The sequence below is a fragment of the Mobula birostris genome, chromosome 9 (genome assembly GCF_030028105.1).
Source record: "Mobula birostris isolate sMobBir1 chromosome 9, sMobBir1.hap1, whole genome shotgun sequence".
NCBI lineage: Eukaryota > Metazoa > Chordata > Chondrichthyes > Myliobatiformes > Myliobatidae > Mobula > Mobula birostris.
This window is the reverse complement of record NC_092378.1, coordinates 30,707,727-30,958,972: the sequence shown is the minus strand read 5'-3', so window position 1 is coordinate 30,958,972 and position 251,246 is coordinate 30,707,727. Positions and strand designations below refer to the sequence as shown.

General features: G+C 41.3%; 5 protein-coding genes across 13 annotated transcripts; 3 read left to right on the top strand and 2 right to left on the bottom strand.

Annotated features, from left to right (window-relative positions):
* Positions 1–31,754: 31,754 nt before the first annotated feature.
* Positions 31,755–72,756, top strand: agk (acylglycerol kinase). The gene is made up of 15 exons (XM_072267731.1): positions 31,755–31,952; positions 36,292–36,331; positions 41,446–41,525; positions 45,741–45,816; positions 47,774–47,866; positions 51,781–51,813; positions 52,298–52,392; positions 53,326–53,395; positions 58,613–58,692; positions 60,590–60,647; positions 62,452–62,599; positions 67,677–67,774; positions 68,550–68,620; positions 69,494–69,578; positions 70,096–72,756. The coding sequence occupies exons 1-15, from the start codon at positions 31,852–31,854 to the stop codon at positions 70,213–70,215; spliced, it is 1,248 nt and encodes a 415-aa protein (XP_072123832.1). The 5' UTR covers positions 31,755–31,851; the 3' UTR covers positions 70,216–72,756.
* A 1,003-nt stretch (positions 72,757–73,759) lies between these two features.
* LOC140202639 (DENN domain-containing protein 2A) lies at positions 73,760–190,665 on the bottom strand. 4 transcript variants are annotated; one of them, XM_072267729.1, is made up of 20 exons: positions 190,591–190,665; positions 123,306–123,401; positions 113,727–114,992; positions 111,743–111,894; positions 110,031–110,179; positions 105,476–105,676; positions 104,253–104,346; positions 102,471–102,521; positions 99,981–100,168; positions 98,778–98,887; positions 97,342–97,411; positions 97,173–97,250; positions 96,070–96,210; positions 94,812–94,960; positions 83,860–84,037; positions 81,256–81,297; positions 79,855–79,963; positions 77,594–77,833; positions 76,408–76,494; positions 73,760–76,207 (listed from the first exon to the last, which is right to left on the bottom strand). In XM_072267729.1, the coding sequence occupies exons 2-20, from the start codon at positions 123,389–123,391 to the stop codon at positions 76,176–76,178; spliced, it is 3,423 nt and encodes a 1,140-aa protein (XP_072123830.1). In that variant the 5' UTR covers positions 123,392–123,401; positions 190,591–190,665; the 3' UTR covers positions 73,760–76,175. The 4 variants fall into 4 exon arrangements, with proteins under 4 accessions (XP_072123830.1, XP_072123831.1, XP_072123828.1 ...); XM_072267730.1 differs by having other exon boundaries at positions 190,565–190,640; XM_072267727.1 differs by lacking the exon at positions 190,591–190,665 and adding an exon at positions 181,226–181,572.
* A 13,223-nt stretch (positions 190,666–203,888) lies between these two features.
* On the top strand, positions 203,889–214,691 carry adck2 (aarF domain containing kinase 2). The gene is made up of 8 exons (XM_072267725.1): positions 203,889–205,335; positions 206,058–206,204; positions 207,326–207,454; positions 208,789–208,884; positions 211,418–211,669; positions 212,738–212,866; positions 213,230–213,283; positions 213,371–214,691. The coding sequence occupies exons 1-8, from the start codon at positions 204,433–204,435 to the stop codon at positions 213,506–213,508; spliced, it is 1,848 nt and encodes a 615-aa protein (XP_072123826.1). The 5' UTR covers positions 203,889–204,432; the 3' UTR covers positions 213,509–214,691.
* A 696-nt stretch (positions 214,692–215,387) lies between these two features.
* Positions 215,388–234,330, bottom strand: LOC140203348 (von Willebrand factor A domain-containing protein 3A-like). Of its 6 annotated transcripts, XM_072269384.1 has the most exons (9): positions 233,647–233,802; positions 233,311–233,552; positions 232,676–232,845; positions 231,683–231,901; positions 227,475–227,837; positions 224,276–224,397; positions 222,348–222,501; positions 221,325–221,553; positions 215,388–217,627 (listed from the first exon to the last, which is right to left on the bottom strand). In XM_072269384.1, exons 3-9 carry the CDS (start codon positions 232,709–232,711, stop codon positions 216,903–216,905), a joined length of 1,848 nt encoding a protein of 615 aa, XP_072125485.1. In that variant the 5' UTR covers positions 232,712–232,845; positions 233,311–233,552; positions 233,647–233,802; the 3' UTR covers positions 215,388–216,902. The 6 variants fall into 6 exon arrangements, with proteins under 6 accessions (XP_072125485.1, XP_072125486.1, XP_072125483.1 ...); XM_072269385.1 differs by lacking the exons at positions 233,311–233,552; positions 233,647–233,802 and adding an exon at positions 234,272–234,330; XM_072269382.1 differs by having other exon boundaries at positions 233,311–233,802.
* Positions 234,331–238,252: 3,922 nt separating this feature from the next.
* ndufb2 (NADH:ubiquinone oxidoreductase subunit B2) lies at positions 238,253–246,205 on the top strand. Its single transcript, XM_072267724.1, has 4 exons — positions 238,253–238,382; positions 242,181–242,325; positions 244,039–244,141; positions 245,949–246,205. Exons 1-3 carry the CDS (start codon positions 238,291–238,293, stop codon positions 244,111–244,113), a joined length of 312 nt encoding a protein of 103 aa, XP_072123825.1. The 5' UTR covers positions 238,253–238,290; the 3' UTR covers positions 244,114–244,141; positions 245,949–246,205.
* Positions 246,206–251,246: the final 5,041 nt, after the last annotated feature.

Here is a 251,246-nt window from a genome sequence, read left to right as displayed (position 1 = left end):
GCTCGAACTAGCAACCTTCAAATCACTAGACGAACGCCTTAACCACTTGGCCACACACCAACACCATATACCTCTAATACTGCTAGTAGTACTAAACACAGTATATAATAGCATCAACCCGATGTGCTCTTCCTCCAAAAGCCATTCTACTGATGTCAATGAATTTTTATGTGCCATTACCTGCAGCAGTGAGAAACAGCATCTAGCCCAACCGGTCTATGCTGATATTTTTATTTCATTATGATTTTCTTTTACATCGATTGAGCTTTCCTACCTTGGTTGTGATTTTTTTAAAAGTTCATTTTGTGGGATTTGATGTTATTGACAATTTACGCCCACCTCTAATTGGCCTCTTGTTCGAATACTGCCACGCTGCTGTTCAGCTTGATGTCCCAAGATTTCCAGGGTGAAACATTTAGGGCAGCTGAATCAAGTCGGCCATTCCTGCAGCCACAATATCTAGGTGGCTGGACCCTTTGAATTTTTGGTCAATAGTGCAGATGATGGTGGGGGCCTTGGTGATGGTAGTGCCCATCAATGGCAAAGGTGTTTTCTAGTGGGAGGTGGCCATTGCCTGGCACTTTGATATGACAAATGCTAGCTGCCACTTCTCAGTCAATGTCTGAATGTGGTTCAGGTCTTAGTGTATGCAGGCATACACTGCTTCTTTTGTTAAGGAGTTCTGAATGGAACTAACATTCTGCAATCATTAACAAACATCTGTATTTCAGGTTACACAGTGATAGCTAAATAATTGACAAAGCTCTTGAAAATTGCTGGGCCTGAGACCTTGGCTTACGTAACTCCTGCAGTGATGTCCTGGGGCTGAGGTGACTGACGCTGAACTGCCACACTGTTACATTTTGTGCAGAGCATAACTGCCACTTGAGAAGCATTTTCCCCTAAATTGCCAACAAATTCAGTTTCACCACGGAGCTTTGATGCCACTCAATCACTGCCTTGATGCTAAGGGCAGTCACTTTGACCTCGCTGCACTTCAAGGCTTGGGACAGTTTTGGATTAGGTCTGAGATAAGTCTGAATCTGACTGATTCTAGCAAAGATCAAGTTGGGCATTGGTAATCAGGTTACTGGTGTGTATGTGCTACAAGATAGCATTGCTGATGACACATTCCATCCTTTTTCTAATGATTGAAAGTGGACCAATTGGGCAGTAAACCTGACTGGGTTCGTCCTACTTTTTGTGAACACATCACAGCACCAGCTGTATGGTTGCGGTTCAATATCCACCGCTAGTACATTCTCCTGGTCACTGCATGGATTTCCAGGCGGTCCAGTTCCCTCCCTCATTTCAAAGACCTATGTGGTGGGGTGAGTGAGCTGTGGATGCCGGAACCATTGGGACATTTGTGACACAATCCTTGCTGATTTAATTTGACACAAACAACGCATTTCACTGTATGTTTTGATGTACATGTCATAAATAAAGCTCATCTTGATCATTGTCAGATGAATACGAGTGTTATGATGGCGCTGGAAAAACTTGGTTGGAAGCACAATTGTTTCCAGAGCACATGTCTTCAGTACTATAGTAGGGATATTGTTTGGTCTCGTTGCATTTACTGCGTCTTCTGCTCCCAGTCATTTCTTGATATTACATGGTTTTAATTGGCTGAAAACCTGTTTTCAACAATGGAAGAAGCAAAGATAATCTCTTAGGTAATTTGGGCTAAACACTGCTGCAAATACGTAAATACTAGCAACCTGCTACCACCCATCTCCACTACACACTGCTGTCGCTAAGGCTGATGATAGAGAATCTCCTTTCCCCACTAGTTATGAAGCCAGCTTCTTTTTTTATATGTAACAAGGCCATCTGCAGCAAATAGTTCATGTGTTGCTAAGTTTCAGACTCCCACAAATCTCCAACTACATGTGAAAAGTTTCTTACAATTATCTATAAGGCTATAAGACACAGGAGCAGAATTAGGCCATTCATTTCGAGTCTTCTCCACCATTTGATCATAGTTGATTTAATTTCCCTCTCAACCTGCCTTTTCCCTGTATCATTTGATGCCCTTATTAATCAAGAAACTGTCAACCTCCGCTTTAACTACACCCAATAACTTGGTTTCCACAGCCATCTGTGGCAATGAATTCCATAGACTCACCACGCTCTGGCTAAAGAAATTCCCTCTCATCTCTGTTCTAAATCAGGGGTTTTCAACCTTTTGTTATGCCATGGACCCCTACATGAATCAAGGGGTCCATGGACTCCTGTTAGAAAGGAATATTCTGAGGTTATGCCATGTGGTCCTATACTGTCCCACTATTGGAAACATCGTCTCCACTTCCACTCTATCTAGGCCTTTCGATATTTAGTAAGTTTCAGTGAGATCCCCCTCATTCTTCTAAACTCCAGCGAATACAAACCCATCACCATGAAACACTCCTCATACATTAACCCTTTCATTCCCTGGATCATTCTCATAAACTTCCTCTAAGCTTTCTTCAATGACAGCACACCCTTTCTTAGATATGGGGCCCAAAACTGCTCATAATACTCCAAATGTGGTCATACCAAAGCCTTATAAAGCTTCAGCATTACATCTTTAGTCCCCTTGATCCTAATTTAATAAAACCTTTGTTTCGAGAAACAAAACCATTACCTGCTGAATCTTTCCAGATATTTCCATCCTCTCAGTTCTGTTAATCTTACAAATCATTTCTAAGCTTTCTCCATAGCTCTCCAATATGTAACAAAAATAGTAGAACTACACACATATCCCAGTATGGTCTGTCTAGGTTCCATATTACTGTTAAACTACCCCTTGTTCTTAAATGTTATGAATCTAGAAATATTTATTGCCTTATTGGCCAGTGCTGGAAACTTTAGTAAGTCGTTTATCCGAACTTTCAACTTATTTAGCTATTTTTCTTACCAGAACAAACTATCTCTTTTACTTTTCTCACAAAATGCCCACCTTTTACTTTTGCACATCGAATTTTTATTTCTCATTTCCCTACGTGTGCTTTTATTTTGACTGTAGTCCTCCGCAAGTCAGTTTTAACTGATTTTATACCTTCAACAGTTGTTTTGTTTTTCGGAATCGAATTTATTTGAGGCCGATTGATAGAGCTTCATGTGATGCCGCTTTTCACATTCTATCAATCTGAGAATTCCCCTAAACTCTCAATTTCCCTTTCTTTTCATCCTCTAGCTATTGGTATAGCTTTCATACTCGTCCCCCGACTCCGCATTTCTTGATTGATACTCCAAGTCCGCAAATTTTGGCAACCGCACCACCAATATTACCACTCTGAATCACCTCCTCGAACACCTATTGGTGTTTTCAATCTCTGACACTCATCTTCTCTCACGCCAGTCAGGGTTTTCACTCTGACTTTCGTCTTCTGTTGCAGTTGTCATTCCCTTGCCTAGTCTCACCCCTATCGGTGTTTTTTTTTTACTAACACTCGCCTCCTCTCACTCTAATTGGTATGTTAGACCCTCGCTTTCTCTCACTGCAAGTATTTTTCACGCTGACTCTTGCTCCTCTCACCCCTGTCGCTGTTTTCCCTCTCTGACCCTCACCTTTTCTCACTCCTCAATGTTTTCTCTCTGTCACTCGCCTTCCTGGGTCCTGTTGTAATTTTCACCCTCTAACACCAGACTTCTTCTTTGTCCCGAAGGCGTTTTCACACCGTAACCCTCGCCTTCCAGACTCCTGTTGGTATTTTACTTCCCTCGCTCTGGGGCTTTAGCCCGCTTGTCACCTTGCGTTCCATTTTAATCTTTTAGCCAATAGGAAGCTGCACTTCCCGCAGGGTAGCAACTCGGCGACCAATGGCGGGCGGCAGCTGGCGAAGGGCGGGAAGGCAAAGGGAGCGACGCCGGGAGGGATGCGGTGCTGACAGAAGAGGGTCAGGGCGGGGGCGGCTGCCCACGGGGAGGGCGCTCTTGGACGGCTGAAGGTGGTTGGCGAGCACTCGACCGGAAGCAGGAGCGCTGAGAACGGGAGAGGGGTCCCTGCTGAGGGTGAGGGCGAGGTCAATGGGCGGGGGCCTGGGGCCAGGTGGAGGTGACGGGAGTGGCAGCTGTTATTGGAGGCCAGGGTTTGTTTTTCCCAGTCTGCAGGAATAGTGCGAGACTTATTTCATCTGTTTCAGTGGGGTGGGGAGCAGGGCAGTTGGCCGGTGGGCTGTATGGGGGTCTTTGGTTGTTCGTAATCAGAACATCGAACTGCACCTGACTCACTCGATGTCCTCAACGGGTTATGAAATGGGAGTGTGGTGGTGTGCGCTGCATTCGGGGGCGGGGGACTACTAAATGTCAATATGGAAAGGAAAGCAATGTGGTTGAGGAAATTGTGAAAGAGGTGAATAATAGATGATTATTATTAGACCATAAGACAAAGGAGCAGAAGTCGGCCATTCGGCCCATCGAGTCTGCTCCGCCATTCTATCGTTAACTGATCCAATCTCCCGCTTAGTCCCACTCCCCCCCCCCCCCCCCGGCCTTCTCACCATAACCTCTGATGCCCTGGCTACTCAGATACCTATCAATCTCTGCCTTAAATACAACCAATGACTTGGCCTCCACTGCCGCCCGTGGCAACAAATTCCACAGATTCACCACCCTCTGGCTGAAAAAATTTCTTCGCATCTCTGTTCTGAATGGGCACCCTTCAATCCTTAAGTCATGCCCTCTCGTACTAGACTCCCCCACCATGGGAAACAACTTTGCCACGCCTACTCTGTCCATGCCTTTCAACATTCGAAATGTTTCTATGAGGTCCCCCCTCATTCTTCTAAACTCCAAGGAGTACAGTCCTAGAGCAGTCAAATGTTATATGTTAACCCTCCCATTCCCGGAATCATTCCAGTGAATCTTCTCCAAACCCTCTCCAACGTCAGCACTTCCTTTCTTAAGTAAGGAGCCCAAAACTGCACACAGTGGAGCACACAGAATTTTTATTCGCTGTTATTTAAGTGGCACCTCCTACAGCCTCTGGATCTCTCAAGCTTCTTCACAGACAATAAGTTCACTGCCAAAATTCTGTTTTCTAAAATCAAAATAATGCTGAGATGACTGGTACATCCACTTGCATATGCGGATGATTGCTCAGTTTAACATCTCATAAAAATACAAAGAAAAAGAAAATTTGAATGGCCATAGAAAAAAAATAGAAAACTGGTCCTGTTGGATATTTCCTTGAAGGATCTGAACAATGGTGTTACAGAACAGCTTTCTGGGGTGTTGATTCTGAATCTCTCACTGAAATTGTGATGTGCATTTAGCCATTACCTCAGTCTGTAGCATAGACTTAAATCCATAAGACACAGGAGCAGGATTGGGCCATTCGGCCCATCAAGCCTACCCCGACACTCCATCACAGGTGGTTTATTTTCCCTCTCAACCCCATTCTCCCGCCTTCTCCCCTTACTAATCGAGAACCCATCAAACTCTGCTTTAAATGTACCCAATAACTTGGCTTCTGCAGCAGTCTGCAGCAATGAATTCCACAGATTCACCACCCTCTTGCTAAAGAAATTACTCCTTATCTCTTTTCTAGTGGGATGTCATTCTATTCTGAAGCGACTGCCTCTGGTCCTAGACCACTTAAATGCATCAATTCTTAATATATTTTGCAGATTCTTGGTGCTGCACAGAGTGGGGTAAATGGGTACATTTTGATGGTGTGGTATTGGAACATGAGTGAAAGTGAATTAGAAACATAGAAAATAGGTGCAGGAGTAGGTCATTCGGTCCTTCGAGCCTGCACCACCATTCAGCCATGGCTGATCATCCAACTCAGAACCCTGTACCTTCCTTCTCTCCATACCCCCTGATCCCTTTAGCCACAAGGGCCATATCTAACTCCCTCTTAAATATAGCCAATGAACTGGCCTCAACTGTTTCCTGTGGCAGAGAATTCCACAGATTCACCACTCTCTGTGTGAAGAAGTTTTTCCTCGTCTTGGTCCTAAAAGGCTTCCCCTTTATCCTTAAACTGTGACCCCTCATTCTGGACTTCCCCAACATCGGGAACAATCTTCCTGCATCTAGCCTGTCCAATCCCATTAGAATTTTATACGTTTCAATAAGATGCCCCACTCAATCTTCTAAATTCCAGTGAGTATAAGCCTAGTCGATCCAGTCTTTCTTCATATGAAAGTCCTGCCATCCCAGGAATCAATCTGGTGAACCTTCTTTGTACTCCCTCTATAGGAGGAATGTCTTTCCTTAGATTAGGGGACCAAAACTGCACACAATACTCCAGGTGTGGTCTCACCAAGGCCTTGTACAACTGCAGTAGTACCCCCCGCTCCTGTACTTGAATCCTCTTGCTATAAATGCCAGCATACCATTCGCCTTTTTCACCGCCTGCTGTACCTGCATGCCCACTTTCAATGACTGGTGTATAATGACACCCAGGTCTCCCCTTTTCCTAATCAGCCACCATTCAGATAATAATCTGTTTTCCTGTTCTTGCCACCAAAGTGGATAACTTCACATTTATCCACATTAAATTGCATCTGCCATGAATTTGCCCACTCACCTAACCTATCCAAGTTACCCTGCATCCTCTTAGCATCCTCCTTACAGCTAACACTGCCGCCCATCTTCGTGTCGTCCGCAAACTTGGAGATGCTGCAACACATAAATGGAAATAGAAGTCAGGACACAAATTGCAAAACAAAAAGCAGATATTGGAAATCAGTTTTTCATCACTATCCAGTTTAATTTTTATAAAGAAGTCTATGTTAAAAAGTGAAAAAATTGTTTTACATTGTATCTTTTAAGAAAAGGATGACATTACCAGAGTCATTGTGTATCCCTCCTGGTAATGGTAAAATTTTATAAACTTCTATAAATTGTCAGAACTTGTTAAACAAAAGTTGTGATAAACTTTTTAGTTTCGTGTTCAAAGTTCAAAATAAACTTATTATCAAAGTACATACAGTATGTCAACCCTGAGATTCAATTTTGTGCTGGCATACTCAATAATTCCAAAATTGAATAATAACCATATTAGGATCAATGAAAGACCACACAAACTTGGGCATTAAACAAGTGTGCAAAAGACAAAAAACTGCAAACACGAAAAGAAAGAAATAATGCTACTAAATAAATGGCAGAAAACATCAAGAACCCGAGATGAAGAGTTCAAAGTAAAATTTATTATCAGAGTACATACATATCACCACATACAACCATGAGATTCTTATTCTGCAGGCATACTTAGCAAATCTACAGAACAGTAACTGAAACAGAATTAAATCCACTGTGATTCAAACATAAAAACTTCTGGGTGTATGTGGAGGGCGGGTGAATACTTTTTATCAGCATTGTATATAGAAATGGGACATTTCTCTGAACCAGGGTATAAAGCACATAACACACAATAACTTATGAAGGTAGGATAAAATCTACAGATGAATCACACATAAATAACAAACTAACGTGCATTAATAGTAAATATTGTACTGCAACAGATTAAACAGTGTCTCATCAAATACAATGCAGCAGGGGGTTCAGAAGCCGAGTGGCCTGGGGGAAGAAATTGTTTCCCATCCTGACCATTCTCATTTATATGCATCAGAGTCTCCTGCCTGATGGTAGAAAGTCAATGAGGATGCTGAATGGATGGGTGGGATCCTTAATAACCCTGCGTATGCAGCATTCCTGATAAACATCCCCAAAAGATGGTAGGGAGACCTCTATGGTCCTCTCAGCCATTTTCACTGTCCTCTGTAGGGACTTTCGGTCTGACGTTGGCTGCTCCGTTATCAGATGGAGATGCAACTTGTCAGGACGTTCTCAATGGTGCTCCTGTAAAACACAGTTAAGATAGGGAAGGGGAGACTTTCTCACCTCAATCTTCTTAGCAGTGGAGGTGCTGCTGTGCCTCCTTGTTCAGGGAGGTGATATTAAAGGACCTGTGATGTGAACTTCTAGGAACTTGGTGCACTTCACTCTCCCTATGGAGGAGCCATGTGTTTGCAGAGGGGGTTGGTTCGGTTGCACCTTCCACAACGATTTCCTTTGAATAAACTGTTACCTCCCCATCAGGGAATTGAATCACTATATTAACAAGGATTATGTGAGGATTCTGAAACTTTTTAAGGGACTACATCTATGTACAGAAAAGGATAGCTAAGGCAAGGGAGGATGATGTGAGATGAAGTCACAAGTTCAGTGAGGAAGACATGAACACCTCAATGAGATGGGGACAAGGGAACTATTGTTCCTAGGGAAGACAAAGTGTAGGGCTCCTCAGAGTCAACAAGTTGGCAGTGAAGTAGATCATTGAGGCTGTGAGCCCAACTCACCATACCTAAATGGAAACTAACGTGTTGCCTGTACTACAGTTACATGAAAAGTTTCTGAGGTAGAACAAATATATTGAAAAGCAATGGTTGGGTGGTAGTAATTCAAGTTAAGTTTGTATTGATAAAATTCATTTGCCAGTAAGTGACCTTACCAAGTGTTCGTAAAGTTGGATTGAACTGAGAAATCAACATATTTATTTTCTATGTCTGTGCAGAGCAAAGGAAGTTGCAATATCCTGATGCAGGGTGTCAACCCAAAATGTCAACAATTCCATTCCTCCCACAGATTTTGCTTGACCCTCTGAGTTCGTCCAGCAGATTGTTTATTGCAAAGTCACACTACACCTGGTGGTGCGGAGGGAGTTTTCTGAATGTGGAGAGAAAGTCACTCAGTTGCTGAGCATCAGGACGAGTCCAGGGTAGTCAGAGACAGAGCTCAGGAAGAGTGAGAGCAGACTCAGCACGTTTCAACCATGCTCATTCGCCTTGCTGTGTGCGAGAAGAAAATCAAGCTGCTTTTCACCTTCTGATATCAGCCAGATGAAAAGACCTCACCAGGGCCTGGTTTAATATGGGGTCTGATAAAGCCTTGGATGCAAAGCAGGATTATACGAATTAGAGGAGGAAGAACTTGATTGGCATTCTGAGAGAGAGAGAGAGATATGGACAGAAAGTGCAGACAAAATGCACTGTTGCTCCAGACTTCAGATTGTACCTTGAGGTTGATCTACGAATGAACATGTGACTGTGACATGCCTTGATTCACCACCTTTCCATCACCCAGTCCTCTGCAAGAAAAGTTGTCATTCTTTTGTAGATGCATTAGGAGAAGGGCAATTTCTGCAGAGATGAAGCAGTTTGTTGATTCCCATTGCCTCTATCAGACCAGAGATTGGGAAATAATTGCAAATATTTTGCATTTTGCTGGCTTTTCAAATTAAAGCATAGCAGAGAGTCAGGCCATTATGGAAACTGAGTTATCATTAAACTTGTGGTGCTGTGATATCTACTCATTTTGTTAATATTTTCACAGATTTTATTGCTTATATTATTAAAGTCCAGAAGCAATTTTTATGTGATGAGCCAGTCCTGTTTTAGTTTGGTTGTATCATTTGGTAATTCTGATGTTATTTACTGATATTTGAGAGTACTTTTACATACAGTATATTTTTGTGAATAATGTTACTGTAGTGGCATTTTAGTTGCTCCAAGTTGTTTGTAAATACCCTGTATTAACAATTCAGTAAAATTGATGCCTAGTAAAGTTCTTTCTGTCTACATTTGTTTTAATGGGGAGCGATTCATACGTCCAGGAGGAAGGATATACTGTGTTTTGTCAGTACTTAACTTCTGGCTGATACCAGTAGAGGTTTCTCTGTGGCTGTACTATTTGATGTGATGTGTCCTGTCCAAAAAAAAATTGTACGATAAGTCCAATCTGACTATTCTTTCCCATCAACCAGGTCAAAAACTAAAGCCAAATAATGCGAGGCAAATTTTCCAAGGTGCACAAGAGTTCCTGACGTAGAGGAGGTCAATTAGCGTGGATTGAAAACTGGCTATCACATAGAAAACAGATTCAGAATAATTGGCCCTTTCCAGAATTGTTTTTGGAAAGGATACAGTTAGTGGAATACTCTTGGTCCTCAGTTACTAACTATTTATATTAATGAAGTGCAGGAAGGACTACAATGTAAATTGTCCAGATTTGCTAATGGTATAGACATTGGTGGAAGGGCAACTTGTAATGAGGATATTGTGACTCTTTGGCAAAATGGAGCTAGAATTTTGAAGAAGCTAATTATGATTCATCTGAAGCCGCCCTGGCACAGAACCTCGAATCCTCAGTATAACTAGCATTACCGGATGTTTCAAAATGTTAAGTCTGCATGTATAAGAATGGTAGAAGAATTAATATTACTGGAATGTGGGGGGTGGGGGTATCACAGTTTGATGGTGTGTTGGTATAAAAATGGCAATATCATTAAAGACCCAATAAAATTTTGCAGCTGTTATTCAAATTCCGCCTCTCAGAGCTGCCACTGTGCCTCATTCATTCATGCAGAGTAATTCCTTTTAATGAGACACGGGTAATCTTAGCAAAGGCTCTTTATAATCTAATAACCAAACAAAAAAGCACTTGTTCATTGGAAATAAAGGAAGGCATCCTGTTAGAGTTTCAGACGGGGAAAAGAGCTTTAATCACATTCGATTTGGTCCAGAGTACTAAAGCAACAAGGCTTGACTACAACACACATCAAAGTTGCTGGTGAACGCAGCAAGCCAGGCAGCATCTCTAGGAAGAGGTACAGTCAACGTTTCAGGCCGAGATCCTTCGTCAGGACAAAGGGTCTCGGCCTGAAACGTAGACTGTACCTCTTCCTAGAGAAGCTGCCTTGCCTGCTGCGTTCACCAGCAACTTTGATGTGTGTTGCTTGAATTTCCAGCATCTGCAGAATTCCTGTTGTTTGCATTTTTAAAGGCTTGACTACAGACCATTTTAACCACTCAACTTTCCCCAAGGCTGTCTATAATCACTTGGGGGCTAAATTCTAATCCCCTCCCAAAAAAACACGTGAGGAAATTGTTACGCAGGACTAACTCTCATCACTTGTTTCTAACCCTACAGAAAATCCTCGCAATTCTGGGCAACGTTTCTCACTTTCTGCATGCCACCTTGTCTGAACAGAGGAAGACCTTTAGTCATAGACTAAGACAACTGTGCTGCTTCAGAGAATGCTAAATGAGGTCATTCCTACCCACGGCCATTAGGGTTGACCTTAATGAGTCAACCTATAGCCAGGGAAGTGACGAGCCCCTCCTGTTAGACTGTTTGTGGTAATTTATTTTTTATTCTTTCTCACTTCTAACATTTGCGTATCTGTGCACTTGTAATGCGACTGTGACACTGTAATTTCCTTTGGGATCAGTAAAGTATCTAGCTATCTGTCTAATGTAGACACGGTCCTGCTGTGCAACCTCTGATTAATATCAAATGGGTACCACGAGTTATAGCTAGCCTATAACTATATTTGGACCTAACCTGCACTTCTGAAAAGCCAGGTGGGGGGAAAGAAAGGTTCATTATGGTGTAAATGTAAAAGCATATGTCACACACATTACTGGTGACCCCAAGTTTCAAAATTGCTGAATAGTCAAATGGAACTTTGATTGATGGAGATATGTTAATGTAACTGATTTTAAGATTTCATCAGATGCAACGGAAAATCATGTAGCTTGGTTCAACATAAAATAGTCAATGGAGAAAGGCCAGTTTCAATGGGATGAGGACAGACTTGGCCTGGGTAAATGGATGACGAAGAGTCTCGGCCTGAAACGTCGACTGTACCTCTTCCTATAGATGCTGCGTTCACCAGCAACTTTTATGTGTGTTGCTTGAAATTCCAGCAAATGCAGATTTCCTTGTATTTGCGTTTTTAAAGAGTTCAAAGGGGAGGCCAACAAGAGAGGAAATAAGAGAAGCAAAGTGAGTATGAAAAGCAGGAATCCAGAATAGGATTGATAGATGAGAGGTGGAGGCAATCAGACCAAAAAGTAAAACTAATTTTGTAGGGGGGTGTGAACTGGAGCATGGGGCTGGGGATGGGGCCATTGGTACACAAATAGATGCAATGGGTAGTGAGACTGTGAGGAAGGACAGACAGAGTACAGGGCAAAATTACAGTCAGTGGGATGAGGTGACGTGTAACGTGGGGGCAAAATTGAAAAGGGTGATGAATACAGGATTGAAGGTGTTATATTTGAATGCACACAGTGTGGGGAATAAGTTAGATGATGTGGTAATGCAGTTAGAGATTGGCAGGCATGACGTTGTTAGCATCGCTGAGTTGTGGCTGAAAGAAGATCATAGTTGGGAGCATAACATCCAAGGATATATGATGTATCAAAATGACAGGCAGGTAGGCAGAAGAGCTGGGGTGGTTCTGTTGGTAAAAAAAAATCAAAACCTTGAAAGAGGTGACAAAGGATCAGAGGATGTAGAAATGGCAAGGGTATAAAGACCCTGATGCGAGTTATATACTGGCCTCTGAATAGTAGCCAGGATGTGGGGTACAACTGACAATATGAGATAGAAAAGGGCATGCTGAAAGAACAATATTATGATAGTCATGAGGGATTTCAACAAGTAGGTAGATTGGGGAAAATCATGTTGGCGCTGGATCCCAAGAGATGGAATTTATAGAATGCCTATGAGATGGCTCTTTAGAGCAGCTTGTTGCCAAGCCCATTAGAGGAACGGGAATTCTAGATTAGGGTGTTGTGTCATGAATCAGGTTTGATTCGGAAGCTTAAGGTAAAGGAATCCTTAGGAGACAGTGATCAAGATATGAGAGAATCCACCCTGCAGTTTGAGAGGGAGAAGCAAAAGTCAGATGTATCAGTGTTACGGTGGAGTAAAGGAAATTAGGGGCATGAGAAGGGAGCTGGCTAAATGTTGATTTGAATGGGTCATTAGCAGGGATGAAGCAAAACAGCAATGGCTGGAATTTATGGGAGCAATTTGGAAAGCACAAAAAGATATATCACAAAGATGAAGAAGTATTCTAAACAGAGGGGCCTTTTCTGGTTGGCTGCCAGTTGCTGGTGACATTCTGCCAGGGTCAGTAGGTGAGTGTTGGGACCTCTTCATTTCACGTTATATGTCAATGATTTGGATGACAGAATTGATGTCTTTGTGGCCAAGACACATGGAGGGGCAGGAAGTGTTGAGGAAGCAGGGAGTTTGCAGAAGAACTTAGACAGACTGGGAGAATGGGCAAAAAAGTGGCAGATGGAATATAGTGTAGGGAAGTGTATAGTCTTGCACTTTGGTAGAAGGAATAAAGGCACAGACTATTTTCTAAATGGGAAGCAAATTCAAAAATCAGAGGTGCAAAGGGACTCAGGGGTCCTTGTGCAGCATTCCCTAAACGTTAACTTGCAGGTTGTGTTGGTGGTAAGGAAGACAAATGGAATGTTAGCATTCATTTCAAGAGGACTAGACTATAAAACAAGGATGTAATTCTGAGGCTTTATAAGGCATTGGTCATATCACGCTTGGAGTATTGTGAGCAATTTTGTTCTCCTTATCTAAGAAAAGATGTGCTGGCATTGGAGAGGGTCCAGGGGAGGTTCATGAGTATGATTCCAAGAATGAAAGGGTTAGTTTATCAGTTGTGTTTGATGGCTCTGGGCTTGTATTCATTAGAGCTCAGCAGAATGAGGGGCGATCTCTTTGAAACCTATCGAATATTGAGAGGCCTAGATAGAGTGGATGTGGGGAGGATATTTCCTGCAGTCGGTGAGTCCAGGACCAGAGGGCTACCTCAGAATAGAGGGATGTCCGTTTAGAACAGAGATGACGAGGAGTGTCTTTAGCCAGAGGACAGCGAAGCTGTGGAGTTCATTGCCAAAGATGGCTGTGGAGAGCAAGTTATTGGGTATATTTAATTTGGAAGTTGATAGGTTCTTGTTTAGTCAGGGTATCAAAAATTATGGTGAGAAGACAGAAGAATGGTTTGAAAGGGTTAATAAATCAGCCATGGTAGGATGGTGAGGCAGACGCAATGTGCTGAAGGAGCAGAATTAGGCCATATGTCTTATCACTTTATGGAAATCTCCTAGAAGTCATGGCTGAGACACTCTGATTTCTTTCTGCAAATCTTTACCAGGAAAGTTGTTGCTGGAGGTCAGTAAAGAAATAAGTCTAACTGCATTTAAAGTGGATAAATCCAGATGGGATGCTTCCCAGATTGCTGTTAGTGTGAGGGAGTAAATGGCAGAGTTCTTGGCCACAATCTTACAAACATCTACACTCTGTGGCCACTTTATTAGGTACACCTGCACGTCAATGCAATTATCTAATCAGCCAATCATGTGGCAGCACCTCAATGCATAAAAGCATGCAGACATGGTCAAGAGGTTCAGCTGTTGTTCAAACCAAGCATCAGAATGGGGAAGAAATGTGATCTAAGTTACATTGACCGTGGAATGATTGTTGGTGCCAGAGATGATGGTTTGAGTATCTCAGAAACTGCTGATCTCTCGGGGGTCCTCACACAGAATAGTCTCTAGAGTTTACAGAGAAGAGTGCGAAAAGGAAAAGAGCATTCAGTGAGAAGCAGGTCCATGGTTGAAGTGCCTTGTTACCTAGAGAGGTCCGAGGAGAATGGCCAGACTGGTTGAAGCTGACAGGAAGACAACAGTAACTCCGACAACTACACATTACAACAGTGGTGTGCAGAAGAGTAACATGTTGAACCCTGAAGTGGATGGGCTACAGCAGCAGAAAACCACAAACATACAGTAGCAACTTTAAATACCTAATAAAGTGGCCACTGAGTGTATAGGGTCTCTGAGGAACAGAAAATAGAAGATGTTGCACCCTTGTTTAAAAAAACAAATAAACATGGTAACTACACACCAGTATGTTTAACATCTGTGTTGGAAATTCCATTAACTTGTTGACTTTTGTTATTCCAATTATTTCCTTTTCTCATTTCATTGTTTTTTTTTAATAAGCCTGTGAGTTAGTGTTGAGGGTAGATATGAAGTAACTGGAGACCACTGTTGGACTTTTACTCCCTCATTGCTGTGATGCATGACGACACATGTCCTTTGGCCAACTGGCAATATTCAGAATTAATTTGATAGCATCAATGTTGGTAAACCAACAAGCTGGAATTTAGTGATCCTATTAGTCTAACGTATTGTACTCCTTTGCAAGCCTAACATTTCAATTACCTTTAACAATCGTCTTGTGATTGTAAAATCTTCAGGAATAATAATCAATTGGTATAGTGACAATGGTGTAGCGAGTAGGAGGCGGTCTAGACAGAGCGTGAATACTTTGTGCAAACCTCACCACAATTGACTTCTGTCAACCAAACCAGTATGGAGGAAATTCTTACCCAAAGGCACTAGAAAAACTGAAATATTCCAGTAAACAAATATGGAATAGGGATGGTGTATACTGTCTGCCCTAGATCTGGAATATATATGAGAGTCTCCTCTGCCCGATGGCCTTAATTTGAGACTGTGCTGCCACCAGAGGGAAGTATTGTGCTTCATTTGTTATAGTGTGTGTCGGTTTTGGTCTGTATCTAAAGAATGATGTTACTATCAGCAGAAAGAATTAAAGACTTGATAATTGAAATTGCAGGCTGAGGAGAAGATGGTCTCTTCTCTCTGGGGATCAAAGGAAGATAGGCTTCTTCTGACTGTTTAAAAATAACAGCAATTTAATCTGGTGGATGCATACAAAATCCTGAGAGGAATGGACAGGACAGATGATGAGAGACTGTTTCTTCCAGCTCCAGAACTAGAAGGCGCAATGTCAGGTGTTCTTGGGAGCCCGAGACCTGAGATTTAGAGCTGAAATGAAGCAAACCCCCTTTACGTAGAGGGGTTTTAACTCCTCAGAATGCTCTGTGTCAGAGCTCTTTGGATGGTTTATTATTTAGCCTAATGTTCTCTAGCCATTTGCCAGAAAGTCAAAGAGTTGCTTGAAGCCTTGGCCACCCGACATTATATTTACAGAGCTCCTCACCATTGGAACAGGGTAGTTATAGAAATCAAACCCTGGGAATCAGAGGCCCAGGTCATTATTTTGCCTTCACTCCCAATACTGTATCAGCACCTTAGACAATGGTCTCTCAGATATCAGCGTCACCTGAACCTCCCAATGACTGATTACTCTCAAACTCGGCTTTGATGAGCATAAGATATAGCTTTAATTTTTCTAATGCAGCACTATATTTAAGTGGGCGTGCTTCAGATGCAGAGAAAGAAACTGCATTCTGGAAAGAAGAGCCATTCTGATGCTGTTGTCTCTGAAAATAATAGATTCTTTGAAGATATTGTTGAGAAGTAGTTGAAAATGGACAGGGTCTGCATTTCTCATTTTTTGCTTCAGTAGTTCAATCAAGCTCAGGAACAGTTATGACCTTACAACAATCAGGCTCCTTAACCGACACGACTAACCTCAATCACCACTACTCTGAACTGGTTCTATGACTTAAGGACGTCTTCTCAGTATTATTTCTATTTGCACAGTCTGTCTTCTTTAGGGCATTGGTGTTTGCCAGCCTCTGTTTATGTATAGTTTTCTGTAAAATGTCATGGGAAATCGCCACAGATTAATGCCACATATTAATCTATCACATTTCCTATTTCTGGCAAGTGATAACTAAGAATGATTCAATGATTACTGTCTTGATGACTTGCTTACTAACTTCCACCCTAGATCTGTTGCTAGGTTCCCAGCCAAAAGAGATACTGAGGATCAGAATGGAAGACAGATTTTGGAAAGTTGCAAAAATAATAGGGTCGTTGTCTGGTTGACTTGAGTGACTTCAGCTTCCCTAATTTTGACTGGCACCTCCTTAGAGCAAAATAGGGTGAAATTTGTTAAGTGTCCAGGAAGGATTGCTGATACAATACTTAGACAGGCCAACTAGAGGAAAGGCCAGACTGGATTTGGTGCTCAGCAATAAACTGGGTCAGGTGTCAAATCTCCTGGTAGGAGACAATTTCAGAGACAGTGATCACAACTCCCTGACCTTTACCATAGCCTTGGAGAAGGATAGGATCAGATGGTATGGGAAAGTATTTAATTGGGTGAGGGGGAATTATGATGCTAATGGCTGGAACTTGGGAGCATATATTGAGAACTAATGTACTCAGCGAAGCACACAGCAGATATGTAGATGTTGTTTGGGGAGCACCTGCATGGTGTTCTGGATTGGTTTGTCCCATTGAAGCAGAGAAAGGATGAATGAACCGTGGTTGACAAGGTTTCGAATTCCGCCAGGATTTGTGAATTGCCATTTACCACATTTTCTACATTGAACAGAGCTGTCCAAACACCCAGAAATGTCCTGTTATGCTTTTTACCTCTAGAAGCTAAGTGAAAGAAAAACACGGAGCCTGGGATAACGTGTCCTCAGATTCTTTTCTGAGATGCTCATATATGACATGGTTTCATAATGCTATTCGTGTGCTTCTTGCACATAACCCATAATGAATTATGTAAAGAAAGAATACTTAGTCAAACAATATTTACAATATTACTGAAATATTAAATACACCATACTCCTCCCTACTTAGCAACTCAACATAGAATGCATCTGAACAATATCATTAATACAACTACTATTTAGACATCTGCAGCATAGTAAACTTTTAATTGTCCTATTTAGGCCTAAACATTTAAATGCTGTGGAGTGTTTCTTACCCCTGTGGGATAACATCTTTCCTGACCGGCGGTGGGGGTGGGGGGGTGGTGGAATCACTCTGCTTGGCAGGTGAGACTTGTGGTTTTGAAACAATTAGATTAGATTAGATCCAGCTTTATTGTCATTGTGCCAAGTACAGATACAAAGCCAATGAAATGCAGTTAGCATCTAACCAGAAATGCAAAGAATAGTGTTAGTTACAAAACAACTGTGAATAAAAAGTAAGTGCTACAGCACACAAATATAAAAGTACTGAGACAGTACAATATGGGTGCAATACCACTTAGCACTGTCAGGTTCTGGGTCATCCTCTGTGGTAGTTGTAGGAGTTGACTCTGGGACTGCAGAAAGTGGTTCTGACAGCTCTTGACACCTTTCTTCTCTAACAGTTGACTCTGCTCTCCACAATCGAACTCCAGATGACATCAGACACAATCTCCACTGTGTAGAAGAGTGGTCCAGTTCTGTCTTTAATCTTTCCAAGTACCTACTCTTGATCACCTCTGTAGTCTCCCATCAGGACTGCTTGTCCAGGAGTGAAACATCAAACCTCCTTGTTTGAGGAGTCCTCAATCTGTCTCTGCTGATTGTCCTGCATACTCCTTCTGAGATTGGGTTTGAGGAGATCCAAGCGTGAGTGCAAGGGACAACTCAGGAACAGCATAGCTGGTGAGTTGTTGGTTGGGGAATGTGCTACATTGTGATATGCAAGGAGAAGATTGGCAAGTTTCTGATTCAATGTCAGTGTAGTGTGCTCTGCTAACATTGCTCACAGTGCGTTCTTTAGAGTCTGGACAAAACTTTCCACAAAGCCACTTGCAGCTAGGTGGTACAGTGCAGATGTAATATGTCTTAATTCATTCCATGTTCAGGAATGACTGAAACTGTTCCACAACAAATTGATCCATTGTCACTGACAAAATGTTCTGGAACACCAGTTGTTGAAAAGAGGCTTCTCAACACAATAACAGTGGAAAAGCTGTAGTGGAGGCTACTGGGAACACTTCTGGCCACTTAGTAGCTGCACCTACCACTACCAAGAAATTTGTGCCCGTGCATGGTCCAGCAAAATCCACATGAGTCCTCTGCCAGGGCTTTGCAGAGCTTTCATTTTGACCATGCCTAGATGACCAGCATGTAACTCCTCTAACACGTTAGCTATCAACAGGAATTCTGCAGATGCTGGAAATTCAAGAAACACACATCAAAGCTGCTGGTGAACGCAGCAGGCCAGGCAGCATCTCTAGGAAGAGGTACAGTCGACGGTTCAGACTGAGACCCTTCATCAGGACTAACCGAAGGGTCCTGACGGAGGGTCTCGGCCTGAAACGTCGACTGTACCTCTTCCTAGAGATGCTGCCTGGCCTGTTGCGTTCACCAGCAACTTTAGCTATCAGCTTGGATGGTACAGCAATTCTTAATCTCCATTTAAGACAAACCCTGTCAAGGGAAAGTTAATTTGGGCACTGGTAAGAATGGAGGGACTGAAATTTCTGCTGCACATTCCAGCCATTTTGGCTTGCCGTGTAGAAGACCTGAGACTGTGTGGTTTCTGGTTTCCCTTTGGATCATCTCTGCCGTAAAAGGAATTTGTATTAGGAAGAATACGTTAAGTGCGGTGTTCTTTTTTTTTAATTCTTCATGTATTTCCTTTTCTAAGGGTAAATGCAATAATCCATCAGCATTTCCATGATTAGTTGTCCTCCTAAATTTGATCTTGTAATCGTACCCTCCAAGAAACAGAACCTGTTGTTGTGTGAATGAAGTCAGCAGAGAAAAGTACTGGTAGTCATGAAGCAGCCTCTTTATTCAACAAAACAAGATACACTGAAATGTATTACACTGAATGCTTTTGGTGGAGAGGTCTGACTGGCCCACACTACCCGATTATTTTGTGTGCCTAACATCAGGCAATTCCATATTTACAATGCACCCACAATGTTTTCTTTGAAACTACACACAAACTTCACACATCCCAATTTGCACCCACACCAGACATTAAAATTAATTTTAATCAGCATTGTCTGGTCTGTAATTCAAGGCTTTTAGGATCCCATTGTTCAGAGCTGCATTTTAAATTAAAACTACAATCTATCTTCAAAGTTGAGGATTGGTGACTGAAATTATTTGCTAGATGTGCTAAACCCAAAAATTGCTGTAACAGAGCCATTCTCTGCATTTGTGGTGCTGCTGTTAGTGGAAAACCCTCTGTGGATTGAAAATGGACAACAGTGGTTGATGATCCGTAATGAGAGTAAGCTCTCTCCCATACAGGTACTGATTGAAACATTTTATGCCCCAGAGACTCAAGGGCTCTCTATCAATCTATGTGTAATTTTTCTCTGCAGCGATAAGGGAATGTGATGCAAAGGCTATGGGCCATTCACTTCCATCACTCATAACACGTGACATGACTGCAACTATACCATAAGGCAAGGCATCACAGGCTCACTGGAAGATGTTCATCTTTGTGTGAGTACAATGTCTGACGTCACAATTTCCTTTGCCTTTTGGAAAGCCACCTCACACTGCTTTATCCATTGTCATTTCTTCCTGATCTGCAGTAATGAGTTCAAGGGGTGCAGCATAGAGGCCAGATTTGGCAGGAACCTGTTATAGTAATTGACAAATCCTAAAAATCCTAATCTGTTTACTGTTTGAATTTTCTCAGCACACTTGAGTAAATGTTGTGTGTCAATGGTGTGACCACAGTAAGTGCTGCTTGGTTTAAAGAATTCACGCTTGTTGTGTTGTGCTCTGAGCCTGTAATCTTCAAATCTTTTTAACACTGTTTCTTGTCATCCAGGTAACTCCGAGTGCCTAGACACCCTTGCATCATTTTGTCTACAGTTCTCTGCCAGAGTGCAGCCTACTCCAAAAATAAGCCTATTGTAGCAACTAAGTCCTTTGTGAGTGTTTATGGTAAGAAACACGTTGGACTTTTCTTCTACCTCTATCTGTAGACAGGCCTTGGCTAAATCCACTTTGCTTAAATGTTTCATAGAAACATAGAAACATAGAAAATAGGTGCAGGAGTAGGCCATTCGGCCCTTCGAGCCTGCACCGCCATTTATTATGATCATGGCTGATCATCCAACTCAGAACACCGCCCCAGCTTTCCCTCCATACCCCCTGACCCCGGTAGCCACAAGGGCCATATCTAACTCCCTCTTAAACATAGCCAATGAACTGGCCTCAACTGTTTACTGTGGCAGAGAATTCCACAGATTCACTACTCTCTGTGTGAAGAAGTTTTTCCTAATCTCGGTCCTAAAAGGCTTCCCCTCTATCCTCAAACTGTGACCCTCGTTCTGGACTTCCCCAACATCGGGAACAATCTTCCTGCATCTAGCCTGTCCAATCCCTTTAGGATCTTATACGTTTCAATCAGATCCCCCCTCAATCTTCTAAATTCCAACGAGTACAAGCCCAGTTCATCCAGTCTTTCTTCATATGAAAGTCCTGCCATCCCAGGAATCAATCTGGTGAACCTTCTCTGTACTCCCTCTATGGCAAGGATGTCTTTCCTCAGATTAGGGGACCAAAACTGCACACAATACTCCAGGTGTGGTCTCACCAAGGCCTTGTACAACTGCAGTAGTACCTCCCTGCTCCTGTACTCAAATCCTCTCGCTATAAATGCCAGCATACCATTCGCCTTTTTCACCGCCTGCTGTACCTGCATGCCCACTTTCAATGACTGGTGTATAATGACACCCAGGTCTCGTTGCACCTCCCTTTTTCCTAATCGGCCACCATTCAGATAATAATCTGTTTTCCTATTTTTGCCACCAAAGTGGATAACTTCACATTTATCCACATTAAATTGCATCTGCCATGAATTTGCCCACTCACTCAACCTATCCAAGTCACCCTGCATCCTCTTAGCATCTTCCTCACAGCTAACACTGCCACCCAGCTTCGTGTCATCCGCAAACTTGGAGATGCTGCATTTAATTCCTTCATCCAAGTCATTAATATATATTGTAAATACTGGGGTCCCAGCACTGAGCCTTGCGGTACCCCACTAGTCACCGCCTGCCATTCTGAAAAGGTCCCGTTTATTCCCACTCTTTGCTTCCTGTCTGCTAACCAACTCTCCACCCACACCAATACCTTACCCCCAATACCATGTGCTTTAAGTTTGCACACTAATCTCCTGTGTGGGACCTTGTCAAAAGCCTTCTGAAAATCCAAATATACCACATCCACTGGTTCTCCCCTATCCACTCTACTAGTTACATCCTCAAAAAATTCTATGAGATTCGTCAGACATGATTTTCCTTTCACAAATCCATGCTGACTTTGTCCGATCATTTCACCGCTTTCCAAATGTGCTGTTATCACATCCTTGATAACTGACTCCAGCAGTTTCCCCACCACCGACGTTAGGCTAACCGGTCTATAATTCCCCGGTTTCTCTCTCCCACCTTTTTTAAAAAGTGGAGTTACATTAGCCACCCTCCAATCCTCAGGAACTAGTCCAGAATCTAACGAGTTTTGAAAAATTATCACTAATGCATCCACTATTTCTTGGGCTACTTCCTTAAGCACTCTAGGATGCAGACCATCTGGCCCTGGGGATTTATCTGCCTTCAATCCCTTCAATTTACCTAACACCACTTCCCTACTAACATGTATTTCGCTCAGTTCCTCCATCTCACTGGACCCTCTGTCCCCCACTATTTCTGGAAGATTATTTATGTCCTCCTTAGTGAAGACAGAACCAAAGTAATTATTCAATTGGTCTGCCATGTCCTTGCTCCCCATAATCAATTCACCTGTTTCTGTCTGCAGGGGACCTACATTTGTCTTTACCAGTCTTTTCCTTTTTACATATCTATAAAAGCTTTTACAGTCAGTTTTTATGTTGCCTGCCAGTTTTCTCTCATAATCTTTTTTCCCCTTCCTAATTAAGCCCTTTGTCCTCCTCTGCTGAACTCTGAATTTCTCCCAGTCCTCAGGTGAGCCACTTTCTCTGGCTAATTTATATGCTTCTTCTTTGGAATTGATACTATCCCTAATTTCTCTTGTCAGCCACGAGTTTCCCTCCAGAAAGTTTTGCAAAGATGTCCTTGATCCTGTGCAGAGGATATTGATTTACTTTCAGTACTGGGTTGATGTTAACTTTAAAACTCCCACAGATCCTGAAAGGCCCATTCTTTTAGGCTACTGAGACCACTGGCATTGTCCATGGGCTCCACTCAACCTTGGAAAGAATTTATTTAGCCTCCATGCAACCTAACTTACTGACTACTTTACCACAGATGGTAAAAGGAACTGAATGGACTTTGTAAAACTTGTGTGTGGCATTTTCATTTAACACTATTTTACCCTTGATATGTTTGAGTTTTCGAATGCTGTCCTTGAACACATCTGTACAATCATCCAGTACCTTTTTTAATTCACTTTCAGTTGACTCTATTGCAGGGGGTGTGGCATGCAAATGGTGAATTGATCTCCAATCGAGTTGCAGTTGTCTCAGCCAATCACAACCCCACAATGCTGGCTCTTCTGTTTTAACCACATACAAACTCAATTGGCTTGTTGATTGTTGTATTTCACTGTTACAAATGTCATTCTCACCGGAGTTATCTTTTCCCCAGCATATGTTTTCAGTTGGATGTCTGCAGGCCTTATTTCAATATCTTTGAAATGCCATTCAAACTCATTTTGTGGAATGACTGAAACAACCAAGCACATGTCCAATTGCATTTTAATTAATTTGCTGTTCTCTTCTAGTGTAAGCCATATTGCTTGTCTATTGTTAGTTTTTACATTGTAAATCTCAAGGCTACCTAGTCCTGGTCACTCACATCATTGTCAGATTTTTCATCAACAGCATGCAGATTTGTGGTCTTCTTAGAACTGCAATGAGTCTTTATCTTTTTCTCTTCCCTGTGTTGTCCACTTATTTTTGTTTTCCCAACACGCTCTATGTATGTGTCCTACTTTGTTTAATTTTCTGCAAGTTTTACCTTTAAACCTGCATTGGTCTGGTATATGAATCAGAATCAGAATCACCTGCATGTGTCATGAAAGTTGTTAACAAAGCAGCAGCAGCTCAATGCAATACATAATATAGAAGAAGAAAAAATAATAAAATAGTAATAATTTAAAAATTAAATAAGCAAATCAATTACAGTATATGTATATTGAATAGATTAAAAATTGTGCAAAAAACAGAAATAATATACAAACGTATATTTAAAAAGTGAGGTAGTGTTAATGGTTCAATGTCCATTTAGGAATCAGATGGCAGAGGGGAAGAAGCTGTTCCTGAATCGCTGAGTGTGTGCCTTCAGGCTTCTGTACCTCCTACCTGATGGTAACAGTGAGAAAAGGGCATGCCCTGGGTGCCGGAGGTCCTTAATAATGGACACTGCCTTTCTGAGACACCGCTCGCTGAAGATGTCCTGGGTACTTTGTAGGCTAATACCCAAGATGAAGCTGACTAAATTTACAACCCTCTGCAGTTTCTTTCAGTCCTGTGCAGTAGCCCCCCCCACCCCTCCCCCCACCATACCACACTGTGATGCAGCCTGTCAGGATGTTCCCCAAGGTACATCTATAGAGGTTTTTGAGTGTATTTGTTGATATACCAAACCTCTTCAAACAAGTATAGTCTTTGTCTTGACCCCTTTATAACTGCATTGATATGTTGGGACTAGGTGAGATCCTCAGAGATCTTGACTCGCAGGAACTTGAAACTGCTCACTCTCTTCACTTCTGATCCCTCTATGAGGATTGGTATGTGTTCCTCCGTCTTACCCTTCCTGAAGTCCACAATCAACTCTTTCATCTCACTGACATTGTATGCAAGGCTGTTGCTGTGACACCACTCCACTAGCTGATATATCTCACTCCTGTACACCTTCTCGTCTCCATCTGAGATTCTACCAACAATGGTTGTATCATCAGCAAAGTTATAGATTGTATTTGAGCTATGCCTAGCCACACAGTCATGGGTATAGAGAGAGTAAAGCAGTGGACAAAGCACACAGCCCTCAGGTGTGATGTGAGTCCCTGCCACAACGGCAGCACAATTTGTTCAGCCAGACAAGTTTCTGTTTAGATGTTGCAATTTTGTTCAAACTCACTTTCATTCCTGACTGCAACTCAATTGCATCTCTGGCTGATGTTTCCAGTGATAGAGATTTCAACTGCTCTTTTCAATGTGAGTAGTGCTTCAGTTCCGAGCCATTTTTGAATGCATTCTTGTAAGATTCCACAAACTAAATGATCTCTTAGTGTATCATTTAGCTCATCAATGAACTGACAATGCTCGAACAATTTCTTCAATTGACTCCCTTTCCTTTGGATTCCACTTATGAAACCTAAAGCATTCTGCAATCAATAATGGTTTTGGTTCTAAAAGTTCCTGCATTATGTTCACAATATCAGCAAAGTGCATTTCAGCTGGTTTGGTTGGAGCAGCCAAGTTTCTAAGCAAATTGTATGCTTTCCATCAATTGTACACAGCGAAACTGGCACTCATTTCTTATCAGTTATTCCAATCATTTTAAAATACTGCTCCATTCGTTCAATATACATCATCCAGTTATCTGTTGTGCAATTGAACACATCTATCTTTCCAATGTAGCCAGTCATTTCTGCTTTTTTAAAAAATATATTATTATTCTCACCTGGAACACTCTATTTATGAACTCATGGTCGAACTGATTGCTTGTTAATTTATTCTGTTTTCTGCCTTTTTGCAACTCAGTTGTATCTGCCACATCCAAAGAAACACATGCTGTGCTTTTTTTAAAAATTCGAATGTCTCTCTCCCTTTCCAAAGAAAAAAACACATGCTGTGCTTTAACAGGAAGGCAGTTCTATTTAAAACTACCTCATCACCATTGTTATGTTTTGTAACTCTAGAAACTAATCAAAAGAAGAACATGGACAATCAGGATAACATGCTCTTCATTTCTTTTCTTTAGTGAGGTATTCACATATGACATGATTGTGTAATGATGTAGCTATTTACATGCTTTCTACATGTAATCCATAATGAATCATGTAAACAAACAAAGAATTCTTAATCAAACAATATATTTATAATATTACTACACTATTAAATACATTACATGCCCCACGTAAATTTGAACAACTTGAGATACTTATGAATTAAAAAGAGAAAGTGGTGGGAATATTCAGCAGGTTGGGCAGCATCTGGGAAAGGAGAAATAATGTTTCACATCAAACATTCTTCACATGGAAAAGAAAAAATAGCTTCAATTTGCAGAAAGGATAGCCCATTTAATTTTCACATTTTGGGTTGATAAAATATGCCATTGACTATGTGCAAAGGCAATATTTTTTCAGTCTTTTTGCAAAACTTCCTAGACAAAGTAAGTAAGAGAATATTTTTGGTGTTGTACACGTTGTTTCTTAATGATTATGCACACCATTGCCAGGATTATAAAGTCTGGGCCTCTGTACCTCTCTCTGCATGTGAATCGTTGACTTCCTAAATGGCAGACTGCAACTTATGCTGACAGGAAATGACATCTCCACCTCACTGAAAATCTACAGTGGTGCACCTCAGGGATGTGTGCTTAGCCCACTACTCTATTCACTCTACACCAATGACTGTGTGGCTGGGCACAGCTCAAATGTCATATATAAATTTGCTGACAATACAACTACTGTTGGCAGAATCTCAGCTGGTGAAGACGGTGTACAACAGCAAGATCTACCAGCCAGTTGAGTGGTGTCGTAGCAACAACCTTGTACTCAATGTCAGTAATGTAAGTTTTCACAAATAAAACAACATGAGGTGCTTTATGTTTAAGAAAAACCTTAACTACCCATTTATTGTACTCCAAAACCTGAACATAAAGCATAGTAACTAAACCTCATGTAATTACATCATCACATCAGACCACCTTAGAAAACTGAACCCCAACTCAATATTGGTGGCTGTGAATTATGTATGCTTCCTGCACAGGCCGCCCTCTCCCACAGAATTCACTAAAACCACACTGTGAGCCTGTTCGGAGCTCAGACAAGCCGCTCGCTTGGGTCACGTGTTCCATGGGTGGAGGAACGGCGGGTGCCTCTGGCACATCCAGAGGTGTGTTAACATGTTCATGGTCATGTTGTGACAGCAGGGGCATGGGAGCGGAATCCTCCAAATCTTGGTCAGCCAATTTAAGGCGATCTACTGAAACACATTCAGGTTTACCCCTCTGATGGATGATAAAAGTCTTTCCTCTCCATTCCAAAATGTGGAACGGGCCATCGTAAGGGGGCTGAGGAGATGTTGGTGCGCAACACAGTGGGGAAAACAAACGAGGTGGAATGTAGGTCAACGGGAACCCAAGAGTGGTGTACACCATGATGGGAGGTAGGAAATAAGTGCAAAGGATTTGAATTTACTGAGGAGGGTCACCTAGGCAGTCATGGCATCAGAAATAAAATCACCTGGCACTCATAACTGCTGCCCGTATCTCAACTCAGCTGCGGACGACTGCAGGTCCTCTTTTGGGGCAGTTCTGAGCCTCAGCAGGACCCACAGGAGATGATCATGCCAACGCTCATCCATCAGGGAAGCCCTCAGAGGAACGGTTAAGGAGTGGTAAAAGCATTCACATAGGCCATTGGACTGCGGGTGATACACCGTGGTGTGATAAAGCCTAATGCTGAAGTTCCAGGCCATCGCAGCCCAGAGGTCTGATGTGAATTGAGGACCAAGATCAGTGGAAATATCAGATGGGGTACCAAACCGAGCCACCCAGGTGCTGATGAATGCCCGAGCCATGTCTGCAGTCATCATCGATGCTAGAAAGACAACCTCTGGCCATCTGGTGGTATAGTCCACCATGGTAAGGAGGTGTGTGAAACCGTGGGAGGGGGAAGAGGACCAACAAGGTCCACATTGATATGGTCAAACCGTCGCTCAGGGACCTCAAAAGCAGCCAATGGCGCCTGAACGTGAGGGTTAATTTTTGGCTGCTGGCACACCACACAGGCTGCAGTCCAATCACGCGAGTCCCTTTGAAGGCCGTGCCCCACAAACTTTAGTGCAACCAGTTTCTGTGAGGACTTCCAGCCTGAATGCACGAGGCCATGTATGGAGTTGAAAACAGCCCATCTCCAGCTAGTGGGCATAATGGGGCAAGAGCTACCGGTTGAGACATCACACAGGAGAGAAACCCCTGCTTCCCTGATCTTAATGTCAGCCAACCCCAGCTGCTGTTCGGTAAGTCTGGACCTCTGGGTCAGTAGCTTGGTCGTCAACCCCTATGTGCGTGATCTCAATGGCTAGCCATGAGCGGCAATCAGCCACGGCATTATTTTTCCCCTTGATACGTTATGTGAACACAAATTCAGCAGCTCGTGGAATGAAGCAGTGATAGAAATTCACCATCCCTAAAAACTCCTGCAGTTTTTTAGTAGTGCAGGGTGGTGGGAAATCCATAATAGCGGCTACTTTTGATGGGAGGGGTTTCATACCTTCTGCGGAGATGTGATGGCCAAGGACGTCAATGGTTGACAATCCAAACTGGCATTTAGCAGGGTTAATAATCAACCCATTTTCGTTTAAGTGCTCAAAGTGTCCGGAGAAAAGATGAGATGGGATATGTGTTCAGAAATGGATGCACTGCCAACGAGTATATTATCCAGGTAAATAAAAAGAAAATCTAAGTCTTTTAATACAGAGTCCACCAGCCGTTGGAAAGTCTGTTCTGCATTTTTCATCCCAAACGGCAGGTGCAGAAACTCAAAGAGGCCAAATGGGGTTATCACAGCTGTTTTGGGAACTTCTTCTGAGGACACAGGCACCTAACTAAATTTTCTTTGGAAAAAATTAACTTTCCAGCTAAACGTGCAGAGAAGTCTTGGTTGTGTGGGACCAGGTATTGATCGGAGTGGTGGCCTCATTAACTGCCACATGGGCAGCAACCACAATCAGACTTCGGGACCACATGGAGGCGCGAAGCCCAGGGGCTATTTGACCGGGGCGTATGGATGCCAAGTCTTTCCGTGTTGGCAAGCTCAGCCTGGTGGTTGCTAACTTTTCTGGGTTCAGTCTATGTGCGTAGGCTTGGACTGGTGGGCCATTTGTGGAAATGTGGTGGAAAATGTGGGCTAGATCAGGCTTGGGAATTCGCCCAGCAGTCGAGCAAGCTCACATACAGTGGAGAACTTACTGGGGGAGCAGGGTAATGACCCAAAGTCCTTAACATCAACTAGCCTGCAGTTCTTAAGACTGACTAACAGTCCTTGGCCACGCAGGAAATCTGTACCGAGCAGGGGTCTAGGCACTTTAGCCAGGATGAAGTCCCATGTGTAACATCACTCACTGAACCAGAGCATCACGCATCATGTCCTGTAAGTCTAGATCCTGCTGCCGTTGGTGGTCTCCAGCGTGGTTTTGTTACTCTTTGCCTTCTCATCAATAGGCGACGCTGGCAGCACACTCACTCGGGCACACGTGTCACACAGGAAGCGTCACCCTGAAAGGGTGTCCGTAATGAACAGTAGATGACCCTGGAAGCTGGAACCCACAGTGTTCACAGACCTCTGATGTCCCAAAGCACTGGCACTGTCGAATCTGCAAGGTGGTCCGCACTTCCTAGCATTCATACCGAAGCGAGTGATGAAAACGCAAACCCGGTATCGTCTGTTTCATAGTAGTGTGTTTCACCTAACTGGAGGCCTTGCTGACTGGTCTTATTGAGGCAGGGAAAGGAAGAGGAATGATGAACTGTTCTCAGGCTATCAGCTATTTTAGCAAGCTCCCTATAGTCCTTCACAGGTGCAATAGCAAGGGCTATGCAATCTTGATCAGACATTTGCTGCATGAAGAGTTCTTTACAAATGAAATGAGGATGGTGATTTTCCAGGAGAGACAGCATGTGGTCCATTAGCTCTGATGGCTTAGCATCGCTGAGGCTGGGCAAGGAGAACAACTGTTCGGCGCACTCAGGCTCAAGAGTGTAAAGGTGAGTTTTCAGTGATCAATATTTATCATGTTCAGGTGAATATTCTAGTAGACTTACCACTCTCACCAGCTGTGGAGTTGCTGAGAAACACTATTGCATAGGAAAATTTGGTGCGGTCCATGGTGATTTCTCACAGCGCAAATTGTGCCTCAACTTGTACAAACCAAACGATGGCATTTTGCTCCCAGCAGTTTCAAAGCGACTACATTTGCCAACATATTCAATAACTCTGGGATAGTCCTAGAGCATCGCTATCACCAATATAAATGTTCACAGATAAAATGACGTGAGACATCTTATGTTTAAGGAAAACAGTAACAACTCATTTATTGTACTCCAAAAGCTGAACATAAAGTGTGGTAACCCAATTTCACGTAATTATGTCATTACGCAGACCAGTCTTTTATAGTGAACCCCAACTCAATGTCGGTGGTTGTGAATTATGTACATTACCACCAATTACATTACCCTACAGTAAGACTAAAGAACTGATTGTGGACTTAAGAAAGGGTAAGACAAGAAATCACAAACCAATCCCCGTAGAGGGATCAGAAGTGGAAAGAGTGCGCAATTTCAAGTTCCTGGCTGTCAGTAACTCTGGACCCAACTTATCGATGCAGCCATAAAGGAGGCAAGACAGCAGATATACTTTGTTAGGAGTTTGAGGAGATTTGGTATGTCATCAAAAACACAAATTATAGGTGTACTGTGGAGAGCATTCTAACTGGCTGCATCAACTGGTTTGGGGTTATGGGAGCTATTCCACAGGATTGAAGTAAGCTGCAGAGAGTTGTAAAATTAGTCAGCTCCATCATGGACATTAGCCTCTGTCGTATCCAGGACGTCTTCAAGAAGCGGTGCCTCAAAAAGGCAGCGTCCATCATTAAGGATCCCCATCACTGAGGACATACTCTCTTCTCATCGTTACCATCAGGAAGGAGGTACTGTACTGAAGCCTGAAGAAACACACTCAGTGACTCAGGAACAACTTCTTCCCCTCTGCCATCCAATTTCTGAAAGGACACAGATCCCAATGCCTCCAACCCCTGCCCCCCCACCACCACCACCACCATTTCCCATCCCCTTGTCCCTCTCTCACGTTATCTCCTTGTCCGCCCATTGCCTCCCTCTGGTGCTCCTTCCCCTTTTTCTTTCTTCCATGGTCTTTTGTGTCTTTCACCAATCAATTTCCCAGCAATTTGCCTCATCACCCCTCTCCAAATTTCACCTATTCCCTGGCGTTTCTCTCTCCCCTCCCGCCACCTTTCACCTACTCCTCAGCCGTTTTCTCTCCCATCCTGCTGAAGGGTTTTGGCCCGAGACGTCGACTGTATTTTTTTCCCATAGATGCTGCCTGATCTGCTGAGTTCCTCCAGCATTTTGTGTGTATTGCTCGAATTTCCAGCATCTGCAGATTTTCTCTTGTTACTCTTTTATTTCTGTTTTTGCACTACTTATTTAACTATATATATATATATATATATATACACACACACACTAAATGACAGTAGCATATATAGAACATAGAATAGTACAGCACAGTACAGGCCCTTCGGCCCACAATGTTGTGTCGACCCTCAAATCCTGCCTCCCATATAACCCCCCACCTTAAATTCCTCCATATACCTGTCTAGTAGTCTCTTAAATTTCACTAGTGTATCTGCCTCCACCACTGACTCAGGCAGTGCATTCCACGCACCAACCACTCTCTGAGTAAAAAACCTTCCTCTAATATCCCCCTTGAACTTCCCACGCCTTACCTTAAAGCCATGTCCTCTTGTATTGAGCAGTGGTGCCCCGGGGAAGAGGCGCTGGCTATCCACTCTATCTATTCCTCTTATTATCTTGTACACCTCTATCATGTCTCCTCTCATCCTCCTTCTCTCCAAAGAGTAAAGCCCTATGTATTGCATTGTACTGCTGCCGCAAAGTTAACAAATTTCATAACATACGCCGGTGATATTAAACCTGATTCTGATATTAAAAAATTATGCTACTTAACTCCAGGCATGTTTCTTAAGTGAGCTTTTATTTCTAAACTAAATGTACTGAGAATGTTTCCTGTTCCCATACAATATGATATATGGTATAAATTATTGGAATTCAAAATAGTGTATAAATATTGTGAACTGTAATAAATATCTTTACAGTGCTTCCGCTGCGATTCGGTGTCTGCGCGAGGGGGTCCCTTTGCTTGGTGGAACATGTTGTGGAGACCCTGGGTTGTCGCCGGACAAATCTACACGCGGAATCGGTATCCACGTGAGCCGGCGGAAGATTCATGTCGGGACCCGGAGGGCAGAGTTTGGGTTGTGTCAAGGTTCCCGTCTCTGTCTCCCCGCTGCTCCTGGTCCCGAAACCATGGCAAAGCTGCTGAAGACTCTCCGTAATCATTGGAAGAAGACAGTGGTAGCGGTTTGCGCACTCGGCGGGGGAGTGAACTGGATGCACAACCGGCACCGGTACTGACCGCAGTAAATGGACCATAGCAGCATAATAGTTTGTGTGTAATTAGGGTGATTAGCCAGTAAATGTCATATTCAGAGTTAAAGCTTACTCCAGTTTTAGAATTACATCCTCTTCAATTACTCAACGAGTTTCATTCTAAACACAAGATTCTGCAGATGCTGAAAATTTTGTGCAACAGACACATTCATTCACTCAATGCTGCAGTACGTATGGAGGGGGATAAATAGTCGCCATTTCGGGCGAGATCCTTCAGAATTGGAAAGGAAGGGGACAGAAGCCCACATTAGAAGCTGGGGTGGTCTGGTGGAGGGGAAGTATACAAGCTGGTGGGTGACAGGTGAGAGGGTTGCTGTGTGGTAGGGGTTCCTTTCTAATACTTGGTAGACACAGCAATAGTAGTCATGTAAATTGGGATTTGGCTAGCGTTGCTTGTTTGCATGTGGGTGTTTGGTGGCTTATTGGTAAAATTTTGGGCCACAGGTTATAGATACTGGATTTTGACTGGGATCAAGGAAGGATAGCAGGCTGCTTTTTATCTTGCGTTTGGTGGAAATGTGACCAGTATCGCCAAAATGTTTAGGATTGCAAATTCAGAGCAGGTATTTGGTTATTGTTTGTTAGTGAGTCTCAACCTGAAGAGATCCCCTGTGATCACAGTGAGTAAGAATGTCCACTCCACCTGTCTGTTTCTGATTAAGAAACATCTTTTTCTCTCTCATCTTAGCCTTATTTGAATGAGAATTCATGCATTTTGGAAAAGATGACAACTCTCCATCTAGTACTCTGTTGTGGCCATTCTGAGGTCCTGTATACGGAGGGCAGTCACAAGTTCACCAGTTTGTAATGATGTATAGGCAAAATTGGGCCTAGACAGCAGATTTTTTTCCCTCTATTTGTGAGTAATGAATCAGAAATGTTGGTGTAAAAGAGCTTCCTAATCTCATTATTAAAAATTTGGGTGTAATTTTAAAATTGTACTGCTTTCACAACTCCACTCATTAACTGAGGAAATAGTCATTTTGCATTTATTCTATTAAATACTTTTATTATCGTAAATGCATGTTAAATTGCTCCTCCATTTTTGAGATGGAACAGAATACAAAAGTACTAAAGATTACTTGAGCTGTTCTTCTAATTTAACGCTTTGAGGCCTTGTTTGTGTTCCAGTGAATTAACCTTAAATTTCCTCTTGGAAAAATGAACATTTGTGTGAGTTGTTCCTAAAATGGGATGCAGTACACTTTTTTTTTAAAAAAGAGTTTCAGCACGATAATAGGCCCATTCAAGCTCAACAAGCCCACGCTGCCCAATTACACCCATGTGACCAATTAACCTACTAACCCGTCTGTCTGTCGGATGTGGGAGGAAACTGGGGGCACCTGGAGGAAACCTACATGGTCGCAGAGCGAATGTGCAAACTCTTTACAGACAGCAGTGGGGATTAAACCCAGTCACTGACACTGTAATCGTGTTACGCTAACGACTACAATGTAGGGCTGCCCCAGTATATCACATAGAGTCTAACTGAGGCTCTGCAGAACTGAAGTGTAGCTTCCTCAAATCCGACTGAGTTAAGGAACACTTCTATTAGCTATTTTGATTACCTTTTGAACCAGTGCATTAACTTTTAGAATGCTGTAAACATCTACAACAAAATCCCTTTACAAATGCAAAATACTGCAGGTGCTTAAATAGAAAATCCTTCGGTAAGATGTTTCTGTTATCTAATTATTTTTTAAATAGTTTAGGTCCAAATGTTTTTTTTTCCAAATCTACTATATTGATGTTACCAGACACTTTTAAAGATGTTTGTATATTTGACATCGGGATCTTTTAGCCCAATTCTGAAAAGCATCATGAGCAATATACCTAATACGTTTCTATTCATCATCCAAAAATGTGTCACTTCACATTTCATTATTTTAAAATCCTTCAGTATTGCTTCTAATCATTTTGCTAATCTGGTCCATAGTACCCTGAAGTGCACAGTATTCTCATCACTATCTACTATGTTACTATGTTTCCCATTTGCTAACCTTGCATTGCCATTCCCTATATTACAAATGCAATCCTTTACCGTTCCATTGCCCTTGAGCTTCTAATGTGGTTCCTGACGTTCTGACTTTCCTTTCTGGAGCCTAAAATTCATGGAGAATTGATAGAAGAGACTCAAAATTGGCATGGTCATAAAAGACAGAGGGTAGTGCTGGAGGGATGTTATTCTGACTGGAGGTATGTGACCAGTGAAGTTCTGCAAGGACCAGTGTTGGGACCTCTGTTTGTGATAAGTAAATAATTTGGGCATAAAGGTGAGTGAGCTGATTAATAAGTTGGCGGATGACACAGAAGTAGGGAGGGTTGAAAAGAGTGAAGAAGATTGATAAATAATTTGGCAGGATACAGACCAGCTGGAAATGTGGGCTGAGAAATGGCAGATAGAGTTTATTCTAGGCAAATGCACTTTGGTACGTTTAATGCAAAAGGAAAGAATACATTCAGTGGAAGGATCCTGAGGAGCTTTGATGCACAGAGTGGTCCTTTTCTTCCTGTAAGTGGCAACAGAACTCGATGGGTTAGTAAAGAAAGTGTACGCCATACTTGCTTTCATCAGTAATGCTGTTGATTATAAAAGTAAGGAAGTTGTGTCACAGTTGTATTTAACTTTGATTGGGCCACATTTGGAGTACTGTATGCAGTTCTCGTTGCTGCATTACCAAAAGCATGTGTGGAGGCTTTGGAGAGGATGTAGAGCAGTTTCACCAGGGTGCTGCCTGGATTGGAAAGTACGTGCTAAAAGGACACAGTATTGGAGTGTTTGCTGGAGTATTGGAGGTTGAGGGGCCGCTTAATAGATGTATAGAAAATGATGAGGGGCCTGGGATAAATAGTCAGAATCTTTCTCCCTGGGTGGAAATATCAAATATTATATGCATAAATTTAAGGTGGGGAGGGAGTGTAAATTTAAGAAAGATATGTGATACAGGTTTTCTTTACAAAAGATGGGTACCTGCAGTGTGTTGCCTGGGCAAGTGGTGGAAGCAGATGCAATAACAATATATAGGAAGCACATGAACTGCCGGGAATAGGATGACTTAGTCCACATGTGGGCAGATGGCATTAGCATCATGGTCAGCACAGACAGTGGGCAGATGGCATTAGTTTGGATTGGCATGGTTGGCACGGACAGTGGGCAGATGGCATTAGTTTGGATTGGCATCATGGTCGGCACGGACAGTGCAGGTTGAAGGGCCTGCTCCTGTGCTGCAGTGTTCTGTTATGAGATTGATTTGGTCAAACTTCCCACACCAAGCTCATAAATAACAATTTTGGTCATTCATTAAATCTCTTTATATCCTGTTACTATGTGAGTTGTTTTGAGGTGACTTAAGCCTGTTTGCAGCTCCCTTGTCATATTTGACCTGAAATGAGCTTTGGACATATACTGTACCCACAAAGACTGCCTGTTTTCATTCTCGGTAATGTTACCAAACAGTTCAATCTCAACTTGTTTTGCTTCTGAAGTCTCAACCATGCTTCTGATAACTCCGGACTCGTCAATTCCAGTGCACCTGTCTGCGTCCATGCTCACGGGAACAGAGAGCCAACAGGTGGATATGTGTGATGTGTCAGCAGGAACAGGCTAGGTCCAAATCTTAAAGTAATTTAGCCTCAGGATTTGTACTTTCATTATCAAATTATACATGGAGACATAGTGGTGATGTAGCCACAGGAGTGATGATTGTAGTTGATTTCTAGGAGTGGTGAACTTGGACAACAGTAAAACTTTCCATTGATTTATGACACGTTGTCTTCTCAAGGGAGCAGGTGTAATTTTGCAGAAGCTGGCGAAGCTCATACAAGAAAAGTAACTACAATGTTTGAAGATTAAGTTATGGGTAAAGTGTTGGCGCATGGCCAAGTGGTTAAGGCGTTCGTCTAGTGATTTGAAGGCAGCTAGTTCAAGCCTTGGCTGAGGCACTTAACCACACATTGCTCTGCGACGACACCGGTGCCAAGCTGTATGGGTCCTAATGCCCTTCCCTTGGACAACATCGGTGGCGTGAACAAGGGAGACTTGCAGCATGGGCAACTGCTGGTCTTCCATGCAACCTTGCCCAGGCCTGCGCCCTGGAAACCTTCCAAGGCGCAAATCCATGGTCTCATGAGGCTAACGGGTGCCTATATAAATATGGGTAAAATGTTAAACAGGAAAATAAGAGTAAAATACTTTCTCCTAAAGATTTGTAGTTGCTTGATTAATAAGTGTTTTCAGCACGAATGAGTGTGAAGGTTCCTACAGTGCCCTAACAGGTCTTTTTATGTTTAATTCAGAGACGATCTCTTGCGGAGGGCGGCATGTGAAGAAGCACAGGTATGGCAAACTCAAATTACACATTTTCTCCTGGCTTGTTAACCTCTGTCTAATCAAACCACATTTTATTGCACTAATCGAGCAAATTTTCATATCCAGTCATTACAGTGGAAATCGTGTTGTTTCCCTGGGCAACCAATCGACAAGGCAAGATCTGCTTTAACTTTGTAGCAGAGGCATGCTGGATAACCTAATCAGATGCGTTCCCTAAACTGTAACTCCACAAGGAATATATAGCAATTGTGTTGCTTGGTTATGTATTTGGAAGAAGACACCATGTGGCTATTATTTACACGTATCTCTGTATCTTTTTAAGAGTTACTTGCATACTTTTCAGTAGGGAGTTTGTTGTGTTCTATGTAAAGAAAAGTATAGGGATGGTGTTTTAAAATATTCACAAAATGTAAATGAGAGTAATATAAAGCTGATATTGAAATTTCTCTGATTATTTTCTGTAATTTCATTCTCAATTCAAATTCTATTTGCCTTGCACCTCTTTGTTAATGAATCAGTTTCCCCCCCCACTGGAAATTATGGTTTATATATTACTTTTTAGTAAATTAAACTCCAGCACAACTACAGATAATAGTACATACATTAATGTTATTTAATTATCATGGCCTGTTCCGCGCTGTTTCTCTAAATCCCCAATAGTGCAGAAAAAGAATGCTCATAAGCCAGTTGCCCTGCTCCCATCTTGGATGAAACATTTTTTTAGAATATTTCAATTTCTTGGATGTAAGGGCATAACACACTTATCGTGCTTCTGGATAGTTGGTTTCAGTTCTGTTTTGATTATGTTTGGATTTAGTATCATAAGGGCGCTCCTAAAGTTTTGTTTATACAGTAAGTATGCTCACCATTAATCCAATTGGGTGCTGGAATCACCTTGTGGTTTTTCAGTGCTTCCAACAGACATTCACATGTAGCACGTACGAATAACTGCATTCTGGCAGGTGCAGCAGCAGACTGGCTGCCAGGGACTCACTCAAACCACATCGTGGTAACTTGTTTTGCAGCGGCTCAGCTGGTCAATCCACAGAATATCAAGATAATCATAGATTAAGACTTTGTTTTCTTGTTCAAGCAAAAAATATGGAACTGTCTGCCAACAGTCTATCTGAGCTGGTAGCAAAATCATACTTAAAGAGAAAAGATTAGTTTTGAACCAATACCAAGTAATTGTAGGAAAAATGGAGTTTTCATATCAATTTTGAGTTGTATGCCATGCATTGTTCTCTATCGTGAATTGGTAAAATTTACTTAATAATTTCTTGTTCATTTACATTTTTGACCTTGTATTACTCTTTATCAGTCTTATTTTTGGATGATAGGAATAATGCAAGGGATGATCTTACAGTATGCATTTTGTGTAATGTGGGATTCTCATGACTCATTTGTTCTGAGCTTGGGCATTTAACAGACTAATTGTCCTTTTCAATTCAGAATATGACTGAGGCTACTGATCGTAAACCCTAGATGATATTGAGGTGGATCAGAAATCTACTGCTTTGTAATTTGGTGTCTCTATATTCACCATAGTTATTCATTTTGACATTAGAGTATGACCTATTAGTTCAGATGACTTTTGAATGATATTAAAAGTTGAAATGTTCAGGTGAGGGAACATCAAAAGAGCACATCAAAGGAGGCAGTAGTCTACTCTATTTCATTGAATTTTACTTTGTTGTGCCACTTTAACTGAACTACCTGAAAAATGGGAGTTGCTATTTTTAGCTGTTGGTAGACTACTAAGCTTCTTCTGTCAGTAGTATGTCAGACCCACAAGTATGGGATCAACAGAGATAGTTCAGTACTTTTTCTGTATTTCTATGAACATTTATGCGTTGGATTAATCTGGTATTGATAGACCCCTACAATATCACTGTAATCCTGTGTGCAACCACATGGTGATTTTTGAACTTCTGATCTTTTTTTTTCTCTGAAAATACCATGTGTAATTTGCTTGTGTGACATTCAGCTGAACTGAAACATCAACAATCAATCCTGCAGTGGGACACTTAAAGCTTCAAAAGTTAAATAAAAGTAAACCCTTTATTTAAGATCTGCAAAATTTTGAAATATTTTTCAAGATATTGTCTTGTATTTAGTCATGACTCTTCACCCAGTCTTGAGATTTTGCTTTGCTTGTTGACATTGCGTAAACATAAATGTCTCATTGTATCACTCAAGGGCTGAATATTTGAAAACATGTTGTATGCTGGTTTACAGCATTAGTGGTCAGATATGACAGTAAATCAGTCTACCATGTGCAAGTGTCATTAAGCCATACAGCACAGAAACAGACCCTTCAGCCCAATTCATTCATGCCAACCAACATGCCTATTTGAGCTAGTCCCATGTGCCTGTGTATGGCTGTAACCCTCTAAACCAGCAGGTTTCACAGACCCCCCCCCCCTCAGTTAATGGTAGGGGTCATTGCATAAAAAAGTTTGGGAATCCCTGATCTAAATCTTTCCTATCCATGTACTTGTCCAAATGTCAATTAAATGTTGTAATTGTATCCACCTCTACCATTTCCTCTGGCAGCACGTTCCACATACCCCCTACCTTCTGTAGGAAAAATTTGCTCCTTTTTAAATCTTTCCCCTCTCACTTTAAACCTATGCTTTCTAGTTTTGGAATCCCTTATCATGGGGAAAAAATCTATGACTAATCACCTTATTTATGCCCCTCATGATTTTATAAACCTCTACCTTGTCATCCCTCGCCCTCTTGCCCTCCAGGGGAAGAAAGGTTGTGACTATCCAGCTTCTTACAACACAAACTCTCAGTTCAGGTAACATCCCGCAAAACATTTTTGGACCTTTTCCAGTTTGATATCATTCTTCCAACCAGATTTCTATATGTTACTCCAAGTGTGATCTTACCAATATCTTGTAAGCTGTAACATAACATTGTAGCTCTTGTATTCAGTATCCTAACCAATGAAGGTAATTATGCCAAACACTTTCTTCACCACCCTGTCTACCTGTGTCACCGCCTTATGCAAAGTGTTTATCTATATCCCTTGAGTCTCTGTTCTACAACTCTTCCCAGAGCCCTACCATTTACTGCACTGATTTTTGTCTTATCAAAAAGCAACATCTCATTTTTATCTGAATTACTCTCCAGCTGCCATTCCTTGGTCCACTGGACCAGTTCATCAAAATCCCTTTGTAAACTTAAATAACTTTGTTCACAGTCTACTATTCCACCATAAGACATAGGGGTAAAATTAAGCCCTTTGACTCAACAAGTCTGCTCTGCCATTCCATCATGGCTGATATATTATCCCTTTCAACCCCATTCCCCTGCCTTCTCTCATAACCTTTGACACCCTGATTAATCAAGAACCTATCAACCTCTGCTTTAAATATACTGAAGCATTTGGCCTCTACAGCTGTGTGTAGCAGTAAATTCCACAGATTCTCTGGCTAAAGAAACTCCTTATCTCTGTTCTAAATGGACGTCCCTCTATTCTGAAATTGTGTGCACTAGTCCTAGACTCTCCCACTATATGAAAACTCCTGCCCTCAGTCGCTCTATCTATGCCTTTCAATAGGTTTCACGGGACCCACCTCCATTCTTCTAAATTCCAGTGAATGCAGACCCAGAGCCATCAAACACTCCTCATATGTTAACCCTTTCATTCCTGAAAACATTCTCATGAACCTCCTCTGGATCCTCTCCAATGCTAGCACATCTTTTCTGAGATAAGAGGCCCAAAACTGCTCCCATTACTCCAGTATGCCTTATAAAGCCTCAGCATGATATCCTTGCTCTTATATTCTAGTGCTCTTGAAATGAATGCGAACCTTGCATTTGCCTTCTTTATCATCAACTCAACCTGCAAGTTAACTTTGCCCATTCCCCCAATCTAAGTCCTTCTGCAGACTCCCTGCTTCCTCAACACTACTTGCCTCAACACCTATCCTTCTGTTGTCCTCAAACTCGGCCACAAAACCAATCATTGACATACAATGTGAAAAGAAGCGGTCCAACACTGGCCCCTGTGGTACTTCACTAGACACCAGCTGACAACTAGAAAACCCCCTTTTATCCCCACTCTTTCCCTCCTGCCAGTCAGCCAATCTTCTGTCCATGCTAGCTTCCCAATTACCTTCTCCTTAATATAGCAAATATACTCATTATTACCTCCAACGCCTTTGGATTTCTGGCATACTTGGTGTCTACCACAGTGAAGATTGAGGCAGAATACTTATATTAAAATTTCTTTGTCCCCATTAATATCTCTCCAGTGTAATTTTCTAGCTTAGCTATATTTTACTCTTTATATATGTGAAAAATACTTTTCATATCCACTTATTTTATTGGCTAGCTTTCCTTCATCTTTTGTCTTATGGCTTTTTAGTTGCTATCTGTTGGTTTTTAAAAGCTTTCCAATCTTCTAACTTCCCATTCATTTTTGCTATATTATATGCCCTCTTATTTCCATTTATGCTGTTTTTGACTTGTCAGCCGCTTTTGCCTCATCCTCTCTTGAGAATACCTCTGTCTTTGGCAAATATCTATCCTGCGCCTTCCGAATTGCCCTCAGAAACTCCAGCCATTGCTGTTCTGCTGTAATCCTCCTAGTGTCCCTTTGCTATCAACTTTGGCCAGCTCCTCTTTCATGCCCCTGGAATTCCCTTTACTCCACTGTAATACTCATAGAACTGACTTTATTTTTTCCCTCTCAAACTAGTGGGGGGAATTCCATCATATTATTCCATCATTCCATCCCGATGAGAGTTGTTCTCTTCTAATAGCTCCTACCTTGCAGCAATGTCTCTCTATCACTTGCTATGTCAAATTTATTATCACCAAAAGCATGAATCTTGATAACATCTGTAATATATAACTTCTGAATTTTAGTTCAGTTTATTTATATAGCTTTTCTTGAGTGAGGCTGATATTTTTGTTAAATTTATTTAGATTTTTAGTAGAGAGCTGTAATCTCACATCTACAGTCCATGGATGGTGACTGGATAGAATCCCACATTCTTGTGGTGAAAAACAGTTGACTAGTTTATTGATTTGATGTGCTTTTTTTTGTTTTGACTCAGTTGATTATGCATTTCCTTTAACAATCTGCCTGTCTTCCTGTTCAGGTATTTGGAAACCAGCTTCTGCCTGTCACTGCAAAGGTGAAGAAAGCCACTGTCTTTCTCAATCCTGCTGCTTGCAAAGGGTAAGACATTTTATTGAAATTGGTCCTTCCCTTTGTTTAAAGGGTGTCAATAGTCCTTCTGATTATTTTATAGAGATACAGGGCATAATTAGTGCATTTTATCATCTAGTATAGCATATAGGTGATTTTTAATAGCTGTGTTGCTGTCATTTTAGTCTGGTTTAAATACAGTGAAATGCTTTAGACTTTTTTCACATAAAAGTTTTTTTGACCAACTCTACCTGAATAACTTGTTAATTTTTCAGCTGGAGTGTTGGAATTATCTGACCTTTTATAAAGTCAAATGTGACAATAGCAGAATGTAATCCCTCTTTCACCAAATGTATTACATCACAGAATCAGAGTTAGAAGCCTGGATAGACACAGCCTAATTATTAAAGTAGTTATTAAGTCCTGAAGATTTCAATATTTTAAATTGCATTTAATTGGAAATAAAGTTTTACACTGCACCAAACAAGAATTTTAGTTTTGACTTTTTGAAGTATTTCAGAAACAATGAAATACTTTTGTGATTAAAAACAGAAAATGCTGGAAAAGTTACAGATTGATGACCTTCTGAAATTTTAATACCATTTCCTTCTCCATGGGTGTTGCATGACCTTATCATTTCCAGTGTTTTCTGCTTCTATTCTGGATTTCTAACATCAATGGTATTTTGCTTCTAAGGTTGCAAAATTGAAAGGGTATGAAGGTCAGTGATATCATAGAAAGGTATCGTGGTTCTGTATTTATGGATTGGACTATTACGTTTATGGACTGGGGACTGTTTCCAGGCTTATTCTGAGGGTTTTTTTTAAATCACCCGTTCCTTTTCTGTTTTGGTGTGCAAGGTGAGAGAGTTTGAGGGTTGATGTTCTTTTAGTTTTTTTAATGTGTGCTTTTTGGGGTCGATGTTCCTCTTTAGTGTGAAGGTAGGGGTTTTGGGGATTGATGATTGTGTTACCATTTTTTTCCGCGGGTGGTGGGTTTGATGTTTTTCTCTAAATGATTTTTATATTCTTTATTTGTTTTGTGGTTATCGGGAGAAGATGAATTTCAGCATTGTATATGGATGCATGCTTTGATTTAAAAAAAAATCAATCTTTGAACATTTGAGTAATGGCCAAGATAGTATTTTTTAAATATAACCATATAACAATTACAGCACGGAAACAGGCCATCTCAGCCCTTCTATTCCGTGCTGAACTCTTACCCTTACCTAGTCCCACCGACCTGCACTCAGCCCATAACCCTCCATTCCTTTCCTGTCCATATAGCTATCCAATTTAACTTTAAATGACAATATCGAACCTGCCTCTGCTGGATGCTTGTTCCACACAGCTACCCACTCTCTGAGTAAAGAAGGTTCCCCCTCATGTTACCCCTAAACTTTTGCCCTTTAACTCTCAACTCATGTCCTCTTGTTTGAATCTCCCCTACTCTCAATGGAAAAGGCCTATCCACGTCAACTCTATCTATCCACCTCATAATTTTAAATACCTCTATCAAGTTCCCCATCGACCTTCTACGCTCCAAAGAATAAAGACCCAACTTGTTCAACCTTACTCTGTAACTTAGGTGATGAAACCCAGGTAACATTCTAGTAAATCTTCTCTGTACTCTCTCTATTTTGTTGACATCTTTCCTATAATTCGGTGACCAGAACTGTATATAATACTCCAAATTTGGCCTTACCAATGCCTTGTACAATTTTAACATTACATCCCAACTCCTATACTCAATGCTCTGATTTATAAAGGCCAGCATACCAAAAGCTTTCTTCACCACCCTATCCACATGAGATTCCACCTTCAGGGAACTATGCACCATTATTCCTAGATCACTCTGTTCCACTGCATTCTTCAAAGCCCTACCATTTACCATGTATATCCTATTTTGATTAGTCCTATCAAAATGTATCACCTCACATTTATCAGCATTAAACTCCATCTGCCATCTTTCAGCCTACTCTTCTAACTGGCCTAAATCTCTCTGCAAGCTTTGAAAATCTACTTCATTATCCACAACTCCACCTATCTTAGTATTATCTGCATACTTACTCATCCAATTTACCACCCCATCATCCAGATCATTAATGTATATGACAAACAACATTGGATGCAGTACAGATCCCTGAGGCACACCACTAGTCACTGGCCTCCAATCTGACAAACAGTTATCCACCACTACTCTCTGGCGTCTCCCATCCAGCCACTGCTGAATCCATTTTACTACTTCAATATTAATTCCTAACGATTGAACCTTCCTGACCAACCTTCTGTGTGGAACCTTGTCAAAGGCCTTACTGAAGTCCATATAGATAACATGCACCGCTTTACCCTCATCAACTTTCCTAGTAACCTCTTCAAAAAATTCAATAAGATTTGTCAAACATGACCTTCCAGGCACAAATCCATGCTGACTGTTCCTAATCAGACCCTGTCTATCCAGATAATTATATATACCATCTCTAAGAATACTTTCCATCAATTTACCCACCACTGACGTCAAGCTCACAGGTCGATAATTGATAGGTTTACTCTTAGAACCCTTTTTAAACAATGGAACAACATGAGCTATACACCAATCCTCTGGCACCATCCCCATTTCTAAAGACATTTGAAATATTTCTGTCAGAGTCCTTGCTATTTCGACACTAACTTCCCTCAAGATCCTAGGGAATATCCTGTCAGGACCGGGAGACTTATTCTCTTTTATATTCCTTAAGCGCCAGTACTTCCTCTTCTTTAATCATCATAGCTTACATAACTTCCCTACCTGTTTCCCTTATCTTACACAATTCAATATCCTTCTCCTTAGTGAATACCGAAGAAAAGAAATTGTTCAAAATCTCCCCCCCCATCTCTTTTGGCTCCACACATAGCTGTCCACTCTGATTCTCTAAGGGACCAATTTTATCCCTCACTATCCTTTTGCTATTAATATAACTGTAGAAACCCTTTGGATTTATTTTCACCTTACTTGCCAAAGCAACCTTGTATCTTCTAGCTTTTCTAATTTCTTTCTTAAGATTCTTTTCACATTCTTTATATTCCTTGAGCACCTCATTTACTCCGTGCTGCTTATATTTATTGTAGATATCTCTCTTTTTCCGAACCAAGTTTCCAATATCCCTCGAAAACCATGGCTCTCTCAAACTGTTAACCTTTCCTTTCAACCTAATAGGAACATAAAGATTCTGTACCCTCAAAATTTCACCTTTAAATGACCTCCATTTCTCTATTACATCCTTCCCATAAAACAAATTGACTCAATCCACTCCTCCTAAATCCTTTTGCATCTCCTTAAAGTTAGCCTTTCTCCACTCAAAAATCTCAACCCTGGGTCCAGGCCTATCCTTCTCCATAATTATATTGAAACTAATGGCATTGTGATCACTGGACTCGAAATGCTCCCCAACACAAACCTCTGTCACCTGACCTATCTAATTCCCTAACAGGAGGTCCAACACTGCCCTTTCTCTAGTTGGTACCTCTATGTATTGCTGCAAAAAACTATCCTGCACACATTTTACGAACTCCAAACCATCAGCCCTTTTACAGTATGGGCTTCCTAGTCTATGTGTGGAAAATTAAAATCTCCCACAATGGCAACCTTGTGTTTACTACAAATATCTGCTATCCCCTTACAAATTTGCTCCTCCAATTCTTGCTCCCCATTTGGTGGTCTATAATACACCCCTATAAGTGTTACTACACCTTTCCCATTCCTCTATTCCACCCAAATAGCCTCCCTAGACGAACCTTCTAATCTATCCTGCCAGAGCACTGCTGTAATACTTTCTCTGAAAAGCAATGCAACACCTCCCCCTCTTGTCCCTCCGACTCTATCACACCTGAGGCAATGAAGTAAAAACTAAAACTACATTTTTGCTTTAAACCCACTGAAGGGTGGATTGGAGAGAAAGACTAGCAGACTCCGAATAAGCGAAGAGTAACTTATTTTCAGTGTTTATGAGTCAGTATAACATTCTTGATCAACGCAAGCATAACTCCACTACTGGAATAGTGGAGTTGAAAGCGGACTTGAGAAACTGCTGTTGATTCTTGAAACTCCTGGATCTGTGTTGTTTTAGAAATGTTTCTGTTAATAATTGGTAATAAAGCCATGTGGTTATTAGTGAATAAGTACATTCTTTAGAAAAGTTAATAATTATACAGGAAGAACGATCAGATACGTTGCTTTGATTACAAATGTTTGCATCATATTTCACAGAAAAGCAAGAAATCTCTTTGAAAAGAATGCAGCTCCAATTTTACATCTTGCTGGGCTTGATGTAACAGTAGTTAAGGTGAGGATTCAGTCAATAATTGGCTTGCGTAAGAAGTTTTACTGGTAGTGAAGGAAACCCAGAAATAAGTGATAAACTATTGTGACCTGTTTAGTGAGATACATCATAAATTTTATAGTGTGGCTTTTCTCTCTGATTCAGTGTCAAAATTATTTCAATCAGGATTTCATGACATTATATAATCAAATAAATTAAAATAATTACATTACTGTCAAATAATACAATTAATCAAAAAAATAGCTGTTTGTTATTCTTACCTTCAAATGTTTTGTAAATATTTACTGCTAAGGAAGATGGCAATTTGAACTGATGCTTTGGAAACCTAGCTGGCAGTGGGTAGATTATGTTTGGGATGCAAAAGAATACGAATTTTAAACTATCCTTGTTAGTAGCTCTGTAAGTGTACAGTCTGATGCAGTATAAAGGAGTTGCTTCCATCTGGTCTAATGGCTTGGAGATTGTTTTTATATGTTCCTTTTCTGAAACACTTATTGTTTACATAAATATGGAAATGTTCCAGAATCTGAATATTCAATGCTCACGATTATCAGTATTGATGTGTGCAAGTCAGTACTTGGTTGTCGCAGTGTGGTGATTTTTAGGTTGTCAAGAATAGAAATAATTGGCAATTGTGGGGGGGGGGGGCAAAGAAAAGCGAGTCTGGATTTTCTTGAGCAAGGCCTTCCACAAGTTCATCATGCCCTGGCATTGCCAATCCAGAAGGCCAGTCTTGCTGAATAAGATGGTGCTTGAGCTAAGCAACAAGGGTCTGGATGGCAACATGTCCAAAGCAACCAGATAATGGTGCGGACGAGGACAAGTCTCATCTCTGGAATTATTTTAGACATCTTTTAAAAGATTGGTAAACCTTGTCCCTAGAGTTGCTGTCAAAGATGGTTTTTGGTGCTTCTGAATGTTTCGCATCATTAGGATTGAATAGCTGTAAGGATGTTTAAAAAAAAAATAAGTGATACACTCTAGTACATTATTAGCATTTATAAGTCCCCTATTACACTGTAGAGGGAAAGAAGATGTTTTCCTTGATTAATATACCATTCATGAGGGAGATGTTAGAACTGTAATGGATTACCATTCTCTACTTTTCTGGATGAATGCAGTAATAGTATAGGGTGGGAAATCAGAAAAATTGGCAAAGATGAAACATCCTTGCAATGTATTTCTATGGAAATTATATGATTAGAGCTATCTCTGTGAAATAATCTCTATCCATAGAATAAATCTGACACTGAAATACTAACCAATGCTAAAGCCAAAACCTGATTTGAGTTTATACCGAGTTTCTTCTCCCAGCACTGTCAGAGACATTTTGAAATGACATGGCTAACAGCGAGTTAAGAGGATTCAGCACCTGTTAGTATACTTGCTGGAGGCTGGCAACAACTTCAAACAGTTCAGAAATATAAATGACCTTCATTCATAGTAGGAAAACACTGAATTGGTAACATTTTAAGTCCGTACAATAAGAATTGTGGCCAAAAATCTTACAATTTTGCAATACCTAATGATCAATGAAAGAGGCTAGCTTTTTAATAATATGAAGCTCAGAGCTGTCACTGAGATTTCTAGTCAAAATACATGATTAAAGAAGAGTTTTTTGAACTGTTTAAAAATGCAGACCCTAGCACCTTGTTATAAAGTTCTGCTTTCTGTCTGCTTTTTCTTAATTTCACTCTGTGCTTCCTATATGAGTGATTACAACTTGTGTATATTTTATTCCTCATAAATTTAATTAGTACAAGTTGTAACACTGATAACCATTAGAGTGTCTGGATTTTGTCCTCCTTTGGGATTCTTTGGCATTAATAATGTTTCAGGATTTTGGATAAATACTATGAAACGAGCAGCATGTTTGTGTTTGTTAAATATTACAGTTTTTTTTGAAAATTCGGGTTATGATGAGCAATACAATGTAATCTTGTCTCTGTTCCAATTGCAGACGGATTATGAGGGCCAAGCAAAAAAGCTGCTGGAGCTGATGGAAGACACTGATATCATTGTTGTTGCTGGAGGTGATGGCACCTTACAAGAGGTACAGACAAAGTAGGACATGTTTCCACAGTAGATTTCCACAGAGCAACTGAAATTACAATTAGCAATAAAACTGAATATACTCTGTACTGCACATAGATAGCAACAAGGGAATTTGCAAGTTATCTGGAAATAATTTCATCACCAGGTCCAGTTAATGAGAAGGTAGTAGCAATTAGTTAAATGTTTGTTGTGTAAGAGTAGTGGGCTGCTAATTTGATCCTGTAATTTTTTTCAGAACATAAGCTGCCATGGGGTCAAAAAGAACCATAAGAGGAGTCATTCTTGTCGTTAGCAATTGTCAGTAGCTGTCCACCAAATGGAGGGATTGCAAGTGCAGAGATGTGTTAGAAGAAGTATTGTCTTTTTGCAAGTGAACAGTATTTGCACTATTGTTGCATGAGTGAAGTCACTGGAGAAAATTACTGGTAGATACCAAGCAGCTTCTTTATTCAACAAAACAAGGTACAGCAGGCATCATATGGTCAAAAAGTCTCCCTGCCCCAACGTGGGGCTCGATATTTTATCTGCCAAACATCAAAGGAGAACTCCCTATTTACCATGTATGGACAGTGCTTTCTTTGAAACTACATACAACCTTCACACGTTCTGATTCGCATCCACACCACAGACATCCAAATGAATTTGAATCAGCATTGTCCGGTCTGGGATTCACAGCTTTTAGGAACCCATTGTTCAGAGCTGCATTCCAAATTAAATCCACAATATATTTTCAGATGTGAAGACTGATAGTCAAAGCCAATTGCTAAATGTATACAGGTATATCCTAACCCAAAAATCACTGTTACATGGACCAAAAATCTAATCATTATTTTTCATTGATCATTTGTAGTCCTAGAAAACCTAGTGCAGGAGTTCAGGCAGTTTTTTTCTCCTTGGTGATCTAACTAGGAAGCTGGAACAATGCATCCTGGTAGTTTTCCATATCCATGAAGTGTTATTACCACTTTAGAATACTTGTTTGAACATGGATACCTCCTTGTCTTCCTACATAGATTGTTTGAAGCTACAATTCAAGTAATAAAGATTCAATACAAAACCAAGCCTTCTAGTTTGCAGAAAGGAACAAATCTAGAGTTTGTACGGTTGAATAGTTTTGTGAATGTCTTGTTGAGCAAGATTGTTGTAAGCAGAAGTATTTGAACTACTGCAAACTAAAGGATTTGGTGTGAGTATTGTGAAAATGCCTCTCTGTACAAATGTTCTGGTCAAGCATGCTAATTGATTTTAATTCCTTATCATTTCCTTATCAGGTAACCATGTAGGTTGGGAGGGAAAAATGTGAGGAGAACTAGCCTGGATGATTTTATTGTTTCAACTCTAGAAATGGTTCAGCTTAGATAGCACAAATATTAATTGTGCTATTTTTAAATTCTTTATTAATAGAAATGGGGAAAAATGTCACTGCTGATTCACTTTAGCTTTGGGTAATAAATTAACCCTTGTCCCATAACTTGCTGTGTAATTTACCTTTTATTCCTCCCTTGCCCCTCTGTTTGGATAGATAAGACTTGAACACTTCAAGGAGTTCTAGTGGATTCAAGTTGTTGACCACTCAGTATCTAGACCAAATACCAAGGACCAGTGGATCTGAACCTTTCACCTGAGTGTAACAGGCAAATATATTTGTAACCCCCTTCAACCAAAGTGCCTCAACAATGGGGAGATAAGAATAAGGGTGTGGCAAATCCTGGCTAACTTTAATGGATTTTGAATGTCTTTGATATTTAAAAACTATTAAAATTGTTAAGTCAATAACACTGTAAAATATTGATAATGATTAAAGGCAACAAGTAATAAAATATTTGAAAAATAAATCTCAAACACGAGGAAATCTGCAGATGCTGGAAATTCAAGCAACGCACATCAAAGTTGCTGGTGAACGCAGCAGGCCAGGCAGCATCTCTAGGAAGAGGTACAGTCGACGCTTCGGGCTGAGACCCTTCGTCAGGACTAACTGAAAGAAGAGTGAGTAAGAGATTTGAAAGTGGGAGGGGGAGATCCAAAATGATAGGAGAAGACAGGAGGGGGAGGAATGGAGCCAAGAGCTGGGCAGTTGATTGGCAAAAGGGATATGAGAGGGTCATGGGACAGGAGGCCGAGGGAGGGGAGAAAACCCAGAGGATGGGCAAGGGGTATAGTGAGAGCGACAAAGGAGAGAGAGAAAAAGAATGTGTGTATATAAATAAATAATGGATGGGGTACGAGGGGGAGGTGGGGCATTAGCGGAAGTTTGAGAAATCAATGTTCATGCCATCAGGTTGGAGGCTACCCAGAGGGAATATAGGGTGTTGTTCCTCCAACCTGAGTGTGGCTTCATCTTTACAGTAGAGGAGGCCATGGATAAACATATCAGAATGGGAATGGGACGTGGAATTAAAATGTGTGGCCACTGGGAGATCTTGCTTTCTCTGGCGGACAGAGCGTAGGTGTTCAGCAAAACGATCTACACGACTCCCTTGTCCATTCGTCCCCCCTATCCCTCGCCACCAATCTCCCTCCTGGAACTTATCCTTGTAAGCGGAACAAGTGCTACACATGCCCTTACACTTCCTCCCTTACCACCATTCAGGGCCCCAGACAGTCCTTCCAGGTGAGGCGACACTTCACCTGTGAGTCGGCTGGGGTGATATACTGCGGCCGGTGCTCCCGATGTGGCCTCCTATATATTGGTGAGACCCGACGCAGACTGGGAGATCGTTTTGCTGAACACCTACGCTCTGTCCGCCAGAGAAAGCAGGATCTCCCAGTGGCCACACATTTTAATTCCACGTCCATTCCCACTCTGATATGTCTTTCCACAGCCTCTTTTACTGTAAAGATGAAGCCACACTCAGTTTGGAGGAACAACACCTTATATTCCGTTTGGGTAGCCTCCAACCTGATGGCATGAACATTGACTTCTCTAAATTCTGCTATTGCCCCACCTCCCCCTTGTACCCCTTCTGTTATTTATTTATATACACACATTCTTTTTCTCTCTCTCCTTTTTCTCCCTCTGTCCCTCTCGCTATACCCCTTGCCCATCCTCTGGGTTTTGTTTTATCCCCCACTCCCCCTTTTCTTTCTCCCTAGGCCTCCTGTCCCAAGATCCTCTCATATCCCTTTTGCCAATCAACTGTCCAGCTCTTGGCTCCATCCCTCACCCTCCTGTCTTCTCCTATCATTTTGGATCTCCCCCTCCCCTTCCCACTTTCAAATCCCTTACTAGCTCTTCTTTCAGTTAGTCCTGACAAAGGGTCTCGGCCCGAAACGTCGACTGTACCTCTTCCTAGAGATGCTGCCTGGCCTGCTGCGTTCACCAGCAACTTTGATGTGTTTTGCTTGAAAAATAAATCTTGCCTTTTTGCTCCCAACTGCAGAATCAGAAATCTCTATTAAAATGAGAACACTGTATCTACCACGCAGCATTAGAGAGGCAGATTCCACAGTGTAATGTTGGGGAATCCCAACAATGGTGTAGAATGGTGGATGTGCTGATATCTGCTGCTCAATTTACCCCAGGAATGCGTTCATGTCTGTATAAGTGTGGCTGTTTATAGGGAGTGGTTGCTTGCCCATGGCTCCTTTTGGAACTGCAAGCTGTAGCCAGTGAGGACCCTCCTGTTGTTGATACTTTTATTAAGCCTTTGATTTGTCATCAAAATCTGCATTTATAAAGCAAAGCCTTAATTTGTTCTGATCACAGAAGGCACACTTTCAAACAAAATGGATTATTCCTTAGAGTATTGCATATTCTTGGTACATCAATGCTAAAATGTTATGATTATTATATGAACTGGTACTAACTGCTTTAAACAACATATGTGTCCCAAAAATTGGGAATTACTGAATGAATAAATACTTTAAGAGCATTGATGATGGATCATGTTTTCACTTCTCTTTTTACATTAGGTAATAACTGGTCTTCTTCGCAGGGAGGATGAGGTAAGCAATTCACGTCACAAATTATGATTCACACCAATAATCTCTATTGAGGTAAATTTATAAAATCAAAATTCTCATGCAGATACTTCTGCTTTAGAGCTTTGTGATAAAGATGCATCAAACACTTCTGTGTGGTAGGATTTTTTAAATCATTCTTTGTAGGGGGAAAAAATAAGGACTTTGACTTGTTTTAGTGCTGAGATCAGCTTGCTCTTGCTAGCCATGAGCTGTTTCTTAATGTAGAGGAAAAAAGGATTGTACCATTTATGAAGAAATGAGTGTAATAGAAGGTGTCTGCTTTACAAAACATACACTTTTTTTAAAGGATTGAAACACTTCCATCTTCAAAGTATTTTAAATTAGGAACCTTTTTTAAAGTGTTCTTCCCAGTTTCTTATGGTCATGAAGATCATTTTGTCCCCATTGTACTGACTAAAAGAAATATGGGGGGCAAAATAACTTTTTATATATATTTGTATTTTAGGCTACCTTTAGTAAGATCCCCATAGGATTTATTCCATTGGGAAAAATGAATTCTTTGAGCCAAGCACTTTATCCTGCCAACAAAGAACAGGTCAGGTAAGTAATGCCTCATTACTGAAATTTGATGAGGAAGTACAACTATTGGAGTTAGGTTGGCTGTGATAATTTGACTTATTTTTTGGAATATTAAATGCAGGTTTGTCAATCATATAAAATAATTGTGCAGAATTGCCTTCCATGTTGGTTTCTGGTGAGCAATATCTCCTTATGACCAATGATGGAATTTCTAATGATCTCTGCCGAATGTATTGCTGATATTTCGTAATGTTCTGTTAAAGGACTGTCCACATTTAATGAGGGAGAAGAGGAAAGCAGTGGACCCCTTTATTTTCAGTCAGTGTTCATATATTGCTGAACTCAGAGTTACACATGCCTCTGACGCTTTCTGCATCTGTATCTCACTGTTCTGAAATGGGTACTAGGGCAGGTTGAAGCTCTAGTTGGCTTGATTTGAAAATATTTTTTCCTCCATTCTCTTGAAGATCCTGGCTTACGTTTGGTGTTGATTTGTATGTCTCTCCAGCCCTCTTTCAAATACTGACAAGGGTTCAATTTTTGTGTACAAAATAGACAGGTTACTTAATGAATTTTGGACAGATCTGGGGATGGTTTAATTTTCTTATGGTTTATCCATATTTTTAGGCAAATGCGTATCTTACACAGCAAAATCTGAGGGTTTTATTTGGTTTGGTTTGTTTTCCTTTTGCTCTCTGATATCTTTATTTGCTTTCTTGCCTGGGTGCCTACACCAGTTTTAAAATCTTTGGTCTTGGCTAAGATGACACCTGGATCGTTTCTGACCTGTGTGGCTTGGCTTAATGTTACTGGTGCATTAACCAAAAAGGCCAACAGGGGACCTCAGTTGTCCTGTTTCATGTTCATTTCTGTGATGTTGAAAATAAGTGTGTTTGCTGCAGTTGAGAATGAGATGCTTTTGTATTGTCACATCTCCTTTGCTGTGCATTGCAGACACATTTTAAATGCCACACTGGCGATTGTTAAAGGTGAGACTGTTCCCCTGGACGTGTTGGAAATAAAGGTAAGAAGTGAAATATTTTCCAGCAGTTCCTAATGTTTGTCTAGTCTTAAAGAATGGCCAGAATTACTCTGGTTCAATTCCTTGGTTGAAAGTCATTTAAAAACTATCAATAGATGGCCACATTCATGATGAATGAATAATCCGGGATTTTGGTTTAGAGTTCTAAAGTTTGCAGCAATCTTAATTCAAAATCAGTTTAACATCACCACCATATGTCATGAAATTTGTTAACTTAGCGGCAGCGGTACAATGCAATGCATGATAACATAGAGAAAAACAAAATATAATTGTCCTAAATATGACAATCATACAATGCTATAATATACAAACCCTCAAATTTACCGGGTCCATTTCGGACACCTCCCTCCTCTTTCTCAATCTTTCTATCTCTGGAGACAGCTTATCCACTGATGTCTTTTATCAACCCACTGACTCTCACAGCAACCTGTACTATACCTCTTCCCACCCTATTTCTTGTAAAAATGCCATCCTCTTCTCTCAGTTCCTCCATCTCCATCACATGTGCTCTCAGGATCAGGTTTTTCATTCCAGACCAAGGAGATGTCCTCCTTTTTCAAAGAAAGGGGCTTCCCTTCCTCCACCATCAATGCTGCCCTGAATTTTATCTCTTCCATTTTGTACACATCTGTCCTCACCTCATCCTCCTGCCACCCCACCAGGGTTAAGGTTCTTCTTGTCCTCATCTATTATCCTGCTAGCCTCCGCGCCCAGCACATAGTTCTCCAGGACTTCTGCCATCTCCAACAGGGTTCCACCACTGAGCACATCTTTCCAGCCCGAAACATCAACTCATCGTTTCCATGGATGCTGCCCGACCTGCTGAGTTCCTCCAGTGTGTCGTGAGTGTTGCTTTTCTTTCACCCCCCCCGCCCCCCAGTTTCTGCTTTCTGCAGAGATCGCTCCCTACACGACTCCCTTGTTCATTCATCCCTCCCCACTGATCTCCCTTCTGGCACTTATCCTTGCAAGTAGAGCAAGTGCTACTCCTGCCCCTACACTTTCTTCCTCTCTACCATTCAGGGCCCCAAGCAGTCCTTTCAGGTGAGGCGACAATTCACCTGTGGGTCTGTTGGGGTCTCTACTGTATCCGGTGCTCCCATTGTGGCCTGTATATTGGTGAGACCTTATGTAGATTGGGAGACTACTTCACCAAGCACCTACGCTCCGTCCGCCAGAAAAAGTGTGTTCTCCCAGAACCCACCCATTTTAATTCCACTTCCCATTCCCATTCTGACATGTCAAGCCATAGCCTCCTTTATTGTTGCGATAAGGCCACACTCAGGTTGGAGGAGCAACACTGTATTCCGTTGGGGTAGCCTCCAATCTGATGGCATGAACATCGATTTATTGAACTTCCGTTAATGCACCCCTGCTCCTTCACCATTCCCCATTCCCATTTCCCCTCTCACCTTGTCTCCTTACCTGTCCTTCACCTCCCTCTGGTGCTCCGCACCCTTTCCGTTCTTCCATGGCCTTTTGTCCTCTCCTGTCAGCTTCCCCCTTCTCCAGCCCTTTATCTCTTTCACCATTCAACTTCCCAGCTCTTAACTTCACCCCTCCTGGTTTCACCTATCACCTATAACCTTGTATTTCTTCCTCCCTTCCCTCCCACCTTCTTACTCTGATTTCTCATTTCTTTTCTCCAGTCCCGATGAAGGGTGTTGGCCCGAAACATCAACTGTTTACTCTTTTCCAATGATACTGCCTGGCCTGCTGAGTTCCTCCAGCATTTTGTGTGTATTGCGTGGATTTCCCACATCTGCAGATTTTCTCTTGTTTATAATATATAAAACTTGCTCAGTAATTTACAGCATGCCCGCTTTATGGTTTAAAAATATGACATGGCTGGCTGCTATTGAAAGGTGCAAGCTATAGTGGTAATTGTAATACTTTTTCAACAATTTAGACAACTTAGTTAAGCTGCAATTAACTTTGTTTTTCCCTCCTATGCCCTCATTCTTATTGCCAGTTATTTGTCATAAAATGTGTTTGCTGTACTGCCCAAAACATTTCTAACCTATGTGTTTTTTCAGTTTCATTTCTGTTGTCTAAAACATTTTGTTCTCCTCCTGCAAGATCATAAAAAGTCACTTCTGGATTTTCAGCCAGGCCGAAACCTTTATTCATTGTCATATAGCACAGAAGCGGGTTCTTTAGCTCAAAGTGACAGTACTAATCATTGAGTACCTATTCTATACCTATCCCATTGATCAACGCTTGGATCTGTAGTCTTCTGTGCTTTGGTCATTCAGGTGCCCATCAAGTCTCCTGTTAAATTCAAAGATTCAAAGCACATTCATTATCACAGAATGCCCTCGCCATCATCTTTCATACAGTGGTCATGTTATTATGTTTGTTTCCCATTTGGCCACTCTGGAAAAGCACTTCAGATTGCAACCCCTCTCTAGGTGAAAAAATATTCTCTGATTGTTTCTGAACCCTCTATTCCTCTTTTACACCTCTGCCCTCTTGATGTGGACGTCTGTATTGTGCAAAACTCACAGAAATTTTCTTGAACAGTAAAATCACAATTAACACTGTGTTCTCCTTGGCCTCATTGCATTGGAATATCATGTGATACTCTTGCATACATACATTCTTTCCTCAGGCAGAATGCCAATGCACCTCAGTAACTAGAAAACCCTCAGTTGGGTTAAATATTCTGCTTAAATTGCACTCTACTGTTGTTTGATAAATGTAATAATGTTTGATATCAGCAGTGTTATATCTGAGGTAAACAAAATTTTGGGCAGACTCTTAAAACAACTTGAATCTCTGAAGCAATATCTCATTTCAACTTGCAATATTTGTTTTGAGTGAAGCTGGTGATCTGTTTCCAAACTGAAATTGTTTTTGCTACTCAGATTTTATTTCCTCCTGTGTCAGCTGCTGGAAAAATCTGTCTCCAATTCTCTTGGATCTGAACTGTCAACATTTGACCTTCCAGTAACCACATGTCTTATGTAGTTACAGATTGGACACATCCTCACCATCATCTTTCATACAGTGGTCATGTTAACATGTTTGTTTCCCATTTGGCCATTCTGGAAAAGCCTTCATCTTTGCTTCATTAAATCCAGGGTACTTACGTTGAAATGGATATGACAACAACTGGTTAAACCAGTCACTATTAGATTTGATTGGATCACATAAAGTTTCTACACTTGGGAATATTGAGATAACTCAGTACTGCTTAACTCTATTGACAATTATGATCTTTAAAACTTATTCCCATCACCTTCATACTCACTTTCAATATGTGTGCAAGGATTCTTGCCACTAAGAATGAAACATCTCATCATTGGGCTCTGCCACTCCCCTTCCTTTTCCTAAACTACCAGGACACACTTCAAAAGAAATGGAAACAGAAAATGCTGGAAATTTTCATCAAGTCAGGCAGCATTTTGGAGATTAAGATATCGACACTTTTGGTCAATATTGTTTCACCAGAAACATTAACTCTGTCTTCTTCACAGATGCTGCCTGACCTGCTGTGATTTCTGGCATTTTCTGTTTCTGTTTTAGATTTCTTGCATCCTCAGTTTTATTTTGCTTTTCTCCCAGCCCTAGCTTTGAATTTCCATCTTTACCAACCCACCCTATATCCACTGCATGTTCATGTTGTCAACAAGACAGTCGTTTTGTTTTTGTCATTTTCCACAAAACTGTTGACTCCTATATTTAAGTGAGGTTTGTGAACCTGCTCTCAACTCATCAGCAGCCTTTGCCACAGACGACCACATTATCCTCAATTGTTTTTCCACTGTTGTCCGCCTAGGTGTAATTGGATTCGCCTGGTTTGATTTTAGCTGTCCTATGGTAGCCAAAATCCATTGCAATGGTCAGTGTTCCCATACTCACAATATTATATCTGGAGTTCAATCTTTGGTTTGCTCCATGTTCTGATCTACAAATTTCCCTGAGAAACATCTTCAAAATGACAGCATCAATCTCCAAATGTAGTTTAATAATAAACGTGCATCTTGCCACCACTTTCATAATTTCTGCCTGCTTGCCTGATTAGTTGTCCAACATCTAGTATTGGATTGATAAAGCTCTCCTTCGCTATTAAATACTAGGAAAACAAAAACCTGGCTTTATTCCCCATTGCTTTGTTTTCATTTTTTCAGGTATGTGACTGAAACTGTATCACGTCTGATTTTTTTTAAAAATCTGATTATGTTGGGACTATGTACCCATCACTCCATGCTGCCTTTTTCTATTTTCACAATGTTGCTTCAATGAGACCTTTTTTGCTTTATTGTTGCTGAGATACTTTTTGATGACTCTTTTCCCTAGACTTGACCTTTTCATGTGCTTTTGGTTGGTTACCCTTGTTATCCAAAGCCCCATAGTCCATTTCCCCATTCTGTCAGTCCATCCTTTAGCATTGCTCAAGCCTCTCTCCAGCCGCCTCCTTACCCCACCCTGGCCAGCCTTCAACTTTATCCTTTCCCTTGAATCTTTGGTACTTATTCAGGTCTCTTTTGAAAGTAGTTCAATTGGCTTGTACAAAGATACCATGAATTAGCAGTTAACCTCAAACATGAGTTGATTACATTGGAAGTTGTATTCGGTTATATTGGAGCCTAGTTAGCTCAGTCTGCTCAGTCATCAGTCTTTTAATCTGAGGGTCCAGGGTTCAAGACCCTGTTCAGATGTTGTGTTTAAGTCCACATATCCAACACAAAACATGAAAAGTGCCAAATCACACGCAGGATTATGGTTAAAGAGAGAGGGTGTTTTTGGGTGTCATGATAGCATAGCATTCAGCATAACACTATTACCACTTGGAGCATCAGAGTTCAGCATTCAATTCCAGCCTCATCTGTATGTCCTCCCCATAGAATGTGTGTGCTTTCTCCGGCTCCTCCAGGTTCCTCCCACAGTTCAAAGATGTACCAGGTAGGATAATTGGTCATTGCAAATTGTCCCATGATTAGGTTCGGGTGAAATCAGGGTTGTCGGGGGCTGCTTCCAGCAGCTTGAAGGGCTGGAAGAACCTACTCCTTGCTATATCTCTAAATAAACAAAATAAGTAACTAGTTGTTGTCTGAAATGAAGTTTTACAGGAAGAGCATGTTACACACAGTAGTGTGATTAATAAAAGACCATCCCTCTAGTAACTGCTGAACTGGATGGTGAACGGATGTGCATTTTAAAGTCTATATGTGATTTCTCCCAATGTACTTCCAGGGTGATAAAGATCGTCCGGTGTTTGCAGTGACTGGGTTGCGATGGGGAGCGTATAGAGATGCAGCTTCTAAACTCTCAAAGTAAGACATAATAAAAAGAAAGTGAAAAAGGCAGGTTAGGGGAATGGATGCTTAAACAGTATTTACTTTTTAAAAATTAAATCTGAGACTGTGCATTACTTTATTCCTTACATTTTAGGGTTATGAGAACAACAATGCCTCTTTCTGTTCAGAATTGAGTAGTTATGCTAATACCCTGCTTCAGTAGAAAGGCACTGATGGGCAGGACAATTTGGATTATGGCCCAAGACATTATGTTTAGAGTGATTTAGTTTTAGAAATGGTGCTGTCAATAAAAGTTCCAGACTGTAGGGTTGAATACTATGTCCAGTCTGGCCAATTCCACTTCACCCTTAACGACAGTGTAATATGGTTTTAAGTCATGATTATATAATCTACAGGGTAACCATTTTATTTGACACTGCTCCTCGGGTATATAAATGTTTTGAACATGGTGGTAAATTGGTTTGCATAAACCTAAAAAGAAAGCTCCTAATACAGGTTATAAAGCCTTTCAATTGCATTGGACAACAAAGATTTTGCTTCCTAAGTACTTCTGGATTTGGGGCTGCTGATGATGAAAATCACCTTGAAATTTCCCTGTCATGCACCAGTTTTTGAAATTGCCTATGTTTTTTAATTTCAATTCATAATTCAAGTCAGTGAAAATGTTGCCCACAATGTCAGCTGAAAAGTTTTCTATCTTGTCCAGCATGCTTAGGCAGGGCCTATGCTGCATGGCAGGACAGGTTTTAGAAAAGCTATAAATTTCCAGTGAGGATTTCGATATTTGAGACAGATGTTTCCCAGAATAACTGATGCCAAGATTAAGGAAGGCATTTTTATTGGTCCACAAATCAAACAGGTCATCAATGACAAGCAATTTGAAGAACTTCTTGTGAGATCGGAGAAAATTGCATGGAAGCCAGTCAAGCTGTTTTCTTGGCAAACAAAGAGCAGCAAACCACATGCAGCTGATTGACAACATGCTTCATGAAGTGCAACATGTCACTAAAGATTCATTTTCTGCATTCCCATTTAGACTTCTTCCCTGCAAACCTTGGTGCTGTCAGTGATGAGCACAGTGAAAGGTTTCTCCAGGACATTGTGATCATGGAGAAATGGTGTCAGGGCAACTGGAATCCATCAATGCTGGCAGATTATTGTTGGACACTTAAGCGAGAAGCCTCAGACACTGAGTACAAACAAAAATCATCAACAGAACATTTTTAGCTTTATTGAACTATTGCAAAGGGCCGGCACAGTTTGGCAATTAAACACATTATATTCAATAAAAGTTCATTTCTCGTTTCTCCAAATTCTTACGTGTTGCAAGTAGTTGAAATGATGTTTGTGTTCAGGTTCAAAGTGGTCTATCATAACAAAAAAAAATTCTGAGGAAGGAACATTTTCTAAAAAAAAAATTTGCTGTCTAGTGTTATTGGTGATTGTATACATTTCACATTTATGATTCCACAAACCACCTCCTTTAGAGTTAAGTGCCAGTGGAAAGAAAATCTAATCCTCATGTGGATGATACAAACAGTCAGTGCTGTAGTGGCTAGTTCTCAAAACAGCTGTCCACAGACATTTGGCAGATTTGTGACTAATCAAGATCTTGGCTCAGATTTATGGTACTGACTGGAGGAAGAGGATAAAAAATGGATATTAAATTGTTTAAGAAGGAACACTCCATTTTTGCTTTATGCATGTTTGGAGCAATGCATTACGTTTACAATATATAAAAAGCATAATACTAATTTGGGAAGTCCAAGATTGTGAATGTCATATTATAAATACAAATGTGTTCTTAATACTGTTTACTATAGTCTGGCTCCTAATGTATTGCCTAGAATTTGTGCTTAATAATAAATGATTCATCCATTCACAATGTTTCCTCAATTTTATCCCATTGCAGATATTGGTACCTTGGACCTCTTAAAGACAAGGCATGTCATCTGTTCAGTGTATTTAAAGTAAGTACTTGATGTAATCTTCCCATTTCTTGAGCTGTGGTCGGAGATGACACAAGCTGAGAAACTCTTAATTGAATCTTGCATTCTTAGCAGAATTATGGAAACTACAGGGTCTTTTACATTTTCAAGAGGTAATGTTGGTATAACTGGATAAGCCCCCTAAAACCTTTACAATATACCCTTAACAAATCTCCTTAACTTGGCTTAATTGGATCACTCTTTACTCTTTATAGAGGTTACCCCAATAATAACTTGTTTAAATTAGGAAGGAATGTTAAGGAATTAACTACGTTTGGTTTGTCTTTCTCCAATTGATCAATTACAGAATATCTAACAAAATGTTGCTGAGAAAGGAGTTTGATTAGAAGGAAGTATTTTAAATCAGTGGATTCTGGTTAATTGGGACACATCAGGACCAGTACATTTGGCCCAATTAAGTGGCTGTCTCAATTAACTGGTTTCATGGAAATATTAAAAGGGTATAAAATTACAAACTACTGTTTAACTGAGTAACAAATTATTTTTAAATGAAATAGAGAACAAATTAGAACACTTCCAATACTACTACAGTGCTATAAAGCTGTGTATTTGTTCCTAATGGTTATCAGCAGAATTTATTCAGTATATGCTGCTGTGTTCTTTTGATTGATTGTAAATTAAGAAAATCAACGCAGACACCTAGTGCAAATAATGCGCTTTCTTCATAGTCCTGACGAAGGGTCTCGGCCTGAAGCGTCGACTGTACCTCTTCCTAGAGTTGCTGCCTGGCCTGCTGCGTTCACCAGCAACTTTGATGTGTGTTGCTTGAATTTCCAGCATCTGCAGAATTCCTGTTGTTTGTGCTTTCTTCATACAATGCTTTCAATGATCACGTCCTCCAAATCTTCATTTTCATTGTAACGTTCAAGATGATTGTTGATACCTTAATTCTTCATAGTTTCTAACTTGTTGAAGTAGTGAAATCATTTCGTTTTCACTCCCAGCCATTTCTGGCATCTGTAACCTAAATGCTTGAAGCCGCATGAGCAAAACAGTTCTGAATTATCTTACTGTTTAATTGTCTCGCCAACTATCGGTGACAAAAATTACTGCTTTCTGAACATGCGCACACGCAACTGGTGCTACTTATAACCAGTTCACTTTAAGCATGATGTAGTGTCTAACAGCCACAGAAGTGCATGTGATGCATGCTAGTTAGAAACTGCTTGTCAACGGTCTTCTGTCACAATTACGTGGCATATTGCTCCAAATAAACAAAGGAAAACCCAGTTATCTTCTCTTTTTTTGCTCTTTAATAGTTGTCCCAAATTAGCAGCTGTCCTGATTAACTGATGTTCCAGTGAACTAGAATCTACTGTACAATAAATCAACATTAAAGCCTGTGGCTGTAAATCACTTCATGTCCTTGCATTCTCTTTTCAAAAACATTCAGCTTCACTGCCCTCTCAAGACCACTGACATTACCTACCTGTGTCCTTTGCCCCAGTACTTATGGTCAGGTTTTAAGATCTCTTCATCATACTCTCATGAATTATAACCCATCCTGCTTTCACTTTCTCCAAGAGTCTGTTTAACAACAAGCTCTGGCCATAAATTTGGTCCTTGTCCAAATAACCCCTTTGGCTTGGGTCATATCGGCTGCACCTTTGAGGTGTCTCAGAATAATTCATTATTCTATTGTTGATATGTATTTAACTGTATTTAAGGATTGAATTGCACTTCTTGATACTATAGTGTTTTGATGGCTGTCAGCCTGAGCACAGTGTTTTTAATAGTGCGTTGTATTCCTGTGTTTGTTGTCCAGACTTGGCCACCAACACGCCAGGCCTCCATTGCATATCTGGGCCCCACAGAGAGACCACCAGAGCAATCTGAGGAGAATCACCCACGGCCCAGTCTGTGGCAGCGGATACTTAAAAGGCTGGAATTGTACTGGGTGACTCCCAGGGAGGGTGAGATGGTTGAGGAATTTTTTTTTGCTCCTTTTGGTACCACTGTTACTGTCAATTAATTACACAGTTAACCCTGTTGAGCCAAAATTAGTTCAAGATGAATTTTGCATACTTTATGACAGGACGTTTTGTATATTCTTTATGAAAAGTGCTATTTCATTTTTTTTCAACCAGAGATATAGGATCTGAATTAGGGCATTTGACCAATTGTGTATACATCACCATTCAATCATGCTGAGCTTTCTTCAACTTCATTATCCCGCCTTCTCCCTGTGCCCATAACCTCCTTACCAATGAATTATTCTGCACACTTTCTGTCTCCAGTGTGATGATGGACACTTTGTAGCCAAGCAGTTCCCAATACAATTTCTGCCTGGTCACAGGGAATGCAAAAAATAGTCTGAGGGATGATGGTCTAATAGTCCTGTGAAATTCCATATCAAACTTTTGCACTTTTCTATGATCAGAAACTTGTAGAGCAAGGAACTGAGCCTCTGTCCCATCATTTCACAACATGTGTTGATGTCATATATATTACCCTCCAGCTATTGAGTGTTCATTGGACTATACTCTGTGGCTGTTAAGAGGAGGTCACTTACTGATCATCTCTGGGAAAAATGTGAATTGTGTTTGTTTATGGATGAGGTTGACTGGCTCATCTGAAAGATTCACCAGATGTCTGAAAATTCCAGCAATTGTCCATTCTTGCAGATTTGTCAATAAAATTATCTAACAAACCATCAGCTGTGTGATAAACAGGCTTTGTGCTTCCTGTGTTCCATAGCTTAGCTGTCTTCATAAAAACATTTTTCCTCACAAATTGGAGGCCATCAGTCTGTGCCAGAAACAGAATCAAGTTTAGTTATACTGGCATATTTCATGAAATTTGTTGTTATGTATATGTAATGCAAAATGAGAAAAAGAAAGTAGTGAGATAGTGTTCATGAGTTCAATGTCCATTCAGAAATCTGATGGCAGAGGGGAAGGAACTATTCCCGAATCATTAAGTGTGTGCCTTCAATCTCCTGTACTGCCTCTCTGATGGTAGCAATTCAAAGTGATCCCATTCCTCTACTAATCTACTAATTAGTACCCCTGTGGCTGTTCACCCCAATAATAAATTGGGTAAGTATTGTAGGAGGGGCACGACCTACCAGGGGAAGCTGCAGCAACCAGGTCTGTAGCACTTAGTCTGGCTCTATGGCTCATAAGGGAAGGGGGAGAGGAGAAGTTCAGTAGTGAGAGGGGATTTCATAGAGGAGCAGACGTAAGATATCAGATGGTATTTTGCTTCCCAGGTGCCAGGGTCAAGGATGTCTCAGATTGGGGACACAGAATTCTAAAGTGGGAGTATGAGCTGCCAGAAGGAGCAGTACATATTGGTAGCAACGACATGGGTAGGAAAAGGGAGGAGGTCCTGAAAATAGAATATAGGGAGTTAGGTAGAAAGCTGAAAAACAGCCCTCCAGGATAGTAATCTCTGGATTACTGCCTGTGCCTCGCGCCAGTGAGGGCAAAAGTACAATGATTTGACCAATGAGTGCATGGCTGAGGAACAGGTGCAGGGGGCAGAGTTTCAGATTTCTGGATCATTGGGATAGCTTCTGTGGAAGGTGTGACTTTTTTTTACAAAAAAAGTTTGACTTACACCTTGGGCAGGTTTGCTAGAGCTGCTAGGGAGGGCATAAATTAGTTTAGCAGTGGATGGGAGCCTGAGTGATAGGGTGGCAGATGCAGCAGTTGATATAAAAGTAGATGCAGTGTGTAGTGAGACTGAAAAAAGACAGGCAGAGGACAGGGCAAAACTGCAGTCAGTCGAATGAGTTGAAGTGTAACATGGGAACAAAATCGAAACGGGCTAAACAGGACTAAAGTTGGTTTATAAGAATGCACACAGTATATGGAATAAGGTGAGTGATCTTATAGTTAGAGATTGGCACGTATTACATTGTGAGCATCACTGAGTCATGGCTGAAAGAGGATCATAGTTGGGAGCTTAATATCCAAGGATGCAGGTAGGCAGAGGGAGTAGGCTGGCTCTGTTGGTAAAAAATGAAATCAAATCCTTAGAAAGAAGTGATGTAGAATCCTTGTGGGTAGAGTTAAGTAACTGCAAGTGTAAAAATTCCCTGATGGGAATTATATACAGGCCTCTGAACAGTAGCCACATGGGATACAAATTATAATGGGAGATAGAAAAGGCATGTAAAAAGGGTAATGTTACAGTAGTCAAGAGGGATTTCAATATGCAGGTAGATTGGGAAATTCAGGTTGGCACTGGATCCCGAGAGGGCATTTGTAGAATGCCTAAACATGGCTTTTTAAGAGCAGCTTGTGCTTGAGCCCACTATAGGAAAGACAATTCTAGATTGGGTGTTGTGTAATGAACCAGGTTTAATTAGAGAGCTTAAGGTAAAGGACTCAATCTTGAATCAATGATCATAATAGATAGAATTCACCCTGCAGTTTGAGAGGGAGAAGGTAAAGTCAGATGTATCAGTATTACAGTGGAGTAAATGGAATTCTAGAGGCATGAGAGAGGAGCTGGCCAAAGCTGATTGGAAGGAGACACTAGCAGGGATGACAGCAGAATAGCAATGGCTGGAGTTTCTGGGAGCAGTTTGGAAGGGTGCAGGATAGGTATATCTCAAAGATGAAGTATTCTAAGGATAGGATGAGGCAACAGTAGCTAACAAAGTCAAAAAACTGCATAAAAACAAAAGAGCAGGCATATAACATAGCAAAAATTAGTGGTAAGTTTTTAAAAACCAACAGATGCCAACCAAAAAAGCCATGAAGAGAGAAAAGATTAATTATAAAACAGGATACAAGAAGTTTTTATATATAATGAATAAAAGACAGGTAAGAGTGGATATTGCACTGCTGGTAAATTATGCTGGAGAGATAGTAATGGGGAACAGAGTAAAGGTGGATGAACTTAAGTATTTTGCATCGGTCTTCACCGTGGAAGACACTAGCAGTGTGCCATAAATTTGAGAGTGCCAGCACAGAAGTGAGCGTAGTTGCTATTACTAAAGGGAAGGTACTTGGGAAGCTGAAGGGTCTGATTGGTGGAACAGATGGACTACACCCCAGGGTTCTGAAAGAGGTAGATGAAATTGCGGAGGCATTAGTAATGATCTTTCAAGAATCACTAGATTCAGGAATGGTTCTGGGGAACTGGAAAATTGCAGATGTCACTCCATTCTTTAAGGGGGAGGGAGGCAGAAAAAAGGAAATTATAGGCCAGTTAGCCTGACTTCAGTGGTTGGAAAGCTGTTGGAGTTCATTATTAAGGATGAGGTTTTGGGATACTTGGAAGCACATGGTAAAATAGGCCAAGTCAGAATGGTTTTCTAAAGGGGAAAGCTTGCTTGACAAATGTGTTGGAATTCTTTGAGAAAATAACAAGCAAGATAGAGAAAGGAGAGTCAGCAGACGTTGTTTACTTGGATTTTCAGAAGGCCCTTGACAGGATGCCGCACATGAAGCTGCTTTAGAAGATAAGAGTTTGTGGTATTACATGAAATGTACCAGCATGGAAAGGAGATTGGCGAGGGGTAGGTATTGAGGAAGTGAGTAGTCTGCAGAAAAACTTAAATTGAGAAAACAAGCAAAAAATTGGCGGATGGAATATTATGTAGGGAAGTGTATAGTGCACTTTTGATAGAAGGAATAAAGGCGTAGACTGTTTTCTAAACAGGGAGGGAAGCCAGAAATCAGAGGTGCAAAGCTGCTTTTGAGTCCTTGTGCAGGATTCCACAAAGATTAACTTGCAGGTTGTGTCGGTGGTTAGGAAAGCAAATGCAATGTTAGTATTCATTTCGAGAGAACTAGAATTTAAAAGCAAGGATGTAATGCTGAGGCTTTATAAGGCACTGGTCAGACTACATTTGGAGTATTGTAAGCAGTCTTGGGGTCCCTTATCTAGCTGACATTGGATATGGTCAAGTGGAGGTTCCTGAGAATGATTCTGGGAATGAAAGGGTTGACAAATGAGGAGCGTTTGATGGCTCTGGGTCATCTCACAGGAATTTAGAAGAATGAGGGGTTATCTCATTGAAACCTATTGGATACTGGGTGAGTCTAGGACCAGAAGGTTCAGTCTCAGAATAGAGGGGCATCCATTTAGAACAGAGGTGAGGAGGAATTTCTTTACCCAGAGGGTATTGAATTTCACAGATTCATTGCCACAGACTGCTGTGGAGGCTGAGTCATTGGGTGTATTTAAAGTGGAGTTGATAGTTTCTTGATTTGTCAGGATGCCAAAGGTTATGGGGAGAAGGCAGGAGAATGGGGTTGAGAGGGATAATAAATCAGGTATGATGGAATGGTGGCCAGTCTTGATGGGCTGAATGGCCTCATCCTGCTCCTTTGTCTTATGGTTGAATTGCCCCCAGTAATCTATGTTCCCTGCTATCAACTCTCCGCTTCCCCAACTCCATGCCAGTTTCTATACTTGCTTACACACTACCAGCAATATATGGGGGGTCAGCTAAACCAGGGGTCTCCAACCTTTTGCGCACCGCGGACCGGTTTAATATTGATGATATTCTTGCGGACCGGCTGACGGGAGGGTGGGGGGGGGGCGGGGTGTTCAAGTTCGACAGTGCGTGACAGGGAATGAGGAAAGGTGCAGCTGACTCATATGGTTTCATATCACTAAATCATATCGTTTCTGCGCGGCCCGGTGGTTGGGGACCTCTGAGCTAAACTACCATCACTGCAGTGGGGGAGGAAACCTCCCCAGTCATAAAGCAGCATTGGAGGCCAGGATTGAACCTGGGTTGCTGGATCTCTGAACCAACAGTGTTTACCAGCTGTTGCTCACAGAATGAGACCAGCTGACTATGCCAACCAATAAAGTACCATCCGACTTCCTACTGTTTATTTCATATTGGGTCTCATATTTCTGCTAAAATGTAACATCCCCTAGGTTAAAAGAAAATTCTTTCTCTCTCTAAACCTTGTATAATTTACTTTAAATCTGGATTTCTTAGTGTTGATTTCCATGCCTGTTTTCGCTGTTGTTGGAGAGGTGATTTTAAGGGGTTTGATTTTCATTTTCTGGATACAGTGACATTGGACCCGGTGAAACCGGAGCACTGGGAGGAAGTAGAGAAGCCAGCAGTGGAAGTGACCATCAGTACCCTCAATAAACATGCAGACCTAAAGGTGAGTCTGTTGATTGTTCATGTGTAATTACAGTAATAAACTATAGCAGTGAAATAGATTTAAAGAGTCTATATTATTTCATAAAATATTCAAACATTTGCTTTGATAAAAGCAGTAATTTTATTCCTATAGTGGAATCAAACTGAAGTCAGTTCATTGGTGTGTACTAAAGAATGTCTCATTTTGTGATTTATAAAATGGAAACCCAAAGGAGCAATTGTCCATGGGCTGTTAGCTTAGGGTGCCTGGAGTCTGCGTGGTCCTGGACTTTTTATTTCCTTGTATCACATTTGAAGAATTCGTACTTGGACAAGAGGGTCTATTTGGCCACAAGTTGTGGTTTTGCTTTAATTGGAAGAGAAAGAAAAAGGGAAGAAATACGGAAATGAGTGAGAGTTTTCTATAGAATGCACTGCTGTCCTTGTGGATTCCAATGGGCCACTGACCTATCTGGGCGTTCTCACAGGTGACAATTTTAACATTTCTGACACTATTGCAATTTAATCAATTGGAATAACTAAATGATGCCTGATTTTTTACTTTTGCATTTTGGATGTGCTTTTTTTTTGCATGGAGCTGTATGACATCAGGTATGTTCAGTTTGAATGGGGGACATAAAGTCCTGAATGGGGGTGGGTGTGATCTCAGCTATACTGCTTGCAGTAGTCCTTTCATAATGTGAGATTTGTATTCCTGCTATATTCTACCTTATTATATTTATGAAAATTATTAATAGTATTATTCTGAATAATCCACTTTGTGACTTTTTCTACAGCGTACTGAAGACGCCATGAATATTTGTATAGAACCAGATACCATCAGCAAGAGGCAGTTTGTTACTACAGGGTAAGTGTCATTTGACTGGTTTACCTGTAAAATAGTTTTCTGATTTGGAGCTCATTTTGTGGAGGAGCTGATGCTAAAAGAGTTATTCTATGCACACTGTTGACAAGACACCAGGATCATATTAAAGCAGATAGTCATAGATACTTAAATATTCCATAGAATGTGTTTTAAAATGCTTTCCATTCCCCGTGATTTGAAATCCTTTCAGTTTTCTCTAAACCAAATAATATGGGGAGAGAGTTTACTGCTTAAGGTTCAAGTGGTTTGGGATTTCAATTCTCCTGTACAAGAAATATGAGTCATTGTAGAGGCTTAGATGGAAGTGAAAGGCTCTTTACTCCCTGGTAATATAATGCTCTGTGGGCTACCAGGCACATCACAAATAGATTATGTGCTTCTGCAGAGTTCGTTGTGTATGTTGCAACATCATGATTAAGATAAGGCTCAAATTCTTGAGCTTTTACTAAAAGTAAAAATAAACTCTTTATAATGAAACTGTTGGTGAGGCCGTACCTTTACTTCCTTTATTTAATAAAGGAAATTATTATTCCACATTTGGCTTTATTCATAAACCAGTTACTATGGTGTCAAAGGGAGCCTTTGTTTCAAATTGTCCTTTCCATTTTGGAGCTGTGTGCCCTGACTCTCATCCTGTTATGTGGAGTAATAATTTCCTTTTAATTACATTTTCCTTTTCTAGAGCTACAATTGTAAGAAGCCAGGATGTTGATAATTGGCCCACTCTAACCCTGTTCTGAAATTCACTCGTTAGATGGGCACCCTGTTTGCCAAGAAACAGCGTAGCACATTGTCACAAGTTTTATGAGATGAGTTGTTGGTTTATTGCACTTTGTTCCTTGATCCTTTTTACAGGAGTCAGAAGCTGACTGATCCACACTCATGCCCTGAAGGCAGCCACACTCTCCGAGCCAGTGTATGTAAATTGCACCTACCAAAGGTAAGGGCTTACATTGAGGAATGGGCCCAATTCCTTCTATGACAGCATGAGGATTCCCTGCATTCGTACTTTGAAATTTATCTTACAAGTATGGATAATTATGACCTAAATTCCCTAAAGCATGCAATTATTTTGCTCTCTTCATATTAGACTTAAATTTAAGAGGGGGGAGTATTTTGCTTAACAATAACTCAAGACTGTAGAGACAAATTGTACGTGCTTTTCAGCTTGTCACATTCCAGTGGGATGTGTCTGTCAATACTTGTATACTGTCTAAATTAACACTATCTGTCAGGGACCAGAGAATGGTCTAACATGTTGGAAGAGAACAACATCACTAGGAAAAGAAATTGAACAACTTCATGAAACTGAATTTCGTATTTGGATTGATCTTCCATGAATAACTTTAGAAAATACTGGCTACATTCCTTTAATCTTCCAGTTGCTTTCAGGAAAGAGGCATGTTCAAGCTGAATGGCTGTGTTCTTACTTGTTCTTTCTCCCCATCTTTCCTCAGGGAACGGAAGGTTTTTTCAGTATAGATAATGAAGATTATGAAGCTGTATCTGTAGATATAAAATTGCTTCCAAGAAAACTCAAGTTTTTCTGCGATTCCAACAAAAGTCAGCTCCAGTAGGTAGAGACCTTTCAGCTGTCATGCTGATATTTGCCTTGAAATTAATTTCATGCCCAGGATCCACTTTCCTATTCTTGAATTTTCAAAGCAGTTGAAAGTCGGGAGTGCAAAGAAGACATTGATTGTAAAGACATGTGCATTCCATCACCATCGTTGCATTCCTTCCCATATCTGCCCATTATTACCTTTTCTAAAGGTGCTGTTGTTATGGAGGTCTGCTTGATGAGATTGGGTTTTCCTGCTGATTTTAAGTTGACTCTTGTTCCATCCCTTGAAACCAGCGATCTCCAGCATGTCCAGAAACTGACCTACACCATGTTGGAAAACAAATCAAAGCTGGGATCTCTTGAAATCTAGCGATCTGATTCAGTCGTGTGACACTGTATAGGGAATCTATCCATCAAAAGAACTGGCTTCTTTAGTTCCCATCCATGTAATAGAAATTTCCATTTTATATTGTTGATTCAAAGTGACCTGAATAACTTCATAGACAACAACTTAGTTTTGTAAATATTGTTGGTTTGGAAAAACAACAGTGGCTATCAGTCTACATGTATTAATGTTGCAAATATTGTAATGAGATTAATGACACTGATCTGCCTTTGTGCCTTATTTGAGACATCTCAGTGATGGTCAGGACATGAGCAAATTTTGTTGCATTTAGGATTGCTTATGACAACCTGAACAGTTAAGGATGAAGCTTAGCAATATATGTAACTATTTACATGAATGAATCTGGAAAAACTTTGCAGTTATGTAACATAGTGTGTATTCAGCCTCTGCTGCTGGTGAGAGCAGCATTTGGTTTGAGATGTACTGTGGTCATTTTTATCGGTGACATTGTCTTATTGATAGCGCAGCTAGTGATTTTACTGATTTTTGTAAAGAAAATTGCTGATTTGGAAATGATATATGAAAACATCCTTGCAGTCCTGTTTGACCCATCTTAATGTTGGTTAGGGAGTAGTTTGCAATTAAGATTCATCATGAAATTTGGTACTGTGCCTCTGAAATAGTCTCTGGTGTGTATAAAAGAAAAAGTTCCTTGTTGCAGAAACTGGTTGCCCTGTACCTGCTGCTCTGCCATGTACAACTGAAGAATTTAAAGACCATCCACACTGTGTTGTGTAACTTGTGCAGAGTTTGATGCTACAGGCAAGCTTGTTGATATTGTAAGTTTTCCATATTTTATATTACATGGAAATAATTTTTCTGAAAGCTAACATCACAAAATAAGTGACGGTAATATCTGTGGATTTTTTTAAATAAAATGTCATGTATCCAAAGCAGCTTGCTTAATAATATTAAAGACCAATATGCAATTGTCCTTGGTGTTGTTGATGCAGAAGTACTTAGCTGTCTGTGTTCAGTGAGCTAGATTTGCTTGGATGCAATGAGACAAAATTGTGTTGATCAGGCAATGAAGTTTAATTCTCAAACAAGATAGTTTTATTATTTTATTGAGATACAGTGTGGAATAGGCCCTTCAAACTGTACCACCCAGCTACCCACAAATTTAACCCCAGCCTAATCACAGGATAAATTACAATGACTAATTAACCTACCAACCAGTACATCTTTGGAATGTGGGAGGAAACCAAAGAGTACCCAGAGGAAATCCACACAGTCACAGGGAGAGCGTACAAACTCTTTACAGTCAGTGGCAGGTTTGCTTAGTAGCAAGATAGATGCTGGAATTCTGAAATATTACAAAATAATTGGAAACAGGTCAGCCTTTGCCTGGCCTCTTGAGAGGAAAAGAATTGATGCTACAGGTCAATGGCCTTTAATCAGAGAAGTGGGCCATTGTGCAAGTGCACTAACATCCAACTTTGATTTGATCTTAAGTGGTGTTTATTAGGAATTTTTAACTAGCAGTGTTCAAGCAGTCTGCATTATTACCAGGTCCAGTTGATGAAATTTTAATCTAAAGTTTCTTCTAAACCCATATCATCGAGGTTGGAAAACTAAAGCATTTTTTAATGTATCTCAAGTAATCTCTAATATGATTAATGAGAAATGTAGTATTAGGGAGACCTTAATAAAAAGACTTCGCATTAACCATTTGCAATTAATAACTCAGTCAGTTGTGACACATTCTCTATTTTACAGTAATTCTCAATAGGTACATTTAATGTCAGAGAAATGTATGCGATATACATCCTGATTTTTTTTTACTTCACAGACATCCACGAAAACAGGGGAGTGCCCCAAAGAATGAATGACAGTTAAACATTAGAACCCCAACCCCCACCCCAGCTTCCTCCTCCCACTCACAAGCAGCAGCAAGGCAACGACCCCCCCCCACCAACAAAAAAGCATTAGTGCCCTCCACCGAGCACTTAAGCATGCAGCAAAACATCAATTCTAGCCTTTATTCAAAATTACATGTATAATCCTGAATAAAAGCATTGAGTCAGATGTGCTTATATTTTCAAGAAAAGCTACAGGGAAGCTTGTTGATCTTGCTGTTTCTCATATCCTACATGATTGTACAGGAATTTTTCTTCAGTAGGAGCCAATAAAAGCAAAGAGAAATGACACCTTTCTTGTGTTGCTCCAGCCTTGCCCAATGAGTAAATTCCATAAAACGTGCATATGATTGAAACTATTTTTTCCAGGTAAATTCAAAACCCAACAATGTGTTGCAAGACCTCTTTGTGACTGAAACTGAGAATATGAAAGTGAAGAGCTTTAACTGCCACTTGCCCTTTCTTGCATTTTCTTTCAGGAAAAATAAAAGCATTGTTGAGAAATATTATTATGTAACATTGTCTCTTCACTGTCTGTTTGAAATTTGACATTCCAGAGACTAGGCTAGGAACAATCCAATAAAAAAAGTTATTAAAGACACCCTAATTCATATCGCTCATTTCTTTCTCTACTTGGTAATATTTTTGGTGTTTCCCCTATAGGATAATGGAGCTGATGCAACAGGCCCACTCTGAGCAGTGTGCATAAAGAATAACGTGCTCTATATGAACAGGCCATATTGGAGCTCAAGACATTCTTACACTGCAAGGATGGGTTAGAGCATTCTATGGAACAGTGAAGTTCTTTTGAGAGAGTGGACTGTACGAGAGCAGATTGTATTTGACAATATTCAACCAGCAACATGCAGAACATTTTTTTATCCCCTTGGAAAGGATAGATTATTATTTAGAAAGGACAAAAGAAGTTTAATTATTTCTAGAGATGATTGTCATTCAAAAACAAGCTCATTCAAATGCTGCTACTGGAACAAAATTCCATGCCATATTTGGCAGAGTTCAAGTGTCTAACTGTGAACAATTTCCTAAGCAAACAAATTCTAGACAACATTCATCCATCCTAAAGTAGGATGTGCAGCTCTCTATTCCACCCTAGTTTATTAGGCTTGTGTCTTGCTAAACAATAGCAACAACTTAAAGCACCATACATAATTACACAAATTATTTAGAAAGCCCTGAGATGGTGGGGGAAAGAAAATGGCTGCATCCGTGAAAGTTTTTCTTGTGCATTGAAAAAGATTTTTCAATTAAGCATATTTTTTTTAAAAAGTCTTTATTGAGCATTCATACCCAAAATACAAACAACAGATTTTGATTAATTAGGTCACAGAAATAAATAGAATTTTCCTTAAGTTACATGAACAGATCTCAGGATTTGTAGTATTACACTCTATAAGAACAAGGAGCATGTCTGAATGCTGGTTGGGGACCATTTTGTTTTGAATATGCTCCTGAATCCCTTTTCCAATTATTAGACATTCTAGTCAACATATTGTGGAATTGTGTATATTCTCTTTTTTGTTTCCTTAAAACATTTAGCTTATACATGTTCAGGTTGTCTCCTTCAACCTGTGATTCTCAATATCCAGGACTCCTTGGGATGCTTTTCTCTAACTCTCCCTCCATCCTCTACTGCTGTTACCATCATTTAGTGCTCCAGCTAACTCGTGTGCACACATTCAGCAAATTGGTAGTTACCTCAAGCAAAGGGACTCTGCAGTATTCAAAACTATGGTTTACTTTAAATTCTGGCTGCTTTTTTTTGCTAAAAGCCAGTACAAAAGTCTCAATATGCCTCTAATGCCTAGTAAAGAAAAGTATCACCTCTTCACGAGCCTTTTATTTAGAAAATGCAAGTGAACTTTTGTGCCTGATGAAGTAATGCAGTAAACACAACTCAACACTGAATTTATAATCACCCAAGATATGCTCTGATTAGTTCTGGAATATACTGATTCCCTAAAATCTAGTACCAAAGCAATCACTGTCTTTGCAGTTCTCCACACTTTTTTAATATATCCTAGTTGGATCTGCAGAGAAGGCATTAAGTTCCATTAAAATATTGTCCTCCGAGGATGGGCAATGAAATAAGGATAGCCTTCCCCATCCATAACCAATTTTGTTTATATTTCAATCGTATTTCATTCAGGGATCAGGACCAAGGTCAAACCTTCTGGAATACGCGCTTATTGAAAACTGAACAGGCATATAATAAGTACCACATTGCTGTCAAGCAGGAGATTTTGAAACAATTTAGTATTACCAGGAATTTGTAAACTAAAAATCCATCGTGATCATGTTGATAATACAGTGGTGTCAATGCTAAACTATTCTTACATCTTTGTCCAAGAGCTATATTACAGTGATTGAACAATCAGTGCCCTTTTAGCTATGTCAGTTTAAATTCTTACAGCTTCTTTACAACTTGTGTTATCTTGGGATTTTGTAAACATTGTAATTATTTTGGTATAGTACCATCTCTTATCTTTCTCCCATCTGGTAACCTGTTTGAGGTTGAAAGGTCAGTAGAGCAACATACAAGCATTGGTAAGCAAAACTAGGTTCTCAGAATCTTCTTAAGACATGCGAGAACATTAAAATCTCTGACCAGGAGATTATATGTAACATCATTGCAGCCTCTGGCCAAAGTGGCAATGTTCTTCTGTTTTAAGGCTGGTGTAGGTCAGTTCCTTGTGTAGTTGTAAACTTTTGATATTTCTGTAAATGCAATGTACAGTACAAAAGGTAGAGATACAAAATCTATGGCATGTTGTCTCCTGACTACCTCCTTAATGACCTTGACCAATAATTTAAAACCTTCCCTGTTACCTGCAGCTTATTTCAATATTAGGGCAATTTGCTCAAAAATGGCAGCCACTATGCACTAATAAACCTCGGACAATGAACTGTTACTGAATCGCATTTAATTTAAACTATAGAGATGGCAATCAATTACATTTTCAGATTTCCAATTGATTTAAACATTGATAGATAGGAAATGTCATCTCCAGTAACCTCAGTGTATATAGCACACTGATTTTAGAGTCTTTTGCATTGTGTCAGTAATGTACAGGGAGCTCTGCTGCACCATGCACATTTTATACCTTAGTCCTTCAGAGCATTGGTCTGTCATCAGCCAGGGAGTAGATAAGGCAGGGTTGGGTGAACAGACTTCTTTCCATGGTGAACAGATAAATGACATCAATGGCATTCAGCTGACAGATATATCATACTGTGATCTCAAGGATAATCCCAAGTAAAGAATCTAAAAATCACCTTAAAAAATTCACATATTTACAAATGTTCTCCTTTATTTCTTCTTTCCCTTCTGGCATTTCCATCTCTAAAAACGGCCCTCTCAAATGATGCTTTCTTCTTCCTCATTGTTCCGCTTCATCCAAGAAGCAAACTTTATCTGGGATGTTACGCATATCAAATGAGAGCAGAAAGCCAGGCTGAGATGATGCAGATTTTAGACAAGTCTAAATAACAAAGAGTCACGGGAATTGATTTAATTTCCCCTCAAGGCTTTCACATTTAGAGTGAGAACAACTCTGATATAACAGCCTTCTTGTGTCTCTATGTGTATTGATGTATTGCCAATTTCAGGTTGAAGAACCACTGAATAGAGAAAAACAGTGATGGCTGGTTCTAGCTTTCTTTGCCATTAAAATAGTTCTGAAAAGTTGTTTACTTCTTGTGAAGGAATTTCATTTTACTACCTAAAAAGACAAAACAATTGGTTAGCTTTCATAATATTAACAGCTGGAGTACCTGTGCAGAAACATCAAACACCACAAAAGAACTGTCTAGCTGCACAAGAAATGGCAGTGTTATACTGGAGATAAACTACAAAGACTCATTTTTTAAATTTGTTTTGGTGAAGCTCTACACAAACAATGTTTGAAAAAGAATACCTTACCTAGACCTCTAAGGAATCGGTTCATCCCTCTTTGTTCACTCCCTGGGAGAGTTTCAAGATAGTCCTGTGCTCTAACTTCAAATAAACCTACAGAAGACAAAAAGAAATAATCATGCTGGGCAGGACAAATGTGTCAAAACACAGAACATAATATCATTTCCAGCTACTTGCCCGCGGGCTTGCTGCAAATACGCAGGCAGGCACACGTTAGGGCACATCTTCAGATACATAACATTCCATAAGTGAAATAACACAGTGATTGAGTCATACAATTTGTAAACATCTCTTTGGTTCAACTTGTCCATTCTCATCTTAAGTCAGGTTTTAGTGAGTCAAACTTTAAACAAATCATAGTAATAAATGTTCAACAGAATTGATTTCGGGGAAATTTTCATCCTTTCCCTGTTAAAGTTCAATAGGACAAAGGGGTTCAGTAAATTGTCATGATGGGTAGCTGTATTTAATGTGCTCTGCTTCCCACAGAAACAGGATAATTGGCTGAATAATACCAATTCACAATGCAAAAGATCGCTGCGAGAGTGACAGAAACTTTCCAAAAAATATCCTTGCTATTGGTAGCTTGGGATGTGTATATGTGCTTACACACAGCATTCATCCACCCAGCCTTCTTTTAAGCAAAGGCATAGGCGTGGCTGGTATTGGATTCTTTGGCATCTACCATAGCTTTAGCCAAGAAAGGTCTGACGGAGGCCAACTGCTACAGACTCTTTCAATGATGTCTAAGTTTAGTAAAAAGAAGCAATCTAACCAGTGGATATTTTTGTTTGTCCCTGCAGCAAGCCAGTAAAAGGGGGTCATTCTCATTTTCCTGTCAAATGGTAAAATAACAGCTATGTGACCAGGCAAAGGTGGTGAGCTGTGCTACAGCAGAATCACTGCAGGACATGCTGGATGAAAATTAAATTATCAAAGTGAATCCTTTCTAGTAATGTTTTATAACTATTTCTTTATACTAAATGTTCTGTTCAGTGTAACAGACAGGATTATTTTAGTTGTGACTCTGAATAAGAAGTTTGATTACATTTTGTTAAATGTTTGGCATAGCAATAACTTGTATTGGCTTTCCAATGTATGGAAACCAGCTGATCAAAGATGTGAATGAGTTAAACAAGTGTTTAGAGAAAAGAGGGGGAAAAGGAGCCAGCACTGTGTCCCAAATCCTCACCTTTCACCCCAAGCTTCCTCAGCTCTCGATCTTGAATAAATCCTCCAAACATCTGTGTCTCCATGAAAACCTCCAGAAACCGGCGGACACTTTTTGATGAGATAGATTTACGAAATGCCTCCCATAGGAAAATTCTTTCATCCTTCTCATTCGACGTCATGTACAAGGAGTAGTGACCTACTATCTCCACAAAGAAGCGGACAAAGGTCTCAGATACCACAGTATTGAGAGAGCCAAGACCTAGAAAGGGAAATAAATTTAAAAACATATATAGTCAGCATCTGTTTCAGAGGGGCTTGAATGTACCCATGAGGATAATGTTTCCTTTGCTTAAATATTGCTATTTCTGTTTTTCTGTGTTCATTTGCTTCTCATTTTACTCTAAAGTAGTAGTCTCCATCTCTTGGAAAGAGTTGAATTCAGATGTATTACATCAGTTATGTAGGTTTACTTTCTCATGTTAGAATGTAGGAAACTGGAGCAATGTTAGTGTAGTTTCAATGGCAAGGGGAAAGAATAAAAACAATAACTTAACTTTTAAATTAGGCTGCATCAAACAATTAGCTGAATCTCAACTTAAACAGGTAGCTAACAGCATTAACAAAAGTTTATTACATTTGTCGTGTCATCAATGAGACTTGGTTTTATGTAGCTCATAGGTTAGTGCAAAATCTAAAGCTAATCTCACACTAAATTTTAAAGAAAATTATATCCAATCATTGGCATATGAATTGATTGAGAGGTGTGGGGTAACAATTTAATGGCTTAGTTTGGTATCTTCAAAAATCAACAGTGTTTTTAATGTACCAGTATTCAGAGCTCTCAGGCAGATATCTGAAAGATTCACATTATACTTGAGAGAATTGGTAATAAGGCTGGGGATATTTAGAAAGTGTTACTGAATGCAAGCCTATAGAATCAGTTAGGATAGATGGATAGTGCACTCGTTTTCAATTACTGATTACGGGTTTGATTTATTTTCTTTGCTTCCGTTTCATTTTTCAAAGGGTTCTTGAGTCGTATCTGAAAGGATATTTTGCTTATTTTTCTGAAGCCTCAAGGAAAAGGGAAAGAGGAATTCTTGTAAGAAAAGGCAAGGTTTTTTTTTTAAATGAACATGAGCCCTAGTTAGTAAAAAAATAATCAAGGAAGTACAGATTTAAACAACTATAAAAAGGGGGTTGTTGTTCCTCTCTGTGCCTTGTGGTGCATCAGGCAACAACCTTGTCGTTTATTTAGCATTTGTCTTTTTTTTTAATGAGGCCAAGTTGTTAGCTTGGCATTCAAACCAGCACAGATGGAAAGCATGTAAGAAGCTGGTTGGATTCGAAGCTGGTATCACTCTCCTAGAAGTCCAACGTGGATGCTGCTACACCATCAGCCAGCTTCTAAAAAGGGAGTGTTAAAATAAATGTGTTTTTTTACACTGGATTGTTACAATGCGGAATGCATTTCCCCAACATATGATAGACATATGACTCACTTAACAAAAATCAACATTTTCAGTTCAGTTGAAAACAAGTGCTTTAGGGGCCATCTGGTATCTCCAACAGCAACCTTTTTTATTGTTTCATTCTATGCATAACTTTATTTCATTTTCTGGTTTATATTTTCTAAAGTGTATCTATTATTAATAAACCTTTTCTACTGTTTGTGGTATATACTACAATCCCAGGAACTTGTAGCATTGCTTTTGGCTTTCTCAGATCTTTACTCAGTGTGATTGTAGTTAGCCAGTAGATTCAAGCCCCACTCCAGAAATTAGAACACAAAATCTAAGATGAGATTTCAACTGAAGGATTATTGTCAAATGTGCCAACTCAATAACAAGTTGTTAAATTACAGCCCCTTTGGTTGTCTACAGAGGGTGAACAAATTTTTTATGGCATTGTTTTGAGGATCTGGACAGCTATTCTTAGTGTGAAACGGAGCACGAAAACAGTGTCTGCTCATCATCACATCTACCAAACCAAGATAAATCACAAATATTTATTGTCCCATTGTACATGGACAACAGTGGAGGACTGTTTGCAGAGCTTGTGATTTGCTTTCAGCCTAACTAAACAGAATTGTACGGCAGGTTACTTTGGAATCTCAACTTTGCTATCACAATTTGACAAACTGGGTTATCCTATTGCCTGTGATGTAAACTCCACCTGTACTTTTTGTTTATGGTATTACTGTTCATTATCACTCATCTCCAATCAGCCACCCCAGTGACTTCTGTAAATGTATTAGGAAAGGATTCTTGATTTCTTTACCATCTAATACAGTGTCCTCTTCTTGACTGACCAGCTCATTACGTATCTCCAAAACATGCTCCAGTGCCACCTGCAGTTTACGTGGTAGAATGGAATCCTCATCGTCCACCTAACAAAAATAGAGGAAGCAAATAGAGAGTGGTCATATGAGAAAGCAGTGACCATTAAGATTCTTTGGCAACCTGCCTGAGTTACCAGCAATGAGCTCTGTGTTGTCAGCAGCTGATACTTTAGGAGATGCTGCATGTTTGGAAATGTAGTCATTCCAGTTGGTTACTAAGACTAATCTAATACAAACACTTAAAAATACTCTGGCACTTTTTGAAATAGTGCTGGGACTTCTCCCAGTCTTCAGCAATGTTTATCCCTCAAATCTAGATTAACTAGCCATTCCTATCATTGCTTTGTGGGACTTCCCACATGAACATTTAATCTGTTGCAGCAATTGCCCATTAAATAATGATTATACTTAAGATATGATTAAAGATTAGGTTTTGATGTGACAAATAAAGCTACAGGGTAATGCACTGTTTGCGTCAATGACCAACACAGTCCGAGATATGTGTTCTGACAGCCAGCAATTGTCGTGCCTCTGAAACCAACAGAGCATGCCTACTACTTACTAATCCGAACGTCTGTGGAATATGGGAGGAAACCAGATCACCTAGAGGAAAATGGAGCATCTGGAGGAAAGTAATGTGGTCACATGTAGAAAATAGAAACTCCTTACAGACTACAGTGGAATTTGAACCTGGATCTTACAGCTAACGCTGTAAAACGTTACACTGGCCGCTGTGTCACCATGTCACCTATGCTTTAGCATTCATATTTGCAAAATGCTTTGGGACACTTTAGATAAATAACATGCTTTACAAGTACAGGTTTTATAACATGCTTTATAAGACCATAAGATACAGGAGGAGAATTAGGCTGGCTATTTGGCCCATCAAATTTCCTCCAACATTTCATCATGGCTGATCCAATTTTCTTCTCAGCACCAATCCCCTGCCTTCTCCCCATATCCCTTCACGCCCTGACAAATCAATTATTATGCACGTACTAAGACATTCATTGAGGTTGGAGTCGCTCACTAATCATGCCTCCATTCTATTGACTTTTAATTTGTTTTTACAGAACAGCGAGAGCAAATCGGGAACCAGTTTTACAGCTCTCCTTTTACTTTCACCAAATTCAGGTGGTTTCTTATAGTATTACATAAAACACCTTGGTGGAATGCCTTGTCCCTTTCCTTCGAGCCTCTCATTCATCCTTCAGTGTGTGGAATCGTTCCCCACCCCCCAAACACATCACATGGAATTCACTGTAGACACAAGTGGCAAGCTAAGTGTGTCTGAAAGAATTTTGTCTTATCACAGTTTGTGAAGCTGAAACATCACTCACCTGCCTAAGAAACTTGTTTGCCCCAAGATTAACTACAAGCACCTTAAAAAAGAAATAAAAAAAGTTTAATTCCACATGCGAGATCCCAAACAAGATAACCATCCAATCAGTCAACGAGAGTAACATTAGCCAAAATTAACAGGAAAAATATGTTGTACTTTGTATATAATGAGAGGTCAGTTCAGGATTTTGCAGCTCATAAACCTGGAAACCATTCCCTGGGAAGCTGGCTGGTTAGTGGTTCAGGATGAAATAAATTGAAGGTGGGTCTCAGAGATGAGATGAACTTGAAGACGACAAATTCTTTTAACTATAGGAGGGTGCTATTGGTAGCTGGACTGGATTCAAAACCAGTTCCTAATGTGATAGGGTAGTATACCAATCTCACAGTACAAGATATTTTAAAACCATAAGACATAGGAGCAGAATTATAGGCCACTTGGCCCATTGAGTCTGCTCCGCTATTTCATCATGGCTTATCCACTTCCCTCTCAATGCCATTCTCCTGCCTTTCCCCCATAATCTTTCACACACTGTCTAACCAACCTCTGCCTTAAATAAACCCACCCAATGACCTGACCTCCACAGCCGTCTGTGGCAACAAATTCCAGAGACTCACCGTGCTCTGGCTAAAGAAATTACTCCTCATCTCCATTCTAAACAGTCCTAAACGCTCACAGCTATAGGAAACATGGTCTCCACATTCACTCTGAATTTTTCAACATCTGATAGGTTTCAATGAGATTTCTACCCCATCCCTATTTTTCTAAGTTCCAGTGCGCAAAGGACCAGAGCGATCAATCAATCCTCATATGAATAAGCCTTTCATTCGTGGAATTATTCTTTTAAACTTCCTCTGAACCTTCTCCAATGTCAGCATACCCTTTCTTAAATAAGGGGCTCAAAACTGCTCACAATACTCCAAGTGAGCCCTCACCAATGAGTTATAAAGCCTTGGCATTATACAGTTGCTTTTATATTCTGGTCTTCTCAAAATTAATGCTAACGTTGCATTTGCCTTCCTCACCACAGACTCAAACCGCAAAAGACCCTAAATCGTTTTAGCTCTTTAATGAGACAATGTTCCTAAGCAAAAATAGAAAACACAGTAAATATTCAGTAGCTCAGGCCACATCTGTGGTAACAGAAAATATTTAAAGGTTGAAGATCTTTCATCAGACCCTTCACCTTTGACCTGAACTGTTAGCTGCTTCTCATCCCATAGACGTGGCTTGAGTATTTCCAACATTTTCTGTTTATTTTAGATTTCCAGTACCTACAGTTTTTGTTTCAATTTTCATTCAATGCTCTGAGGTACTCTGGAGAAAAGAAGTATAAATCACAGGGAAGCCACCTAACCTTTTTCCACTCATCTATTTAGGTAGAATATAAAAAAATAAATATATGACTGGACCTTAAATGAGTCAAGTTTTTTTCCCTTCATTACAGAAATTTCAATATGGAGAAAATCTTATTTATATTACTTAAAATCTCTTTTCTAATAGTTTGAAGCTATAACTCCTTGTCCTCCTCAAGCAATTTATTTCAAAATAAATTTTCAGACTTAACTACCTTGTGCAAGGTTGCATTTTGGATACTTCCTAATAAGGCTAAGAGGACTATCTTTCTCCCATCTTTCTACTCATCTCCAACGGGATCCACCACCAAGCACCTCTTTCCCTCCCCGCACTTTCTGCTTTCTGCAGAGATCACTCCCTACTCTACTCCACTTGTTCCTCCCCACTGATCTCCCTCTGAGTATGTATCCTTGCAAGCAGAATAAGTGCCACACCAGTCCCTACACACCTCCCTCGCTATCATTCAGGACGCCAAACAGTCCTTCCAGGTGAAGCGACACTTCACCTGTGAGTCTGTTGGGGTCATTTAATCTATCCGGTGTGGCCTCCTATATATCGGTGAAACCCGACATAGATTGGGAGACTGCTTCACCATGCACTAATACCAGAAAAAGCAGGATCTCCTAGTAGCCAGCCATTTCAATTCTACTTCCCATTCCTATTCCAACATGCCAGTCCATGGCCTCCTCTACTGCCACGATGAGGCCACGCTCAGGTTGGAGGGACAACACCTTATATTCTGTTTGGGTAGCCTCCAACTTGATGCAATGAACATTGATTTCTTGAATTTCCGGTAAATTGATGAATGGTCTTGGCCCAAAAAGTCAACCATTTGCTCTTTTCCATAGATGTTGCCTGGCCTGCTGAGTTCCTCCAGCATTTTGTGTGTGTTACCTTGGATTTCCAGCATCTGCAGATTTTCTCGTGTTTGTGTTTCTACTTACCTTACCCCTTTGATAGTGGTAATCAAGCAAATGTCAAACCATTGCCTCACATGAGCTCTTTTGTTTCAGTAAACTAGACTCAGCACTAAAGGCATGAAACTGAGTGAAGTGCAACATATTTAGATCATATTTTCTACCTTGCTTTCTGCTCTACTGGCCATGTTGCTAAGTCGCCGTCTATGAACTGACTAAATCTTCTCAGTCTCATTCAGCTTTATCTTTGGTTATTTCAGCACCATCCATCAGGTACTCACCATTGTCTTCATTCATAAAATACCTCTCAATAAAACACTGCTTCTTACCTCTTCCAGTGGCAGATCCTTCAACTTGGACAGGGAGCTGGAGAGAAGTCCTATCAGAAATGGAGTGGGGGAGCAGGCTATGTCAATCATGGATGGAGGTAGAACAGGGATGTAGGTGTGCTGCCAGGCAAAAGGGTAGAGAAGAGCCATCACTGCATGGCAGCACTTGGATAGAGTACTGCAAGAGGAGAATTTAAAAAGCTGGTGAGAAGATCTTATTCCATGATAGTAGAACACACACAGTTAACAGACACTAAAAACAATAGCTTTTTACAGTCCTGATAAACACAAGACCAGCATTCCAGGAACAGGTACACTAGTTTCAGTACTGCATTGTGTTCTGCATAGCAAAATGAAGATTATTACAGAACAGATCAGATTTTTTTAACCTGGTATATCAATGTATGTTCATCAAAATTAATATCTTGGTCAATAATATAAAATTAAATTAGGTTTCAATTTGTAAAACTAATAATACTGATGTTACCAATATGGTAACTATTAAAAATCTAATGAACTTGCTGCAACTTGCAGCACTACAATCACAAAGACATTATCAGTTTGGCCACATGCCACATTTATACCTCCTGGCCCACAACCATGATCCCAGTGTCCAAGCTGTTTACAGCCTTAGTGTATTACCACAGGTACCATACACAAGTCTCCGACATCATTTCAAACTGGTTTACCCTGAGCCTATTGTGAAAATGGTCAAAAGCAGATACCCTGATTCTCTGTTAAGCTTTTGAGTCCATAATAAAGTCAGTAAGTATGAGGATGGATGGCCTCTACCCAAAGGGAGCCAGGGCTCCTCCAACCATCTACAGAAACAGCAGTGACAGAAGACAAAGGTCATTGCCATGGTGGGGGCTCCAATCACACAAAAACCCTCAGGTGGCAGAACACGAGTCTCTACGCCAGCAGACTGTCTCAGCTGTTGTTGCAAATGGCATTACTCATTCCAGTTTTTTTTGTCTTTATGTTCAGAAAGATTAAATGCAGTTGAAATTATTTATATTTTTTTAAGCAGCAAAAATACAAAATGATAAATGTTAAAATCATTGTTAAATTAAAAATACTCAGTAAAATATAGAAGTGAACAAAAACACATCAGCTTCCTTTTTAAAGAAAATTAATAAATGCATTCAAATGAAAGAGTCATTGCTTATGCACCACCATAGCTGAGTGAAGCTGAGAATCAGATTCAGAGTGCGTCTAGCCCCCTTGAAACAAAAGGAGAGCCCAGGAGCAAAGCAGAAGGGTAGCAGCTCTGATCTCTGTCCTCCAGTGTGTTTCTAACCCAGGTGTGCAAGTTGAAAGTACATTGAACAGCAAAGGCTGAACAAGGGACAGTTTTGCAAAAATGCACAGAGGCACAATCTAGCCCTTTGATAGAATGCCAAAAGAATTTCCATGACCTGACGTACAGTCAAACTCAATTAATGTGCCTTTAAAACACCATCTTCCATCAAATGACCACTCTTGTTACAAGGTTCACATACTTAGCAACAATCTTTATTAATCATAGCTTGGACTAAGCATTTACTTGGCCCATGTGCCACACACCCAAACACTGCACACAATGCAAATTCACAGCTGATAAACCATGACAGGAACAACAAATAAATTCCAAAGCATTAACTTTCCTCTTTCTTGCAGTACAGGATAGTACACGGTCAATGACAAACCTGAGACAGGACATGTGCAGTTGCAATATTTCAGTATACCAAGAGAATCCACAATACACAATGGCAATTTGCATCACAGGGATGCCACAATCCTGCTAAATTCACATGCCTGCATTGCTGGAAAATCCGTAAAAATCTCCACATTCAGAAAATCTAAAATAGGTGCTGGAAACATCAGATTAGGTAGCATATTTGAGAACATACTGTAGAACAGTACAGCACTGGACAGGTCATTTAGACTTAACCCATGAAACAGACTTAATATTTTTCCACTTCTAATGAAGGGTCAGATCTATTCAGTTAACTAAGTTTGTGCACGTTCCATGCTCCAACCAACTACTGAAAATGGAAAATGTCCCTTTCTCTGCCTGTAAATACTTTTCAAACTGAAGAACACACAAGGACATTTAAAAAGATTGAATAAATCGAGAATTTAAAACACAATAAACTCAAAAAATATAGATTTTGTAATCTGGGAATGAGATTAAAAGTTTTAATGAAAAAAACATACTGTTTTACTTCATTATTATGTTTATACAATAGCTTGAGTAATGGGATTATGGGCTGAATACAATATGTCACACAGTCAATAGAATACAATTATCCAATATGGGCCATTGTCCTACAAATTAGTGAGAGATGCTGCAGGCTATTCTCCAGATGTAGGACCAATCGCCTCTGACTGACAGCAATCACTGATGCTGGAGAATGTTGTTTGTTGTAATTTTCCCTTTAACTTTCTTCATTTAAGTGCATCATTAGAAGTGGGCAAGATTCCCAGTGAAAGGCCAAACTGCTAGTAGCAGAGTTAAATGCAGTGCTTTTAAGACAGTGCCTCAGGATATAGTGGACAGCAGAAATATTAGAACAGCTGCTTTCCATTAGTTTCTGGAACATCAGAATTTGAAGAGAGTGAATGGAATTTGGCAGAAGTAGACTCCTTCCCATCTCCCCGCCTCTCACACTTAAACCTAAGAGATATATAACATAAATCAACTCTGCTTAAAGTTTTTCCCTCACAATCTCTAGATAATGTTTGGGAAAGGGCAGGGGATCCATTGAAATTTGAAGTTGTACTGATTTATAATTACCTTGTTTCTGCTGACTATGCAAGAGTTAGCAGATAATCACCAATGATGTAGTCGTGATGTGATAGGCATTCCTCCATTATAATCACTACCTCTCCAGGTCAGCATGTTTATATATTTTTCGAGCTATTTTACTGCATTGCAATGATGTGTTTCTCAGCTTCATACTTCCATTGTGACTTCCACTCCCTCTGCTTCAGATGGCCGCCATATCCCACACCTTGGCTGTTTTTAGCTGCTCACCCCTGGAAACTGCACTGAGAGAGACTAAGAATCACAGAAGGTGCCATTCAGTCTTAGACAAAGTTTAATTGCACCCATCCTGTGTAAAGTAGAAAATGTTTACCTACTCATGCCCCACCATCTTTCAGTGAAGCTCTAGGAGTTGCCCCTATGGTATGCAACGTCAGGGATGTACTAACAAGCCACCCAATAAGCCCAGGTACACAGGTAAATATAGCAAGGACTGTGTTGCCTGTGAATGGAGTCACGGCAAAGGAGTCAGAAGGAGGTGAAGGGAGGGAGACAGCGAGCAAAGAAAAAGATTCAAAACTCTGAAGACATTTTATAGGTAAATGAAGTGAAAATGTTTCAATTTGTGAAAATGCAAGATAACAAATGACAAAAGCAAAGGATCATTGCTATATCCAATAAGGAAATTAAAGACATCATTGGAAAATTGCTTGTGTTAGGAGTATGTTACCACATGAAGTGGTTGAGCTGAAGAGTATAAATTGGAAAGCTTGTTATGTACACGAGAGAAAAGGAAATAAATAAAAGGGCATATTGAAAAGGGGAAAGTGAAGTAAGGTGGCAGAAGGACTGTGCGGAGCATAAACACCTCGTAGCCACAGAGGGCTGATTGACCTGCTTCTCTTCTGTCTGAGTCCATTTTTCTGTCACCCGTTTTACTGCGAGTCTAAGATCTGATTTCCATGCTTTGTTCCATTCCCTGCATTTTCTGCATTCCACTTTCAAACATTCCTCTCTTTTAGAAATACAGAAAAATCATTTCAGCAGATGTTCCAGGAAGAAAAACAGCAGCACGTTTCAACATTTGAAAGAAAGCCTTCCAATCACCACAACTTTAAAGGCGTCACTCTGGTTGCTTCAAGCCAGTTCTTCGCAGCCTGCTCTTGGGTCGGGATTAAGTGAAAGGGTTGGCCAATCTTCTGGCAAGTGTAGTCAACACTTATTCAGTATTAAGAGAAAAGTCATAAAAAAAAGTGTGATGTCTGCTCCATGCTCAAATGGGTGTCAGCAATAAAATCCTATGCTGTAAATATGCGTACAATGCACCTAATTAAAAACAAACTGTGAACTTTTGGGAAATGAACTTCTGTACATTTTGTAATTTGAACCAATCTGATTTGAGAATGTTAACAGTGTATATTAGAAACAGATTACAACTAAAAATTTTGAAGAACACAAACCTTGTAGTCTTTATACTGGATTTCAGGTTCTGTAATCATTTTTTTTTAAAAACGGAGACCATCATTCTTTATTCTATGCCTCTATCTTAAATCTTGGGTTGCCATGGTAGTGTAGCGGTTAGCACAACACTACTGCAGCTGGCAGTGTTGGAGCTGGGTGTTCAAACCCAGCACTGTCTGTAAGGAGTTTTCATGTCCCTGTGAACGTGTGGGTTTCCTCCGGCTGCTCCCATCTCCTCCAACAATCCACAGCTGTAGCGGTTAGTTGGTCATTGTAAGTTGTCCCGTGATTACGTGGGGCCCTTGGTTGGCCAGGGTTGACCACGGGTGTTGCATCCTAGCTGTCTATGTGATACACAAGCCAGGACAGCATGACACGGAGAGCAAGCTGTTGCCCATGTAACACGCTCCTCCCTCCTCGCCAGGCGGCTGATGAATCCAAAGCAACAGCAGAGACCGATACAGTTTAGCACCAGTGGCATCACAGGAGTTGCCAGTCAGTATCAAACTGCCTTGTGGACTCCAGCTCAGGAATCTTCCTCGGGGTTTACTCCCGAAGCCAGCATGTTCAAGGCAGCGGAAATTTGAAATTAAGAATTTCCCTTCCACTAAGTGAGCCTCCAACTACGGCTAACAAGCCACTCTGCCCAAAGCAAATGGTTTTAAGGTGCCAGGACCCTGCTTTTACCCCTCCTCCTGTCAGCAGAAACGGTTCCACCAGGCTTAGTAGCTAAGCTAAACGTGAAGACTAGGAGCTGGACTTAGTTGTCAGAGGCTATTTGAGATGCACGCCATTGGGAACATTTAATACATAGTGGGAACTTATCCCCACTCCCTTCCCCAACTATAAAAACCTTAAGGAACCCCTATGATTAGGATAAGGTTAAAGAGCTGGGTAGCTGGGCAGTTCAGCTTGTTGGGCCAGAAGGGCCTGTTCATGCTCTATCTCTAAATAAGTATCTGCAGGAGGAGAGCTCAGGATGAGCGATGGCTCATTTGCACTGGGCAATCAATTGAAATGAAGCAGTGGATAGGGAAAATATAAGTAAGCCCCTGCCATTATGTGGAAAGCAGAGCAGTTTCTCTCAGTTTAACACACATTCTGTCTTTGTACTTGTTTCCTACTAAAAATTCTCAGTTAAATTGATCAAAATCTCTGGTTGTAATATTTATTTATGTGAGCAAGTACTGATGATTCTGAACTGCCCTCATATCTGTGTCCGTTTCATTACCATCATTTGTGTTCCGTGTCCTCCCTTCCTCGTGTACCCTTCCTCCACTTGGCTGGAAACATAACATGCTGATTTTATATACACTCCTAAAGGCTTAAAATTTGAAAGAAAAACAATATTCAGACAGTTTTACAAGTGTTGGGCTACATTCCATAAGCAAGGACATTCTGATGACTGGTCTTTAGTGTGCCCTAGAAGGCATCTTGTACGGAAGATTTCCAATGTCAGTTTCAGATCTCTTAGACAGCAGCCAAACGTTAATAGCATCGCCCCTTATAGAGTAAAATAAAACCCATTTGAAAAGAACCCAACTGGACACTAAGTTCTCTCTGGAGCCTTGATGAGGTTTCCATAGTGATGAAAAAAAAACAGATATAACAGCATTCCTTCCAGGCTCTCTAAGAACTAACTTGAGCCTGGAATGTGTGACACATCAGTGATTATCGCACAGCGATACGACTCACCAAAAGACTTTAAAAGGACCTATAACTTCACAGAAGCTTGCAATTCATTCCTTTTTCATTGGACTTTTATTCTTATTTGCATTTTTTTCACTCTCTAAAATATTTTAGTAAATTTCTTTTAGCTACCACCAGATGCCTTGAATTGTTTGCTTCAAAAACAGGTTAATCCTAATCTTCATGACAATCCTAGAACATTATACTTTAGTAACAAAACATATAAAGAGAATATAAAACAAAGGGGAGTGGGTGTGATGATAAGGCCCATCAATAAAACTCAATGTATCAACTATTCAAAAACTTGTTTGCCAATTATAGTAGAATTACTTGCTGGAAGCAGCTATAAAATAGTGACAAGATACTTGCCCTCAGCTTTTCCCAAGCTCTCCAAAGTAAAAATGAACCCATCTTGTTTATTTCTTCTTGGTATGTACAAAGGTCAAACCAATTATAGAGAATACATGATTTTTAAATCTCAATATTTCCCACCATTGAGTCGGGAGTCGGGATGGTTATGATCTTGTGGTTTCTATCAATTAGTTAGACTTAAACATAGGAGTCGTGATTAAGATGTTTACCCAAGAAACAAACATGCTGTATGGTGGATAGTGGGAATTCAGCTGTTAACTGCAGAAACAGATAGATAACAAGGCAAGGCAACATATGGGATAATTGATTGGCTGAAAGCAGAGCACACAAAAGCAGAGAAGTCATACTAGAGTTGAAGGAAATACTCGTTAGGTCACAGCTATGATGCAGTGTAAAGTCTGGGTCATCACAGTGTGGGGAAGAGCTGACAGTACAGGAGATATGAGATGACATTGTCAGGGTTGTGTAAAGAATAGGGAAGACTAAGTGGAGATTTAATTGAGGTGTATAAAATTATGAGAGCCAGACCGACTGAACAAGAAAGATTATTTATGTTGGTAGGCTAACTTGTGCTGGAGGAACCAAATGCTTCATCCAAATAATTCCTGGCTGAGGGGGTTAGCCCTGAAGAGCAGTTAACTGGACTGGGTTTATATAAAATTGAGTTTAGAAGAATGAGAGCAAATTCACTGGAATATACAACATTTTTACAGACTTGTAGCACAGATGTAGAGGCAATCTTTCTTTTCTGACTGATATATCTAGAACCCGGGATTACAGTTTCAAAATACAGGGCCGGCTTTGGATGAGATGAGAAGTTACTTCTTCACCCAGAAGCAAATAAGTCTTTGAAATTCTCTGCTGAAAGAACTGTGGAAGCTCACTCACAAAGTATGTTAAGGACACAGGACAATACATTTTAGTTCTCCAGGTTTACGAGGTTAGTACAGGTAAATGGCCCGAGGTAAATATTCCGATCATAATCTGATCAGCTGAGAAAGGCCGCCTGAGTGGTCACATGGCCTGCTTCTGCTCTGACTGCATACATTGGTGACTGGTACTGGAGATTGTCAATGTACACTCAGTGGCTACTTTATTAGGTAAACCTGCCTTTTACTGCAAATACCTAATTGCCCAATCATGTGGCAACAACTCAATGCATAAAAGCACACCAACATGGTCAAGAGATTTAGTTGTTGTTCAGACCACACATCAGAATGGGGAAGAAATGTGATAAAAGTGACTTTGACTGTGGAATGATTGTTGGTGGGAGACGGAGTGGTTTGGTATCGCAGAAACTGATCTCCTGGGGACCTTCACACAAACAGTCTCGAGTTTACAGAGAATGGTGCAAAAAAAAGAAAGACAAAATATCCAGTTAGTGGCAGTTGTGTGTGTGTGTATGTATGTATACAGACTGGTTCAAGCTGACAGGAAGATAATGGTAACTCAGATAACCACACATTACAACAGTGGTGTGCAGAAGAGCATCTCTGAATGCACAACACGTTGAATCTTGAAGTGGATGGGCTATAGCAATACAATACCATCATCTGAGGGTACGTCCACACTATGCCAGATAATTTTGAAAACGAAGCTTTTTCTCTTCGTTTTGACCTCCCATCCACACTGAGCCGGCCTTTTCAGTCCCCGAAAATGGAGATTTTCAGAAACGGTCTCCAGAGTGAATAAATCTGAAAATGCCAAATATCTGTTGTAGTGTGTACAGGGTAACCGGAGAGATTTAAAAACGCTGTCATAACAACACAACAACAATGCTTTTTTCTGCTTCTGCTTGGTACTGCGCAAGCACTGCCGGACGGCTGTTATAACACAGTCGGTGTGAACGGCGTGAGAGTTAAATTGTAAAGGAGCTTTTTTGACTATTTAAAAACGCTGCCATGACGTGCCGGAACAGATGGCCACAGCGCGGCATTTCATTGTTTTCTTAAACGCAACCCCCCATATAACCTAACAATTTCAGAACAGACGGCAACGAGACTGAAGCCAGAAGAGATAGGAATGTACTCACCAAATACTTTGACCCATAGCTTACTGAATAAATAAGTATACTCACTTTGCCCTATTTTCTGTCCTTGCTTGTATGAAGATGGTTTACCTATTTATGCAAGTACTTCTCTGGCAGTAGATGTGTAACAGCCTAATGTAACATTGTATGGAAATACAAGATAACACCGATGCAGACGTTTTATACATTTAACAAGGTGCTTTATTAACGCAACAGAGTTAGTCAGTTTTTCAATGTTCGTCGTCAGCCGGGTCATACTGCCCGTGAACTCCCTGTCGGTTGCCTCCATACGCTCCAGTATTGTTTTTTTTTAAGTTTTAAGTTCTCCTGCGCGAGAGCCAAGAGCAATTCCTTTTAAGTTTCTCTACTCTGTAACCAGACAAACGCGCACCAAGTATACGATTTTCTCTTTGCTTGTTTTCTGTGTGTCCTGCGCATGCCCAGTAGGAGGAGATTCGCCCAAATATCCGTCTAATGTGGACGGAGATATTTTGAAAAACTCTTAGTGTGGACGCCTGTCGTTTTTACGCGAAACCGGCGTTTTCAAAATTATCCGGCGTAGTGTGGACGTAGCCTTACATTTGACATACACTGAGTGCTTGTTAATGGTAGAATTTACATAGCAGTTTGGAGGACTTTCAATAGAATACTTTGAGGGATAGAAATCTTACAGGTTAGAAAGAACACTCTTGTGACTTGTGTTTCAGTCACACTCTGCCACTAAAACACAAATCATGCAGCTTTCACGCAACCAAATGACTGAGCAGGATTCAGGAGGGTCTTCCCTAGGGTCGAGTTTTTATGTTCTGAATTAGCAAGGATCACTCTAAAGTATTTGGTTGAAGTTTTATCACACAGAGTGTAATGTGGGTCTGGGCGTTACTGCCTTAAGGGCAGAAATCCTCAGTGAACTTTACAAAGATGAGCTTTTGATGCAATGATTGAGAGCTGACAGGCAAGGTTAATCTGATTGCTTAGAATAGTTAGTTCATTCTCAGCAGGAGTTGCAGGCTATGGATTGGATTAGATTAGTGCCTCTGCCATTAATTCCCATATTTCCTTGATTGTTTTAGCAACTGGGAAGAGCTGACGAAAGTTATAAAGTCCAGCACTGAAAATGGTTTACTAATGGCAGCAACTTTAAAATTCAAGGAAATGTGTTTGTAAAAGTACTAATTACTGCAAACAAGGGTGTATGATGGTTGGAAATATTACTTAGATGTGCACAGGGTACGGAACACTCACTTATTCCATTATTTGCAATGTAGAATGTTAAATGTATCTGTTAATGACTATTTAGCATTGACTAATCTATATCCCAAACAAGTGGAAAGGGTGTGCTATAACTCCATATCAGCAAGTATTTAAATATTCTACCAGATGAAGATAAGAGACAGTTACAAATGCACTAAGTAAATTTCCCTTGAATTGACACAAATAACCACATCTTGGCTGAAGCTCAGTAATGACAAGCTATGATGATATGGACTGGCTACATATGGTAGCCAGAAAATTAAATTCCAGTCTTTATTTAGAAAGACGTGGATTAATCAGGACCAGTATACATGGGGTCATTTAGAAATTAGCAAAGTGACCAGAGAAAGCTTTTTAGACCTTTCCCTTCACTAGATGCACTCAAAAACAGCAGCAAATGAAAAAACACCACGCCTCAGTGCTTCACGTCCTCCAACCATTAAGTCATACTCAGTTCTTCAAATATCAGTCCAGAAACATACAGGCAATCCCTATGTAACAACAGCTTAGATAATGGAAACTCAACCTTACGGAATTCACAGAGCACTACCAAAATATTTGAGACACGAAGTAAAAAGCTTCTCTAATAAAGTTTATGTAGGAAAAAAGCACAGAATTGAATTTTTTTCTATTCACACTTCTGGGCACATGCACTAATGATGTGACTTCATGGAAAATTGCGATACTAACTCGCAAGGCAACCCCGAAATGCACAGGTTGCATGTAAAGCCAGGAATCAGAAGTACAGAAGGCGACGCAGTAACTACTAGTGGATCATGAGAGGTCATCTTTCAGCTGAAGGACATGGAGACCCATAGCTTACTAATCTAACTTTTACTATAAGAATAGATCTGCTATAATAAACATTTCTATAGGCAAGTGTGCAGCATATTCTGGGTCAATTGAACTTGGCCACAGATCACATTGCATGTTTGTTAGGCCTTTGCCAAGACCCAACAAGCTTCTATTAATTTCCATTGTAATCAGACTATTGCTGTGGAACATTATGTATGCAGTAGAAGAACCTACTTCTGATTGGAGTTAGATATTGTAAAATGTTTCTTAAGGTTTCACTGTTCTATTACATTAACTTTCACCATATTAAAATTCTTCAGCGTCCTAATACACTAAAGGCCTCTCAGACCTTTTCTCAGATTCTTATATGGACATTTCACCAGACGTCACATGTTAAAGTATTCGGTATATATTAGACATACAGTCCTTACATATCAGGAAATATATATTCCCAACAGGTTCTGTGATTAATTAGCAGGTGTGATCTGGTATCTTAATATACTTTATCAGGATTAGGGATAACAGCTTGTTCATTGATCATAGAATCTCATTACTGATTTTCATTTGTCTGTCAGATTTCATTGTAAAATGAGTATTATTCACCTGAGTTTATCTGCTGTGAAAATCACCCTCCTCTCCAGTAGCAGGGAAGCAAAGACTTTAATCAACTGGCGGATGCTTAGTGAAGAAAAAAGACACTCGAAGTCCACGTGTTCTAATCGGGAGTCCAGGGGCCTGCACAGCTGGATCACCTGAAGGAGAGACGACACCTGTCAGGTCAGTACAACAGCTGGCAAAGTTGTTGACCTTCTTGACTTCCTACTTTGTATTGGCTGGTTTACCCTGTGAAGCAACCTCACTCTAAGCCCAAATCTCCATTCAGAAATCTGACATTTTTCTACAGAGGATGCTGACTTCAATATTACAGTTGTGTAACTTCTAAGATTGTTTTTGTGTCTTGAAACATGATAATTTAAATGATTATAATTACCAATTTTGCCATAATTGTAATTAGATAACTGATAGAAACATGCTACTCATTTTTAGTACATATTTTTCTCTCTATACAGAGCATGTTACTATGAGTTGAGTTCAAACACAATTTTCAAACAGGAGCATACAGAATATCTGAGGACCACGTGTTGCATTTAAAAAACATCTCAAAGTGACTCAGGAATTTAGAAAACTCCACTGAGTTGCTTTATAATGATGCCTTAGAGAATGAATGTTTATAATCATTCCTTAGAGCACGAAGAATTTGCTATGAGAGATGTATATTGATGTTAGAAAAGTTGTTACACCACACACTATTAGATGTGCAATGTCAATAGATTTTTAAAAAACACTAGGTATGAAGATGCCAAAGTACCACCAGTGGAACATTCTAGCCCCACGATTAACCTGAGAAACCAAAGTCGTTGCAGAATTACCCAGGTAATTATTCTGGAATATGACATGCTGCGAACTGCCTTCTAAATCATTTCCCATTGTTTTCTTGGTAAACTTTAAATGTATTTCAAACTGGAAGAAAAAACGTGAGACTTTGTTGCATCCCAATAACGTGCTGTAAACGATATGCTTCTTCCATCTGATTCTGTACACAGTGCTTATATTCTGTGTCTCAATGTAAAATTTGAAGAAAACCCAGAGAAAGATGTCTGAATGTTGAAAAGCCACTCTAGTTCAGGGGTTCTCCATATTTTTATGCCATGGACCATTATCATTAAACAAGGGGACTGTAGACCCCTGGTTGGGAACTCCTTCTCTAGGCCAACATTCACTCTCTCCACTGCAACCCCTCAGAACATCATAGTAACATAAGCAGAAAGTAAAATATTAGGAAGCTGGAGGTTTCCCTCACCTCATTTCCTGATCCTGGAAGGAAGTTTTTGACAGTGATGGTTCGCCCTGGGGCAGGGAAAGGTGCTTCCATGATGCTCCTCATGAACGGCTGAACAAGAGCAGGAGAAATCACTCGTCGCTTCTCTACCTCATCCAAAATCTGCAAAGCACCATCAAAAATCAGATGGGTTAGTCTGATCGTAAACACAAAATGACCTGCAGATGTTGGGATCAAAGTAACACTCACAACACGCTAGAGGGACTCAGCAGGTTGGGCAGCATCTGTGGAAAAGATTCCGTCCCGAAACGTCGACTGATCTTTTCCACGGATGCTGCCCGACCTGCTGAGTTTCTCCAGCGTGTTGTGAGGGTTAGTCTGATAACTCATGGAGAAAATATGACTGGGCTAAAAAAAAAAAAAAAAAAACAGGCATTGAAAAAGATACAAAAACAAAAGGTACTGGCATAAAAGATATACTATGATCAAATAAATCAAGATTGTACTATCCAACACATTTTTATATGATCTCACAAGTATTGATATTGTTGCCTTAATATTTTGTTCAGTGCAAATACCTTATATTTCAAAACACAATGAACAACATCAGGTAGTGTGGATTGGATTTAATGTTATAATTGAACTGGTATTTAATCAAAATTGATGGTATGTGTAGAGTTGCAGTGACTAGTTCAAATTAAACACAGAGGCCGCTTGGGTTTAGGCTTGAATGAATTCAAATGTGAGCACTGTTTTCCTGTTATATTCCATACTCATGCAGTACAAATCAAAGCCAGAATGAATACATTGACCTTATTGTATCATGAAGCAGGTGCTCAACAGGCAAAACTCACTGTATCTGTTCTACCACAAAAGATGCTCAGGGTTTGGCATGCAAATAGGATCTAATAAAAGTTTAGGTTGCTGTTAAGTGATGTGCTTTAACATTTTCAGGTCCTTTTAGAAACTGTGAAAAAGGCAAGGTGTTAGGATAAGTTTGAGAGGGGAGGCAGAAGTGTAGAATACCCAGGCACCAACTCCAACAATATAGACAAGAAATGGACAAATATTCATTCAGAGATAATTCCAGTAAGTTCTTAACTAAAACTGACTAGCATTGGTACCTTAGAGAAGAGGTTGAAACAGCCCAACCGACTGACTATACAATAGACCTCCGGTAGACGTTTCCCCTTCCCAGTAGGCTAAAAGGAGGGGAAAAAAACAATTAAAATGTTGCTGCATGAGTTATAATTATCTTAAAACCTTTGGTATAATTTTTAATGGGGATCCTACCAGTAGGCGCCGACAATAACCAAATCGTCTGCTCCCATCTTCTCCAGTCAGGACAAATGAAAAGGTTTCACTGTTACAGTGGGAAACAAGGAAGGTTTGTTCAAGCATTCCAAGCTGTTGTAAATCATAAAGAGGGTCGAAGAGTTCTGCAGCAAAGTACCAAACTGGAATATTGGTGAACACTAAGATGGGTGGCATCCAGATTCAGCAAGACAAAATTCATCTACACGGTAGTTTTCAATGCCATGTACATTTAAGGTTTCACTTCCTTCAAGTAAAGAAAAAGTGTAAAATGCTTCATATGACACAGTGCCTTGTCACAGAGCTCCCAAAATAAAACATCTTCACTGAAGTATGTCTTTTTAATAAATTCATTTTTGTGGATTTGGGTGTCACTAGTAACGCCTGCCTTTATTGCCCTGCCCTGGAATCCAAACAGGTGGTATGAACTAACTTATTGAACACACAGCCCTTCAGGTGTTGGGTTGTGAGTTCCAGGAGATCCATTTGTAAATCAGACTGGTACATGAATTGGGAAAAGAGTCTGCTTTCCCTGCCCTTCTTGGTAGTACAGTCTTGGCCGATTGCTCTGGAATGGCAAGCTACGATGACATTACCGAGGTTGGCTTTGCAGTGCAGCATGAGAGGTTGTTGCACTGTCTTTCAGATGAGATATTAAACTGAATCTCTATCAAGTCAACGTACAAGACAATAAGGTACTGTTTAAGATTTTCTATTCTCCTGGCCAAGAATTGCCTCTTAACCAAAACAACTGAAAGCGTTTGTCTGGGAATGCATCCCATTATAAAACCACATCAATTCATTGCAGTCTTTATTAATGGGACATCAGTTAATACACTCCAAATGTACATTATTGATTGTGAAATACTGTAGGATATTTGAGGATGTGAAATGTGTTGTAAAGACATGTTTTTACCTAAGCAATGTACTGCCATGAACACAAAGAACCAATGGCTTCCATACAAATTTAAGAGATTTCCTCAATAACATTTAATGCATGTTATTTAATGCTCGATGACACCCATTTAATAATAAACATTGTTCAGGTGATTTATATAGGCCCAAGAAGAAAACTTGCAAAAACTAGAACACTCATTCATTTGTTGTGAATGGATTTCACCCTTTTCCAGCCATTCCCTCAAATATCCCAATCGAATTGTTGAGAACCATGATCAAAAGTAATTTAAATAAAAAATAAGCAAAACACACAAAATGCTGGATGAACTCAGCAGGTCAGACAGCATCTATGGGAAAAGAGTACAGTCAGCCTGACGAAAGGTTTTGGCCCAACACATCCACTGCGTACTCTTTTCCACAGATGCTGCCTTGCCTGCCGAGTTCCTCCAGCATTTTGTGTCCGTTGCTTTTTGGTTTCCAGCACCTGCGGATTTTTGTGATACTACAAAAGTATATACCTGGTAAACTCAGAAACAGGAGTCCAGTCTCTGGCATCAGGAAAGCAGAATTGCGGAATGACTTTTAACTGATCTTCTGTTTCCCGCATAAACTTGAATGGTTTATCCAGCTGAGTCACAGAGGAAAAGGAAGCATTAGATACCATCGAGGTTCTCCACACAATGCATCAGCACGCACATACACATTCCCAATACATAGATGCCACAAGGGCGCGTACACACACACACACACACACACACACACACACACACACACACAGATAATTTGAAAATCAAGGATCACGGCTTTGTTGATATTCAAGATCCAAGATGGTTTATTGTCATTCTTCAGTACGTGATGTAAAGGAGAATTAAACAATTGTTACTCGGATCTGATGCAGCATTAAAAAAAAAACACAATAAGCATAAAGAGTATTAAAAAATAAATATACGTTAAAGTAATCCTATAAAAGACAATGTATGTACATTAAGTGTGCTAGGTGACATGGGGGTGGTGGGGAGTGTTAATAGGTGGAGGTGTTGATCAGCCTGACGGCTTGGGGAAGTTGTGGGAAAGTACTGAGATTAAGTATCAGCCATGATTTTATTGGATGGTAGAGCAAAGAAGAGGGGTTGACTGATCTCTCCTAGTTCTATTTTTTAATACTATAATTTCTCTCAGAAATACTTCAGACATTAAAGGTGCAAATTTGGCCTACGCTAAAGATGTGTATGAACTGTCCTTGCCCTACAACACTGGTATGTTACAGCATGTGCCTGCCTTTCACACTGACGTTCACCACAGGTGACTGGGAGTCAATCAGCAGGTGCCCAGCCCCAGGAAAATGTGGTGTTGTAAAAGCACACTGTATTTCAAACAGCTAATGTGTTTCTGCAGTGCAGATTGCTCTAGTAAAACTAGTAAAAGAAACAGCACCATCACCTGAACTGACAAGGAGAGAAGGAAGCCTATAAAGAGCCACTTACTACAGAAGCAAATTCAATAAGTGAATTATGTTTTAAGAGAAATCGAATGCTTAGGAACAAACGTGAAGCTTTCCCTTTTCGTTAATTCATGGCGATTCATCGTTGACTACCCCCCACTCACCTCCAATTACTGTACCAAAAAGTCCCATGAAACAGATCTGAGAAATCCATAAGCTGTTCAATACACCAGCCCTCTGGAAGAAATGGAAGATAGAGAAAGGAACAGATCTTTCTCACCTTCAGAGGAAACTGCTGGGTGACCTCAGGGACATATGTACTACTTCCCTTCTTCATGTGGAGAGCAACCACCACAAAGAACTCAAATAGCTGCCACTCCTGGAACTCAATGAGATCTCTCTCCAAGGTTCGGTAGCGACTCTTTTGCTTCAGCAAGGACTTCACCAACACGAGACGCTGACTGTGAGCTATCAGTGGAGGAAAGGAAAGGAATTCATTGGAAAATTAAGCAAACACTGCAGATGCTGTAAATCTGAAATGGAAACAGTGCAGGAAAGATTCCAATAATAGATGTCAGACCTGAAATGTTAACTCTGTTTCTCTTTCCACAGATACTAGCTGGTCAGCTGAGTGCTCTCAAGATGTTCCATGTTATTATAGGAATTAGTCTAATTGAATATAATTGTGATTCTGTTTTAGTAATTGAAATAAAATGGCTATTACTTAACAGAATGAAGTATACCATGTTATTTAACTTCTGAGTAGCAGCTATTCACAAATACAGATTCACTGTGAGGGATTAAAGAGATTGATCTGCTGAGTTGACTTTCCTTGACACAAGACATCACACAAACACAAAATGCTGGAGGAACTCAGCAGGCCAGGCAGCATCGATGGAAAAGAGTACAGTCGATGTTTCAGGCCGAGGCTCTTCAGCAGGACTGGAGAAAAATAGATGAGGAGTCAGATTTAGAAGGTGGTGGGAGGGGAGGAAGAAACACAAGGTGATAGGTGAAACTGGGGGGTTGGAGGGGGGGAGAAGTAAAGAAGTAAAGAGCTGGGAAGTTGATTGGTGAAAGATACAGGGCTGGAGAAGGGGGAATCTGATAGGAGAGGACAGAAGGTCATAGAAGAAAGAAAAGAGGTGTGGAACACCAGAGGGAGGGAAGTAACGGGCAGGTAAGGAGACAAGGTAAGAGAGGGAAAAGGGAATGTGGAATGGTAAAAGGTAGTTGGGGGGGGGGGTGCGGGGGCATTACCAGAAGTCGAGAAATCGATGTTCATGCCATCAGGCTGGAGTCTACCTGGACAGACCATAAGACGTTGCTGCTCCAACCTGAGTAGAGTACGGCATCATGGCGACAGTAGAAGAGGCCATGGACTGCCATGTCAGAATGGGAATGGGAAGTGGAATTAAAATGGGTAGCTGCTAGGAGAACCGCTTTTTTCTAGCGGACAGAGCGTAGGTGCTCGGCGAAGCAGTCTCCCAATCCACGTCAGGTCTCACTGATACACAGGATACCTACATGCTTGTAGATCAACTACTGGAATTAAATAAGTTACAGAAAGCCAGGAGACACATGGTGCAAAATAAATTATTTCACCTCCTCCAATGGACTTTGATCACCTTTGGGGAGGGGTGCAGAGGTGAGGTATTAAAGCAAATTCACTGGAATTATATGTTCTCCAAAATTTGCTTAGTCTTCTTTGTGCAAGTGATGGTATTCCTGTCCGAGGAAATTACATGATTGTTGACTGGTGGGAAGACTGGGCCATGATGTTCAAGCCTGACATGATTGTGGGAATCAGATGGACCAGCCAGCCTTTCAAAATCCATCACTTTCACAGGTTCGTAGGACCAGCAACAGGTCAAAAGAAGTCAGCTATAAAGCACCCCGTTGCTCTGACTCACACAATTGGGCTTTTGATTAGCAGTCAAAGTGATTATAAGCAGTTGTTGTTGTTTTTTTTTAAAAAAGTATTATATTCTGATATTGCCCCACTAATTCTCATGGCTTCCAACTCCATCCCTGTTCTTAAGGTAGCCATTCAACCATCTTTGCCCGAACGTTTCATAATTATTCCACACAAATTTTCTATAACTTAACATCCAATTTTAATTTGGATTGATTTTAAAGTCTTTACTTTAATAAATGCAATAATTATTTGTCTGTAATAAATGCAATCTGAAAATGCTCAGTATTAAAGTACCCTACAAGAAGTTCTGCACTTCCCCTTTACACACCCTAAATCCCAGACTGGGTCAACACGACAAGTACAATTGACTGTACAAGTAAATTCTCACCCAACAAGGGCTACAATTTTTTTTTAAAAAGTTACCGCACTTTAAATCTTCACACCACACCCAGGAAGGAGCCCTGCAGATAGTCTACCATTAGTAGGCTTCCGGCCACTAAATATATCTGATGCTACTGCATCCAACCAGCGGTTCTGAGGAGGGTGCAAGTGCACCTCTTCCACTTTGTTACATTAATGCATTGGGTCTGTATCTAATTGAAACTGATCTCTGTGACTCTAGGAAAGCTTTGGAAATGCAGAGAACATTAAACAATAGTGAAGAAATTTATTAGTAATCAGGATCAGGTTTAATATCTCCAGCATGTCATGAAATTTGTTGAGGTTGTGGCAGCATTATAATGCAATACATGACAATAAAGGGAAAAACTGTGAATGACAGTAAATATGTCTATCAAATAGTTAAATAAGTAGTGCAAAAACATAAATCATACTGTACAAAAAGCAGCTTACCTTTAAGCTTCTCTTCAGTCTCACTGTCAGTTTCACTGTTTTCATCTGTAACTGAATTGACACAAGTTGCCTCATGAAGGAACATTCATTAGCATACTGCTAATTTTATCTCAGGAAATTTCAGTCTGCGTAATGTATTTAATCAGATTTATCCCTACCAATTTCTTCCTCAAATGAATCCCATGTTCCCTTCAGGAATTTACTTTAATGCCCAATAGCTCGATAATCGTGGGAGAGGAAGTAGTAATGATAATGGATTAGGAACTGGAAGATGTAACACCACTCATGCTGACTTGCACACTTTCCCAAATTTCTAAACTGTGATTTGATTTACACGCATGAAATGAGGTCAAGGTTAATGGGCTTCCTCCAGAAAACATACTTAAATGCCAGAATAATCATTTGTTTTATTTGAAAATGTTCCTTTTTAGCAACTACTGGAATGTGTTTTGCCTAATTGGTACTATTAGTAGGGATAGCAGAAAATACTTTACGGATCAGTCATTCCTTCACTGGCACTATCCAAAAGAAATGTTCACAGGAACTAACTGACAGGTTCAAATGTAAGAAGTAATTCCACATTAAAACTGTGTTGTGTCTAAATACCTACTATGTTATCCAAGTGAACTGAAATGCAAGTAGACCACTTCTCCAAGTGGTTTCTCTACCTCTAATTCACATGCTCATGGAAACCAAATTTAATTTAATATCATTTTAATGACAATATTTCAGTGTTCAAATAATCAGAAATTCCACAATATAAGATAACACAGTTTAATGCTATTGTTCAGCTGAGGCTCCTAATTCTAATTACACTCCCCCTCACACTGGCTTCATCAACACAAGGCTGTGTTTTAATGAGAAGCAAGTTTAGCAGATAGTTCTGAAAAGGACATGCCACAATGCAATCCACATCCTTCTTCTATAGGGAGGTGAAATTATGGAAGGGATTGGGAATGCTCCTGGGAATAGGGAGAGGCTCATCAGAAGGATCTCTATATGCCAGTGAAGAACTTTGCACATAGGAACCATGCTTGCTGATAGGACATTGCCTGGAAAGTCTTTAAAATACTGTATCACATGAACACAATCCATGGAAGTCTACATTTTGGGAAAGGTGTCTGTTGGGTTTCTCCTGTGGGCTGAAAGGAAAGTATATGGTTTTAACATGTATAAAATTGGAATGACATTCCTAATGCAGGAGTGAACAGCAAACTTTGAGATGGGGCACTGATCAATAGTGGCAATGGGCAATAATCTTGAGCCTAGGAAGCCAAGGGTGACTCTGAAGGTAAAGCAGTCAGGAATTGCACATGGCCATGTTTGCAGTCAAAGGGGAATGGTATCCATTCAGTGAAACAGGCTTAGTGCAAACTCATGGCTCTGTGAGTGATAAACTTTCGTTTTCAAACCAGTAGCTTGTAAACCAAGTTGGAAACAAATATTACACGTTGCACTAATATTGGTGACGTTGGGGTGAGGAGTATAGAAATTGGTGCTGGAGATAAAAGGTTCTAGATCAGATGGAAATCCTGGAGATAAATTTCTTGAATGGACATTTTTAAAAAAGTGCATAATATTTCCCTATTATGCATTATGCTAATTTTCAACTACAAGGGATTGTTATTTTTGGAATTGTACAAATGATTTCCTATTCCCATGTGTTTAACAGCTGGACTACATCCTCTCAATAAACATAAAAATAACTTTGTGGCATTAATCTATTTTTTAGTCTATACACTTAGAATGGACAACACAACAGGAATCATGCACAAACCTTACCTCTTCCTGTGTTGGCCTCAGAAGACTGAGTGATTCGTCTTACTTTCTTCCTCCCCCTCCTAGCCTCATAGATCGCATTAATCTTCAACACCACCTGCATTTGAAAACAATGAGAATTCAACCAAAGGATTAACAATGCTGCATATAAGTTGCTGCTGAGCAAATTTAGGTCAGGTTCAACAAGAGTTCACATCTGAGGCTTTATGCTAAACCCCAATATTGGCGAAGATGAGATATAGACCACGTTTCTTATCATCAAGACCAAACTATGGGACAGTAACAACTTTGCAAATGAGGAGGTCATCATTGACTGTGGCTATATAACCATACTATATGACAATTACAGCACAGAAACAGGCCATCTCGGCCCTTCTAGTCCGTGCCGAATGCTTACTCTCACCTAGCCCCACCGACCTACACTCAGCCCATAATCCTCCATTCCTTTCCTGTCCATAAACATATCCAATTTTTTTTAAATGACAATATCGAACCTGCCTCCACCACTTCTACTGGAAGCTTGTTCCACACAGCTACCACTTTGAGTAAAGAAGTTCCCCCTCGTGTTACCCCTTAACTTTTGCCACTCTCAACTCACGTCCTCTTGTTTGAATCTCCCTCACTCCCAATGGAAAAAGCCTATCCATGTCAACTCTATCTATCCCCCTCATAATTTTAAATACCTCCATCAAGTCCCCCCTCAACATTCCATGCTTCAAAGAATAAAGACCTAACTTGTTCAACCTTTCTCTGTAACTTAGGTGCTGAAACCCAGGTAACAGTCTAGTAAATCTCCTCTGTACTCTCTCTATTTTGTTGACATCTTTCCTATAATTCGGTGACCAGAATTGTACGCAATACTCCAAACTTGGCCTCACCAATGCCTTGTACAATTTTAACATTACATCCCAACTCCTATACTCAATGCTCTGATTTATAAACGCCAGTTTTTTTTGTTTGACTTGGCGAAGAAAGCTTTTGGTATGCTATGCAAATTCTCGGTAAATATAAATGGCAGTTCTGAAGTGAAGATACTAGACAATTCATGTGGGCTCCAGTTAAGCTTCATTAGTTGCTGTGGGTATTTCTGGAAGATGGTCAAACAAGGCCCACCACTCTATCCCAATCTTAGCTGATTGCAATCAATAACCTGCCGATAAATTCTGATAGTGATTAAAACAACAGTCAGACTAACTAAAAAAAAAAATCTGTAAGAAGTTACAGACCTTAGGTATCTTTCTTCTCCTTCTCAATAACTGAGAGTCTCCTGCCAGGCTCTGTGTGTCATCTGGACTGCTCGGGGTAGAAGGCGGGCTGGCTTTTGGCGGTGAGTTAATGCCATCTTTACTGATTTTTCTGATATCCAGCAGTTTGAAACTTCTCCTCTCTGAGGAATGTCGAAAGAGGGAGGAAGTTTTCAAAGGAAGCTGTGAAAACAGAGCAGATTGCCATATTAATCATCAAAGGTACAACAGAAAGGACAGAGCTGACTAGGACAGTCGACCAACCCAAGAAATATCTAATTCTTGAACAGTAGTTCCAGAATACAACCATATCAATCAAATCCAAAAATAAAATTGAAGGTGTGCTAAGCAGATGGTCGTCTATGTTAAAAGCAGTTCCTGAAAAAGACATGTCTTCAGCAGTCCCATGCTGCTGATCCTCTTGGACCTGCCAGCCTTGTGTGGTCGGATCAGCAAATGCATTAGGTTCTCGTTTGGGAGGTCTGCAGTTTATTTTGGAAAGCACTGGGTTTCTCTTCAAAACACCATATTCAAAAAAAAAAAAATCTCCTGATTGTCAATAAGTTTCATTCACATCATGAGCCCGTTTTGATTCGGTGTACTTAGATGGCTGCAATAGAGGGCTGTGCTTTGCAAGGTTTCCCAGAAAAAGCAGACTGGACTTGTCCAATACAAAAACTCCCCAGTCAGCCTTGGATGTAACAAAATGAAGATTGAACTTTGAATCTAACCAAAGTAAATGTATTATCAAAGTACATATATATCACCATATACAGCCCTGACATTCAGTTTCTTCTGGGCATTCACAGTAAAGACAAAGAAACATAATAAGAGTCAATAAAAGACTACAACCAACAGGATGGACAAATAACAAATGTGCAAAAGACAAAAAACTGTGCAAATACTAAAAAAAAAAGCAATAAATATCAAGAACATGCGATGAAGAGTCCTTAAAAGTGAGTCCATAGGTTGTGGGAACAATTCAGTAATGAAGTGAGTGAAGTTATCCCCTTTGGTTCAGGAGTTTGACGGTTGAGGGGTAATAACTGTTCCTGAACCTGGTGGCACAAGCCCTAAGGCTCCTGTGCCTCCTGGCAGCAGGGAGAAGAGAGCATGGCCTGGATGGTGGGGTCCTTGATGATGGAATGAAGTTTCTTTCACATCATGAGCACGTTTTGATTTGGTGTACCTAGGTTCCTGCAAGAGAGGACTGTGCTTTTTAAGGTTTTCCAGGAAAAGCAGACGGAGCTTGCCCATCCACAAAAATGGATGCTGCTTTCCTGCGACAGCACTCCATGTGGATGTGCTCAATGGACTGGAAGGCTTTAGCAGTGATGGACTGGGCAGTATCCACTACCTTTTGTAGGATTTTCCTTTCAAGGGCATTAGTGTTTCCACACCAGGCTGTGATGCAATCAGTCAATATACTCTACCACACACCCATACAAATTTGTCAAAGTTTAAGATGGCATGCCAAATCTTCGCAAATGCCTAAGGAAACAGAGCTGCTACCATGCTATATTTGCAATAGCACTTGCATGCTGGAGACAGAACAGATCCTCGGAAATGATATCGCTGAGGAATTTAAAGTTGATGACCCTCTCTGTCTCTGATCCCCACGCTTCATAGACTTCTGGTTTCCTCTTCCTGAAGTCAATAATCAGCTCCCGGTCTCATGGACACTAATCGACAGATTATTGTTCTGGCACTAATTAGCCACATTTAGAATCTGCCTCCTAAATGCTAATTCGTCACCATCTTTGATTTGGCCAACGACAGTGGTGTTGTCAGCAAACTTAAATATGGCACTGGAGCTGTGCTTGGCCTCACAGTCATAAGTATAAAGCAAGTAGAGCATGGGGACTAAGCACACAGCCTTGTGGAGCACCTGTGCTGATGGAGATTGTGGAGATGTTGTTGCCAATCCGAAATGACTGGGGTCTGCAAGTGAGGAAATCAAGGATCCAGTTGTACATGGATGTATTGAAGCCAAGGTCTTGGAGTTTATTGATCAGTTTTGAGGGATGATAATGTTGATTACAGAGCTGTAGTCAACGAAGAGCATCCTGACGTATGCACCTTCACTGTCCAGGTGTTCCAGGGTTGATTGAAATAACATTTCTTCACTGACAATCAAAACTGATGCAACTTAAGGATGCGTGATTAACCCACTGCACCAGTCTTTCTACACCCAAGACTGTGTGGCTAGGCACAGCTCAAATGCCATCTATAAATTTGCCAATGACACGACTACATCTGCCAGGTGATGCTGAGAAAGTTCTACGAGTCTGTGGTGGCCAGTGCGATCATGTTTGCTGTTGTGTGCTGGGGCAGCAGGCCGAGGGTAGCAGACACCAACAGAATCAACAAACTCATCCGTAAGGCCAGTGATGTTGTGGGGATAGAACTGGACTGACTGTGGTGTCTGAAAAGAGGATGCTGTCCAAGTTGCATGCCATCTTGGACAATGTCTCCCATCCACTACATAATGCACTGGGTGGGCACAGGAGTACATTCAGCCAGAGACTCATTCCACCGAGATGCAGCACAGAGCGTCATTGGAAGTCATTCCTGCCTGTGGCCATCAAACTTTACAACTCCTCCCTTGGAGGGTCAGACACCCTGAGCCAATAGGCTGGTCCTGGACTTATTTCCTGGCATAATTTACGTATTACTATTTAAATATTTGTGGTTTTATTACTATTTGATTATTTATGGTGCAACTGTAACGAAAACCAATTTCCCCTGGGATCAACAAAGTATGACTATGACTATGACTATTGTTGGCAGAATCCAGATGGCGACAAGGAGGTATACAGAATCAACTGACTGAGCATGTCATAGCAACAACCTTGTACTCAGTAAGACCAAGGAACTGATTATGTACTTCAGAAAGGGGGAGTCGAAGGAACACACGCCAGTACTCATCAGGGATCAGAAGTAGAAAGGGTGAGCAGTTTCAAGTCCCTGCGTGTCACCATCTCTGAAGATATATCCTGGGTCCAACATATTGATGCAATCACAAAGAAGGCAAGACAGCAGCTGTACTTCAATAGGAGACTGATGAGAATTGGCCTGTCACCAGAGAAAAATTTCTACAGATGTATCACAGAGAGCATTCTAACTAGTTGCATTACCATCTGGTATGGAGGGGCCACTGCACAGGATCAGAAAAAGCAGTAGAAAGTCTCAAACTCAGCCAGCCCTATAATGGGCACCAGCCTCCCTAGTATCCAGGGCACCTTCAAAAGGCAATGCCTCAAAATAAGTAGTATCTATCATTAAGGACCCCCATTACCCAGGACATGCCCTCTTCTCATTGCTGTCATCAAGGTGGAGGGACAGGAACCAAAGACACACATTTTATGAACAGCTTCTTCCCCTCTGCCATCAGAATTCTGAATAGACAATGAACTCATGAACTCCAACTCAGTATTTTCCCCTCTCTTTTGTACTGCTTCATTTAATGTAAATTTTCTTTTTTATATTTACTGCTTATTGCAATTTATAGTTTTTATTAATACGTATAGTGATGTACTGCTGCTGCAAAACAGCAAATATCATGATGTATGTCAGTGATATTAAACCTGATTCTGAAGAGCCAATGAAAATGGCATCTGCTGTAGACCGGTTCTGCCGCCAGAAAATGGGAGCAAATCTAAGTCTCTTCTCAGGCAGGAATTGATGTGTTTCATCACCAACCTCTCAAAGTACTTCATCACAGTGGATGCAAGTGCTACTGGACAATAGTTATTGAGGCAGGTCACCACGTTCTTCTTAGGCACCAGTATAGTTGAAGCCTGCTTGAAACCTCAGACTGCCGAACCCAGAGGTTAAAGATATTGGTGAACACTCCAGCCACTTGATCAGCACAGGTCATTAGTACTTGGAAAGGTACTAGGTCTGGGCAGGATGCTTTCCGTGGGTTCACCCTCCCGAAGGAGGCTCAGAGACAGAAATCACAGTGTCAATGGGAGCTGTGGTAGATCATGAATGTGCCTCCACGTTTTGACAGTCCAAGCGAGCATAAAAGGCATTGAGCTCATCTGGGAGTGAATCCGTGTTGTCACCTCTGTCGCGGTTTCACTTTGTGGGAGGTGATAGCATTCAAACACTGCCACAGCCATCAAGCATTCCCCAGTGATTCAGAATTGGCACTTTACATGCAAAACAGCTTTCCAGAGGTCGTACTTGGACACTTGTATGAATGCCACTGATCTGGCCCTCAGCATGGTTCAACCAGGACTTCTGGTTGGGGAAAATTTTGAATGACTTTGAGGAGACATGCTCATCTACAACTGTTTTTATAAAGTCCATGACAACCATGGCTTATTCATTCAGACCCTCTGATGAGTCCTTGAAAGTGACCCAGTTGACTGACTTAAAGCAGTCTTGTACCTGCTCTTCTGCCTCTCGCAACCACCTCTTTGTTCTGGAGGCTTGCTCTTTAGTCTCTGGCTGTATACTGTATTCTATAGTGATTAAGCAATGTTTCTGTCCAGGTGGCAAAGATAAACGGTTATTCCAGTTGCATTACCTTTGTGGGTGTGTCTGGTCTGTTTTCTGATGGAGATCCTGGTTTGGGGGTGGAACCAGCTGAAGAAGGATGGACTTGGTTGCACTGTTTCCCTAGTGGGTACCTGTCTGCAGATTCTATATCTTCATAAGGATTTTCCTTGGGAATGTCTGTGATATAAATAAAAAATAATAGCAACAAATACATTATCCTTTTCAGCCCAACTTCGGGATGGTGATTGTTCCTAATTTTCAATCGTCCTATGCCTCGTCGTTAGTAATTTCCATAGTTATTCTCATTATTGCTGATGTGGTAAGTCACCACTCATTTTGGAAATTGGACCATGATTGCCAAAGTGATTAATGGCATTATATTCCAATGGTGACTATGTTACTTTTCTTTGGAACTCTGCTCATCAACACTTATCCAATGATTTTAAAGATGGCTTGTCAAGGTACTTTACATCTGAAAGAACTTGAAAACCAAATATCTAATTTCTTTCAATTAATTTTGTCACAGCTTTAAATTAAATCAGAAACTCAGGTGCTGTCAGAGATCCATTCTGTATCATTCTTACTCTTACACATCACTCTTACTAATACACTCTTCAGAAACCAACATCCTTCAAACAAACCAAACTTCATTATTGTTAGAAGAGTGAACAATGATTTTATCTATTCATCTATTTTGATCAAGCATACATGTTCTTCATGTCTTCAGAGACTTATTTAGTTTTATATATTAGTAAAACAAGAAAATAGCGTGACATCGCCTTCTCGAGCTGCTGCAGCCCTGAAAGGAAAGGCACTGCACCTTCTCAAAGTTCTCAGTTAGGGAGCTCCAGGTTTTTGCCCCAGCAGAAAGGAATGGTGATTTTACTTTCCAAGTAAGGATGCTGTGTGACAGAGAAAATTTTCTCTAGGTGCCAGCTGACCTTTACCATCTTGGAGGACAAGGTCTTATGGTTGGAAGTGCTATGAATCAAGCTTGTTGTAGAAGTTTTGTAAAAGGACCTCCAGTGTCCAGGCAGGAAAAAAGGAGGTAGATGATGACCCCGAGAAATTCCTCCAGTGAAGGCCTCTATCAATCAGAGCCATGTTAAGTTTCTTACTTCCTCTGCAATATTTCTTTTCTTAAATATAGTTTTCCCAATTATACTCTTGATCGCTAGGCTAACACTTTTGGCTCTATTCTTTGAAAGCTTCAACTGCACCTTTCTTACACTTGGAGCTGACATTAAGATTTACTGAGCTCTCCTAAGTCACATGTTCCATTCTGGAAGCCCCTTTCTTTCTTGGGGATTCAAGTCTTTACACTAATATAATTCAAGCTTTGCATCATATCCTGATGAAGGATCTTGGCCCACAATGTTGACTGTTTCTTCCCACCCATAGATGCTGCTGCACCTGCTGGGCTCCTCCAGCACATTGAGTGTGTTGCTCTAGGTTTCCAGCATATGCAATACCTCATGTCTCCGATCATGTAATTACAGCTGCTTGGTAATGTTAATTTCTTTCCTTACTTTATACCCAGTTTATTCAAATTCCTTTTTTAATCTAGTATTCCTGAACTATTTCAACCTATTTCAAATATTAATCATTTTCAAGTTTGGCCAGTTAGCCATTCCAAGTTATTGGCACAGTACAAATCCAATCTTTTATTCAGAACCACAAGATCGGATTCTGAACAATGACAGTGGTTGGAGAATTGAGTTCACAGACCCCGAAGCTTACCCAGGATATCCTCATATATGTTCTCTTCTGATAAAGCGCAGTTCAGTGCCAACTTTGACTGAGCATACCAATCCACCTGCCCATTTCTGCAGAAATTAGGAGATTGAAGCCTTTGAAGGTCTTTTACATCTTCAAATTCAAAAGATTTCCGACTGTATCAATAAAAGCAGACGACAGATTTAATTTATATCTCAGTTAAAAGCATCATTCCATGAAGCATTTAGGATATAACTATGTTTTTTTACATTTATAAAGTGTGATATAACACTGAGGAGAAAAGGGACGGAATTTGGAAGTCATTGGAACACTGATGAAATAGGCAGGCAATGGTAAACACGCAGGGAACATAAAGTAAAGCATTTGAACAGGAGAATGGGCAGAAGCAATACAAACTAAACTACAATAGGGACCTTTGTAAAGGATGTTATATGGGAAAGGGATGCTTACACTGAGACAGCCATAGACTAGGAAACTGAACAGTCATGGGCCAATCTTTTTCATTGCCATGAAATAAGCACGTCCAGGAAAAGAAGCTGATAATTAGCAGGCTAGGATGCAAACTCAGCTTACTTGAAGCTTTCCTGCATGGCTTTCAGTTTTGTCCTTAAATTGATCAAAACAGGATTTGGTAGTACACACCTGCATATTTAGCTGGTGGATACTGTGGGAGTTTTAGGTGTTAAATGCAATGGCTTACAGAGAAATTTTGTCTGAGGTGGGAACAGAGGCATCCTTTCTGAGGTGGGAACAGAGGCATCCTTACTAGGGGGCTTTTGGGGGCCACACTTCGAAAGCCCTCACCTGTGGGAGGAGGAGAATGACAAGGGCAGGAGGACAGCCTGCCAGAAGGAAGATGGAGGAAGCGTACAAAGCATTTTGAACAGGTTTTCTAGAAATATTTTTCCTACAATGACAGAGGAGCAGAACTTGGGGACAGTCTGCTTCTCCTAGGAGTTTCTTATGGACCTCTGTCACATTCTCCAGCTACACCCACAACCAAAGTGACAACCATCATATTAATGGCATTGGAAGTGACGGCTGAGCTGAACTTTGAAGTTTATGGCCAGAGGCAGAGGTGCAAATCACACCTTGTGATCTCCAGCACTGGTTTCAGGAGTTCACTGTAGAGGAGAGCAAAGATCTTCTTCTCCTCGGTAGCCAGAGGGAAGCAGAGCAAAAATGGGATAGTGAGATTTCAAAAGGTGCAAGAAGTTGTTGACTTCATACGGAGGTCTCCACATGAGAGCCTGCAATATTCAATGTATAGCCGAACTCCAACCATGGCTAGGAGATGATAATGGCCCATGCCCAAGGAGTAGCCTCCATGCTTTCACCTTGAGGTAGGCTGTTATTTTTGTACCTGCTATTTTTCAGCCATCATCTCAGATTTGGCCGTTTGGGAGCAAAGACAGCGAGTCGTTATGACCTAAAATGAACTGCTGGGATCAGATCAAGAGTAACTTTTGAAGCGAAATTCAACAGATACTCCAAGGGAAATTTAAGGCCCTGGAGAAACAGTAGGGCAGCTTGGTTAAGGAGTCAGCACAAATTGTAGGAGAGAATGTGGGTGTCCCTCTGAGAGCAACATTCTTATTAGGCTATTTTAATTCCTTTTCTAATTGAAACTTCCCATCTGACAAACCCACATGAACCCCAACAACAGCGCTTGGAAATCCCATCCGGTAGGTCTGGAATAACAATCCAGCACAGGCAGCACTCTGCTCTATTATTTGCCTCTTGTCAGACCATTCCTGAAGTTAGGAGTTCCTCGTGCTGTAAGAATGCAGTCATAAGTTTCAGGCAGACGTTATTTCACATCATCCACAGAGGCTTCACTATGCTGTCTGCACTTAGTATTTTCACATTTTCCCCTCCACCTTTTACATTCCTTCACATCATTACATGAACACTGCAGATTTCTATATAATGATTTAAGATGGTTTCCACTATCCCACTAGGACCAATCTTTCTAAGCCTTTCTTACCGGTTATCTTTAGAGTTTGACCTCAGTCTCCCATTTAGTGCTCCTGTGCTGACAGTAGGGGGCGGTGTCAATGGAAGTGGTGGGGGGACGACAGGTAAGTCTGGCAACTGCCGAGTGCTCTTCCTTAACACACAGAGGCCAGCTATTTTGTCAGTACCGTACTCAAACGTTCGCCTAGGCTTGGGCACAGGATTCACTGTAAGGTCATGATCAGGAGTTCCAGGTTCTGAGTAAACATTCTCCACATTTCTGATTTTACAGCTGGCCCAGGTGACCGTCACCTTCTCCACAGTCCCAAAGATAGGCTCGCTTGCTTCTGAGTCTGAATTGGATTGGATATGCTTACGCTTGAGCTCCGAGCTACAGCTGCCATCCTTTTTCTCCTTAGAGGGCGAGGCTGCCTGGGTGGCCAGTGCCTTTTGAAGTCTCTGAGGTGTATAATAATCACCAGGTAACTTAAGCTGGCTTCTCACCGAATCTTCCTTCACCTTTTCCTCCAGCTTCTTAATGTGGCTCAGTACTGTTGTCCTCTCTCTTGTCAAGGGCCGTGTCGTGGCAAACTTTGTGCACACAACTTCTTTTTGTTTTCCACAAACTTCAATTATATCAGACTTTATTATCTCATTCTCTTTGCCCTCATGCAACCTGCTTTCAGCCTCCAAAGTCCTTGCTTTCTCTTCATCTACCTTGTACTCATTTTCTTTCCCAGATTCCTTGCTTTCTAAATTCCAAATATTCACGTGTTCACCTTCGGACTTCTTAACGACATTCCCATCAACCAACTTCATTAGCTCAGACTTTCTATCAAGTTCCTTGGTTCCTTTATTTACCATTTTTTCTTTTTCTGTTGAGAATACCAGTTCCTTCTTACCCTCCCATTCTGAAATTTTTTCCTTGATGCTTGGATTCCTAACTATGATACTGGCTTTATTAGGAGAATAGCTTTGCCTGGAAGTGTTCTTTAATGGCTTCTGTATAGAGTGTTCATTTTCTGAAATGCTGTTAATGTCCATTCTTGGGCTACTGACAACAAATCTTTGGTTCAGCATCGTTTGCTCACTGCAAATCGATCTGGGCTTTGTAACACAGCTGTTGACTGGCTTTAGCGGACACTTCACCTCTGTGCCATCAATTTTCCCTGTACTTATCAGGATCTTTGTCGAGTTCTTCTGAGTGGAATTCAGATGTTGATTAACAATGTGCTCAGGTTCAACCCTCGGTGGCTCTTCGACAATAAGGACAAACCTCTCACCATCTGTTTTCACTCTGCAAGATAAAAAGATCCATCATAGACACAGAACAAAATGAGTGGTTTCCAAGTCTTAAGCAGTACTTAAAGTTTTTTTTAAATCAGTGATCCTGAGGCAAAGATTTTCAAATATTCTAGTTTCACTATTCTCCATTGTTTCGATTGCCCTCTGGCACTGAAACAGAAGAGAGAGTGGGCTGCTGAAGAGCTGATGTCTTGAATTCCTAAGTTAATTAGACTAGGTGAAGGATGGCATGGAATGGGTGTTGGAGCAACGGTAATAAGGTAAAGAATCGGTACTTTCATAACTCAAAATGGGAATATCACTCTAAATGCATGTTCATTACAAGATCCTGTTTTAAGTTACATATACCTGTCTGTCTGTCTGTATCTTGTTTTACGGCGGTTGGCATCCAGCTTAAAGGTGCATTACCGCCACCCTCTGCTCCAGAATGTGCACTAGACATACATTCTAAATCCCTAGTTACATACACCAATTCTACTCCCATTATAAGACAAGTTAACAAGCCTTGACTTCCAAGGCTGTGCTGAGCTTTCACTGGCTGTTGGCTGAACTGAAATCTGTTAGGTAAATATTTCTCGTTCACCCTTGCTATCCGATTGATCCAAGAGAGTGAAGTTTACATTCAAAGATCTTTGCATAAATACAAGCTACTACGTAATATTCATAGCAGAGTAATCTCAAAAGGGTGCATGCAGGTGTTAATGCTCCACCACTTTTCAGTCTAAAATCAAATCATTATAGGTGACAAAATACAATGAGTTGGTGGGACTGGCCCAAAACAGACCAATTTCATCAGAATTCCATCAGACTTTATGGAATTTTTTTCCCCTACATTAACTAAAACAGATGACTATCACATAATGTGATGGCCTTAGTCTCCTTCTCTTGCAGATTATGTAAAAAATACTTACAAAAATCTAAGAAAGAGGGTGGTTTGGCATTGCCTATCCTAAGATTTTACTACTGGGCAATTAATATCCGATATTTAATATTTTGGACACAAGATTGGAATATAACTTCAAGCCCATATTGGGTAAACCTTGAAGGCCATTCTGTATAAGGGTTTTCTTTAGCTTCCATTTTAGGAACTTCACTGCCTTTTGCACTATCTATATTGAATAAACAAATTTTCAACCCTATAGTTAAACATACATTGTGAATATGGTTTCAATTTCGTAAATTTTTTGGCCTGACTGAATTTATGTTATCAAGCCCTATTATATCTAATTTCTTTTTCCAACCCTCAGTAATGGACCAAGCCTTTTTGATATGGAAAACGAAAGGTATGATACATTTTCATGATCTATTTCTGGATAACTGCTTTACGTCTTTTGAGCAGTTATCTGAGAAATTTGATTTGCCTAGATCCCATTTTTTTTTTTTAAGATACCTACAAATAAGAAATTTTTTTAAATACTACGTTGCCTACCTTTCCGACTTCAAATCCTTCTGGCATTTTTGATAAAATTTTAGGTTTTAATCATTTGCAGAAGGGATTAATAGCAATAATTTATGATATAATTATGAAATTACAGCCAGATATATCTGATAAAATCAAAAATGAATGGGAAAGGGAACTTCAACTTTCCCTACCTATAGAGAAATGGGAAAAAAAATTTTCAATTAGTTAGTACTTCTTCTATATGTGCTAAACATACATTAATACAATTTAAAGTAGCACACAGAGCTCATACGTCCAAAGATAAACTAGCTCGTTTTTATTCCCATATAAACCCTACTTGTGATAGATGTCACTCTGAAGCGGCTTCTTTAAGACATATGTTTTGGTCCTGTCCTCTTTTGGAAAAATATTGGCAAGACATTTTTGATATTATTTCTACAGTTCTATGCTTCGATTTAAAACCCCATCCTATTACGGCAATCTTTGGATTGCCAGTGGTAGAACATAGATCTTTGTCTTCTTCAGCCTGTCGAATGATATCATTTGTTACTTTAATGGCGAGAAGATCTATTTTGTTGAACTGGAAGGAAACTAATCCTCCAACTACATTCCAATGGTTTTCTCAAACTATATTGTTTAAATTTAGAAAAAATTAGAAGTGATATCTTTGACCCTTCGGTTAAATTTGAAGAAACTTGGAAACCTTTTATGCAACATTTTCATATGATGTAATCTGACCTTTCCTTTTTCTAAACTTAAATTATATGATGAGAGGAGCGGAGTTAACAACATTACTGAATGTGTCTGATACAAGCTATTGGTCTAGCCCTGTTTTGCTTTTTTTGGGGTTTTTTTTCCCTCTTCTTTTGGGTTTTTTTTTGTTTACATATTTTTTTCTTTTTATTTCTTTTTTTAATGATTAATTTCATTGAGTTTGGAAGTCTTTTATATCTATGTTACTTAAAATTCATTTTATATATGCTGATTAACATTATTCCAATCTCTTTGTACCAACTTTGTTATTGAGTTTATAATTTTGAAAACAAATAAAAAGATTTAAAAAGAAAGTCTTCTTCTCATCACCCTCCAGTGAGCCTTGTATCAAAATGCAATTAAGTTTATTCTTGCCATTGAACATGACACATGTAAAACAGAGAAATAAAGCTCCTTCTCAAAGATGGCATTGTAATATTGTAGGAGAGCATACAGGGGGCTATAATCTCTCAACTTTTCAGAAACCTCAACAGAAAACAAATGCCGTGGGAAAATGCAATTAGGGTGTTCTTTTTGAAAACAAGACAGTGATAACCTTTTAAGCATTTATACAGGAAAGGGAGCTCTTAACATGAGGCCCACAGTATTCTACGCTAATCACTTCCTACATGATACACTGGATAATTTCAAGTCAGCTTCTAAATCCAGAATGCTCGATGGAGTTATATCGCAGAAAAGTAAATCAAAATTCTCTGGTGTACTGTATTCTCAATGAATCTGATTGATTTGTTCTCTTATTTCCAACTAGAAAATGTATTTCAATGTGAGACCAATAAAGCATTTCATGCTGGAAGTCCGCCATGCCACTTGTCTAGGGCTGCACAGTGAGCATACAAGGTGAATGGTCGGAACTTCCTTTAACTAATTGTAAATGCAAATCTAAGAAGAAACAGGATGTCTAGCATGATATTCAATAACCTTTGTGCTCTATTGTTCATTTCCCTTCCTATTTTCAGTTGTCCATTTAAGAGCTGCAGAGTCAGAGTTTCTTTGTTGCCTCAGGGAGACAAGATGGCTCCAGTACTGAGTTACTGCCAATAACCTGTCTAAGATATTAACCTATACTTGTCCTGTAGGAGGACTGAATCTTCAAATCAAGCCCTTTCCTCATCTGTCATGGCCCTGAATCTCAGTCAGCCAAGATCGGATTTTCAGATTTCTTCTCCACCTGGCCAGGTACCGTAGGTTCCTTTGCAATTCCTCCAAAGGATTTGGTTCACTGAACTAATTCTCTTCTGGTCACATTGTTGTGCAGATCACACTGCTCTCCTGCCAGATTTTGAAGAAAAGCTCTCTACTTCCTGAAAATGTGAATGAGTTGCTTCTATCCTACTATGTAATCTTACTTTATTTTTTACCTCTACAAAAGCCTCTGCTGACTAAACTACAGACAAAATAAATATATATTTTTCCAATTAAAATGTTCACCCATCCTACGTTTTTGATCATCTGTTGCTTTTTAAAGAACATTTCTCCGGCATTACATTCTCAGATAAGGCACCACATTCGCTTTCCCCTATTCCTGCAAAAGTTTGAGCGTAGTCCAAATCGAGCAAAGGCCGAGTCAGATTGCTACACTTGAGAGCAAATCTGGAATGGACATTGTAGGGAACAAAGCTGGCCCTTGGGTGTGGAGTGCGGAGTTGGGATGAATATCATGGATCATTACATGCCTGTAACACTTCATTCAAAAACGGCAGACCGGGCAAAGAACTGAAATTTGAGATGACTTATAGATTTTTTTTTCTTTACAAAGTGAAGCAACAGAAATACACTGTGTGGGACTAAATGAAAATACAGCTGTTCCTCAGTCCCAGCTACACATTTCCTCTACTGTAAGTCTTAAACCACAGTCATGTGCTGTGGTTAGGTCCTGAAAGGTCACTGATTGATCTGGAGAGATCTCTACTTAAGTTAAGCATTCTGGATAAACACAACCTTTCTGAATATCTGAGAGAAACCAATAACCCTCTGCGAGAAGGTCTGAGCAGCCCCAGGCAGGAGCACTTTTAACATAAATGTTCTTGCAGCATACTTCCAATGTAACTGTTACTGAAGCCATGTTCTTGAATGTCACATTCAATTTTGGCAAATTAAGTGATGGAGACGGAGGGAAAAGAACACAAGTTTGTAAAAGGGGATAGCAGGTAATATAGAGCATGCAGCAAAATTGCTCCTCGTGAAAGTGCTTTAACAGCTCAGAACAGCCAACCACCGCTCCTTTAATTCCAGCATTTGTGTGGGATTATCGTTTCCACAACAATTTCTGTAGAGTCCATATAAACAAACATAAATACAAATCTTCATCTATTCTATCTTTGGAAAATAAAGCACAACATGTCTGTTCTTTTCAGTAAATACCAACCTGTATACACTTAGGTAAGTCGGTGATAAACACTCATGTGAGATACAGGTTTGACAGACAGGCTTCCAACATGTGAGTTCTGCTGGAACTGCCAATCCAAAAGTAAGGGATGGCACTTCAATAGTCTTTTGGCAGGAGGTGGAGGGGATGAGTGTGGGAGGTTGTCAGAGAGAACAGGGGGAAGGCAGGTGGGAGACTCATTGAGAAAGATTTGTGGGGTTCATAGTTTTCAAATTTTATGGAAAAGTTCTTGCTTTCACCACCCCTATTTCTACTGCAGTATTTTGATAATCTGCCAGTAACAACTAGGTTGGCTATTTATTTTGCAGTAATGGCAAATATTCCAGCTGACTGCTCAAAATCCTAGACTTCCACTTCCTGCCCTACATTGTGATCGAGGTCTGAAATCCCACTGTAATACCTTTATCTTATAGATCCATAAATAACAGGATTATGCAGAATCCATGTGCAATAAGGTTTTTAAAAATCACATTTCAAATTCAGTCCAACATTTTCACTTACTTTTCTCCTTTCAATCTTCCTGTTATAAAAGTAACAAAGTTCAAAATTATATATTTTAAAATTTTCAAAGGAATAGGTAGAAAGAATTGAGTATTATATCTTTGCACATTTTCACAAACAGGGAAATTATTCATGCAAATTACACCTGCACTGTTTAATATCAGAATCGGGTTTATTATCTCTGGCATGTATCGTAAAATGTGTTAACTTCTGCCAGTTTAATACTGCTGCCAGTTATGTGGAGAACTAAAATCTCAAACACTAAAGCCCAAAATCTCAATAGGCACAGAAAAATCATTGACATGGACATTTCTTGAACCATCAACATATTATTTCAAATTATTAGAGATTGTCCCAGGGCTGCAACATTCTTAACACTAAAAACTTATGCAAATGTTAGCAACGCGGTTCATGATTTTTGTGTCACTTTTGACCAATTAGATCTCAGCCCAAATTGTTCTTTAGCCAATCACTAATTACCATTGCAACCTAACTGATTCCAAGTGTTCAGGAAATAGGTTTTCAGCCATCATCTCCAACCATTTAGATCCTAGCACCATAAGGTATTAAATGGTAACCATATGTTAACTTCTGATTAGTTGACTCACAAAGGTGACTAAGCACCAATGACCAATCTTTCTTTCTCACTCAGATTCTTCCACAATGGAAGCAAGGACTAGCCAAGATACTCCACAGTTTGTGGGAACTGATTCAGATCTCAAATCGAGGCGCCTGCAGAACAAAAAGATAGAGCACCCCCTGAAAACAGCATTTGGAAGTTAATTTGATTGGAATGAAAAATGTTTCACTTTGCATTCGGATAGCTGGAACAGGCAGCAAGTTGCGGTGAAACTAAATCAACGTAGCAAGTGTAGAACTAAAAGTTTGAACGTTAAGCTCCAAATGTTAGTGAAAGCAAGAGATCAGCAGGCAACAGCAAATGTTTTACTTTGATGTTTCTCGGAGCATTCAGACAATAAACCTCACTCTAGGCAACTGAGAAACAACACTGGCACTTCACAATATTTTACTTCATTGTATAAACACTAGCCAAGAAACTGGATCACACGGTGCCCATTTTTGCACACTCTGCCGTCTGACTTTGACCCTCCCTGGAGTCACCAGATCAGACACTGTGTTATTCACATTGGCATACATGACATTTACCTGGTGAAAGTCATTAATTGCATTGAGCACATTTACACCATTATCAATGTAAACAGGACCTAAAGTTGATAATCATAGAACAGTTGTGGTAGCACTAGGAACACAGTGCACTGGACTGCTACTTCTTTCACTACTCACAAGGACACTCTACTGACATTAGGACAGTTGACTAGCTGTTCACACAGTCCACACAGAGCGCTTCCCCCCTCATTTGACTGCTGATACTCATTTACTTGGTACCTCAGTAGAAAAGACTCACATGGGAACTTCAGGCTGGGAGACAACCTCCTTTCCATCAATCTACACTGACAGAGTCTTCAGAGACACTGCATAGCACTTGGACCTCTCTGATAAACACACATTCTCAGTCTCAAGTTTTGTAAGGTTGTCATTACTGAGATGTGATTTTCTGCAGGAAGATACTTGGGCATGATCTCTGACCAGCACTGCTCCTTCCAATGGGGTTGAGTTCACAATGACTTTTTACTGTCTTGCTACAGGATCTTTCCAAGTAACTATGCCAGACCAGTTTTTGTCTACCATTTTGCTGCTCACTACAGCAAAAAGGTTGCTTAGCTCTGTATTTATGAAGAAATAATTTCATCTATTTCAAGATCAGGTGATATATGAGGCTTTGTAATTGGACAGCACTGCTGACTACCCATGAGCGTAGGCAGCCATTGACTGTAATGATGTGTCCGCAGGGGCTTCCCTTTTAACCCAGAGCTTCTTGTGAAGAAGGCTTTTTATTTCTTCATTGTGAATCAATAAAAGAATTTCCTCATGGTGAATGCCATTTTACTGGGAACCAAAAGCCTCTGCTGAACATTTTCAGTGGCTATTACTGCTTCAAAGAGTTGATGTTGGAAGTTGGAAGTCATCTCTTGTGTCTGATCACATCACTATACTCTCTAGACAAGACATTCATTGTTGGTTTCCTCAAGATCATCACCTTATTCTGACTGCCCAGCAGTAAATAACAGGTAGGGGAGAAGACTGTCTTATGGTGCAGCATGCAGCAAACTAGCAAATTGTGGACAGTGGCCAGTGTCTGAGCATAGGGACTCAAAGACAGAGGTTCATGAGGTGGATGGTGGAGAGCAGAAGGAACAAGAGGAAGAGGTGGAAAATGGTTTTCACTATTTCATTCACAACTGAACAGAGGTGGAAGGGCACACAAGATTTTTTTTAATGCCAATATGCAAATATGATTTTTATAAGGGCTCTGCAAAATAAAATTGCCTTTTCTCAAATTCATCACACTAACATATTAAGGCAATAAATAATGAAGGTAGAATAGGTGAAAATCCCCTCATGTACCCCTGTGAAAATCCATCTGCAATAAATATGACACATCATTGAATGTTTTTCGGTTCACATATTCCCTACATTTCTTCATCAATGGTAGCTTGCTACTATGACCCCTGCAATGAATACAATTCATTTTGATCACAGCGTGGGCTAGAACGTGTCGCCATATTAACAAGAATGCAACTCAATATATTGTATGCAATCCAACAAAGATCCACCAATAATATTAAAATGCAAAAAAGTACACATTTTAAATACTGGACATCACCCTTCATTTTATATGCAAACCAATCTAAAAAGCAGTAGTTCACTGAATTGCAATACAAATTTGACATGCATGTTCCAATGACAATGGAACCTGAGTACTCAGAACCTGAGAATATGTGCATTTAAAAAGTGTCACTAAACAATCTTGAGGCTAAAATGTTAATTTTAGGTGGAGAGTTGACTGCCACATATTTATCTGATACTCTTAGTCAAAGTTAAATTTAATACTCCACCAGACAAGTTCAAGAGGAAGCCAACACAGTACAGGATGAAGTTTACTCCTGAATGTTTTGTACATATTACATCTTAAATGTTTTCTGCAATGCCCTGGACATTAAGATTGCATCGTTTTGTTTCTTTTAGTAAGTTCAATGAATATTACCATAATTTTAGTAGCAGTTGTGATCAGTAATCTGAATGCATTATCAATGTAGTATTACATCTACTTATAAGAGCTACTAATCAGTCCAAGTCACACAATCCAGACAAATACTCACCGATCAATGGGTTTTGAATTGTAAGTTGTTCCCATCCAGTTTAACACAGCTGTCTTATTGGCTATCATCCTGTTGGTAATAGGCATGTTCCGTCACCTGCCAAGGGGTATAAAATACAATAAAACTGTCAAGCATAATAATCTTAAGACTATTAATGTGGTATAATTATAATCTAGTAACTGATTGTAATTTTTAGAGAAGGTATTACCACTGCTTAAAGCCATTTTTAGCAAATTAGAATTATAAGTGCTCAGTTGAAATGCTTGAAAATCTGATCTAATTCTCCCTCTCCCTCCCTCCATTACATCTTTTTGTTAAATATATGCAGCTGCTTAATCTCCTGTTATATGTTTCTTCCCGAAATAGACTTAATAGGTCAAATGGTCTCTTTTCCTGCTGTATAATTTGAAGAACTTATGCACTGCTTCAACAACCATTTAATCATTTTAGGCTTTTCATAGTTCAACCAAACATTAACAGGAGGCAACTTGGCACCAACTAATCTTCTTTGCTTGTTCTCTTTTGCATGACATCTACTGATGAGAGAAGCTGTTTGAATTAACTTGTCCATCAAAGATCACTCGTATAACTTTTCCTTAACTTCCATTTCATGCAAAGAACTCACTGATTATCAATAAGTAAATCCACTTTCTCACGATACTCCATCTTAGATTTGAAACTAATCTGTTGAAGAAATGCCTTTACAAGCCATAAATTTAGACCCAATGGACAAAATTTTGCTTGCTATGGTTAAACTTGTACAGCCAGAGGATGCCAGTTTTAATTGTCAGGTTTGTAGAGAATGAATATTCCTAGATTGCACACTACCTGATGGGCAAAGGTTTCTCTGATCCAATTGCAACTCAAAGACTCATAATTACAGTCAAAAATATCTTAGAGTCAAGTGTCTCTGCCTGTTTTCTCACTCTGACAGAAAGAGGGAGAAATTACTTGTCATATTCCTCCAAGAGATAATAAGGCCTATTTTATTGTTGTGATCATTGGCAGGTGCCAAGAACAGGATAAGGAACGTATTCCATTTAAATGTCAGATATCCCCCACACAAGGATTTAGATCAACAGTCCTACCAATAGAGACTCCAGCTAGAGCTGAAACAGCAAGCTGGCTCCTGACCCTTGGCAATTGGATACTGTATATACTCAGGGCAGGATAGCCACCTCCTGGGCTTTGGCAATTTATCGTCTCCTCTTGGTATGGCTACCCTCCCATGAACTAATTATAAACTTACGGGCAAAATAATTTTAAATATTATCATCCACAAAAGGAATGCAGGCAAATGACACTTACAGGTATGGTTCTTGGTCCATGGCCCATGGAAGGCAACTTAACCCAGCTGCATAGGAGCTGAGATTTAAAATGAATTCAGCAACCCTGATATAACACATAAATTGGTCCAGGAATCTTTAACATTAGTTACGATACACTGACCCTCAGGCAACCACTTCCACTCCCAACCATCACCTATAATATTCATACCCAAGTGTAAAGTGATGATAACATTAAGCATAATTGTAATACATTACATAATTCAGTGCTGGATGCTGATGCCTTTTCCCTCGTCTGTTTCAAACTATCACTTTATGAACTCTAAATGTTGAATTATGAACATCAGGAAAACAAGCTGATAAAAGTCAATGATTCCTGTGGAATACAAGTCGGTTAGGGGAAACTGGCAGGTAAGGTTTACCCAATCACAAACAAGAGAAAATCTTACCTGCCAGTTTACCCAAGCAGCTTTTTAAACACAGGAAAAATATGAATTGCTAAGTTCTGTTGCAAAATTGAGTCAAATGTGCTAAATCCATATTTTACAAAAAAAATCTTTTACCTCCGGCTATTTAATTATTCACTTGATACAATAACAGAAAAATAAACAAAGCTGCCTATTCCTTTCTTTTCAAATCTTTTTATTATTATCCAAAGTTAACAAGAGTACAACGAAGTAGGCAACACTTACAATGTCTCAAGAGGAAAAAAAAGTTTTAAAGATTGAAAAAATTTTGGTGACAAAAAAAAGAAAAAACCTACTAAAGCAAAGAAAAGTGAGAGAAAAAAAATGAAGTGTTCAACCCTGGAGCCATGTGTCATACAACAAACTTCTAAATATAAACATCAAACCGCCAGCAAGAGAAAAAAAATGTACCAAAAATTTACAATTAGATCGTGGAGGAAATCTATCAATTAGCTCAAATGATAGTTCCTATTCCTAATTTAATCTTGTAATGAAGCCCCTACCTCTATTTGGAAGGACTGCATTGAACTTGTATGTTGGAAATGTGGTATTGGTGTTGGTTTATTATTGTCACGTGTACAAGATTCAGTGCAAAGCTTGTCTTGTATGTTGTTTACACAGATCAAATCATCACACTGTGGCAAACCACTTCCTAGCACACACGAACCGGCTCACGAAACAGTGCGCGCAGGCAGAGAGGCCGGCCCCATAAAGGGCGCCAGGCCTTCCTCACCAGCAGGGGGAAAATCACGTGCGCAGAAAGGGTCTGGGAATATGCATTCCCCACAGCAGTCCCACCCCAAGGAGGGCGGGAACGGGAAGGCTTTAAAGCAGGCCGCGAAGTTTGAATAAATCTCTTTCATCGCAACTCCAACTCACCGACTACGTGTGGTTATTTTAGCGCTGTGTGTAGCACACCGCTACAATTGGTGACCCCGACAGCCCAAACGATATTTGGACCAGAGATGACCGACGCCACATCTGTTCACGCAGTTTCGTTAAAACTACCAAGCTTTTGGCCGCTGCGACCCCGTCTGCGGTTCGAACAAGCAGAAGCACAATTCCACATTTGGCAGATAACCTCGGAGTCCACTCGTTACTACTACGTGCTGAGCTCCCTCGACCAGGAGACTGCTGCACAAGTTGAGGAGTTTATACAGTCGCCCCTGGAGGATGGCAAATACACAGCATTCAAAGCCCTGCTCATAAGGACTTTCGGACTCTCACGGCGCGAACGAGCACGCCGCTTAATGCACCTGGATGGTCTGGGAGACAGGCAGCCATCAGCATTAATGAACGAGATGCTGGCCCTGGCTGAAGGACACAAATCCTGCCTCATGTTTGAGCAGGCGTTCCTAGAGCAACTGCCCGAGGACATACGCCTGCTGCTGTCCGACGCAGATTTCAGCAACCCCCAGGAGGTGGCAGCCCAGGCAGATGCGCTGTGTAATGCTAGAAAAGAGAGAGGGGCGTCGGTCGCACAGATCACCAAGCCGTGAGCCCGACGAACAATGGTGCTTCTACCACCAGCGGTGGGGCACAGAGGCCCGCCGCTGCAGACCACCCTGCAAATTCCCAGGAAACACCAGGGCCAGCCACTGCTGATGGCTACGGCGGCTGGCCATCAGGACAGCCTCCTATACGTCCGAGACAAGCAGTCAGGACGCCGCTTTTTGGTCGACACCGGAGCGGAGATCAGCGTCCTACCTCCAACGAGTTACGACGCCCGCAACAGAGAACCGGGACCCACCCTGAGGGCCGCTAATGGCAGCACAATACGAACCTACGGCACCCGCACGGTGCGGCTACAGTTCAGCTCCAGCCGGTTCACGTGGGACTTCACACTGGCCGCCGTGGCCCAACCACTCCTGGGGGTGGATTTTCTACGAGTCCACAGCCTGCTGGTCGACCTGCAAGGGAAGCGATTAGTCCACGCCAAGACTTTTCAAACGTTCTCCCTGGGTGAAGCAAAGTTGCCAGCCCCACACCTGAACTCCATCACGCTGTCCGACGATGATTTCACCAGGGTCCTGGCGGATTTCCCATCAGTACTGACACTGCAGTTCACAGCAGCCATCCCAGACATGGAGTACAGCACCACATCCCGACCCAGGGACCACCCCTCCACGCCCGTGCTCGAAGGCTTCCCCCGGACAAGCTCCGACTGGCGAAGGAGGAGTTCAAGAAGATGGAGGAATTGGGGATCATACGACAGTCCAACAGCCCATGGGCCTCCCCCCGGCACATGGTGCCCAAGGCAACGGGGGGCTGGAGACCATGCGGTGACTACCGCAGACTGAACGAGGCTACAACACCAGACCGCTACCCTGTGCCGCACATTCAAGACTTTGCAGCAAACCTACACGGCGCAAGGATCTTTTCCAAGGTAGGCCTTGTCCGGGGATACCACCAAATCCCGGTACATCCGGACGACATCTCCAAAACAGCACTCATCACCCCGTTCGGACTTTTCGAATTCCTCCGAATGCCATTTGGTCTAAAGGATGCCGCACAGACTTTCCAGCGGCTAATGGACGTGGTGGAACGCGACCTGGACTTTGCATTCATCTATTTGGACGACATCCTCATAGCCAGCAGCAGTCGGCAGGAGCATCTGTCCCACCTCCGCCAGCTCTACTCCCGCCTGAGCGAATTCGGCCTTACAATCAACCCAGCCAAATGCCAGTTCGGACTCGACACCATCGACTTCCTGGGCCACAGGATTACTAAAGACGGGGCAACCCCGCTGCCCGCCAAGGTAGACGTGGTCCGCCACTTCCCCCGACCCAACACAATCAAAGGTCTGCAGGAATTCGTGGGTATGGTGAATTTCTACCACCATTTCCTCCCCTCAGCAGCCCGAACCATGCACCCCCTGTTCACTCTGATGTCGGGTAAGGGCAAGGACATTACCTGAGACGAAGAGGCCGCATCCACTTTCGTTAAAACCAAAGAAGCCTTGGCAAACGCTGCGATGCTAGTGCACCCCAGAATGGACGTTCCTACTGCCCTCACGGTGGACGCATCCAACACAGCAGTCGGTGGAGTGCTGAAACAACTCATCGAGGGTCGCTGGCAACCCCTGACGTTCTTCAGCAAACACCTATGACCACCCGAACTCAAATACAGTGCTTTCGACCGGGAGCTATTGGCACTATACCTGGCAATCCGGCATTTCAGGTACTTCTTAGAAGGTAGGCCCTTCACCGCGTTCACAGACCGCAAACCGCTTACTTTTGTGTTCACGAAGGTGTCTGACCCCTGGTCGTCCCACCAGCAGCGACATCTGTCCTACATCTTCGAGTACACGACGGACATCCGGCATGTCTCGGGAAAGAACAACGTCGTGGCGGATGCACTTTCCAGACCTATCATACAGGCCCTGTCCCAGGGGGTGGACTATGCAGCGCTGGCAGAGGCACAGCAGGCAGACGCTGAGATCCCCAGTTACAGGACTGCAGTCTCCGGTTTGCAGCTCCAAGACCTCCTCATAGGCCCAGCTGAGAGGACCCTACTATGTGACGTAGCTACCAGCCAACCCCGCCCCATCGTCCCAGCAGCCTGGCACCGGCGGGTTTTCGAATCCATTCACAACTTAGCGCACCCCTCCATCAGGACAACCGTCCGGCTGGTCGCCAACAGATTCGTGTGGCATGAGTTTCATAAACAGGTCAGTGAATGGGCCAAAAAGTGCATGCAGTGCCAAACGGCCAAGGTGCAGCAGCACACCAAGGCTCCGCCGCAGCAGTTCGAACCCACCCGCCGGAGGTTCGACCACATTCATGTGGATATCGTGGGGCCCCTGCCAGTGTCGCGAGGAGCACGGTACCTCCTAACTATGATAGACCGGTTCACCAGATGGCCAGAGGCAGTCCCGCTCACCGACACTACTTCCGAATCCTGCGCCCGAGCACTGATCGCAACCTGGGTAGCCCGCTTCGAGGTACTGGCCCACATTACCTCCGACAGGGGCGCCCAGTTCACCTCCAGCCTGTGGTCAGCTATGGCCAGCCTTTTAGGAACACAGCTACACAACAAAACTGCCTACCACCCACAGTCCAATGGACTAGTGGAGCGTTTCCACCATCACCTGAAGTCGGCTCTCATGGCCTACCTAGAGGGGCCTAACTGGATGGACGAACTTCCCTGGGTCCTGCTTGGAATCCGCACGGCACCCAAGGAAGATCTGCACACCTCGTCGGCCGAGTTGGTGTATGGCGCGCCCCTGGTCGTCCCAGGAGAGTTCATACCAGCCCCAAGGGGGCAAGAGGAAGAACCCACAGCAGTCCTGGATAGACTACGGGAGAGGCTCGGTAACCTGGCCCCCATCCCCACTTCACAGCACGGACAGAGCCCAACCTGCGTACCCAAAGACCTGCAGAACTGTAAGTTTCTTTTTGTACGACGGGGCGGACACCGGGCACTGCTACAGCGGCCTTACGAGGGGCCATTTAAGGTGATCAGGAACAACGGGTCCACGTTCGTGCTGGACATTGGGGGGAGAGAGAGGAGGTTTTCACGGTGGACCGACTCAAACCGGCCCATGTGGGCTTGGCGCAGCCGGTCGAGGCTCAGGCACTGCAGCGCAGGGGCAGACCTCCCAAACAGAGGCTGATCCAGACTGTGGACACTGGGGGAGGTATCGCTGGTTCTGGGGGGGGGGGCGGGGGTTATGTGGCGACCCACTTTCTGGCACACACGAACCGGCTCACGAAACAGCGTGCACAGGCAGAGAGGCCGGCCCCAAAAAGGGTGCCAGGCCATCTTCACCAGCAGGGGGAGAATCCCGCGCGCGGAAAGGGTCTGGGAATATGCATTCCCCACAGCAGTCCCGCCCCAGGGAGGGCGGGAACGGGAAGGCTTTAAAGCAGGCCGCGAAGTTTGAATAAATCTCTTTCATCACAACTCCAACTCACCGACTACATGTGGTTATTTTAGCGCTGTGTGTAGCACACCGCTACAACATGGTGTATTGAGCTAGCTAGATTAAACGTAAAACAACAGCAATGCAGAATAAAGTGTAAAAGTGACTGAAAAAGCAATGTAGGCAAACGATAAAGTGCAAGAGCATAACAAGGAAATGAGTGAGTCCAAGAGTTCATCTCATCATAAAACAGGTCAGTTCAGGAATCCTGACAACAGTGGGGAAGGAGCTGTCCTGGAGCCTCGTGGTATGTTGGGCCTCTTGTAGACCAGGGTAAGGTAGCCGAAACCCCCCTAAGTGATGTTTGACAAGATCATGGAATACATGATAATCATTCACATGAAAGAAAGGGATACTGACCAACCTGAGTAAGAATGCTGACCATAACAAAAACCATGCTGTTGATGTAGCCTTGGGTCAATGTCCATGTTTCTTTTGACACAACTCCCAGCTCACCCTGCTGGGTTTCAGAAACAACACACACACACACACACCCTGATACCAGTCATTCCAAACAAAATTTTACATTAAAAAAACATAATCAAACATTACAAGGACACATTTAATGTATTTTGGATTAAGCAGAATTCCTTGTAACATAGCAACCACTGCATGGTTACAGAGAGCATTCGCACAGTAACTTTAGACCAGAAAAATGCATAGTAGTAAAATAGCAATATCTTCACCATAGAAGAATCTCATATGGCAAGTGTTCTGTGCATTCAATGCTGTAATGATCCTCATATAGACTGACAGTTTTGGTTTCCATCCTGCCTCTCTTTGTGCTGGGACCAGAAGCATACCTAACTTTTGGTATTACATGCATGAAGTTAGGATTTACTCTCTGGCTGGTACAACATATTGGAAGAATGAAAGCAAAATGGCTATTGTGTTGCAGAAGATATGGGTGCACGTAAAGAGTGAGGGGCAGGTCTCAATTCACAATTCCATCAATATTAGTCTAATTCTAGGCCCATCATTACATTGCACAGACTATTACTCATTGTAGGGCTCTGACTACTATACAAGCACAATATTCGATTCCGTTGTCTTGGCAGCGCTGAGGAAGTTTGACATATTCCCAAGATACCTTTGTCTTAGATTCCTTGATGAGGAATGCAGCAGGGTCCGCATCTTTGCCTCCTTATGCCATACCCCTAAAGCTGCAATGTTATGTCCTCCCTGACCAGCAGGAATAAACTATGGCCAAGATTAGGTGAACAGAGATTCCACACTATATATCATACACACTCTGCATGAATGCATTTGTACACGATGCATTTGCAAACGATGAATACAATTATTGTATAATTGTTTAACTCCAACCAAAGTAACTCATTATTCTGTTACAGTAAAACTGAAAATGAAGAGTGGATAATCACAGCTATACACTCAAAGAGGAATAACAGGAAGACACCATTGTCTGTCAAACAAAGAAGCCTCAATAAAATATGTGAAATGCTTGGTGTTCTATTTTTCCAGACAAACTACATTTCAGCTCTGGCAGTGTGCCCAGCTCTGGGAAAAATTTTAAACTCTCTTCTGGCTTCTTCTTTTACTTATACGCCATTAACTAAATTAAACACACAAGGAGATCAGTTATTTTTTGACTAAATTTGGTCAAGAAAATTCTCTTGGAAATCACGTGCTGCATCAAAATGAGTGGATGGACTTTCTTCATCTTAGTTTGCAGCTGTGACCGAGCTATTCCTGCATCATTAACTCTGCAATCTTTGCAAAGTAACTTCAGACCACCAAAAAAAAAACAAATATTTCAGAAGATACTTTCACTGAGAAGAATAGCTGACAACTTTTCCAATATTCTTTCTGAAGAGAAAAATGAAGAATTGGTACTCTGCTTAAAATTTTCATGGAAACAGAACTTGCTGCTCCCTCACGGTGTCTTTCTTAAATTTCCAGAGAAACTTACTCAGATCTGTCACGACAATGAGTTTATCTTGTGGTGCATTGATAGGCCATAGAAAAGAAAAGAGGTTTAGAGTCCACTCTGCCAGTTAGTAAGTTCAGGGTTGAACTTCTACTCATGAACTTAACTCACAGATTCTAAATATGTACCCTGGGTGTCTGGAGTTGGCTGATTTCAACCAAAAGGAGCAACAGTGTTGACGCAGGTAAACGGATGGTGGGAAGAGGGGAGTTTGATGTGGAGCGAATATTGTTGCTAGGACGTTGGGAGAAATGCCAAACCTCCCATCTTCTAAAATCCTTTCTAGAAGTTGATACGGGAGTAGGGTTGGCAAAGATGCTTTTGCAGCTGAACTAGTAAAGGATGCATGCTCATTATGTGAAACCTCCTCCTTCAGGAGAGGGGGGGGAGAAAGGAACGGAAGCAAGAATGGCCAGGTGTACATGTGATTGGGTCCAAACTTGGCAGAATAAAACGGCCACTTTTTCCATGCAGGGAAGAGAAGGTCTAGGTTCTGAACAAAGTCTTGTGTGAGCTTGCAGATGAACTCGCCAGGTTTCTTGGCATTACATCTATGATGTCTGTCAGCCCTGCCAGTGCACCAAGCGTCTCATTGTGCAAACTTATCAGCCTTTAAGATCTTGCCCATGCGTGCTTGGTCACTCCTCTTCTTGTGCCATTGTGTCCAATTCAAAAGGTTCCCCAACTTGTATTCCCTGATTATTCTAAACACTGGTACCCCCAATAGGCTGCATTCTCAGCTCCCTACTCTAAACCCTGTGCACCCATGACTGCACACCCAGAGTCTGCTGTGACTCCATCTCCAAGTTTGCAGATTATACCACTGCAGTGGGCTGCATCTCAAATAACAATGAGTCAGAGTACAGGAAGGAGACAGAGAGATTAGTAACATGGTGTCATGGCAACAAACTTTCTCAATGTCAGTAAAACAATAGAACTGGTCTTTGACTTTGGAAGGGACGGCTGCACATGATCCAGTTGACCTCAACGGTTTTAAGCTTGAGAGTTGAGAGCTTCAAGTTCCCAGGAGTGAACATCACCAATAGGGTATCCTAGTCCAACCGTGTAGACCTGTCAGCCAAAAAGCTCACCAATGCCTCTACTTCCTCAAGAGGCTAGAGGAAGAGGAAGGCAGCAGTAATAGGGGACTCTACAGTTAGGGGGTCAGACAGGCGATTCTGTGGACACAGGAAGGAAGCACAGGTGGTAGTTTTCCTCCCAGATGCCGGGGTCCGGTATGTTTCTGATCACATCCACAATATCCTGAAGTGGGAAGAAGAACAGCCAGAGGTTGTGGTACATATTGGTGCCAACGATACAGGCAGGAAAAGGGAGGAGGTCCTGAAAGCAAACTACAGGGAGTTAGGAAGGAGATTGAGAAGCAGGACCACAAAGGTAGTCATCTCGGGATTACTGCCTGTGCCACCCTAACCCTAACCCTGCATAGGTACATTCCAATGAGACAGGGAAAGGATGGTAGGGGACAGGAACCGTGGTGTACAAAGGCTGTTGAAAATCTAGTCAAGAAGAAAAGAAGACCTTGCTAAAGGTTCAGAGAGCTAGGTAATGTTAGAGATCTAGAAGATTATAAGGCTAGCACGGAGGAGTTTATGAAAGAAATTAGGAGAGCCAGAAGGGGCCATGAGAAGGCCTTGGTGAACAGGATTAAGGAAAACCCCCAAGGATTCTACAAGTACGTGAAGAGCAAGAGGATAAGACGTGAGAGAAGTGTGACAGTGGAAAAGTGTGTATAGAACCGGAGGAGATAGCAGACGTATTTAATGAGTACTTTGCTTCAGTATTGTATTCACTACAGAAAAGGATTTGGCCATTGTAGTGATGGCTTGCAGCAGAGTGAAAAGCTTGAGCATGTAGATATTAAGAAAGAGGATGTGCTGGAGCTTTTGGAAAGCATTAAGTTGGATAAGTCACCAGGACCAGATGAGATGTAACCCAGGCTACTGTGGGTGGCGAGGGAGGATGTTGCTGAGCCTCTGGCAATGATCTTTGCATCATCAATGGGGACGGGAGAGGTTCTGGAGGATTGGACGGTTGCAGATGTTGTTCCCTTATTCAAGAAAGGGAGTAGAGATAGCCCATGAAATTATAGACCAGTGAGTCTTACTTCAGTGGTTGGTAATTTGATGGAGAAGACCCTGAGAGGCAGGATTCATGAACATTTGGAGAGGCATAATATGATTAGGAATAGTCAGCATGGCTTTGTCAAGGGCAGGTCGTGACTTACGAGCCTGATTGAATTTTTTGAGGATGTGACTAAACATATTGATGAAGGTAGAGCAGTAGATGTATATGGATTTCAGCAAGGCATCTGATAAGGTACCCCATGCAAGTCTTATTGAGAAAGTAAGGAGGCATGGGATCCAAGGGGACATTGCTTTGAGGATCCAGAACTGGCTTGCCCACAGAAGGCAAAGAGTGGTTGCAGACGGGTCATATTCTGCATGGAGGTCGGTCACCAGTGGTGTGCCTCAGGGATTTATTCTGGGACCCTTACTCTTTGTGATTTTTATAAATGACCTGGATGAAGAAGTGGAGGGATGGGTTAGTAAATTTGCTGATGACACAAAGTTTGGGTGTGTTGTGGATAGTGTGAAGGGCTGTCAGAGGTTACAGCTGGACATTAATAGGATGCAAAACCGGGCTGAGAAGTGGCAGATGGAGTTCAACCCAGACGAGCGTGAGGTAGTTCATTTTGGTAGATCAAATATGATGGCAGAACATAGTATTAATGGTAAGACTCTTGGCAGTGTGGAGAATCAGAGGGATCTTGGGGTCTGAGATCATAGGACACTCAAAGCTGCTGCGCAGGTCAACTCTGTGGTTAAGAAAGCAAATGGTGCACTGGCCTTCATCAATTGTGGGATTGAGTTTAGGAGCCAAGAGGTAATGTTGCAGCAATATAGGACCCTGATCAGACCCCACTTGGAGTACTGTGCTCAGTTCTGGTCGCCTCACTACAGGAAGAATGTGGAAACCACAGAAAGGGTGCAGAGGACATTTACAAGGATGTTGCCTGGATTGGGGAGCATGCCTTATGAAAACAGGTTGAGTGAACTCGGCCTTTTTTCCTTGGAACGATGGAGGATGAGAGGTGACCTGATAGAGGTGTATAAGATGATGAGAGGCATTGATCGTGTGGATTGTCAGAGGCTTTTTCCAGGGCTGAAATGGCTAGCATGAGAGGGCACAATTTTAAGGTGTTTGGAAGTAGGTACAGAAGGGACGTCAGGGGTATGTTTTTTTTAAAATGCAGAGAGTGATGAGTGCGTGGAATGGGCTGCCGGCGACGGTGGTGGAGGTGGATACGATAGGTATTTTAAGAGACTTTTGGATAGGTACATGGAGCTTAGAAAAATAGAGGGCTATGGGTAACCCTAGTAATTTCTAAAACAAGTACATGTTCGGCACAGCATTGTGGGCCAAAGGGCCTGTATTGTGCTGTAGGTTTTCTATGTTTCTATAAATCTCAGCATTCATTTCCTAAGACCATCCTAACAGAACTTGAGAGGAAGCATACAAAAAAAATCCATTATCATGCAAACACAGCAACATTTTGTATGCAGAAAATTCCCACACAAAAAAAACATCAGTTATTAAATTTTTACTGGGAATGGGAAAGGATTATTAGCTGCAATGTCAAAATCTTTTAAGGTAGATTACTGGTACCTGTTCTGGACTAGAAACACAGGTACCAATGATATCTGACCAGAAATATTACATTTCTAGCAATCAATTTTCCCCTCAGCAATGCATCAAAGCTACCCTGGAGGTGGTAGAGGTTGAAGAGCATTCACAGATGTGGTCTGAATAACAATATTTCAGCATTACAATAGGATCTTTTAAGAGCCTCTTAGGTAGGCACATGGAGCTTAGAAAAATAGAGGGTTATGCAGTAGGGAAAGTCTGGGCAGCTTCTAGAGTAGGTTACATGGTCGGCAACATTGTTAGCTGTAGGGCCTGTAAAGTGCTGTAGACTTTCTATGTTTCTATGTTCTATTTTGCATATTTTGGGAAAATGATTTCAGTATTAATAGGTCTATGGTTACAGATAGGGTCATTCAAGTACCTCATGGTGCTGGTGTGCAAGCAAGGAGATCACTGAGTCTAACTGAGTTGTGCATAATACTCCTGCATTCTTTCCCAGCCAACATTTTATTTTAAATAATACTTTTATTGACGAAGGCCTCTGCAGTCCCTTTGAGTAATGCTAGTTTGGTTGAATGCAATTTATTTCCACTGAATACAGTCAGGCTGCATTCAGGGAAGCTCAGTTTTACATAGAGTACTTCAAATAAATGTTGCACCATCCAGCCCAACCATCCCATTGGAACGGGTCACTGGGGCAAGCTGAGCATGAATTTCCCATTTGGCAAATCCACATTTTCACTTGAGAGCACATTTCAAGAAATCATCCTTTAGCTCAATACAGAATAGGAGTAGAGCCTGGAGCCAATAACCTTACCTCATTGAAAAGGATCACAGTGCGATGACATCACTGAGAGCTGTTCTATAACCATATCTTTACTCCTCAATCTCAACCAAAAAGCTTGAAAAGTGCAGGGTAATAGAAGTTCGTGCTCTCTATAACAGCCCAGGACAAAGTCAGTAACAGCAATTCCAGCCCAAGTGGGGATCTTTTCAATGTTTCTGGCCCAAAACTTAATACATCACAGAGACACCGTCTCTCTCTGACCTCCCATTGCAAAACTTAATACCTTGCAATGTTATGCAGATCACTCTTTAAAGAAATAACATCTCTACATAATAATTTCTAAATGGACATTAAATCCATGAACACTACCTCACTGCTTTCATTTTCTGTCTTTGCACTACTTATTTTAATTTAAATATAATAATAATAGTAAAGGCATCGTTAGTCTTGCGAGTCCATGGATCTTTATGAAGAACCCTACTTCACTAGTAAAGGCATCGTTAGTCTTGCGAGACCAGGGATCTGCGCCTGGAAAGTCTTCACTCTCCAGGGCACAGGCCTGGGCAATGTTGTATGGAAGACCGGCAGTTGCCCATGCCGCAAGTCTCCCCTCTCCACGACACCGATGTTGTCCAAGGGAAGGGCAAGGGCCGATACAGCTTGGCACCGGTGTCGTCGCAGAGCAATGTGTGGTTAAGTGCCTTGCTCAAGGACACAACACGCTGTTTCGACTGGGGCTTGAACTCATGACCTTCAGGTCGCTAGTCGAATGCCTTAACCACTTGGCCATATGCCCACAATTTAAATTTAAATATAGACACACTGCAATTCAGTTTTTTTCCCTCTGTATTTATCATGTATTGCATTGTACTGCTAACACAAAGTTAACAAATTTCACAGCGCATGCCAGTGATATTAAACCTGATTCTGATTCTGTACATGAGGGAGGGCGCAAGATAAATCAAAAATTTCATAAGAATAATTTTGGTGAAACTAATTAAAGCATTAACTACAATTTTCCTTCCCTAAATTCATGCTCAACATGACGTTTCTATCTAAGAGCTCGAGCATTTGCTGTTTCCTTCTCGTTTTGTTTCAGTTCACCCAACTTGATCAACAACCCAGAGTAGCTTTCATCACCTAAATAATTGGTGGCACCTCAGCTCTTTATGTTAGAGGATTAGCAAAGCACATGACAAAAACTCAATTGAACCTTTGACAAGTAAAAAGTTAATCGTAAAATTCACAATTGCAGTGAAGACGTTTCACATTACAAGGGGGAAAGTAGACTTCGCTGAGGAGAATCTTGAGAAATGAGAAATTCCTGCCCCACAACATTTAGGAATGCACCCTTCTCCAGCTGATTAACTTTCTTGCTTTTAGTTCGGCAGTCTTGCTCCCGAGGGAATGATGTAAATGCATGAAGTAACTGGAGAAGGCAGTTTGGCGACAGGCCAGATCCATAGACAGGCAGCTGGAGGGAAAGAGGGAGGGAGGGAAAGAGGGAGGGAGGGAAAGAGGGAGGGAGGGAGGGAGGGAGGGAGGGAAAGAGAGTGTGTGGGCGAATGGGGGGGATAAGAGAGTGCAGGGGGGGAGAGAGAGAGAGAGCGCGAGTGAGCAGGGAGAGAGAGAGAGAGAGAGAGAGAGCGCGAGAAGGGGGAGGGGAGAGAGAGGGGGAGGGGGAGAGGGAGAGAGCAAGTGCAGGGGAGAGAGACAGATGGGGGGAGAGAGAGCGAGCGAGAGGGAAGAGGGGGGAGAGGGGGAGAGAGAAAGTTGGGGGGAGAGAGAAAGATGGGGGAGAGAGATAGCAAGAAGCGGGGAGAGAACTGGCAGAGAGAGAGAAAAATGGGGAGAGAGAGCGAGCGGGGAGGGGGAGAGAGAGCATGCGAAGTGGGGGGAAGAGCGCGCGAGAAAGAAAGCACAGAGGGGGGAGGGAGAAAACCAGGATTCTTGTTTGCAGTATGTAAATCTGTGGGGAACAGGCCAGTAAGTCGGTGTGCAGTCAGAGTCTCCAGTGTTAAACATTGCCAGGAATAACCCATTGTCCGCTGGAACAAAAGCAAAACCTCTCACATTTGAGCCAAAAGAGGCCATCTGGCTGTGCTGTATGAAATCCAGTGTTGAAATGTGACCTATAGGATATCATTATTTGTGCTAGAGAGACAGGCACAGGAAAGGAAATAAGAGGATAATGCCCTATGTGTGAGGCTAGGTTTATTTACTGCCGTGATTTTAAAAAACCTAGGGAAGTTAACTCCTGCAGACCTGAACACTTCACCACATATAAATGCAGAATCCAAAACTGATGGTGCAGAATTTTCTTGCAGTCAGCAGATTGATATGCAGACTTGCACCAACAGCTCATGACATAATTAAATCCATGAGGGCCAAACTCTTCACTTGCTGTTAACGTTTCTCTAAGTCTGCAAACATCACTGCTCATTCAGGTTTTCTGCAGAAAGTCTGCAACATTTTAATGTCAAGTACTCACTTTGGCAGTGAGAACAATGACAGTCAATAATATGACCCTAATTATGTAATAAATGTATGTCAGCAGTGAGCATGGTCACAATTCTAGAACCAAGTACATGTTAAACCATACAAGTTACTTTAATTAAATTTCACCAAACTCTCAAGCCTACATTCCAATTATCTGCAAGTATTTCAGTGCTGGGGTGCCCTGCACCATATTCAGCCCCATAACAACTTTATATCTACTTGCTGCTTTTGGACAACGTAACAGGAAGATTCAGGATATTCTAGTGAGGAAGAACCTTTGCCTACAACACATTTAATCCCCTGTACCACCAAAGTATACTTAAACTAGGTGCCAACAGAATGTGAAAAAATATGCCCAAAATGCCCAGCAAATCTTCTCAGTAAATAGTTACCCTTTGTCAATTTCATTAAATGTAGATACAGATCATACCATGCACTTTCAAGTCACTTCCACCTGCATATTCAGGTTCATTTTATCAGCTTTGGTAGACAGTCTGTGTTGCACAGATTGGAGATTTGTCTGCTGGCATTGGTGCAAAGTCAACAATTTCTAAACCAAGATTCAAGATGTGGTTTTACGAGTTCTGAATTATCAGGTAGAAACCACCAGAGATCTGGGTGGTTACTTCCAGAGAGAGAAAAAATATCTCCCAATCTTGGCATTTGATGCCAATAAAAAAGTCCTGTGTTGGATGAAGGGTTATCATCACTTATAGACACAGGACTGCAAAAGTTAGAGATTTCTCTGGAGCCCGCAAATGCTGAAATCTGGAACGATAAGCGTTCTGTTGGAGGAACCCAGCAGGTTGAGCAGCATCTGTGGAGGAAAAGTAATCATCCACATGTCAAATTGAAGCCCTGAATCAGGACTGCAGCAGATCCGTCTATACTATTTTGAGGCTTTACAAGGGTGTGTTTTCCTAATACTTTCCAAAGAACTAAAGATAACGTGGTGTTGCACAGCCTTATTTTAAAGAGTAGTAACAAAAATGAGATGCACTTAGACAAGCAGACATCAGAAATGAACCCATTTAACAGCACATTCTTTGTGATTCAGCTAACCATGTCAAAGGAATACACAATATTCCTGAATCTTACATCATACGACATCTTTATGTACATACCTCATAGATAGTTATTGGCGAGTTCAGCCTTCATTCAAAACTTTTCCCTTAGAAACTTGTCCAGCATTCAGTGTATACTAGCAAATAGAGCTGCAATTTCTCATTGAAATTATTAGGTATGCTTGATGACCAACTACAACTTGTACACTCTCATACAAAGTGATAAGCCATTTGGCCCATCAGGTCTAGGCTAACTCTCAGAGTAATGCTATTCTCCGACAACCTATTCTCACCGTGATTGATTTACTGTAGCCAATTTACCCAACAACCAGCATCTCTCTTGGATGTGGAACAAAAGCAAAACACAAGCAGGCAAATTGGACAACGTGATAGAAGCAAGCACAAAGTGGGTAAATGGGCAACATGGTCAGCATGGGTAGTGATGGGCTGAATGGCCCATTTCAATGCTAATGACTCATCTAGGGGAAACCCATGTGGTCATCAAGAGAACCTGTGAACTGCAGAGATCAGAATGGAACTGCAGTTATATGAGCTCTGAGACAGCTGCTGGTTGTCCTCAGTAATTTATGTCACGGCTTGTCACACCAGTGGTGCCCTCACAAAACACGCAGGACAGGGGATACTGGCATTGGTTGCTGTATCCCATGAGCCAAAATCCCACATAGGTCCGTCTCAGATACTGACACAGTAACAGAAGTGATCAGATGAGATCAGGGCATTTCAGTAGCAGAGGCACTGGTACTATCAGTCTGCAGTCCAGCGAGAGGGGAAGAGGGCCACAGTCTCGGCTTTGTGGATGTTGAGCCCAGTTGGTGGCACTGACTCAGATGAGTCCCAGTAGGGAGGGACTTAGGAGGATTTTGTACTTCCAAGAGATTGGAGAAGTATGTGGCTCCATGAGGCAAGATACAACAGAGAGTCCATGTGGTGCATAGCTAGGTGAACTTTACTTTTCACTTCTGTCTTTTAGGACAGGCAATGGCAATGCCAAGGAAATGTGACAGCTGAGAACGTAGCTGAGATCCTTGACATCTTTGGAGAAGATAGGGATCTCAGAACCTCAAACTTCCATGGAAGTGGGCAGACAATGGTGCACGCATTGTGGCTGAAGCACAATTCCAGTCCTCCAGAGTGCCATTAACCCCGAATCAGCAACAGATTCTCCAGGTTCTGGGATCCAAAAGGAACAACCTCGGAATAAAGGGATGTCTCTTTAAAACTGAGACAGAGGAATTTCTACAGCCAGAGTCTGTGGAATTCATAGCCATAGAGGGATGTAGAAGCCAAGTCATTGGGTGTACTTAGGGCAGAGGTTGATAGTTTCTTGATTAGTAAAGCTTATGGGTTATGGGGAGAAGGCAGGAGAAAGGGTTGAAAAAAAAAAATCAGCCGTGATCAAATGGCAGAGCAAACTTGATTGACACAATGGTTGAATTCTGCTCCTGTATCTTGTGCTGCTATAAGGCTCAGACAACCGTGATCCAGGCTTCATTCACTGAACTTGGTATGCTGATAATCCTTCATTTTGTCAAGATGGACTCAGGCTCATTTCCCTGGACCACATTCAGACAATCTGGTACCTTGGAGCCCAGAAGAGAAGGCCCATCATGGACACAAGCGTTTCATGTATAATCTGTAACAGCAGCCACGGGACTGTTTTCGTGGGGCAGTGGGGGTGGAAGAACAAAGCACATACAAGCATGGTAGAGAAGTCACCAAGGTCACATGTAGTGAACTAGATTTTAGTTCACTATGTAAACAACTTTTCTTTAAACCACATTAAAATTGTCAGTTCATCTGTGCAGGTTATATCAAAGTTACACACACATACTCAATGATTCAGGAACAGCTTCTTCCCCTCTGCCATCTGATTTCTGAATGGACATTGAACCCATGAACACTACCTCACTACCTTCTATTATTTCTGTTTTTGCACTATTCTTATTTTAGCTATTTACATGTGTATATACTTACTGTATTTCATGTTTTTCCTCTATTACTATGTACAGGTTTCCCCCGCCATCCGAAGGTAGAGCGTTCCTATGAAATGGTTCGTAAGCCGAAATATCGTAAAGCGAAGAAGCAATTACCATTTACTTATATGGGAAAATTTTGTGAGCATTCGCAGACCCAAAAATAATCTATCAAATCATGACAAATAACACATAAAACCTAAAATAACAGTATCATATAGTAAAATCAGGAATGATATGATAAAGACACAGCCTATATAAAGTAGAAATACTTCTCTACAACGATTGCCTACACAGATCTCCGTAGCAAAAATCTCACGTAAGCGCTCTCGGCAGAAAATCTCACGCAAGCGCTGTTGGCATAAACGTGCTCTCCAGTAACCTTTAAACTATGAGGCTGCCAAATCTACCAAATAACACGTAAAAATACACAGCTTATATAAAGTAGAAATAATGTATGTACAGTGTAGTATCACTTAACGGAATCAGGAGGACAGCTTGCCGAGCACGTTGATGATGGTGTGTTAGACTGAGTCGTCGCAGACTGGGTGGTGCAGTGGCCCCCACCCTCCGGGCCGCCGACCCAATACATTGCTGCAAAGAACGCAGCGGTAGCCGGGAGACACACAGCACATCTTTAAGAAAAAAGCCAAAATAAACATGCTAATTAATTAGGTGCCGCCGACACGTAATTGTCGGCCCAGATCAATGGCGATGCAATTGGAAATTGGCACCAATCTGGGCCGACAATTACATGTCAGCGGCACCTAATTAATTAGCAAGTTTATTTCGGCTTTTTTCTTAAAGATGTGCTGTGTGCCTCCCGGCTACTGCTGCATTCTCCGCGAATCGGTACAGTATCTGTCCAGGGCCCAGGTCTTGGGGTGGTGGGACACGGGGGTGTCATCTCATCCTCGATCAGGGCAGGCAGCTCATCTTCTCCTATGACTGTCCGCCTCGATGTCGAAGATTGAGGTTCATCATCTGCTGTGGAAGGCTTGCTTGACTGCTGAGCCTCGCGCATTTTTCTATCATACAGTTGTTTGTAAGGACTCAAACATCCTGCAAGTATCCCCTAAACCTACGTACCCTTTCAAAAGTAAAGTCGTACTTTATCATTGCAGAGAGAATCTCACGCAGTTGCTTCACTTTCTGCATTCGGTTTCGATTGTTATCCTTTCCTCTTTCGATTGTTATCCTTTCCTCTTCCAATTGCATCAGCTCTTCATCTATCATTTCTTGGTCATGGGATGCCAAAACCTCTTCAACATCACCTTCATCAACTTCCACAAGCCAAACTCACTTTGTCCTTGCTTCGTTCACCACGATCGAAACGCTTATTTACGTGTAGTTTTACGCTAAGTGTAACACCCTTATGAGCTCTTTTAGGCTTTTCCAATACCTCAGAACTCATCTTGCAAACGGCTGCTCACAGGCACGCGCTTAAGCAATGTCGTTCCGAATCCAGGGGAGAGCGACTGCTCGGGACGCGCGCTGCCTTTTATCGCGCGCTGATCTTTTATCGCGTGCTGCCTTTCTTTGTAACAGTGAAAACACCTTCTGAAAGCGAAAACAGGGTACTAATGTAGGTCTTTCGTAACAGTGAGGTTTCGTAAAGCGAACATTCAAAAAGCGGGGGACACCTGTATTGCATTGTGCTGCTGCCGCAAAGAGAACAAATTTCACCACATTTGCCGGTGATATCAAACACGATTCTGATTTAACCTAACCAACTATCAATTCAGCTCATACTTCAATCCCTCTGCTCCTTGTCCTTGTACTGCATAGAGTCATAGAGTTGAACGCTTCAGTTACAACTGCATATTCTCTTCCTCAAGCAGTTCTTTCCACATAACCACCACCTCCTGAGTGAAAATCTTACCCCTCAAAACACTAAATTTCTCCCCTCTCATCTTCAACCTATGCCCTTTCATTTTAGGCTCCTCCACCCAGAAAAAAAAGACTGACAATGTACCTGACCCTTAATCTCCTACATCCAGTGAGAATAAGCTCAGTCAATTCAATCTCATTTTCATCCATTCCAGACAACATGCCTGTGAATCATCTCTGCATTCTTTCCAGTGTTACCACATGCTTCCTGTAGAGTGGCAACCAGAATCATACAAAGAACTCCAAGTACTGTCTGACTAATGTTTTGTGTAACAGGTGTCTAACAAGCCTGATAGAGTTCTTTGAGGAGGTGACCAGGCATATAGATGAGGGTAGTGTAGTGGATGTGATCTATATGGATTTTAGTAAGGCATTTGACAAGGTTCCACACGGTAGGCTTATTCAGAAAGTCAGAAGGCATGGGATCCAGGGAAGTTTGGCCAGGTGGATTCAGAATTGGTTTGCCTGCAGAAGGCAGAGGGTTGTGGTGGAGGGAGTACATTCAGATTGGAGGGTTGTGACTAGTCCCACAAGGATCAGTTCTGGGACCTCTACTTTGTGATTTTTACGACCTGGATGTAGGGGTAGAAGGGTGGGTTGGCAAGTTTGCAGATGACACAAAAGTTGGTGGTGTTGTGGATAGTGTAGAGGATTGTCAAAGATTGCAGAGAGACATTGATAGATTGCAGAAGTGAGCTGAGAAGTGGCAGATGAAGTTCAAACCGGAGAAGTGTGAGGTGGTATCTTTGGAAGGACAAACTCTAAGGCAGAGTACAAAGTAGATGGCAGGATACTTGGTAGTGTGGAGGAGCAGAGGGATCTGGGGGTACATGTCTACAGATCCCTGAAAGTTACCTCACAGGTGGATAGGGTAGTTAAGAAAGCTTATGGGCTGTTAGCTTTCATAAGTCGAGGGATAGAGTTTAAGAGTCACGATGTAATGATGCAGCTCTATAAAACTCTGGTTAGGCCACACTTGGAGTACTGTGTCCAGTTCTGGTCGCCTCACTATAGGAAGGATGTGGAAGCATTGGAAAGGGTACAGGGGAGATTTACCAGGATGCTGCCTGGTTTAGAGAGTATGCATTATGATCAGAGACTAAGGGAGCTAGGGCTTTACTCTTTGGAGAGGAGGAGGATGAGAGGAGACATGATAGAGGTATACAAGATATTAAGAGGAATAGATAGAGTGGATAGCCAGCGCCTCTTCCCCAGGGCACCACTGCTCAATACAAAGGGACATGGCTTTAAGGTAAGGGGTGGGAAGTTCAAGGGGGATATTAGAGGAAGGTTTTTTTACTCAGAGAGTGGTTGCTGCATGGAATATACTGCCTGAGTCAGTGGTGGAGGCAGATACACTAGTGAAATTTAAAAGACTACTGGACAGGTATATGGAGGAATTTAAGGTGGGGGGGGGTTATATGGGAGGCAGGGTTTGAGGGTCGGCACAACAATGTGGGCCGAAGGGCCTGTACTGTGCTGCACTGTTCTATGTTCTAACTCAACGCCTTGGCCTAAGAATGCAAGTGTGGTGAATGCCTTCTTCATTGTCCACCCATCTGACCAATGTTCAATGAACTATGAATGTGCACTGGAAGGTCCCTCTGTACATTTGCTCTATATATCCCGTTATACATTTGGCATTCTAAAATACAGTACCTCACACTTGTACAGATTAAATTAAATTCCATCTGTCACCTCTCTGTCCAACCTGCCAACTGATCTCTGCATCTCTATCCTTTCACAACCTCCTTCACTATCTACTAGCCCACCAATTATTCTGTCATTTACAAACCTACAAATCAATCTTTCTGCTTTCTCATCCAGGTCATTTCCATATAGGCAAGTCAGTCAAATAGTTTGGAGTGTTTGTGCAACTGTCACTTCAAAGCACAGGATGAGCGTGTCTGTAACTGGATCCATGCTTCCATGTGTAGCAACGCCATCATTCCCATCTCTCCAAGATGCTAACTCATTCCATACATAATCTTTCAGGAGAGGACATTGAGTCGAACTGCATTAGGGCAAGCTAGTGTATGATGTCACAAGGCCACATGGGACTTACAGAAGTTCAATTCCATGTGAGAAAAGGTAGAGATGGATACATCTAGTCCAAGAGCCTCATTCCACAGCTCCATTACTGTGTTTCCTTGACAAAGTCATCATGGCCTCAGTAGGACACAAGTATGGCTAACAAAGCACGAGGACAGATCTGTACTTACATTCTGTAGACTGATGTAAACAAATGGATTGTATCATTAGAAGGCAGGCTGTGATTTTAAATGAGTCCAAATGAAGAGCTGATGAATGCATTCCTTGATCAAGTAAAACAATGGCATGCGGAGGCACCAGCTTCAAATTGTCAATATATCAAGAGGAGATTGTACACCTCCTGACTTCAGAGTAGCCTGTTACTTTGTATTATTTTGATCTAAAACTATACTTGACTACAACGTTCTTAGGTGGGTCCTGAAACTTAAGATTTGTGAATGGAAGGATATCATACACACATTTAATCTCCGCAACTAATTCAAGGTACAGAAGTTGCTGGGCTTGAAAATGAAACAATGCACTGATAATGAGGAACAGCAAACTATTTTTCACAAGGATGACAACTAGACTTCAAATATCTATACATTTCTGAGCAAGCTCCAGTTGCACTGTGTGGCTGAAACTGAGAATTAGTAGAGCTTGCCGTTTAAGGGCAAGAATGCCTGCCCATTTTAAACCAGTAATTTCCTGGAAATCATTGTTAATTGCAACATGGTCACAGATGCAAAAGTAATTGATCCGACCAACTATGTGTGCTGTGACCGAAAATTATTGTTTTGATGATGTGACTCTGCAAGTGCGTAAAAGCGTTTTTAGAATGACTGCACAGGAAGTATGCTTATTACATGGTTTGAAAGAATCTTTCCGGGATTAAATGCTGCCCCTGGCAAGTACAGAAAGATGTTATCTTCCAGAAAATCTTGTCTGGAGCTCCCTCTAATGAAGATATGGGCCTTCTTGTTTTTCACCTTCATTATGGCCCTGTTACTGACACTCCCTGTATATACCCTGCTACATGTCCACCTCTTCTCTTGTTTAACCTTTGCAGACAATAACCAAGTTTAACTGATGGCTGGAATATGCAGCACAAGAACGACAGCCTGCCTGCTGAATGACTGCAGAGCAACGGTAGGAGAATGTCACTTTGAAAAGTCTTACTGTGAAGTCCACCAAGTTCCTGATAGTGATATTAGAATTATTCTCCTTTTATTTCAAAGGCTTTCTTCACCAGGCTGTCCCTAAAGCCACTGGCACAGCACAGTAGTTTTGTGCCGTCAAAGTCAATCCTACGGCCATTGTGGATGTAATGTTCTGCTGCCACCAATTTCTCCAGGTAACCCAAACAGATGCACCACCTGTACTCCTTGATACGGGTTTCTACCGTGTGCCCTGTCTGGCTAATATATGCTGCTCCATATCCACAGGGAATCCTGCAAACATCAGCTGTCCTGAGTCCCAGGTCATCTTTGACCCACTTAAGCTATGATTGGAGCTTCCTTACGGGTTTGTGATTGGTATTAATATGGTATTTCTTCAGGATCCATGGAAATATAGGGAAGACAAGCGGTAATGACAGGTTCTGGGACTGCCCGGTGAAAGAAGCCATTGAAATAAAACCAGAGAAAAAGAATTTTAGCAAAGATGAAGGTCTCACTCTAAGAAAGAACTGGAATTTGATTGTAAATAAAGTTGAACTAACCAACCAGGAGGGGCAGATGGTCACACCAGATTAGATCATCTCTGATGAAGATGGCAGAGTTTGTCATTGAAATGCCAGTTAAAATTAATACCTGTACCCGGCTGGAATCCCTAGAAGAGTTTATTTGTCATATACACAGGGAAGGCACTAGATCCTTTTTCACAATACCGGATACTCCGAATCCAATCATCAGCGCTACAGATCATCCACAACAGATCAACTAACCACTTCTCCAGTAAGTTAAATGATCCACTTAAATCATACCCACAAACCATAATATGCTACCCAACAGCCTCAAGTGGATCCAATGCATCCCTTCTTACCCTTACTTTGGAGCCAACCTTGGTCCTAGAATGCAATGCTTGCTCAACAATGCTGCAGTCTGTAACCTCAGGAGTTACTAAGATTTACAGTGACAGCCCAATGTAGCCCACTGACCAATTAGGGCACACTATAGGTTCTAGGCAATGGCCACCCGCTTGGACCACACTTAAAAACTACCACCAAATTTGAGAACTGATATTAGAAAGACTTCCAAGAAATGAGATTTGAAATTAGTTTAATTTGTCACGTGTACATTGAAACATACAGTGAAGTGTGCCATTTGCATCAAACGCTAACACTCTGAGGATTGCGCTGGAGGCAGCCCGCAAGAGTCGCCACGCTTCTGGTGCCAAAATAGCCCGTCATCTTTGGTAGGTGGGAGGAAACTGGAGTGCCCAAAAGAAACCCACGTGGTTATGAGGAGAACATACAAACTCCTTACAGAGGGCAACGGAATTGAACCCCAATTGCAATCACCGGCGCTGTAAACCATTACACTATCCACTATTCTATGTTGGGACTATGCTACCATGCCGCTCTGATGTAGAGAAATAGAGACACAGAAGAAGCATTTGGCTCAATTCCAGGTGTCAGCAACTTAAGAAATGAAGAATTTCTTGGCTCAAGTCTGTTTTGGATAGCAACATAATAAACAACTTAGAAAAATTAAATTGGGAACTTAATGCACACTCATTAAAACCTGCAGTTTTCCTTCCTTGTGCACTAAATCAGGAGTCCCCAACCTTTTTCGCACTGCGGACCGGTTTCATATTGACCATATTCTTGCGGACCGGCCGACGGGGGCGGGAGGGGAGGTAGGGTTGCCAACGGACAAGAGTAGCAGTCAAATACATTGGGTTTATCTCGACGAAGACTACAATGACTATGAAGCCTTGCGCTGGCACCGGTGCGCAAGCGTGACTTGTGCATGTGTGTACATGCTGATCTTTTCCTACAAATCGTTCTCGGCGATTCTGTTCGGGCGGTGTTAATCACGACCGGAATATAAGTGATAAGTGACTAATACACTCAATTTCGTCTCTGAAAGGGTTTCTCTAACAAATTTAATATTAAACACACAGCGCATATAATTTCCTCACATGAATATAGTGATGTCAATTATCGGGGAGGACGGGGAGTTTGAAGTAAGTGTTGAACGAACTTCGAGTAGAAGTAGTACAGGCAGGTTCGATATTATAATTTAAAGAAAAATTGGAAGGTAAATGGGCAGGAAAGCAATGGAGGGTGATGGGCTGAGTGCAGGTCAGCGGGACTAGGTGAGAATAGCGTTCGGCACGGACTAGAAGGGCAGGGATCGCCTGTTTCCGTGCTGTAATTGTTATATGGTGATATGGTTATATAAGTCAATAGCATCATCACATTTTAAGTAACGTTTGTATACTAAACACGCAGCACATATTTTCCCCATATGAACATATAAAATCATTGCAACACACCAATATCGCTGAATCAGTGGGAGCCCTGGGGTTGTTTTCCTGCAACAAGACGGCCCTATCGAGGGGTGAGGGGAGACAGCGATACTCGAAGGGGGTTCCTTATGTCCAGTCTATTCTGCAATTTAGTTTTCGTTGCATTCATTGTAGAGATATGTTGGAAATGGAAGCAACGTTTTCAGTGCTTTCGTGGCTACCTCAGGATATTTAGCCTCGACTTTGATCTGGAATGCCGGCAGAGATGTTATGTCAAATACACTTTTCAGCCCGTCGTCATTTGCAAGCTCGAGGAGTTGATCTCCTTCCCTCGCTGACATGTATGACGCGTGGGTAATGACCTTGCATGCGTAATGGCTCAACAGTGGGCGTGACAGGGAATGAGGAAAGGCGCAACTGACTCATATCGCCAAATCATATCGTTTCCTCGCGGCCCGGTAGCAAATGCTTTGCGGCCCGGTGGTTGAGGACCACTGCACTAAATAACATGGTGCTTGTCATAGTTCAACAAATGTAATTCAAACCTGGACACTATTTCAGTAAAGGCCCACATTCTAATAGGTTTTCTTTAAAAGTAAATACTTGTGCTCCACAGCAACTCTTTTGGTACCTAAATCCCACAACCCTCCCTACGATGAGCTCAACTCTCATCCACAAAACCCAATTCCTAACTTCACTCGAACTCTCTCACTCACCAACCAATCACAACCTTCAATGTACCCCATGTCTCTCCTACACCCCAACAGCAGCAAACCAACTAGATTCATTGTTATTGTTGTTTCGTATGGCAGGTGTTTTCCTATTCACACTTCTGGTTTTTGTCAAGCACTCCCCCAGCTTGTGACCACATCGATGGATTGCAGTTAAGCCTGTCTTGGATCTCGATGAGAGGGCATGTCTGGACCAGGACATCCAGGGTTGGGGAACCCAGAGGCAAGCTGGCGCCCCATCGGTGTGGTGTTTGCACTGTTTTGGCATGTCGAACTCTGAGTCTACCCGCAGCTGTCCAGTTTTTACTCATAGCTTTAGTAAAGCCCGGGAGGAGCGAGGTGCGGTCGTCTATCAGATCTGCAGGAGAGGGGGCATGTTGGTGTGCCAGTATTGGTGCCATTCAGTGTTTGTCATAGGAGTCGAGGTTTATCAAGCTGCAGAAAGTTTTTCGGGATTTAAGTCGGGAAGTTGGAGGAGTATTTTCAATGAGTTTACGCTCAATATCATGATCCCTCCACAACTGATGCCCTGATTTTGCCCCACCCTTGTGTTATGAAACTCAACAAGGTCTTTGAATGTGGGAAACACAAGCATCTTGGACTGTAGTCACCCTAGAACTCTGCAGTGGGTGGTCCTTGGTGGGGGAGTCTGCACTGAGCTGTAAACCACCCACTCAATGCAACTTTCCACAAAAAGTCATGGAAATTTTTAATCTTAGAATTACAAAAACCTTTAATCCGTTCAGAAATTGGAGGTTGCAATTGCTTTGGAAGGATTGTTGGTGGGAAACCGCCTCTCTAGATGGATGAATTAGTATTGACCAAATGGCCTTTCTCATCTTGTGATCGGGTTATTTTACATAATGTGGTGTGTAATGTGCAAAGATGAGTTTTGACACAATTGCCTGTATTCAGTGCTTACGAACAAACGAGAAAGGGAGACTTGTTACTGTTTCAGAGGGCAATATCCACTGCATGGCACTCAGCCAGTACATCAGGCTCTCCTGAAAGGCACTCTGAGGTTCGTCTATGCAGTAAATTAACTTATTTACTCTTCATTTGCTGTGCATCTTATAATAACTGTTTTCTCGTGCGTAGTTTGAATTTCTAATTTATTATTTGTTTCTTTGCCAACTCTATAATGCTTTTCAGTACGTCAGTAATCAGCCTTGATGAAATAATTCAAATATTAATTATCTACACAAGCTGGACAAACATGCTACAGATTCAAAGAGCTGCATGAATAGAGGGACCTGGGTGTACACTTCCTTACATCATTGAAGGTACCAGGCTATGTGGAGCAAGTGGTTCAGAAAGCAAATTCAATCCTGGGCTTTATAAATAGAGGCACAATTACAAATAAAATCATGTTGAATCCTTATAAAATTCTGGCTGTTAACTATCCAATAATGAATGCAGTACTCTAGTTGTGACATAAGCAAAGACCACAAACTTAAAATGATTGGCAGAAGAATCAGGTGATGAATGCTTCTTTAAATGCCCTGTTTGGACAGAGATTCACTTATGGGTTTCAAAAGGAAATTAAGTATTTGAAAGGAAAACACCTGCAGGGCCAAGGAGAAGGAGACCGATTGCACTGCTCTGCCTACACAGCCCTAATGGGTCAAAATGACCTTCCTCAGAAGATATTACATCTCCATTCACTGCCACAAGGCTTTGTTTCGCTCCATAACTACAAGACCTTCTGTCAATTTTTGGTTTTTAGTATATATTTTTCCAAATGGCAAACTTGCTCCTCCCAGAAGATCTTGAATTTGACTGATGACCTTTCAGCTCAATCTGCACATCTCTCCTCAGAGACTTGACCCTCAAATTCCATCTGCAACGTGATAGTGAATTTCTATTTACAACTTGATCATCATAGCAGTCTCTATTTTCTCAGATATTTGCATTGTAGCCACTGAACCACTATTTTTCCATAATTATTTTGTTGGAGTTGTGCCCTGCAGCCCAGGTGTTGCAATGGTTGCTAGATGAAATCATCGCCTTGCCTGCCAAGCCACCTGACCATTGGCCTGTTCCATCAGGATCAATGCATCCCAAGTACAGGTGGCTCCTGAATTGTTTCATCATCCAGTATTAGGAACTTTAAAAAAAAAATGCACTCCCTCAGTCTGAGAAACTCAATCCAATTTCTAGCCAATAATAAGGATAAGCAATTGAGCCAAACTGACCTCATAGTAGCAACTCAGCAGTTCACCTTCATCTTTACCATAACCCAAAGGGTCCTTCCTGCACAGGTGTCCTACACAGTTTCACTCTGCCCCAGCAGAAAATGACTTAAGTATCTCAGATACACATCCTTCTTACCAGCTTTCAGTACCGATATGCAGGGCTGTTTTCCCAATCAAAATGTACAAAAGGAAGGATATTATGAACTGCAAAAAGTAATGTGTAAAATACATACATGTTCAGTGTTCTAATTTACACAAATCTATTCAGTACAGACAGAAGCATGCCCCATCATGGGAAGAGCAAGGCTTTTGTGCACCAAAGTCAAGAGGCAGATGGTCAGTAGTTGCTTCCAGTAAGATGGCGGTGCACTCCGAAGCAGCAGCTTCTATGGAGACAACCAATGGTGTTATCGTCTTTTTTGAACTGTATTTATCATGATTGAAAGACCCTGTTGAACATTAAGAACTTACAGTACGGCAGGTCCACTCCATCAGCGAGTTGCTCATTGGTGGAGAAACTGAAGGAGCCAGACTTGATGCAGTTCGTGCTGCTGCCTGCGTCAGAGAGACATTGGTGCGGGAAGACGGTGTGCAGTTTAGCAGCAGGCGATTGTCTTTAGTCATTTTTCTTGTGCTCGCAAGATCCTGGTGGATATTGGTAATGTGGGATGCTGCATTTTCAAGTCATAGTTTTATTGGTAAATGGTTGGGGTGGGGGGGGTGGTAAATCAGCAGGGGGACATGGCCTCAAGTGTAATGAGGACTAGGCCTCAAACCGCAGTGTCGCCTGTTTGCAGCTGCCCAGGAGAGATGCGAAGTTGGTACACTCCACCGGACAGCTAAAGGCTATATAGTGTGGCATCTATGCTGGAGTTGGCACTGTCCTCCACCACTTCGCTCGACAGAAGACAAGATGTATTGTGTTCAACTGTAAGACCGCTGCAACACTCATGGACTCAGGACTTAAAACTATGTATTATTTGTGTGACTGTATTTTACTGCTGTCTTATGTGTACTATATGTGCCTGTGCAGTGTGTGACTGTTGGTACTGAGCTTTTTCCTTGGCCCCAGAGTAACACCGTTTTGCTTGGCTGTATATATGGCTATTCATGTACGATGAATGACAATTAAACTAGAACTTGAGTTAGCTCTCATTGCTCAGGTTTACCCTTTGCTGGGGGATATGAAAGGTCAAAGAGAACAAAAGCATTACAACCGTTTCAAGGATGCTAGGCAGTAGCTCAATCACATAGTTGTATATTCAGGGAGTAGGAGCCCTTACAGTTATGGTACATCTCTGAATGTATGAGAAAGGACAGAAGTAATTTGCAATCCTGATAAATCCACATGATTTCCCTGCCTGCTACTCCCTTCTGAGGGAAGGTGAGAAGTGAATTCTGGAGAGTCTGTGACCTCCATAACATAACAATACCCACTTGAGCAACTGGATCCTGGATTTCCTCACTTGTAGACCCCAGTCAATCCAGATTGGTAAAAACATCTCCTCCACATTCTCTATCAGCACAGGAACACCGCAGGGATGTGTGCCCCCTGATCTACACACCTTACACCTATGACTGTATGGCTAAGTACAGCTCCAACACTATATACGAGTTTGTTGATGACACCACTATTATGGGCCATATCAAAAGTGGTGATGAATCAGCATACAGGAGGGAGACTGAAAACTTGGCTGAGTGGTGTAATAACAACAACCTCTCACTCACTGTCAATAAGACCAAGGAACTGATTGTAGTCTTCAGGAGAGGGAAACCAGAGGTCCATGAGCCAGTAATCAGAGGTGGAGAGGGTCAGTAACTTTAAATACCTGGATGTCACTATCTCAGAGGACCTGTCCTGAACCCATCACACAAATATAATTGCAAAGAAACCACAACAGTGCCTCTTTCTCAAGTGTCTGCAGAGATTTGGCATGTTATCAAAAGCCTTGGCAAACTTCTGTATATGTGTGGTAGAAAATCTGCCAACTGGCTGCATTGTGAGTTTGCTTATATTGTCAAAGTAATGCAGCAACATTTAGAACTAAAGCCATTGTTCATTGCACAACACTTTTGGTTTCATAAGCAGAATCAAAAAAAAAGGGGAGTCCATTTCAGCATATGTGGCTGAATTGAAGAGATTGTCTGAGCATTGTCAATGGGCTTAATGATACACTGAGAGATCATTTAGTTTGTGGAATTTTACAAGAAAACTTTCAAAAAATGGCTCCTAACTGAAGCACAACTCTCATTAAAAGAGCAGTTGAAATCGCTGTTTCAATGGAAACCATAGACAGAAACACAATTGAGTTGCAGTTGGATTGAAAGGCAGTTGAACAAAATTACAGCGTCTTGATGAAAACCCGCCTGGCCGTACAAACTGTATTACTTGACAAGGGCTCACATACACCAGACCATTGCAGGTTTAAGGGCAAAACTTGCAGAAAATGCAACAAAGTAGGACACATACAAAGAGCATATCGAGCAGATAAAAATAAATGTACTGCACAGGGAAGAGAAAAAGATTAAAAGTTGCCATTCCAAAAAGAGCACTAATCTGCATACTGTTGATAAAAAAAACATCTGATAGGGATGAGACTGACACAGGACTGTGTAGCCGAGATCTACAGTATGAAAAGCAAAATGGCTTACACCAGAAGTGAACAGCAAATTAATTAAAATGGAATTAAGATATTGGTTCAACTGTTTCAGTGATTCCACAAAATTAGCTTGAATAGCATTTCAAAGATACTGAACCGAAACCTGCAGAAATCAAATGAAGAACTTGTACTGGAGAAGAGATAACTCCTGTGGGAATGCCACCTGTCACTATGAAATACAGATTTCCCCCGCTATCCGAAGGTACAGTGTTCCTATGAAACGGTTCGTAAGCCGGAATGTTGTAAAGCGAAGAAGCAATTACCATTAATTTACATGGGAAATTTTTTTTGAGCATTCCCAGACCCAAAAAATAACCTACCAAATCATACCAAATAGCACATAAAACCTAAAATAACACTAACATATAGTAAAAGCAGGAATGATGGGATAAATACACAGCCTATATAAAGTAGAAATAATGTAAGTACAGTGTAATTTTACTTAACAGAATCGGCAAGTTTGAGCCAAAATCGATTTGTCAAAAAAAAAAAATCGGCACGTACACACATGTGCACGTCATGCATGCGCACATACCTGCCCGTGCAAGGCTTCATGGTCATGGTAGTCTTTCTTGGGGTAAACACAAGTTTAAAGCGAGTGTCTTTTTTCATAAAAGCGAAAACCCTCTTTCGGTTAACGAAAACAGGTACTAATTCATAAAAGCGAAATGTCCTAAAGAGAACGGTCGGAAAGTGCGGGACACTTGTACAACAACCAACAAACCACATTGAGCTTGTATGTGATAAAAGCAGAAGGACCAGCATTGTGGACGATGCGATTGGCTGAGACAACTACAACTTGATTGGAGATCCATCAACCAATTCCACGCTACATCCATTCCACTGAAGCCATATGAAACCAAATTAAGATGGTGGCAAAGCAGCGTTCAAGAATGGCACTGGAAAACTCAAACATATCAAGGGTAAAATAGTTTTAAATGAAAATGCCGCACCTGTTTTGGAAAGCCCATCTGGTTCTTTATACCATCCGTGATAAAGTACCTAGTGAGCTAGATTGATTGGAGGATGAAGGAATTCTTTCCAAGGTTGTGTAGAGCCAATGAGCAATACCAATGGTCCCAGTAGCCAAGAAGAACAGGTCTGTCAGGATCTGTGATGATTTTAAAGTCACCACCAACCTAGAACTGAAATTAGATTAATACCCTCTGCCCAGGATAGAGGACATCTTTGCAAACCCTTCCGGAGGACTTAGCTGAAGCCTACTTGTAGATGGAGATGGAAGAAAAGTCCAAAGTGTTTCTCGCCATAAACACTCACAAAGGGCTTTATCGATATAAAGGCTTATTTTTGGAGGAGCACCTGCACCCTGGAAGACAGCTACAGATCAGGTGGTGCAAGGCTGCCCAGGCACTGTGTTACTTGGATGATGTCATTGTTGCCAGTAAAGAGAACAAGGAATATCTCCAAAATCTAAAGACAGCGTTAAAAAGATCAGAAGAGTATGAGCTCAGAGCATGGCGCGACAAGTGTGAATTGTTTAAACCAAGCCTCATTTACTGTGGTTACGCAATTGATGCGCAAGGATTACACAGGTGTATTGAGAAAATTCAAGCAGAGGTGGATGCCCCAGGGCCAAAGGATATGTCACAGGTTTCCTTCCCTTTCAGGATTTGTTAATGACTATAACAGGTTCCTGCTAAACCTGGCTACTGTGCTCCACCCCTTAAACTCATGACTACAGATCAGGAAGAAATGGCAATGAATAAAACAGTGTGAGGTGGCTTTCAAAAAGGTAAAGGAAATGGTGACATCAGACACAGTGCTGACACATTATGATCTACATTGCCCAGTGAAGCTTGACCGTGACACCTTCACCTTATGGTCTGGGTGCAGTCATGTCACATTATGAGTGATGAAAGTGATGGAAATATCCCTCGAGTCTGGTTTGGGGTGCAAGGCACTTCAACCAGCACTTGTATGGGAGAGAGTTTACCATCATTACTGATCATAGTGTCCATTTTCAATCCACAGGAGGGTGTTCCACTAACAGCAACAACACAAATGCAGAGATGGGCTCTGTTTCTGGGAGGAAGCAATTACAAGAATGAATGCAAGAGGACAACTAACCATGGAAATGCCAATGGATTGTCCCGTTTCCCCTTGGAAAAGGGAATGTCTGAAAAATTTACAAAAGAGGACACTCCTCTTGACATATTCTCCCTAATACAAATTGAAGGTCTCCCTACTACGGCAGAGATGATCCAAAGGGAAATTAGAAAAGACTCCACACTGCCTCAGGTCTACACGGCCACCCAAAATGTCTGGAATGTGAAGCAGCAACTCTAGCTCCCCCATTTTTATCAGTGCTGAGATGATCTTACCCTTAACAGAGGTTGCCCCATGTGGAGATGGAGAGCTGCTGTACCACCCAAGCTGAGATTAAGAGTGTTGGAGGAGCTACATGCCAGTCATCTAGGTGTGGTTAAAATGAAAGTGTTCACTCGAAGCTTTGTCTGATGGCCTGGGATAGATCTGCAGATCAAGCAGCTTGCCATGCACTCTTTGGGATGCCAACATGGCCAGAAGATGCCAAGTGTAGCGCCTCTCCATCCCTGGGAATGGCCTGCATTTCCCCATCAGAGGATTCAAGTGGATTTTGCCAGATCGTTTATGGGCACATTAGTTAGTTCAGGAACCACTAGTGAATGATCTCAAAATCTACACGCCATAAAACCTAGGTCTAAACAGTGAAGGAGAAAGCAAAAGTTCAAGATGGCAGAGGTGAATAGGAGATGAACTTTACCATACATCTTTAAAATTATAGTCTGTTATAATAAGGGAGAAGGTGTCAATCTAAAACAGGACAGACATACCCAATTCTTTGAAAGTTGCAGAGCACAGCCAAGAGCACATAGGATCCTAGGCCTCATAAGTAAGAGTATAGAAGCAAAGTTATTAAGAACATTTGCTCAGCCACCATTGGATACTATAAGCTAGCACAGACTCAGTGGGCTGAAATGGCCTCTTTCCCTGTCATACAGAAATATGAAATACTTCATCCATTTCTGATATCTCTTTCCAATGACTGAAGCCCTTTGGACCTGGGAAAATTGATACAGAAAAATGATTCCAGAGATGGGGGAATTATTAGGCAAGGCTGAAGAAGCTGGGATTATTACCAGAAATGTTTGAAAGGGGTGTCATACAAAAACCGAGGGGAGAGGGGTCTGGATAGTAGATACACAAATACTTCCCCCATTGGTGGAAGTACCAAGGGTCCCCAAACATAGAACCGGTCATTAAGAACACCGCTGATGATGAAATTCTAAAAAAGAAACATGAAACGCTGGAAAATCTCAGCAGGTCAGTTGATGGAAAGAAAAATAGTAGAAGATTTGGGTTTGTGACCCTTTGTCACAACATTTTGCCAGGATTTTCTATTTTTGTGACATATAATGGTTGCAACACAAAAGGGGGCCATCCATCTTATTGTGTCTACAACAGCTTTCTAACAGAGCAACTCACCTGACCCAGCCCTTCCCCATATTATTGAAAATAAATTTCCATGTACTTATCCAATTCCCTCTTGAAGGCCATGATTTAAAGGAAAATGGCAAAAGTACCAACTGGAGCCAAAAAACAGAGGTGTTTGAAATCCCAAAAAGAAACAGAAAATGGTGGACGCACTCAGTATAGAAGACAGCGGTAGTGATCAGAAAAACAGTCAACATTTCAAGTCACAGTCCCTTCATCAGAACTGGGAAAGTGAGAAAACAAGTATGTTTGAAAAGAGGGAGAGGGGTGAAGGGAACAGAGGGATTGGCCCGCAGACTATAGTTGGCAATTTAACAATGATTTTTAAAACTGACAGTTGAAGGAGGAAAGAAATAAATTGCTACAGGGATATAGCCAGTTCTGAGATGAGAGAATTAACAATTTCAGGTAAATTTAATCTTGTTAAATGACTTGAGAGCTTCAACATACCCAAATGGCTGACAAGGTGCTGTTCCTTGAGTTAATGTTGGGCATCGCTGGAGCAATGTGTGTGTGTGTATATTATATATTTCAGATTGGCTATATAGTTTCCCAGAGAGAGTCTAATGGATTCTTCTTGTCCCATTACCATTTAATCATTCTAAAAGAGAAATAATATTCTATTATACTGTTACTCTTCCTATAAAATTAGCACAGGTCAATTATTTTTTGACACAGTATCTTGTTGGCAGGTTCAGCTTTGCGACTTGATCGGTGCAGGTTAGCCAGACTGAACACATGCATCTTGTTAACCAAGTGTAAAAAGGACCACTCAGAATCTGCATTATGTAGCTGCAAATTTTTTTTTTAAATTTGACATTGCTGTGCTGGGCAGTTCTCAGTAAAACACAGTCTTATTATTTTATAGCTAAAACATGTTGTTTGTGGTGCTCCAACTACACAGAAGACATGACAAATTGCTGCTCACGATTTACAAAAGCGACCAGAACTGACAAATTTCTGGCGGAAAATTTGGGGTCAGTCCAATTCCAAGTGTGGTTCGCCTAAACTCATGTGGTTCATAACTGCTGTGGTTTCCAAGTCTCATTCTGAAGTCAATCAAGATAATGGCTCTGTGACTAAGGCTAATCTGATTTAAATTAATTGGAAAATTTAAGACAGAACTTTATACTTGGAGAGTTTCAACACAGCATCAGTGTGCGCGCGCACGTTGGGGGGGGTGAGAGGTGGGGGGGGTGAGGGCAGAGTGTAAACACTCTCACTGCATTTGCTAACTACTTTACCCCTCCCCACCCCAGTTATTAGCCAATACTTGAAATGCCTGAAGAACACTCAAACGACAAAATTAAGGATTGAATTTAAGAGCAGGGTCCTTATGCTGAACTGTACAAGGTACTGGTGAGGCACCACCCAGAGTACTGCGTGCAGTTCTGGTCTCCTTACTGAGAAAGGATATACTGGCTTTGGAGGCGATGCAGAGGAGGTTCACCAGGTTGATTCCAGAGATGAGGGGGTTCGACTATGAAGAGAGATCGAGTTGCCTGCGACTGTACTTGGTGGAATTCAGAAGAATGAGAGGAGATCTTATAGAAACATATAAAATTATGAAAGGGATAAATAAGATTGAGGCAGAAAAGTTGTTTCCATCGGTAGGCAAGACTAGAACTAGAATAGTCTCAAGTTTCGGGGGAGTAGATTTAGGACAGAGATGAGGAGGAACTGCTTTTCCCAGAGGGTGGTAAATCTGTGGAATTCTCTGCCCAATGAAGCAGTGGAGGTTACCTTAGTAAGTATACTTAAGACAAGGTTGGATAGATTTTTGCATAGTAGGGGAATTAAGGGTTATGGGGAAAAGACAGTTAGGTGGAGATGAGCCCATGGCCAGATCAGCCATGATCTTATTGAATGGCGGTGCACTTGAATGCCAGATGGCCTACTCCTGCTCCTATTTCTTATGTTAAAATGAAATGACGAATGCACAGATGGCAAAAAATAACGTAAAACTAATATTTGGTTTGAAAGATACAAAAATTTTCCAATGACACTTTGCGTTTTTTGCCCCACCCTGTGTTCATAGGTGGTGAACCCACGAGGGCAGAGGCAAACTGGGAAAGCACCCGTCTACACTCAGTGGCCATTTTATTAGGAACAGGAGTAGAGTCCAGAGTGGTCTTCTGTTGCTATAGCCCGTGCACCTCAAGGTTTGACATGTTGTGCCTTCAAAGACGCTCTTCCACACACCACAGTTGTAACACACGGTTACTGGAGTCACTGTCACCTTCCTGTCAGCTTGAACCAGTCTAGCCATCCTCCCCTGATCTCCCTCATTACAAGGAGATTTGCCCACAGAACTGCCATTCACTGGATGATTTTTTTTTTTACTTTGTCAACTCCAGAGACGGTTGTGCCTGAAAATCCCAGGAGTTCAGCAGTCTCTAAGATACTCAAACCACCCTGTTAGGCACCAACAATTATTCCACAGTCGAAGTTACTTTGATCATGTTTATTCTCCATTCTGATGTTTGGTCTGAACAACAACTGACTGTGTCTGCATGCTTTTATACATTTTTTTTGCTGTCACGTGATTGGCTGATAAGATATTTGCATTAACAAGCAAGTGTACCTAATAAAGCAGCTACTGAGTGTATATTCTCTGGCAATTCCACTCAGAGTCGGCTACCAGGAAGCAAACAATGATGAGCCTCAATTTAGAAGAAGATTCCTCCACTGTTTGGCTTTGCTAGTCATAGCAAGATGGAGCATGGATCCTTTCTACCCACTGCGCCCAAACTGACCATCAATGACCTATTTAAAGACTTAACGTACATCGATGCTCTTTGTTTTAATTCTCCACATGCTTTCATCGACTTTCCACCACCAACCGCCCCCCCCCCCCCCCCACCGAGTCAACCACTACCTACACACAAGGGGTAATTTACAGTGGCCACTTAACGTACCCAACTGCATATCTTTGGGATGTGGAAAGAAACCACAGCACCCAAAAGGAAACCAATGCAGTCACAGGGGAGAATGTTTCATTTCCACACAGGCAGCACCTGGCGTCAGTCCAAGCAGAAACAGATGCTGAGTACAAGTGAGCTCAAATGGTGTCACTTGATGTTAGGAAAAGAATAAAGATGCTAATGTGGATTATGGAAAGACATACAGTACTTCATCCAATACCACTTGTAAATGATTTTTTGCACGATGCCCTGGAGATGTACCAAGACTGGATTGCCAAACACTTATTAAAGCAAGAAGTGTTGTCTGCTTTGGACAACAACTCTCTACAACCAGTGTTCTTCAATGTACTTCGTCCTTGTAAGAAGCAAGCATATGAAAGCTATCCTAAAATGGGAAACCATTGCACAAATCTCGACGCAGGGACCTGGACACTAATACAATTCTAACACCTGCACTGATATCCAGCCAAGATACAAGCAGAAATTGCCAGCAGATGCCAGGCAGACCAATAACAGATCATCTGAATTGCAGTCTGAACACACTACATCGCATACATCCTTAGTTGGAGTGGAAGTGGATCCAGGATTTGGGCAGGGGGGAATATTTATGAGTCACTAAAACCAGACCATCTTTGAGCAATTCCACTGCTTTCCATTTTAAGATAAAACAATATATTATAAAATATAAAGAGACTGTTATGAAGAGGTTGCCACCAAGTAAAAAGATCATTGTTATTTTAACAAGAAATTATCATTGCCATCCCACCTCCACAGTTCTCCCCACACACAAAAAAAACAAAAGGCAGTTGCTCTGGCAAGAACCAAACACCATTATCATTTGACACTAAACTCCCAAAACAAAACAAACCTTTGTCAGGCACAAGGCAGCAGGGTGGTGAAATACATTTGGATCCACATGCTGTGACTCGCACCGACAGTATGTGTGGCTGGATCCAAAACAAAACTCCCCAAGCAAAACCGTGCATTGCAGAGACAATCATCAGTGCAACGAAAGAGAATGGGAAGATCACAGAGTCAACCTAGCACGTTTCTAACGATACGCAGCCAAAAAAGGAGAATCCTGGTAATAATCACCTGGTGCTAAATGGCAATTTCTTGTCAGCAGATCAGAAGGTGAAGCTGAAAGCAAAACATATGCAGAAAGGAAACACTTGCTTGATAATAGGTGAAAAGCAAATTACATTCTTTGTTGCCTACCCTTTGAAACCAGGTATTGCAGTGAAACAAGGCTTTTTTTTTCGCAAGAAAGATTACAGCTGCCTTAGTTTCTGCCAGGTAGAAATACTATGGAAGATTCATTCAAGTACATATGCACTGTTGTATTTAAAACCCACACAAAGAAAGCACCATCGTAAGCCAACTGTTATAATCCCTCGTGTAAAACAAGATTCGTTCCAGTTAATTGTCAGACCAAGAGAAGTAAATGGCTTGGAGGCCCAACTTCTCACTTGCACCATCCCATTATTTGCAGTATCACGATCAATTCTAAAGGATAAAACTGGCCTGCATCTGCAAACCGAACTTTTGGCTAAACAAGGCCATTCTGATATCAATAAAACAGTTTTCATCCAGTACGGTTTATTGGAAGACAATTGTTCCCTGATCTGTTAGGAATTTGATTAATATACTGTTGAATGGCACAGTGTCCCCATGCTAATGAATCCAGGCAGCACATTACCCTATGCTAAACAGCAGGATTCACCGGCCTCTTTACACTGGAGTTCCCACAACATCGCATGCAAGTCCCCCAAATCAGCAGCCCCAAGTTCACCTTCACTGAGGCTTTCCTTTCAGACGTTCATTCACATGTTTCAACAATGTTATCACCATTGTTCATGCAATATTTAATTAAATTCCCCAACATACCAAGTCCTAAATAAAATACAAACACATCCAGGCATACTATCCTAAGAAATTATCAAAACTTAGCAAAGCAGATTACTTGCCCAACCATGAAATCTTCCCTGGGGAGAGTGCTGTAATTGACAAGTGAGGTCACCAATATCCTAGGTCATACTGCATGTCACAACAAATTCGTGGTCAGCACCGTGGATGCTGAGAAGTCAGGAGACAGCCATTTCTTTGGCAATACATGCAAAATGCTGGCCTAACTCAGCGGGTCAGGTAGTGTCAATGGAAATGAATCAACAGTCGGTGATTCTGGCCGAGATCCTTCATCGCTCCTGATGAAGGGTCTTGGCCTGAAATGTTGACTGTTTATTAATTTCCATACACACTACCTGACCTGCTGAGTTCTGCCAGTATTGCGTGTCTCTGTATTTCTGCAGCATCTGCAGAATCTCTTGTGTTTCTGATTAGCCATTTCCTTATCTGTTGTACAGTACTACATTAGTTATTGATGGATTACTTCTGGAAGGCGATGGTTCACCTTAAAAAATCTGGCAGTTTAAAATTTAAATCTCACAACTGCTATGCGCACAAGATTCAAAAAAATACCAAAGCTTCTATTTCAGATTATTTGGCTATCCACACCATATGTTGCCATTTATATATTCTACTATTTGCATTTATAAAATTACTGCTGATTCTCTTCCTGTTCTTCCCTTCCTTCCTCTCGCTCTCTCTGCTAACGATTTTCTTCTAGCAACCATGCCCAGACTTGGGTATCCTTCCCAAAGACTTCTTTATCTTATTACACTCACATCTGATTTCAAAAACACTCTTCAAAACCTACTTCTCCAACTTTGTGTCAAATCACCCACCTCATTTTCTTTTCCACTTGCTTTGTCACTGCCTTAAGTCATGGAGCCACACAGCATGGTATCATCAATACTAATCCACACTGGCAAGGGCACTACCCCATCATGCACACCAGTCTGGTCAAACAGCAGGATTCACCAACTCCATTACCTTGCAGTTTCAGCTCACTGTATCCACACCACCCAGTCAGCACCTATTCACAATCATATCTCAACACTTGACCTGCAGCCTTCTTTGCCCATTCATGTGCTTTGACCGCTCTTTCTGCCAGTGCATTCCAGCTACTTACCAATCTCTGGGTGAAAAACAACCCCCCCCCCATATATCCCTTCTGAATCTGTTCCCCCCCCCCCCATCCTTAACCTATGTCTCCTTTGATATGGGGGAAAAGTTTCCTGCAGTCTTCCTGTCTGTGCCTCTCAATTTTCAATACAGGTTTCCCCCGCCATCCGAAGGTAGAGCATTCCTATGAAACAGTTCGTAAGCCAGAATATTGTAAAGCAAAGAAGCAATTACCATTTATTTATATGGGAAAATTTTGTGACCGTTCGCAGACCCAAAAATAACCTACCAGCTCATGCCAAATAACACATAAAACCTACAGTAACAGTAACATATAGTAAAAGCAGAAATGATATGATAAATACACAGCCTATATAAAGTATAAATACTTTTCCACAATCATTGCCTGCACTGTTGTCCGTAGCGAAAATCTCACGCAAGCGCTCTCCGCAGAAAATCTCACACAAGTGCCATTGGCAAAAACACTCTCTCCAGTAACCTTTAAGCTATGAAGCTGCCAAATCATACCAAATAACACGTAAAAATACACAGCTAATATAAAGTAGAAATAATGTATATACAGTGTAGTATCACTTACGGGAATCAGGAAGACAGCGCCGAGCACACTAATGATGGTGTGTTAGACTGAGTCGTCGGAGTTTGGGTGGTGCAGTGGTCCCCACCCTCCAGGTCGCCGACCGATACATTGCCGCGAAGCATGCAGGGGTACAGCAGTAGCCGGGAGGCACACAGCATATCTTTAAGAAAAAAAAGCTGAAATAAACAAGCTAATTAATTAGGTGCTGGGCGGCACCTAATTAATTAGCATGTTTATTTCGGCTTTTTTCTTAAAGATGTGCTGTGTGCCTCCTGACTACCGCTGCATTCTCCACGAATCGATATCTGTCCGCAGCCTGGGGGTTGGGGTGGTGGGACACTGGGGTGTCATCTCATCGTCATCTGTTTCCATTAGGGCAGGCAGGTCATCTTCTCCTATGACTGCCCGCCTTGATGTCGAAGGTCGAGGTTCGTCATCTGCTGTGGAAGGCTTGCTTGAATGCTGAGCCTCACGCATTTTTCTATCACACAGTTCTTTGTAAGGACTCAAACCATCCTGCAAATATCCCCTAAACCGACGTACCCTTTCAAAATTAAAGTCATACTTTATCATTACTCATTCGGTTTCGATTGTTATCCCTTCCTCTTCCAGTTGTTTCAGCTCTTCATCAGTTCTTCATCATGGGATGCCAAAACCTCCATCATCTTCGTCAACTTCCACAAGCCAAACTCACTTTGTCCTTACTTCATTCACCACGATCAAAACGCTTAATTATGTCTAGTTTTACGCTAAATGTAACACCCTTACAAGCTCTTTCAGGCTTTTCCGATACCTTAGAACTCATTTTGCTAACGGCTGCTCACAGGCATGTGTTTAAGCAATGCCGGTGAGATTGCAGTTCCGAATCCGGGGGAGAGCAGCTGCTCGGGGCGCACTGCTTTTTTTCATGAGCTGCTTTTTTATCGCGCGCTGCTTTTTTTCTATAACAGTGAAAACACCTTCTGTTAGCGAAAACAGGGAACTAATGTAGGTCTTTCGTAACAGTGAGGTTTCATAAAGCGAACGTTCAGAAAGTGGGGGACACCCGTACTCCAATTATGTCTGGTCTTAATCTCTTCCACTCCAGGGAAAACAGACATAGCTTCTCCAGTCTTGAACAAAACATTCCATCCTGGTGAATTTCCTCTACATCCTCCATAGCGTCATCACAGCCTTCCTATAGTGTGGCACTTTCAAATGCACATAGTACTAAAGTTGAGGCGTAACTTTTATAAAGTTGGAGCATAAACTCTGTTTTTATATTCAGTGATCTGACAAATGGAGGCCAGAATACCATATGCCTTCCCAACTACTTTATCTACTGGTGCTAACTTCAAGGATCTCTGGACTTGTACTCTAAGGTTCCTCTGTTCATCAATGGTACCCAAGACTCTGCCTTTCATGGTACAAGTCCCAGCCTCATTAGTATTTCCAAAATGCATCACCTCAATCAGTTGGATGGAACCCCATCCACCATTTATCAGCCCGTTTCATCAGAACGTCAATATTACTCCGCAGCCTAAGACCACCCTCAACACTGTCCATGACTCCACCAATCTGCAGATTTAGTGATCGTGCCTTCTCCATCCACATCATTGAAGTATAGCACAAAACAGCAAAGGTACCAGCACCAATCCCTGAGGATCACCACTAGTATCCAGATACAAAAACAACCCTTGACTATTACATTGTCTCCCATACACTGGCCATTTTTGGATCCAGTTTGCCAAAGTGCCAAAGACCCGTGGGCCCTAAATTTTTGGACCAATCCCCTGTGTGGGATCTTGTCAAAGTCCTCATTAAAGCCCATGTGAAACATACACGCTGACCTGCTCTCATCAATACACTGGATTATCTCTTCAAAAACTTCAATCATGTTGGTCAGACAGGAACTAGCATTGACGAAGCCATGTCAGCAGTTTCTGATCAGACCAGTTCATTCCAAGTGCTCATTAATTCTGTCCTTCAGTCATTTCTCCAATAACTTACCTACCACTGATATTAATTACAGTGTGAAACTACCAGGCTTTTCCCTGCTGCTTTTTCTTCTTTTAAAGTGAGACAACAGGGAACAGGCTCTTCTGACCCAACAAGTCACACTGCCCAGCAACCCACCTACTCAACACTAGCCGATCACAGGATAATTTTACAATGACCTATCAACTACTAACCTGTGCACCTTTAGACGGTGGGTAGAAACCAGGGCACCCTGGGGAAACCCACACACTCATAGGGAGTTCATACAGACTCCTTACAGACAGTGCCAGAAATGAACTCCGAAATGTCCCCAAGCTGTAATAGTGTCACGCTCCCATGGAACCCCTCTTGTTGAAAATATGGATGACCTTTGCTGTCCTCCAGTCAACAGGAATCTCACTTGTGGTCAGTTAGGATTTAATCACTAATCTTGTACATCTTGTAAAATGTTCCATGACTATCTTTGTAACAAGTTAACTTAAACCGCTGGTCCATTAAAAAAAGCTATCACTCATATCTGTATTGACCATGTTCCTGCAGTTACAAGGGTACAATCATGCACTACAGTTGTACAGACCAAATAATTTGGTGTAGTTAAGGCAGAAATTGGTAGGTTCTTGATCAGTTTGGGGGTTGAGAGCTACAGGAAGGAATCAACAGAACCGAGTCTCCTCCGACTGAAAGGCATGACAGTCCAAATGGCTTAGTTCTGTTCCTTTATTTTGTGATTTTATTACCATGCAGCTTCTCATACCAGAAATCTTTGAAAACTGTGCACCAACATTTTAATCTGGAGAAGTGCATTGCAAGCCAGCATTTAGGATACTCTTACCCTACTGCAATCAGATGTCTGATTTTAACTGCCCCATCATGGGCTGTCCTGGCTGCCAGGGGGTAACATCCACATCAATGAATGTACTAAATTAACAACCTGCAAGTTGCCCTCTGTATGAGGAATTAATTCATAGTTGTGTTACTGTTTTGCCAGTCAAAAGGACAACAGGACTGATTTTCAATGGAAAATGGGCATCCACATGTTAAAGAAAATGTAAAGTCTAAACCTTCCTGTTCCTGCTCCAATCTATACAGAGAATAACTGAGAACAGTGACTTCCCCACCCACATTCTGAATCAGTATTTATCACTCGTCCTAAGAAACCTGGAGCAATAGAACGTGAATTGCATAGGACCATAAGTTTAATGAGTCATATCACTAAGATACTTCTAAGAATTTTGATGACAAGAGCTAAAAGTAAGATACAAGCTGAAGTAGGTAACGAACAATGTGGTTTTGTGAAAGACAAAGGTACAAGAAACGCAATATTGATGTTAAGGATACTATCAGAATGAGCTATTCAAGTGCAAAAAGATTTGTTTGTTTGTTTTATCGACTACACAAAAGCATTTGATAAAGTGAAGCACAATAAGTTAGAGGTGGGAGGAGAAGATGGCGGCGTGACGCAGCGCGCAACGGCCACTCCGGTGGAGATATCTGTCAAGTAGGGTGCCGTGCACAATCCTGTCTCCATCAAATCAGACGTGACAGCACAGAGGAACATCTGGTGAAACCTCTGAAATGCCTGCTTTGCTGCCGCTGCTACTGTGTGATCCAGAATCTCCAGAGAGAAAGGCCCCGAGTCCTGGGCTTTGCTTTGTTGCTCGGCAGCCGGGGCGGGGTTGAAGTGCTCAGCAGAGGATGGTGCTCGGTGCTCGGCATTGGAGGGCTGGTCGGAGGTTCGAAGTTCTCGGACAGACTCAGAGTCCGCTGCGGTCGGATGCTTCCAATGCGTCGGCAAGTTTGCGGCGCTTGGGAGGTTCACGGCAGAGAGAGTTTCTCCCTTCTACCATCTGCGTGAGATGATGGGGCTATCAGGACTTGAGTCCTTTTTTTTACCATGCCCATGGTCTGCTCTTTATCAAATTATGGTATTGTTTTACACTGTTATAACTATATGCTATAATTATGTGGTTTTGTTAGTTTCAGTCTTGGTTTGTCCTGTGTTTCTGTGATATCTTTCTGGAGGAACATTGTATCATTTTTTAATGCATGCATTTCTAAATGATAATAAACAAGGACTGAGTGTCCTCATAATCTAAGTTATTCGAAATATTACAGGAAATTCTAGATCTAGATTCGAAAGACCTCCGCCTAATCAGAAATCTGTACTGGGAGCAAACTGCCTCTGTAAGAATAGATGGAGAAGTGAGTCAGTTTACAAAAATCAAGAGAGGCGTTAGACAAGGGTGTGTTTTCTCCCCTGATTTGTTTAACATGTTCAGTGAAACAATATTACAGAAAATAAGAGACATCTTGGGAATCAAAGTTGGCGGTGAAAACATCAATAATTTTAGCTATGCGTATGACACTGTGTTAATTGTAAGTATGGAGAAAGAACTACAAAACTTAATTGATATAATTGTTGAAGAAAGTTCAAAAATGGGTCTATCTATCAATTGCAAAAAGACAGAATGTATGGTGATATCTAAAAAGAAGGAGAATCCTATCTGCAGTCTGAGAATAAACGAGAAAGACATAAAACAAGTACAGAACTTTTGCTACTTAGGAAGCTGGGTGACATCAGATGGCAGGTGCGACATGGACATCAAAAGAAGAATTGGGATGGACACCTTTACGAGAATGAAGAGTATACTGACCAACACTAAACTAGGCATGACAACCCGCCTCAGAGCACTGAAATGTTACGTTTATCCAGTTATGTTATATGGCTCAGAATGTTGGACAATATCTAGTAACATGAGGAAACGAATTGAAGCAGCAGAGATGTAGTTTTTGAGGAAGATGCAAAGAATATCATGGATGAAACGAATATCTAACGAGGACGTCATGAACAGAGCAAGCACAAAAAGAGAAATAATGTATGAGATCATGAAAAGGCAACGTAACTTCATTGGACATGTGATTAGGAAAGAGGAGTCAGAATGCACGGTAATTATGGGAAAGATTGAAGGGAAGAATGCAAAAGGAAGACAAAGACAAATGATGATGGAGACAGCAGCCAGAGAACTGGAAATGAATACCAATGAATTCATCCACTTGACCCGAAAAAGGAGTGTGTGGGCCATGGCAGTCAAAGCTCAAACTGGGCACGGCACCTGATGATGAAAGTCTAAACCTTCCTGTTTCTGCTCCGATCTATACAGAGAATAACTGAGAACATCGACTTCCCCACCCACATTCTGAATCACCCAGGTATCTAGTCCAGTTTAACGTCTGCATGTGGATCATTATAATTTTTTTCAAAAACAAATGAACTTTGACAACCTACTCTGTTGCTTCATCCCCTTGTTAATGGTTCCATCAATTACACTGGTCTAACCATTAATGAAGCAAGCTTCCGTTCCCACATCAAATCCATGACATCACCTTGACTCACAATTGCCTTGGCTGAGATTCTCATCCTTACTTACCTATTCTGATCTTCACCTGCACAGACTTCTATCATGCATCTTCCATAACCGAGTTCATCTAATACTCAACTTCCAGGATGAGTAGTTTGCAAAATTGTTAGCATTTCCCAAAATCTATAAAAATGTCAGAATACAGCAATAGTAGCAATTAGACTAACGAGGCAACATCCACAGAATATGATACTCTGCAAAAGCATCCACAGCCACACAGTACCAGAATGCAAGAAGCTGCTCGGTTGCTTCAGTGATACTCCAATACTCTAGCTTCAGTGAAGATTTTGTAGGTTTAGTCCCAAGCCCAGTCCAAAGGCTTGACTGTAAAATCCAGTTTGAGACTATGATGCCATAACAAGGGAGTGCTGTCAGAGGCTAAGTCCTTCGACGCAAGTGCTGCAAAGTAAGCAAATGTGCACAAGATCCCAATAGCATTACTTTTATATAAACTAGAGGCAACCTTCCCAATGCTTTTACAAAAATTATCACTCAATTATCTGGTCATTATCACATTTCCCAGCGTGGAAGCTTGTTTTGTGTAACCCAGCTGCCACTAAGTACTTCAACAGCAGTCAAGCACTTTGGGCAAGAACAAGGTTGTGAAAAGCACTGCATATCATCAAGGAGTTCACTCTTGCCCACACCATACAACCTAATACATAATATTCAATCCCAATATCAAGTGCCTTGCTGATGATTGAATTAATCAGTTACTGCATAATAACTGCATTCCTTACTCATTGGCTTAATTTCTCCATGAACTTAACTGCACATCGCACCAAATTATTCTTCTGAAATCTAAAAGGTAGATCATCAATGCTTAATCAGTCAGGTATATGCCTGCATAGAAAAATTATTTCCTTCTTGTTCATTCCTGTAAGCAACTTAAATATGTGACGGAAATTACTATCTGAAGCAGCAATAAATGAATTTAAGTAATCCACCACTTTTATACCATCCGGAGTGGTGTTTTTAAACACTCGCTGCTGGTGCGATCCCAACAATATTAACTGTTACTCCAGTGAGGCTTGCAAGTTTAGTCTCAGCAGAAAGCAATTTTGGGGGCTGGATGCCTTCAGAACAAAACAGCATCACGATATAGCTGACTCTGTTGCAGAAAGCCAGACGAGTTATCCTCAACAACACCCTCATTTAAATTATGGCAATTCAAGCCTTCAGTAAAAAGTTGAAAATAATGCACTGGCAGATGTGGAAAGCTGCAATGAAGACAAAGGGCCCAAGATAACTGCCTTCCTTCAACACAGGGAACTCTTTCAGAAGAATGCTGTTGAATGATGGACCCCACCCCTGTCTAATAAGAGTCAGATTACAAGGCAGTTTGAATGCATCACTCACAGAGTTTGGGGATTGTGCACAACCCACAATCTGCACTGGGGATTTACAAAGACCCTCTTCTACTAACTACAACAGAAATATTCCTTCACTGGTCATGAGGGGTTCACCCTAATATTCATTGCTGCACCTTCAGGTTAAGCATAGCATTTACCTCGAATTGCAGGAATGAATATCAGGATAAACCCATTATAAGCAGTGAAGAACTACCCCAAAGCCAGACTCAACAAAATCTCAATGAGGTGCCAAAGTCAGCGTCTTATCCAGTGCGCACTGCTCTAAGGACAGAAGCAAAGAGTACGAGAAGATCATCCACTCCTTGTGGACTGTGCATTTGCAAAGTAACACTGCTGTGTACGTACATCTATTGATGCTTCTGGACACATCTTCAGTGAGGTTCCTGGAATCATCGAGTGTTTCGGGTCTTTCAACATCATACAACCTCCTCCAGGTGACCCAGCCGGGGCTGATCAGACCCCAGCTCGTGTCCAGATGGCTAGCTACTTTTGAGCCACAGCCATCTTGAGGCCCTCTCTGCTGCATTGGTGGTACTGTGGATGGCTCTCCTCTTCCTCTCTCCCTCGATGCCCAAAATGTTGAAGGCTGTAACTAAAGAATGGGCTACGAATCCCCTACAACCAACCTCCACTGGGAGACACCTCGCTCTCCATCCAGCCTACTGACAGTTGCTGACCAGTCCTGCATACTTGCAGAGCTTCCTTTCAAAGGCCTCTTCCAAGCGATCTTCCCATGGGACTGTCAGCTCCAGCAGCACCACTTGCTTAGTAGACTCAGACACTAGGACAATTTCTGGTCGCAGGGTGGTGGCTGTGATATGGTTGGGGAACTTCAGCTGCCCTTCGAGGTCCACCAACAGCTGCCAGTCCCTTGCAGAGGTCAGAATGCCTGCAGATGTTCTTTTGGCAGGTATTGGCTGCTCCCCAGCTCCGACAAAGGCAATGGTCTGCTTGGAGGGTCGGGACCGCTTTGCCCACTCAACTCCTGCGCTGACGGCTTCAGCGATGGTCTTCAGGACCTGATCATGTCTCCATCTGTACCGAGGAGGATGCAAGGGTCCTTCATCCTGAACAGCTGTGTTACAGAGGATGTTCTGATCTACGGGATATATACACCCAAGGACATCCACTGAGATAAACAACAAGTTCTGCTGGAAGATCACCAATTCAGTGAAAGACTTTAGTCTGCCCTTGTCGGCTTTCCAGTAAAGGTCCATTTCAGGTTGCAGGACTATGTGCCAGGGAATGCACTGAAGCTTGGTGAAGCCGATGCATGGGGTTTGAGGGAGGGGAAAAAAGACTGCAGTGTAAGGTCCTTCTGCCACTAGACAGTGAGGAGCAGAGCCTGGAGTAGAAGCCTCTCAAACATTTGAAGCTTGTATTGCATATGATGTTTTATATATGGAGGGAGCTAACACTACAGGGGTATAGAACCAATAACACAATGAACAAACACATTGACTGAACAATGCTCTGAATGTAAAGAAAATTTTGCAGTGCTTTTTATATTTGTATGGATTTCTTTCATAAAGTACAATAAGAATGTGCATTTCAATTTACTTTTACAGTATAGTGGTATGTGAAAGAAATCACACATCACATATTTCTGATCGGCAATTAGCATGCTATTTTAAACCACCCAAAGGTATCTGGCTTAAAGGTTGAAAATAAAATGAAGTACTGCTTAATAATGATGGAAGAATGCAAGACCCAGAAAGACTATCTGAATTTGCTGGTCATTTAGAGTTGTTTATAGCTTGTTTTTCATTTTCTTTTTAAACTCATGTCCAATCCAAATTGTTCTCATAAATAAAAGCTACCACTGGAATACAGACATTCCACCTCTCCCGGAAGTTCCGGGAGTCTCCCACATATTGATAGAAGCTCCCTGACGCCTGCAAATTATATACAATATCCCAGAAATCGATTTTTTGAGGGGGGAGGGCGGAGAGAGGGCATCCTGATTGGTCCCTCTTTGTGCTAAGTAGACCTAGCAGTTTTCTTTGTGAGCGAGCTTTACAGTCGACCTCTCTCTCTCTTTCTCTGGCAAAATGCTCAAATCTGCCAAGCAAGCCCCATCACAGTACAAGGAAAGTTTGCAAAAGAAATAGAAAAGCTATTTGCATTACTATTTAGCTATTAGCATTGAGACTGCCAACAAAGTACTCAACAAAGGAATATATATATAGTTTCAATATGTGATCAAATAAATTGTTGTGTTCTTTCATAATCAAATGTCCTGTATACATACACCCTTGGAGGTCGACCGGGGAGGGGGTTGTGGTGCTATCTCCCTGAAATGAGTTTTTGCCGGGTGGGATGTCTGGGAATACCACACATTGGGGTGAATAAAAATCCCCTTTATAAGATTCATCCCTGGAGTGGAAATGGCAGAAAAATTCTATTTTACAGTCCAGATCATTACAGCGACATGAAGAGACCTGACAATTACAGAACCAGTTCATTTCAGAGTAGAGAACATGAAAACAGATACTTCCACCCACTGAATCTGCATCAACGATCAGCTCCCAGCAGCCTATCACCACCTCCTCTAGGAGCAAGTTGCAGTGGCCCATCAACTTACCAACCAGCATGTCTCTGGTATATGGGACAAAACTGGAAAACCACCGGATATCCAGACTTTCCCAAGGTCAGATTAGCCCTATGTTCTCTGCGGCTGGGAGGTAATTGTGTTACTGCTACGCCATTGTGTTACCCCTTAAACAAAGATTTTCTAATTAAATTAAATTTTATAATTCAGATATCTTTCACAAGTCCATAATAGTCATCAGTCTCTGGAATTTCTTTTCCTAATTTCACAATTTTGATTATGTAAAGTGGTTGAATACATACGAGAGCAAAGAACCGCAGAGACTTGTATTAGCTAATGCAATGAGAAGGGAATGGTTCCACACCCATCTTTAATTCCTCTTTGATTCAAAATAATACAAGAGAGACATCCATCATAAACAATTAATCAAAGGCAGTCAATATGAAAAACCTCTTTTGAGTGCCAGACCATTTAATCAAGTCAGGCCAATACATGTAACAAGGAATATTCTTAAGGACAGGCAAGCAAACTACATACCTTTAGAATACAGCCATACTACTCTACTCCTGTGAGCAGGACTATAGACTATTTGAAATAGAAATGCTGCAGGGTAGGCTGCACAGCCTATTATTCCCACCGAGCAAAAAAAAAAACTTGCCTCAAAAATCTCCTTTAAACCTTTTCTCCCACATCTTAAACTATACCCTCTGCTATTTGACATTTCCATCCTAGGGAAACCCCTGACTATCTAACTATCTACCCTACCCATGCCTCTCATCACTTTGTATACTTCTATCAAGTCACCTCTCAGTCTCTGGAGATCCACAGAAAACAATTACAAATTTGTCCGACATTTCCTCAAAGCCAATACACTGGTGATCCTCTTCTGCACTTTTTTCAAAGCCTCCATATCCTCCTACATAGTGTGGTAACCAGAATTGCGCTCAATATTTCAGACATGGCCTAACCAAAGTTTTATAGCATTGGCTAAATTTTAGTGTCTCAACAAAACAAGATAATTATGTCATACACCACCTTTACCACCCCAGCCTCGTGCTGCCACTTCCTTGGACCTGCATCCCAAGATTCCCCTGTACATCAATGTTCCTAAGGATCCTGCCATTTATTGTATTTATTCACTTCAACTCTTGCTCGATTGAACTCAGTCTGCCATTTCTCTGCCCAAAATCAGAATCCAAGTTTAATATCCATGTCCTATATCACATGAGATATGTTGTTTTACGGCAGCATACATTGCAAAGTCATAACATTACTATAATTTTACAAAATAACTAGATTGTGCAAAAAAAAGAGAGATGACTAGGGCCTATAGGCTAGTCATACATCTGATGGCGGAGGGGAAAAAGCTGTTCCTACATCGCTGAGTGTGGATCTTCAGGCTCCTGTACCACCTCACAGATGGCAGTAATGAGAAGAGGGCACATTTCAGATAGTGAGAATCCTTGGACGTGTGATGGCGGGGAGGGTTGTGCCCCTGATGAAGCTGGCTGTGTCTTTAACCTTCCACAGCTCCTTGCAATTCCATGTGTTGGAACTTCCATATCAGTCTGTGATGCAACTAGTCAAGAGTACATCTGTACATCTATTAAAATTTGTAAGAGTTGGGTTGATTTGTTCTCCAATCTTGCCAATCCATTTGCAAATGTTTCGTCACCATACAAGGAGACGTCGTCAGTATGCTGCTCATTTGTGGTGTATCCTCTGAATGCTTGGCCTTTATATACTTAAAACATCAGCTGACTGATTGTTATTACAGAAATTTTCAGGAGTCTTTGGTGGTACATCAAAGCTCCTCAAACTTCCAGTGACATAGAGCTACCAGTGTGTCTTCATGATTACATCAATGTGTTAGGCCCAAGCTCAACCCTTTGAAACATTAACACCCTGGAACTTGAAGCTGCTCATCCTTTCCACCATTGACCCCTTCAATGAGGAGGAGTGTGTTCTCCTGACTTTCCTGAACTCAATCAATTCCTTGGTCTTACTGACATTAAGCGCAAGATTATTGTTGTGACACCACTCAACCAGCTGTTCTTTCTTACTCCTGTCACCAACCAAGATTTTACCAACAGTGGTGTTATCTGTGAATTTGTAGATGGAATTTAAGCTGTGTTTAGTCACACAGTCATGAGTGTATAGAGAATAGAGCACTGCACTAAGCAAACATCCTTAAGGCACATCTATGTTGATCGTCAGTGAGTAGATGTATTGCTGATCCATACTGACTATGGTCTTCTGATGAGGAAGTTAAAGATCCACTTGTGGGAGAGGTGCAGATGATTATGCTTGGAAGCTTGGAGATTAATTCCAAGGGAATAATGATATTGAACGCTGATCTACAATTGATAAACAACAGCCTCACATATATTGCTGTTTTCTAGGTGCTCCAAAGTCAGTGAGATTGCATCTCCCGTAGACATGTTGTGGTGGTAGGTGAATTGTAGTGGGTCCAGTTCCTTGCTTAGGAAGAAGTTAATTCTAGTCATAACCAATTTCTCAAAGACTTCATAATAGTCAATGTGAGTGCTACTGCTTGGTAGTCCAAATTGTCCACTGACTATATTCTGCTGTATCCGTTGACAAAATTCCTGATTATCTACAAGTCATCCAACTTTCATGTCCTCTGCAAACTTACTTTATCAGGATACCTACATTTTCATCCAGATCACTTATTTTTACATATCTATCTGTAGAGCAGAAGCCCCAATGCTGACCCTTCCAGAACACCTTTGATTACAGACCTCCAGTCAGAAAAGACACCCCTCCAGCATTACCTTCTTTCGTCTATGACAAAGCCAGCTTTGGATCCCAAGTCACTAAAAAAAAATCTTTATTTTCTTAATCTTCTAGACTAGCCTACCATAAGAAGAATTGACAAGATATCTTAACTAACATCCATTGCAGACGGTATTCACAACTATCAAGCAACTTTCATTATTTCCACAAAATGCTGAATTAAATGAGACAAGATTTTCCCTGTGCAAAGTTATGCTGGCATTCCATAAGAAGTTCATGTTTTTCGTAATGCAAGTATATCCTATCCTAAAGATTTCCTCCAATAATTTCCTTCTACCGGCCTATAATTTTCTGGTTTGTCGATATTAAGCAAAGGAGCAACATCCAGTTTCCTGGCACTTCATCTGTGGCTAACAGGATACAAAGATCTGTAATCAAAGGCCCAGCAAGCTCTCTCTTGTGTCCCTCATTATCCTGATTTTCCAAGTTCACCTCTCTCCATCAAACACCTCATTCATAATACTGACCTGCCTTAGAATATCAACATAACACTTCCTTATCTTACTATCGTGCATAACCTCCTCCTTGGTAAATACCACTGAGAAGTACTCATTAATGACATTAACCATTTCCTCTGGCTCCAAGCAGAAATTCCCTCCTTTGTTCAACCAACCATATGTATTAGGATTGTTTGGAAAAGGGTAGGTCCACTCAAGGACAAGGGAAGTAATTTCTGTGTGGAGCAGAACGAAGTGGTTATATAAAAATGCTTTGGTATTCTCCTTAACCTTACTCAAGAAGGACATTTCATGGTCTTTTTTAGCCTTGCTAAATCAGAGTTTAAGTTTTTTCCTGCTTCCTTTACATTCTTCGAGGGCCTTATCCAATTTTAGTTTCCTAATAATTATATGTACTTCCTTTTCTTCTTGACATCTTGTCATGCAAGATTGCTAAACACTGCCATCCTAACATTACATCCTTGCAGGAACATATCGGTTCCAAACTCTAATTAGCTAGCCTTTAAGATTTCCAATATATCTGATGTGGACTTATCCTTAATCTAATCTTCTTTCACCAGTTCCTGTCTAGTACTGTTATACTTAGACTTCTCCCAATTTAGCACATCAACCCAAGCATCAATCTTATTAGTGTCTATAATCATCTTAAAAACTTACATTACAGTTACTTAAGTGTCAGTGGGACAGTGCTGTGGAAACAATCAGCCACCCAGGTTCATTCCCCAATACAAGGTCTGGTATGGCTCCATTCCTGGTTGGACTATCTACCTGTCATTTCAAGAAACCCTCTTGAATGCACCTAACCAATACTGTCCATCTAAGCCCCTGGCATTAAGGAAGTCCCAGTCAATATTGAGGAAATTAAAATAATCCACTACAATAATCCTGTTATTTGTACATCTTTCCATAGTTTACCTATATTTTTCAAAACTACCAACCTTTGATTTGCAGACAGAATTTTATCCCTTAATGAAGCCTACACTTAAAAAAGACAGTTCAGTATATTTCTCATTTTAACCATATAACATATAACCATATAACAATTACAGCATGGAAACAGGCCATCTCGGCCCTTCTAGTCCGTGCGGAACTCTTACTCTCATCTAGTCCCACCGACCTGCACTCAGCCCATAACCCTCCATTCCTTTCCTGTCCAAGCCGCTCCAGGTAGTAGGCAAATCTTCAACCCAGGGTACATTTATGCACTGACTTAACTCAATGCCCCTTCTATGATGTACAACATAGATGTAGCACTGATTTATAATCTTGAGATACTGTAAGTAGTGAATCTTCCTGAGAGCCTTCATGTTTCCTCTTGGATACAAACATAGATCTTTCCTAAGTTTAACCATGAAGATCTGTTTACTTTCAATTAATTATTAAGTTTAAAACCAACATTAGAAATGCTTTAAATAGAGTTACCATATCCATTCAGTTCCTTACACCAGAGGTAACTTGTTTTAGTGGAAGTTCTTTAATTATATATTACTTACATTAACAAACATAATCCTGTTGAATTGCAAGGATGTTTTTTTTCTTAATAAAATTAGCAGCTGTACACAATTTAAAATATCACTGTCAAAAGTTTTCACTGTTTCAGAAATGTTTCCTATTATTTAACTTTTATGATTAATTATATGATCATAAAATCACTTGCTTTTAAAGGTAACATTCAGAAAACCACTGATGCTGGAAATCTGAAATAGAAACAGAAAATACTAAAAACATTCAGTATTTGTAGGAAGAGACAGTTAACATTTCACACTGAAGATCCTTCAAACTACTTGTATCAACAACTTCTCTTCCTTTTGCCATGCAGTCACTGGAGATACACCTGCCCTTTTACTTCTTCCCTTCCCCACATCCAGGAACTCAAACCGTCCTTCCTGGTGAAACAACCATTCACTTACTCCTCTCCAAAATTGTATACTACCATTGATGCTTATGACGTGATCATCTCTTCCACTGGAGAGACTGAATGCAGATTGGCTGACCACACTACAGAGCACCATGTTCAGTACACAAAGGAAGCCCAAGATTCCAGTTGCTTAACTCTTTAATTCCCCATCTGTCTCTGACTGATGTCTATGGTCTCCTGAACTGGATACAGCAAGGTCCAACGCAATTTTGAGGAACAGCATCTAATCTTCCACCTGAGCACATTATAGCCATCCAGAATCTTGTCTACAATTTCAAGTAACTCACTTTCTTTATAATAATATCATCTACCTGGAACATTTACATAATCTCTTTCTTATAAATAGACCTTCGTATGAGAGCAACAGGCTTGTACAGAGAGTTGGTAGATAAGTGTTGCTGATTGTGGAGATGAGGGGCAGGAAAATGGATATGCAAGTAACCCAAGATATGCTATTTAATTGTCACTACACAAAAACCATTTTCCACTGACTGTCTTTATTCTAACCCAGATTGTGGTGGAACAGAGTTCTGCTGTGGCCGATGGCTCACAACACCAGGTGGGACCTTGGCTTTAAGTTACAAGGAGTGCTGTGAGTCTATTACATTCAGACAATGGTAATGCCAGACAACAAGATCAACGCTGTGCCTGGTCTGAAAACGAGACGTTCACATCACACAGCCTTTATGGATGCAACTACGCCAGAGCGGTTGATGGAAACCTTGTCAAGAAATCATATCCCAAACCTTGGCCCTCTTTTCACCTGTGTTAGTGATGTTTCAGGAAAGAAACTCAAGGATTGTTTGCACTGAGGATTATTTGCTTCGTTATAAAAAAAATCACTATTAATGAATGTGTGTGACAGCTTCTAATGATAATACTAGATACATTCTGAATTACTACTTTGAGTTAGAGTCCAAGTTATCTAATAGTGCATGCCTTTGAAATGTAATATTCCTCCTGTGGATATGCATTTTCACTGTAGTAATGGCAGGTGTTCATCTAAATACAACAGGCTAGATTAACAATTAAATCCAATCTGACTTCTTTGTCGTTCACTTCTTTAAAGCACTATATCTGTTCCAATGAGTACAGAAATGTAAAATGCAATATGCGGCTCAAAGAAATGCCTCAGAATCTCTAAGCTTTTCCCTTTCAGCGGTGAGGTCATGGGGACCCAACCGCAATTTCCTACCACGGGAGACATGGAGTGGGAATTTTAAACTGTATGCTGTATCGTTCACGTCCACTTTTTTTTCAACTCTGAACTTTTACCAATAAAAAAAAGCAAATGTCTCAGATGAAGAATGGTGCACAGTAACCATTGGAGAGGGGAACTGGAGGAAAGAATTCAGAATTCTTTAAACAAAATGACTGACAACAGCCTTTGAGGGAAATGCAAGAAATCACGGAGAACAGGGAGTTAAACTTTATACAACTCCACAGATAACAGACACGTATTCTACAGGAAGCCTGGGTTATGCATGGGTCATCCATAAAAACTCAGATTAAAAATATCACAATCATAAACACAACAATATAGAGGACTAATATCAATCTGTGTGAAAAGAGATCTCAGTAGCATATCGTCTCAGTGAAACATTCAAACGTTCCTATTCTCCCTACTCTCAGATCTGTAGAGTAGAACTGCTTGAAAATCAGTTCTGCCTTTTTTCGTACAGAATGGATAATCTAAAACAGGCAAGGGGGTGGGGGGAGATGTGAGTCAGCTAATTTGAAGATTTCCTACCTTACCGAGTTTGATTGCCGGTAAATCTCTCTTGATTGTAGCCTCATTATTCCCGGAGCAACTAACCCATTTAGGCAGCATTTGTCCGTGTTTCCTTTTGAAAAACTTTTTTTCGGGGGGGGGGGGGAGTAAGGATGGAAAGGTGGGATGAACCACTTCTGCCTTCAGCTTCCAGACACCTGAGGGCCTTCGGGGACAAAATCCATAGTGCCGGAGGGAACGAGAATGGTTTTCTCTCCCAAACTGCTTTGATTTAGGGCTTTTTGGTTATGTCTTTTGCCATCATCCTGCCTCTCATTCGTTCCCTTTCTTCACCATGCAACAACTTGCTGCCTCTGACGTCTCTGCTAAGTTCCTGCCTCCCTATTCCCACACCTCCCTCCCTTGACCTCTTTTGACTTATTTCCATTGAACTAATCACCAGCTGCCTCAGAACAGACTTGTTACCACAGCAACCGTTGTTCCCTCTCCAAATCTACTGGGCAAAAACTACAATAAACACAGATTCTCCAGTTTCAGGCACGTCACATATGCAATTAAAGGGGCTACAACCCCACAGCTCAAAATATGCTTCAGTGGTTAGCAACTTCCTAGCAATACCAGGGTATTTTTCCACTATTTTTCAGGCGCAAAATATTCTTGATCTTTTCTGATAGAAGAGAAATTCTATTAACCTAAACTTGTAAGTACAAAGAATGCAACCATTTTTGCACTGAGTTAAAATTAATATTCTTTTGCACACAGAATACAGTTTATGATTTCTATTCCCATTTTTTGACTCTGAACAAAATTGAACAGGCATTTGGATTTCATGTTCACGTGATTGTTTAAGTTGTTTAAGTCTACTGGATACCTAGTTAGCCCATTGCTTTGCTTTGCTTTTTAGGTTAGTTGCACGGTGGTTTTTTTTGGGGGGGTCTTTTTTGGGTTATTTCTTCTCTTTATTGATATATATGGAAAATTAGTATACTACTATATTACCTCGTTATTTTATAACTAAACTGCACTGTTTGTACTTTTTATGTATTAATATCTCTTGTAAATTTATATCGCAAGTGTATTAGTTTCTATATGTTTTACCTTTTGTGTACTAATTTAATAAAAAGATTTAAAAAGAAAGGATTTCATGTAGTTTTCTCTCAAGCTCAGCTGAACCACAAAAACAAACCTTTAAAACCAACTTAGAGAAAGTAGGCAGGCTCTCTCCAAATACCAAAAGGATTCCTAACAAATCAAAGTTTCCAGTAAACATCACCAATTTTAAATTTGATTTCTTTCTGGCTTTCAGTACTCAAGCCATGCTATATGAAACTCTCTCACAGAGTCTTCATTATATTCAGGAATCAGATCATTTCAGGTTATTCAATTTGTCAACAATGAATCGATTTTAATTTTATAGATTTCATGAGCGATGTGTCAGTGTGGTTTTACCGAGGATGCAGACTCACAGATGACAGGAGGACTTTAAACTGCAGCTTGTCCCACCACAGAGCCTACTAGGAGCTGGCAACCACATCAGTACACTCTCAAGCACACAGTATGAGACTTTGGGACACTCCAGTCCACATCATTTAGTTGTGGACAACTCCACACACCAGAGATATTTCTCAAATATGCAAATTCATTCTGGTGACATAATCAGATCTCTATCTGCAATTTCCGTTGGAGTCCTAAATAGGGGAGTGATAACGGTCTTCCCATCCTGTTGGGGGTTGCAAGCCCAAAACTCCAAAGAATATAACTCAGGAGCACCAGGCATCTAGAACCAACCATCTCCCTCAAATCAGCACAAGAAAGTCTGATGCTGGAAATCCAAAGCAACACAACGCTGGAGGAACTCAGCGGATCAGGCAGCATCTACGGAAATTAGTAAACAGTTACCATTTTGGGCTGAGACCCTTCTGAGAAGGATGAGAGAAGACAACATGAATAAAAAGGTGGGGGGGGTGGAGGAAGGGGAAGGAGGCTAGCTGGAAGGTGTTAAGTGAAGCCAGGTGGGTGGGAAAGGTCAAGGGCTAGAGAAGGAATCTAATAGGAGAGGAGAGTGGACATGGGAGAAAGGGAAGGAGAAGGGGACCCAGGAGGAAGTGATAGGCAAGCGAGGAGAGGTAAAAGGTCAGAGTGGGGAATAGAGAAGGGGGGCTGTGGAAATATTTTTACCAGGAGAGATCAATATTCATGCCAGGTTGGAGGCTACCCAGATGGAATACAAGGTGTTGCTCCTCCACTCTGAGGGTGGCATTATCTTTGATCACAAATTCTAATATCTCCCTCAAATTCTGACAGCCAGAGTGCCATCTCACTTATTCCATCTGCGGTCTGCATTTCCTGTCCCTATCCTGCAGCCAAGGAGTGGAAAATGAGTGGCAGGGACAAGTCTGTCAATTGCAGTGTAGTAAACCTAATATCAGAAGTCTGGAAGTTATTAGGAAAAGTTCTCAGACATAGGATCAATCTACACTTGGAAAAGGCAGGATTGGTCAGGGATTTGTTGGTAGGAAATCCTGTCTGACTAACTTGATTGACTTTTGTGGTTCCTGGTGACCACATCTGCAACAAGTGTTGGCTGCTCGAGGAACTCAGGCTCAAAGTTGATGACCTGGAATCTGACCTTCAAACACTGTGGCACATCAGGAAGGGGGAGCTTTACCTGGACAATTTGTTTCAGGAGGTAGTTACACCCATTAAATTAGTTGCCTCAGATTCGGTCTGTGGTCAGGGACAAGAGGGAACGTGACTGCGAGTGAGGTGGGTAGTGGAATCCAAGAGACAGTGCTGGAGGAGCCTCAGTCCTTGAGCTTGTTCAACACGTCTGAGATTCTTGCTCCACGTGTGGATGAGAGTGGGGGCTGTAGGAAGGATTAACAAGCTAACTGTGGAACCGTAGTTCAGAGAGCCATTCAAGAAGGGGAGAAGAGAAGAGACATGTAGTGGTAATTGGTGATAGTATAGTCAGGGGAATAGACAAAGTCCTCTGTCGCAAGGATAGAGCATCCCAAAGGCTGTGTTGCCTGCCTGGTGCTCAGGTTCAGGACATCTTATCTGACCTGCAGAGGAGTTTGCAGTGGGAGGGGAAAGATCTTGTGGTCCTGGTCCATGTGGGTACTGATGACATAGGTAGAATGAGGAAAGAGGTTCTGCTGCAGGAATTTGAACAGCTCAGGAATATATTAAAAAGCAGAACCAAAAAGGTGGATTACTACCTGAGCCATGTGCAAATTGGCGTAGGGTCAAGAAGATTAGAGAGTTAACTGTGTCGTTCAAGGATTGGTGTGGGAGAAGTGGGTTTGAATTGATGGGAAGATTGGCACCAGTTTTGGGGAAACGAGAAAGGCTCCACCTGAACTGTGATGGGACCTGGATCCTAGCGAATCACACAACAAGGGCTGTGGATAGACCTTTAAACTAAATAATAGGGGTTCAACAGACTGGAATAGTATGGATAAAGTAAAAGAAAAAGATAAAAAAAGAGAAAAATAAGAGTGGAGTGAAGAAAAGTCAAGTGCAAACGAGAAAAAGATTACAAGATTTTAAAAGCACGATGAGTGTAAGGGCACTTTATCTGAATGCCCGTAGTATTCAAAACAAAGTTAGTGGACTTGTGGCACTAATCAGTACAAAGGGGATGGTTTAGTGGCCATTACAGAAACATGGTTGCAGGGTGGAGAGGAGTGGGAATTAAATATCCAAGGATAAGAGGTAATACAGAAGGATAGGCAGGAAGATAAGGAAGGTGGGGCAGCGCTCTTAATTAAGGATGAGATCAGGGCGATATTGACAGACGATACACGATCTAAGGAGCAGAATGTTGAATCCATCTGGGTAGAGATGTAGAGATTAGAAATAGTAAAGGGGGGAAAAAATAAGTCACTGGTGGGAGATGCCTATCGGCCACCAAATAATGACATTACAGTGGCACAAGCAATAAGCAGAAAAATATCTGAGGCACGTAAGAATGGGACTTTGAATTGCACATGGATTGGGTGAATCAAGTTAATCGAGACAGTCTTGAGGAGAACTTCATAGAATGCATCCATGATGGCTTTCTTGAACAGCATGTTACTGAACCTACAAGGAAACGTGGCACCTTAGATCTGGTCCTGTGCAATGAGACAAGTAAAATTAGTGATCTTGTAGTTAGGAAAGAGTGATCACAGTATGATTGAATTTTTCATACAAAGGGAGCGTGCAAAAGTTCAATCTAACATGCCTAAACAATGGAGACTACAATGGGATGAGGGAGGATTTGTCTAGCGTAGACTGGGAACACAGGCTATATGGTGGGATGGTTGAGGAACAATGGATGACTTCCAAAGAAATTTTTCACGGTGCTCAACAAAAGTATATTCCACTAAAAAGCAAGGACAGTAAGGGTGTGGAGAGCCAGCTTTGGATAACTAAGGAAATAAAAGACAGCATCAAACTCATGTATACAAAGTCGCCAAAAGAAATTAGAAGATTGGGAAAATTTTAAAAAGCAACAAAGAACGACTAAGCGAGCAATGAAGAAAGGGAAGCTAGATTACGAAAATAAACTAGCACAAAATACAAAAACAGATAGAAGTTTTTATAATTATACAAAGCACAAAAAGGGTGGCTAATATGAACGTGGGTCCCTTGGAGGACAAGAAGAGGGAATTGATATTGGGTAAAGAGGAAATGGCCGAGGCTTTGAACGAGTATTTTGTGTCCATCTTCACAGTGGAGGACACGTTTAACATGCCAAAGAGAGATGTTATGGATGCGATGGGAGGTGAGGAGCTTGATACAATAGCTATCACTAAAGAGGCAGTGCTGAGCAAACTTGGGGGCCTGAAGATAGACGAGACCCCTGGTCCTAATGGAATGCATCCCAGGGTACTGAAATAAATGGCAGAAGTTATAGTGGAGGCTTTGGTGATGATTTACCAAAATTCTCTGGACTCTGGGCAGGCCCCAGTGGATTAGAGGACAGCTAATGTTCGAAAAAGGATGCAGGCAAACGGCCAGCTAGTATAACATCTGTAATTGGGAAAATGCTTGAAACTATCATTAAAGAAGAAATAGTGAGGCATCTGGAAAGAAAGGGATCCATCAGGCAGATGCAGCATGGATTCAGCATAGGCAGGACCTGTTTGACAAACTTATAGGAGTTCTTTGAGAATATAACGAGTGCAGTGGATAGAAGGGAACAGATGGACATTTATTACTTGGATTTCCAGAAGGCATTCGATAAGGTGCCGCACAAAAGACTTACCATAAATAAGGATACATAGAGTTGGGGGTGATGTATTAGCATGGATAGAGAATTAGTTAACTAATAGAAAGCAGAGAGTTGGGATAATTGCAGCATGCTGCAGTGCAGAAGGACTTGGGAGTGCTTGTATATGAATCACAAAAGGTTTGTTTGCAGGTGCAGCAGGATATCAAGACGACAAATGGGATGTTGGCCTTCATTGCTAGAGGGATTGAATTTAAGAGCAGGGAGGTTATGCTGCAACTGTACAGGGTACTGGTGAGGCCGCACCTGGAGTACTGTGTGCAGTTCTGGTCTCCTTATTTGAGGAAGGATATACTGGCTTTGGAGGCGGTGCAGAGGAGATTCACCAGGTTGATTCCACAGATGAGGGGGTTCAACTATGAAGACAGATCGAGTCACCTGGGATTGTACTCGCTGGAATTCAGAAGAATGAGAGGAGATCTTATAGAAACATATAAAATTATGAAAGGGATAGATAAAATAGAGGCAGGAAAGTTGTTTCCACTGGTAGGTGAGACTAGAACTACAGGACATAGCCTCAAGATTCAGGGGAGTAGGTTTAGGATGGAGATGCAGAGGAAATGCTTTTCCCAGAGTGGTGAATCTGTGGAATCCTCGCCCAATGAAGCAATGGAGGCTACCTCAGTAAATATATTTAAGACAAGGTTGGATAGATTTGTGCATAGCAGGGGAATTAAGGGTTATGGGGAAAAGACAGGTAGGTGGAGATGAGTCCATGGGAAGATCAGCCATGATCTTATTGAATGGCGGAGCAGGGTCAACAGGCAGATGGCCTACTCCTGTTCCTATTTCTTATGTTAAGAGGCAACTAAATAACTTAATAAGGGCAGTATAGCTCACTTAGTTTATATAAGCTTCAGCAAGGCCTTTCACCGATGCTACAAGGTCAAAGTGCATGGGATCCAAGGCAAATTGTTAAATGATGAGGCTACAGCTGGAATATTGCACATAGTTGTAGTCACCACGTTATTGGAAGGATGTGAATACACTACAGAATGCTGCCTGGGATGGACTATGTATTTCATTAATAAGGGAAGACTGGGAGGGGGATTTCCTTGGAAGAGAGGAGGTTGGGGCGGCGGGGGGGGGGGGGGGGGGTGGAGACCTGAAAGAGATATAGTTAGGCTGCATATTAAGACACTTTTCTCCATGGCAAAACCCCGCAGGTATTGGTTCAAGCTGAGGGGTTAGAGGTTTAAAGGGGATCATCTGTTGGACTTTTGCAATCTAGAATGCACTGCCTGAGAAGGTGATAGAAACAGATATTCTCATAATTACAAAGCACCTGGATGAACACTTGAATTGCCAAGTTAAAATAAACTATGGATGAAGTGCTTGTAAAATGAGGTTAAGTAAGTGACAGTACACAATGGTCGGTGAGTATGGACACGGTGGGCCAACGGTCTTGTTACAGTGCTGTATTACAATGTCTCTAATGGATCTGAACAAAGGAAAAGTTTATTCATGAACTATTTTAATTATTTTTTAAAAATCCTAGATCAAACAAACCTGTTGCTATACATGCTCCTTAATTGTAGCCTCAACACAGGCACCAGCATGAACACATTGTCTCAAGTATTCAAAGTAAATTTCTTATCAGAGTATGCACTTGTCACTATATATGACACCGAGATTCAATTTTTGCAGGCATTCACAGTAGAACAAAGTAATACAATAAAATCAATTAAAGCTACCAGGAACAAGAATATTAGAGAAATAAATAATTTTCCAATTTCAATCACTAAATCAATTAGGATGTTTCCTGCACTGGTTTAGTAACCTCATACTTCATAGGCAATGCACCAGGATAAAGAACAACTTCCTTGCTCTGTTTTTTTTTGAGAGAACCATAGCTTCTTCCACAGATGGGGCAGGAGATTCCTGCTGGAAAAGGTAGTGGGTGCTCGCTGAAGAACCTCGTCCTTTTATCAGTTAGAAAGCCATCCGATGCATGGACTGCCAAGATGATATGTATTCACAAGCATTTCACAATCAATGTACCACTCCATCTTGTGGACCTGTACGCAATTGCTGTTTAACCTCAGACAAAACCACGAATTGTGCTAAATTATTGCAGGGGAAATATGTGCCGGCCTTCCATTGGTCAAGGTAGACCATGGACGTTGCATCCTATCCATCTGCATTGTTAGATCCATTTGCACTGTCTGTGGCTGATGAAACTAATGTGAAAGTGGTTGTCTCTATTGCAAAGGTCACATCTATAAGTGGCCTCAGCTGTGTAGGAGATACAGCAATCCTCGTCTGTCTTCTGCCGCTTTCAGGAATTGTTCCTCACCTGACTTAAGGAGTTGTTTCAGGGTGCTTCTCCATCCAGTGTGGTCAGCTGCAAGTTCCTCCCAGGACTCAATGTTGATGTCCAGTGCCTTCATGTCCTGATAACAGACATCCTAGTAGCACAGGCCAGCGTTTCTCTTTGCTGAGGCCAGCTCGCTGTAGGGGATACCTTTTGGGATGTAGCCACCCACATGCAGCAGACATGGCCCAATCAGCGCAACCTATGCTGCCCGAGTAGGGTGTACACAATAGGGAGGCCAGAACATGACACGCAAGTGAACCACAGTACTGGGTGTTCTCGTGTTTTGGTACACACACACACACACACACACACACACACACACACACACACACACAAAGATTTGATGAAGGCATCTTAAATGGAAGGTGTTGAGCCTTCTCTCCGGCTTAGCATGTGTTGTCCAGGTCTCTCTGCTGTACAGCAGTGTGTTGGTGACGCAAGCGTTGTGCACTGTCAGCTTCGTTTTGACTGAGAGCTTGGAGCTCTCCCAGACACATGTGGTGAGGCAGGCAAGAGTTGTTGCAGCCTTCCTAATGGGCTTGTTGATATCTGCATCCAAGGAGAAGTTGTCACTGGTGATGGACCCCAGGTATCTGAACTGATGAACAACATCCAGTTCCAAGTTATCAGTGGTAGTGACCGGTGGTGCCTCCATGTCTTGTTCCAAGATGTCTGCCTTTTTCAGGCTGATGGTCAGACCAAATCCCTGCAGGCCTGGGAGAAGCAACCCAACAAGCTCTGGAGGTGCTGCACAGAGTGGGCTGTGACTCCTCGGTCGTCAGCAAACAGAATGTCTCTGATCATAGCTTCGTGCACTTTGATTTGACTCTTGGGCAGGATGAGGTTAAAAAGTCTGCCATCTGATCTAGGGAGGTGGATCACCCACGTTGTAGTGCCGAGTGTGTGCCTCAGAAGGGCAAAGGAGATCCCAAAGAGCGCTGGGGCGAGGACACATCCTTGTTTAATGCCACTGCATATATCAAAGGGCTCCAAGGTGCTGCCATTGTACCGCTTCATGTTGTTGTGGGAGGATTCGATCATGCTCAGGCAGGCAGCCCACCTTAGAAAGGATCTGAAAGGGGAAATGTAGAACCACAGAAAACAACGCAAAATAGAACCCAGATCTTATACGGTGTGTTAAATAGGTGAAGAAAGGACATGTTTTGCTTTCCTTTCATCAACTCTAGATTAAGGTCCAACAATATTAATATTCTGCAATTTAAGAGGAATCCTTTGCTTACAGTTAATATCCTAGTTTAAATCTTCAGGAGCTTCCCTGTGTGCCACTATTTTTCTTGTTTCTCCAGCACAAGCAGACCAGATCCAAAATACTGAGACAGAACTGGTACAGAGTGACTTGTAAATGCAAGATTCTCAATCATGCATTTGATGACATTAATGCACAACATTATTGTTTAAAGTTAGCAAGGAGGTCTGGAATAAGGGTTAGATTAAGTTGACTAGTTACAACAAAGCAAGAAAAAACTTGTAGCTTGGAGAAAATAAAAAAAAAAGCAGAACAACCTACATAGATTGCAGTGACTGAAATGAAAAAGTAAAACCAGGGAAATGAAAATCAATGCAGAGCAAATTTAAATGCTACTTTAATTTACCCAATAGGTACCCACTCTACAAATGTGACATCATCCAAAGTTTTTTTCCAATTAATTCACACCTTCATGCTTTTGATTTACAGTGAAGCAATGGCTCAATTTTTTTTTTAAAATCTTAATTTTATTTCGATCTATTTTATTATTCATACCTTAATCTCCTTGCCAGTATACAAACCTGCCAGAGGAAGGAGTCATAGGAAATCGATCAGCTGGAAGGTTAGTCTGAACAGTGGCCATCGACATTCAATCCAGACGAGTGTGGGAGGTAACACACACACGAACTGCTGGAGGAACTCAGCAGCACCTACGGGAAACAGTACAGCTGACGTTTCAGCAGGAAGGGTTTTTCCCATAGACGCTGCCTGGGCTGCTGATTTCCTCCAGCATTTTGAGTGTGTTGCTGATTCCCAGCATCTGAAGATTTTCTCTTGTTTGTAGTGTGAGGTAATGCTTTTGGGAAGTCAAAGTGTTGATTTACACTTTGAGAGACCTTGAAAAGCAAATCCATGACTAACTGAAAGTGATAACACAGGTTATCAGGGCAGTGAAAAGGACGTTTGGTGTGCTTACCTTCATAGTGGATGGTAATAAACTTATCCCCAGTTTAAAGGAGTCTAGAACTAGGTGACATAGGTTTAGGGGGAAGAGGAGAAAGAATTAAAAGGGACCTGAGAGGCAACTTTTGGAGGGTGTAGAGTATCTGGAGAAGCGGTTGAAGCAGTTACAATAGTATTGTTTAAGAAGCTCTTGGATAGGTATGTGGAGGAGCAGGGCTTAGGGGGATGTGGGCCGATTCAGGAAATAGCACCCAACTGTTAGTATGGTTCGGGATCAATGATTGAAATGTCACCTGTTTCTTCATTTCTATGGATGCTGCCTGTCCTGCCGAGCTTGTGCATGTTGCTTTGAAAGGAGTTTGTAGAAACTGTGTAAATTTTCTTTAAGTAAAATTAACTACACATAAAAACATTAAACTAACATAAAGTAATTAAAACTCAACCCACCTTTCTCTTTAAATTCCCAATTTACAGTGTGGTGAAGGTGAGGGGCACGCCAGCTCTAAACTGGCTCAAGATCTGCGAGACATCATGCACAACTGCAGCAGCAAGACTGGGTTCCACCTCAGTGACCGAGCAAACTTGACAGATTTACTGCTCCAAATTTGTCAGTACATTTGGGACCTCCACACTTTATAAACACAAGCAGAAGTCTCAAATTCCTCACATTTAATTGAATAAGCATTGGGAGTTTCAAACACCACCACTGATATCAGTATGTGAGATGTGACCCATTGCCTCCACTCGAGCATTTTTGTTGTAAGCATTATTCCTCTCCATTATAATTATTGTGCCCATCACCAATATTATCACTTGTGCCGCTCCAGTACAGGGAGCTGGTATGCACATTTCTCCACTCTCACCCTTGAAATCCATGGACAGATTGATACAGTGCTTTTAAATATGATGGATTAATTGTCATTCCACAGGCTTCATTTTGCTTTCTGGTTACTGTAGCTAGGGGGATGTTTTTGCTTGCTTGATTACAACTATTTTCCTTCTCCTTCAAGAGAAAATCTGTGGATGCTGGAATTCCAAGCAACACACACACAAAACTGCTGGAGGAACTCAGCAGGCCAGGCAGCATCTATGGAAAAGAGTAAATAGTTGATGTTTTGGGCTGAGACCATGCAATCAGTCCTGATTAAGGGCTTCAGCCTGAAATGTCAACTGTGCTCTTTTCCATTGATGTTGCCTGACCTGCTGAGTTTCTCCAGCATTTGGTGTGTGTTGCTATCTTCCTTCTCCATTTATTTTGCACACAATCCTTTTTCTTTTGTAGTTTATGTCACTCTCATCTAATTTCTACTAGCAGTTTACTATAATTTTCCATGTTCCCCTTATTTAAAATGTAAATATTTCAGTTTCTCTTTTACCCTGTTTGCCAATCTATCAGATCCCTCTCATTATTTTCTGCCAAAAGGAGGGGGGGGGGTCCCTCAATCCCAAACTATATTCAAGAATAGATTCATTTCCCTTAATCCCCTTGAAAATCTCCATTAAAAAGGGGCTAGTTGCACACTGGTGGAGGATATTCAGTCCATCAGTCATTGGGGTTTCTGGAGCTATGAGGCAGCACAGCAGTTGGTACTGCTATCATGCCAACTCTGGCTGAACAACAGAAAAGGCACAAGGAACCAATTGGCCTGCACCTGCTTCTACTTATGCTCTTGTGGAATAGCTCCCATTTATTCCGGACCTCGTGCCAATTCTCTTTAAATGATAGCTAACACTCCATTCCTTTAGTTTCCTGATCTTCTGACACATTCTTGGCAGGCACTTGAAGTAATGATTTAGAAAGTGCCATGCTTGAAGCAACCGTCTTACAGAACCAATTGCAGAACTATAGGCTTTCTTATTGTATCTTTGGGTTCCTGTGGACCACAGTGAAAGTGGCCATCGTGGCGCCATCTAGAGGTAAATGGCATTGCAAGCACAGGAAGTTTTAAATGAAATTTAATGAACAAAAGTCATTCCAAAATGGATAAAATTGCAAATTATTCTGATATTACAGCTTGACAACGTAGGGGCAGTGAAGCTGTTGAGACAGGAAATGGAGAGATTTATATGGATGCCAATGCACATGTAATAAAGTATTGTATGTTTCTGAATTCTGGTGTTCTTTTGATCAGTTCACAGGAGTGGAAATAATCTTTGGAACTAATGAGAAGCTGGTCAACCTCTTGCAAGTACTCCCAGAAACAATGTAACCTAAACCTCAGTGGTTGAGCAGCAGTGTACAAAATGAAATTGCATCTGTGAATGTTTTGAGGCAGAGTTCCACACCACTGTCACATCACTGCAGCACACAAAGTAAGCCTTACACTCGATTGCAGTATGAAGATCTGTCTACCAATCTTCCCCTAATAGCCCCCGACATTCAAAGTTCACAGCAATGCTCCGGTAAATGTGGATCAGTTCCCATTATCTTGGCAGCCATCTCTTAGCAAAGACAGACACCAATGACTTTTATCATTAGCACCTTCAATATACCAGCAAAGTCTTTGATGGACTAAGGAAATGAGTCCTTGAAGATCAATATCTTAGATGTGGTACAAAATTCAGTTTACTGGCCAAAAGTAATTTATGCACCTGAGGCCATGTGCAAAATCACACAAATGATTGACTAATCTATTTAGTATATTGCACTGAGAAAAACAAACATTCTACAGATTGCACTGTAATAGTTATTTTCATATCAAAGAGTTACAGTACCTTGATTGCTACACAGTTGCTTCACAGAGTTGGCATGCCCTTGTGCAACAGGCAGCTTTAACTTAAACATTCAAAATAAATGTTAAATAGCATCAAAGGTATATATTTCACATATTACATTTATTTATTCAATTGCCCTTTTTACAATGAGTTGGTGATTACAAGACTAAGTGCTTGGGATGAAATTATACTTTTTAAAAACAAAAGTGTGATTACATGAATTGGATTGTACTTTCAAAATGTTCTAATATTCCAGAACGAATTGTTGTTACCCAGAACATTTGCTGTGTCCTCATGTGCTCAACAGTCAGGTTGATAAAATGTAGGTACAAACAGCCTGCAGCTGAAATTCTCATAAATGAAACAATAAACTAAATAGAATGAGGGGGCAAAATAGAAAAAAAAAGAACACGACAAAAAAGAACAGAGAAAAGAAGATGGCTTAATTTGATTTCAGTTAACTTTGAGATGCACAGTAATGCAGCTGTTGGAACTGCTGTTTCATAGTTCCAGGAACTGCCCTCTGTGATGTTGTCTGTAGGGAGTTTGCACAATCTTCCCATAATCACATGCTTTTCCCCCTGGGTGCGCCAATGTTCTCCTACATCTCAAATACTTACTGGTTGGTAGCCTAACTGGCCGCTCTAAAATGACCCTGGTGGGTGGTAGAATCTGGAACTGTGGCAAGTATAGGCTACAAGGGAAAGTTGTTCGGATGCAATTGTTGTGAGCCAACATAGAATACCTGGATCAAATGGCCTATTACATTATAAAGACATATTAAAAACTTACTACAGGTTGACCTTCACTAATCCGACTACCTGTAATCCGGTTCCTTCGATAATCCGGCACTGATTATGCTTCATGTGATCCATCTGTAATTCGGCATTTTCACTAATCCGGCACTCCTCAGGTCCCAGTGGTGCTAGATTAGTGAAGGTCGACCTGTATTAGTAAACATTAGCAACTTTTCATTTATGTAGTACCTGTAGTAAAGCAAAATATTATAAGGGTTCATTATCACTGATTTTTTTAAGCCAACAACCAAAAGGTTTAGTTATCGAGTTCTGATGGAGGGCCCCTGACATGAAACATTAATTGTATCTTTCTCCAGATGTTGTTGGCCTGCTGAGCATCTCTAGGTTTACTTCTGCTTTTATTATTGGTTAAAAGATCAATTTTAAGATTTATCTTAGAGGAGAAAGGAGAAGTATGGAGGGAAGGCAATCATAATGCAGACAATTAGGATTAGAACTCAGTCTCCTCAGGAAATAGAGACGGCTCTGACCCTTCTTGTAGACAGCCTCAGTGTTCTTTCACCAGTCCAGTTTATTGTCAATTTGTATCCCCAGGTATTTGTAATCCTCCACCATGTCCACACTGACCCCCTGGATGGAAACAGGGGTCACCGGTACCTTAGCTCTCCTCAAGTCTACCACCAGCTCCTTAGCCTTTTTCACATTAAGCTGCAGATAATTCTGCTCACGCCATGTGACAAAGTTTCCTACCGTAGCCCTGTACTCAGCCTCACCTCCCTTGCTGATGCATCCAACTATGGCAGAGTCATTCGAAAACTTCTGAAGATGACAAGACTCTGTGCAGTAGTTGGAGTCCGAGGTGTAAATGGTGAAGAGAAAGGGAGCCAAGTTGCTGTTGTGTGCTGGGGTAGCAGGCTGAGGGTAGCAGACACCAACAGAATCAACAAACTCATTCGTAAGGCCAGTGATGTTGTGGGGATGGAACTGGACTCTCTCACGGTGGTGTCTGAAAAGAGGATGCTGTCTAAGTTGCATGCCATCTTGGTCAATGTCTCCCATCCACTACATAATGTACTGGGTGGGCACAGGAGTACATTCAGCCAGAGACTCATTCCTCCGAGATGCAGCACAGAGTGTCATAGGAAGTCATTCCTGCCTGTGGCCATCAAGCTTTACAACTCCTCCCTTGGAGGGTCAGACACCCTGTGCCGATAGGCTGGTCCTGGACTTATTTCATAATTTACTAGCATAATTTACATATTACTATTTAACTATTTATGGTTTTACTACTATTTATTATTTATGGTGCAACTGTAACGAAAACCAATTTCCCCCGGGATCAATAAAGTATGACTATGACTATGTCTATGACTATGACTAAATAAATCAGCAGGAAGCTGTGCAACTCCAGGAAAATTCCAGAATGATGGTTAGAAGTATGGTGAGCAATAGTGGACCAAATATACAATGAGATATTTATTAAACTAGTCTCAGAGGGAAATAGATATTTTGGCAGTGTGCAGGTTTGGAGCAGATTACAGAGAAAGGGAGGTGTGACTCTGGGAAGAATTTATAATAAATAAAATATCTTTAAGAAATAAAACATATTTCTTCTTAATAAATAGATATCCAAATATATTTTAAAAATATAAATTAATAAGGAAAATCTTGCTTAACCAGGTGCCAATGTATGTCAGAAAGCACACTGCAAATCAAAGTAGAGTTTATTGTCGTATGCACGAGTGCAAAGACAGACTTATAGTATCATCACAGGCACATAACATCATAAAGGAGCTTTCACAAGAAAAAAAACAAAAATTATACACGTTTCTTTAAAATGAGGAAGGACATTTACAAGAACACAATTAGAACTAAAGAAGTCCACTTACTGCAAAGAGATCGAAGTAGTCACAGTGTTGCTAAACTGCAGTGACTGGGGTTGTACCAGTTGGTTCAAGAACTGAGAAGTTGAAATAAAGTAGCAGTCCTTGAACCCGATGTTGTGGGAATTCAGGCTTCTATACCTCCTGCCTGATGGTGGCTGGCAGAAGATGGCATGGCCCAGATGGCAGAGATTTTTGATGACAGATATTACCTTCTTGACGCAATGCCTCACATACATACAAACGACGTTGGGGAGGGATGTAATTGGCTGAGTCCACTACTAGTTAGGACATGGGTCGCAGGGATTTGAATGACGTCAATTTTACAGAAAAGAGAATGAAGCAGCCATCCGGAGAGTTGACTCTAAGGGTAACAAAGACACAATGAGAGTTTTCCAACAGCAGATGAGCCAAAGCCAGAATGGAAACATAGGAAGTGAGTGGTCAAACAAACGTTTGGATGGAGAATACTAAAAGAGCTTCCGGTACACAAATCCCATCCCCAAAATGCTGCCTGCATCCTTTGATGGCAGGAAAGACAAAAGGTGACAGAAAAATCAAAATGAAAGGGGTAATAAAAATACAAAAAAGTTACGGGAGAACAGAAAGCACAAGGAATGGAGAGAGGTAGTTGAATAATCATGATCAACTAATTACACAACCAAAATATTTTCAGTTTCCCATTTTTCTCTTTTTACACTACTTTAATATATATATTTCTTATTGTAGCTTATTTTTTGTTATGCATTGCACTGTACTGCTGCTGCAAAACAACAGATTTCATGACACAGGTCGATGATAATGAACTTGATTCTGTGTCTCTGATTCTATCTGCAACAATATTCAAAATACTCAGATCAGGCAGCAGTAATTTATTTGAAGGTTCGGTATCTGAAATTTTAACCATGTTTCTCTTTCACATGAAAATCGGGTGGTGCCCCAAGTTTCAGGCCCACTGAACTCATATCTGCATACCTCGACTCTGTTTTATCCCTCGACTCTGTTTTATCCCTCGTAGTTTAGTTGCTTCCTACTTACATCTGTGACACTTCACACACTCTGGATCGTTTCAATGATTTCAGGTTCCTTGGCTCTCATCATCTTATTTTTACTATGGATGTCCAGTCCCAAAACAGCTCCATCCCCCACCAGGAAGGTCTCAAAGCTCTCCATTTTTCTCTGGACACCAGATCCAACCACTTCCCCTCCACCACCACTCTCCTCCGTCTAGCGGAACTTGTCCTCGCTCTCAATAATTTCTCCTTTGGCTCTTCCCACTTCCTTCAAATAAAAGGTGTAGCCATGGGTACCCATATGGGTCCCAGCTATGCCTGCCTGTTTGGTGGCTACGTCCAGCAGGCTATGTTCCAAGCTCACACTGGTGACTATCCCACACTTTTCCTACGCTACATCGGCGACTGTATTGGTGCTGTTTCCTGCACCTATGCTGAACTCGTCAACTTCATCTACTCTGCCTCCAACTTCCATTCTGTCCTCAAATTTAACTGCTCCATTTCCGTCACCTCCCTCCCCTTTCTCGATCTCACTGTCCCTATCTCCACAGGCAGCTTATCCACTGATGTCTAATATAAATCCATGAACATCTACCTGGACTATATCTCTTCCCACCCTGTTACTTGTAAAAACACCATCCCCTTCTCTCAATTCCTCTGTCTCCGCAGCATCTGCTCTCAGGATGAGGCTTTTCATTCTAGAACGAAAGGAGATGTCCTCCTTTTTCAAAGAAAGGGGCTTCCCTTCCTCCACCGTCAATGCTGCCCTCAACTGAATCTCTTCCATTTTACACACGTCGGCTCTTACCCCATCCTCCCACCACCCCACCAGGGATAGGGTTCCTCTTGTCGTCAACTGCCACCTCACCAATCTCCTCATCCAGCAGATAATTCTCCGAAACTTCCGCCATCTCCAGCAGGATCCCACCACTAAGCACATCTTTCCCTCCACTTTCTGCAGTGATCATTCCCTACACGACTTCCTTGTCCATTCATCCCTCCCCACTGATCTCCCTCCTGGCACTTATCCTTGCAAGCAGAACAAGAGCTACACCTGCCCCTGGACCTCCTCCCTCACTACCATCCAGGGCCCTAAAAGTCCTTCCAGGTGAGGCGACACTTCACCTGTGAGTCTGTAGGGGTCATTTACTGTGTTCATTGCTCCTGGTGTGGCCTCCTGTATATCGGTGAGACCTGACATAGATTGGGAGACCACTTCGCCGAGCATCTATGCTCCATCTGCCAGAACAAGTGAGATCTCCCAATGTCCACCCATTTTACTTCCACTTGCCATTCCCATTCCGATGTCTATCCATGGCCATCTCCACTGTCATGATGAGGCCATACTTAGGTTGGAGGAGCGACACCTTATATTCAGCTTGGGTAGCCTCCAACCTGTGTTACGTACCCCGTAACTGGGTTGCCAAACCAGCAGAAATGGACCACTCAGTTGGAGTCTGGATTACTGGAACTAAGAAAGTTTTATTAAAGAAATAAGCAACACAGTACTCTAATAGTAAGGATATAAATGCAACAGGTTAGCAATGAATAAACACACATGTACACAGAACTAGGATAATAGGGTCAATCAAGCTCTATCACAGTCTAGGGGTAAGATGATCAATCACAAGTGAGAGTTCAGTTCGCAGTAATTGCCGTCGTGCCGTGGGGGGGGAGGGAGGGGGGAGGGGGGAGGGGGGGAGAGAAAATGAATATGCAAATCGGATTCCAAACAGACCTTCGATATTCCTCGCAGTTAGCTTTCGGGTGAGCCCTTTGTAATGTCTTCTGAGGTCACCGACTGTGACCCCTCCGTTCCAGACACGATCGTTCTTCAGCGGTGAACCCGGCACCCAGGCAAGGGCAGACACACACCAGGTTCCCGCCGACCGTATCTTTCCACCCTGTGCGTCTATGGCTGGTCCCGCGACCAGACCTCCAAAACTCCCACTGACTTGTGGGAGCGCACCGCTTCCAGGGTCTCATGACCTCGTGGTGTCGTGTGTGGTGTCTTAGCGAACCTGCCCCTTTTTATCCCCCTGCTGGGGTATCGCCTGTCCATCACACTTCAAACAGTTCAGGGTTCAAAAGGAGCCAGTCTTGACAATACTCAGACCGGTGTCTCCTTCCGTTAAACTCTCTCGTCTCTTCATTAACATTTCCAAATGCTGCTCCATTGTCTTACTTATCTCTCTCTCCTGAAGACAGGTGGCAGATCAACTGTTGATCCCACTGGTGATAGCACAGGACAGTTTACATCTCAGTCTATGTGTACTTTTGTAACACTCTTTCGTCACACCTGATGGCATGAACTTAGATTTCTTGAACTTCCGGTAATGCTCCCACCACTCCCACCTTCACCATTTCCCATCCCCTTTTCATTCCCTCACCTTAACTCCTTGCCTGCCCATATCCTCCCTCTGGTGCTCCTCCCCCCTTTCCTTTCTTCCATGGCCTTCTGTCTCTTTCACCAATTTACTTCCCAGCTCTTTACTTCATCCCTCCCCCTTCAGGTTTCCCTGCTCACCTTGTGTTTCTCTCTCCCCTCTCCCCCACCTTTTAAATCTACCCCTCAGCTTTTTTTTTTCCTTCAGTCCTGCCGAAATGTTTTGGCCCAAAACGTTGACTGTACTCTTTTCCTAGACGCTGCCTGGCCTGCCGACTTCCTCCAGCATTTTGTGTGCGTCGCTTGGATTTCCAGCTTCTGCAGATTTTCTCTTGTTTGTTCGGGCATTACATGTCTCCCCTGCCCCCCACTTCTCCCCATGTAGACGGTACTAACCCACCACTATTAAATGCAAGTTAGGAGCCAACACATTGTGCTGATTGAGTCTTCATGCATTCACGTCTTAAGCAATGGCATGGCCCTGCAACATTACCCATTCTCAAAGCCATTGCCAAAGTAGGCAATGTGTTAATAACACTGGAAAAATTATCTGCAATGATAGATTTTAAAAGTTTCAAGTTAAAAACCTTTGAGACTTAATCTGATCTTCAGAAGCTCACCTCCTCCCTCACCTCCAATATCCTGTCAATTGGCTGGCCAACCTCATTCCTACTTCGACAGTTTGTCCTTTCGTGAAGAGAAGTAACCAGCCTGCCACCCCTACACTTGTTCATTTCTAATGGTGTTTCTGAGCCCAAAGCACAATACTGCAGATAGGGGAAACCTGAAATAAACAGAAAATACTCTGACTTTAGAGTTTGAAATCAATAATTCAGAATCAAAGCTGAGAGATAAAGTAGTGCTGAGATAATAAATTGAATCAGAATTTAAAAACCTGCAGGTACTGGAAAGTGAAAAAATAAAAGAAAAAGCTAGAAACATTCAGCAGCTCATATAAAATACTATCTCTTGAAAGAAACAGGATTAAACATTCTAGTTAAAGATCCTTTGCCAGATCCTTTGTCTGTGATAGAACAGAAGGCAGGAGAGCTGCGTGATCAACTGTTGGAGCTGGCTGAAAGACTCTAGTAAAAACATTGATGATAAAGTTCAAAAAGTTCAAAATAAAATTTATTATCAGAGTACATACATGTCAGCACATATGGCCCTGAGATAAACATGAAAGTAGGCTTGGAATAGGTGCAAATAGGGAAAAAAGTAAATAAAATCTTAAGTTACCAGGAAAAACATTAAAATTTCTCAATGTAGGATGTGCAAGATCCGAGTCATAGTCATACTTTATTGATCCCGGGGGAAATTGGTTTTCGTTACAGTTGCACCATAAATAATAAATAGTAATAGAAATAGTAATAGTAATATTACTATTAGTAAATAATAATAGTCATGGAAATAATAAATAGTAATAGAATAGTAATAGAAAAATAGTAATAAATAGTTAAATAGTAATATGTAAATTATGCCAGTAAATTATGAAATAAGTCCAGGACCAGCCTATTGGCTCAGGGTGTCTGACCCTCCAAGGGAGGAGTTGTAAAGTTTGATGGCCACAGGCAGGAATGACTTCCTATGACGCTCTGTGCTGCATCTCGGAGGAATGAGTCTCTGGCTGAATGTACTCCTGTGCCCACCCAGTACATTATGTAGTGGATGGGAGACATTGACCAAGATGGCATGCAACTTAGACAGCATCCTCTTTTCAGACACCACTGTGAGAGAGTCCAGTTCCATCCCCACAACATCACTGGCCTTACGAATGAGTTTGTTGATTCTGCTGGTGTCTGCTACCCTCAGCCTGCTGCTCCAGCACACAACAGCAAACATGATAGCACTGGCCACCACAGACTCGTAGAACATCCTCAGCATCGTCTGGCAGATGTTAAAGGACCTCAGTCTCCTCAGGAAATAGAGACGGCTCTGACCCTTCTTGTAGACAGCCTCAGTGTTCTTAGACCAGTCCAGTTTATTGTCAATTCGTATCCCCAGGTATTTGTAATCCTCCACCATGTCCACACTGACCCCCATATGGAAACAGGGGTCACCGGTACCTTAGCTCTCCTCAGGTCTACCACCAGCTCCTTAGACTTTTTCACATTAAGCTGCAGATAATTCTGCTCACACCATGTGACAATGTTTCCTACCGTAGCCCTGTATTCAACCTCATCTCCCTTGCTGATGCATCCAACTATGGCAGAGTCATCCGAAAACTTCTGAAGATGACAAGACTCTGTGAAGTAGTTGAAGTCCGAGGTGTAAATGGTGAAGAGAAAGGGAGAGAAGACAGTCCCCTGTGATGCCCCAGTGCTGCTGGAAGTGCCAATTTTCTGAAGTTATTGAATTTGATAATGGAGTCCAAAAGGCTGCAAAAAGCCTATTCAGGAGATAAAGGTATTGCATATTAATCTTTTGTTGGTTAGCCTTTTATTTGGTCACTGTGGGACAGTCAGTGGCAGAAGGACAGAGAATTAAAGATCATGCTTGCTAATAAATGGGCTGGTTCTGCAAAATAATTATCCAATCCCCTCCAATGATGAGACTTTTCACAGGAGGAGCCACTAATATGTACACTTCTTTTCCCTGAACTGTACCATCCCCTCTATTATAGTTGGTAGAGCCCTTGACTCCATCCAAACTAATTCCCATTACTCTACTCTCACCCAGCTTCTTCCAGAGTCACAGTGGTCCTCACCTTCCATCCCACCACATCAGAATTGTAAACGATGATCCATTCAATAAGGTTTCACAAACACAGTCTGTGAAACACAGTGTTCTGAAGGGGAATCCCTGGTCCGCTCTTCCATGTTCCCCAAAATACTCCCCATCCAATTACAGAAGATGCCACACATGCCCTTTAACTTCTACCCTTTCCACCAACCCAGGGAAACAAACATTCCTTTCCAGTTACTTGAACTTAGTTCAATCTAGTTTATTGACTTCTGTGTTATTAGTCCAAAACACGTTTAATTTTACGTGAACACGGTGTTGTTTCTCTCCAAATGCTGTCCGAGGTGCTGGATATTTGCAGTTTTTTTTTGTTTGGTTGCTATTGGTTATAATAGTGAAGGGTAGATGATGATAACGTATACGGGATAGGCACCGGCAGTTGAAACTGAGGAGGTACGATAGTGCAGTTTTTCGTGTGAAGGGCATTTTTGGTGGCTTTCCTGGGGGGGGGGGGGGGAATCAGATAAAATTATAAATTCACCGCCTACTACACCAATCACCCCCTTCCCTATCCAGCTTCCGTTTCCCTATTGTCTTCCCAACTTTGTTCAATCTTATCCCTTAACTGAAATGAACACGGGAGATGTGTAGTCTAATTCAGCTTTTTACAGCAAAATATTATCCGATGCCATTTCGTCAAATGACTAACTGGATCCTTTACTAGTCTCACAAAAGTTCCTAAAACAGTAGCCAACTGAGCTTTATAAAATTCAGACTTGCTGAGCATGCCTTTAGATTAGAAAACCAGTGGTTGCAAATCTCTATGCTAATCGCGTCCGATGTTTGATCCAGACGTCACCGAGAATCTTGCTCACCCCCTGTTCCTCACCCGACGCAGCAAATGCGGCCAATTTAACAGACAGCTCTTCATCTTTCTAGTACAACAGCTGCTTCTTTCCCGCTTTTATTTTCAAAATGTTTGCTTTTTTACATAAACATGTTAAGTAATTTGTACTAAAGTTCCAGAAATTGGTCTCAAATGCACGGAGCCTCAGATGACGCTACCATGAAGTTTTGCGTAAGTAAATTCCGAATTTTACAAACCGATGATGCACTTTAACAATACAGCCGTCGATAATCTGTTCGAAACAAAAACAACTTGTACCTTAACAGACCCCAGGGTCGAGGGCCGGTGGCCAAATCCGCCCTGTGCGGCAGGGTTGGGAACTTTGATCGTTCTTCGCACTTGATCCAATCCACTTCCCGCGGAATACCTTAAACCTCACCGTAGCACCAATAGGATGAGGCGGAGACGGAGCTCGTTCCCAATTGGAGGAAGCAGCAAACGGCTTGGAACACTGGGGCCAATAGAATGAGCCAGAGACGGGAAACTGGGCGGAGCTCTGAACCTAGCACCAATTGGGGGCAAGGAAGGACTAACAATCACCAATAGGAGGGAAGGTCGGGGCAATGGGCAGAGTCGCTGGCAGTGTTGGGTGTTTTCTGTCAGGATCTCCGTGTTTTCCATCACCGTTGGGGTTTGTATTGAAGAGCGACAAGGAGGGGAGGTTTGCGTCTGCTGTGAATGAGGATCATCAAAGTATTTTATCGTGGGTGGCAGCCAGTTACGGGGGAGAGGCGGTGCGTCTGAATCAGGGAACCGAGGCAGGCAGCCGGCCTGGCCCTGGCACTGGCACAGAACAATGATGGAGGTCGCACGCTGGCACCATTCAGCCTTTGCCCACGGCAGTTCCAGAGCGTAATTCATGCAGGTGAATTATTACCAGGGCCCATCCCCCGGGCTTCACGATTGCGCGAATTTTCTTTTGTGTCTCCTGGGAATGAGCGGACTGGCTGCTGGAAACATTCAGTCTTCAGGCTGATGGTCTTCCTACGCATATTTCAGGATCGCAAGGTGAAATGACAATTCACGTGACGTTTTGGAAACCCGGTACATGAAAACCTGCTTATTGGATGTCCAGACTTTGTGATTCTGGTCAGGCTACAGCAACACTTCGCCAGGATGGCTGCCTTTCTCTTGACTTGTAAAGCCTGCCCTATGATTTGTAGATCTGTGATTTTTCGAGCCCCGGTCTTAATGTCAAGTAACTCTGCATCGAAAGTGTCTTTTAAGTTAAAGAGTATACCTGGACTTACTCTTGCTTGTCTAGGCCTTGGAGTTTCACCAGTTGCAAACTCCCAGAAAGCAGTAGCAGTAGAAGCAAAGGTGATGCACTATCCTAAGCGAGGGTCTTCCCACTTATCTTTAAAAGACTTGTTCTGGAAGCTTCGCTTCACTGCCCATATTTGTGTCAGAGCTGTGATCCTGCTGCTGAGATTTGGACCTTTGTTTCTGCTCTATCCGATTTGCTTTGTGTCATCCAGTTTTGCTTCAGTCTGGTATGACGTGTTGTTGAGATGCACAGAGGCTGCTGGTCCTACTTTCATCAAACTTGGTCAGTGGTTTAGCACCAGGAGGGATCTCTTCTCGGTGGAATTCTGCGAAAAATTCTCCAGGCTTCATCCACGTGTCACACCACATCCCTGGAACTACACCAAGTATAGTTTGAAAAGAGCATTTGGGGAAGATTGGAGGAGCATTTTTCACATTACAAATAAGGAACCCATTGCATCAGGCTGCTTCACTCAGGTTTATAGAGCTTATACTGATCCAAAGAACATTAATAACTCTGAATTTCAAAAGCTTGTTGAAAGCTTTGAGAGAGAGGATCAGTTTGAAGCATGGGAAGTCTTTGGGCTTCGAGGAATATTTCGTTTCATGTTTGCTAAAAAGCAGGATGATTTTCCAGATACCAAAAATGAGCCCGAGGGAGTGATTGGAATTACAGAGCTGGAAGATAGAAGGGCAGTGCTTCATCCTGACTCAACGTCTGAGCAGCAGCATCTCATTCCAGTGGCTATCAAGGTATTACAATGTCTACAATATGCAATGTAAGTAGGTGCAAATAACCTCTGAGGTTTAGGATTTCTCATGTGTTTATTTTTTTTATTCCCAAGAGTTAGATAATGGAAACTCAGAGTGAGTATGTATGCTGTGTTTGAATAGATGATAATAGGCACGTTTCTGATGGCTTCTTGCCGCGTTTGTTTGCAGGAAACTGAATGGGTATAAAATTAATTTAAAAACTCACATGTGAGAGATTTGAAATATGAATAGAGACTGCTGGAATCACTCAGCAGGTCAGGCAGTATCTGTTGAAAGAGAAACAGGTGATGTATTAGATTCTTCATCAGATATTCCAATGAATCTTATCTTTATTTTCCTTTTCAACAGATGTTGTCTGACCTCCTGCTTTCTCTGTGGATAATACACTAATTCACTGGTTGATCTCAGATCAAGTGCCAATCCCAGCAGAGCAACCAATAGATAATACTACCCCACAGTAATAACCGATAGATAATACTCACGCACAATAGCAACCTTTGTCTGATACAGATTGAATTCTGTTATCAATGAGTTGTGAATCAAGAATTTAATTACAATCAGATCAATTTTACTTGATGTCAGGTACAGTTATCTGAAAGAAATTATTTTAGTCCTGATTATAAACAACTGGTTGTAAAGTGAGGCATGCGCTGATCCGCTAATCAACCCAGTGGTTGACATCAATTTTCTTCTGTCTGCAGGTGATGCATCCAGGGATAGCACATCAAATCAGTCTGGATCTGAAACTTATGAAAGCCGCAAGCTGCATTCTCAATCTCCTGCCAGGCTTGAAGTGGTTGAGGCTGGTGGAAGTGGTGGAAGAATTTGAGGAGATCATGTTGAAACAAGTGAGGATGCAAGTGAACATAGTCTAACCATGAATTTTTTAAAGGTTGCCATTTTTCATCATGCGGTGAGAGGGCGGAGAGCCAAATACAGGTGACCCCTGCATTATGAGCGTGTGTGTTCCTAGAATATGATCAATATAGCTACTTTGCATAATACAAAGCTCTGACATCTATGTATGAAATAAGAAGAGAAAATTGAAAAATGTATTTATTTGCTTTTTTCACATAAATCTAGTCAAAGTGAACTTTATTTTTTCAAAGTTCTTTGTATATTCTGTAAGGACAAGATTCCATAAACCCATTATCTGTAATGGGGGTACATTTTTTCTACCATTACATTTCAAGTGCCTTTTGGGATGGAGTGAACAAATGTTACATCACATTTTTAGAAGTACATTGAACTAAAAATATTGTATATCAACGTGGTTAGGAAAAAATTAACCATATTGATAGCAATACCAACCTAGACTTCTAGATCATTGCCCAGTAATGAATGTGCCAAATCATCAAACAACAAATATAGCAGAAGTCTCAATTAAAACCAAATTTGTTCAACAAGTTAGCAAGATCAAATTGGCAAAATCAATAACTATCTATTTCAAAAAGACCAGTCACATCACTACAAACATTTCATGAACTTGGTTCAAACTGCCACCTTGATTTTTCCCCCTGTTGGAATAAAGTGATGAGTAGCCTCAAAAACCTATTAACAAACAAGCTAATTGAGAATAAAACAGTTATTTTCCTCATACAAGAAACTGTATCATTGTTTTCTTTGTGGTTACATTCCATATTTTTTAGTAACTAGTGGAAAATTCAATTGTCCAGTTAGTATTTTTTTAACCAAATGACTTGTTTCATTTGAATGAGGATGATGAAAAATGGAGATAATTTGAAGACTGTGGAAGGTTTACCAGCACAAATAAAATTGCTGGTCTAGCCTTTTCTTCAGGTAAATTCCTCTATATTATTTCCCTTTAGTCAATTTAAAATCTTTGTCTGATCTTCTTTATCAGGTTATTTTTCATAACCTATTGATATTCCTGACAGTAAAGAGTATCTGCATAGTTACAAAGGATATTTTCTTTATACTAAAACCATGTCTTGACATTGTTCTGCAGATTGATCTGCGACATGAAGCAAAGGTCATGGAGAGGTTCCGAGAGAATTTTCTGGGTATGGAATCTGTCAGGTTTCCCATACCTCTCAGGCCATTTGTCACCAGGACGGTTCTGGTCGAAACCTTTGAGGTAAATTCATAACATAATTTATTGCTGTAATGTTTAATGCTGGATGGAGTCTGAGCAAGTAGTGTCTGGCAATGTGTCAGGAGGTGGAGATGAACAAAAGAAGGAAAAACATGAGTCAGTGTGGGTTACTTACATTGCGCAAAGCCAGTGAATTGGGAATAGGCCTTTCCTAGTTAGATAGTGTTCCAGGTACATGAGAAATTCCAGCTATGAAATAGGGATCCTACAGGGACTGGAATATGTTCCACATGTTTCATAAAAAGTCTGTCATTACTTAGGCATCATGTGGGTTCCCGTAGCAAAACTGTTATTTAGAAGTGGCAACAACCAGAAAAAAAAATTGCTGTACATGAGAACCAGCTCAGCCAACTAGAGAAAGGTGGTGCTAGATACATTTTGACTCGATTCATAAAAGATGTGGAAGGATTGATGGAGCTGGAAATGTAAGTAGAATGGATATCTGGCATAAAAAGGAAGATTACTAGTGCCAGGAAAATGGAAAACATTGAAATGGTGGCATACATGAAACATGTAACAGGAGGGAATCATTCAGCAAGTGTAGAATTAATAGATAAAATCTGTTCTATGAACATAAAAAGAGGTGAATTTGTGGGTGTACCAAGGGCACAAGATGGTAGAATAAGTTTCTGCAGGGTTAGGGGACCTTGTTATGGAGAGAAAAAAATGAGATTAGTGGAAATAATAGCTTGATGTTCATCATTGGCTTCTTGTTTCAGGGGACTTAGGAGAAAGTTGCTGTTCAACCTCTGCAAAGTAGAAGTTGGCTTGCCAAGAAACACTGTCACTGTCAGCTAATTTAATGGTAATATTAGTGAAGAGTGTACTACCAGTTCAGAAGTGTTTGGGTCAGGATAAGTGAAGTGAGTAGAAAAATGAAATGTTCATTGAAGTGATAGAAAGATCTAGATAGGGTAGGTGGCCAAAGGATAGAAATGAAAATTCTGAAGGTATGAATAGTAAAATTATAGCAAAAGGTGAAATTGGAAGGTCAGGACAAAGTGAAGGGGAAGTGCTTTGAGATCCAGGAAGCAGAAAGCTTGGATGCAGCATGCAACAGCCTGCTCACAGTATACTTTTTCCAGCAGAAAGAATGGTTGCCAGAGTCTCATCCTAATTTCCATACTTACACTTGGAATAATTAAACTTTATGTAATAGTAGCTTTGGTTCATTACCCAACTGTAAAGCAAAATTGAATGATTGTAAAAATAATATTCCAGAGAACGGGCATGAGCATTGTAAGAAAATAATTTTGAATACCAATGGGTGGTGTTGTGGAAGGTGACACTAATTCTTCTGTGCTCTTTGCATTCAGGAGAGTAAACCCATTTCGATGTATTTGACAAAGGATGTACCTAACTTATTGAAGCAGAAGTTGGCAAGAATAGGATTGGAGATGTTGCTGAAGATGGTAAATTCTATATAATTCTAACAAATCAAAATGATACTGGTGTCCTTGGTAGTGAAATGTGGGGGAAAAAAAGCGAGAAACAGTGACAGAGGTGGTACATGAAAGATGAAGATGATAGTCAATCCACACAAAATGCTGGAGGAACTCTGCAAGTCAGATAGCATATACAGAGATAAATAAATGCTGACATTTCAGGGTGTTGGCGTGAAACATCAACTGTTTATTCCCTTCCTGAGATGCTGCCTAACTTGCTGCATTTTGTATGTGGTGCTCAAGATCTGCAGAATCTATTGTGTTTATGAAGATAATGGTCTGCCATTTGTAAATTAATCCATATGCATGGGAGAGTCAGAAAAATGCTGGTTCATGAACCAAAAGATAATGACAATGCACTTTATTTTGCATTACATATAGTACAAGAAAGCAGATGTTGTAGAAACTTTCTTGGATTTATTAAAAGTAACCAGTAATACATTTTCTGAACACAAAATTTGAATGTAATGTAAAATGCTTATTCATTCTAAGGACAGGTCCATGTTGTCCAGGAAGCCTAACCGATAAGTACTGCTGGACTATTTAATAATATGTTGGGGTTTCACTCCATCAAATTTATGCCAGCTCTCAAGTACTCCGATCACTACCTCTTATTTCCCTGTAACTCATTCACTTTCCCGATTCTCCTGTTTTCCCCCACCTACATTAGGGGAATGTACAGTGATTAAATAACCTACCAGCACCTTGCTCCCAGGGAAACCTGCAGAGTCACAGGGCGAAAGTGATTGTGTGGGTTTCCACACAGGCAGCCCAAGCTCAGGACTGAGCCTGGATCACTGGAGCTGTGAATCAGCACCAACATTTGGTTATGCTGCTGCCAGATATTCATGTTCTCCACCTATTTCACCTTGACTAATTTCCCCTCTTATCCTAGCCCATAGAATGATAAGGTCAGATGAAATATTTCTGCCTGGATCCTGATCTTGTCTGAAGTTCAACTCGGAAGTTTTTTTGGTGTAATTAGGAGGGATGAAAGATTTCAGACCTTTAGTGAAATTTCATCCTTGCAAATGACTTTCTGACTGCTTAGTCTGACATTTTAGCCTTGGTACACAACACATGAGCTACATGTGCCCCACCGATAGGGCTGACCAGCTCTCACGCACTTTGTATCCCTGCAGCCCCACAGCATCAGCTCCCATCAGGCTGCTGGCTTGTCACTGGTTCCTGGGAACCACCAGAACAGCTCCAACTTTTTAAACAGAAAAGTCCGTACATTATCTAGCAGAATTCTATAGGAGTGGGAAGAATGCTGTTGTGGATATGGACTGGAGGCCAGGCTTGACAGTAATATTGCTAACATAAGCACCCCTAGTCTAAATGTTTGTTTTTTTTTGTTTTCTTTTGGAAAATAGAGAATTAACACAAGTAAAGGGAAAGATTTGGGAAAGGGATAAAAAAATGAAAAAATTAAGTAAATAAGTACATAGGGATTGGATAATTATGTCTGCGGGCAGGAGCAAGCATGAACAAATTAGGATATAAACACCTACAATGGTTGATACATAGGCTTATATACAACATTTTGGACCAGTGGAAATGGTCCAGAAGGGTTATATGGAAACAATTATTACCATTGTTCTTAACAACTAATTCCAATACTTAGCCTAATAGGTTAGATTTACCACAGTACATAATTATCTATTTAAATGTTTATTTTCCTTTTATATCATCTCAATGTGTACTTAAGAATGTATAAATAATTGTAGTTTTATACATATAAAAAAATGGAAAAGGTTATATGTGTGAAAAAAGTACATGATATTTGTGAATTCCTTATCCAAATAAAAATAAAATTTAAAAAAAAACTGAGCTGAATTGCAAGTGGACAGGGAGGGAGGCAGCACGTGAGGGATAATAGGAACAAAAAGTGATGGAGGGGAAGGAGGCAAAAGGGATATGGAAAGGGGACAGAGAACAGTTTTCAAAGGATTTAGAGTGGTGGGAAAATGGGAGGATATATAGAAATGAGAAATGGTTGGGGAGTGAGGAGAAGAAGCGGAAAAAATATAGGAGACAAATAAGTGAAATAATGAGAATGGGTGAGTTAAGAGCAGGAAATTACCTGAGCTTGGTGTGGAGGGGAGGGAAGAAGAAAGGACCAGCTAGGGACACAGAAGGGCTATAAGATAGGGGAGAGAACAGAGCAATGTGAATACGATATGGAATAAATGGTAAAGTCAATATTGAAGTGAAAACTTAGAGGTGCAGTAGGGGAAGATAACGTGACAACCAAAGCAATTAATGTAAATAACTGAACCTGACAGGTAAGATCAGAAACAATGTGGAAGACATGGTTCAGGGATGTGAGGGGTTTATAATGCGAGTCAGCCCTCTGATAGGAATAATTTTGTACATACAGTTTGCAACTCAAATTGCAACTAGATTCACCAAGTTTATGCTTTATGAGAAAGTAATGCTTTTGTTCTAGTTTTCCTGATAATGTAACATGACTGACTGACAATCTTTTTTTCTACAGGTATTTGTGGACAACTTTGTTCACGGAGAACTTCATCCTAAAAATATTCTCATCCAGGGAGCAGATCAGTTTAGTCTGCAAAATGATGACAAGACCACCATTGTAGACTTGTGTGATACTCTTATTGTTAATGTTCGTCCTTCCCAGTGTCCAATAAAGCTTATTCTGATGGATACTGGTATTGTAAATGAGCTTCAGCCATCTGACTTCCACAATTTCAAAGCCGTATTCACGGCCTTAATTCAAGGACAGGTATGTACATGAAAATATTTTTCCTCAAATGAAAAGAACACGCAAGAGATCTGACAATGTACATCGCTTGGCTCAAGAGAATTGTATATTCATTTTAGAACTTGTTTTTTAAATGCAAATCTCAATTATCACTTAATTTAGACAATAGGTGCAGGAGTAGGCCATTCGGCCTTTTGAGCCAGCACCACCATTCACTGTGATCATGGCTGATCATCCACAATCAGTATCCAGTTCCTGCCTTATCCCCATAACCTTTGATTCCGCTATCTTTGAGAGCTCTATCCATCTCTTTCTTGAAAGCATCCAGAGACTTGGCCTCCACTGCCTTCTGGGGCAGAGCATTCCACATATCCACCACTCTCTGGGTGAAATTTACTTTCAAGTAGATAAAATTCATTCACTTTCATCAGGCTGAAATTGCTCACATTTTTACTGCCCCTATAAGAATTAATAGAAAATAGCAATACTTGCTCTTTGTTTGTTGAGACTTGAATATATCACATTGATTTTTCTTTTCACTCAAAGCTTCTTGTTTCTAATGTGTATTGAATTAGTCAGGATTTCCAGTTGTATGGGTTCAGTCTCATTCAACAACTTAATGATATGACTCACTTGTTACATTTCACTACTAAATATTTAATCACTTTGAGTTTATAAATCTAAAATGAGAAAAATCAGATGTTAGGAATCTGAAATAAAAAATGCAAAATGCTGGAAAAACTCAGGCCTGACAAGCATCTGTGGAAAGAGAAACAGGATTAACACTTCAAGTCAAAAATTGCTGAAAGATCTGTTATAGTGGGTGTAGTTTATGATATTATGTGTGCTTTAATCTTTAAAAGCTCTTCATTAAAAGTAGGAAACTAATTTCAATCTTTCAGCCGTATTTTGTTCTCCACATATTCAATGTTTTATAGAAGGAGTACTTTGGGGAAAGGTGTCAAAGCAGCATTCACACTTTCTCAATTTATAATGCGAAGAAGCCACTAAATGCATGCTATGTCTACTCAAATTTTTGGTTTTAGGTGTATTTCAAGCTGCACGCCTCATTTGGTTTTCTCTTTTCAGGGTAAGCAGATTGCAGACTTGCTATTGACCCAGGCAAGAACTAGTGAATGCCAAGACCTGCAGCCGTTTAAATCTGAAATAGAAAAACTTGTTCACAATTCTGGGATGAACAATGGATCCTTGGGAAAGGTATCAGCAGACTAAAGAGTAGATAGGAAAATTTTTTTTAATTGAGTTAACTTTATAATCCTCTTATTAATGCACCCTTTTTGAGTAAGCTATTCCAATTGTAAAATGTATAGTTTTTTCAGATGTTAAATAGTTTTTTTAGTTTGTCACATGTTGTAATTAAACTGATTTATAACCGATTTTGCAAAGCAAAGTGACTCAGTTGGGTATGTGGATTGGGTTGGGCATCACAAATTCTAATATTTGATTTAGCATACCAGATAAAAGCTGCCACAATGTTTAGAGAGGGAGAGACCCACCCATCTTCTTGCACTTACATTTTAACTTTTAATGTTTAATTTGGTTTTTTTTCCCTCTTCTCAGCTCCATGTTGCAGGCTTTCTTTCTAAAGTCTTGGAAACACTCATCATGCACAAGGTAAAGAATAAGTCCAAACTAAGGCACTCTGCTTTTTAAAAAATTATTGATCATAATCTGACTTCTCTTTTTTTCCACCAACGCTAGGTTAAGGTGGAAAGTAGCTTTGCCTCCATGATCTTTGCCATTATAGCCTTGGATGGTCTTGGTCGTTCTCTGGACCCTGAGCTAGACTTACTGGAAGTGGTCAGACCCATGCTACTGAAAGACACTGCAGGTTTGTAAGGCACTATGGACCGCAGTGCTGTACTTTCACCCAGCTTACTTGGGGAAAGGGAGAACACATCGCCAGAAATCTATAACTCATTATCTATTTAATCATCTCGTACTAGGCACTTTTTTAAACTACAGGCAACATGTAAAAGCTCATTAGCAGAATAATGCATGATGTACCCCAGTGTTTTACTTTCCTGTGATAATCTGAGTAAATGGAAACCACAGAAGATTGTACATTTGTGCAGAGTTTTTGTATTGGATCTACAATCATTATATTCAAGGATGTTGGTAACAATTGTTAGCGAAAATGAACAGGGTTAAAAGTTGTCAGTTCAAAACCCTTCACCAACTAATAAAATGTAACATCCTAATGATTTCTCTTTACGTTGTTTCCAATTTCATCCATGTTTACGCTGGCTCTTTGGCCTATCCAGTTAGCCTCACTTCCTTGCCTTGTCATTATAGCCCTGCAAATATTCTGGTATTCCAATGCCATCAATGTTTCTTTACCCAATTATCTTAAATCTGTTCCCACTAATTAATCATCCTTCTGTCACAAGAAGGATTTTCTCTTCAAATTTAGTGATTTTTGAATCTCTGCAATGCTATCTATTCTATCAAGACTCAAAATACCTAGATACAGACCAAAAGTTTCCACTACTCTAGGTTGGGACTGGAGCTTCTTCCAGTGACCCCAGCTAAACTTAAACTTTCAATAATGTGATGAGTATTGAGTAGGAGGACACTGTCCAGATGTATGGGTAAAGTACATTTGGGTATCCAATTCCATCGTGGAATTCAAACCTGCGTTATTATCCGTGCCAAACTCTAAATGAAGCCATTCCTAATTTTCCATTGTTAGTAGTGAAGCAGGGCATTTCAACAATAAGCTTAGATTTATTGGATAATTTCCTCGCTGGCAGTAGAAAGATGACAAATACATACTGCATATAGCTAGTAAATGATTCTCAACAGACACTGAGCAGCCAGGTGATCGTCAGTCGCCAATATTCCTTTGCTTATTTGTAATGTAGACTCAGTCACTGTAGCAATAGTAGATGGTGTGAAGGTATCAGAAACATACAACACATTCATTAAGATAGGGATGCAATCTTCATCTTCAAACTGCTTAGTTCATAAGAACACACATCAAAGTTGCTGGTGAATGCAGCAGGCCAGGCAGCATCTCTAGGAAGAGGTACAGTCAACGTTTCAGGCCGAGACCCTTGGTCAGGACTAACTGAAGGAAGAGTTAGTAAGAGATTTGAAAGTGGGAGGGGGAGGGGGAGATCCAAAATGATAGGAGAAGACAGGAGGGGGAGGGATGGAGCCAAGAGCTGGACAGGTGATTGGCAAAGGGGATATGAGAGGATCATGGGACAGGAGGTCCGGGGAGAAAGACAAGGGGGGGGAACCTAGAGGATGGGCAAGGGGTATAGTCAGAGGGACAGAGGGAGAAAAAGGAGAGTGAGAGAAAGAATGTGTGTATAAAAATAAATGGATGGGGTACGAGGGGGAGGTGGGGCATTAGCAGAAGTTAGAGAAGTCGATGTTCATCCCACCTCCCCCTCCTACCCCATCCGTTATTTAGTTATATACACACATTCTTTCTCTCTCTCTTCTTTTTCTCCCTCTGTCCCTCTGACTATACCCCTTGCCCATCCTCTGGGTTCCCCCCCCCTTGTGTCTTTCTCCCGTCGTATCCCCTTTGCCAATCACCTGTCCAGCTCTTGGCTCCATCCCTCCCCCTCCTGTCTTCTCCTATCATTTTGGATCTCCCCCTCCCCCTCCCACTTTCAAATCTCTTACTAACTCTTCCTTCAGTTAGTCCTGACCAAGGGTCTCGGCCTAAAACGTCGACTGCACCTCTTCCTAGAGATGCTGCCTGGCCTGCTGCGTTCACCAGCAACTTTGATGTGTGTTGCCTGAATTTCCAGCATCTGCAGAATTCCTGTTGTTTTAGTTCATAAGAAAATGTTTTTGTTTTATTCGTGCTCCTTCTTCCACACATCTTGCTTCTGTTGATTTTCCCTTTGCTTTATGATTTATCCAGGCAGTTTACACTTGATTAATTGCACCAAAATAAGATACAAATGTACTAATTGGACCTGTTCTAGAAAGATGAAATTATGTGAAAGAAAATCCACAAATAAAACTGAGCTGAACAGTACCTGACCAGAATCGGTATTTTTAGATTTTGTTTGGTTTACATGTTCCTCTGGCACTGTTGTCAAACTTCCGTGATGGGTCATCCACAAGTCTCAGTGACTCGGGAGCAAGTGTCGGGAAAATAATTGGTTACCACTGATGTCGACTGAGAAGGCTCTGATGAAACAATGGTGTAACATTTACATTCTGCATCTGGGTGACAGATTTTGGCCAAAATTTCCAATCCTCTTAGGGTAAACCCCAAAGGAATTTGGGTGCTTGGTGGGAAAGAAGTTGTAATAAAAAAAACAATACTAGATTTTCAACTTTGTTGAGCTCAGATTGCTCATTTTGGAGTTGGGTGTGCTATTCTGAGTTCCTGACCAAATAGCGGCATCAGTTCTTCTATTGTGTCTCAAGGTCCAAGAGACATTCAAACCAAAATAAGTTAGCTTGCCCATAAATGTCCAGCAAGTTTCTGGTATCCGGACGTGTTGCAAAATCTCTAAACTTCTGTGGTGTTTTTTTCGTTGATCTGGGCCAGCAATTGCTGAGAAGGCCAAATTGCATTCAATTTTTCTTACACATTCATTATTGGATTTTAAGGCCAACATCACCTGGTCAGTGGGCAATGAGCTGCTTCCACTCCTGAATCACTTTTCAGTCAGGCTTCGTTATAATATTCAAGGCCAATGTTAATCATCCTCCTTGCAAGTTGAGAAATCTCGTGGATTGCATGGAGGTTGAGCAGGGTATAACATTATCAGGGATAGGACTGAGCTGGGAACTCAAGAATCCATAGTTACTTAATTTTAACCTAATTTAGGAACTGCACTGTGGGTTGAAAATAGATGTGGATGCCATCTGATGTTAAAACTAGATTACTTTAGCACCCTTCATTTACCTTTGTGTGTGAACCTACCATTTACAAGTGGGAGTACTGGTTGCTTGAATCGAGATCATCTTGAAATTTATTGGACAAGCCACAGACAAAAGTATTCATGGATTCCTGTGAACAATTTTCATGATTTCTCCTTTCACATTTGAATACAGAATACTATGCAAATGAAAATTGGCCTTCTTTTTAAGCAGGTTGCTCTGTTAATGCTAACTGTTGGAACTTCGGAGAGAAATTTAATTCAAAGGTGCCGATGAACAACCATCATTAAACATAAGCAATATCTGAGCATATTATTTAGTGGAAGGAGTAGTAGATATGGATAAAGTGCCCTGATCTTGCAACTGAAACAGTTGCTTACCCAGTTTTCTTCTGGAGAGAAATTGAGGAACTTTTTCCCCTAAGTTTTCTCCTATTTGCATCCTTTATATAATGAAAGCCGTTCACCAGACTTATGTCTGAAGTACTACCTGCGTTTGTATGCTTATTCCTGTTCAAATCACACAGGCTGGCAGATTGATACTCTGAAGTTTTCATGCTATCTTGTTTTTCAATATCTTTCTGAAGGGAAGTTGTGTTTCCTCTCATAAATTCAGTAGATTTGACTCTCTGTTCCTTCGTCGATGAATTGGACCGAAAAGGCTGAGAGAGTTTTTTTGTTACCTCCTGACTCACTTCTTCTTTAGTCACCATTGCCCCAGAGATCATTGCATCTCCATCACCACTCCCAGCAAGAAACTCTGCCCGTGGGTTCAAGTGACTTACTAGATTATCAGGAATCCTGCACAATCTATGACTACAATTTGAATATAGGCCTTGGCATACACAGGGAACCCTGGAGTGATATGCAAGCTCCAATTTATCACCACTACTCTGACAACTTCTGTATCCTGGTGGCACAATCAGAGGATAATCAGGGTAAGTTTCCAGAAGCTTTTGTTTAGCCGAGGTGGTCATCTGGAGTTCCAAAATGATGCGTTCGGCCAGAAGCTGAGGGATCCATACCGCTGTTCCAGGAGGAACCTTATCTGTTTTGCCATTCCAGAAACTCACAACCAACCCTTCACTGCCATCATCATGATCTGAAAAAATTAAAATACTGTATTATTTTCCATTTTTTTCTACAGCAAACTTCCCTTCAAACCTGCAACAAGATAACAACATGTTTACAGTATTTTTCCTGCCTTTATTCTTAGTCTTAATGTTGTTTGTCTATGCTGTATAATTTTGATAGAAAATGACAGAAAATAAAAGACAGTGCTAAGTGGCTTTGAGAATAACTGGCTATTCTCAAGGCCAAAGTTACAATGATGTGTACAGTTTTGTGTATAGTAGGTGATTAAATATACAGCACACAGTTTCTGTAGCTGAAATATGGCGTGTACATCATTTCAAAGCTCAGTTCTGGTGGCAATTTTATCTGCTGTTTACTTGCTGAAACCTATAATATTTTGCCTATTATATGTACTGAACATAAGATTTCAAGATTAGAAGTACTAGGAATAATGGAAATTGACTGATTGATGACAGTGACAAAGTGTCACTGGTAGGTCCAGAAATGTAGAAATGGCTACAATACAGTCCATCAAAGAAGCATGCCATCTTCATAACGACCTCTAGGTGTCATCCAAGTGAGTGCACACACATTTTCCTGAAGTTCACAATACTGTACATAGTGTGCTGTAATACATAGTACAGGCAGTATGGTGGCATAGCAGTTAGCGTAATGTGATTACAGTGCCAGCGACCCAGGTTGGTGAAGAGTTTGTACATTCTCCATGTGAGTGTGTGGGTTTCCTCCAGTACCGTGCAAAAGTCTTGGGTACATGAAAAAGGATCTAGTGCCTTCCCAGCGTATATGATGAATAAACTTCTCAGGCTTACAGCTGGTACAGGTATCAATTTTAACCAATGTTTCAATGACAAACTCTGCCACCTTCAGCAGGGATGATGCCTGAGCATGTCTAGTCCGGTGGTATTTAAACCCCTGTCGTCCTTCCCTCCTGATTGGATGAGGACTAACCAATCAGGAGTCCACTGTGCTACTTTGTTTGCAATCGAATTCCACTCACACGGACTTGTACCACAACAATAACAGCCACCATCAATGCAAAGCAGTTCTTGCTATTTTGATTAACCATGTGAAAACTATTTCGGACCCGGAGAGGCTCCACAAGGAAATAAGACAATTACGCACAACAACCTTACAGAATGGCTAAAAGGTGACGGAAATCAAAAAGGCCAACAGAAAAACCAGGAACCCTATCAACAAGGAGAAACCCGTCGCTACCGCCTGTCTTCTCTATATTTCCACGATTTCTGGATGGATCACCAGGATCCTGAAGAAATACCAGATTAGTACCATCCACAAACCTGAAAGGAAGCTCAAATCACAGCTTAGGAGGGTCAAAGATGACCTGGGACTCAGGCCGGCATTTACAGGATTCTGTGTAAATGTGGAGCAGCACATATCAGCCAGACGGGGCACATGGTGGGAACCCGCATCAAGGAGCACAGGAGGTGTATCCATTTGGGTTACCCAGAGAGATCAGAAGCAAGATATTGCATTCCATTCACAATGGCCACAGGATTGACTTTGACAGCACAAAACTACTGTACCGTGCCAATGGCTGTTGGGACCACCTGGTAAAGGAAGCCATTGAAATAAAACTAGAGGAAAATAATTTTAATAAAGACTAAGGTCTCACTCAAAGTAAGAACTGGAATTCGATTGTAAACAAGGTGGCACAGCGGAAACATGAATGGATGAGGGCTAACCAATCAGAAGGGGCTGACAACAGGCATCATATGTAGCACCAGACTAAATGTGCCTAGGCATCATTCCTGATGAAGGTGGCAGAGTTTGTCATCGAAATATCAGTTAAAATCAATACCTGTACCCAGCTGGAAGCCTGAGAAGTATTTATTCATCTTTGGTACATGTAAAAAAATTCTGTGAAGATACTTTCAAAATAACAAAATGAAAAGTTTCTAATTTCAAACTTTTCATAGTCTGACTAATTTTCCCCTGGATCAATAAAGTATGACTATGACTATGAAATAGTTACTATAAAGAGCAGTAAACCATAAAAAACTAAATCAAATCAATATTTGTTATCAAGTCAAGTCAAGTCACTTTTTATTGCCATTTCAACCATAACTGCTGGTACAGAACATAGTAAAAATGAGACAATGTTTTCCAGGACCATGATGCTACATGAAACAATACAAAAACTACACTGAACTACATAAGAAAAAACACAAAAACTACACTAGACTACAAACCTATCCAGGACTGCATAAAGTGCACAAAGCAGTGCAGGCACTACAATAATAATAAATATTAAACAAGACAGTAGGCACAGTAGAGGGTATAGAAGATTGGTGTCAAGCCAGGCTCTGGGTATTGAGGATTCTGATGGCTTGGGGTTAGAAACTGTTACATAGTCTGGTCGTGACAGCCTGAATGCTTCAGTGCCTTTTTCCAGATGGCAGGAGGGAGAAGAGTTTATATGAGGGGTGTGTGGGGTCCTTCATAATGCTGTTTGCTTTGCGGTTGCAGTGTGTGGTGTAAATGTCTGTGATGGTGGGAAGAGAGACCCCGATGATCTTCTCAGCTGACCTCACTATCTGCTGCAGGGTCTTGCGATCCGAGATGGTACAATTTCCGAACCAGGCCGTGATGCAGCTGCTCAGGATGCTCTCGATACAACCTCTGTAGAATGTGGTGAGGATGGCGGGGTGGGAGATGGACTTTTCTCAGCCTTCGCAGAAAGTAGAGACGCTGCTTGGCTTTCTTTGCTATGGAGCTGGTGTTGAGGGACCAGGTGAGATTCTCCACCAGGTGAACACCAAGAAATTTGGTGCTCGTAACGATCTCTACGGAGAACATTATGACCACTCTTTAAAACTGCATCAATTCTCTTAGGTACACTGTTGTGCAGTTTTTTAAGAAAATCGGCTGGTAGCTTGTTCCAAGCATTTGGGAGAACTGCAAGACACACAAAATGCTGGAGGAACTCAGCAGGCCAGAGAGCATCTATGGAAAAGAGTACAGTCAGTGTTTTGGGCCAAAACCCTTCAGCAGGAGAATTTACCACAGTTCTTCTGCAGACTTTGGCTGTCTTGCTTGCTTCTGTCTCTCCAGGTAATCCCCGACAGCTTCGATGATGTTGAGATTAGGGCTCTGTGGAGTCCATACCATCTGATACCATATAAAAAATCTAGGATGCCTAAAACTTTTGCACAGTACTGTAAATGAACTGCTCACTGATTTTCTAGACAAATCAATATACTCCTTCTAAAACAATTTATAATGCACACTGGTGCGTCATCAAATGTGACACCCCAGTAATAAGCACATTGCTAAAGCAAGGCACACAATGCATTTATAGAAGTTTGCAAAATAGAGCTGGGATTTCTATTTGGATGGTACTTCTCCTATCCTCACAATTCTAACAAGTCTTTTCTATCAAGTGCAAGAAATCACCACAAGGTACCGAGGTTGCAAATTTATAGGCCTTAATTGGAATAGTGAACTGGGAGGCAATCAGATAGTGAGAAGAAGATCGCTGAAGGACTTACTCAGAGCCAACACTAATGTGGTGGGTTCTCTCTTTCATTCTGGTGGAATTTGCAATGCCTGGATGGTGATATCTTAACTTGGAAGTTTCTTATTTTGCACTAGTGCAACTTGCTTTGAAATAATGCTAGTATCAATAGATCACACATCAGGAACATGTTTCATACATATTGCTCAATTTTGATTAAGTTTAATACCTAAATTTAATCCTCGTTCCTCTCTGCCTTCTAACACTGTTCCTGGGCCATACCGTTCCATGTCAGGTTCCCATGGTGCCAAAACTCTGCATCCAGGTCCAATGCCATGCCTTTTCGCATCTTCATAATGCATTATATCAAAATGTGCAGTTGCCTTCAGCCTACTTTGTGCCTTTAGTTTTTTCTTCTTATTTTTATCAAATTCTACCAAAAATCGACCTGGGCATCTCTAAACAAAACAACAGATCATATGTCATTAAACATATTTTTATGTGCCTCATTCTGCACTTAAAACGGGTAAGCTTTATTAGTAGCTATTATAGAAAATCACTTCTTCATCACATGCAAATATGCAGGAGTTCAATGCATTCAAAGAATTGAATGCATGTCCCAAAATTCGTTTCAATTTATGGCATCAGTACTGAAAGAAAAGCAACGTGTCCCATTGCAGCTGGCCTCATTTGAATCAGGGACCTGTGTTTTGGCATGTGGAATAAATGGGGTTGAAGATGAGGCATTAAACTAAATAATCAGAATGGGGTGGGCCAAGAGGATTGGGTAAGAATTGTCAAGGACAAATTTAGAAAGATAAAAACAAGGACAAGGTAACAGTGTGGTCTAGTGAAATGAGTTAAGATGAGCAGAGACTGTTGAGAAACGGCAGCAAGCAACATGAATATACATCCAATTAGAGGCAGAGAAAGGAAAGAGTCATCGCTGATAGAGCACTTTATTGAATGTTCACGTACTTCCTAACAATTACTGGCACAAGCAGAAATAATTGTGATGGTTTAATAGCTAGCATCATAGTTTAAAGAAGTAACCAGTATTGGGAATTAAATATTCCAAGATACTTTTAATAAGGATAGAGAAAACAGAGGAGGAGGAGCAGTAATTCACAATTGAACACAACTGGATCACTGTATTGTATATAAATATAAATCTCTGGAACATGGTGCAGTTTCAGAATTGTGGAAAATGATCTATGTGTGACAGATGTTCCCAAACATAAATCCACTGTACCTCTATTTCATTGCCAAGTCTTCCCAGATAGTAATATCCATCATTCTCTCTTCGAGCCAGAACACGAACTCCCCTTATCAGCTCTCCAGCATAGGAATTAATTAAATCTCCTTTTGACTTAACCTTATTGCTATCAGGATGCAATGTACACCAGCTACATAAAAGAGAGTCATTTTATTCACACAGTTTCAGGATACAAATCTGAAAACCAAACTTAAGCTCTGATTAACAGCATTTATGAGAACTTACAAATGTAATTGAATTTGATTGATATTATTCACTGGTGTGGTACAATTTGTCCTGTATTACTATTTCTAGTCCAAGGTTAATTTGTCGGGGTAGGTTGGAATTTAGTTTGCCCTCAGGATGCTCTCCAGCACAGGTATATTTTTCTCAGTCAGGGCTTATTAAGCATACAGTGTTGACTGCATATATACTTTCTGCCACAAGGATGGACTTTTCTAAATTAAATGACAGAATTCTACTGTTCCTGAAAGGCTTCACCTTAACTTAGGGCCTTAAACAACTATGTAGGTGGGACTCGTGGAGAGAGAGACAGAGAGAGAGAGGAAACATCAATGCCATTTACTATGGCTACCTTCCATATAATATCATCATAAGCAATGAGAACAAAGACAGAAAGAAATGTAATCCTCTTGGCAACTTAGTCTTCTTCCCCATTCATTTGCATTAACTGGATAGATTACTTTTAATGGATGGATATAGATTTATCAGCAACACTGACATTTTGGCTTTTCAGATATCACAAAATTACCTGAGTTGAGAGTTAGAGGACAAAAGTTTAGGGGTAACATGAGGGGGAACTTCTTTACTCAGAGAGTGGTAGCTGTGTGGAACGAGCTTCCAGCAGAAGTAGTTGAGGCAGGTTCGATGTTGTCGTTTAGAGTTAAATTGGATAGATATATGGACAGGAAAGCAATGGAGGGTTATGGGTTGAGTGCAGGTCGGTGGGACTAGGTGAGAGTAAGAGTTCGGCACGGACTAGAAGGGCCGAGATGGCCTGTTTTCCATGCTGTAATTGTTATATGGTTATATAACTGATGCAAAATGCAACATCGAGGGGGTTGGGGTTTTTTGAGGGTTTTGTTGTTTTCCAAATCTGTTAGCTTTTGTGTGAGTGAGGGGGTTTGGGGTTTGGGGTCTGGGGTTTAATGTTTCAGCGGCTGGGTGATCTGTTAGCTTTTGTGTGAGTGAGGGGGTTGGGGGTTTGGGGTCTGGGGTTTAATGTTTCAGCTGCCGTTTTCCAGGTGAGCGATCTGTTAGCTTTTGTGTGGGTGAGGGGTTAGGGGTTAGGGGTTTGGGGTCTGGGGTTCAATGTTCCAGCGGCCGTTTTCCGTTTGAGACTGGGATAAGCTGTAAAAGAAGATAGTACAGCACTTCCAAAGTAAATATATAATTAATTAATCTACATAGTAAAATTGTTTGCTAAAATTTATTTTAGTACGTGGAAGAGGTTCAAAGGTTTTTAATTGTCAAAAGTATGCTGCTCCCTGTACTTAAATTACCACCTTTATTGTCAAATCGCTCCATGACCTCAACCCTCCTCCAGTTTTAGATCGCTTTCCTCCAGCTCCTTAACTCTTATGAAATTTTGATTTGTTCTTTTCATTGACAATGGTTATATTTCCAGCTATCTAGGCATATGCTCTGAAATTTCCTCCCTGGATCTCTCCCCTGTCTACTTCTCCCTCCTTCCTAAGATACTCTTTAAAATGTATCGCTTTGACCAAACTTCCGGTCACCCATCCTAATAACTCCTCAGGATATTTAGCATGCCACAAAGAGTTCATCAATGTCAATAGAAATCCACATTATTCTGCCATTGGCACTGATTAGAACTCAAAGCTGAAATATTGCACATTAATTAAGTAGACTATAAATATTATATTGATGTCCTTATACCATACCTGAAAGGCACAACAATATGTGGTAGTCCAGTTAGATCAAAGTTGTCTCTATTCAGTACTGGTGTCTCTGAACAATGTAGTCCCAAGAGATCAAAGGAGTGAAGTTCAGAGACTGGGATTAGCTGCAAAAGAAGACAGTACAGCACTTCCAAAGTAAATATGTAATTAATCAGTGTACATAGTAAAATTGTTTGCTAAAATTTATCTTAATACGTGGAAAAGGTTCAAAGGTTCATCTTATTGTCAAAAGTATGCATGTACAATTAAACTTTGATGTTCGTCTTCTCAAGGTAGCCATGGGTGTTGTTGAAAGAAAAGACATCAACCCCACCCTCCCCACACGAAAAGAAAAAAGAAACAAAACTCACAAACCCAAACCCCACCCCATCCCTCTTACAGGTACTTGGAAAACAGCCACTGGAGCATCAAACCCCAGACCCCAGACCCCCAACCCCGTCACTCACACAAAAATTAACAGATCGCCCACCCAGAAAACGACCGCTGGAACATCAAACCCCAGACCCCCAACCCCCTCACTCACACAAAAACTAACAGATCGCCCACCCGGAAAACGACCACTGGAACATCAAACCCCAGACCCCAGACCCCCAACCCCCTCACTCACACAAAAACTAACAGATCGCCCACCCGGAAAACGACCACTGGAACATCAAACCCCAGACCCCAGACCCCCAACCCCATCACTCACACAAAAACTAACAGATCGCCCACCCAGAAAATGGCCGCTGGAACATTGAACCCCAGACCCCCAACCCCGTCACTCACACAAAAACTAACAGATCGCCCACCCGGAAAACGACCACTGGAACATCAAACCCCAGACCCCCAACCCCCCTCACTCACACAAAAACTAACAGATCGCCCATTTGGAAAACGGCCGCTGGAACATTGAACCCCAGACCCCCAACCCCGTCACTCACACAAAAACTAACAGATCACCCACCTGGAAAACGACCACTGGAACATCAAACCCCAGACCCCCAACCCCCTCACTCACACAAAAACTAACAGATCGCCCACCCGGAAAGCGACCACTGGAACATCAAACCCCAGACCCCCAACCCCCTCACTCACACAAAAACTAACAGATCACCCATTTGGAAAACGGCTGCTGAAACATTGAACCCCAGACCCCCTCGCTTGCAAAAAAGAACAGCAACAATAGCATTAAACCCCCAACCCCCCCCACACACAAAATCTAATGGGTCGTCCACAGAGAAAAACCAAGAAAATCAGAGCCCAAGTCCCCAACCCCCCTCTCACACACAAAATCTAATGGATTGTCCACAGAGAAAAACCAAGAAAATCAGAGCCCAAGTCCCCAACCCCTCCTCACACACAAAATCTAATGGATCGTCCACAGAGAAAAACCAATAACATCAGAACCCAAATCCCCAACCCCTCCTCACACAAAAACTAACATATCACCCACCCAGAACCCCAACCCACCAATCATAAAACAGTATTAAAGCACAATGTGTTTTAGGACAGCATGCAGTGCCTGCTGAGAGCCATGTCTAAGCAGTGTGGACTCTGGTGACTGTGGGGATGATTTCATTATAAAGATATATTTGCTTAATTTAGTTTTGCTTTGTTACCTGCCAGGTCAGATTCAGTCAAGTGACTGAGTACTTCTAATAAGTAGGAATATAAACTATAGGTTCTGCAAAGATGTTTGGCACAGCTGTAGTGTCCATGAAGTGTAGTTCTCCGAATAGTAGATTTTGATGAGACAATGGTAGTAATGCAGCTTAATATTTAATAAACTACATGAATATATTTGTTTTCAATCTTGACTTCTGATGCTATCTGTGTGAGATCTCCAAGTTTTCTCTGTGACTGTGAGTCTCCTCCAGGTGTTTTGATTTCCTCTTTTGCACATAATCCCGAATATAGATGGGCGGTAGGAGAATCAAGGGGAAAAGTATTTATTTATATGTTGCAAATGAGAAGACTTTTTATTTTTCAAAAGCAGTTGTCAGAGGAGTGAGAATTTCTAGAACTTAATTACAATTTGAAGGGAAGTATTGAATAAAGATATTTATTCAAGTAGGACGTTTGATAATTCGAAAAGAAGGACGATGGCAAGTAATTCTACAGACTTATAAATTTAGTGCTCCTAAATGGTTGTGCTGCATGGCTGGTGTGGGCTTTCTACTGAAAACTTCAGAAGGTTCAAGTAAACGTGCTGCCAGAACCAGAGGGTGCTTGGGGCTGAAGGTGTGGGTGAAGGAGAGGTCAGCTTCAATGGACTGCAGTTGGGTCTGTGTTTAAGATAGAGATCAGAGTATCCAGGGATGATCAAGCTTATAAAGTGGCTTAATTGGTTAGGTGGGAAGAGGAGGATGTGATATCAGTGGGTTTGTGTAGCTTTGGCAGGGAGAGGTGGTGGGGAAGGAGGATGCAGCTATTATAATACTGGAATGTTTCCCCAGTATAATAAGATGGACTTTTGCATCGCAATTTACTTCATTATAATCTTGCACCGTAGTATTTACCTGCACTGTGCTTTCTCAATGGCTGTTATATTTTATTCAGCATTCTGTTATTGTTTCACCTCGTTCTGCCTCAAAGCACTGTGTAATTGGTTTGGTTTGTATGAACAATAGGCATCTCAGTACAAGCAACAATAATAAATTCACAATTCCCAATTCCAGTTGTCAAGCTTCAAGAGATAGCTAGAGTTGGGAGGCTGGCATGAATAGGAGGTGGGTTTGATACTGTGGTGGAGGATGGGGTGTAAAGGATACGTCCCAGTCAGCTGCAGCATAATGAAAATCTAATTATGGTGAGTGTCCAAAGATCAGTGATCCTAAGATAACATGGTGTAATTTCTTGGGTAATACACTGAAAACTGCAAGTTAACAATGCAAAGTAAAACTTCTGCGAGAGAGTTTCTGGTAAACTTCACAGAGTGATGTGAAATGACCTTAATGACAGATCATAGAATTTTACCTCACAATTAGTACATTTCAATCGTGTGTTATAGAGCTCCATTCAATCTAATTTCTAAATTTATGCTTGTTAACACTTTTTCAATCATACCCCCTTATCATAAAGCAATTATTGTCGGACTGATCTGCTGCAGACTGTTAAAAATGCGCCTTGAAATCTCAAACCTGGAAGAATCTGTAAGTACAAATAGCTGATGTTGTAATGTAAATTTATTGAAACCCACTTGTTCTACTGCTCCATGTCGTTTGCAGACCATTGCAGCTTGAAGTGAAGCACCTGTCAGCCATGCTATCTGTTCCAAGAGTTGGTTAACCTCTATCGTGCTGCACTTTTCCATTGTGCAAAGAGTGTGTACCGGTCGTCCTCTTGCTGCGCATCTCAATACAGTGTAGATTTTGTGAGGGTTGATGTCGAGTTTTCCATCAGTCATCAGGTAAACAGCATCAGTGCTGGGATCATCTAAAGCAACAGCTAACGCATGCTGCATGTTTCTACCAGTTCTACATTCCAGAGATCTGATCCACGGGATAGTTTTCTCTACCTTTTGAAGTGTACAATCAATCAAATTGTCACAATATTTTTTAACCTAGGGAAAAAGTAGACAAATGAATACGCAATTAGTGACTCATCAGGATTGCAAGAAACCATAAATGTTGAGCTCAGGGTACAATAGATGTTTTGTATCTGATGGGCACAACCTATTGTGTGGGATTATATGAGGATGCAGGTAACTGCTGTGGAATAAGTGAAAGACGCACTTAACTCAACAAACTAGTTTGTGTGGTTTCACAGGGATTTACCCATATTTTGGAGAGGCAGCAGTGAAGGTGGTCTGACTCTTCTAGGCACGGTAATGATGGATGGTTAGGTCCCTCTCCTAATCAACATACTGTACATTACTAACAACCGCAGAAAAGTACCCGCTGCTCAATTAGCACCTCTTTCTTTACTACCCCAATAATCTAATGCTTTCTCAGAAAATTATTTTAGGTTGAATTGTGAGCACCCTTGACCTACAAACTAGATACATCTCAATTTAAACCCCAAGTTCAATGCAGTACATGCTCTATGTCCTCAAAACACTGCCAAGGAGGGTCACAGGAAATGGTTCTTAAATAAAATTGTTTGTTACCAACAAGCTGGAGAGCATATTAATAGAGCAATAGGAAGCGTGAAGTTCAGGTACAAGGGCCTTAAAGTGATAGAGGTTTAGAGCACAGAAACAGATCTTTAGTCTACTGAGTCCATATCAAGCACCTACTTTTGCTCTAATTTTGTCATATCTATTTCATTCTCACGAACTCCCATCAACTTACCCCTAGATTCTACTACTCACTACATACTGTTTCCATCCAGGGGGTCAGTGTGGACATGGTGGAGGATTACAAATACCTGGGGATACAAATTGACAATAAACTGGACTGGTCAAAGAACACTGAGGCTGTCTACAAGAAGGGTCAGAGCCGTCTCTATTTCCTGAGGAGACTGAGGTCCTTTAACATCTGCTGGACGATGCTGAGGATGTTCTACGAGTCTGTGGTGACCAGTGCTATCATGTTTGCTGTTGTGTGCTGGGGCAGCAGGCTGAGGGTAGCAGACACCAACAGAATCAACAAACTCATCCGTAAGGCCAGTGATGTTGTGAGGATGGAACTGGACTCTCTCACAGTGGTGTCTGAAAACAGGATGCTGTCTAAGTTGCATGCCATCTTGGTCAATGTTTCCCATCCACTACATAATGTACTGGGTGGGCACAGGAGTACATTCAGCCAGAGACTCATTCCACCGAGATGCAACACAGAGCATCATGGGAAGTCATTCCTGCCTGTGGCCATCAAACTTTACAACTCCTCCCTTGGAGAGTCAGACACCCTGAGCTAATAGGCTGGTCCTGGACTTATTTCATAATTCACTGGCATAATTTACATACTACTATTTAACTATTTATGGTTCTATTACTATTTAACTATTTATGGTTCTATTACTATTTATTATCTATGGTGCAACTGTAATGAAAACCAGTTTCCCCCGGGATCAATAAAGTATGACTATGACTGTGACTATGACTATACTAGGGGCATTTTACAGGGGCCAACTAACCTCTCAGTCCATACAGTTTTGGGGTGTGGGAGCAAACCAGAGCACCCAGAGGAAATATGCAAACACGGTCACAGGGAGAGTAAGTTCACCTGGAGAGCACTGGAGGCCAGGATCAAAGCCAGGTTGCTGGAGCTCTGTCAACATGCCCCATGCCAGTGACAATAAACCTGATTCTGATTCTGAGCAGCTCATCCGGCAAAGTTGTCAGCACAAGGAAATAATGGTTACTCAAGGACCAAAGATGATGCCCAGTAGTAGCCACAACTTTAACCTGTGTCCAGAGCAAAGGTGTTATATCTTACTTTAAGGAATTCCTGTGGTTTTTTAGTGAGTGTTGGCTTGGCTAGCGAGCACCTGAGAATGCTGGCCAAGGCATGCATGGCATTTTCATCACACGTGATTGAATGGTTATTGTATTGATGAAGTGCTAAAACAGCAGAATCCCACAGTCAGAAGGCAAGGTCAATATTCTCTCAGGGCAATCAAGGGTCACAGATATGTACAATATTGTGCAAAAGTCCTCGGCACATATATATTGCAGGAATGCCTACGACTTTTGCACGGTACTATAGTAATTTTATGTATTTCACTATACTTCTGCAGCAAAAAAACACATTTTTTGGCATATGTGAGTGATGATAAACCTGATTCTGATATGGGTCTCTACTGTGGATTGTGTGGGAAGGCGACAGGAAGAGGGGATTCATGGTTGGGAAAAGGGGAAAGGAAAGAGGAGGAAGTGGGAAGCACCAGAGAAATATTCTGTAATGATCATAAACTAATTGTTTGGGATTAAATAGCCTTGCCTGGTGTCTCAGGGTTGGGTGTGTCTAAACCCGCACCACCTCTCCTTCCCCCACCCCACCCCTGCAACTCATCTGCCACCTGTCCCACACCCCTTCATGGCATTCCACCCTTGCTATTCCCAATATCTTTTGCTCTCACCAGATTTACAAATTCGCTCTCCACTCCATAACAACAAATATATAACTGTGCAAAAGTCTTAGGCACCCTAGCTATATATACCAATGTATGTGCGTAAGACTATTGCACAGTACTGTATGTCATAAATGATATCCTAGACCTATGGTAACCTTGAGCTATGCTAAAGATCAAAACCTATGACAAAAGATGAAATAAAACTGGAGACTTTGAAGAAAGTTTAATCAATTAGGAAATAAATTAACAATGGTGATGTCATGATTATATTCTGTAGCAATGGCTAAGTAAGTAAATGCTTGGCCAGAGAAACAATGCTGGATGAGACAACTAAAACTCTTGGGAAATTAGGACCAGTTCTGGAGTAGGATAGTGGTAATGCTTCTTCTAAAAGCTGAAATATTTGTCTCTCAAGAATTTTGATCATTTGAACATTCATTTAGAAAAATGTTTTCATTTAAAGATAAAAACAAAATGCTATGGAAGATGAAGTGGCAGAAAAAGCCAGTGAGATTGGAAGTGAAAAGGTACAGTGGAAAGGTTATAACCATATAACCATATAACAATTACAGCATGGAAACAGGCCATCTTGGCCCTTCTAGTCCATGCCGAACTCTTACTCTCACCTAGTCCCACCGACCTGCACTCAACCCATAACCCTCCTTTCCTTTCCTGTCCATATAGCTGTCCAGTTTAACTTTAAACGACAACATCGAACCTGCCTCAACCACTTCTGCTGGAAGCTCGTTCCACACAGCTACCACTCTCTGAGTAAGAAGTTCCCCCTCATGTTACCCCTAAACTTTTGCCCTTTAACTCTCAACTCATGTCCCCTTGTTTGAATCCCCCCCCACTCTCAATGGAAAAAGCCTATCCATGTCAACTCTATCTATCCCTCTCATAATTTTAAATACCTCTATCAAGTCCCCTCAACCTTCTATGTTCCAAAGAATAAAGACCCAAATTGTTCAACCTTTCTCTGTAACTTAGGTGATGAAACCCAGGTAACATTCTAGTAAACCTTCTCTGTACTCTCTCTATTTTGTTGACATCTTTCCTATAATTTGGTGACCAAAACTGTACGCAATACTCCAAATTTGGCCTCACCAATGCTTTGTACAATTTCAACATTACATCCCAACTCCTATACTCAATGCTCTGATTTATAAAGGCCAGCATACCAAAAGCTTTTTTCACCACCCTATCCACATGAGATTCCACCTTCAGGGAACTATGCACTACTTATAATTTGATATGACTACTTATAAATCTGCAATCCAAGTAGAAAAGCCTCTGGACCTTAATGACAAGTAGTTAAGAATGTAAATTTTAAACAACATTGGGGCAACTTAGAATTGAGCTAGAGTACAAAAGTGTCAGTAAAGAACTGACCTTGCCAGAAAATGCAATGATGTTGAATTTGCAATCAGTCATTGCATAGGCCCGTGCAAACAAAATCTCAATCAGGTGGTACTTCATTGCGTCCAGCATAGTTTGCATGCTCATAGATGTGTCCAGAACAAAGGTTATATTCTTTTCTTTGATACCTTTAAGCAGAATCGTAGAACTCCCTGTACAGAATAAAAATGGTTGGACCGGCATAACAATTCTCTGAAATGAAAACATAGAATGAAATTTATACCACCAGTTCAGCTTCCTCTTACGTACCTAGATCTCAGAAATCAACATAGCCCTAGCTTGACTTCTGAAGGAACATTCATCTCTAATATGTTCTGTCCAATGGGAAAATTATGCTTCCAAAGTATTGTAACACCAATCTATATCCTCCAGAATAATTTAAGGTACCAGATCAATACATATCTGGTATATCCAAACTGACTCAGCGAACAATAATTTTACACAATATCACATTCTACAATCTTGTTTACATTTCTTTTTCTCCAGCTAAACTTCAAGGATACGAATAACGTGACAATGAGTTTTACCTTAATGAATGATGATAAAGGACACAGGTGTTTCTTGCCTACACGATAGGTACTTATGTTTGAGTTTATGTACGTGTGCATGTGTGCCAAGTCTGTGTAGGAGAGCTTAGTCTTCAGTCATTTTGGACCTCCTGCCATCGTACCACAGCCCCATTCTGTCAAGCCCAACTGGCAGCTGCTATTTAAAAAGCAACCCACATCAAAATACATGAGTCATCCTCAAACCCAAGAGGCTGACTGAAAAGGAGAGCTGTAAAAGTCATGGATACATGACTACATTCATGAGTCACTTGGCCAGGGCACTGTTTAGTGTGGTGTTACATAAAGCAATCTAGCCAAATCCTACAATAGGTTGGATTAGTTGACCCTGTTTAAGGTACAGCAAAAGACTTTAACGATCTAGGCTGAGAAAGAGAAATGTTAGCTAGCATTCACTAACCTGATCCATGTCCAAAGACTGCTGCCGTATAATCATAAGATTTGGAGAAGACTGGATTCAGCTGCACATCACCACTATGGTCTTTTAGCTAACTGACACATACAATCCACACCCTAATATTAAGAATGGCCATGTCGCCGGAACTTCTCACTGCTCAGTAAGATTCACATCTGAAATAAGAAAAATGGATGTTAATGATGGTAAAGGCATATACAGTATATCACCGTAGAGATCTCAGAAAAAGAGCCATCCAGCAAGAATTAAAGTTGCTGCACAATTTATTTTGAAGTTGCCAGTATTTATACTCCAGAGAATAAGCCTGCATCTGCAATAGATAAAAGCATTCAGTAAAGGTTGTTTTGAGGCAGCTTTATTTCAAGTACTGCTGTAACTTGTTGACTTGTATAAAGAATGACCAGCATTTATAGCCTGCATCTGTTGGGCAGAAGCAAGCTTCAAGTAAATTATGCAAGGAATATTTTATATACATTATAAAATAAAGAATACAAATTTTTCCTTCATTCATATATATAAAACCTCCCCATTAGAGACATTGAATAAAATTCTACATCAAAGAAGGATACACAACAGGTTAAAATAATATTTCTGCCTATTAATATCTGATTGCTTCTTACCTTTCATATATCTTCTCAATCCACTTTTCTGCTTGTAGCTATATGTCCAACTCAAACTCCATTAGAAGTATTAGCTTGTAGAAATACTTAGCTCATCAATATCTCTAAAGCTTATACTAGGCCTTATCTCTTGTTACATTGGAATTTCTCTCAATCCACCACTCTGCAGGTATACTGTATCTCCTCTTTGCCGCCTTCATTGTTCATTTCTTTAGCACATTTGTTCCTAACGGCATCTAAAACTTTCCATATGTATTATTTATTAATCCTTGTACTATTCATACATTTCTTGTCACAAACATCTTACAATTATTGCGCACAGCTATTTCAAAATACCTTGAGTATTTGTCTGTCAATAATTTCCCAACTTATTTTGAGGTTGTCTACTGTTGTTTGTAATTCCATATTTTTATCTCCACTTTGATTTCTAGATGTTAATCTCAGAATCTCTGTGTATCTGTGCCCTTCTGTCTCTCGTGGTTTCTATGTTCAAGACTGTCTAGTGAGTCTGTGTTTCTCTTGTTACCTGGGAGACCACAAACACAAACAAAGAGTATGCCAGTCTCTCATTACAGAAGTAGATTCAAGTTATTTTTTTCTACCCGTATTTTATGATTCTGCAACTAGATATTCAGCCTGCTATCTGTACTGGCAACACCAACGGAGGTGGGAAGTTTTATTTAAATCAAAATGAACTGTTTTCAGTGACTGAATCAAAAAAATGAATGAAACTGTTAACGTATCTCATGATTTCAACAGTGTGACGTTAGGATCTTACTTCATTGAATGTTATGCAGGCACAGCATTCACACAAGACAATCTCTATCAATCAGCATTTATCCATAACTTTTAGTGATCGACCCCACTATCACTCAGTTAGCAAATCTGCATGCTTTAGACATGTATTTCACAGCTGACACACGCATTCACATCAGCCAAAACGTATTAATGAGAGACTTACTATCTTTAACTTTCAGAGCAAGGTGGTGCACAGGCAGGGACAGAAGCTGGTCACTAAATAGATGCACGTGCACTTCCTTACCTGCTCGGACCGCCCACGGGCAAGGCTGTGTACAGCAATTGGAGAAAATAACTGAAACCTCAGTCTTAATCCTCCTTTGCACATCCATGATTTCCTATTTGAAAAAGGAGTTACATCAGGTTCCATGCAATTAATAGTCCGACTCTTTACAATAGTAGCAAAACACACAAAATGCTGGAGGAACTCAGCAGGCCAGGTAGCATTTATGAAAAGAATAAACAGTCGATGGTTCAGGCCAAGATGTTTCATCAGGACTGGAGAAAAAAAAACTGAGGCCAGGGTAAGAAGGTGGGGAGAGGGGAGGAAGAGGTACAAGGTGGTAGGTGAAACCGAGAGGGGTGAAGTAAAGGGCTGGGAAGTCAATTGCTGAAGGGCTAGAGAAGGGGGAATCTGTTAGAGGACAGAAGGCCATGGAAGAAAGGGAAGGGGGAGGAGCACCAGAGGGAGGTGATGGGCAGGTAAGGAGATGAGGTGAATGTGAATGGAAAAGAGGGGGGAGAAATTACCGGAAATTCGAGAAATTGATTTTCATGTCATCAGATTGGAGGCTACCCGGATGGAATATAAGGTGTCGCTCCTCCAACCTGAATGTGGCCTCTTCGCGATAGTGGAGGAAGCCATGGACTAACATGTCAGAATAGGAATGGGAAGTAGAATTTATATGGGTGGCCACAGGGTGATACTGCTTTTTCTGCCAAATGAGTTCAATGAATCTGCCAAATTCAAATGAACAGTTATCACCTTGTTGAAGTATTGTCTTTAGATATTCCTTCCAACTAGCCAGCTTCATTGAGGAGTTAATAGTGGAAAGGGTGAGTAATTTCAAGTTCCTAAGAACTGGCATCTCAGAGGATCAATCCAGAGCCCAACATGTTGATGCAATTACAAAAGACACACCTCAAAGTTGAAAGTTCAAAGTAAATTTACTATCAAAGTACACATATGTCACTATATACAACTCTGAGATTCATTTTCCTGCGGGCTTCATGGAAAATACAAAGAAACAACGGAATCAATGAGAAACCTCACACAACAGACGCTGGCAAACAACCAATGTGCAAAAGACAAACTGCAAATACAAAAAAAAAGAATAAATAAGCAAAAAAAATCAAAGACACAAGGACTTTGAGATTTGTTGTCACCAAGGACCCTAGCAAGTTTCTACAGATGTACCGCAGAGAGCATTCTACCAATGACTGGCACCAATGCATAGGATCGTAAGAAGTTTCATAGTGCTGCAGACTCAGCCTGCACCATCATGTGCACCAACTTCCCCAACATTGAGGACATCTGAAAAGGTGATGCCTCAAGATGGCAGCATCTATCATGAAGGACCATCACCATCCACGATATACCCTCTTCTCATTACTACCACCAGGGAGGAGGTACAGGAGCTTGAGGATGCACACTCAACATTTTAAGAACAGTTTTTCCCTTCTGCCAACAGGAGGAAATCTGCAGATCTGGAAATTCAAGCAACACACACAAAGTGCTGGTGGAATGCAACAGGCCAGGCAGCATCTATAGGAAGAGGTACGTCGATGTTTTGGGCCGAGACCCTTCGTCAGGACTAACTGAAAGAAGAGATAGTAAGAGATTTGACAGTGGGAGGGGGAGGGGGAGATCCAAAATGATAGGAGAAGACAGGAGGGGAATGGATGGAGCCAAGAGCTGGAAAGTTGATTGGCAAAAGGGCCAAATTGAGAGGCTCAAAAATGAATCCTGAAGCCAACTGGAGTAAGTTGGCGGCGGAGACACGTTCCAAGGAAGGATATATGGCTGTAGTAGCGAGTCTGGTTCAAAATGTGGTCGAAAAGCTGAAGGGCCGAAGAAATTACAGATGGGGAGCAGTGAGAGAAGGTTTCACTAACAGGCCAGGCAGCATCTATAGGAAGAGGTACAATCGACGTTTCGGGCTGAGACCCTTTGTCAGGACTGCTGCCTGGCCTGCTGCGTTCCACCAGCATTTTGTGACTGTTGCTTGAGTTTCCAGTATCTGCGATTTCCTCGTGTTTGCATTTTTAAATTCACTACTGCGGAGCCCCTTCCAGTGATGCCTACACTGAAGAAGTTTAAATCTTCTCTTCGACGGGAGTTTAGTGAAACCCTTTCTCACTGCTCCCCATCTATAATTTCTTCGTCCCTTCAACTTTTCTACATTTTGACCCAGACTCACTACTACAGCCATATATCCTTCCTTGGAACGTGTCTCCGCCGCCAACTTACTCCAGTTGGCCTCAGGATTTGTTTTCGAGCCTCTCAATTTGGCCCTTTTGCCAATCAACTTTTCAGCTCTTGGCTCCATCCCTTCCCCTATCATTTCGGATCTCCCCCGCCCCCTCCCACTTCCAAATCTCTTACTATCTCTTCCTTCAGTTAGTCCTGACGAAGGGTCTCGGCCTGAAACGTCGACTGTACCTTTTCCTATGGATGCTGCCAGGCCTGCTGCATTCACCAGCATTTTGTGTGTGTTTCCCTCCTGCCATCAGATTTCTGGACAGTCCATGAATCCATGAACTAGTTTGCTCCCTATTTCCACTATTTATTTATTTTTATATTTCTTATTGTGATTTAAAGTAATTTTGTTTAAGTATTGCACTGTCCTGCTGGTGCATAACAACAAATTTCATGTCATATGTCAGTGACAATAAATTTGATTCTGATTCATTCCTTAACACTAAATCCAGGATTTCCCCTACTGTTTTTGGGCTAGTAAATACTGCTTCAAGGAGCTTTTCAAGATGCAGTTAGGAATCTTGTGCACCTTTATATCTTTTACATTAAATAGTGTTCTTGTTAAGAGTTCCACCCTGTTTTAGTTTGCTTTGGACTGTTATGGGTCCATAGGCTATCCCCAATAGCAAATGGATTCTATCTTTACATACACCCTTACAACAATTTTAACTATCAGTTAAAAAAAAACCTCACTTAATATGTTAACAATATACCATGCAGCGGCACAGTAGCATAGCAGTTAGTGCCATGCTTTACAGTGTCAGCAATCCAGGCTGAATTCCTGCCACTGTCTGTAAGGAGTTTGCACATTCTCCCCATTACTGAATGGGTTTCCTCCCATTTTCCAAAAACGTACGGGTTACTAAGCTGTGGACATGCTGCATTGGCATCAGAAGCATGGCAACACTTGCAGGCTGCCCTATGGCACATCCTCAGACTGTTGTTTGCATGACATATTTCATTGTATGTTCCCATGTACATGTGACAAATAAAGCTCATCTCTCAATATTTCAATGAATGACATCATCATTATCATAAGAATAGAACAAAAATAATTACTAAAACTAGAGGGGTGTGGACTAATTCTGTTCATGGGAATGAGCATATGTTAATAATTGATGTCCACAAATCAGAAATTCATAATTCAGGGGCAGTCTGTATTGTAGACTGTTAGTAATGAATCTTACATTGGACATGGGCTCTTTCCAAGGCCAGTTCTCACTTTGTTCTGGGGATGTAGAGGCCCAGCACAAACTCGACCCTGAACTGAGCATTCTTTTCCATGAGAACTCGTCGATCTCAGTCCTGATCTTGCATTGGATCTGGTGGTGTCACAGCAACAACTCACACTCAACGTCAGTAAGACCAAAGAATTGAGCCCGAACTGAGCAATATCTGCGGGCGATATCATGTTCATTGGTAGGGTGGTATTGGTTCAAAGCAACAGCACCAACGGGGGAAATGTATTTCTTCTTTTCCTATCTACATTAAATCACTTTTTTCCAAGTGTTTGCGGAGCAAATGTACACTTGCTGGAAAGTGTTGATTTAACAGCTGAAGGTTCTCTCTCCGCCAAAACAACGCTTGAAGCACAATTGCGGCATCTTGAGTTTATCCAATGGAAATAAGCTTTACTTGCGTGCTGTCCAATAAGGCTGCGGCTTGCTGGGAGGTGCGGCAGTGGGCTGGAGACGGCGGACATTATGTCCTGGTGCGGAGGGGTCGGGGCAGCGCTGCGGCGGGGGGCCTGGCTCCTGCAGGCTGGCGGGAGCAGAGCGCTTCTTCCCGTCAGAAGGTGAGTGTTGGGGAGATCACTACAGCTTTGATGCTGTGCAGGCGGCAGCGGAAGGATAGGTGAGAGGTGGCTGAAGGTCGGAAAAAGAAGAGAGGGACATGGAGTTGCATACCCGAGATCATTGCCTTCTGTGTGAGATCCAGATTTCACCCCTCAATTACACCTTGAAATGCTTGCAATTGTCTCTAAGATATAGAAGCTGGAGATCCAAATGTTTAGCTGAAAAATGAAATGATAAGACGAGGTTTCGACCAGGTGTTGGTGAAATTTGGGATGGAATACTCTTTGTTACGACGGAGAGTAGTGTACTAGCAGATAACAGCCGTGATGCGCGAAGGAATTTTAAACTAATAAGTGAAAATGTGTTATGTCAGGGTGGGCTTTATGTCTGTAGAGAAAGGTAAAATCAAAAGCTGTTAGGAACAGTTTAATAAGGCGGCATTAATAATCAAAGTCACATCGGGGGAAAAGTGAAACTTAAGAGTGCTATACCTGATTGCCACAATTTCTGTTTTTTTCCAAGTGCAACTATATATAAATGGGTATGATCTGGGGGTCATAGGAAATGGGTCCTTTGGTTCAACTCGTCCATCCTGACCTTGAACTAGTCCCATTTGGCCCATATCTTTCTAAACCTTTTTTATCAGGAGGAGGGGGTTGAGAAGGAAAATAAATCGGACATGATTGAATGGCAGAGCAAACTTCATGGGCTGAATGGCTGATACTATTCCTGTGTCTTATGAACTTGTCCAAATACCTTTTTAAACAGAAAATCAGAATGCATAATCAGTATATGTTAAGGCAAGAAATAACAAACTGCTACTGGAGGAAAAATGTTGGCTTCCTAACATCAAATATAGTGCTGGTAGCGTATTAATAAAGAAATTATTAGAATAAAACCCTGAGGCATCTGAAACCTGTATCTAATGGTCAAAGATAAAGGAGGAAAGAAATAAATGTATACATTCAAGATTGTTTTCTGAAGCAGAAGGGCAAAGAATAAACTGTTTTACAAAGAGACAGTTAAATTTGTCTTTTTAATTTTAAAAAGGTTATAATGTGATGGTGGTTATCCTTTGTATCTGACGATGACAGGAAACCTGTGGGAGAGATTTTTAAAGTGGAAAAGTCGTTGCGCTGGGGCAGTTCCACTCTCTCGACCTTGGAGGTCTACGTCCAGTGGTACGAGTAGTCATCACAACTGGGGTCTTCCTTGGTTGCAGTGGATGATCATAACAACTTCTGTGCCATGTCATGCCCTTCACTCTCCACGGAGCGTTGTAGGACTGCCTTCCTGGCCGTTGGATTTCACTGTAGATCTCATCCGCCAGTCTGTTGGAGCTACAGTGCCTTGAAAAAATAGCCCCCACAATTATGTTCACATTTTACTAACACGTGAAGGTCTGCAGATGCTGGAAGTCCAAAGCAAAACACTCAAAATGCTGGTGGGTCCTGAAATGTCAACTGTTTACTCTTTTCCATAGATGCAGCCTGATCTACTGAGTTTCTCCAGCATTATGTGCGTTGCTTCACATTTTACTAATCCCATTTTCTAAATTTAAAATTGTAGTAGTAGTAGTTTTGAGCTAATCTACAAAACGTTGTGTATCATGTCAAATCAAAAGAAAAAAATCCAAAATTGTGAGGCTGAAAAGTTATTTATCCCCTTTGTAATTACTATGCTAACTTTCCATGGGTACAACTCACTGAATTTGTTGATGTAGAAAATTGGAGGATCACCTGTTTTCAATGAATTCATAACAATAAATACCCCTTCTCCCTGTAGAGTCCAACAGTATGGTAGATTTTCAACAAACCAAACCAAAATAAGGACAAGGGCATTCAAGACAGTCAGGAAAATGCAAATAGAGAAGCACAAATCTGGGGAACAATACAAGACCATTTGAACATACCTCCTGAGCTCAGTGCAGTCCATCATGAAAATGTGGAAAAATACGAAATGACAGCCACACTGCCTAGATAAGGCCACCGCTCTGAACTTAGTCACTGGAGAAGAATTCCACTTGTAAGAGAGGCTAGTGTGATGCTAACACTGAATGAGCTACAGAAGTTAGTGGCTGCAACTGGAGATGAAGTTTTTGGCTCTGCAATCTCTAAGGCCTGCCACAAGAAGAGTATTAATGGAAGAGTGGCAAGGAAGAAACCCTGGCTTTAAAAAAAAAAGGTGTGCATCCTTGCCCATAAAGACTTTGCAAAGCATCACTTAGAAGATACTGTAAAGATATAGAACAAGATCGTTGTGGTTGGATGAGACTAAAGTGGAACTTTTTGGCCTCAACACTGAGCAGTACGTGTGGCGCAAGTCCAAAACTGCGCATCAGCCAGGTAACACCATTCCTTCTGTAAAGTATGATGGAGACAGCAGGGACTGGAAATTGATGGGTAGATAAATGCTGCTAAATACAGAGATCCTGGATTAAAAACCTGCTAGCCTCTGCCAGAAAGCTTAAACGAGGGAGGAGACTCATCTTTCAGTAGGACAACAACGCAAAACACACTGCCAGAGCAACCATGGAGTGGGTTCAAGTGAAGAAAATTGATGTCCTTCAGTGACGCAATTAGAGCCCTGACCTTAACCTGTTCCAATATCTTTGGCAAGACCTCAAGATTGCTGTATGCTGCCTTTCCCCTACTAGCTTGGCATAGCAGTTTTGCAAGGAGGATCGACAAATCTTGCTCCATCACGTTGTTCAAAGCTAATAGAGACTTAACCAAAAAGAATACTGGCTGTAATAGGCACAAGAAGTGATTCAACTAAGTACTGAGCAAAGGGGGATGAATACTTTTTTTTAAACTGCTGATACTTGTTTTTGAATTTTTAGTTTTTCATGCTTTACATTTTCCCTTGTTCTATGGGTTCTACTGTGAAAAAAGGAGCATATGATTCACAAATAAAAATTCTCATTTAAATTGATCAAAATCTCTGCTTCTAATACTCATTTTTATGAACAAGAGGTTGGGGACTGAATACTTTTACAATGTTAGGACAGGCATGGCCCTGTCTCACCAAGGTGTTAGGCTTGCTGACTACCCTCTCCTTGTTTAGCCTATCTGTCGAAGCCATGTACCAGGATGTGGCCACTGTCACATGCAAACAGTTACTTGGATCCGTAGGTGACAGCTGAACGTTTGGTGGAGACCAAAGGTGAGTGAGCTGTCCCAGGGTGGACATAACAGGCCCCTTCACCAGAGGTGCTACCCCTCCCATAATACACCCCTGTCATAGGTGCAAATACAGGTCGACCTTCACTAATCTGGCACCATTGGGACCTGAGGAGTGCCAGATTAGTGAAAATGCTGAATTACAGAAGGATCACATGAAGCATAATCAATACTGGATTATCGAAGGAACCGGATTACGGGTAGTCGGATAAGTGAAGGTCGACCTAGAGTATGATTAAGCCTAGAATGAAGTTTTTCATGAGATTGTCTTGAGATGGAACACTGAAACCATAATAATAGATCTTTTATGATCATGTTACATTGCATATTATAAATGGTAATATCAGAAATTAGGGTATTTTAGCTAAGTTGCAAAACACAGCCTGAACTGTTTTCTTTTGCTTTCATAAGTTGAAAATCTTTTTGTTTCAGGTATATTAAAAGGGTGGGTTTGATAGATTGTTGGGCACCAATGAAGTTGTGGGGTTAAGGATGAAGATATTCTTCTGTGCTTTTATTGAAGAATGGAGTGATGTGTTCTGCTCCAACTTCTTGCGTTGGTGTATGATATGCATGTCTGTATATTCTAGCATAAATTACTGTTGCCTTTTCCAGAGCTGGTGGTGGGGTCCACATTGAGCCTCGATATCGACAATATCCAGAGTTGACCAAAAAGCAAGTGTTCCAGTCCGAGTTGCTCAGTGGTTTCATGTGGTTCTGGATATTATGGCATCTGTGGCATGATGCTGATGCAGTCATTGTGAGTACTTCATCAACCTTTAATATTCCACATTCATGTAGTAATTGATCATTTTCACTTAGCATAGTGGAGGGAGAATGCAGAATTGTGTGCCTTAATGCATTCTTTATCCTCACTGACTGCTTGCAGATGGGTTTTTTTTAGGTATCCAAGCAATCTTCAAACTCAGTTTATTTCATACTGTGCTTCTGATTTAGTGGTGTAGTTTCTATCATTTTGTTGAAATATAAAGTAAATTGCAGCTAGCTTAAGCTTCAAATCTTTCAAGCTTTTTCTGGTGGAAGTCTAGTCTTCCAGAGCCAGTGTGGGACTGAACCTAGGGAACCCAGTATCCCTGTGCTGCAGTATTGAACTTTCCGTGGAGTCAAATGTGACAGCACAGATTTTTGAGAACATTGAGCTATCAGGTTAGGGAGCTGCCCAAAGCACAGTATTTCCATTCAAATAAATGGAAGAATTAGCTACTTGGAGAAAGATATTCAAAGATCATTGAATAAATGTTATGTTTTAATGTATTTTTTTAGGGCTGTAAAATAAGAAAAAATGCAACATTCATTAACATTGCTTTTGCATTTCAGGGCAGTCTTTCTAGCTGTTTTCTGTATTGAGAAAAGCCCAAGACATTGCATTTATTAACCGCCTTTGGCACAGAGGCCATCCCACGAAAGCCCAGTACTGGATAAAATTTTACATTGTGCCCCACAAGAACAGGTGGCCAGCAGCTAGGTCATCAAAGTACCCTTTGGGTGAGGAGTTTAGGAACAATGCCATTGGTTGAGTGTTTTAAAAAAAAAATGGCTTCTTGTAAAGGGCCAGAATAGGAATCCAAGTTCTTGGCGTATTGGAACTGGATGATGTTAAAGAGACAGGAAAAAAATCGAAAGGATGAGAAATTTGGTTTATTTTTAACTGAAGATCAGTGGCATTGGGTAAATGTGATGGTTGGGGATGACTAAATTCAGTAAACCAAAATCGTATCTGTTATTGCCAATATTTGTTACATCGTTGGGTTGTTATTGAAAGTTAATAAAACATTCAGTAGAAGAACACAGCACAATACAGGCTCTTTGGCCCATGATGTTTGCAACCTTTTAACCTACTCCAAGATCAATCCAACCCTTCCTACTCACATAGTTCCCATTGACTTAATTTGCTTCCTTTAGTTGACTTGAATGTTATTATTAATGTTACCTTTGCGCAATTGTTCTGCTTTAATCTGAAGGCTAGGGTGGCCCATGACTACATATTACTTTAGACAAAGAAGATTTAATATTGGAGCAGCTGTGAATCTAATTGTAATTGTGCACAAACATTGCTCTGGTCTACCTTTTAGGGGAACAACAAAGTGTTATCAGTATAGTGCAGGCTATTAAACAAGTACACAAGTATATAAAGTCAAGGTAAAACTTGACTTTGACTAATGACATAGATTGTTGCCCAAAGAAAGTTTAAAACAATGGGCTGACTAATGTTACTGCAAGAGGCATTTGTTGTGAAAACCTATTATAGTAGTTTAATTTGGAACCACAGTACATAAAGGCAGGTTATTAAAATGTGATTTGCTGATAATGGCTAAAGTTTGTCAGAATTAAACAAGATTTCATAAAAAGTAAGCTTCTGTACTTGATGTATTACATGTTGATTTAAATAGAAGTTGCTTCAAGAAATCGCCTCCACTGTCCACAATTAAAGGCTGGTATTGTTGTATTATAGGGTCACTTTCCTTATCCTGATCCCTCTGAGTGGACTGATGAGGAGTTGGGCATTCCTCCAATTGATGAGGAATGACTTGAATGTCTTTTTTTTTAAAAAAACGGTAGGTTCAATGCATTGATAGTTTGTACTTGCAGTGTTGAAGGATTATTAATGGATTTATTGAGTAAACAAGTTGATTTTACTTAAACCTACATCCTTCCCTGCGGCACAGAGTAATATTTCCAGACTTTTTAAATAAATCTCCCACATAGAATTGTTAATAGTGCCTACTCTTCTCCCCCCCCCCCCCCCCCCCCAGTAAAAGTATCTTGAATCTAAATTGTGCTTGCTTCCTCCTTTGGCCAAATCACAAAAATCAAAGTAAATTATTAGTCCCTTGCTGCCCAATGTGGAAATGTCCATGTTTAATTTGAATCATGCCTTTTTCTTATTATATTGTTTAATTAAACAGTGTGATATACTTCTGTGATTTCTGCACCTTCCCCCCCCCCGGCCCATGTGGATATAATCTTGATTGGTCTTGCACCTAATTTTCTATTTACATACACAGCTATTACCTGCATACAGTTTTAAGCTATTTTTTTTTTAAATAAACATTGAAATGGTACACAGATTGATTTCAAGGGAGCAAGCCGGTCATCAGTACCACCTCCCTTGTGAATATTTTTCATGTATGGACCAAAATGCTGACTGCTGGGAAAATTTGATTGGCGAGCATCACCATAAAATTTGATTTAATTCTCACAACAACCAAATTAACTCTCATTCCAACAAGATGCAAATACACAGCAGTCTAAATTTTCATTCGTAGATCATCACCTGTAAAATGTGTAGCGTTTCTAACCCTGTCCCTCCTGGCACTTATCCTTGTAAGCGGAACAAGTGCTACACATGCCCTTACACTTTCTCCCTTACCACCATTCAGGGCCCCAAACAGTCCTTCCAGGTGAGGCAACATTTCACCTGTGAGTGCTGGGGTGATATACTGTGTCCGGTGCTCCCGATGTGGCCTTCTATATATTGGTGAGACCCGACGCAAACTGGGAGATTGTTTCGTTGAACACCTACGCTCTGTCTGTCAGAGAAAGCAGGATCTCCCAGTGGCCACATATTTTAATTCCACATCCCATTCCCATTCTGATATGTCTATCCATGGCCTCCTCTACTGTAAAGATCAAGCCACACTCAGGTTGGAGGAATAACACCTTGTATTCCGTCTGGGTAGCCTCCAACCTGATGGCATGAACATTGACTTCTCTAACTTCTGCTAATACCCCACCTCCCCCTCCGTACCCCATCTGTTATTTATTTATTTATATACACACATTCTTTCTCTCTCTCTCTCTCCTTTTTCTCCCTCTGTCCCTCTGACTATACCCCTTGCCCATCCTCTGGGTTTTTTTCCCCCCCTTCCCCTTTTCCTTCTCCCTGGGCCTCCTGCCCCATGATCCTCTCATATCCCTTTTGCCAATCACCTGTCCAGCTCTTGGCTCCATCCCTCCCCCTCCTGTCTTCTCCCATCATTTTGGATCTCCCCCTCCCCCTCCCACTTTCAAATCTCTTACTAACTCTTCCTTCAGTTAGTCCTGACGAAGGGTCTCGGCCCGAAACGTCGACTGTACCTCTTCCTAGAGATGCTGCCTGGCCTGCTGCGTTCACCAGCAACTTTGATGGGTGTTGCTTGAATTTCCAGCATCTGCAGAATTCCTCGTGTTTGCGTTTCTAACTCTGCCTTGATTTAAGAATGTGTAGCTGCACGGTTCTGGGAACAAATCCCAAGACTTTCTATGTTCTATGCTCCCCCAATATTACTTTTTCCCCATTAAATGCAGAGGCTATAGGTGGCTTTTACTTGTAAACATTTGCACTTTAAAAGCTTGGAAATTATGTTTTTGTTTTTCTTTCAGTGTTTTCTTCACGGAGTTTCTGGAGGAATTCATCTGACACTTGAAGAAATCACCTTTATTGTAAATTAAATTGGAATAAATGTATTACCTGTACAGTACTAAAACTTGGTATTCTCTACTCTTTTTAAGATTACAAGATCCTTTTGTTTAGTTGATGGAATGGAAAATTGTTATTTCTTGTACATGAGTAAGAATGAAATCATTTGCTTCAGTGCAAGTATTGATTTCATAATAAAATAACTGCTCTTGTAAGTTAACTAGGAACTCTTTCATCTCATAAACCACCAGAGCTGTGCTCTTGCTTTACAAACTTTGAACCATTTACTAAGATTATAATCATGCAATTAATTAAGCAAGTGGTGCTGCTGGAGCTGACAGTCCCATGGGAAGATAGCTTGGAAGAGACCTTTGAAAGGAAGCTCTCCAAGTACGTAGTACCGGTCCGCAACTGTCAGCAGGCTGGATGGAGAGCGAGGTGTCTCCCAGTGGAGGTTGGTTGTAGGGGATTTGCAGCCTGTTCCTTAGTTAGAGCCTTCAGCAACTTGGGCATCGAGGAAGAGGAGAGCCATCCGCAGTATCACCAATGCAGCAGAGAGGGCCTCAAGATGGCTGTGGCTCAAAAGAGGGGAGCCATGGAGTCATAAGTAGCTAGCCATCCGGACACAAGCTGGGGTCTAATCAGCACTGGCTGGGTCACCTGGAGGAGGTTGTATGATGTTGAAAGACCTGAAACACCCAGAAACATCACTGAAGATGTGTCCAGAACCATCAATAGATGTATGTACACAGATTATAATCATGCAATTAATTTCTTGTTAATTGTGTAATGAAATGTAATAGGACAAATTTAACCACATCCACTTCCAAATTTCAGGAATAACTAAATATGAAAATCAGAAACCATCTCTGCAGTAGGGATGTGTATTGAATAAAGTTCAGTAAACTGAATTTTTTAAACTGTGAAAGAATTTATTCCATGTACACAGTACTAAAATTAAAAAGTTTTTTTAAAAAAAAACGATTTCAAATGACCCAGCAAGAGCTAAAGTCATGGCAGATTGTATGCTATGGGTAAAGTCTTGGAGGCATATAGACTCATTAACATATTTACTGGTTCCAGAGAAAGAAAATTGTCCAGGTGAGGCATGAGTCTAGAACAGGGGTCGGCAACCTTTTTGTCTCTGTGGGCCAGATCGCATATTAATGAGCGGACAGTGGGCCAGATAAATGCCATAAAAAACTTGAAATATGGGAATTATCCATTTAAATAAATCTAGTTATGTTTGGCCTCAAATTAATGAATAACGCATGCTAGAAAATCATTTGTACTTAAGGATGCCTACCCCTGGTCTAGAAGAACAGCAGTGTTGCAAATAATTCTCTGCACTTGGCAACCAAAACTTTCAGAGACTTGGCATATAGGTTTGAAGAGCCAATGATTGACCAATTGCTCTTGACTCTCCCAGAACACAACAGTTTGTGCCTTTTGATTGGGTGCTCCATTCGCAATGAAGTGCAAGGGAGCTCTATCCCCACCATTCCTTACATGGCCTTTAAAACGCTGTCATGCTTGAACAGCTTTATTTTAAACCTTATCCATAGTCGGTACCTCCTGTACCTAATGAAGTGGTTACTGAGTATGTTCCTAGTTTTCTGTTGCTGAAGTACATCCACTTCAAGGTTTGACCTGTTGTGTGTTCAGAGATGCTCTTCTGCACACCACTATTGTAATGTGGGGTTATATTGACTTCCCTGTCAGCTTCAACCAGTCTGGCCATTCTCCTCTGACATCTCATTAACAAGGCACTTTCTCCCACAGACTTAATGGATTTTTTTTTTTTTTTTTTTGCACCATTGTAAACTCGCAAGACTGTTAACGTGTGGAGAAAATCCCAGCAGTTTCTAAGATACTCATACTGGCCCATTTGGGCATCAACAATCAAAGTCACTTGATCGCATTTCTTCCCCATTCTGATTTTTGGTCTGAACAACAAATGAACCTGAATAAACTCTTCTTGGGCTTTAAGCTGGGTACAGATAAGCCCAAGAAGAGTTTATTTGTCATATACGCTGGGAAACCACTAGGTCCTTTTTCATCAAATGAACCTCTACCATTTTCTTCATGCTTTCATGCATGGAATTGCTGCCATATGATTGGCTCTTTAGATAATTGCATCAATGAGCTGGTGTACCTAAGAAAGTGGCCACTGAGTCTACGCTACAATACAATAAAACTGATAATCCAGGTCTTCAGCACTTAAGTCCTGCTCTGTTTCCATTTCAAACGATCAAAACTTCTATCGGTCACATCTTGACTTTTTTTAAACACTAATGAATAAGATACTAATTTGTCTAAGCAACACACACAAAAAATGCGACGAAAGGTCAGGCCCGAAACGTCGACTGTACCTCTTCCTATAGATGCTGCCTGGCCTGCTATGTTCACCAGCATTTTTTGTGTGTGTTGCTTGGATTTCCAGCATCTGCAGGTTTCCTCGTGTTTACTAATTTGTCTAATCCCTCTTTTAACTTAATTCAAAGTAATTCCTCTGCCCTTGTCGTTAATTTAAATGGCAACCATCAGATTTTCTCAATGTGCATTCCTTCCTCCATCAGAATACAGTGTCTGGAATTAGTTCCATTTACAAAATGCAATGCAATAACTCACCTCTGCCAGAATTACCCAAGTTTGTACCCTCTACCAAGAACAAGGGCTTCACTTACCTGCACAATCCCTTCCAATTTGTACACAATCTACTCTTTCCTCACTGGCTCTAAATCCTGGAACTCCCTACCCATCAGGATTGTGGGAGTCCTTTACCAGGACTGCAGTTCAAGAATGCCCATCATCTCCTTTGTGAGATATCTCACAGATGGGCAATTAATCTGGTCTTGTTGGTGATGCTCAGATCCCGCAAAATGAATGAGTGAAAAATAATACAATTGCCCCTGCCTCTGGAATTCTGCTATTTGGTCCAAAGTTGTAGTAAGGACTTGAATAGTGCATCTGGAAGTATTCAAACTGAGCTTCAGTGAGCATGTTTTGGTGAATAAATGGCATAGCAACTTTGGTTATCTCCATTAGCATAGACAGGTAATTAGGAATGGACCTGCCCTACTGTTCATGTACAGGACATGTCTGGGACAGATGGATGCCAGTATTGCAAGTATATTGGAATAACCTGTCCAGATCACAGCAGTTCTACTCTACATTACGCTCCTTCCAAAGCCTTCCAGATGCAATGTTAAGAGCTGTTCATCATATTTAAGCTAATTAGATTTTTAAGTAACATGCCCATGGCATAACCTCTCCTTAATGTGGTTTTCTTGCTGTGCAGTATCCTATCATAGTTTTGTAGCTATATTAGATACTTTAATCATTGAAATCTCACTTTTAGATTTTAAACATATTAGAATATACAAAGTTAAATTTTTAAGCTGTAAACTGAATAGTTCATTTTCGAATGGTCAAAACCCTTTGAAGATTTTGCTCATTTACTTAATCTATCAAAATATTGTGTAATTTACTGCTTCCAGAAGGGGAAGTAAAAGGAGAGACTTCCTATTTATTTTAAAAAAGGAGGGAGAGAGAAACCGGGGAATTATAGACCGGTTAGCCTAACGTCAGTGGTGGGGAAACTGCTGGAGTCAGTAATCAAGGATGTGATAACAGCACATTTGGAAAGCGGTGAAATCATCGGACAAAGTCAGCATGGATTTGTGAAAGGAAAATCATGTCTGACGAATCTCATAGAATTTTTTGAGGATGTAACTAGTAGAGTGGATAGGGGAGAACCAGTGGATGTGGTATATTTGGATTTTCAAAAGGCTTTTGACAAGGTCCCACACAGGAGATTAGTGTGCAAACTTAAAGCACACGGTATTGGGGGTAAGGTATTGATGTGGATGGAGAATTGGTTAGCAGACAGGAAGCAAAGAGTGGGAATAAACGGGACCTTTTCAGAATGGCAGGCGATGACTAGTGGGGTACCGCAAGGTTCAGTGCTGGGACCCCAGTTGTTTACAATATATATTAATGACTTGGATGAGGGAATTAAATGCAGCATCTCCAAGTTTGCAGATGACACGAAGCTGGGTGGCAGTGTTAGCTGTGAGGAGGATGCTAAGAGGATGCAAGGTGACTTGGATAGGTTGGGTGAGTGGGCAAATTCATGGCAGATGCAATTTAATGTAGATAAATGTGAAGTTATCCACTTTGGTGGCAAAAATAGGAAAACAGATTATTATTTGAATGGTGGCCGATTAGGAAAAGGGGAGGTGCAACGAGACCTGGGTGTCATTATACACCAGTCATTGAAAGTAGGCATGCAGGTACAGCAGGCGGTGAAAAAGGCGAATGGTATGCTGGCATTTATAGCGAGAGGATTCGAGTACAGGAGCAGGGAGGTACTACTACAGTTGTACAAGGCCTTGGTGAGACCACACCTGGAGTATTGTGTGCAGTTTTGGTCCCCTAATCTGAGGAAAGACATCCTTGCCATAGAGGGAGTACAAAGAAGGTTCACCAGATTGATTCCTGGGATGGCAGGACTTTCATATGAAGAAAGACTGGATGAACTGGGCTTGTACTCATTGGAATTTAGAAGATTGAGGGGGGATCTGATTGAAACGTATAAAATCCTAAAGGGATTGGACAGGCTAGATGTAGGAAGATTGTTCCCAATGTTGGGGAAGTCCAGAACAAGGGGTCACAGTTTGAGGATAAAGGGGAAGCATTTTAGGACGGAGATTAGGAAAACCTTCTTCACACAGAGAGTGGTGAATCTGTGGAATTCTCTGCCACAGGAAACAGTTGAGGCCAGTTCATTGGCTATATTTAAGAGGGAGTTAGATATGGCCCTCGTGACTATGGGGATCAGGGGGTGTGGAGGGAAGGCTGGGGCGGGGTTCTGAGTTGGATGATCAGCCATGATCATAATAAATGGCGGTGCAGGCTCGAAGGGCCGAATGGCCTACTCCTGCACCTATTTTCTATGTTTCTATGTTTCTATCTGCTGTGGTGTCACGAGAAGGGAATGTTTGTTAGTTGAGGTGAAAGATTGAGCAAAAGTTCCTTTCTGAATGATGACATGGGAGGGGTTGATTTGCCCAGTAGTAGAAATTACAGGGCATAACCATTGAAATGTGGAGACTGATGGAGGTGAAAGATAGGACAAAGAAAACCATATGGAAAGCTGTGAGAGCAGAGTTCTGAGAAATGAAATGGAAACAACAGCTGAAAAGTTTTGTCAACAAAGATAGTGGGGAAACCAGTCACCAAGAAAAGACAACATTTTG

Coding starts and splice junctions, on each gene's coding strand:
- LOC140202639 (XM_072267729.1), bottom strand. CDS start 123,391: ATGCCTATTACCAACAGGATGATAGCCAATAAGACAGCTGTGTTAAAC. Junction 105,677..110,030: donor GACCAGACACACCCACAAAG/GTAATGCAACTG, acceptor CTGTTTTCACAG/CTTCCTTTGAAAACTTCCTC. Junction 100,169..102,470: donor GACTGAAGAGAAGCTTAAAG/GTAAGCTGCTTT, acceptor CTCCACTGATAG/CTCACAGTCAGCGTCTCGTG.
- LOC140203348 (XM_072269385.1), bottom strand. CDS start 232,711: ATGATTATACGGCAGCAGTCTTTGGACATGGATCAG. Junction 224,398..227,474: donor GACATGGAGCAGTAGAACAA/GTGGGTTTCAAT, acceptor CTTCTTTTGCAG/CTAATCCCAGTCTCTGAACT. Junction 222,502..224,275: donor CATATTGTTGTGCCTTTCAG/GTATGGTATAAG, acceptor TCTTTTATGTAG/CTGGTGTACATTGCATCCTG.
- agk (XM_072267731.1), top strand. CDS start 31,852: ATGGCAAAGCTGCTGAAGACTCTCCGTAATCATTGGAAGAAGACAGTG. Junction 45,817..47,773: donor TTGATGTAACAGTAGTTAAG/GTGAGGATTCAG, acceptor TTCCAATTGCAG/ACGGATTATGAGGGCCAAGC. Junction 52,393..53,325: donor GCCAACAAAGAACAGGTCAG/GTAAGTAATGCC, acceptor TGTGCATTGCAG/ACACATTTTAAATGCCACAC.
- adck2 (XM_072267725.1), top strand. CDS start 204,433: ATGGCTGCCTTTCTCTTGACTTGTAAAGCCTGCCCTATGATTTGTAGA. Junction 207,455..208,788: donor TTCTGGTCGAAACCTTTGAG/GTAAATTCATAA, acceptor CTTTGCATTCAG/GAGAGTAAACCCATTTCGAT. Junction 211,670..212,737: donor CGGCCTTAATTCAAGGACAG/GTATGTACATGA, acceptor TTCTCTTTTCAG/GGTAAGCAGATTGCAGACTT.
- ndufb2 (XM_072267724.1), top strand. CDS start 238,291: ATGTCCTGGTGCGGAGGGGTCGGGGCAGCGCTGCGGCGGGGGGCCTGG. Junction 238,383..242,180: donor GCGCTTCTTCCCGTCAGAAG/GTGAGTGTTGGG, acceptor TGCCTTTTCCAG/AGCTGGTGGTGGGGTCCACA. Junction 242,326..244,038: donor ATGATGCTGATGCAGTCATT/GTGAGTACTTCA, acceptor GTTGTATTATAG/GGTCACTTTCCTTATCCTGA.